This window comes from Tamandua tetradactyla, chromosome 6 (assembly GCF_023851605.1).
Source record: "Tamandua tetradactyla isolate mTamTet1 chromosome 6, mTamTet1.pri, whole genome shotgun sequence".
NCBI lineage: Eukaryota > Metazoa > Chordata > Mammalia > Pilosa > Myrmecophagidae > Tamandua > Tamandua tetradactyla.
Window position 1 is genome coordinate 62845357 of NC_135332.1, and position 247218 is coordinate 63092574.

Consider the following 247218-nt stretch of genomic DNA (forward strand, 5'->3'; position numbering starts at 1 on the left):
TTCTGAGTTTTACAGGTCCAGAGCCAGAAGAAAACTTTGCTTTAGGACATACCCATGCCTGTAACAGCTTTGAACAGATTTTAACCTTGTATTTTATTTCTATTGTTACTGAAATGGTTTAAGGGTTTCTGCTATTGTGATGGAACGAATGTATTTTGCATATGGGAAAAAAACATATCTTTTCTAGGGTCCAGAGGGTAGAATGTGCTGGTTTGAAAGGATTTATTTATGTACCCTAGAAAAGACATGCTTTAATCCTAATCAGTCTTGTGGGGGCGATGGTTTATTTGAATCCCTATTCAGTACTATAGGTTGGAAAATTGATTGGGTTCTCTCCACAGAGATGTGACTCAATTGTGGGTATTAAACTTGATTAAATGGAGATGTGCCTCCACCCAATCCTACGTGGATCTTGATTAGTTTGCTGGAGTCCTATAAGAGGACATTTTGGAGACATTTCCCTTTTGAAAATAAGGAGAGAGCAGCAGAACCACGACAGAATGAGGAGAGAACCACAGTATCCACCAGCCAGACACCTCTGAAGATGAAGAAGGAAAATGCCCCTGCAGGAGCTTCATGAAACAAGAAGCTGGGAGAGAAAGCTAGCAGTCTGTCTGTCCCCTTCTAGCCAAGAGAAACCCTGAATGTCATCAGCCTTCTTGAACCAAGTTGTCTTCCCCTGGTTGCCTTAGATTGGTCATTTCCACAGACGTTCTATAATAGGCTTTAGGACTGTAAACTTGCCAAAAAAAAAAAAAAAAAGAGTTGCCTGCCTTGCTTTTTGTTAATTATACCTCGATACATAAGACATGTGGGGAAGAAAAAGTCCACATTCGGCTTTCACACCTCCATGCCTTCCTCGCTCTGATCTCTCTTGGAATGCCGCTCTCACTTCTTCTACAGAGGAATTAGTGGAATTCCTCACTAATCACTCACCATAATCAGCAGAACCACTTCAACTGCTGTTCCCTGATAAACATTGGCTCCCTATGGCAAATATGAGCAAATAGAAAGGAAACAAACATATGAAAACACAAACATTTAAGTCACACACACACACACACACAAACCAAAAACAGGGATGGGGAAATCGTTACCCTTTGAAATTAAATTTCCACCAAAAAAAGGATGAGTAAAACCTTAAATATTTCAGTCATATTCAGGACAGTGCATTTATAAACACAGTGGATTGAATCATTAAGAAATTACAAGCTGAGATTAGAGAACACTTTCGCTTTTGGATTATTAAATTTAAAAGCTTGGCGGAATCAGTGAACAGCGGATTGGGAGTTGAAGAAAACAATGTGTGAATTAGAATACAAGTTTGAGAGTGTATCTTAGAATTCAGAGGAGAAAGGGTGAAGGACGAAAACTATGAGAGAAAATATGAGCCATGATGGCTAGTTTATAGAGAGAAAAAATTAAATACATGGCAAGAGAAATTTTCTCTGAACTGAAGAAAGATTTGAGTATTCAACACAGAATCCCAACTTTCTGAGTAAAATATAAATGACCGAAACCTGACTTAAGAAAAAAACCTAACATCTGAATAGACCAATTCCCATTAAATTTTATAAATTGTCAAAGGACTAGGATCCATACTGTAGTGATTACATGGAGAACTCCTATCAAATATTAAAGGACCAAATTGTCCTACACTTTAAAAAAGTCCTACAGTAAAAAGTATCTAGAGTATGTTATCTTTCATGTAAGAAGGAAGAGGTTATAGGAAATATGCATGTATCTGTTCATTTGTGCAAGAGGAAATACAGGAAGGATAAGCAAGAAACTAGTAAGATTGGTTGCCTTCATGGGATGGAAGGATGATATGGAGGAGTGGGATTAGGGTAGAAGGGATGGGAGAAATGACAGTTTTCTGAGTATGCATCTATATATAGTACTGACTTTTAGAACCATGTTTCATGAACCCCTGTTCCCTGAAAATAATTAATTAAAATCAATGAAGATGTGCATCCCAGAATGGAATGCAAACAGTAACAGATGAACCCAACTCTACTGTAAATGAATGAGCTAACAAAACTGGGGAGGGTAGGGACAAAAAGAACTAACCTTAGTCATTTAGGAAAGCGGTATTTTGACTGTGTACTAGAAAGGCTAAAGACAAAAGATATTATGCACACAATTTCTGTACTTTAGCTAGCAAATCCATTTTTCACAGGGGTATGGATTAGCAATTCTGAAGCTCCTTTAAGCATAGACTAGGATTGAATAAACGTGTAACTATATTGTAAGTATGAGTACAGGTTTCTTACCATTGGAGAAAGAAGTTACAAATAAGAAAGGGAGGAGAGGCTAGAATGAATCTTGCGGTGTTCAACTGGAATTTGAGTTATCTATCTTTTCGAGGTTTTTAACAGGGTGGTTAGACAGACAGACAGACAGGCAGACATAGATGTGCGTGTGTGTATTTCTTAGTTCTGTCTCCTGCAAGGACCTAGAAGCAATGATATCCCAGTAGCAATGAGCATACTTTCCACCAAGATCTCTAAATATCATTCTAAATATCATTTTATTTCTAAACATCATTCTCCAATAAAAGGAACCAGGGATCCTTGGAGAAGTGGCTGATTCCAGGGCTGGGCTGGAAAGAACAGGATGAATCTAGAACATCTCATGGTATTAGAAAGTAAGGAAGTGTTCAAGAAATGATGGGGACTTCTCCAAAGAACATAGGAACCAACTTGAAGAGCCTCCCAATGGCTAAATCCAGAACAATTTGAGTGACACAATAAATAATGGTAGTTATAATAAATGAGAATTATAACTCACAGAATAAAATAAATCTCCATGGGTCCATACTTACTTATAAAATATATGGTGGAGAAAAGACAACTTTTATTTAAGGGAGAATGCTGTTTCAGTTTGCTAATGCTGGGGGAATGCAATATACCAGAAATGGATTGGCTTTTACAAAGAGGACTTATTAGGTTACAAATTTACAGTTCTAAGGCTGTGAAACTGTCCAAATTAAGGCATCCAGAGAAAGATACCTCGACTTTGAAGAAAGGCTGCCACATCTGGAACACCTCTGTCAGCTGGGAAGGCATGTGACTGGCATCTGTTGGTCCTTGCTCCCGTTTTGTTGCTTTCAGCTTCTGATTCCAGTGGCTTTCTCTCCAAATGTCTCTGGGATCTCTCTTAACTTCTCCAGGGCAAACTCTGGATTTCATCTCTAAGCGTAGCATCTCCAAATGTCTGTGTCTTCTCCAAGATGTCTCCCTCTTAAAAGGACTCCAGTAAGTGGATTAAGACCCACCTTGAATGGGTGGGGCTACATCTCCATGGAAACAACCTAAGCTTAGCATCTCCAAATGCCTGTCTTCTCCAAGCTTAGCATCTCCAAATGCCTGTCTTCTTCTATATTGCATTCCCCCAGCATTAGCAAACTGAAACAGAATTCTCCCTCTTAAAGGACTGCAGTAAGTGGATTAAGACCCACCTTGAGTGCGTGGGGTGACATCTCCATGGAAACAACCTAATCAAAAGGTCCCACCTACAAAAGGTCTGCTTCCATAAGATTGAATTAGAAGAATATTCTGGGATACATAACCATTTCAAACCTGCACAAATTCTAATTAATAAATGTAGAAGAAATGATAGAGAAAAAAATCACAATTTGGTAAAATCACAGTAGTTTTGCAGGCAAAAATCATCAATGGATGCTGTTTTAGTTTGTTAATGCTGCTGAAATGCAAGCCAGAAGTGGTTTGGCTCTTTTTTTTTTTTTGGCATGGGCAAGCTCCAGGAATTGAACCCAGGTCTCTAACATGGCAGGTGAGAACTCTGCCACTGAGCCACCATTGCCCACCCTGGGTTGGCTTTTTTTTTTTTTTTTTAACTTTTTTTATTAATTAAAAAAAAATTAACAAATAAAACATTTAGATATCATTCCATTCTACATATACAATCAGTAATTCTTAATATCATCACATAGTTGCACATTCATCATTTCTTAGTACATTTGCATCAATTTAGAAAAAGAAATAAAAAGACAACAGAAAAAGAAATAAAACGATAATAGAGAAAAAAACTATACGTACCATACCCCTTACCCCTCGCTTTCATTTACCACTATTTCAAACTGAATTTATTTTAACATTTGTTCCTCCTATTTTTCATTTTTATTCCATATGTTCTACTCTTCTGTTGATATAGTAGCTAAAAGGAGCATCAGACACAAGGTTTTCACGTTCACAGAGTCTCATTGTGAAAGCTGTATCATTGTTCAATCATCATCAAGAAACATGGCTACTGGAACACAGCACTACATTTTCAGGCAATTCCCTCCAGCCTCTCCACTACATCTTGAACAACAACGTGATATCTACTTAATGCGTAAGAATAACCTCCAGGATAACCTCTCAACTCTGTTTGGAATCTCTCAGCCATTGACACTTTGTCTCATTTCACTCCTCCCCCTTTTGGTCAAGAAGGTTCTCTCAATTCCTTGATGTTAATTCTCAGCTCATTCTAGGGTTTTTCTCAGTCCTTTGATGCTGAGTCTCAGCTCATTCCAGGATCTTTGTCCCACGTTGCCAGGAAGGTCCACACCCCTGGGAGTCATGTCCCACGCAGAGAGGGGGAGGCTGGTGAGACTGCTCATCATATTGGCCTATTTCTATCTCCTGATGGTCTCTGTTACCAACGACATATTCCAAATTTATTCACTAATGTCAGTTCATATCAGTGAGACCATACAGTATTTGTCCTTTAGTTTTTGGCTAGTCTCACTCAGCATAATGTTCTCTAGGTCCATCCATGTTATTACATGCTTCATAATTTTATCCTGTCTTAAAGCTGCATAATAGTCCATCGTATGTATATACCACAGTTTGTTTAGCCACTCTTCTGTTGATGGAGATTTTGGCTGTTTCCATCTCTTTGCAATTGTAAATAACGCTGCTATAAACATTGGTGTGCAAATGTCCGTTTGAGTTTTTGCCCTTAATTCCTTTGAGTAGATTCCCAGCAATGGTATTGCTGGATCGTATGGCAATTCTATATTCAGCTTTTTGAGGAACCGCCAAACTGCCTTCCACAGTGGTTGCACCATTTGACATTCCCACCAACAGTGGATAAGTGTGTCTCTTTCACCACATCCTCTCCAGCACTTGTCATTTTCTGTTTTGTTGATAATGGCCATTCTGGTGGGTGTGAGATGATATCTCATTGTGGTTTTGATTTGCATTTCTCTAATGGCCAGGGACATTGAGCATCTCTTCATGTGCCTTTTGGCCATTTGTATTTCCTCCTCTCAGAGGTGTCTATTCAAGTCTTTTTCCCATTTTGTAATTGGGTTGGCTGTCTTTTTGTTGTTGAGTTGAACAATCTCTTTATATATTCTGGATACTAGACCTTTATCTGATATGTCGTTTCCAAATATTGTTTCCCATTGTGTTCTACTTTCTTGATGAAGTTCTTTGATGCACAAAAGTGTTTAATTTTGAGGAGTTCCCATTTATTTATTTCCTTCTTCAGTGCTCTTGCTTTAGGTTTAAGGTCCATAAAACTGCCTCCAATTGTAAGATTCATAAGATATCTCCTTACATTTTCCTCTAACTGTTTTATGGTCTTAGACCTAATGTTTAGATCTTTGATCCATTTTGAGTTAACTTTTGTATAGGGTGTGAGATATGGGTCTTCTTTCATTCTTTTGCATATGGATATCCAGTTCTCTAGGCACCATTTATTGAAGAGACTGTTCTGTCCCAGGTGAGTTGGCTTGACTGCCTTATCAAAGATCAAATGTCCATAGATGAGAGGGTCTATATCTGAGCACTCTATTCGATTCCATTGGTCGATATATCTATCTTTATGCCAATACCATGCTGTTTTGACCACTGTGGCTTCATAATATGCCTTAAAGTCAGGCAGTTTTGAACCTCCAGCTTCGTTTTTTTTCCTCAAGATGTTTTTAGCAATTCGGGGCACCCTGCCCTTCCAGATAAATTTGCTTATTGGTTTTTCTATTTCTGAAAAATAAGTTGTTGGGATTTTGATTGGTATTGCATTGAATCTGTAAATCAATTTAGGTAGGATTGACATCTTAACTATATTTAGTCTTCCAATCCATGAACACGGTATGCCCTTCCATCTATTTAGGTCTTCTGTGATTTCTTTTAGCAGTTTTTTGTAGTTTTCTTTATATAGGTTTTTTGTCTCTTTAGTTAAATTTATTCCTAGGTATTTTATTCTTTTAGTTGCAATTGTAAATGGGATTCGTTTCTTGATTTCCCCCTCCGCTTGTTCATTGCTAGTGCATACAAATGCTACAGATTTTTGAATGTTGATCTTGTAACCTGCTACTTTGCTGTACTCATTTATTAGCTCTAGTAGTTTTGTTGTGGATTTTTCTGGGTTTTCGACGTATAGTATCATATCATCTGCAAACAGTGATAGTTTTACTTCTTCCTTTCCAATTTTGATGCCTTGTATTTCTTTTTCTTGTCTAATTGCTCTGGCTAGAACCTCCAAGACAATGTTGAATAATAGTGGTGATAGTGGACATCCTTGTCTTGTTCCTGATCTTAGGGGGAACGTTTTCAATTTTTCCCCATTAAGGATGATATTAGCTGTGGGTTTTTCATATATTCCCTCTATCATTTTAAGGAAGTTCCCTTGTATTCCTATCCTTTGAAGTGTTTTCAACAGGAAAGGATGTTGAATCTTGTCAAATGCCTTCTCTGCATCAATTGAGATGATCATGTGATTTTTCTGCTTTGATTTGTTGATATGGTGTATTACATTAATTGATTTTCTTATGTTGAACCATCCTTGCATACCTGGGATGAATCCTACTTGGTCATGATGAATAATTCTTTTAATGTGTTGTTGGATATGATTTGCTAGAATTTTATTGAGGATTTTTGCGTCTATATTCATTAGAGAGATTGGCCTGTAGTTTTCTTTTTTTGTAATATCTTTGCCTGGTTTTGGTATGAGGGTGATGTTGGCTTCATAGAATGAATTAGGTAGTTTTCCCTCCGCTTCGATTTTTTTGAAGAGTTTGAGGAGAGTTGGTACTAATTCTTTCTGGAATGTTTGATAGAATTCAGATGTGAAGCCGTCTGGTCCTGGACTTTTCTTTTTAGGAAGCTTTTGAATGACTAATTCAATTTCTTTACTTGTGATTGGTTTGTTGAGGTCATCTATATCTTCTTGAGTCAAAGTTGGTTGTTCATGTCTTTCCAGGAACCCGTCCATTTCCTCTAAATTGTTGTATTTATTAGCGTAAAGTTGTTCATAGTATCCTGTTATTACCTCCTTTATTTCTGTGAGGTCAGTAGTTATGTCTCCTCTTCCATTTCTGATCTTATTTATTTGCATCCTCTCTCTTCTTCTTTTTGTCAATCTTGCTAAGGGCCCATCAATCTTATTGATTTTCTCATAGAACCAACTTCTGGCCTTATTGATTTTCTCTATTGTTTTCATGTTTTCAATTTCATTTATTTGTGCTCTAATCTTTGTTATTTCTTTCCTTTTGCTTGCTTTGGGGTTAGCTTGCTGTTCTTTCTCCAGTTCTTCCAAATGGATAGTTAATTCCTGAATTTTTGCCTTTTCTTCTTTTCTGATATAGGCATTTAGAACAATAAATTTCCCTCTTAGCACTGCCTTTGCTGCGTCCCATAAGTTTTGATATGTTGTGTTTTCATTTTCATTCGCCTCGAGGTATTTGCTAATTTCTCTAGCAATTTCTTCTTTGACCCACTCGTTGTTTAGGAGTGTGTTGTTGAGCCTCCACGTATTTGTGAATTTTCTGGCACTCTGCCTATTATTGATTTCCAACATCATTCCTTTATGGTCCGAGAAAGTGTTGTGTAAGATTTCAATCTTTTTAAATTTGTTGAGACTTGCTTTGTGACCCAGCATATGGTCTATCTTTGAGAATAATCCATGAGCACTTGAGAAAAAGGTGTATCCTGCTGTTGTGGGATGTAATGTCCTATAAATGTCTATTAAGTCTAGTTCATTTATAGTAATATTCAGATTCTCTATTTCTTTGTTGATCCTCTGTCTAGATGTTCTGTCCATTGATGAGAGTGGTGAGTTGAAGTTTCCAACTATTATGGTATATGAGTCTATTTCCCTTTTCAGTGTTTGCAGTGTATTCCTCACGTATTTTGGGGCATTCTGGTTCGGTGCGTAAATATTTATGATTGTTATGTCTTCTTGTTTAATTGTTCCTTTTATTAGTATATAGTGTCCTTCTTTGTCTCTTTTAACTGTTTTACATTTGAAGTCTAATTTGTTGGATATTAGTATAGCCACTCCTGCTCTTTTCTGGTTGTTATTTGCATGAAATATCTTTTCCCAACCTTTCACTTTCAACCTATGTTTATCTTTGGGTCTAAGATGTGTTTCCTGTAGACAGCATATAGAAGGATCCTGTTTTTTAATCCATTCTGCCAATCTATGTCTTTTGATTGGGGAATTCAGTCCATTGACATTTAGTGTTATTACTGTTTGGATAATATTTTCCTCTAACATTTTTCCTTTTGTATTATATATATCATATCTAATTTTCCTTCTTTCTACACTCTTTTCCATATCTCTCTCTTCTGTCTTTTTGTATCTGACTCTAGTGCTCCCTTTAGTATTTCTTGCAGATCTGGTCTCTTGGTCACAAATTCTCTCAGTGACTTTTTGTCTGAGAATGTTTTAATTTCTCCCTCATTTTTGAAGGATAATTTTGCTGGATATAGAAGTCTTGGTTGGCAGTTTTTGTCTTTTAGTATTTTAAATATATCATCCCACTGTCTTCTAGCTTCCATGGTTTCTGCTGAGAAATCTACACATAGTCTTATTGGATTTCCCTTGTATGTGATGGATTGTTTTTCTCTTGCTGCTTTCAAGATCCTCTCTTTCTCTTTGACCTCTGACATTCTAACTAGTAAGTGTCTTGGAGAACGCCTATTTGTGTCTAATCTCTTTGGGGTGCGCTGCACTTCTTGGATCTGTAATTTTAGGTCTTTCATAAGAGTTGGGAAATTTTCAGTGATAATTTCTTCCATTAGTTTTTCTCCTCCGTTTCCCTTCTCTTTTCCTTCTGGGACACCCACAACACGTATATTTGTGCGGTTCATATTGTCCTTGAGTTCCCTGATACCCTGTTCGAATTTTTCCATTCTTTTCCCTATAGTTTCTGTTTCTTTTTGGAATTCAGATGTTCCATCCTCCAAATCACTAATTCTATCTTCTGCCTCTTTAAATCTATCATTGTAGCTATCCATTATTTTTTCTATGTTTGCTACTTTATCCTTCACTTCCATAAGTTCTGCGATTTGTTTTTTCAGGTTTTCTATTTCTTCTTTATGTTCAGCCCCTGTCCTCTTCATGTCCTCCCTCAATTTATCGATTTCATTTTTGAAGAGGTTTTCCATTTCTGTTTGTATATTCAGCATTAGTTGTCTCAGCTCTTGTATCTCATTTGAGCTACTGGTTTGTTCCTTTGACTGGGCCATATTCTCAATCTTTTGAGCGTGGACAGTTATCTTCTGCTGCTGGCGTCTGGGCATTTATTCAGATTTCTCTGGGTGTCGGACCCAGCAAGGTTGTAAGATTTTTCTGTGAAATCTCTGGGATCTGTTTTTCTTATCTTGCCCAGTACGTGGCGCACGTGGCACACGTTTGTCTCAAGTGTTTGGAATGGGTCTCCCCCAGTCACCGATCTCCGTGGCCTGGGGATTTCGGATCCAATTCTCTCCGTTGGTTCAGGGGCCGCGCGTGGTGGGGGCGTCAGCTGCCGCGGCTTGAGGGGACCCTGTGGCTGGTTGCGGGCTGCAGCAGGCCTGGGGGATTCCCCACCAGACCAGGAAGCCTCCCGTGGGGGGGGGCTACCACGGCTTGGATAGCCCTCTGATCCGAGACTCGTATCCGCGGACTCGAAGCAGAGACTCGAAGCCGCCCACAAAAGAGGGGCGCCGTCCGTCTCGGCTTGGGAAACTTGCCTCTCCGAGACTCTCAGCCGGCCTGGGAAGGAGGGAGGGAGTAGCTCGGACCGCCGCAGCTGCCGCTGATCGGGAAATCGTGCGCCGCTCGGGGGTCTCACCGCAGCCGAGTCTTGCAGTCAGACTAGCCAGCCCAGACTTTGGATAGCCCTCTGATCCAAGATTCGTAGCCGCGGACTCAAAGCCGAGACTCGAAGCCGCACGCAAAAGAAGGGCACCGCCTGCCTCGGCTTGGGAAACTTGCTTCTCCAATACTCTCAGCTGGCCCGGGAAGGAGGGAGGGATTAGCTCGGACCGCCGCAGCTGCGGCTGCTCGGGAAATCGTGCGCCGCTCGGGGGTCTCGCCGCAGCCAAGTCTCGCAGTCAGACTTGCCAGCCCAGACTTTGGATAGCCCTCTCATCCGAGACTCGTAGCCGCGGACTCGAAGCCGAGACTCGAAGCCGCCCGCAAAAGTGTGGCGCCGGCCGTCTTGGCTGGGAAGCTTGTCTCTCCGAGTCTCTCAGCCAGCCCGGGAAGGAGGGAGGGATTAGCTCGGACCGCCGCAGCTGCGGCTGCTCAGGAAATCGCGCGCCGCTCGGGGATCTCACTCACCACAGCCGAGTTTCGCAGTCAGACTAACCAGCCCAGACTGGGTTACGCTGTGTGTCCATTCCCTGCTGTAGCCCCGGGAGCTGTTCTGTACTGTTTCTGTTCACCTATTAGTTGATTTGGAGTCAGAGGAACTAAGATGCATGTACCTTACTAAGCCGCCATCTTGGATCTCCTATATGGGAACTTTTGATGATAAATGGTATAATTACACAGTATTAAAGTAGGTCCCACAAGATACTTACTAATTACAAAGGGAAAATATGGTAACTTCACATGGGAGAAACCTGACAGACACCACTCAAGCTAAGTGATCAAAGCTAGCATTTTTCTAATGAGACATAGCAACATCATTTCCCCCATGATTTGATGCCCTGAGAAAGGTACAACATCATTTCTGTGGTATTCTTGCCAAAAATGTATTATCTCAATTTAATTGTAAGAAAATGTCAGATGTTCTACAAAGTGACATAAAGGGACATTCTATAAAGAACCAGGCCAGTCCTCTTCAACAGTGCCACGGTCAAGAAAGGCAAAGACTGAGGGACTGTCACAGGTTGTCCACAACAATTAAACAGGATGATGGATTCTGGTTTGGTTCCTTGCACCAGAAAAAGGACATTCATAGGACAATTGGCAGTATTTGCATAAGATCCGTGGATTAGTTAAAAGTATTGTATCAATGTTAATTTCCTGATGTCAATAACCATACTCTGTTATGTAAGATGCTAACATTTAAGGAACCTGGGTGAAGGGTACACAGGAACTCTGTTTTTGCAACATTGTTGTAAATCTAAAATGATTTCAAAATATAAAAGGAAAAAAACAAAAACTAAAAGTTGCACACCTTACCAAGTTGTGATAAACTTCTCATTCATTTTACCCTGTTCCTGAGACTGCAAAAAAAGGGGGGGGGGGGTTACTACAGACCAATCTTGTTTATGATCCAGATATAAAACCTGAAATATAATAAGTGCAAATTGTTTCTAGCCTTTAATTAAAAGAGTAATATGCACTGAAAAAGTAGAGTTTGCTCAAGGAATTTGGGCAGGCTATAAGAGCCTAAATGGATTCAAACATATTGGATGTCCCAACTGGACTGATCACCCCCAGGCATCTGCTTGTGCACAGCGATCTGATTGGAATTAGGCGCCTGGGAGGATAGCATGCCCTGGAGTGCAAGGTGAGGAGTGGCCTTCAGTGGAAGCTCCAGATGTCAGTATAGGAGAGGCTCAGGGTCTGAGTGCTAGGTCACAGTTTGGGGAGGAGCTGATGGAGATGGGGCCAGCCTTTGCTCCCCCATCCCCAAGCCACTCCGTTGGTGTTGCTGCCCAAGGGGTCTGACCTCTGTCTCACTCAGCCTCACAGATTAGTCCCCTTATGAACCTTGTTGGGGACAGAGCTGCAAATGGAAGCAAAAGGAGCTGTTTCCAAGATGGTCTTTGAGACCTCGGGTCCAGCAGCCCCACAACTGAGTGAGAGGGTCGAGGAGGAACACGCCACTGTCTTGGGCCAGTGTAGACGTCAGGGAAAGCATTGATTTGAAACCATGAAGCATTGCACCCTTGAGACTAACCTGGGGACTGCCCTGGGGTCTTCCGGAAATAACTCGAAAGTCTCTAAGGAGTGTCTCCTCTTGGCACAGAGACCAGCTGTGATGGGATCCCTTCCCTTGCTCTTTTGAACCCTCTGTGATGGGTCTTAGCTTTGAGAGCTGTTCTTACAACTGACAGGGGGCCTTTCAATAACTAAGGATAATGAAGCCCATCAGGACACATCCCTGTGTGCTTAAATTCCATAATGCACTGCTGCTGGATGAAAGAACAGAAGAGGAGTTCTGGCTCCACGCAGTAGAGGGCAGTGCTTGCTGGACCAGATCTCAGCACCAATCCAGCACAGATGGAGCAATGATTGCAGAATTTAGAACACAGGACTGGTAGCTACCTACTTCTTCCTGTCTTAAGTCACCAGACCACAAATGCTTTTCCACAAAATAGCAATCTAAAGCAAATGTAGAAATAAAAAAAAAATAAAGCAAATGTAGAATGGCACTCCTCCCCAATCATGTGCCACTGCTCTCAAAATGGTCATATTACTCAGTTTCATTGGAATCTGAACAAGAATTTAAATTCCTGCAATCTGCATTGTTTTCTGAAATTTAAAGTTTGTTCTATGAATGCATTCATTATTTAAAATAAAGCAGCTTGTCTATACATATTTGAACATTAAAAAAAAAAAAAGCCTCCAAGGACTAAACAGGTCCTAACTCGTGTATAGAGCTGATAGGATGGTGTTCACTTAATATGTTATGGCATTTCACAACAGTGTTGTTTATACTTTGAAACAAACCCCTTGTTGAAAATTCAGTCCTTTTTTTCCAGTTTAATAAGTTTTCTGTCCTCCGCAGCTTTTCCTTACTTTTCCTCTGATTTCTTTCCCGGTAGCATGTTACACTGCATTCTTTGAACAGACATACTTTGCATATTGAAATATAGGAATACGCTTCATGGTCACCAAGAAATAGGCTCACTCCTGTTTCTCCTGAAGCATTTCTTTTGGGTTCTTGGATTTTTCCCACATTCGACAGAGGCAGAATTACAAAAAAACATTTCACTTTTACCTTCATTCCATTCTAAGAAACACAATAGCCCCAATACAAAAACAGGCCACTGGCCCTTAACCCTGAAACAACAGGGCTTGGAGACAATAGGGTATGGAGGGGATGTAAATGAGGGGACCTCTAAAGTGGGTCTCCGGGGGCTGAGCGTCAGCCCACCATGGCCAGGTAGGAATGCAGGGCTAGTGTGGCCAGACCCTATAATCTTTAAAGAGAAACCAGATATTGGGACTCTTTTCTGAAATCTTCTGATTTTTAAATGCTGACAACTAATTTGAAACAGTATTTCAAAACCCCTGACCTCTGTCTCAGTCAGCCTGAGACATGACCTACCAGCTTTTAGTTTGTGACATCTGTTCCTTATTACACAGGTGGGACCAGGCACAAGTGAAACCTGAGTTATTTCTCTTAATGTGAGCTCATTTGTTCCCACTGGCTCAGGGACACTCTATGTATGCAAGGAGGGAGCAATGCTAAAAGATGATGAACTAATGTTGCACATCACATTAATAGGATTCAGGAGGAAAACCATGTGATTATTCCTGATAAGATTTTTCCTTATTAAAACTTTTAGTAAGAATTAAAAAATACCTTGTCAACATGATAAATACTCTTTATCTCAGTCCAGCTGACAATAGGGATGAGCTTGAGTTCTCAATAGCAAAAGGCCTTACTATGAAGACTGGCGAGCAAAACAAAGTTGCTCGCAAGTATGAATAGTTTCAACAATATTCTGAAATTCAAGGCTGTAAGAGAAGAAAAATAAATGAGAGATGTTCATTTGGGAAGGAGGAGTCAAGGTTATTATTTACAGATGACAGGATTTGCAAATCATAAACATTCAATAGGAGAAACTCTCAAATGGACTGAGGAATGTTTAGAGCTAATAAGGGATTCCAGTAAAGTAGCTGGACACAAAAATAAATAAATGAAACTTAATATTTTTCTATACACCAGCAATGACCAAATAGAAAATGTAATAGAAAATAGAGCTCATGCATTCTTGATATTCTCACAAGCCGTGTGGACAACCAAAGCTATAGGCTGAGCCCCCAATCTTGGTCAAGCCTACTTAAAATTAGGCCTAAGAGTCACCTCCAAGAGAACCTCTTTTGTTGCCCAGATGTGGCCTCTCTCTCCAGCCAACATGACGAGCAGTCTCACCACCCTACCACTCTCTGCGTGGGACATGACTCCCAGGGTTGTGGACCTTCCTGGCAACGTGGGACAGAGATCCTGGAATGAGCTGAGACTCAGCATCAAGGGACTGAGAAAAACCCTAGAATGAGCTGAGAATTAACATCAAGGGATTGACAGAACCTTCTCAACCAAAAAGGGGAAGAGTAAAATGAGACAAAGTGTCAATGGCTGAGGGATTCCAAACAGAGTCGAGAGGTTATCCTGGAGGTTATTCTTACGCATTAAGTAGATATCACGTTGTTGTTCAAGATGTAGTGGAGAGACTGGAGGGAACCGCCTGAAAATGTAGAGCTGTGTTCCAGTAGCCATGTTTCTTGATGATGATTGAACAATGATACAGCTTTCACAATGAGACTCTGTGAATGTGAAAACCTTGTGTCTGATGCTCCTTTTAGCTACTATATCAACAGAAGAGTAGAACATATGGAATAAAAATGAATAATAGGAGGAACAAATGTTAAAATAAATTTAGTTTGAAATGCTAGTGGTAAATGAAAGTGAGGGGTAAGGGGTATGGTATGTATAATCTTTTTTTCTCTATTATTGTTTTATTTCTTTTTCTGTTGTCTTTTTATTTCTTTTTTAAATCGATGCAAATGTTCTAAGAAATGATGAATATGCAACTATGTGATGATATTAAGAATTACTGATTGTATATGTAGAATGGAATGATATCTTAATGTTTTGTTTGTTAATTTTTTTTTAATTAATAAAAAAAGTTAAAAAAAAAAACCTTGTATCTGATGCTCCTTTTATCTACCTTGTCAACAAACAAGTAAAACATATGGAATAAAGATGAATAATAGGGGGAACTAATGTTAAAATAAATTTAGATTGAAATGCTGGTGATCGGTGAGGGGGAGGAGTGGGGGGTATGGTATGTATGAATTTTTTCTGTTTTCTTTTTCTGAATAGATGCAAATGTTCCAAGAAATGATCATGATGATGAATATGCAACTATGTGATGATATTGTGAATTACTGATTATATATGTAGAATGGAATGATCAAAAGTTACAAATGTTTGTGTTTGTTTGGTGTTTTTTGGTATTTAAAAAAAAAGAAAAAATTAATTTAAAAAAACTTCTTAAACAACCAAAAAAAAAAAAAGAAAATAGAGTTCATTCACCCCAGCAACAAAGATGCCTAAGACTAGGAAATTCAATGGATCCAGAACAGCCAAAACAATTAAGAAAAAGAAAAAGGTTGCAGGACTCATATTTCCCTATTTCAAAACTTACTACAAAAGTACAGCAATCAAGGCAATGTGGTATTGGCATAAGGATAGATACATGGATCAATGTAGTGAAACTGAGAGTCCAGAAAATCAACCCCCACGCTTACACTCAATTGACTTTTGACAAAAATGCCAAGACAACTCAGTGGTGGAAATATGTCTTCTCAACAAAATGGCACTGAGGTAACTGGATATTGATATGCAAAAGAATGAAGTTGGGCCCCTACCTCACATCACAGACAAAAAATTAACTCAAAATGGATACAAAAACCTGAATATAAGAATGAACACCATAAAACTCTTAGGAGAAAACATAGGTATAAATCTTTGTGACCTTGGATTAGGCAACGCTTTCTTAGATATGACACTCAACCACAAGCAATAACAACAACAAAGATAAAAGATAAACTGGAATTCATAAAAATTAAAAAACTTTCGAGCTTCAGAGGGCACCATCAAGAAAGTGAAAAGACAGCCTACAGAATGGGAGAAAATGTTTGCAAATCATGTATCTGACTAGGGATTTGTATCTAGGGAATACATAAAGAACTCCTACTACTCAACAATAAAAAGGCAGCTCAATAAAAAATGGGCACAGGATCTAAATAGGCATGTCTCCAAAGAAGATATACAAATGCCCAATAAGCACATAAAAAAAATGCTCAGCATCATTTTCCATCAGGGAAATATAAATAAAAATCACAGTGAGACTAAGTGAGTCATGACGGGGGTGAAAGTCTCTCTGGCAACATGGGACATGAATCCCAGGGATGAGCCAGGCCCTGGCATCGTAGGATTGACCATGAATTCCTGACCAAAAGGGGGAAAGAATTTTAACAAAATAAAGTATCAGTGGCTGAGAGAGTTCAGATAGAGCCAAGAGGCTATTCCAGAGGTTATTCTTATGTAGCCTTCAGCTAGATATTGCAGTTTACCATGGTTTGCCAACTCCCAACCAAAACCATTCTTGCCAACCCTAAAGAACACCCAGAACTTTATCTGAGATTCTACAAAAGTTCCATGAACTTTTATTACTTTCCAGGAACCTACAACCTCCAGATGGGTTTCTAGGTCAGATAAGTCCTGAAACCCAGAGGGCCCAGCCTCTGCAGAACATCCACTAGTTCCATCCCCCTATCCCATTTTATCAACAGCCCTTTCCAACATGAAAAATTTAGAATGGACATAGCCCAAATACCCCTATAGATTGGGAAAAGGATTAAAGGAGAAGGAGGAGTTATAACAGAGAAGATGGGATTTAACAAATGAGAAAAACTGCTGAATCATTGTATTGATGTAGCTTTCAGTTTTCAGTGTCTTAGGAAAAACCTAAAACTGTGGAACTGTAACCCATACCAAACTCTGAAATCTGTTCTGTAACTACTTGTTACGCACTTTGAAATTTATTGCTTTTTTTGTATATACGTTATATTTCACAATTTAAAAATGTTTAAAAATCATGTGAGGTACACTTCACACCCACAAGGATGACTAATAAAAAAGACAGATAATAACATGTGTTGGCATGGATGTGGAGAAATTGAAACTCTAATACATTGCTAGTGGGAATGTAAAATGGTGCGACAACTTTGAAAAACAGTTTGGCAGTCCTGCAAAAGATTAGACATAGAGTTACCATATGACTCAATAATTCTCCTAAGCTATACTCAAGAGAAATGAAAGCACATATTCACCCAAAATTTTGTACATGAATGTTCATAGCAACAATATTCATAATATACCCAAAGTGCAAACAACCCAAATGTTCATAAACTGGTGATAGGATAAATAAAACACGGCATATTTGTACAATGGAATATTATTTGGCAATTAAAAGAATAAAGTATGGACACATGCGACAATACGGACGAACCTTGAAAACATTATGCTAAGTGAAAGAAGCCAGTCACAAAGGACCACATACTGTATGATTCCATTCATATGAAATTTTCAGGATTGACAAACCCATAGAGACAGAAATTAAACTGGTGGTTGCCTGGGACTGGGGAAGCTGGGAAGAAATAGGGAGTGATTGCTAATGGGTGTGGAGCTTCTTTTTGGGGTGGTAAAAATGTTCTAAAATTGTGGTGATGGTTGCACAACTTTGAATATACGAAAAATATATGTACATGGAATTATACACTTCGGATGGGTGAATTGCATGATAGATGAATGATACAGCAATAAAGAGGTTATACACAACACCATAAACCTTATTATAGGAGTCAAAAGAAGCCTTGCATAAATGGAGAGACATTTTCATGTTTCTGGACTGGAAAATGATATTATTGTAGAAGATATCCAGTCTTTCCCAGTTGAGTATATAAATGTAATACAATTCCAATCAATGGCCAAATAGAACTTCCAGTTTGCAGAGAAGGGAGGAAGGAGATTGCCAAATTGATTTTACATTTCTTCATGAAAAATAATTGTGTGAGAATAGCCAAGAAACTTCTCAAAGGCACAGTCACGTAGGAGGAGCTGCCATCTGAGAAATGAAGACGTTCCCTGAAGCCACAAGAGTTCTGAAACCGAAGTGCTGAGATAGAAAGTGCAACAGATCAATGGGGTCAAGCGGATCTGACAGAACAAACACAACTATCTGAATGAATTTAATATATGATAAATAAGAGAGAATCAATTTTCCGATAAATCGTCTAGGACAACTAAACAATTGGGGGAAGGAAATTAAGTGTGGGCCTACCTCAAAGTCAAACCTTATATCCCCAAAATTCCTGACTAAAGATCCCTATGTAAAAATTAAAATAAAACAACAGAAGTTCAGAAGAAACAAAAGATATGCTGATATAATGTTGGAATTGTAGCAGTCCTTTTAAAGTCAATATCAGAAATTATGAAGGAAAAGATTGATCTGACTATATAAAAGTAAAAATAAAGGTCTATGCACAAAAAACCCACCTTATGGCTGAAGGATGCACTGACGGAGAAGCAGATTGGCGAACGATGGTGTATATTTATGAACAAAGGTTGTGATTTACAAAAAGGAACAATGTCGTGAGGCATGCAATGATGTGAAGAACACGTGGGACATTTGGTGACACAAAATAAACCAGAAACAAAAGAACAAGAATGGTATGGTCACCTTTAGAGAAATGCTTATAAGAAAACATGGGTCTAGACTGTAAACTTTTAGAGCAGACACATTAAGTCTAGAGTAGTGATTATTATTTCTGAATTTTGAGAGGTTGTTTTTTTTATATATAACCTGATTTTTAGAGATAAGAACAAAGCCAAAGAAGTTGGGATCAATGTAATTCAGAACATAGGGTAAGGATGACAGTGTCTATATTTTAGAACCACACATACTCTTTGAGACCAACAGAAGATAGGTTTATTTGGTCTGGAACTGAAAGTTTCTGTAGTGCATTATCTAATTCAACCTATCTGTATAGATCAATTGAACAACTGAAACACAGGGATCCCAGAATAGGAAAGAGGTTCTTTAATCCTATATAGATTATTGTAATGTGTGGATACATCTTAGAGTATATTAACCAGATAATTAAAAAGTATTGCCAAAGTCCCCTGAGGGATGGGAGAAAAATATGGAACTATTAAACCTTACCATCAGGGAATCCCCTGATACTGTGTCAAACTTTAGGGACACCCAAATCAATAGGCCATGCCCTCGATCATGAGGCTTACTCTTGTGAAGCTTATGTAGGTAGCAGAGATCAGACTACCTATAGGCATGCCTAAGAGTTACTTCTGGAGGACCTCTGTTGTTGCTCAGATGTGGCCTCAGTCTCTCTAAGCCCAACTCTGCAAGTGAAATCATTGCCCTCCTCTCTACGTGGGACATGACATCCAGGGGTGAAAGTCTCCCTGGTGACATGAGAGAGGACTACCAGGGATGAATCCAGACCTGGCACCACAGGATCAACAATTCCATCCTGACCTAAAGGGGGAAAAGAAGTGTAATTAATAAAGTATCAGTGGTAGAGGGAGTTCAAATAGAGTCGAGAGGCTACTCTGGAGGTTGCTCTTATGCAAGCTTCAGGTAGATATTGCTACCTATCATAACCTGCCAACCCCCAATCAAGACCATTCCAGACAATCTTAAAGAACACCTAGGGCAATATATAAGATTCCACAAGGGTTCCAGGCAGTAGAGTAACTTTCCAGAAACTTACACGTCCAGATGGGTCCCTGGTTCAGATAAATCCTGAAACCTAGCCCAGCCTCTCCAAAACATCAGATATTTCCATTTCCCTACCCCATATCAGTGACAGACCCTTCCAATATGAAAAATTTAGAATTGCCATAGCCTAAACACCCCTAAAGAGAGGGATGGAAAGATCAAGGAGATGGTGAAGTTATACAGAGAAGATAGGATTTAACAATAAATATGAATGCTGAATCATTAAATTGGTGTCTCTTTTAGTCTCTAGTATTTTAGAGCAGCTAGAAGTAAAAACCTGAAATTGTGGAATTATAACCCATGTCAAACTCTGAAGTATGTCCTACAACTAATTGTGGTGCTTTGATTTGAAATTTATAGCTTTTTTTGTATATATGTTATTTTTCACAAAAAAAAGAAGAAAAAAAGTCAAATGTGATGATTAAAAAATATCTAAGCCCTCTAGCCTTCTATATTCTGGAGCAGCTAGAAGGAAAAAAATGAGAGGATCATATTGTAGCCCATGACAAACTCTGGCATCTGTCCTGCAACTATGTGTTGAAGAGTGCTTTGAAAACGATTGCTTTTTTATTTCTTTGCTTTGTATACATATTATACTATACAGTAAAAAAAGTTAAAAAAAAAAAAACCACCATAAACATTAAGTTAAAAGGTAAAGGCAAAGTAGTTCAAAATATTTGCAACAAATAACTAAGGATATCCTCTTTAATACATAAATATCTTTTTAAATAAATGGGAGAAAATACATACCCAAAAGAAAAAATGGTCTTAACAGATAAGTAGACAATTCATCAAAGATATATAAGTAGGCAAAATAATAATAATAATAATAATGAGAAAGGTTCAATTTTATAAGGAAAAGGCAAATAAAAACAATGAAATTTTTTCATCTGTCAAATAAGCAAAGATAAATGGAATGTTTCCTAGAGTTTTCAAATGTCTGGAGCCTCAAGAATTCTCAGAAATTGTTACTGAAAGTGTAAATTGTATGGAAACTTGGTATCGCATGCAGAAATACATAAAAATACATGTACTCTTTACTCCAGTAATTCTACTTTTGGAAATTTATCTAAAAGAATAAAGAAACCATTCTTCAATGCACAGGAATAAAATCGCCAGTTTGCTTATTATTAGAAGCAACGAAAGATGATAAACAACAGTAATGTTTAAAATAGGAAGCTAGTTTTTAACATGGTTAATCCATATGGTAGTAAAATATTATGAGCAATTAAATGATATCATAGAAGAATAGTCAATGACATGGAGAAGTGTCCATGAAATTTTAAGTTTAAAATGTAGTTTCAAAACAGTGTGTAGCCTTTTTTTTAATCTCAAGCAACTTTTTTTTTCTTCTTCTATATTTGGCACGTGCAGGTTCCAGGAATGGAAGGCAGGTCTCCCTCCTGGTTGAGGTAACTCTATAGTGCTGGACCCCTGCACTGCCCAAATGTTAACATTTGTTTATTTTCTTTTCTTTCTTCTTTTCTTTTTTTTTTTGGCACAGGCAGGCTCAGGAATCAAACCCAGATCTCCAGCATGGCAGGCCACTGAGCCACCTTGCATAGTCCCTCAAGCAACTTTTATTTCCAGCCTTTTTATCTCAAATCCAACAAGATTCTTTGTAGATTGTAAACATCAGAAGAAGAAACCAGAGAGAAAGGACATAATTAAAGTCTCTTTATGTGCCAGGTGAGCCATCCATATTAGGTCATTAATGATCACAATGACAATTATCCTTATTTATAGATAAGAAAACTAAGAGTCAAAAAAGTTATGTAAGAGATGCCCAAGTCATGCAGCTAGCAGGGGGCAGAGCTAGAAATTGATTTTTGTCTTTACAATGTCCAGGTGTCTCCACCTTCTGAGAACTTCCTAATGTCCGTGCCAGACCAGTTCTCCTGCAATACACTGAGTTAGAAATATAAGGGCACCATATCAAGTGCTCATATTTATTCCTAAATTTATTCCATCTAAAGTACTGTCATTTATACTGAGAATATGTCTTTCCCGGGTTTTTATTTTTTGGTGTTAAAAATGCCCTTTCTGGGCGGGCCGCGGTGGCTCAGTGGGCAAAGTGCTTGCCTGCTATGCCGGAGGACCTCGGTTCGATTCCCGGCCCCAGCCCATGTAACAAAAAACGGAAAAACAAAATACAATAAAACAAGAAAATGTTTAAAGATGTTTCCCTTTCTTCCTTCCTTCCTTCCTTCTATCCTTCCTTCCTTCTCTCTGTAAAAAAAAAAAAAAAAAAAAAAAAAAAAAAATGCCCTTTCTTTTGTAAAATGACAGCTGTGAAGCCTTTTAAATTGCATTTGTTGGTAAAATAAAGGTAGACAACTTTACATTGATGCCCCCACCCAATTTTTAAAAACTTTACTGGGTTTTAGAACCCAGAATTCTAGTACTGCTATGTTACAAAATTTGTTTTCACAGTGTCATCATATAGTTGTGCATTCATCATCACCATTGATTTTTAAACATTTTCATTACTTCAAAAACAATAAAAATAATAAAAATAAAAGTAAAAAAGGACATCCCATATCCCCCTATTATTTACTCATTTTTTGTCTTTATTTTTTTTTACTTATTCTGTCCATACACTGGATAAAAGGAGTGTCAGTCACAAGGTTTTCACAATCACATGGTCACATGGTAAAAGCTATATAGTTATGCAAGCATCTTCAAGAGACTACTGGATTACACTTCGATGATTTCAGGCATTTCCCTCTAGTTACTCCAATATACCAAAAAATGAAAAGGGATATCTATGTAATGCATAAGAATATCCTCCAGAATGACCCCTCAACTCTATTTGAAATCTCTCAGCCACTGGAACTTTGTTTTACTTCTCTTCTCCCTTTTGGTCAAGAAGTCTTTCTCAATCCAGTGATGCCAGGGCCAGGCTCATCCCAGGAGTCATTTCCCATGTTGCCAAGGAGATTTACACTCCTTGGAGTCATGTCCCACATAGCGGAGAGGTAGTGAGATTACCTGCAGAGTTGGCTTAGAAAGACAGGCCACATCTGAGCAACAAAAGAGGTTCTCTGGGGGTGACTCTTAGGCACAGTTATGAAGAGTCTTAGCTTCTCCTTTGCAGGAATAAGTTTCATAAGGGCAAGCCCCAAGATTGAGGACTTGCCCTTTTAAATTGGTAGTCCCCAATGCTTGTGAGAATATCAGCAATTCCCCAGGTGGGGAAGTTTAATATTTCCACATTTTCCCCCAATCCCTCAAGAATTTTGCAAACACTTTTTAAAATTTTCTACCCAGATTACTCTGGGATATATCGGGTCATCACTAACTTGTACAAACCAACAAGATCTCACTCCCTATTCAAATTGCCATGTAATTATGGTGTTTGAATAAACTGCCCATGCAAGTTAAATTAGATAGTATGCTACAGAAAATATAAATTTTGCACCAAATAAACATCTCTTCCTTTGGTCTTACACAGCAGTTGAAGTTTTAAAATACAGTCAATATCATCCTTTACCCTTTAGTCTGATTTATATTAGTCCTAACCAGATCAGCTTCATTCATAACTCTAACTAAAGTCTGATCACTTTGTCAGCTTTTTAAACAATTGTTTTATGGGATAATGCTGACTTTCATTGCTACAGAACTCTAGCTCTGAGTCTTAGGTGTCACACAGATACCTGAAGTTCCAGGGAAGGACCAGGTTATACACACAGAGCTCATCTCAGAATTAAGAAATAACAGTTACAACTCCAGAATACATGCGACTGCTGCAAGAGTTTACAGTCTAAGAACCTTATAAGGCTTCCCCTGGCAACCCATGCTCTAGAATTCAATTCTTAGAGTTTGCACATTATAGTTCGTCCACATTAGTGAGGCATTATAGTATCTGTCTTTTCATTTATTGCTTATTTCACTCAGCATACTGTCCTCAATGTTCATTCACCTAGTTGCATGCCTCACAACTTCATTCCTTTCTGCAGTGCTCAAAATATTCCATCTATGTATACACCACAGTTCACCCTTCCATTCACCAGTAGATATATCCTTAGGCCATCTCTGTCCATTGTGAATCATGAATAACACCATAGACTCCAGTTTGGCCAATGTCCGTTCGTGTCCTTGCTTTCAGTTCTCCCAAGTATATACCTAATAACAGGGTTGCAGGATTATATGGCAACCCTGTACTTAGCCTCCTGTGGAACCACCACACTGCCCTCCAGAGGGGCTGCACCCATCTACTTCCCTACCAGTAGTGAAGAGGTTCATATCGCTCTCCACATTTTCTCCAGCACTTGTTTCTTCCTGCTTTTGTTTGTTTGTTTGCTTGTTTTCACATGGGCAGGCACCAGGAAACGAACTTGGGTCTCCGGCATGGCAGGCGAGAACTCTGCCTGCTGAGCCACCGTGGCCCACCCTTTCTGCTTATTTTTAAAACAGTTTTATTCACACACCATGCAATCCGTCCTAAGTAAACAAATCAATGCTTCCCAGTATAATCACATAGTTATGCATTCACCACCACATCTATACAAGGACATTTCTACTTCTTTCGCAAAGAAAGAAGAGGGAAAAAGATGAAGAATAAAAAATAAATAAAATAAAAAGGTTTTTTTTTATTTTATAGTGTGTAACTTTTTGACCCAGGAATGGAATCAGTCTTATGAAAATTCTTATACAAGTATATGAGCATGTGTGTATACATATATACATATACATATATATATATGTATATGAAGACAGTATTGATGAAGGAAATATTTCCTACCATTTCAAAATTACTGAAATACTGGATAAAATGTAACAGTAAAAAGTTTAAATGCAAAGTCAAACTGAAAAACAAGAAAGTGAAATCTCCCAAATAAACAAGCATACAACACACACACTAAAACACACACACACACACACAAACCCAAAAAAACAAACCAAAAAAAGACAAGGAAAGAGGCAAAAAGGAACATAGAAAAAGTGGGCAAATGGAAATCTAACTAAACTGGTAGAACCAAGCCAAAATCTATTATTAATAATAACGCATATAAATCAATAAAATGACCTTTTAACAATTAGAGATTTCTGGGTTGGATACAACAATTAAAATCCAGCTACTTGGTTCATAAGACATATCGAAAGAATGAAGACAAAATAAAAGGCTGAGAGTAAACTGATTGGAAAAGAACTACCAAGCAAATGCTAACCAAAACTAAAGCTGGTTAGTTACGTTAATTTCAGATAAAATAGATTTGAAGTACTTTCAGAGGTAGAGATAGTCGTTATATAGTGATATGAGTTCAACTCACCACAGATAAAAAAAAGTCTAAACATTTACAAAACTAATTTTATAAATTTAAAAATATAGAAAGCAATAATCAATAGCACTACATGAAAAAAATTGAGAAATTCACCATCATTTGGGGAGATTTCAAGAAGCCCTTCTAAATTATTATTACTTCAAAAGATAAAATGGATATAAATGACAGCTAGCTAGCTAGATGGATAGATAGATAGATAAAATAGATAGATAGAAATAAGTGTAGATAGAATGATATAGCAATTGTTGGAAAATGTTAAAATTGATGGATCTGGGTATCTCAGGGTGGGGCATGTTGGAACTATCTGTATGGGTCTTGTATTATTTTTGCAACTGTTCTGTGAAGTTGAAATTATTTCAAAATAAAAAGTTTAAAGGAAAAATTACCAAAAAAGAGGATAAAATAAAGTTATGAAAGTCTGATAAAAGAAACAGCAATTAAACTTGAATTGATGGACATATATAGAACCCTGCACCCAATATTTGAAAAAAAAATATATTTTTCTCAAGCATATGGAACAATTATGGAAATAAGCCATGTACAAGGCCCAAAGCAAGCCTAAACAAATTTCAAAGAATTGGTATTGTAAAGACTGCATTCTCTAACTACAGTGCTATTAAGTTAAATGTCATAACAATACAACAAAAGTTAAAAATTACCACAAATCTGGAAAATTCTAAATAACCCCTGAGTCAAAGAAAAAACTTGCAGTGGAAATTTTTAAAATACTTAAGAACTCCATGGTAATGAAAATTAAAAAAACATGCAGGAGGCAGTGAAAGCGGTACTTAGAAGGAAATTTATAGCCTCTTGTTTTAGTTTGCTGAGGCTGCCCTAATGCAATATATCAGAGATGGACTGGCTTGTGTGAGGGAATTTATTTAGTCACACATTTACAGAGGAAGTGCAGCTGGCTTTCGTTTGCCTTTCTCTGTCACATGGGAAGGCACATGGCCAAGTCTGCTGGGCTTCCCTCCTACCTTTTGGGTTCAAATGGCTTTTCCCAGGGCTGTTCCTTTCTGCATCTCCAAATGTCTATGTCTGAGCCTGCTCTGAGCAGCTCCCTTCTGACTCCTCCTTTTAAACCTCACTCATTGCGGAGGGCACTCCCTTAGCCCACTGCGGATGTAATCAACCTGGATGAATTTCACATGCTGATGATTTAAGTCCAGGCAACAGAACAGCTGGGCACCATCCCCTGGCCTGAACCTATCACACTTCTTAAATGCTAATATGAGAAAAGAAAAAAAAAAGGCTTATAATTGATTAACTAAATGTCTAATATAAGAAGTTTGAAAAAGAACAACAGAATAAAGAGGGGAGAGAATAAAAATAAGAGCAGAATTTAATGAAATAGAAAAGAAATATTCAACACAGAGAACTAACTACAGTCAAAAATTGGTTACTTGAAAACATAAATACCTATCTGGCAAGATAAATAAGTCAAAGCATAAATAAGTAATATTACAAATGGAGAAGCAGACTTAAGTACAGGTAGAGTGGTGGTGACAGAAATAATAATATTGTACTGTGAACAACTTTATGTGAATATGTTTTGAAACTTTTAGACCAAATGGGAATTTTTTTCCTAGAAAAAATATAAAACCAAGTCAGAAAGAAATAGAATGCCTCCAATTTCCATATCATTAAAAAATAGAAGCAGTTATATAAAATCCTCTCACAAAGAAAATCCCAGGCTTGAGCCTGTTTGCAGATGAGTTTTAGCAAACTTTCAAAGAATTGATCATACAAACACTTCCAGACAACTGAAGAGGGAATTTTTCTTCAACTTATTTTATGAGATTTTCATAACCTTGATATCCAAATTAGAAAGAGATGGTAATAGAAAGGAAAATTACAGGCTACTCTCATTTGTAAACCTAGATGCTAAAATGTTAGGAAACCAAAAATGATAATATATTATAATCATTTGGATTTATCCTGGGAATGCAAGGATATTTTGCTGCTAGAAAAAATTCTGTGGTGTTCTCTTGTAACAGTGTATAGGAGAAGCATCATTTAATTATCCGATCAGGCACTGAGGAGATATTTGATACGAATTAGACTATCAGGTGAAGTACATTTCCTAGTTTGTAGAGAATTTTTATTCTAAACAGGTGTTGATTTGATCAATAAAGTATATCAAAATATCCTTTATTTTGTTAATATAGGTAAAATAAATTGAGTTTTAATATTAAAACCCCCCCCTTTTTTTTGCATGCCAGGAACCGGTAATCGAACCTGGGTCTCCCACATGGCAGGCGAGAATTCTGCCACTGACCCACCGTCACACTGCCCTATTGAACCAATTTTATACTCCATTTATATATTGCTGGGTTTGATTTTCTAAATCAATTTGCTTAGCTAAAATCGATATTATTTCTTTCATAAGTGTTTGAAAGAATTTATTAGTAAAGCCTTGTGGGCTCAGATTTTTCTTTGTGGGATTAGAAAAAAATTTTTACAGTATTTTTGAGTATAATTGGCATGATATAAAGTGTACAATTTCCTACCACCCGCTGTGGCCAGATAAACATTGATCTGCCTCTGTCAACTATAGATTAGTTTGCATTTTCTAGGATCTTAAATAAATGGAATAATAGAGTATATACATTTTTTGTCTGACTTCTTTCAAGTGTCCCAGTTGCTTTGCAATATTATTGTGTGCATCAAAATTTCATTCTTTTTTATTGCTAAATAATACTCCGTTGTATGGAGCTACCACTATTTATTTACCCATTTAACTTGGATAGATATTTAGGTTTTTCCAGTTTGGGGCTGTATAATAAAGTTACTTTGAGTACTCATGGACAGATGCTTTCATCTCTCTTGGATAAATAACTGGGAGCGGAATGGATGGACCATAGGGAGGTGGATGTTGAACTTTTTAAGAAACTGCCAAACTCTTTTCCAAATTGGTTGTATTATTTTACATTCCCACCAGCAGGTATGAGGTCTAATTGTTCCAGGGGTTTGCTAACATTTGTTATTGTCTCTTTTAAAAAAAAATGTTTTCCATTCTAACGGTGAGTGTAGTGGCATCTAATTATGGATCAACTTTGTATTTCCTTAATGACTAATTATGTTGAGCATGTTTTCATATTCTTATTTGCCACCTGTATATCTTCTTTGATGAAATATATTTTATTTATAAATACATTTTATTACTACAGCACATGGTTTTTTATTTTAAGGAAAATAATGTGAAGCTCTGGAAATTTTTCTTTTAGGCAGAGAAGAGCATAAACCCTGTCACATTTCCATCTGTTGCACTGCAGCTTGTGTATAGCAGGCTAAAATTTGTGTGTGTGTGCAGAAACTAAGATTGGGTGATGTTAGTGGCATCAAAGCAAGTTCTCTGGCCTGACATGGCATCACATGATACGCACAGAAATTAGTATATCCATGTATGTCAAGTACTGGTTAAAATAGCAGGGCATTTATATAGAGATGTGTAGTCTTCTAATGAAAGTAGATTGGATGCCCTGGGCTATTCTGGGGTGAAAGTAACTGCTTTTGTTCTACTCATTTGTTTGAGAAATGTCCAATTTTGACAGAGCATAGTATGGCTGGGTTTTTTTTGTTTTGTTGGTTGAGGCTTTTAACTAAGTAGTTCAAAAAAGAAGCTGAAGAACTCACCATAGAGTAGAGAAATTAAAATGGTCTTTTTTAGTCTGGATTTTTTCTGCCTTGCTTAGATTTCACAAGTATAAGCATGGATTGCCAATTCCACTTATGTAAACAAGACTTTTTATACATAATATATATAATAACTTATTCTTACTGTACCAGTCCAGGTTCAGAAACTTGTGGTAGGCCAGTTCCAGATAGGTTCATTTCACCTATAAACTGCACCACTTTTACTGATATTGTAATTTTAAAATGTATAATATATTTACAGATGTGCCCTTTTTTAATCTGCCTTGTTCCAGTTTTTATTTTTGTTGTCTCCTGCCTGCTTGCCAAATGCTAGGATGCGTCAGGCCCATGTACAATGAAAACAGAGGCATCCTTGAGCTTTAAAGCATTTGAACAAATTGAAAAATGCAACATACCACATACTGAAGTGAAAGAAGTGTGTATTTGTGTGTTGTTTTTTTTTTAAATAAAAATTTTCAAAAAGTTAAAAAAAAGTTCAGGTTGATTAAAGAAAAAAAAGTCTCCCCCCCCCCCCAAAATCAATTGCATCTCTATATATTAGCAACAAATATTTGGCAATTAAAATTTAAAAGAATACCTTTTACAATAGCATAAAATATGAAATACTTGGGGATAAATCTAACAAAAGATATGAAAGACTTGCATATGGAAATCTACAAAGCACTGTTGAGACAAATTAAAGGATATCTAAATAAATGAAGAGTGGTACTACATTCATGGATCAGAAGACTCAATACTGGTAAGATGTCAATGCTGCCAAATTCATCTGTAGATTCAATGCAGTCCCAATTGAAATTCCCCTTGAAATGTTACCTCCATTACTTTATGATCTGATGAGCTCCCAGTAACAGTCTCAAGGCCAGTGCTGGGTTCATTTATAAATGATAAACCCCAATGATTCTGGAAGGTATCCCCCAAGTTTTGCTGATCTATCTGAGAGGGCAGATTCACTTGTGTTGGGCTCAACAGCACAGTTTGCATATATGAAGGGTAGATAAAAGGCTAGACTTAATTTGTTCAACAGTCCCAGCAGAGACGGGACTATGAGCAGCAGTAGTAAGCAGTGGCTGACCCCCTGGAGAATATCCACTTGCAACAGTCCTTGCTAAAACAAGTCCATTGGAAAAACTGGCAGAAGTAACAGATTTCAGTGCAGACGTAGGGACCTGGGATAACCGACGTGAAGCTTGGCTCTGAGTTTCCCCAGTAGATTGCGAAGAGGACGGAGATGCAGATGGAGACACAGAAGAATTCTGTACAGTTTTGTTGAGGTTTTCCTTAACTTGCTTGCATAACTTATTTTAGGAACTATTTTAGCACTGCTATTGTCCACTGGAAAAACTGGGGGTGGTTTAAGCAGGGTCCACAAGTCCTCCTTGGAGGCAACAGCTGGAGCATGCTTTCCTTTGGACCGATCATCAAACTTTTTGCTGCTTACACCAGGTTTAACATCAGACTCTTCCGCAGCACATCACCCACAGTGGGTTTTCCTCAGCTTGTTCCTCCCAGCCCAGTTTCATTCTTCCAAATGGGCTTAGAACCATCTATTCGACTTCTCTTTTGTTCCTTGTAGTCAGGTTTGAAAGTTTCAAGTCCCTGTTTTAAAGTTGGGGCACTGGTCTCTTGTTGCATTATTTTGTGCAATGCAATTAATTTTTGCATATCGATCTTGTATCCTGAGACCTTACTAAATTCACTTATTCGTACTAGTCATGTTTCCATAAGTTCTTTGGGATTTTTACATAGATAATCTTGTTGTCTGTGAATAGAGTCTATCTTTTTTTCCAACCATTTTTTGTCAGTGCTTTAGTTTGTATCTTTGCTGCTGGTCTGTATTTGAGTTCACAAATTCCTGTCTTCTTTTGTAACCCAACCAATGCGTTCTTAATTTTAGATACCATATTTTTCATGCTCTAGAATGTCCATTTAATTCTTTTTTACAGATTCCAATGCTCCATTGAAATGATCTTTTCATCCATTTTGTCTGTCTTTTCCTGTATTTCATTTAACATATTTATATTAGTTATTTTAAACTCCTTGCCTGCTTGTTCTAACATGGGATCACTTGTAACTCTTGACTATTTTCTTCTCTTGATTACTGGTCCTTTCTCCACATTATTTATTTTTTTTGCAGGCACCGGGAATCGAACCCAGGTCTCTGGCATGGCAGGCAAGAACTCCGCCTGCTGAGCCACTGTGGCCTGCCCGCCACATTATTTTTACTTGTAGCCTGGATATTGTTTTATAGAAGAACCATGGAAACTGAAGTTAATGTTCTTTCCCTCCAGAGAGGTTTTACCCTTTCCTCTGTCATGTATATAAGGAGTGGGGCTGATGACCCCAACCCAATAAATAATGAGCTATTGTGCTCACTTCGCCAGCATATATACTAAAAATTGGAATGATACAGAGAAGATTAGTGCGGCCCCTGCACAAGGATGACATGCAAATGTATGAAGCGTTTCACATTTTTTTGTAGCAACGTGAATGAACCTTGAAGACATTATGCTGAGTGAAATAAACCAGACACAAAAGGACAAATATTATAATAAGCAACTTCATAGAATTAGAATCTAGATTGTGGTTAACCAGTAGATAGATCGGTGTAAGAGAATGGGGAATTGATGCTTAATTTGCACAGAATTTCTATTTAGGTTGATTGTAAAGGGTTGGAAATGGATGGTGGTGATGGTAGCACATTATTATAAATATAATTAACGGCACTGAGTTATATAGGTAAATGTGGTTTAAGGGGGAAACTTTGAGTTACCGGAATAAAAATTAAATGATAAAACATAAGACTGTATAATACAGTGAATCTTATTGTAAATGATGGACTATTGTTAATAGTACAAGTCTAAGAATGTTCTTTCATGAATTACAACAAATGTATGACTAATGTAAGGTGTTAATAATAGGGTGGTATATGGGGAAAATACAGCTAATATAAGTCATGTAAGATACTTATTACTACTATTTTAATCATCTTTCATCAATTGTAACAAAGGTAACTACTGTTAAAAAAAAAAGCACAATTATACAAAAAGTGCTATCATCAATTGTAACAAATGTTCCACACCAATGCAAGCTGTTGGTGGTGGGGTGGTTTAAGTGAATCCTATATTTTATGCATGATTGGTCTAAAAACCCACAACCTCTCTAATAGAAAAAATTAAAATAAAAAAATAAAAAGAATGAGCTAGTTCAGGCCTGGGTTGCAGCTTTAGTTAGAGTCAATCCACCTCCACTTTCAAATACCTCCGTGGCAAGGCCTGCCAATGTTTGTAACACGCCCCTCTCTCTACCAGCATCTTGATTTCTAAGCACTCCAAGGGCAGATGATCCAGCCCAGCACTCAGCCTTGGGGGAATTGGCCCTGAGCTTGGGGCTCCTCTAGATTCCATCCCATCATGCCAGCCCATGCAGCCATTAAAAGCAGTACTGACTTCTCTTTCCCCTATTGGAATTCTCCCCCTATGGCAAGCCTAATCTTCAGACTGTGCTCAGATGCAGCAAATGCCCCTTGGAAGAAAAAGGTCAGTGAGCACAACTCACCCAAGAAATATTCTCCTTTTCTGGAATTCTAGTTAATCTAGTTCTCTTTGCTTTTGTGACTCTTTGATGTATTTAAAAATATGATTTTTGTAATTTATCCAGTGGTATCTATTTGTTGCCTCAGAAACTTGCAACTACTTACCATATGCTACTTGGAAGTGGTAGTCCCTGTATGGATTAAATGCTTACGTGTGAAAAACAGGACTTCGAAACTTTGAAAAGAAAAAATAGGAAATATCTTTATGACCATGGGTTAAAGGAGGATTTCTTAAATAAGACCACAGAAATCTTAATCATAAAATAAGAATAAAATATTTTAACCACCTTAAAATTAAGAATTCCTATCAGTCAAAAAACATTACAGAAAGTGAAAAGATGGAACTCAACATTGGAAAAGATATTTCCAATGCATATTTCTGGCATTTAACATCCAGAATATATAAGATATTCATATATATCAATAAGTTAAAAAAACACACCTGAGTAGAAAATGAACAAAAGATATAAACAGGCACTTCACAGTGAAAAAATCTATAGCCAATGAATGAAAAGATGCACAATAATATTAGCAGTCAGCAAATTAAAACCACAAATTTAGATTAGTGGTTCCCTCTAGGGAAGGGAGAGAGAGTTATGATCAGAGAGAAGCCCATGGCACACATGTGGAGGGGGCCTAGTATTTTATTTCTCAGTGGAAGTTACATATTCTATAATTATTAAGTTATAAAAATAGAGTATACTACATATCCTTTTATGAATGTATGTTGCATTTCACAGTTTTAAAAGGTCCTTAAATGTAGGCATCCTTTTTCTTTGTATCAAAGTATGCATCAATGTTATCGGCTTCTTAGGCCTAGAAGTCATTTTCTCTTCTAGAAGCCCATTTCTCTGCCTCCTCTTGTTAAGCTCAGCTCTGTCTCACCATATTATCTCACCGTTTTTCTCAAAAGGCCACCTCACAACTGTGCATCAGTCCAGGGCAGAGTTGTGGCTGCTCTTACCTCCCCCCACACTCTCCTTGATTCTGCCTGAGTCCCACACCTACCTCATAGGGTCACAGTCCCTCTCTCAGCAACGGGAGAGGATATGGTTAAACCAGCTCCCTCCAAAGCAGGGGTCCTTAACGATTTTTATGTTATGGGCCCTTGTGAAATTCCCTTTCAGAAATAACATTTTAAATACATAAAATAAAATGCATTGAACTACAAAGGAAACCAGTTATTCTAAATGACAGTTTTTAACATAAATAAAACCAAATTGGTAATCTAGTAATACATGTGATTCTTTATTAATGCATGAAATAACACCATCTAGTGGCAGATCTAATAGCTAGCATAATTTTGAGGTACTGATAAATGTAAATGATATTTCAAGTTATCTGTAACAACTTAATGGGATTTGAAAATACCTTTTATGCTGGACACAAAGTCATAGGCACTGTCTATTGATACTTCAACTATTTGTTGCCTATGTTCCTTATTAAAGAAAATGCTAACTTTCTGTTGGCAGTGAGTGAAAATAAACGTGTAGTTTTTTCCCTGGGAAATTTTGTTATATACATGTACTGCAATTAATTTTTCTTTTTTTTAGGTGCATGGTCCAAGAATTAAACCTAGGTCTCCCTCAGGAAAGGCGAGCATTCTACCACCGAACCACCCTGCAGTTAATTTTTTTATTGTGAAAAATAACATCAAAAACAATAAATTTCAAAGTATACCACAACAATTAGTTGTTTCAGAGTTTGGTATTAGTTACAATTCCACAATTTTAGGTTTTTCCTTCTAGCTGCTCCAAAACACTGGAGACTAAAATAAATATCAATATAATGATTCAGCAGTCATACTCATTTGTTTAATCCCACCTTCACTATATAGCTCCACCATCTCCTTTAATCTTTCTCCTGATCTTTAGGGTTATTTGGGCTATGCCCATTCTAACCTTTTCATCTTAGAGGGGCTGTTGATAATGTGGGATAGGGAGATGGAACTAGTTGATGTTCTGGAGAGGTTGGCCTCTGTGGGTTTCAGGACTTATCTGACATAGGAACCCAACTGGAAATTGTAGGTTTCTGGAAAGTAATCATAGTGCATGGTCCCCTAGCTGTTCTTTAGAGTTGGCAGGAATGATTCTGGTTGGGGTTAGGCAAACCATGATAGGTAGCAATGTCTAGCTGAAGCTTACATAAGAGTAGGCTCCAGAATAGCTTCTCGACTCTATTTGAACTCTCTCAGCCACTGATACTTTATTAGTTACACTTCTTTACCCCTTTTGGTCAGGATGGCATTGTTGATCCCACAGTGCCAGGGCCAGCCTCATCCCTGGGAATCATCTCTCACACCACTGGGGAGACTTTCACCGCTGGATGTCATGTCCCAAGTAGGGGGGAGGGCAATGGTTTCACTTGCAGAGTTGGGCTTAGAGAGTGAGGTCACATCTGAGCAACAAAAGAGGTCCTCTGGAAGTAACTCTTGGTGTAACTATGGGTAGGCTTAGGTTTCCATTACATCAATAAGCTTCACAAGAGCAAGCCTCAAGACCAAGGGCTGGGCCTATTGACTCGGGAGTCCTTAAAGTTTGAGACAGTATTGGAGGTTTGTTTCTCCATTGGTAAAGTTTAACAGTCATATTTTTCCTCCCATTCCTCAACGGACCTTGGCAATACTTTTTGGTGATCTGCTTAACATACTCCAGGATGTATCTGGCCATTATATTAAGCTATACAGATTAAAGGCCCTCATTCTTATCCTGGGCTCCCTGTGTTTGGATTGTTTAAATGATCTATTCAGACAGGCTGCGTTAGATTATGTGCTACAGAAAACCTAGGTTCTGGACAAAAGAAACCTTTCTTCTTTTGGCCTCATAGGTAAAGTTCTAAAATGCAGACAACGTCTTCCTTACCCATATATTCTGAATTACCTCAATCTTGACCTGATCAGCTTCGTTCTTATCTCTAATTGAAACCGGATCTCTTTTTCAATTTCTTTAACCGTTGTTGAATGTGGTAATGCTGACCTCCAAGACTGCAGAACTCCTATTCTAAGTCTTAGGTGTCATACAGGTACTAAAAGTTCCAGAGAAATGCCAGACTATACAAATATAGCACTGCCTCTCAAAATCTAGAAATAGCAATTACCACTGCAGACTAAATGTGACTGCTATAAGAGCTTACAATCTAGGCCCCAATTTCCATATAAGTATTTTCTACATGAGACCATATAATATTTGCTCTTTTATTTCTGACTTATTTAGCACCATAAAATATCCCACAGTTTCATTCAAACATTGCATGCCTCACACCTTCGTTCCTTTCTGTAGCAGCACAGTATAGGTCATATGTATACACCACTGTCCTCCATTCTGCTTCTCAGTCAGGGCATTCTTTCCACCTCCATCCACTGGGCATCATGTATAATGTCCAAAGTTAACAGTCCTTTAACACTCTCAATTTTAGACAATCTTCATTGCTCCCAACAGAAAAATATCCGATCAACACACCCTGATCAAAAAGAAAATTCAAACCTCCTCTTAACTCCTGTCCCTCTCCCCATCATTTACCCCTGGTGCCGCTGTGGTACTGTTGATGTCTTCCTGTTAAACATAGCCCATAGCACGCAGCAGCAGTTTTGCCCCGTCCCCTGATATTATACACTCTTTGTACAAGATTCACTGAAATTGATTTTTTAATTAAAAAATGTTAACGACTCGTCTCTCCCTCCTTCAGAACTGTAGTGGGAATTCAAAGGGGACAATGAAGAAGAAGATATGGAGTCCCCAAAGTGTGAGACACTGAAAAGAAATGGTTTCAGGGTACATGAATATAGGAGGAAATAATATCAAGGAAAAAGGGAAAGAGAGAGAAGAAGAAAGGAGAGAAGAGAAAGGGGGAAGGGGGGGGGAGAGAGGGGGAGACAGAAAGGAAAGAGAGGGAGGGAGGAGAGAAATAGAGTGGGAAGAGAGAAAGAAGGAGGAGAGAGGGTGGAGAGAAAGAGAAAGAGGCAGGAGAAAGAGGAGAGAGGAGAGAGAGAGAGAGGGAGGGAGAAGTTTGAGGACTCCAGGCTAAGAACCCTGAAGTGTGAATGAGGACTTACTCCCACTAGGGGGCGCCAGTATTTTAGAAAGAGGCGTTAAAAGAAAAGAACCTGGGTCAAGTCTCCCATTCTTTTCTGTGGCGGGTCTCAAAGTTGGGTCCAGGCAGCTGGTCTACCTCACAGCCCCAGACCATCTCCTCGTCCCCTTCCACCCACCTGCAAACCCTCGCACCCACACCCTGCTGACAGAGGAGGCACAACTCTTGGTGTAACTGTCTAAATCGCACAGGGGACCCCTAAGGGTAGCTGCTCCAGGGACCAGCACTCAGGGGTGAGCTGCAAACACCGTGAGAGCTGCAGGCTGCCTCCCCCCTACTTCCAGGCAGGAAGCCACAGAGAGCTCGCGCGTCCCCGTCCCGGTCCCCGTCCCCATCCCCCATTGCCCGCCGAGCAGACTGCTCGGGCCCTGCTCCCCTTCCTGTCGCGCGTGGGCAGTCAGGCTTCACAGGGGCAGCTCGTGGAAGCCAGGAAGAGCCTTCTGTGAAGTTCTCTCCTCCAGACTTGGGGGTCCCCCCCGTAGGAGAAGATAAAATTCTGAGAGTTGTCTGTATCTTGAGTTGTGGCACTGGGACAGGGAGATGTCTATTTTTTTTTTTTTTTTCAGATTCCTGGGAACTTCCTAACACCTCTCAGAATAAGAGTGCAAATAACTTACCCTTGGGCAGAGATATGTTGCTATCTCATTCTCCAGGTACAAGACAGAGGAAGGGGTCAGCCCCTAACTGCGAACTGAGCCAGCTCTGAAACCATTTGGGAGATAGGGTGTGGAGTGGTTAAAAAAGCAGACTTCGGGCACCCTGATTTAGAAGCTTTAGTCTGCATCCATTCATTACGTATAATCACTTTGTGCCTCAGTTTATTCATTTCCAAAATGGACATAAGAGTAGCACTAACCTCATAAATTAGGTCTGAGGGTTAACTGAGATGATACACAGGATACATTTAGAAAAGCACCTGGCCCATCCTACTTACCAAGTGTGCCTGCTTTTATTAATAATTGGTATCAATTTAATAATTATGAATCAAATAATCAGCTATTCCTTCTTTCCTTGACCCCACTTACCCAAACACCCACTCCACTTTCTTCCTTAACTCATGACTGTGTTTTTAACTGAGGAATTAGGCTTTTTTCCCCCCATTCTTTAGAGTTCATACCTTTTCACCCCAAATAGGACTTCCTGGCCCTGCATCTCCCCACCAAGACTTCACTTGGGGAGAGCAGTGGAGCAAAACCTTGGAGACCTGGTTCTAGTCCTAGTTTTGAGTTCACTGTGTGACCTTGCCTGGGCTGCTTTTCCTCCCTGAGCCTCAGCTAAATATCCAGGGTCCCTTCTGCTGTGAACACAAATGGAGTTTTCATTGGTCTCTTTACAATGCGCCCGACTTCTTACCTTCGGGGTGGACTCTGACACAGAGATAGAGACTTTGGAGTCAGACCAACTGGGTCCAAATGCTGGCTCTGCCACATTCTATTGTGAGACTTCGGGAAAGTTCCTTAACTTCTCTGTGCCTCAGTTTCCTCATTTTAAAACAGGAACGGTAGCGCCTTATTTCAGTGCTGCAGGGACTAGAGGAATTAATCCCCGAAAAGTACTCAGAACAGGTCAGGCACATAGAAGGTGATCAATATAATTTTTACTGCTTGAAAACACCAAGCTGCCTCCTCACTTCGGGCCCTCACCTGTGCCATTTCTGCCACAGTGAAGGTCCTTCCTGTATCCCTTCACCTTGACCAACACCTTCTCCAGGTTCAATTTCAATGCCACTCCCTCAGGGAAGCCAGTCCAAACCAGCTCTGACTATAGCATCTCATGCGTCTCAGCTCCCCTGTAATTCTCATCCTAGTTGCAATTACACAGCTGTTTGTGTTATTGTTGGCTGAACATCTGTCTTTCCTGCTGGGCTGTAAGCCTTATAAGAACAGGGACTGGGTCTGCCCGGTTCCCACTCTGATCCTAGATCTAGCATACCAGTGGTGTTCAATAAGTGTTTGTGTGCTCGATAAACCACAGAGGCCTAGAGCTGCAGGTGCCAGGGGCCTGGCTGAGAAGTCATCTGGACCATTGTCTGAACTGCAGAAATCCAGAGTCGTGGGCTTCTGACCCCGTCGCCTGGTGGTGGGAAGTCTTCTGGGCCCTTCACCTGCTCTTTTTCTGGACCAGACAGTGAGGGAGGGAATTTTTTGAGGCATCACAACCCTTGTGGAGATGAGCAGCTGGCGCTGAGACCTCAATTGGCAGAGGCGAAAGAATGTGTACAGAAAGATGCAGCTGCCCCTCCCAGGAGAGAGACCAGTCTTGGTTTGCTAAATCAGCTGAATTCCAGGAATACCAGGGAGCGGATTGGGTCATGTCATACCTGCCTCTCGGGACAAACAAGTCAAAAGTTGGGGGGAGGTGCAGCCAAGAAAAAAGAAGGGCCAGAAGCCTGGACCGGAAAAGCTCAATAGCAGGTGGAGGTGGACATAATTCATAGAGCCCAGGGAGCAAGCCCAGACATGCCAGCTTGCCAGAATCTTGTCCCAGGGAGCCCTGGGCTCACCAGCCCCTTTCCCAGAGAAAGCAGAGCAATAATCGTTCGGGATTGACGTGCCAAGCAAATGTACAGCAGGAAATTCTCAGAAGCGAGGGGTTTGGTCAGAATCCCTGTTCCCTGTGGCTAAAATCAGAATTATGTCTGTTCTGATTTACTTCTCGGCTGGGTTTCAGGAAAGTCTCAGAAAGGCCAATGGGTTGTGCCCAAGATTAGCAGGAGAGGCCCAGCCTCCCTCGGGTCTCCCCTTTCTGGACAAACAGCCCAAATGAAGGGAGGCACTGAGAGGGAAAGGCCCCAGGCCACTGCCTTGCCACTTTGAGTCCCGAGGTTTAGTCTCAGACATTGGGAGAAAAGAGATTGCCTTTTGCAAGGTGAGGCCCAAGCAGACTGAGCGCCAACTTTATCAGAAATAGCCAAAGCAGTTCCCAACAGAGATGCCACTGTTCAATAGAGAGATGTTTGGAAATTTGTGGGGAAGGGGTTACGACCATCAACATAATGGGGAGGGGACACTACTATGTAGTAGTCAGGAGGCTAAAGATGCCAGATATCTGGAATGCAGCTACAGGACAGCTGTGTACAATCAGGAGCTCTCCTTCTGCCTACAGAACTTTTAAATGCCCCGATGGACTTCGTGTAGATAAAAAATCATCTGTGCTCAGGGCCTAACTTTATTTTGTCTATAAACACAAAGGATTTTTTTTCCTTCCTGCTTTTAACATACAGTAACATTTCCAGAAAGGCACCTACTAACCATGTATTTTGCGTAGTTCACAGCTTGACCAACAACTGTTGACCACTTTGGAAAATAAGTTTCCGATGTTTGAATCACCAGAGCATTTGTTACTTGTTACTGTGGTCTTGGAATCTCTACACATAAGTTGCACCGACATATAGATGCAAATATCTGACTACTTCATGATGTTGTGTTTAAGGTAGCCATGCCCAAGCATTTATGCATTGAAATACATGTTATGTCTCTGCAAATAATTGTACTTCATTTCTCCTTTAGATTACTGCTGGAATATTACATTGATGTGGGGGGCAGGGAAGAAATTATGTGTGTGGGAAGGCTAAATCATCTTCAAATTTCATTTCAGGATGATAGGGGAGAGAATTGCAAAGTATTTGTTATGAAAATGAGGGTGACACAAGTAAACTCAGACCTGTGCTTCACTGCCTTGGTTGGATGCCAGCCAGTCCATGAGCTCATGGGGAGCTGAGTTTTTACTGAGACTTTCTTTGTAGAGACGCACTGGCTTTTCTGGATTGCAGAAAACTTGTACCTTTCCTCCAGTGATCGGCGCTGATTGGAAGAATTTGCCACATTGTAAGTGATAACGCTTTATACAATATATAAATTCTCAGCTACAACCGAGGTACTAACAAAACTATTGGGATTGGTGATCCAAGCCCAGAGCAGAGTTAACTTGACCAGAGACCCAAGGGCCATCTTCTTTGCCTGAAGTGGTGCAGCTGCGACACCTAGTGGGACCTTGGAAAATAGCCGATTCGTGAGCTAGGTTGCAGATAACAATACTAGCATAAAAAATATCATAATATCAGCTAGCACATAAAGGGTGCTCAGCATCTGCCATTGCTTTACATATATTAGCTCATTTAATCCTTAAAAAAAATCCTTACGAGGTCAGCACTGCGATTCCCATTTTTCTCATGAGGATACCCGGGCAGGGAGTGACTCAACCACAGCAATTATCTGGCCCGTTTATTTTCATTGTATGGGATAAGCAGTGAAAGTGATGTGAAAAAAAAGAAGGTTGCGGGAGGGGATGAAAGGGTGTGAATGATGTGATCCTCTAAAATCTAGGAGATAACTCTGCCACTCTAAAAACCAGAAGACAATGAATCAATAACTTATAACTGATAGTCATACATCCATTCTTTTTTTACTGTGCCCTAGCCACAGAGCCAAGTAAGCACTTTATATGTGCTTCCCCGAATAATGTTAGAAACATCCCCACCTCACAGAGTTGTAAGAGTAATGGGTTTGTTCTCACCCTCCACTCCTGTATCTAGCTAGTCTAGTGTCTGTGACTAAGTTAACAGCAAGACCTTTTCAGCCATGCAAAGACTCAAAAAATCCACCACCCTTCTCCAAGGGTGACTCAAAGCAGCATTTCAGCTGTTAGGAGAAATGAATCAAAATAAAGACGTTCATGCAAAAGAAACGGCGGTCAACAACGATGACAGGAAAACCGAGTTCATCGCTAAGGCACTCTGAAACCTCCACACAAGTGTCAAAAAAGAATTCTCGAAAGAAGGAGACACGTGATGTAAAACATTACTACGGGCCTGAAGCTAGAACTCGAGTTTATGCCCACAAACCTGTGTCATCAGGGGCCCTGGAGCTGCGGCTGGTCCCAGGTGGCCGGCGTCGCACCTGAAGCGTCTCAGGTACCACGAGCTTGGCCGCGGCGCGAGGCGAAGGGGGCTGCTCGGTGCTCTGCCCACGCGGGCTCCCGCCTCTCGCCTGCTTTGTGTGCAGTCCCTTTCAGCCTCAACTTTCCTAAGCCTCGGGAGTGTGAAGGGCACCTCTGCTTAGTTTTCAGGGGCGACAGTTTCTTTCAGTTTGATCTGTTCAGTGACTTCAGGGATAAGCTCGCCAGCTCGCCATCTTGGATAAAGGGCGTGAGGTCCGGCTCGGCGCGCACACTAGGCTGGTCCTGAGGTGATGACGGCGGGGCCAGAATCGCACGTCCTGGGACACGACTCCTCAACTCCACCCCCACACCCCCAACACCTCCCAGCACAGGGTAAAAAAAAACAATAGATTCCTCCAGCCCAAAGTTAAGGTGTAGGTGAGATGGGGGGCCCTTTCTCTTGGGCGTCCCTGCCCCCCCCCCCCCCCCCCATTATATCCAACCTGTCGTCCTGCTCCTCTGGCTCGACTCGGCTGGAGTCGGCGCGGACGGGCGCGGGGTGGGAGCGAGTGGCGGGGGTGCAGCCCCGGGCGGGCGGGCAGGGAAGCGGGGTGGCCGCGGGGCTGAGGAGCCGCCAAGGCCCGGCGGGCCTGACACCACCTGGCGGAGTCTTGGGGAAGAGGCTGAGCCGCGCGCGCTCCTTCGCGCCCCGCGCACTCCAGCCGAGCCGCCGAGAGCTCGCCTCGCTCCGCCGCCGGGCGCCTCGGGGAGGTAAGTGCCACCCGGAGGTGAGCGGCGTCTGCGGAGGGGGAGTCGGGGTCAGCTGGGGGTGGGAGAATGGGGGTGGGCATGGGGGTTACCCCCACCCCTCCATCCCCGCCGGCTCGGGAAGCTCTGGTTGGGGCTGCGGTCGGAGGGCGGCGCCCAAGTTTTACGAAGGCCTTAGAGGGCAGACGGAGCGGCACAGAGCCTGGGCGGGGATGGCGGGGTGCCCGCGGGTCGCGGACAGGGGCGGTCTTGGGCGGCCTTCCCCGGCCTTTGCCTCGGAGAGAAGCACCCGCGCGCCTCGGCCCGGTTGCCCTGAGCACTTGGCGCGCCCCGGTCGCGCTCCCGGCGAGTCCCATCCTGCTCGCGACCGCGACCCGGGCCCCGCGCCTTTCCTCCCGCAGCTGCTCGCCCGCGGGTCTCGCACGGTCACACCGGCAGGTCGCGCTCGGCGCCCGGCCAACCCTGCCCCGGGCACGCCGCGCCCGCGCCCGGGGTCACCCCGCCCGGCCCTCTCGGCGCTGCGCCCTTCGCCTTCCCCAACTCCAGCCGCTCGCTATTTTCACACCTCCCAGTGCCCCGGCCCCGGCGCCTGATTCAGTGCTTAGTAATTAATTTGGCGTTTCAGAATGGTCAGCGGGCTGGATAATGGGCGCATTCATCCCCTGGGCTAATCTGAACAGAGGTGGGAAGAAAGGCTTTCACAGACAGAAAATGCCATTCGCCCAGCGCTCAAAGGGGCTGTCACTCCCAGAATAAATCGCCGCCGCGCCCGCCGGCTCCTCTGGCCATTTCCATACAGCCCGGGTCTGCGCCGCGGAGCCGCGGGCCTCGGCCTCGGCTCCCGGGAATCTCTCACCCGAGTGCCTTCTCCTGTTCGACGGGAAAGTCGGGCGAGAACGGGACCCCGGCGGAGGGCCGAGGGGAGTCGGGGAAACAGGGGGCTCGTTTTAAGGCCACAGGGGACAAAGAGATTGATTGTAAAAGAAGATGCTAAACTAGAAGGAGGCGCGGCCTGGCTCTAACTCCAGGCGCAGACGTTGGGAGCTGGGACCTCAGAGAGTAACCTCCCAAACTCCGCGATTCGCAGAGGGGGAACCGCGGCCCAGAATGGACCATAGTTTGCCTGAGTTCACACAGTAAAATTCTGGGTTCCCCAAATTGTGAAACAAACAACGCAGAAGCGTGGATGGTAGAAATAGGGAGCGGCTGGTATTTTGCGATCCGGTTCTTTTGCCCTTGGAACTGGCAGGTGGCACGTGCCCTTGCCGGTCTCCTGATCGGACCTGGATTCTGCCCTGGGGCATCAGCTGAGCAGGGACGGTGACTTGATGCTCTGATCCCTTCTCAATCCCGCGCGTGCCCAGGGTCGCTCCATGGTGGGCGCAAACGCCCTATGGGGTCCCGAGAGCGCGGGGCCTTCCCTGGTCGGTGCCCGCTGCCCCTCGCGAAGCTGGATCGTGCGCTCCAGCCTTCGCCCTGCCCCTTTTGGGTGGCCGGCGCACCAACAGCGCCCTCGATTGGGCAGTGGAGCGCCGGCGCGCGCAGGCCTGACTTCGCAGCTTGAAGCTCTGGCGCTTCATTTCCGTGTATTGGGTGCTCCCTGTGAGTCCACCCAGATTTGACCCTGGGCCCTTCCGCCCCAGTGGTCGCCTTCGGCGGGGGGAAAGTGAAGGACCAGTGGCTCTGAGGCCGAATCTCTGAGTAAGATTGTTCAGCCTGAGGGGATGGAATAGGGAGAGAGCATCTGGTGGGAAGGGGCGTTTGGGGAATGGCCAGGTGGGTGTACCAGGATGTGTAGGACAGTGTTACTCGCTTTTATCTGGGTCAAGTTCCTTATTTGCAAAGCAAGGACAGAATGAAGTGGGCATGGGGAGCCACTGGCCTCAGTGCCCAGGTCTTGGTAAAGTGTCCCATACACCACTCACAGGTAATCACCAAACCCTTTCCTCCACTTTCCTGGCACCACATTTCCACATCTCTCCTTGAAGCTTTCGCGACTCCTTCAGTTTTGAATCCCCCGATTTTTTTCTGGAATGCCTTCCACCTATCCCTTCATGCTTCTGGGTTCTGGCATGAGGCTCCCCTAGAAGCTGGAGGAGTCCTTTCCTAGATTCTAGAGACACTGAACACATACATGTATGGTGATACAGAGACCTGAAGTGGTTTACTGGCCGGAGTCTCGCAGCTGGTGAGCAAGAGGGTTTGAACTGGAGTGGCTTTCCTGGCTGGATAGTGACTTTCCCTCTGCAGAAGCCAGCCGCTCTTGGGCCTGCCCCCAGAGGTTACTGTCCTGGGTCTGGGCAGGGGCCCAAAAATCTGTATTTTAAACCAGCCTCCCAAAGCATTTTGAAGCAGGTGGTACAGGGATGGTACTTAGGGCAATGCAACCCAAACTGGGCTCTTTCTCCACCAGCCCCTTCTCTTCAGGGTCACGGGCTTGTTTTCTGGGTCTCATATTTAATCAAAACAGTGTTTTCTGTTTCCTCTCCAGAACTGAGGCCATAATAGGTGGGATCTACCTCTAGGAGAGACCTTGGGATCCCCCAGAACATGCAACTTAAGAGCGGAGCTGCGGGAGCACCGTGGCTGGATGAGAAATGGCCCACGTGGGTAGATACAGGCTGACGGGATGCTGAATGTCTAAACCTAAATGTCTCGTCTAACCAGCACTGAACTGCAGGCCCCACCACAGATGCTTCAAATGTGCCCAGAGGCTCCCCTGCCTGGGACAGGGTGGCCTGTCCTGGGGCCTCAGGGGCAGCAATCACCCAGATGTGACCCAACACCTGCCCTGGATTCACCACCCTGAGGTTCAGAGAAAAGGAGGTGTGAAAGGGGGCAGGCAGGGAGAAGGCCAGGAAGAGAGGAGGAAGGCAAGGCTGGTGGGAGGAGAAGAAGCTGTTGGGAACAGGAGGGAGGGGGAAGGGGAGGGGACGAGTCCCTATTTATGTAAGCCGTTTGTAGCTGTGGATTGTAAAACTGGGCAGGATTCTCTGGAGTAATTCATAGTGTTTGGACAAGACAAACATTGTTCTGCTTTAAACAAACCTCCAGAAAGGTCAACCTGGTTCATCCTTTGCTGCGAGGCACTGAGACTCTCCAGATGATGAGAAAATCAGATCTCAGCTGCGGGGAGAGGCTGAAGGCAGCTGTCTCCTGAGCCCTTTGGTTCCTGGGTGAAGGTACCCAGCAGGGGAGATGCCTCGGCTCTCGTTGGAAACTCTGGAGCCAGGAGACATGGGGGGAGGGGAGGCGGGGGGTGATACCCAGGACAGATGATAAGATTTGATGATACCAGGATCATCTGAGTTCTAGGGCAAGGCCAACGTGACTTACGATGCAGGTCTTGTTTATGTGGCAGAAGAGTTGTTTATGTGGGTTTGGGGGTGCAGAACTGAATTCCATCCACTCACTCTCAAGCCCAGATATGCTCTTGGACACCAAGAAATCCATGTTCCACACACAGGGACACGCCGTCTGGGTCCCTTTGTGTTCATTTAGCAAATAGTTTTCGAGGCCCTACTATGTGCTGCACACTGTGCTAGGTGCTGGGCATGGAGGAGTGAGCAAGAAAGATGTTACCTTGGGGGGATCTACCTGACCCCGAGCTGAAGCTGATGCTTTTTATTGATATTTATTATTCATGTTCATTATCCTATTAATTATTGACTATTAGCCATATATTATTGATGCTCATTAATACTAAAGCCCAGTATTTCCATAATACTTCTCATCACTGTCCTGCACATGGTCTCCAGGTATCTGGAGCAGTTTGGCATCCTCTCACGAGGGTGGTGTTTTTTGGTAACCATGGTGATGGTGGTGGCGCTGAGTTAGCTGGTTCTGCGAAAGTTTATAAAAATTATGCTTGTTTAAGGTTTTGGAAACTTCAGGGCTCTTTGCATTTTTTTTCCCCAACCTCGTATTCCTGATATCTATGGAAGACATGGAAGGAAGGAAGAGGCGAGTAATATTGCTACTCATTGTTCAGAAGAGGAAGTTGATGCCAGAGAGGTGAGGTGCCTTAGCTGCTGTCACAGAAATGCTAAGGGTGGGGAGGCTGTATGACAAGTATCTTGGGTCAGTGCCACCCTGCTGACCACCTAAGGGGCTCCCTACAAACAGTTCTAAGAACCAGGGCTCCTAGTCCTCAGCCAGAGGCTGGGCAGTGGCTCCTAGGCTAGGTCAAGTCCATCCAGCCCTGTGTCCAGTCTCTAGCATCCTTTGGTGGGCTGGCATGATAGTGCTCCTTGCCCAATGCCAGCCAGCGTCCATGGGTCAGGAAGATGCTCCTGTCTCCTCCCCAAATTCTAGTTTCCTTTAATACCTTATTATAGCTGAATAATCCATGTGCTTTCCCAATCTGTTTGGAATCAATGACCATGGCTGTTCTCATGTTGTACCATTTGTACCACCTCTTGGAGTTAAGTGACTTAAATTTTCTCCCTATATGACACACAGATCAGTAATACTCCATTTTACTGACACTTAGGGAAAATAAGCTGTTTCATATAATCTAATTTTTTCAGTTAGCAGAAGCACACTCTTTTTCGCAGGGAGAAAATTTTATGTAATCATTTTTTCATAACATTTTTCCATCAAAATCATGATTTTGTTTTTTCCACCCAAGTTAGCAGAACTAAATATAGCAGGTGTTCCCTCAGTGTGGTTGAGTGGGTGATCCACATCCCATTTCGATGACTGACAGCCATTGGTAGGAACATCAGCTCCCAGGCAATCCACCCAGCCTCCCTGGCCTCAGTTTCCTCCCTTGTAAACTGGGAAGCATTGGTTTGGGTCCTTTCCAGGACCTGCTTCTGTTCTTCTCTAATTGTGATGGGCTTGAATACGGTAATGCCCTTGGGAATTCTTGGTGGTTGCAGGACTCATCCAGAATCCCTGGGTGGTAGCTGGGAAAGGTTCTGCTGTCAGCTGTCACTGGACAGCGTATCAGAGTTCAGCAATCACCCGCTCCCCAAGGACTCTAACCTGTGGTTCTCTGTGACTCTAGAAGAACAGACGACACTTAACCTCAGCTGGTTCTAGTGTCCCCTGAGGGCTGAATTCCCTGATGTGGAGGCTGATGTCCTCTCAAATGCCCGGGAAACCATATATTTACATCTGGACTGTAAAAGTTGCTGGTGTGCTGGCCTCCAGAAAAGGGAGACTAGAGTAGCTTAAGCAAAACAGTATGCACTTGGCAAGCTTCTGGAGAAGCCGCTGAACTCAGCACTGTGGGTAGGTAAAGGAGAGTGAGATGTGGTCACTGTTGGTGAGGAGAAAAACCAAAGGAAGACTGTGAGAATGTTTCAAGAGAGTTAGTGGTCCCTCTTTCTGTCTCTTGCCTTTTTAAAAAAAAAAACTTTTTTTGTTGTGTAATATAACATATATACAAAGCAAAGGAAGAAAAAAGTAATAATTTTCAAAGCACTCTTCAACAAGTAGTCCTGGAAGGACAGATCCCAGAGTTTGTCATGGGCCACCATACCAGCATCTCAGATTTTTCCTTCTAGCTGCTCTAGAATATAAGCGGTAGAAGGAATAACTACTTTCTTATCACAATCGATTTTTTGTGTGTGAAAAAAACATATACAAAAAAGCAATACATTTCAAAACACAGTACAACAATTCGTTGTAGAACAGATTTCAGAGCTTGGTATGGGTTATAATTCCACAATTTTCTGGAGACTACTGAAATAAAGAAATATCAATTTAGTGATTCAATAATCATATTCATTTGTTAAATCCTACCTTCTCTGTATAACGCCACTGTCCCTTGCCTTTTAAGATTTAAAGGGGACCTTCTTAACTCTGGCATTCCTGGGATTTACTGGTCTATCAGTTTCCTATTGCCGCTATGACAAATGACCACAGACTTGATGGTGGTAATTCTCTTGTGGTTCTGGAAGCCAGAGGTCTGAAATCAGTACCACTGGATTAAAATCAAGGTGTCAGCAAGGCCACGCTCTCTCCAGAGGCTGGAGGGGAAAATCTTTTCTTTGCCTCTTCCAGTTTATAGGGGCTGCTGGTGCCTCTTGGCTTGTGGTCATGTCACTCCCATCTCTGGCTCATCTTCACATCATCATCTTCTCTGTGTGGTCAAATCTTCCTCCACCTCCTTCTCCCATGGATATTAGGTGACTGCATTTAGGGCCCACCCAGATAATCAGGATATTCTCCCCATTTCAAGATCCTTAATGTAATTGCACCTGTAGAGAAAAATCTTCCTTCCTTCCTTCCTCCCTGCCTCCTTTCCTTCCTTCTTTCCTTCCCTCCCTCCCTCCCTCCCTCTGTCATATAAGTAGCTTTCACAGGTCCTAGGGATTAAAATGTGGATATCTGTGGGGGGACATTTTTTAGCCTGCCACAGCTGGTCACCTTTAATTGTCTATGATTCTGTGATCTTTAATTGATTAATTTTAATGAACTTGTAGGATGCTTATATCTTGGCCCAGACAGTCTGTCAAACACTGTGGATTCAAAGGGAAAAAAAAACAGTTTCTCCTTTAGGAAGCTCATGGATAAGTCAGGGAGACAATATGGTATTAAGAGCCGTGGGGAAAACTAACAGCAGGGCCATGGAGGCACCTAAGAGGGATCTCGGAAGAGTCCCAATGGGTAAAATCCAAACCCCTGCTCAACGACTAGTCTGTAAGGCTCTGCATACACTGACCCCTACCTGTCTCTCTTACCTTACCCCCGACAACTCCCCCTCTGGCTCATGGAGTCCCTGCTAACCCAGCTGTCTTCAAGGCAGTTTACCCAAGGCCAGCTGTGCCTCAGGACCTTTGCACTTGCTGTTCCTGTTGCCTTGGGTGCACCCTACCTCTCTTCATAGACCCCCGGCCCCCTTCCTCATTTCATTCACTCTGCTCATCTGGATCCTGCATGGAGAGGCCCTCTGCAATTACCTTGTCAAAAGTCCATCTCCCTTGCTGGCACTCTGTCCCCCTCCCCTCTATTTGTTCATAGCACTTATCATAGTTGAATTGCTCTTTTTTGAGCCTTTTTACCTCAATGGCATTTTGGGGTACGATGACTAGAATGTCCCTGGAGATCCTAAATGTGTCCAGTTTTGTTTCCAATTCTCTTTCTGAAAAAATATTTAGCCTTTTTTTTTTTTTGGTCTAAAAAAAATAAAAAGGACTGTCCTGTGAGTGAGTGTATGTGTGTGTGGGGGGGCGGTATCTAGTGGATGGGGTCATGGATGCTAACTGTCATTAATGGGCAGGACAGTTCTGCCCAGTGAAGAATTTTCTTTCCCCAAATGCCAGTAGCACCTCTGTTGAGAATTGTAGGAAACAGTTTACAGTTTATGCTCTAAAATAACATTTTTCAATTTTACCTGATAACCTTTCATCCTATAAGAGTATTTCCAATTATCCCTTCCCCCTCCCCCTTCACCCCCGCCAGTGCATCCCCTTCTATTAAGCCTGTCTCTATTCCATGGCCCATTCATACACCCTCTTGAGATCCTTCTCCAATTTACTCCCTTCTTTTGGTATCACTCCCATGTCATCTCTAAACCTGGAGGTTTCACCAAGGGGACTCCCTCCTTCAGATTTTGTAAATGTTAAATGAGCTGAGCTCCAACTCTGGGGCTCAGAGGCCCCCCCCCCCCCCACTATTTTCTCCACTGTAGAACCATCCTTTTATCCGCACCTTTTGTTTCCTTCCTCAAGGCCAGTCTTCCATCCATGACAAAGCTTCCCCCCATGGTGACCCATTTTCTTTATTTTAATAGCATTTGGGGTGGGACCTTGTCAAAAGCTTTTTTGCAAATGAAAATAAATTACATCTGCTGGTTCCCCTTATCCACAGGCATTTTCACCCCTTCAAAGAGCTCTGTTAGATTAAAGGATTTGGCGGATTTGGACTTTGTATGGGCTTCTATGCCCAACTCCTGAATCCTCAGCCAAGAAGCCTGCAAAAGGGCAGGCCTGAACTGAAGATGCAGATAAACAACACCAAGGAAATGGATCAATCTCCGAGCACCCCACATGCTATACAGGCCCATTCTTCCACTTTCCCAAACCTTTTCCAGAATAGTTCCATCCCCTGAAATCCTGTTAAGTGACCTGGGATCCCTTGAGCACTCATCCATGAGGCCTGTAAGTGAGCTGAGGTCTAGAAGCCTTGAATTAGTAGGCTGTCCCACATCCTTCCAGGGTGAGGGCACTGGTACCCAATCTGAGGATGATGATTATTAAGGAAAACAAACAAAACAATCATATATTGAGCACCAATTGTGTGCCAGCTGCTTTCCTCTCAGACACATTTAAAAAATCCCTACCACACACCAATAAAGTAGGTGTCCTCACCTCCATTTCACTGCGAGGAGACAGGTAAAGCAGCTCACTCAAGGTCACACAATTAGGAGGCGGTGAGTTGGAATCAGGCTTTGTCTGAGTCAAGTTCTCCCCATTTTGGAAGGATGCACACTCACTGCGGCCCATATGGCCAGTTCTTTTGGAGAGGCCAGACCCCCTATCTTTTTCTGGTCTCAATTGGGAGTCCTAGGAACCAAGTCAATGAGTGTCTGTCCTCTTAACTGAACTAGGCAAGCTCAGAAATGCAGTGAGCCCAGGTCACGGCCTGTGCTCCCCAATAGGCCTGAATCTGCTTACCTCTCTCTAGGGAAGGCTGGGACCCAGTCTTTTTGGAAAGCTTCTCACCAGCCAAGCCTCTCTTGACTCTGGGACCAAACCAGAGTAGAGTTGCTGGTTGAAACCCCAGCTCCTCTACTTACCAGCAATATGGCCTTTGGCAAATTACCTCTCTATGCCTCAGTTTCCTCATCTGTAAAATGGAGTTGATGATATACCTGCCTCGTAGGTTGTTACGAGGATTGTGAGTTAATGATTAGAAGAATGTTTGGTAGACAGTAACTGTTATATAAATGCTTGATTTAAAAAATAAAACCCTTGGTCACGCTCAAGTGACGGCTCCTCTGCTCATTCCATCATCTCTCTTAAACCCTTCCTCTTTTCCTGTCCTCCCACCTCAAAACCCATTAGCCTATGTCCACAATGCCCCTGATCCCCAGAGTGCACCCTCCCATGCATCCTTACCCTGTTTCCTGGTAGTCCCTCTGCCTTCATGCTCACCCCTCACTCTGATCCTCCCCAGATGCCCACTCCTCTTTCATGGGGTGCTCTTTTTCTCATACCATGCCCAGGAGACAGAGCTCTTGGCTCCTCAAGCCCACATGCTCCTTCCACCTTCACTGAAGCAACAGTGACAATGACAGTGGTAAAAAGGGCTGCTCCTTTAAGGCCAGAACCACTGGGCTCTTCACTGTCTACAGCTCCCCCATAGAACCCCTCCCCTGCACAGTCCATGCTCTGCTGTCAATGAAGACATCAGCACCGGCCCAGTCTTCATTTCCATCCTGTGGCCTGATGCTGGCCCTCAGTGATTTCATACCTGCATGTCCAGTGCCCCCAGGGCCTTGACCTAATCACCAATCACCTTTCCCTCTGCTTCTCAGCAGAAAAGCCCATCTCATCTGCGGCTGGTCTTCATCAGCCCACACAGTCGTTCCACCTCCCCAACCCTCAATTCAGCCATCCAGTCGGTGACCTCATCCTCCTAAGTTCCCCTGCCCCATCCCTTTGTCTATCAGAATTCCTGAATCTTTTAGACCAGCTCTATCCAGCAAAACTTCCTCTGATGATGGAAATATTCTTTATCTGTGCTATCCAAATCAGGAGTCCCTCGTCACATCTGGCTAGTGAACACTTGAAATATGGCAGGTGTCATTAGCTGCATTTTAAATTGCATCTCATATTAATTTAAACTGAAATAGAAATAGCTCCCCATGGGGTGATTGGTCACCATATTGACCAGCACAGCTCTAGATCTGTGGAATGTCTGTTTCCACTTTCCAGCCTTGCTCTGTCTTCACGTCTTCCTTTCTTTGGTTTTGTTCCATCACATCAGCCACCCTCTTGCCCTTTGTCTTTTGATCCCAACTCCTGCACAAAACTTCAACTCTAGACCAAACCCATTGTCTACTTTCTCTAAGCCTACACTGGGGCTGCCAAGCACTGCGGGGGTTGTCCCATAACTTTGCTGGTTGGCATTCTTTCTCATTGATAGTCACCAACCACAGCAGGACCTTTATTCTGCCCAGTAAGCATTATCCTCTTCTCCCCAGTCCCCCTTTCAAACCCTCTCCCTCTCCTCAAGCCTTCATGCTTCTCCCTCCTCCCTCCCGCTCAGTGGATGGCCTTGCTTCCTATTTCATTGAATCAAGAGAAGCTTCCAGACCACCTGACCACCATATTTACAAGGCTAGTTTTATCTGCCTTCACCCTCTCCATTTCTGCTGGCCCCTTCCTAGCAAAAAGTGCAGTTGTTCAAATAGCCTTATCTTATAAACAACAATAAAATATCCCAACCTCCCCTCAATCCCCTGTCACCTTCTTGCTATCACTCTATCTCCTTCCTACCGCTTGTATTCACACTTCTTGAAAGCATTGTCTACACGTGCTATCTCCACTTTCTCACCTCTCTTCACTACATACCCTGAGGCAGTCTGGCTTCTGTCCCCACCACTCCTGGGTAACTGTTCCCGTCAAGGTCACTAATGACTTCCTTGTAGTTTAATCCAAAGGACTCTTTCCAGATCTTATCTTGACCTTTAAGGCATTTGAGGCTGCTGGCTGCTGCTCTGCTGTCTCTGCCCCTCCTTCTCTGAAATTATCTTGCCCTCCGGTTTCACCTGACTCCCCAGGTTTTCCTTTTCTTCCTCATTTGGCTACTACTAAGTTTTCTTGAAACTACTACCTTCTCTTCTTCCTAGGGTGACCCCTTGGGCTCCTCTGCAGGTAAGGCTGTCTGTGTGCCAAGAATGGCAGCTCCCCCTCCCAACACATTCCTTGCAGAAACACCTGGGAATTTGCTTTCTCACCCAAGAGCCCCACTGTTGTATTTTGAAGGACAGCTTGTACGGCGGATCCTGCTGCTCAGAGCCTGACATGCCTTTGCGGGTGTGTATTTATAACCCCCACTTTGAGACATTCTCACAACACTTGGACATCTGTTTTTTTCATCTGTCCCCACAAAAGGCAGCATGCTTTAGGAAGGGCCGCTTACAGATGAGACGACATTGGGAGAGGCTGCAGAGTGGTCAGAAAGCAACTTCCTACTAGAAATCATTAAAGGAACTGGAACATTTTCCCTGGAAAGGATCAACCTGAAGAATGATAGAGGCTGCATTCAAAAATTTTATGAGGCCGAACCTTGGACCTTGTTGCATAGGGTTGGAACTGGAACAACGGTAAAAATGAAAGGGAGGCAAATTTTGAAAGGAGGTAGCGAAGTCCTACTATGTTTCAGAAGGTGCCAGGAGCCCTCCTGTGTTCCAGAAGATGCTGGGCCTCCAGGAAACCAGGTGAATGAAATAGTCCCAGGTAACTGAGAACTACTAAAGGAGATAAGCTCAGACCTGAGTGACCACAAAATTGCCCCCCACCCCTACTCCCCAACTGAAGACCCCTGACCTAAGCTCAGCTGGTAACATCATCAGATAGCAGCGCCCCAGGGAGTGCGGTTTCAGACTTGCAGCCACAACAGGATCCACCAAAGGCTCTGCTGACGGAAACAGCGCAGAGGAAGCTTGGAGAGCACGCGTTAGTTCAGTCTCCTAGCTAACCCAGAGTGTGCCAGGTCAGGTGGGCAGTGAGCCGGGCTCCCCGATCTGCCTCTCGGGGACCCCTCCCTACCCGAACAAGTCTTTTCCTGACTTGTGTTTTGGTGGGATGCCATCAGCTTATATTGAGGGCTGATCACAGAAACCGCCCCACGGAGCTGGCTGTTGTGTCTATAATGGGGATGTTGTGGAGGACGTTTGCTCATTACCTCACACTGCTTTCCCTTTATGAGGCCCCCCAGGAGAAATTCCTGTCTGATTTTAGTACCAAGAATCGTTGTAATTCTCTTGAGCAATAGGTCTGTTTTTATCTCATGGACACTGGGAATTGTGTAACTGACAGGGTCTCCTTTTCATTTTGGCTGCGGGGAAGCTTAGGGACAAATTTGTGGCCCACCCACAGGAGGTGAATAGGGCTTCCCGGGGTGCATTTTAGCTTCATTCCGTCTCTACTCTGTCTTTCCATTTGGTTTTTTTTCTTCTCTAAAGTTTGCCTTCTTATTTGATAGTACAAAATCTAGACTTACAAGGAAAAATAAATAAAAATCACCAGTAATTTCACTATCCAGAGATAATCACTATTAACAATATTATCCTTTTATGCACACTTATTTTTTTAAATAAAAATGAGATTATGCCATGCATAGTATTTTGGAGGGGGGGGAGCATCGTGTTTTGTAATCGGTTTTATCACTTTCTAATATGTCACAAACATCTTTCCATGTAATTACATATGCTTCTTGAACAAAATTTGGAATTTCTGTAGAGATCTAGCAATTTAATGTGAATAACACTTATACCACCATATACTATGAGCCTGGCTTTATGTATAATACCATATACAATATATGAAAATATATAAATGCATATTATATAATTACATAGACATGTATATAGTAGATAGCTAGAACATTGATATAGGTTAATTCATTTGAGGCTCACAAATATTTGAGCCTGTGAGGTAAACATTATTGTCCCTCTTTTATAGGAATCGAGGCATGGAAAGCTTAAAAAGCTTGCCAAGTTCATGCAGCTGAGCCAGGATCTGAATCCAGGCTGCTGGCTCCAAAGCATGAGCTCCTAATTGCTTGCCGTCATTTAGGATACCGTTGTCTATTTAACAGTCCACGATAATTAAACATTGCATTTATTTCCTTTCAGCTCACTTCTAATTTATGTAATTTTGCCATATTTTAAGTACCCTTGAAATGGTCTCTGCCCTGAGGCAAGGCATAAACAAACTGTGATGAGCAGTAAATGGCATCAGAAGGGCAGAGCTAAAGTGCAGTCGGGGGAGAGGATGGATCCCGGCTGTCCAGCAAGGGAGTGGATTAGTTTCCTTGTGGGTTGGTGAGCTCCCATCCACAGAAGTGCTGGTTTGGGTGGCCATCTCTCAGGGAAGCCCGGAAGGCGTTCTTCCAAGGAGTCTGAATGAGGCCAGATGAGCCCCCAGGCCCTTTCTAGCACTCAGAAGCTCTGACTATATGAAAATGCCAATAAGACAAAATGAGGCATTTGCTGAGATAACCCAGCAAGACAGCTCTTGGGTCAGGATCAGGACCTGGGGCATTCAGTCCAGGTCTCTGACCAGAGATCACACATCTAAAAGTAACATAAAAACCAACAGAGACTTCAGTTTCAAACTCTCAGTCCAGCATATTTCTCCCTTAAAGTTCTTTAGCCACTCAGGCAAGATGGTCAAAGGACGCCATTACTGTCCTCAGCCCTTTTGTTAAGGAGACAGGGAATGAAGCAAGAAGAAGCTGGGTGGCCCTGGAAGTTGCCCCATGAGTTTATAAATTGGATGGGATTCTCCATTTGACAGACGGGGTTGAGTGCATTTGCTGTTCATTGACTGGGACATCTTGGGCAAGTTTCTTCACCTCCTGAGACCTCAGTTTCCTCATCTGCAAAATGGACTGAGAGCCTACTTTGCAAAGATGTTGGGCATCCCAGGAGCTTGTATAGGATAGAGTATAGCACCCTTAAGCCTAACTCAAGGAGTCTAGGGAGGAGGGGCTTGCCCCCAAGCCTAAGGCCGGGCAAAAAAGTCTGGAGGGGGGCGGGTAGTGGTCAATGCCCAGGTGCGACTCAGCTTCCTTGCCCTTCAACCTCCAACCCGCCAATGCCACCTGGGCGGGCGTGAAAGGAGCCGCGCTCCCAGCATAGGGAAGACTATGTATGTTTTGGAGGGGAGGGGCAGCCCCTCATGGCAGGACCCCGGGGGCTTCGGGAGGGGGAGTGGGGAGCAAATAGAGGTCACACCCCTCCTCCGCCTCTTCCTCACCGATCTCGGGCTGTCTGCCCACTGGGGCACGGCCCTGTCCGCGGTGCCACTGGGGCCAGCGGGCTGGGTTAGAGGAAGGCCCGACCTCCGCGCAGCAAAGAAAACAAACACAGATGTGTTTGGCTGGGACCCGGAGGGAGAAGTTTGTCCCCTCCCCCAGCCTGCGCGCTCTCCCCGGCGTGGGGCGGGCGGAAACCTACGCGGCTCTCCCGGCAGCGCGGGGGCCCCGGCGAGGCTGACAGTCCCCGGCCGACCCCCGCGCCCCTCCCCGGGGTGCGCGCCGGGCCCAGCCCCTGGCCGGGGTTTCCCCGGGCGCTCTACTCGCTTTCTCTTTGTCTCTGCTTCTCTTTCTCAGGCTCCCCGGTTGCCCCTTGCTCGCGTTCTCGCTCTCGCGCCGCGCCTCCGTTTCCCTCTCCCTCTCCCCGCGTCCCGGGCCGGTTCCCTTTAACTTTCTTCTTTCCCGGGGTTAAAACTTTGCTCGGGAGCAGGCGGCTGCTCGCGGACGTTATTGGCCGGCGCCCCGCCCGGCGGCCCCGCCCCCCGCCCCCGCGTTCCCCCCGCCACCCCCCACAACCCCCACTCCCGGCGCGAGTGGCGGCGGCGGCGGAGCCTTTGGGGGCGTGCATGCGTGTGTGTGAGTGCGCGCCAGCGAGCGTGAGTGTGTGTGTGCCCCGGGCGCGGGCAGGGCAGGACTGCGACCTCGGCAGTAACGGCGGGAGCCCGGCGGCCGCGTCGTCAGTCGGGTGAGAGAGGCTGCGGCGGCGGCGGCGGTGGCGGCGGCGGCGGCGGCGGCGGGCATGGAGCTGGCAAGCCCGCGCTGAGGCGGGACGCGCCTGCTAGCAGCCAGCGAGAGGCTCTCCGCTGTCCGGCGCGCGGGCTCCCCGGCCCGGGCCAGGCAAACTTTTTCTCTCTGGTTGCCCTCTGCAGAGGTAAAGTCCCAGAAGCGGACTCCCCGGCGGAGACGCGATTTCGGGGAACTGGGAGGGAGCCTCACGCTGCGGGAGGAAAGGGCGCAGGGTCATCCGGGATCCCGGGCACCCGAGCTCTTCTGCGCCCGGGACTTGGGGTGTGAGGCGGGCTGGTTGGAGACTGGCCGGCGGGTGCGGGGATGCTCCTAGGGTGGCGGTGGCGGGGAAGCGAAGCGTTGGCCCGCGGCTTGGGCTTGCCACAGCGCCAGGAGGAAGGGGCGCGGGCGGCGCGGGCTTTGCGACCACCGGACTAGCCCGCCCGGCGACTTTGGGGAGCGAGAAGGGCACTCAGCCGCGGTCTTGGTGCCGGGGAAGCCAGGCGTTCGCCTGTGTCCCCGCTTGCCGCCCTGCCGCAGGGCGGGCTGGCTGAGCGCAGCTCCCCTCTCTCCGCAGGCGCCTTCCCCCGCGGGCGGACCGACTCCTCGGCGCGGCGGGGCCGGGGCAAGCTGGACGCAGCATGATGCGCGCAGTGTGGGAGGCGCTGGCTGCTCTGGCGGCCGTGGCGTGCCTGGTGGGCGCGGTGCGCGGCGGGCCCGGGCTCAGCATGTTCGCCGGCCAGGCGGCGCAGCCCGACCCCTGCTCGGACGAGAACGGCCACCCGCGCCGCTGCATCCCCGACTTCGTCAACGCGGCCTTCGGCAAGGACGTGCGCGTGTCCAGCACCTGCGGCCGGCCCCCGGCGCGCTACTGCGTGGTGAGCGAGCGCGGCGAGGAACGGCTGCGCTCCTGCCACCTCTGCAACGCGTCGGACCCCAAGAAGGCTCACCCGCCCGCTTTCCTCACTGATCTCAACAACCCGCACAACCTGACGTGCTGGCAGTCCGAGAACTACCTGCAGTTTCCGCACAACGTCACACTGACGCTGTCGCTGGGCAAAAAGTTCGAGGTGACCTATGTGAGCCTCCAGTTCTGCTCTCCGAGGCCCGAGTCCATGGCCATCTATAAGTCCATGGACTACGGGCGCACGTGGGTGGCCTTCCAGTTCTACTCCACGCAGTGCCGCAAGATGTACAACCGGCCGCACCGCGCGCCCATCACGAAGCAGAACGAGCAGGAGGCCGTGTGCACCGACTCCCACACCGACATGCGCCCGCTCTCGGGCGGCCTTATCGCCTTCAGCACGCTGGACGGGCGGCCCTCGGCACACGACTTCGATAACTCGCCGGTGCTGCAGGACTGGGTCACTGCCACCGACATCCGCGTGGCCTTCAGCCGCCTGCACACCTTCGGCGACGAGAACGAGGATGACTCGGAGCTGGCGCGCGACTCGTACTTCTACGCGGTGTCCGACCTGCAGGTGGGCGGCCGCTGCAAGTGCAACGGCCACGCGGCCCGCTGCGTGCGCGATCGCGACGACAGCCTCGTGTGCGACTGCAGGCACAACACGGCCGGCCCCGAGTGTGACCGCTGCAAGCCTTTCCACTACGACCGGCCGTGGCAACGCGCCACGGCCCGCGAGGCCAACGAATGCGTGGGTGAGTGGGGCACCGCGGGCTGGGACGCGGGCGGCGGCTTCCTGGCCTTGCAGCGCGGGTCCTTGGGATCGCCGGCGCGGCGGAACCCGGGGATGGCCGACTGCGTGGACGTCGCGGGAACCGTGGGAGTTACAATCAGGGAGGTCTTGGACTCGGGAGGGCTGAGAACGGGTCTGTTTGCCTCATTTGGCGCTGATTGTGGACGCCCGAGTTTGCGCCCGGCGCGCTCTACAAAGCCAGGATGGAGCAAGGGAAATGCTGCCGGGCGGGGGTTTTGCAGAAAGTTTGCGGACAGGTCTTCCTAATCCGGATCCAAACGTATTCATTCATTGCCTTCCCGTCAGTTGCCCGGACCCTGAGATCCACCTCTGCCCCCACCTCCTCCGGCCTCAACTGGGTGCACTAGTGGGGACCCCAACCCCGTTCCTGGGAAGTTCCAGCTCCACACCCACAGATCCCTTGGGAAATGGCGAAGAACTGTTTGCAATTTGGGGCCAGTTCGGTTCCAGATGAACATCACTTATGTGCTCTCCACCTATCTTTTATGATTTGAGAAAAATTTTTTTTTCCTTTTGAATAGCGTGTCTGTGATAGTAAACGAAGAGGGATATGATTTTAATCAATTACTGGCTAACCTTGCGAAGGAGAGTTCGGTAATTATTCTAAACTAATTCCTAGTTCAGAAAAAGAAGTATACCAGATTTTTTTGTTAGCTTCAGGGTGGGGTGAAATTAAACCGTTTAAAATTAACTTAGGGTCCAGCTCCTCACTTTTTGATGGAGTTTGGGTTACTGAAAGAGAAATCTGATAAAACCGCGCACGAGTGAATACCGTTGGGTCAAAAACGAGGCTGAAATGGTAATAAAGGGTAAAGTCTGTTTCTGAATTGTGTAACTTTCCTGCTGTAGAAACTCCCAGACACCAGTTTCTCCCCAGAAAAATTTTTGAAAAGTGTGTGTGGAGGGGGAAGGAATGGGGAGATAGTAAGACTATGTTTTTTTTTTTTCAGCACGAGATGTGAACTTCCAAATTCCAGCATTTTATTTTAATGAACATTATTTAGTCCGTTAAATATTCTATTTGGTGTGCGTCTTTTGTGAACACATTGATTTCTTTTCCCTTCCCTTCCCCCATCCCGCTCAGCCTGTGTCAGTCTCTTCAGTGGATTCACTCCCTGAGGCCAGTACAGAGTTTGCTGGTCCTGGTGAACACACATTTGGAGGTCTGGTTCTGATTAATTGTGTCATGTTGTTGTCGAATAGTTTGTGCCTCATGACTGTGGATGCAGACTTCTGAGCAAGCGAATGGAAAACATGTCTTGGGCAGCCGGGTGGGCCTAGCGCCCCAGTCAGCCGTCCTTGTCTGCACACGGCTTGGGGCCCTGTTGCATGGTAAAGCCTCCATTTTTGCACTCTGTGTGTCTCGTTTTTTTTTTTTTTTCAGACTTAATTGTTCATTCCTCTCCTTTAAGGGGCAAAACTGGTGGTTCGAGTTTGAAGAGACTTTTTGTCAGTATTTCACAGAGAGATAGTAGTCGCAACCCTTCTGAGTTGGTCTTCCAGAAGGAAATTCCTTTGATCTGCTCAGTGTCCTCAGAAATGTTGGTTTTTCCCATCTCTTCTCCTTTCTCCCCCCCTTCCTCTTTTCTTTACTTTCTTTTGTGCGTGAAAACCCTTTATTGACATTTGAAGAGCTTCCCATGGTCTTACTATCAGTTTTAGTTTGCGTGTGCATATGAAAGATGGCTCTGCGTTGGCACCAGTAGGGTCTAATTGGACAAAGTCAAGTGAATACAATGAGGCTAATGAACGTGATATTGTGGTAAAATTTTAGTGGCCAGAAGATCCGCCATCTACTCTTTTCTCCCTGTTGCTTTGCTTGTGGAGATGTCACCTGCATTTGTTAAAATCATGGCACGCAGTCGAAGGAATTGCCATAGTTTAGGATTTTTGTCTTTGTGACCAAAGTACTAATTATGCTATACAAATTGGATTGACTGGTTTTTGGGTCAAAGTGAGCAATTAACTAATGTAATTAGTAAACGCCTTTTGTTCAAAGCCTTTAATGAGGCCAGATAACTGCATAATCTGCATGACAAACAATCGGTTAACAATATTTTCTGGTTTTTACTGAAGTTATTTAATTCTCAATTGCTTAAGTATCTTTAAGCCTTGCCAATTATCCAGTCATCTCATAAAATCAAAGCCAATTCAACTGTATTAAAGTTATTTATAGTTTCCTTTTTGAATAGATGTTCTGATACCATGTAGATATAGCTGGGAACATCAGGTTGAAGTTCCCATAAAGTCTTAATTGAAGCCTTAGTGATTTTTCCATCAGTCTGCAGAAGAGAAAGCCGTCAAGGACAATTTAGAAGTGATTTACGATGAAAGGTCGTGCTTTTTTATGAAAAGGCCCCGTAGTGGAGATATGTGAATGAATTAGTGTTTGACAGGTGTTCTGAGATACTGAAGGGCAGTGTGTTAGGAGAAAGCATTAATAAATCCTTCAAACTCTAACTTTTGTACTATCAGTGGCTTGGATTTTTTTCCCCAACATAATCCCATTTTGTGAATTCCACACTGTCTATAAAGTCAAGCTATCTAAAGTATTTACAACTAAGGGAAAAGTAAAGAAGCATATATATTTTTTCATTCTAAAATTCAGTCTTGATAAAAATTAAGCACTATCGCTGTGCCATCTCTCTTTGCCCTGATAAAATAAAGAGATGTGATTTGTAATAGACTAAGATGGCATCCTTCTTTATGGCAAATCCCCTTCCCCCACAGAAAAACTCTGCAACTTTAAACACATTGATATTATTTGATGAAATGGTCCTTTCACATAAGGCTGAGCTATTTCCTGATAACTAAGAAATTCATATACCCTGTACATTTCCTCTGGTCAGCTTTTTTTTTTTTCCTTTGGTGGTGTTGCAGTGTCGAGATCTCTGTGGAATAAAAGTGTACTTTTGTGTAAAGCCAAATTTTATTTTAAATGCAATTTTGGATTTCTTCTGGAAAAAAAAACAACCCAATACTCAAAACAATATGAAGGACAAGACTATGTATAACGTTACAGCCTCGACAGCTCTCAGTGGAATAACTAAATACTTTCTTCCGCCCACATGTATCAGCAGTGTTTGCATGCTTTTCCACACATATGCATTTACATTCATCGCGTAAAGAGGCATCCATGCATGGTGGGGGTGTGTGTACATTCAAGGGAAAATGCATGAGTAGTTTCAAACCACCTGGGCCGCTAGTCTCTTTTTCTCTCTTCCCTTTTTTTTTTTCCCAAAAGAGCATCTGAAGACCATATTGTGTTTCATAAATTATTGACATCAGTTATAATCAGTGTCCTCCTGACATTGGAGCTGTGTTAGTATTTTTAGTATTTAGTGCCTGACGAAGCATGCTATTTAATCTTACTGTGGGGATGTCAGCATAAGACCCTGCCCGGATTGTGACAGGGTGAGTTTATGAAAACTCGTTTTGCGACTCCTTCTATGGCTTTGCATTGCCCAGCCGTAACCCAAAACCTGCACAAAAGATGTGTCTGCAAGCTCCATGCTGAGCTGGCCTCCTATGGTCCTGGGTACCTGCAATGTGATGCTCGTAATTGTTTAAACATGGCTTGGGTTGGGGGTGGTGGTGGTAATCCCCAAGCTATAAATGGTTCTGGTGCTTGTCTCCCCCCTTTCCCACCTCCATCATCCCAGGTAAGAGAGGGAGGTTACACTGGAGATGTGGCCATAAGAAATCCTATGACCCACTAAAGACCTTTGCGAAAATCAGAAGGCTTAGTCCACAGCCTGACACGTAGCTATAGATCAGTGACTGTTTTTTTTTTTTTTTTGCATGGACAGGCACCAGGAATCAAACCCGGGTCTTTGGCATGGCAGGCGAGAACTCTGCCTGCTGAGCCACCGTGGCCCTCCCTCAGTGACTGTTTTTAGTAGCAATAATAATTATTAAAATTATAATCATTATGATTACCCTTGAGGGCTTAGACTTTGCCAAACACTATCATTGATTTAACCATTCGGTCATCGTAATTATGCTGATAATGGACATTATTATTGTCCTTACTTTACTGATGAGGTGTCTGTAGCCTAGAGATGCTATGTAGCTTGCCTAAAGCCATGTACCTATTAGGTGGTGGAGGTGAGATTCCTGCCTCATACTGATACTTTGTTTTATTGCACCCTCAGTGCTGCTTCCCACAGAATAGATGGATGGATGGATGGATGGATGAATGGATGGATGACAGTTACACATGCATGTACAGGAGAAAAGCTGAGATAGCCTGTTATTTCTGGCCAGAACAGGAGGTGGTTCCTGGTTGAATATATTGTATTGAATTGTATTATACTGTATGACATGACTATATTATATCATGTATGATATTATTATATTAATTCATCCTTAAGTGTGACATTGTATATAAAAAAGTTGTCCTCTATCTTAGCTATCAAGCCTGGTGGGAGCTGGAAGTTGGGAATATAAATGAAGTGGGCTGACCCACCTGCCAGTGGGTTCTCAGCATCTACCTGTGCTGCTGAGGGCGAGTCTTTTTTGGCTTCAGGGCCTGCAGTTTCTCCCGAAGGTGGTGAAACTGAGCTCGTAATCAGAAAACCTTCTTTATGAGACGTCTCCTTTCGCCCTCATTGTAAACTTCCCATTGCTTCTCCGGAACACACTGGACAACATCTAGGAAGTGGTGAGAAGTGTCGTTGTTAAGGAGAGGGCTTTGATGGGGAATGGCATGCCTTGGTCACCGGCGTGATGCTGGGAGGTGCAGTTTAAATGTGTCAGTAGCCCCCGGGCTGTCATTTTTCTCTGTGGCAGCTGGACTGAGGGTCTCCGCTGGGGTCCTCATTAGCACCTGGTGGGCAGGAACCTCCCAGCCCTGCCAGCTCTGGACACATTTGTCCAGGTTGCTAAAAAGTCCAAGAGGCCTGCTGCTCCTGCTCCTGGAGAAGAGCAGCAGACTTTGTCAGAACAAATCTTCTGGGGTGGGTCCAAGCATTTCCAAGGCTCCGCCTAGCTCTCCTTTAGCCCTGCCCAGACTTCTCTCTGACCTCCTCCTGTAGAAAAATGAGATCCTCGGAAAAGTATTTGAGACTTTATGTCCAGAGTAAATATTGGAAAGGCAGTGGGTTGAAATTCAGATGTTCCCTGGAAGGGATCCCCTCATTTTCTGCTCACAGCTGGTATCGATATTTCTTCTTGAGATGAGTTGTGCTTTTCATTAAGTAAATTTTTTGTCTTGGGATTAAACCAACATTGTATTCTTAATAGACTTTTATGTTTACACTTCAAAAGTCCACTGGGTTGTTATTCGTGTTATCTTGATGGCTTCTACAGTATCTGCTCTGTGCACCGGCTTTACCAAAATAAATGGCTCTCCAGGGATCTGGATCATAAAACAGCCTATCTGTGGATGCGCAAGTCCAGATATTTCACGAGCCAGTCTTTTTTTTTTTCTTCCTTTCATAAGTGATAATCTCCCCTTGGGTTTCTGCAGTGCTTTTCATTATGGGAGACCAGAGGTCTCCGGAGGCTTTTGAAACTCTTGGGATTTAAGCCTAATACTTGCAGAATGGCTTGCGGCGTTTTGCCTCCAGTCCGGAAAGACACGCACCAGCTTTTGCCTGAGCCACAGCCTCAGGAGATGCGGCCTTGCTCTGGTTGGCTGGGACTGTAGAATTCAGGATACCAGTAGAGGTGGGGTTTCCATTCTGAAGCTGAACCGCCATTACTCACTGTGTGCCAGGCATTGCTACTAGGTGCTTCGTACATATCTAGTTTTGCTTGATCGAATTGCTGCAGGGAAGGGAAACGCTCGAAAATAGATATCCCTGACACCCAAGGGCAGTTTCTGCACTAACAGAACTAAGTGTGGACAAGTATGCAGGGCATGTGTTGGCACATTCAGGGGCATCATGGCCTGCAGAGAGAGGGAGCGGTTTCAGGAGCATTTATTTTGAAGGCCGATCCCATAAAAGCCTGTTATAACCGACCCCCAGGGACAGTTGTTTGGAATAGTGCTTGAAATAAGTGAACTGCCTGGGGCAGTCCTCTAGAGACAGTGCTATCTGCTGTCATGCCATTTGACTAGTGTCATATCCCATAGCGAGTTCCAGATTGAATTTCTGTATTCTTATTCCAAAAATGTATCCCAGTTGTAAACTCAGAATTAGATCTTAACTTGCCGTTACAAAATTAGGTGCTTCTTGTGACTTTCCCTGCCACGTCGGAAGGCTGAGACACATTCTAGTTCTCAGTCCTTTGCCTGTAGAGATACTGCTCCCTCCTAGTCCCCCAGGTGCTAGGAGGCCTTGGCTAGCACATATCCAGCCCTGACTACATTGTTTTGTGTCATTTCTGTCCTCTGGTGAAGAGGGGGACTGTGGTAGTGGGATTGATGAGATTGTCTCATGGAATTTCTCCCCCAGCAGGTAGGCAGCCTGCCTCAAGCTCTATTCACGATAGACTTTTTAATCAAAGGCATCTGCTGGCATTTGGAGGACAAGGGACAATGTCATCCCAGGGCACACAGGTTGTAATTATTCAGGGGTACTGTCATAAGGAGTGTAGAAGCGAGCTCTCCCATGGCCTCTGTTGGCACTGTCCCTGGAGAGCCCAAAACCTTTGTGGCAGGATTAGTGATTTAATACAGTTAAGTTGAACTGAATTTATCATGCTGTGCATTTATATACTCAAAAAAGATCCAGAAGAAAGTGGTTTCTGAACTGGGTGAACTTCCAGGTTATTCAGAAGGGTGGCTTTTTCAGATGTCAAGTTAAGTTTGTTGGATGGGTCACTAAATCATCTGATGATTGACGAATCCTCCCAACTCAGCTAGTGCCTGGGACAGGGGGCTGGAAGTCTGTCCCGTGGAGGACTAGTCGTTATAAGGTCTCTCTCAGCCATCTGTGCAAGTAGTCATGTTTTATTTGGGGGCCCATTCATGGCACCCTCTTGGCAGGGTGCTGAAGCTAGATTTCTAGTTTTTTTCCCCGGTCCTGATTACCTTCTCTGCCTACAGATAAGAGAGAATGTTGGTTGTCATGTCCAACTTTCATACATTCCAGAGGCTCCATATGTTAGTTAGATAAGCAGTAGGACCACAGGGAACCTAAAAGGATGGGTTTTGAGAAACGGAGTCCTAAGCAACAAGGAAACAAGATAAATCTCTTTTAGTTTTCCTAGGGCACATATAGTGTGCTACTTTCCGTATTTAAAGTCCCAAAGTGGTGGATACTTCCTGCCTGTCTAAGCACCATGATCAGGACTTCTGATTTCATATGTTTGCTCCATGTGTGTGTGGTGAATACATAGCAAATGTACCACTGCTCCTGCCTTCTGAAACCAGAGCAGATATTGCTAATCAATCACAGCACTCTTTCCTCCTATGTCCAGGAATGACCTTACAGTCTTTGTTACTATAACCTTCTAGGTAGCCATTACTACTTTGTCAGAGTTGACCTATGAGATGCACATTCACCTTCCAGAAGACAATCACCCCCCACCCCACCCCCACCCCCTCCAACAACAACCTGCAGACTAAAGAAGCACCTTATAAGTGGATGTTTATAGAGTATTCGCTTTCATGTGGCTCTCTTGGGTTGGGAGAAATAAAGAAGGGTGAAGTCAGTGTCCTCCCACAGGTGGAATTTATTCTATTTGGGGAGGCTGTGTGTGTGTGAAAAGGTGAACTCTTGTACTTGAGTGCCTGAGAAACTTTGCTGAATGCACAGAGCACAGGAGAGCAGCTGAGTTTCTTGAAAGGAAGGAGACTCATAGTTAGCTTTTGTACCATGGAAGGATTGGATTTGAATCTTCTTTGTATTTTTCTCTGGCAGTTGTTGTATCACTGTTTCTGTTTTCTTCAATGTGGAGAGTTCCACAGACCATGCTGTTTTGAAAAGCATTGTCTTCCGGGGCACATCAGCTCTGAAGTTCCTGTGCAGCTGGACCGGCTTCAGAACTGCTTTGGGTTTTTTTGTTAAATTTTGTTGTGATAGCACATACACTGAATTTTGAGACAGAACGCTCGTCACTGCCCTGCAAGGTGAAGGACTTTAGTTTCTGCTGGGTTGGAGGCCTGGTGCATGAGTCTGCCTCAGGCTTTCCCTCCCCAGCAGTGGGACCCGCTACCCAATGCCACATCTGGGAGGTACTGAGGGACAAGCACCCTTCAGGCCACCTCCCTCGGCACTCTGCTGACATTTGAGGCCATGCAGAAATTGCTGAACAATAGCAGTTCCAAACCCAGCATGAAAAAGGAAACACATTGTGTTTACAGATACAGAATTTGGCCTCTGAAACATGAAAGTACCTTTGGGTTGGACGGCCCCAGGGCAGGGACTGTTGGAGACTTTGCCCCACCCTGTCCTCTGCCATAAGTCCTGCAGCCAATTGGTTTTCCTCTCCCTGAAGCCAGACGTCAGAGGTGGGCAGGTAGAGTGCGGCCAACTCTTTATTCCCAGTTCCAGCCCTGTTTAACTTCGTGGCTCAGACCCGGAGAGAATTCATGGTGAGAAAGTGCTTGGCCTTTGGAGCTGCCACGAGGAAGGAAATTGCCTCTCATTCCAGCCCACAACAGCCAGTTATTTGAAACCCGCTTTCTTGGGCAGATTTGCCATCCTGATACCCAGAAATTCAAAGGAACTCTGGGGCTGGTCATTCCTCTCCATTTCTCACCTCAGTTTATTGTCTGAACCAGGGGTAGAGCTGTTGTGTGTGTTTTTTTTTAAAATCAAAGCTGTCTGCAGAAGAATATGAACCACATGTAAGTGAAAAGCAAGTTTGTAGTTTTCGGATCCATAGAAAATATTTAGTTCTAAAATCAAGATCATAAGTATTCTATTTAATACCGTGTGAAAATACCCAGGTCTATGCATTAGGTGCCATGGCTGAAAGAACCCATCTCTGGCTTCAGACTGCTTGGGCTTAAATCCCTGCTCCACTAGCTGTGTGAGCTTGGGCATGTTACTTAACCTCTCTGTGCCTTTGATGCCTTATTGTCCTGGAGGCTCAGCTCAAGACCATGTTAGCATATTGGATGGCGTGGAGAGGATGAGGAGTACTTTCACAGTGCCAAGCAGGGTGCTCAGAGGTGGGGGTGGGTGGGAAGGAGACCCCAAAGCAGGGTCTCCATCCTAAACTTTTGCCTTTTATCACCACATATTTCTATAGCCCTTGCTATCATCATGCTCTGTCTTAAACATTTTACAAATATTACCTCATTTAACCTTCATAACAGTCTTATGAGGTGGATTTTACCATTAATGTTAAGTAAACTTTTAAATTGAAGTATAACATATATAAATAGAATTGCAAGTATATAGCTTACATAGAGAAAGCATACATATACAAAGAGGAAATCCTGAGTGTACAAATCTTAAGTGTCTAGCTGGAAGGATTTTCACAAAGGGAACACACCTGTTTAACCAGAACCCAGATCAAGAACTCTACCAGTTCCCCAGAAGCTTCCCTTTTGCTCCCTTCCAGTCACCATAATTCCTTCCCCACTGTAGGTTGGTTTTGACTGTTTTTGAACTTTATATAAGTGGAATCATATCTGACATCTTGCACCTGACTTTACATTTGTGCGATTTATCCATTCGCAGTAATAGTTTATTAGGTTTCATCACTATGGAGTATTCTGTGGTATAAATGGATTACAGTTTATCCATTCATTCTAATTATGGTGGACATTTGGGTCATTTTCAGGTTTGTCTATTAAAAGTTCTACAACCTCACCCTGCTCAGTCATGTCTTTTGAAGTTGTAGGAATGGTTTCAGTTGGGCATGTGTCTGGAAGTGGATTTGCTAGATCCTAGGGTAGGTATTGGTGAGCTTTAGTAGTTAGTGGTTGGAATTTACATGGTTGTACACATTACATTATCCCCATTTTACAGGTGAACAAACCGGCACTGCGAGGTTAAGCAACTTGCCAAAGGCCACACAGCTAGCAAGTAGTGGGTTTGGGATTGGAATTGAGGCTACCTGCCTCTGGAGTCTTTAATCTTTATATACCCTATCAGGGAAAACTGCTCTTATGGGGAGGAAAAGATGACCTTGGGCAAGGCCCTTTACTTCTCTGGGCATCGTTATTTTTCTTCTGTAAGATAAGGGGTTGGAACACTATACCATCTCCTGCTCTGATGTTCCATGGTCCAGTGAAATGCTGCCTTGTCCTTAAGCACTTCTCTGAACTCTATCCAACCCTGTTTCCTCCTCAACCAAAGGCAAATCACAACGTAAATAAATGGTGTATTTCCCACCCCCTCCATTCCATTGTTCTTCCCTCAAAAGACTGCTCAGGCTCTAACGAGGGGTCCTCACTTGGGCCTGTCTTCCAAGACTTCTGAGACCATCCTTTGGTCTCACTCACCAGCTCTTCCAATTGGGAAAGGAAGGCCATGAGAAGACCTCTTCTCTCTTTGTCCTTCAGTGTTTCAGCTAGCCAGTCTTTTCAAATGGTTCAAGCTTAGCTGGATCAGTTTTCACAAAGTGAACTCACCTGTGTAAATAGCTCAACATCAAGAAATGAGATATTTCTAGAAGGCCCCCTTTGTCCCTTTCACTTGTCCCTTTCCCCAGGTATAGCCACTGTCTTGGCTTTTAAGACTGTTCACTTAGTCTTGTTTTTTTTTTTTTTTTAATGGTAATATGTTTATTTTTTTAAATATTTTTTATTGTGAAATGTAACGTACAAAAAAAGCTATAAATTTCAAAGTGCTTTTTTTCTTTTTACATGGGCAGGCATGGGGAATCGAACCCGGGTCTCCTGCATAGCAGGTGAGAACTCTGCCTGCTGAGCCACCATGGCCTACACATTTAAGTACATTTTAATACGTAGCTTTAGAACAAATTTCAAAGTATGGTATGGGTTACAGTTCCACTGTTTCAGGTGTTTCCTTCTAGCTGGTCTATGACTCTGGAGACTAAAAAGAAATATCAACATAATGATTCAGTAGGCATACTCATTTATTTTTAAGTTTTTAAATATTTTTTATTGTGAAATATGTATACAAAAAAGCAATAAATTTCAAATAAATTATAAGTACACTGTAACAAGTAGTTATAGAATAGATTTCAGAGTTTGGTATGGGTTACTGCAGATTTAGTTTTGAACTTTCTATAAATGAAATACTGCATGTACTCTTTGATGCCTGGCTTCTTTTGCTTTTAGTTTGATGGATGATATCCACTTGTTAGGATCACCAGTTCTCCTTCTTGTTTTGTCTGCTGAGCTTTGCTCATGGTGGATGATTTCCTTCCTCATGGTCTTTCAGCTGTGAACTTATCTTCATTTGGGATTTTGTGGCAACTACAGTGGCCCTTAGTTATGGAGCTGTCCATATCAAGTGATGTTGCATTTGACTAAGCCAGAAATTCTGAAAGTATTCCTAGAGGACTGGGACCAGTTTTTTTCATTAAGTAGTCATCTTGGAAATTCCTGTATCAAATTTGGATTCCAAACCTTTCCAGGCATCAGGATTCATTTTCTCACTGAAGAACTTTTCTCCCTTTGAATGGAGACAAATGTGCTATCTCGCTGGGTTGATGGACAAAGCTGTTAGTCTCCCTTTTGTTGAGGATGCATTTGGAAGTTCCAGGGTTTACATGCCCCTCCTGGATGACAACTACCATTTCATAACTAGTCTCCCTGCCTCTTACTCAACCTGCCAACCTGTCAGAGTATTCTCAACCCAGCAGCCAGAGGGAACTGAAAGTGCATTGGCTTCCGTTCACACCAAATAGCACTCACACCCCTTATATGTCCCTACCTCCTCCCTGTCATTGTCCTCTGGCACTGCCCCTCTTGCTCACTTGCTCCAGCTACCAGGTGTCCTCGCCCTAATGTGCAAGACAGGCACATACCTTAGAGCCCTGGGTGTGGCGGGTCCCTGTTCCTGGATGCGAATGGATGACTCGGTTGGCTCCTTCAAGCTTTGTCCGAATGCCGCTTCTCAAGGAGCCTGCCCCACTTGTCCTGTTTGGTATCACACACAGCTTCCCATCCTTGTCCATCTGTCCCACTATCTAACTCACACACACACACTGGCACCCTTATTCTACCTTCTGACATATTATTTACTTTACGTATTTTGTGTATGTTGTTTATTAACTCTCTTCCTATCATTTCATTTGTTAGAATGTAAATTTACCTAAAGGCAAGGATCCTTGTATATTTTGTTCACAGTAGGCCTGGTGTGGTAGGTGCCCATTAAATATTTGTTAGAAGAGTATTTAATTATTTATTAAACACTAAATATTAAATATTGATGAAAGATTTTAAAGACATTTAAATATCTTTCAAAGTCTCATTTCCAACTTCTGGCCTGGAAGATGCAAGGTTTTATCTCATGTCCCTGTGGAGGTGTTAAAACCCAAGCCAAAGCATTCGGGTCTATTTCCAGGTCTAATAAACAGTCTGTTTTCCTTTGTTCTTTCTTCTCTGCCTTCTCCCACCCACTCTTGCATACTAATGACCTTCATGTTTTTTCTTAATAACTTTGACTTTCAGAGTCTTCCTTTCTCCAGTACCTGGTGATTTCCTTTTATTTCCTGTGAAACCTGCTATGTAGAAAATATGTTTTAAAAATTCTAGATGTTTTAGTGGTAGATGCTCTGCATTAGCTGAAGTCCATCTTGTTGCCAGAACTCAAAGCTGTATATTTTATCTTTCCTCCGTCTGGAATTGATTGTGTCATATGGTGTGAGGTAAGGATTTCATTTCCTCCCTCCATCAAATATTTAGTCATGAGCAACAGTGATAACAATTATTGAAAAAAAAACCATTCTTTGCTCACTGATTTGAGATGCCATATTTACTAAATGCCTAAGCATTATATAACGTGGACCTGTTTTCTGGATTTTCTGTTTTGTTTCAGAGATCTGTCTTTCCTGCCTGTTCCTGCCTGTTTGGATAGTGCACAGTGCATTTCAGTATCCGGTGGGCCCACTGTTTATTCATTTATTCTTTTTTATTTGTTGTTTTTCAGTTGTTATCACTGCTACCTTTGAATATTTATTTGTGTATAGGCTTTAGGTGAGTGTGTCAGTTTGATGGCGGTGGTGTTCAACATTAACTTGGTGATAATCAATAAGTTGACAATATTTTAATGTAACTATCAACTTGACTGTGGTTATTTACCGACTTCATTATTTAAATGGTCTATTAGGGTTGTTAAGATATAAAAAGGGTAGGACTTAAGTCTGGACATTTTACATAGTCTCACTTTTTTAAAAAATTCATTTCTACATATTTACATGATTTGATTACTATTATGAAAGGGATTTTTTTTCCTTCTTATTTTGTTTTCTGATTGGAAATTTCTGACATAGGAAAAGTGATAGTTTTTTTTAGTATTTTGTAACCGACAACTATACTGAATCCTTTTAAAATTAATTGTCTTGTGCTTTCTTCATGATGGTGACTCTCATCCCCAAATTATGAATATTTTAGCTCTTCTTTTCGGTACTTATTCCTTTATTTTCTTGTCTTACTACATTGGCTGAAACTTCAAGTAGTAATCTATCATAATGGTGAGACCCTGTCATAGTCCTTACCTGAGTGAGACTATTTCATAATTAGTTATGCTGTTTGCTACCGATTTCAGATGAACTTATTTTTTTCATAGAGCTTAATTCTTCATTGTAACCCCTATTCCCAGTTTAAATGGAAGATCTGCTCCTTTTATCTGTGTAATCAGGAATACATGTGGAGTGTCATTTAAATCTTTAGATATCAATCAAAATGATGTTATAGTTTTCTGCTTGCTGTAGCATATAACATGCATGGCTAAATAATAGGCCGTTACATATGGTGAAACCCCACTTTGTTTATCCATTCATCAGTTGATGATTATTTGGGTGGTTGCCATTTTCTGATTTTCATGGGTAGTGTTGCTGTGAGCTCTCCCGTACAGGTTTCTCTATGGATATGTATTTTCATTTCTCTTGTGTAGCTACCTAAGAGTGGAATTGCTGGGACATATGATAAATATCTATGTTTAACTTTTTGAGGAACTGCTAAACTGTTTTCCAAAGCAGCGTCACCATTTTGCAGTTCCACCAGCAACGTACGAGGGGTCCAGATTGATTAGAGCCATTCTACTAGGTACTAAGTGGCGTTTCATTGTGTTTTAATGATTATCTAAATTTGAATTATCCTAGCACTCTTGGAGTAAAGCCTGTTTGGTGATGCTGTGTAATTCTTTGCTGATATTTTATTTTGGATTTTTTATATCTCTGTTCAAAAGGGAGATTTGTCAGAACTTTTCTCTCTTTGTTTTGCCTTTTGTGTTGAGGCATTCTAATCTTATAAAATGAAGTGTGAAGTTTCCATTCTTTTCTATGCTCTGGAACAGTTTAAGTAGCATGAGAAATAGCTGTTCCTTGAAGGTCTGCTTGAACTGGCCCATCCAGCCCTGGGCCTGATGCCATTTTTGGAAGTAGTTATTTGATAACCATTTCAATTTCTTCCATGTTTATATATTTATTCAGGAATTTTTCAACTGCTTTATGAGTCAAACTTGGTCCTTTATTTTCCAGGAAAATAATCAACTTTACCCAGATTTTCATTTTTAAGCACAGCATTGTATATAGTAATCACTAAAAATAAAAAAAAAAATGTGTATGTAGCTATGCTATCTTTCTAACGTCTTGTAGTGGACATGTGTTCTCACTTTCTTTTTGCCTACATTTGTTTATCTTCTTGGCATTTTTTGAAGGTGATAGTCATAACAGCTGTTGATATTTATTGAACACGCTCTGTGGGTCAACCCCTGTGCTAAGTACTTTGTGTGCACTTTCTAATTTCACCTCTCTGAGTTAAGTACTCTTAGCCCCATTTACAGGTGACTGAGAAATTAAGAAATTTAACTTGCCTGATGTCACACAGCTCTAAAGTCCACAACTAGAGTTCCTATAGGATGTGCACATTCTCAAAGCTGGTGCCCTCATCTCTTGTTCCTGGCTGCTATTTATTTTGGGGAACTTTCCATTGTTTTCTGATTCTCTAATTTTTCTTTTTATCTTCATTAATTTATTTTAGGCTTTTTGGTGGTCCTCCTGATCTCTTTTTTAGTTGAATGCTCAATCCAGCTATTTTCATTGCTTTTTACATTCCTGTTTAACAGTAAAATGATTCAAGACAATGACTTTTCCCGTCTAGAGTAGCTTTGACCACATCTCATAAGTTTTGATTTGCGCTGCTCTCATTGTCGCTGTTTTTATACTTAATGACCATCATTTTTTTTGGTCATTGTGTTTTGATATCCTCTTTGTTCCCAGAGATATTTAAGAATTGGATTTTCATTTCCAGAGATTAGATTCTAAAAATATATATATTTTGTTAATGCCCAGTTTTATATCATTGCAGCTGATAATTTATTTTTTTTTCATTTAGTGAACATTTATTGAATGCCTTCCAGATAACATGCTCGGTGTTGGGAAGATAGAAATGAATAAAGCATGATTCCGGTTCTTATCTTAGTACTTCAGTTATTCATATGACCATGTATTACTGGGGCGACAGTACAGAAAGAAAAGTTACATTGCTGTACATTTAGTGATTTAATACTGAATGTTCACTAATAACTGAATGAATGACCATATATATACACATAAGGAATGAGCATGGACTCTGTAATCAGAAATGTCTGCATTCAAATCACAGCTAACTGCTTATTACTTTCTTGTCATATAGCCTTGGACAAATGAATTAACATCTTTTTTTTTTTATGAAACATAACCACATACAAACACAAACATTCTTACCATATAATCATCCATTCTCGTTATATAATCAGTAACTCACAATATCATTATAGTTGTATATTCATCATCATGACCATTTCTTAGAACATCTGCATCAATTCAGAAAAAGAAAACAGAAAAAAATCATGCATACCATACCCCTTACCCCTCGCTTTCATTGATCACCAGCATTTCAATCTACTAAATTTATTTTAACATTCGTTCTCCCTATTATTTATTTATTTTCAATCCATGTGTTTTACTTGTCTGTCGATAACGTAGATAAAAGGAGCATCAGACACAAGGTTTTCACAGTTACACAGTCACATTGTGAAAACTATATCATTATATAATCATCTTCAAGAAACGTGGCTACTGGAGCTCAGCTCTATATTTTCAGGCAGTTCCCTCCAGCCTCTCTATCACACCTTAACTAAACAGGTGACATCTATTTAAAGCACAAGAATAATCTCCAGGATAACCTCTTGACTCTGTTTGGAATTTCTCAGACTTTTGCACTCTATTTTGTCTTATTTCACTCTTCCCCCTTTTGGTCAAGAAGATTTTCTCAGTTCCTTGATGCTGAGTTCCAGCTCATCCTAGGATTTCTGTCACATGTTGCCAGGAAGGTCCACACCTCTGGGAGTCATGTCCCATGTAGAGAGGGGGAGGGCAGTGAGTTTGTTTGTTGTGTTGGCTGAGAGAGAGAGGCCACATCTGAGCAACAGAAGAGGTTCTCTTGGGGGTGACTCTTAGGCCTAATTTTAAGTAGGCTTAGCCTATCCTTTGCAGGGTTATGTTTCTTATGACCAAACCCCAAGATTAGGGGCTCAACTTATTGCTTTGGTTGTCCCCACTGCTTGTGAGAATATCAAGAATTCTCCACTTGGGGAAGTTGAATTTTCCCCGTTTCTCACCATTCCTCCAAAGGACTTTGCAAATACTTTTTTTTTTTTTTTATTAATTAAAGAAAAAAAAGAAATTGCAAATACTTTTTTATTCACTGAAAAATCACTCTAGGATTTATTGGGGCATCACTCTGGACAAACCTACAAAATCTCATTCCTTATTCAAGGTTCCAAGTACTAGGTATTCAATTAAGCTGTCCACATAAGTTATATTAGGAAATGCACTAGTCAAAATATAAATTTTGTACCAAATAAACATTTTTTGCTTTAGTCTCATACATAAGTTAAAGTTTTAAAATATTAATTACCATCTATTTTCAACACCCTACAGTATTGACATTCCTTTGTTCTTCCTTGTGCAAAAACGATTTTAAATTTGTACAATTAGTCACTATCATTATACACTCTAGGCATTCCTAGATTATATCATCTCAGTCGTTATCGTCTATCTTTCCTTCTGATTTCATTTGTGCCCCCAGGCCTCCTCCCTCTATCATTCTCACATTCTGCAGCTGATAATTTTTTAAAAACCTAATCTCATGTGTGTGTGTAAGGTTACATCTGTCAGTGCTCCATGGGACCTGAAGGAGAACTCTGTTTTTAGGGTGCCTAAAATAAATAAATAAATAAATAAATATATTTTTAAATTTACAAGTAGTTATAGAACAGATTTTCAAGTTTGGTATGGGTTATGAGTCCACGAGTTTTTGCTTTTTCTTCTAGCTGCTCCAAGACACTGGAGACCAACAGAAATATCAATATAATGATCCAGCAGTCATACTCATTTGTTAAATCCTATCTCAATATATTTTTAAATCAACCTTTTTTATTGTATTTTTCAGATTCTCTATATCCTTTTTTTTGGCCTTCTTGGAGCAAAAACACAATGTTAGTGGGAGACTTTAACATCTTACTCTCAATCTTTAAGAGCTTAAGTGACAAAGTCATCCAACCTTTATAAAAATAAAGAAATATGCAGAATTATATAAAGCAAATGAATCCAAAGTGAAATCAGGGTCACAAGACAGTATTAGAAAATTAGAATTCAGAACAGAAGGCATTAAGTGGGACAAAACTGGTTATTCCATATTGATATTGTTGTGAACTCGTGTCGGTGTTGTGAACTCGAAAATGTTCCATCGCGTGGCCTTGATCTCCTCCTTGGAGGAAAGTGGGAGCTGGGCAGATGATATTTTGGCTCTTCCAGTGCTCACATGCTGTGTTGATGGTTTGGGGCTCACTACTGAGCAGTTCTTAGGGGTGGAGTTTACTGGGAATAAGGCTTAGAAGCAAACAAAATGCACAGGATGGTTCTTAGCCTGAAGCTGGAGCCGTTTGAGCTGACAGCTGGGGCTGAGTTTATTACTTTGGCTCATTCTGTCTCTACACGAGCATCTGACTTATTGCCTTTGGCCTGGCAAAGGAGATTTGCCGATGTAGAAATCGGTTTGCAAGGACAAGATGGTGAGGCCACAAGGACTCCCTGACATGGGGTGCCATCTCTCTTAATAAAATATGGCCTCAGATGGCTTGGTTTGGCTCTGGAAAACCCTACCACCACCTCTTAGGAACTCTTAGCTCTCCGGAAGAGCATTTCTTTAGGTGGCTTTTAGGGGGAATGGGTAGGCACCCAGCTCTGCTCCTGTCTCTATTTCAACTCCCCTTCCTGCCAAGCGGGTGATTGATGCAGGGACAAAAGAGAAGAGCATGTTTCACAGAACACCAGAACCATGAGAAAAGCTGATCATTAATGATCTAAGTATCTAATTTAAGAAGTTGGAAAAAAAACCCAGAATAAACCAGGGGTGAAGGAGAAAAGAGATAAAAACAAGAGCAAAAGTCAATGAACTAGAAAAACAGATATTCAGCAGAGAGGCTCAACCAAAGCCAAAAGTTGGTTCTTTGGAAAGGCTTATTAAAAAAATCCCCGAAATATCTGGAAGAATTAATCAAGAAAAGAAGAGAAGGCATAAATAAAGAACATTAGGATTGAAAAAGAAGATGTAACTACAGATACAGCAGAGACCAGAAAAAAGCAGTAAGGTGATACTGTGAACATTATGCTAATACATTAAAAATGGTCACCTCTGCATCATCCTTACCAGACTCTTGAAGTATTTCTCATCGAGTGGTCTATAGATCACCTGTATCAGAACCTCATGGGGAACCAGAGAAAAAAATAGATAAAGTGGACTTCATAAAAATTAAAAACATCTGTGCTTCAACGGATACCATCAAGAAAGTGAAAAGATAACCCACAGAATGGGGAAAAATATTTGCAAGTCATATATCTAATAAAGGTCTAGTGTCTAGCATATGTAAAACTGTCTTACAATAAAAAAAAAAACAAATTAAAAAACTGTCTTACAATTCCATGACAAAAAGACATATGACCCATTTTAAACATAGGCAAAAGATTTGTATAGATATTTCATGAAAGAAGATGTACAGATGGCTAAGAGGCACATGAAAAAAGCATTCAATGTTGCTAGGCGTTAGAGAAATGCAATTCCAAGCCATATTGAGATACCACTTCACACACACTAAGATGGCTATAATAAATAAAGATGGACAGTGACAAATGTTGGTGACAATGTAGAGAGAGATTGGAACCCTCGTACGTGGCAGGTGGGAATGCAAAATGGTGCAGCTACTGTGGAAAACATTTTAGCAGTGTGTCAAAAAGTTGATCATGGAGTTTTTGGATAACCCAGCACTTCCACTCTAAGGTGTGTACCCAAGAGAATTGAGAACACTAGGTTCACAGAAGAACTTGTATGCAAATATTCATAATTGCTTTATTTATGATGGCCAAAAAGTGAAAATCACCCAAATATCCCTCAACTGATGAACAGATAAATAAAATGTGCTATATCCACACAATGGAATATTACTCACCCACAAAAAGGAATGTTACGTGCTATACATGGCTGAACCTTAGGAGATAGTATGCCAAATGGAAGGATCCAGTTAAAAAATAACCGCATGTTGTATGATTATATCTATATGAAATATCTCTACAGAAAAATCTATAAACACAGAAAGTAGACTTAGTGATTGCCTGAGGGCTGGAGAGTTTGGGGGAAAATGGGGAGTGATGGGGTGAGGGGTTTCCTTTTGGGGTGATGAAAATGTTGATTGTGGTGATGGTTGCACAACTCTGTGAATATACTAAAAACCATTGAATTGTACCCTTTCAATGGGAAAGTCTGGGGCATGTGAATTATAGCTCAATAAGAACATCTTTTGGGGGAGAAGGAAATACTTATTAAAATGCTTATTTCTGAGCCCTCCCCTGGTTTAATGAAGTCACATCTCTAGAGGTAGGGCCTGGGAATCTATACTTCAGCAAATGCCCTAGATGAAACCAGAGCACGTAGGGGTTTAACAATCACTGTCCATTCTGCCTTGCAGTAGAATTCCAGCTAATAAATGTAGAAAGAATGATGGAGATAGAAAATCACCATCTGGCAAAGAAAAAATAAAACACACCTGAACACCAAAAACCCCACAGTGATAGTTGTTGCAAATAAGAACCACAGTCTGTGAAAGCGGTGGGTGGAAGTATGATGAGAAATATTTCCAACTATCTTCCCACCTTTACAAAAAGAAACATAGAAGCTTTCTTTGGTTCAAGCTGACCACACCTTAACCAAATGATCAGGGTTCAGGTCACTCACAGCGAGACAAACTGACGTCTCGTGCCTCCTGATATGATGCACTGGGAAGGACATGACATCACTTCTCTTAAATTCTTGCTCAAAATATATAGCAGGAATTTGATCATGAGGAAGCACCAGGGACTCCCAAACTGAGGGGCATTCTATAAAATAACTGGCCACTCCCCTTCAACAGTAGCAGTCATTAAGAACAAAGAAAGATGGGGCCTGTCCCCAATTGGAGGAGACTAGAGAGACATGACACCTAACTGCACCCCAAGATTCTGAATCCTGGAACCCGACAGAACATGCGTGGGACACCTGGCAAAATTTAAATAAGGCTTGCATATTAGATAATAGTATTTGATATATGCCAATTTCCTGGTTTTGATCATCGTACTATGAATATATAAGATACTAACATTTGGGGGAGCAGGCTGAGGGGTCTACAGGAATTTTTATTTATTTATTTGTTCATTTTTTTCTGAGGTGCAAGGTCCAGGAATCAAACCTGGGTCTCCCACATGGAAGATGAGCCTTATACCATTGAACCACCCGTGTACCAGGTCTATAGGAATTTTTTGCAACTATTTTTGTGAGTCTGAAATTATTTCAGGCTGGAAAAAATTAAAAATTGAAAAAAAAAATCACTGTGTGTGATGGTTCCCAGCTTGAAAACCACTGGTGTAGTGGAAAGAACGCAGGCGTTGGAATCATTTAGTCTTCAGATGGAGACCTAACTCCCATCACCCACCAGCTAGATCTTGAGCCACTAAGCCTCCATTTTCTCATCTGTAAAATGGGAACAATCAGGTCTGTGCCCTAGGAATGTTAGAGGGTTAAATGAAAGGGTACATGGGGAATGCTAAATGCAGTGTTCGCATATACTAGGTCCTTTGGAGGAGTCGGCGGCGCTCCTCAGCCCAGAGAGATTCTCCCCACCCTTCAGCCTTGGGTCCCTTCTTACCTTGAGAGAGAGGAATCATTCCTCCAGGCCGAGCTGTTTGGGCCTGGCAACGAGCTGTCTAAGCACCCTGGGCCTGGCAGCTGGGAAAGGTGCCTTACAGGAGGGACAGAATTGGCCGAGGAGAGGTCGAGGTGGGGAAGGGCGCCCTGGAAGCCTTTGCAAAACCCTGGCCTGGAAGCTTTCTCACAGGCCCTGGTTGGCAGGCCTCTTAAAGTTACACCAACTTCAAACAAAAAGGGTTTTCAGACACAAAGAAAGGCTCAACCTGGCCAGTGCCAGGACCGGCTTGGCATTTGAGTTCAGAAATCTAGCTCTTGGGAGCTCACAGGCCATCCCCGTTGGCCCCCAGTCCCCACTCCAGGAATGCCAAGGACCTGTGTTGGAGCACACCTCCTGAACCTGCTTCTCATCGCTGACCCCTGGGATCTGAATTAATTAGAGTGAAATAATAGCCAGGGCACTGCGGTGTCCATCCTTCTGACAGCTGGGGCTAGGCCTCGGGTGGGAGGCTGGCGGTGTTCCTTCCACCGGTCTTCAGTCCAGGCCCCTCCCCACTGGGCAGTAGGTGAGAGTGTGTGCGCTGGAGTGGTTTTCTTAACGGATTTATTCAAAATAAAGCGAAGTAAGGTATTCGCACTTCTCAGTGAACCCGGTAGATCTTTCAGTTCTTGTTTTTCCACAGGGCCCTCCATGCCCTGTCCTATGGGTCTCCCCTGTGACCGAGGGCACCAGTTTGTAGAGGCTGAGCCAGAGTTGAGGGCACAGTCATTGGACATTGGAACAACCAGACTGTATTCTAAATATGCTTGCCCTCCTGCCTGGTAGTTCCACCTTTCAGTGCCCACCCTAGAGAAACACATGTTTACACACAAAAAGGCATGTGTAAAAGTCCTTGTCCCAGGGCACGCAACGGTGGCTCAGTGGCAGAGTTCTCCCCTGCTGTGCCAGAGACCCGTGTTCGATTCCTGGTGCCTGCCCATGCCAAAAAAAAAAAGTGCTTGTCCCAGATTTACTTGATAGGGAGGAAGGGAGAGAGAAAGGGAAAGGGGGAAGGGAAAGAGCGAGAGAGAGGGGAGAGAAAACACAACTCAGATGTCCACCAGTAGGGAAATGGCTGGGCCCTCTGGAATATAACACCACAGATAAAAACGTTAAATCTCTATATAAAGCTCATAGGCTATACACAGCGTGTTATCACTTGCATATCAAAACAAAGTCATGCCTAATTCATGATTGATGCACAGTGAGCCTCTTGAGCTCAGGGACCAAATCCTGATTATCTTGGACACATAGTAGGCCCTCAATTGCTGCTTTTGGAACAATGTTGGTTTTGGTAGTTGGCGCCTTAATTGAGTGCATTAATGAACAAACAAACTCAAAGTTGATTCCTTCTCAGTGCCAAACTGGACAGCATCCATTCTCCTAAGCCATAGGTTGCCCAACTACAGCCCCTGGCCTAGTGTCTGCCTGTTGCCTGTTTTTGCTAAGAAACTTATTGGAACGTGACTGACTACACCCATTCACTTACCCTTGGTCTCTGGATGCTTTTTCAGTACAGCAGCAGAGTTGAGTAGTTGTAATGGATACCTTGTGGCCCACAGAGCCTAAAATATTTATTAGCTGGCCTGTTCCAGGAAAATATCTGTTGACCCCTATTCTTAGTCCATCTCTCAGACCAATTTCCTCTAGGATCTGGGGAATATTGAAAGGAGTTGTCCCTGTTGCTGCTATATGACTCAGTGAGGCTTGGGGGAGCTCTCTGTAAACACCTGGACTGATGGTGAGCTGAAAATACCCACTTTACTTTATTGTAGACGGATCAATTCAGCAAACCACCTCTGATGGTTTTCAGCTGGTGACCCCCACTGTATCCCCTTGCCTCTCCACTGGACAAATCAAACCCTGCAGTGACAGCCCTATCTCACATAGGCCCCCTCTGGGAACTAGCTTCAGCATATCTGAAATATTTTGTTTACTGCATCTCCCCCTAGCAGACTGGGATACCCTCAAGGACAGGGACTCCGGCTGTTATCTCTGTGTCCACACGGCCTGGCACAGTGCTGGCACGTAGCAGATGCTTAGTAAATAAATATATGCTGGAGAAATACATCCAGGGAAAGTAGAAAAGAGTCTCTTGTGCTTGGCTGGCCTAAGCAAGAGTGCTTACTAAAAATGAAGGAAATCTATTACCCCATTTAATGACCCACTGAAATAAGGGCCAGCAAATGGCTCATAGGGTCTAGTGGCTTCATGGGTGAAAAGGGTTATTTTGTTCCCTTACCCAGAGGGCTTCTGAAGGTTGGCAGGTGGAACTAGATGCCCTTTGGGGCAGGCCCAGCTTGCCTCGATGTCTCAGTCCCCCCAGGAAGGTACCCACCCATCGCTTAAGGAGGTGTTCTTGGCCAAGCTGCCTTTCCCAGGGGCTGGGTGGTCTTGGGTTGCCTTGGTGGGGAACCCCATGGGGCGCCTGACATTGGCTTTTTCAGGCCGAATGTCGGAAAAGCTAAGGCTTCCGTGAACAAGGAGACTCTGACCGGATGGGAACTTAGGGGCAGACAGCAAACACGACTCTCTCTCTGGGAGAACCTAGCAACTGGGTTAGCTTTTCCAGAAGGTTTTCTTTTTCTCTCTCTCTTTTTTTTTTTTTTTTTTTTTGTCTGATTCACAGGCTAATTCCAGCAGCAGGGTGATTATCTAGAACAATGTGCCACACAGAGTGACATCCCTGACAAGCTGAAATGTTAACTTCAGGAGGGATCACTTATTAAAGGCCGGTCCAAAGCCTGGAAACATAAGAGCCTTCATTGTTGGGTGCGAGCTGCCCAGGTTCGTTAGACCTGCCTCACAGGGGAAATGGCTTCTGCTTTCTCTTTGAACGGGGATGGAGGGTGAAGGGGGGGTGCAGCGAGGGAAGGATTAACCACCACCACCACCCCCATTTGTTCTATAATCAGTATATTCATCTTGCCTTGTAGAGGGGGGTCTTTCATTGAAATGAAAAAGTTTCCCCCATGCAGTATTTATCAAAAGGTGGCCTTATTAGGCAGAAAGAAAGGGGGAGAGAGAGAGAGAGAAATTCTTCAGAACAAGAGCCGGAGAGCGAGAATAGATGCTAAATATCTGAACTGAGAGGGCAACTTGAGTTTGGCAAGTGGGGAGGGAAATTACTCCAAGTGGCAGGGCATTCAGGAGCCGTGTTTCAGCCTCGCACCCCGTCTGGCCGTGCCGCCCCCCGGCCCCGGTGCCCCGTCCGTCAGGAGCACAAGCCTCCAGCAGGCCAACAGGAGCTTTGGGATGCTAATAGCTCTTTAGGAATGCTAAATGGAGCATTTCTGTCGCAACAAAGGGGCAAAATGAGAGGAGAAAGGAATTTAAGTTTTGAAGTTTCCTTAGGGGAGGACCAAACAATGGGGGTTTAAATGGACAGTGTGTAAAAGTTTTATCTGGGTTATGAAAAAGAGTCATGGAGTGCACATGTCGTCTCCGGTGGGTTAACTGGGTGCCAGGCTGGCTCAGCCAGGGGCTGCATGGGGTGTGCTGGGTTTCACCCCCGCCGGGTGAAGCGCTCTGGGCTGATTTGAGGGCAACAGGGCAGGTGCTTAACTGATCCGAGATGCTTCTGCCCCTTCACTGCATTCGTTCATTTATTCAGTCCCTTCTTTATGCACCCTTGCATTTGTGCACTCACTTGTTCATCCAGTCCATTCACCCTCCGTTAATTTTTCACTCATCAACCTATTCATTCATTCATTCACTAATTCATTCATTCATTTGGCCAACCAACAGTTATTGATTGCTTACTGTGTTCAGGCAGAATTCTAAATGCTGCAAACCCCATTGTGGACAAGTAGGTCTCAACTTTCATGCGGCTGACTTTTGATGGGAGGAGATAGATGCTAAAGGAGTAAATGATGGAGGATATCGAAGCAGTAGACAAGGTACCAGGGTGGCCTCTCTGAGGATGTGCCGTTTGAGCTCGGATCCATGAGGGGAAGGATCCAGGTGGAGCTGAAGGGTGAGGCCATTGCAGGCTAAGAGGACAAGTGCAGAGACGGTTCTGAAGCAGAAGGGAGCTGACCATGTTTGAGGAACAGAGGAAATGCTGGTGGGAAGGAAGGGGGCAGCAGGCGAGGGATGAGGTGAAGAAGGCAGATCCTGATGGGCTTTAAGGAGTTTAGATTTCATTCTGAGGACAACGGGAGGCTATTGGAGGCTTTGGAAAATATGGTGGGGGAAGTGAGGGGAGGAGAATGGGATAAAGGAGAAGCCAGCAAGAGCCCTGGGCTGGGTGATCTGGGTCAGGGACCACCCAGGGGGTCTGCCCAGCTGAGGCAGTGTGTGGGGTGCCGAGGAGTAGCCTGGGACAGTTTGGAGCCTGTGAAGGGCTCCCCACACCCAGTTGCCCCCCCCAGTTGACCATCCCATTGGGTACCTGCCTGCAGACCCCCAGTGGGGTGCTCTGAGCAGGTGAGCAATTACCCTGTCTCCCCAAGTCTCACAGTCCAGAAAGAGCAGCTCCTCCAGGGGCTGGCCTGCAGCCTTCCCTTTCTCAGGGAATATTCATCCTCCATAGTGGTTTTTATCAGATGTCGCCCCTACCCTCTTGTACACCTCCCTTTGGCCAGTGCTGGGTGCTTAGGAATACTTTATCAAGCCTCCAAATGTAAAGTTCATGGAGAAATAAATTGAAAGATGGGCTCTCTGGGATGTGGGATATGGGCAACACCTTGCCTCTCAGCCTGGATACTGTTACTCTAGTAAACCAATCCAGAGAGCTGAGTGGGGGTGCCGTGGCCCTTTTGGCCACTGATGACCCCAGGAAAGCATGTCCCAGGCAGGTGGACAGGGAGGCAGCAAGCAGGAAGCCTGCTGGGAGGCTGTTGAGGGACCCAGGAGAGAGAGAACGGATTTGCCTGGGTTGGTGGCAGAGGGATTGAGAAAGAAGCAAGGTGGTATTTTGAAGGAAGAATTAACAGGATTTGTGCATCATAAGAATGGACAGATGAGAGAGGAAAGATAATGGCTACCCAGCCTGCTGGGTTTGATTTGTGTTCCAGCTGGCAGCTGCGGGACACTTCATGTTCGTAGAAATTATCAGAGACCCCAAAGAGTTCTTGTCACGGCGTTATATCTATCAATATTTATTTTATTAGAAATTTAAGACCAGGACATTTTTTTTAAAAATACACGGCGTACCTCTTGTTAGTTCTCAGTGATGATATCGTGACTTATCAAGTAGCTTCTGGAAGGTTCTGCTGGATGCTTGTGAGAAAGGAGGGTGCAAAGGGCAAATGACCGTGTGAACCTCCTGAAAGGGTCTTGGGGAACCCCAGAGAGCAACTGCTGGGGATGCTGTTTGGGGACTTTATGCTCTTGCTTTGCATATCTAGGCCTTTGGTAAATATTTGCAGTTTGGGGAATATAGAAGTAGCTGCTAGGGAGCAGTTGGGCGTCTAAAAATATGGAGCTGGGCTGAGAGGTGTCTGGGTCGTAGACATAGAGGTATAAGCTGGCAAGACGGGGTAGGTTCAGAGGGAAGGGGGAGAACAGGCAGAGAGGGGCATGGATGGCCTAGAATGTTGGCAGTGGAAGGCTTGAGAGGTAACTGTCTACTCCTAAGCTCACAAGAATTTCCATGGCTTCAATTTTTCCTCCTTAGCTGTTTTGGTTTTGGGTAAGGTATGAGGATAGAGGGAAAATGGAGAGTCTTAATGATTTTTTCTTTTTTAAATTTAATAAACAAGTCAGGAGATATTTATACTGTTTAAATAACAGCAAATTGGGGTACAAAGTGCACTACCTGCTATATGCTTTTCTTTAGAGAACAACCCCTACAGCGTAGATGCTTTTTATCCCCATTTTATAGATAAATTGAGTGAGACCTGGGAAGGTTAAAAATTCTGTGCTCAAGGTCACACAGGTCGACAGGGAGGAGAACCAGGATTTGAACCTCACTTGAACAAAGATCAATCAAACCCAATCCCTGTTGACAGCGCCCCTATAGTTTAGAAATGAAGGTGTGATACGTGAATAATATGCCACTTAAGGAAAATGTGGGCATCCTAAGAAAGGAGGAAGGGGCCTGCTGGGGAGAAATGAGGATGGCCAGGACAGCTAGGAAAATTTTTGTAGCGGGGGAGCCTTGAAGGGTGGGGGTGATAGGAAAGAGGATTCCCGAGTAGGGTAGGAGCATGGAGGTGGGCTTAGTGGTCCTTTTTAGAAGCTCTTATATACCCGTGGGAGAGTTTTTAACCTATGCAAAATTTCAGACCCATGTAAAAGTAGAAAGAATGAGGAATAAAGAATCATCCAGTATCCACCATCCAACTTTCTTAATGATTAATTTCTGCTCTATCAGGTTTCTTCTATATCCTGACATACTTGTCCCCCCTTAGTTATCTTTGTGTAAAATCCCAGATAGCATGTCATTTCATCATAGTAATTCAGTACGTATCTCTAAATGATTGGGACTCTTCTTTTGTAAAGATAATTACAACACCGTCCTGCACCTAAAAAAATAAATTTTTTCATAGTCAGTACCCGGAGTTCCCCACTGTCTCATGAACTTTTTTATCAAACAGTTTGTTTGAATCAGGGTCCAAATAAGGATGATACATTTAAGTTGATTGATCTGTCTCTTAAGTTCTCCTTTAAATCGGTAAGTCCCCCCATGCCATAATTTTTATTTGTTGTCGAATCGGGGACAGTTTTCCTATTATGGGTCCCAAGGGAGGAGGCTGTAGTTGATTTGTTCAGCAGAGAAGACCTGGAGAAATGCTATCGGGAAAAGCTGACATCCCCTTCAAGGTGTCCGCGCCCTGCGGGACTGTACTTTCCTGCCTGTGTCTTGGTGTCTTCTAGACGTCCTAGTCCTTCTCAGGTTTGCATCCTTCTCCCTCCACGCGCCATCTCCTGCTGAAGCTCAGAAGGCATTGCATGCACACCCAGCACAGATGACTTCACTTTCCGGGCGCCACTGGGTGCCTCCCCTGTGATGGGTTTGGGAATGCAGCAGTGACTCAAGGAAGCTCCCTGCCCCCCTCCCCCCCCCCCCCGAAGCCCACCGTCCAGTGCAGGGAGATGGGGGACTGAGGACGCTGCCCGAGTCCCAGGGCAGTTAAGGAGAGGCGGCTCTGTAACACTGGGAGGGCTGCCTTCCTGCCCCACCTACTTTTCAGATACGTTCTATCCTTCTGGTTATTTTTTCATACAAAATCTTATGCAGAAGGAAGCTCAGGGGGGAAAACAGATTAAAAGTTGAGCTGCTTTGGGTGAAGGAGGCGTGTGCATGTGTGTTTGTTGGGGACCTGGGGTATAGCATCCTTGCTTCCCCCACCCCAGGCCCACCTGTGCCCCTTGACCAAGCCCTTGAGACATGACCAAAGGACTCCTGGGGTCTCAGGTGACACAGCTTGTAAAGAGAGACTGGGGACCAACTCTTATACCACCTTTGATTTTTGCCCTCACTGGATTTGCTGTGTCACCAACCGGCAATGGGTTATATTAGCTGAAATAATTTTTCATTACTTGATCCGCAGTTATGTGTGTGACTGGTTGACCACACACGATCCCGTGACCACCCGACTCTGTTTCTTTCTCGTGATTGCCTGGGGTTTTCCCTGCCTCATTTGCTTTTTATGCTTTTCCTGGTGATTAGCTTTCCAGGGGATGACAGCGGGACATGTCCACCTCTGGGCAAACCCTTTCTTGGAGGGGTTCACGCGTCTTCGTCTCCCTGTTTTCCCTGATTTCTCAGGTATTTTCCATTCCGTAATACTTTGGCGGCCGTTTCTTCCTTGTTTTTCGAACTTATCTGCTGACTGCTGTTTCCAAAACATCTCCATAAACTACCATGCTGGATCCAGCTCCTTAAACCCTCGTGTGGAACCCTCCCCCCAGACACTGTTGTCCTCCCCCCCACCAGCAAAGCCTCATTGACTGAGCTGCCCTGAGCAGGTTTTGAGAGGTTCCACGTGAGAAAAATTTCCAGGAAATTACACACGGTCCTGAGCATGACACTTTTCATTTCATTTTAATCATTCGGACGAATGGCCTTTCTGAAATGCATTGTCTACTTTCTTTCTTAAACAAGCTGCCCAAACCTAATTGAACTTTTTCTTACGACTCAGAATCACCACTGACAATTGCATTATCTAGGACTCCTTCCCTAAATGGCCAAGTCTTAAGAGTTAGCGTTGCAGGTATTAAAAGCCCCACCTTTTCTTATCCATAAAATGGGGATACTTATACCCACCTTGGAGGATTTTTTGTGAGGATTGGAGCCTCCATAGGGAAGGGGCCTCACAAAATGGGAGCCTAAAGAAAAGAAGGAAAAGTAGTAATGGCTGCTAAGGAGGCAGTTTGTTTTGCACTTTGAGTTCTTTTACCGTGTTTGCCCTGATTTTATTTTATTATTTTAATTTTTGAGTCTCAGGTATCAGGAATCCCTCCCTTCGTCCCCCCAACTCATCCTCCACCAAAGTTTGTCCTTAAGGACGAAAGAGGGAAAATGAACATTTGAGAGGCCACGTGGCATGGCTTAATGGGGAAAGAGCTCACAATTGGAGCCATGCTGCCTGGGTTCCCGCCCTCACTCTGCCACTTACTGCCCATGGGACTTTGAGCAAGTTCCAGAATTTCTCTGCATTTCTTTCTCCACCTCAAAACCAGGGATCATGATAGGGTCCACCGTATAAGGCTGTTGGGAGCACTTAATAAGTGAATGCATGCACAGTACTTAGAAACCATCCCGAGTCCTCTGTATATCATGTGTTGTGATACCTTACATGTGGCAGGTGGAGCGCTGGAGACTGGAAATAATGCAGAGGGTTGGTGATCCCAAACAACCCTGGGGGAAAATGGCACAGATACAGAGATGACTCAAGCAGATGGGAGGACCCTGGAGGGCAGGTCCAACCTACAGGGCCGTGTGTGCTGAGCGGGTGTCTGTGAGCCTTGGGGGCTGGGGCGGGGAGAGGCAGGGGCCCGAGAGCTGATGTCTGCCAGAGGAATAGGATGCACTGCACCCTGTATACGTGTGGTCAATGTGTGTGTTGGTGTGTGTGCATATTTATATGAAATATGAGCCGTCATAATTGGGGTGGGATTTGTAAGGATGCAATATATTTTGTATTTGAAGATAACCAGCAGTTCAAGGTGGCCCCGTTAACCGCCAAATGAGTGGTAGCTGACACTGGATTTCTGAACATGTATCAGGCATCGTAATGGTATTTCAATACCAGGTCAATCACTGGTGCTCAAGGAGTGGGCCACAAAGATTTCGGGAAAAGTGTAAGGAGAAGAGCATGAAATTTAGACAATCCCAACTAATTACCCCACCATTAATTATCTTAATTGAGTCACTTTAGGTTTGCGCTGGAAGTAGAACACTGTCCAGCCAGCAGAGCCCCTTCATTCCCAGGATGGTGGAGAAGCCCCCGTAGAAGAGTCAGGAGTACTTCTCTGAGAGAAGAGAGGCCTTGAGCGACTACGGAAGAATGGGGAGTTGAAGGAGCTGACATTTTCAGGGACCTGCCAGTCAGTGAGACGGGTTGGCTTGGACTCGGCTTCCAGTGGGAGAGCAGTGGGGGATAGATCAGAAGGCTGGCTTGGGCAAGCTGGGGTCCAGATGAAGGAATGTGGGGTTCACCCAAGCAAGTGGCTTTCAAAGTTGAGCATATATAAGAATCAGAGATTTCTGGGTACCACCCCCAAGATTTTGATTCAGTAGAACTGGGGTTAGGCTCCTGAGTTTCTAGTGAGTTCCCCTGCTGGTCTGGGGACCACACTTTGAGAACTGCTGATGCAGGCTGTGGGAAACCAGGATATGTTTTTAGAGCCAGGATACGTTTCTAGAACCAGGATATGTTTTTAGTAGGGGGCGAGCCTGATATAAACAGTGTAAGTGGTGGCCACTGTATATGCTTGTAAGAACAATAGCTCAATAAATCAGATGGTTTTGCTCCTGAATCCATCGCATGTCTTAGTAGATTTTTAGCTCTCTGTACTCAGCCTGCTAACAAGAGATCCTTGAGGCCATGGTTATATTTTTATAACCGCCGACTTTCTTCATATGGAGATTTCTTGACCCCAAATTAGGAGCTGTAGCTGAACAAAAGATTTTTATGCCCCTCCCTGGGCTGGAGATGCTGTCTAGAAAATGTTTCTGTACCCAAAGTGTTCGGATTTGGGGGATGTTTTAATGGGCTATAGGGACGCTGGGCGGAATATTAAACTTAGACCCTTTTTGGAAATTTTATATGATTATTGAACCAAAATCTTTCTCGAACTTTTGTACACATTTTTTGGGGGGTGTGGTGGGGGTGGGAGACTCCTATCCACCATTCCCATATGGAAATATGTCTTCACCAGGTGAGCAATTAACGCTTGCTTCTTTGCAGCCAGTGGAACCTTTAGTGAAGGGAGAAAGCCCTCCTACCTTTGGCTTCAAAGGGTTTTGAAATGCTAATTCACAGCTATGAAATATTCTGACAGCCTGGGATGTTATTCATGGCAATCAGGCATCTTTGATTATTACAGAAGTGTGAAAGGTAAATTGCTGCTACCCAAGAAGTCATAGAGCTTTTCAAGAGAAATGCTCAGAAAAAGAGCACATGAAATTATTATCAGACGTCGCCTTTCATGATGGGGGTATGTGACATCCGGTGTATCTGTAGGTGTGAGAATGTCAACTCATAGTGGGAATCTAACTTATCTGCCAGAATTGCCCTTATGTTAAAAAAAAAAAGGGTTGTGGCAATCATTTTCAGAATTTGTTATAGGAAAATGTTTTAATGTCTGTCTAAAATCTCTTCTTTCTTGCCCCAGAGATGAGACTGCCAATACTTTTTTTTTAAGGAAAGAATCCGATTTCATTCATCTTGTAGCCTTTTGATTGGATGGTTGATGCGTTATGGTTTGAATTGTGCCCCCCAATTGCTGTGTTGATGTTCTCATCCCCAGTTCCTCTGAAGGTGACCTTATTTGGAAATAGGGTCATTACAGAGGGGATCAGGATAGTTAAGATGAGGTCATACTGGATTAGAGTGAGCCATTAGTCCGATATGACTGGTGTCCTTATAAGAAGAGGAAATTTGGACAGAGATGGGTTAGGGAAGGACGTTATGTGACAACCGAGACAGAGAATGCCATGGACTGTAAGCAGTCCCCAGCAACGAGACGAGGCATGGAATAGGTTTAAGAAGAAGTGGCCCTACTGTCATCTCAATATTGGACTTCTGGTCCCCAGAACTGTGAGACAATAGATTCCCTTTGTTTTAAGCCATACTTTGTCGCAGCAGCCCTAGGAAACTAAGGCAGACATAATCACCGATGACTTTCAAAGCGTTGTTGTATTTTTGCCGTAAGGGCAAACTGGTATTTCACCTTGGTCCAAACTCAAAGATGGGATTCAGCCCATAATCCACAGCTTCCACACCTTAGCTAAGAGAGATGCTAGTGCATGCATTTGAGTAAAGATTCCCCTTGAGCCAAGGCTGACAACATGCCTCAAGGAAGGTGCTATTGTCACCCCACAGCATATGAGAAGATGGAAAGTCATCTTGATCACTTGACCCAGGGTTTTACAGTATGTTGTATTTATTTATTTTTCTCAGTCTTTAAGAAATACAGATCTTCCTAGCTATGTAGATCCTTTGGTTATTTCTTGCTCAATATCTAGTGGGTAGTAGTTTATTTCTATCTTTATAAGAGTTGGAGAGAGAGCAGTTATGTTGTTTTATAGGTATGTGGAAACCAAAGAATTAATGGAAAGGTAAATGAGTGTATTGAGTAAATTGTCTTGTTTACTTTGCTGATTACACTAATTGGTTAAGGCTGTTTGCATATAAACCCATCTACCCCTCCATCCATCCATCTATCCATCCATCCATCCATCCATCCATCCATCCATCCATCCATCCATCCACCCTGTCACCCATCCACCCATCCACCCATTCACCCATTCGCCCATTTGCCCATTCAACTTCCCATCTACCCATCCACACATCCATCCATCCATTTCCTGCTTAGACTTTTCTAATGTCTCCTCTTCCTTTAAATGACGCTGTATTTAGGAGATCCCCCCTGGGATTCTCCTCCCTCTTCTGTGTACACATTCCCTCTATAGATGTTCTCTTCCATTCTCTTAACTTTATCTAAAGCCATGCAAAGCCTCCCTCTTCTGGGCTCCAGACCCCCAACTCCCTATTTTTCACCTCCACTTGGATGTGTAACAGGTTCCTCAGATTTGCTCAGGCCAGATACTCAGGAGAGTCATTATTAATTTTTCTTTTTCTCACCCCCTCCCTCCCAAAATCAGTCCATTACTAGGTCTGATCAGTTCTACTTCAAAATATCTCTAACCAGTCTATTTTGTGTCATTTCTCAAGCTACCACTACAGACCAAGCTGCCCACCTGGGTGACTTTGGTAGCCTTCTCTCTTGTCTCCTGCTTCCACCTGTGTCCTACTTTGGTCCATTTCTATACGGCAGCAGTGTGATCTCAGTAAAACCCCAAACCTTCTGCTTTCCACCCTGATGGCTTCCATTGCCCTGCAAGGCAAATTCCTTTCCTCCTGATCTGATACCAGCCTGCCTCTCACCTCGTTTCCCTCATTGCCTTCTCCCCATTCTTCAAACTCACTGAGCTCTGACCTGCCCTATTTCCCTCTTCCTTTGGCAGTTTCTCGTACCCCAGGTTGCAGGTCAAATGCCACCAGGCCTTTCCTGACCCCCACCCAAGATCTTACAGAGAACCTGCCCCCCATAATATCATCAGATCATTTTCTTCTTACTATCTGGGACCATCTAGTTTATGTACTCCTTACGTGCTCTCCTCCTGATACTGGTCTCTAAGTGCTACTGAGGCAGGCCCCGAATCTGCCTTGAGATTTCTGTGCTAAGTCCCTAAACAAGTCTGGGGTGAGGTTTGCAAGCTCAGTAATAATCTCTGCACCAAAGGAAGAAAGGCGTGAGTGACTGCAAGCGGAACACTGGGCTGGCTGATTGGCAAATGGCATTGTTGTCTGTTACCATGTAAGGGAAGTATGTGGAAATTTAAATACTTTACCATTTACCAAAAAGTTCCAAGAAAGACAGGAAGGCTTAATTTTAACAAATGATTAGAAGTAACAGAGTTGGTCATAACTGCACAGACTCCTCATTTATAATTTTGCTAATCCTCACTTCTCTGCTAGAACATCTCTCCTTAACCTGAGATTGTATACATTCATATGTGTCTGGGGCAGTTGTATAAAATAGATGCACGATATATATATATGTAGGAGGATGCAGTGAAACAGGCAATAGAAATGCAATAGCGTGTGTTGTAATCTGATTAAGAAAATCACAGTTGTATGAGGGACATCATCAGCTTAGCTTGGCTGCATTCTGCAAGAACTAGAGGAAATTCAAAAGCAGGAATTTGGAATGGGAGATTGAACCCTGGATTGTGTAGCATAAGTAGTATTGAAAATGCACATGTTGCTCGGTGGCTCTTGAGGTCGTTGAATACACCTGCACTAGAACGTGGCCACAAGTGAGTATAGAAGGAATGTATGTGAGTTTTGAACTTTAGAGTGAGCCATACAGGGTAATAAATCTTTTGAATCTTAGATTCTTTGAGCCTCCTGCTTCCATAAGATGATGCTTTCATTAGAATCAGTAGATGTGTGGGATCAGGTACATTTTGTTTCAGTGCACTGTTGAGGGCCCCACACACCCATTGGACAGGTGACACCTGCCTCCAGCACTGTCTTTCTATATGATTGTGATTCAGCATCCCTGTCTCTTACAGCATCAAGTTTAAACTCCTTACACGGAGAAGGGGACCTTCCTAAGTATGTCCCAGACCACCAGCTTTTCTAACCTTTCATCCCCTTCCTGTGTTCCATGGTGGGTGTGCTGCACAGGTGCCTTTGTGCCTGTGTCCAGAGTTCCTCTAGGTTTCTCTGCCAGTCTAACCTCTCAGCAGGTGAGATCTGCAGGTTTGGGGGATGAGTGTGGACCCTGCCTGGGTGCTGGATCGAGTGTGGACCCTGCCTAGGTGCTGGATTCTCTGACAGAAACCCACAGATTTGATTCTTACTCCATAGAGGTTAGGTTGTGTCTCAGCGCAGTGCTTTAGAACCTCCCTTAATATCTCCCTCATCGGTGACACTGCATATGTTTATTGACTAGAAAAAGGAATAAAAGGCCAGGCTGAAAGAGATTGTGATGAGGTAAGAGGTAACTCTGATGTGACTAGAGAGTCAGACCATATCCCCTAGTTTTAGATATTTTTTACAGGTCTTTTCCCATTTTAGACCCCTGGGAGAAAACGGCATGTCAGCGTTAGATTTCCAAAGAGGAGCATCCAAGCCACAGAAAGGGCTGTGACTGGTTTCCAAACCACATGGCAGAGATACAAACTGACCCTCAGCTGTCTTCCTGGTGGGCACTAAGGACTCTAGACACACATTTGTCTCTGCATGAGTAGAGGAATAAGCTTATTTGCTCTTCAAAGTCGGAAGCTGAATTTTCTCACCCTTGCAGATAGCTTTTGGCTGCCTAGCTAGGCTTCTTCCACCTCGTGTGAAGACCTGGTACCAAGAACTCTGTGTTGATGGATTTCCCAGTCCCAGGGGGATAACGGACTGCTAAAGCACTTTCCTCAACTATTAAATTTGAACTACTTAGACACTGAGATCTCACTTCCCCTCCCAGGAATTTTCTTATTAAAACATTTTAAAGTTCTATTCAACTAGTTTATAGTTATGGGAATTAAAAGAGTGGAAATTAAGTTGTAGGGACATTTCTTTTGGGTCTTCTATAGAGATCAGTTTAATTTCTACTTTATGGCCCTTTTGTTATTCCAAAGCAGAAGAATGAATGGTTTTTTCTTTCATATTTCATAATTAAAAAACTGTCAGCAGACTCTGTGTATAAGCTATTTTTGTTTGACTATGGATTAATCACTTTCACTGTGTTAAAAACAAAATGACGGAGCCAAGGAAGTCATTTCTGCTACAAGAGGAGCTGCAGCCTTCCAAGGGTCTCTGCCCTGAAACCTCCCATGTTCTTCACTTTGGCCTTTGCCCTGCATGCATCTCAGGGGCCCCACTTCTTGCCACCGACTGGGATTTGGGAGCAAAAGTGCCAGAAAGTAGGAGCAAAATTAAAAATCCCAAGGGGAAGTGTCATATGGGGTTTCCAGTTATTTCCAAGGAAGAGAGTCTGGTGAGGTTGACATCTTGACACATTCTTGGCCACAGTAGGTCCCACTCATGCCTCTCTTGGTGAGTGTCCCAAGACTCCATGTCATGCCATAGACCAATTGAACCACCCATGGACCATCCTCTTGGGAAGGGGTAGGTGGGTCATTCAGATATAAGTTGTGCCAGTTTGAATCTTGTATACCCCAGAAAAGCCAGGTTCTTTAATCATCATTCAGTATTGCTGGGTGGGAGCTTCTTGATTATCCATGGAGATGTGACCCACCCAATTGTGGATGGTAACTTTTGATTAGATGGTTTCCATGGAGATGTGTCTCCACCCATCCAAGGTGGGGTTGCTTACTGGAGCCCTTTAAGAGGGAATCATTTTGGAAAAAACTATATAGAGCCCATGCAGCCAGAGAACTTTGGAGATGAAGGAGGAAAACACCTCTAGGGGCGCTTCATCAAACAAGAAGCCTGGAGACAAAGCTAGCAGATGTCGCCATGTTCACCATGTGCCTTTCCAGTTGAGAGAGAAACCCTGAACTTCTTCGGCCTTTCTGAACCATGGTATCTTTCCCTGTATGCCTTAGATTGGACGTTTCTATAGGCTTGCTTTAATTTGGACATTTTTCATGGCCTTAGAACATGTAAACTTGCAACTTAATAAATTCCCCTTTTTAAAAGCTGTTTGCTTCCAGTATATCACATTCCAGCAGCTTGCAAACTAGAACATAAATGAACAGCGCTTAGGAGAAAAGAGTGAGCCAGCCTAGAAATGTTCCCAGGAAGAGACAGTTTTATAACCCAAGCAAACTGGGTACCCCACCCTCACAGCCTCGTAGTAGGCTGTGTAGACTAGTAGGCTCAGAGACTGTACTTCTGTGCCAGACCATCTGGGTTCAAACTCCAGTTCTACCGCCTACTAACTCTGCCTGTGGGTGAGTTTCTCCACCTCTCTGCGAGATAGCTTCTTCTTCACTGTACAGGGGTGAAGACACTGCCATTTCCTGTTATTGTTATGAGTTAAATGAGTTAATCAGGTGCTTGGAACATTGTGTGATCCCTAACAAGTGCTCCATAAAGGTTAGCTGGGAGCACTTCCGGGTGGATTTTACTTAAGCCGCTGGTCTGAAAGACTCAGAACATTTAATCTGGGGTTAGGTCCCCCCTCTAGGAAGTGAAAAGTTTCACTTCTACCTGTGCTCACTTCACAAGTTAGAGAGGCTGTAGAGGCTCAGGCAGTAAGTAAGTAAGCCCAGAGCAATCACAGGTCATTCATTCCAACCCCCTGAGACTGTGGAAAAGTGGAATGTGGTGAAAAGATAGAATTAGAACCTCTGAATCCGGAGCTCTTATGGCTTATCTAAGTGGCCGCACTCTGGACCTCAAGTTTAAAAGACATGTGCTTTCTGTATCAAATCCATCGTTTTGGAGGGCTAGACTCACAGTTGGGATACTCAGAATGTTCCCATTAAAGTGTGACCTTACGTTGCTTTCCACGAGAGCCTTTGCCCACTCCCTGCAGGCCTCAATTCCTCCAGTTTCTTGGAACTTTCCCTGTGGAGGGAATAGCCATAAACTACTTTGACCGTAGGTCTGATGAACCCAGCTCTTTTCCTCCATCAGCTGCCAGGAGGGATCCTGCCATCTCTGGGGACTCAGCTCTATTTCTGATGTCGCATGGACTGCCTGAACAATGATACCCTTGGAAGGAGCCATTTTCTTTAATATTTCTCAAGTCTTTAAAGGGCAGCCTCTGGAACCACCACAAAGCTCCTGACATGGTCCAAGGCTTGCTCTAAGCCCATTTGGATCACTTTTCTAATATAATGATATCGCTTCACATTCCAGGTAATTAAACTTTATAATCCCTTCATTCTCCTCTGTCTGACCTTTATCTTCAATTAAATTAAAAATTGTAATATGAAGTTTAAAAAACAAAAACATACCTGCAGGGCGGGCCGCGGTGGCTCGGCGGGCAAGAGTGCTTGCCTGCCATGCCGGAGGACCCCGGTTCGATTCCCGGCCCCAGCCCATGTAAAAAAAAAACAAGCAAACAAACAAAATATAATAAAAATAAGAAAATGTTTAAAGATGTTTCCCTTTCTTCCTCCTTTCCTTCCTTCTATCCTTCCTTCCTTCCTTCTCTGTCTTTCAAAAAAAAAAAAAAAAACATACCTGCAGAGGGAAAAAGAATGTATTAAAACGAACTACAGCTTCTAACTCTGGACTGTCACGCCCTTCTTTGGGGCCGGAGGACTTGGCCCTGGAAACCCCATTTTTCTGCCTGAGCTGCCACCCTTGTAGCAGGTGGTTCAGCAGCAAGTGAAGGGTGAGCCCACCTGCCCATCCAGGGGGCAGAGTGTCCACACGCATGCCCTGCAGCTGGCACCTCAGATGGAGACTGGGGGGCCACGTGCCAGCTGAGCAATGACTGTATACTCTGGAAAGGACTTAAACTGTAAACATATGTCTTCAAAGTTGCATTCAGAGTCTTGTGTCACCCCAAGAATTCCTAAGACATTCTAATCTCCAGCTTGAAACCTGCATGGGTCACTGGGGTCAGCCTGAGTGACAGGGGTGTGGGAAGCTGCCGTCTGTGGCATGGTGGTCTGTGGGCATCGTGGTCCCCAGAAGATACTGCAGTCTCAGCTTCCCTGTGGAGAGGCAGAGAGGCGAGAGAACCCACATCTGCCATCCCAGGGGCTCAGCAGACAGGCAGCCCTGAAAGACGGGAGGGAAGCCAGGAGTAGGAAGTGGAGCTTTCTGCCCTTCGTGCACTGAGCTAAGCCTGCCAAGGTGTTTCTCTGGTAGAGTCCCCGAGGGCCACCCCATTTCCTGGGTGCTTGAATGAAGTCTCCCCACCCCCAGGCTTCCTAGCCTCGCTCTAGCCCCCTCCCTGGTGGCCCTGGAGCCTGGGTTATTTGCTGCTTTTTCAAGAGAGCACCACACCCTGAAACTGTCTGCCAAGAGGGACCATTGTTCATGAGAATTCCTCCCTGTCTCCAGCTAACCCTTAGATGCACTATTCTGGATCTGTGGCCCTGATTTTATTTTTTAATTTTTTGAGCCCCCTGACTCATTCATGTCTTCTCTCAACCCGGCCTTCTCATCAAGCCTCACTCTGCTGTCCAAAAAAGGTTTGAGTGGTGGGCAGCAGGTTCTGGAGGTGAAGCTGGACAGGAACATTTAAAGGGGCTGCTCGGCCTGGACTCCGAACACCCCTGCCTCCCTGGGCTCAGAGAGCAGGCTGTGCATACGGATGGACGCCCGAGAGATGGCAGGTCAGCTGAAGTTGGGAACTGCAGAGCCGGCTGGGAAGCGAGTGGGAGTGGGGTGGGGGTGGGGTGGGAATAGGCGGGAGGAGAAGGTAGGCTAGAGAATGAAAACCAATATCTCTCTCCTCCAAATTGAGCTGATTAACCTGTAGAAACCGAGGCCCTGCCAAGCCCAACTTCCTTGTTTTCAGAAACCTTGGCACGGAGGCCCCGTTTCTGGCACAGGCCAGTCCTCATCAGTGGAACCAGCAAAGCAGCTGCTGTGATTTTCTTTTTCCTCTCCTTTCTGGCAATCTCGGAACGGGGACTGTTTACTTTTTTCTTCCCCTTTCCTTCCCCACCCTCCTGTAGCAGGGAGTTGGTTCTGGTTAATGTTGAAGATCATAACATGATTACCCCAAAGTCTCATGAAATTAAATCACTTTTCTTCAAAGAGAAAGGGGTGGGGGGACTGTCTGGCTGGTAGGCCAGCGAGGGACGAGCGGATATTGAAAGCAGACCAGCAGCCGCACCGCTTCGCACAATGGCGGCCCGGCGAGGCCGAGGCAGTGTTGCACGGGGGCCTGGTTTGCAGATGACGTGGCTTGGGGGATGTTGGGGGCTCTCACCTGGGCTCCAGACACCTGCGTCCTGGTGGCGACCTGGGGGTGGGAGGCAGGAATCCTCCAGCTGGGGGATGGAGGGATGGGGTGGTTCAGGGCACCCAACTTGAAAATGAGTCATCTGGGAAGAAATTGACCTTCTAGAGCTCATCCATGAGAATTCTCTATCACCCCCTGCCCTGGGATTTCATCAGGCCAGGATACAAACGTTAGGGAACAGCCTGGGGTAGAAAGCTCACTTTTCTCAGGGAAGGTGCACATATCAGTGGTAGGTTGGGGGCATACATGAGTCTTCCCTTGTTTCAGATTTTTGTGGACTCCTTAAATTTTAGGAGTTGAGGGGACCTGGGAGACTATCCAGCATCTGACCTCCCGCCCAGGGCAGGAATCCCCTTTGCCCTTCATCCCAACAAAAGAACACTCAGTCCCTACTTTGTCATCTCTGGGGGTGAGTGAGCCCTCTCTCACCAGGCCAGTTCTTAGGGTAGGGTATTTGGGAACTTCCTACCTGCTGATCCAGGTTCTACTGTCTGGTAACATAATGAACATTGTGCAGCCTGGCCAGTGCTGGCACGTGGTAGGTGCTGGGATATTACTTTGCTGGGATGTGGCAGTTTGCTTTGTCTTTGGCGTGGCAGCCCACTGGGGTTCTCAGTTATCCTTTGGGTGGTGGGTTGGGTATCCCTTTCCTGAGTATTTTCCCAAGCTCAGCCCCCACCACTTTTCAGTGTCTTGCAAGGCAGACAGGAAGGAGCAAAGCCATTTGAAAGCAGGACCTGGAAGACATGTAGTTCTTGTTGCCAACAGCCTAGCACCCTGAGTTCTTCACTTTGGGCACTGGCTGGCCTGGGAGTCTCAGGAATCTGCATGGGGGTTGGTCTGCTGGCCCTAAGAAGCAGAGGGCACCCCCACCCCAAGCAACAAAGGGAACATCCTAAAGAAGGCAGTGGTCACTGCTTGCAGCACTGACATCAGACCTACGCAGGGAAGGAAATGCACCGTTGGCGAGGGTGCTTCCCACGAGACGGTGTGTAAGTTCAGCAACTGCATTTTTCTGAAGGATTAGGGATGGGAAGTGGCCAGCTTGCTCCGGTTGGAGCTCTGTGCCATGACTCACTCTCATCAAGGGTCACTGAGCGTCTCTCTGTGCATGGCCTTGGGCTGAACTCCTCACCTGGCTAGCCTTCTCGAAAATGTGTGTCATTCCTTCTGAGGCTGAGCCGTGGAGAGGGTGAGCGGGTGTGCAAATCAATGGAAAGTCGTCTCCACCATTGGAAAAACAACCCCGAGTTCATGACTCGTTGGCTTTAGAGGTGTGACTGTAAAGGATGAAGCTGACTTTTTTGTTTTTCACCAAACAGACCTGAGTTGGCAAATGCAGATGAGTGTCCCGTCTGTTTTTGTAGCCACATTGGGAGGCCAAACACTTCTTCCACTGGCCTGGAAAGCCATTTTACCAGCCCGATGGGAAGAGCCAGTCTTGTGACTTTATAGCCACAGTTAGCTTCTATCCAAAAACAACATCACCCAGGCTTGATCCCTGAGCCTGTTCACCAGATTTGACACCCAAGGGTTGGGGCCGAATGTCAAAGCTCTAAGGGATGAGGAGCTGCCACCATCTGGGGTATTCAGAAGCCAGTGGGGCAGCTACCAGAGACAAGTCCCAGAATGTTTTGGGCAAGACATTAATGGAATAAATGAATGGTCCTCAGGGACATAGTACAGCCTCACCCGCAAATACTCAAGGGTTTTACTCAAAGGAATGTGTGGACCTGGATGTTCTGACTTTTGTTAAACAGTCACAAACTCAGCACTTTGTGGCCAGCTCTAATTGGTTTGAGTACCAAAGAGTCTTTTCTAGAAGCACTGTTCTGACACTGCCATGGCTGCTATAACAAACATCACAGATGAGTTGGATTAAGTAGCAGGAATTTATTGACTCACTTTTAGAAGCTAGAAGTTCAAAATCAAGGTGTTGGCAGGATCATGTTTTCTCTGAGGTCTATAGCATTCAGATGCCAGCTTGCCAGCGATCCATCACTCAGTCTCTGCCTCCATCATCTGGCTAGCTGTCTCCTTCTATCTCCTGCTCTGTCTAAATTTCCTCTGCTTGTAAGGACTCCAGTCATATTGGATGAAGGCCCACCCTAATTCAATTCGGACTCACTTTAACTAATAATATCTTTAAAGATCCTGTTTACAAACGGGTTCCCATGTAGAGATTGGGGCTAGGGATTGGGTCTGGAACATGTCTTTGGGGTGGGGGGCGTGATTCAAGCCACAACAATGATTGAAAGCACTGGGTTCAAATCCCAGCTCCATCATTTAATGATGTATAACCTTGGGCAAGTCATCCCACTCTGCACCTCGGTTTCCCTCTCTATAAAATGGGGGTCTGTAAGAGTCTTCATCTGATTGGGGTGTTGTGCTAGTAGGTGACAGGAATGGAAAGGTGAGGAAGACTTTCTCTGCATCCTTTGGTTCAGAAGTCCCTTGTCCCACTCCGTGTGAGGAACATCCAAAGGACTTGACGTGACCTTTGCTTCCCTTATCTGCCTTGGGACCCATGGGGACCCCAGCGCTGCATCCTCAGGCTCGGCCCTGGTGGTCCTGCCACAGTCTTCAGCCACCTGGAGGTGGCCCCTACTGGTCCCACCACTGCAAGGAAAAGACAGGACAGAGGTGAGAACACATTTCCCCTGGGGGAAGGGACTCCCGCCTTTGAGGTGCTCAGTGGTTGGTGGACTCTTTTAGTTGACAGAATCCTACATGGAACCTGAATATACAGAACAGACGAAAGCAGATTACTTGCTTTGAGTCTGGGGTGGACCGTGGGCTGGGCTTCCCCCTCCCATCAGGGTCACCTTCAAGGTGATGCTATAAGTCCCAGGGGCACCTTGAGGGACTTTAAAATCTGCTGGCCAGAGGCACGAAGTGGTTGTTCAGGGTCACTCAGCTGGCATTTGCAAGGGAGCTGTTTTGGGAGCCTAGCCCTGGTGGTGGACACTTAACCCACTGTGTCCTCAGTCCTCACAACAACAGCCACCCCTGTGAAGGTAATGGAGGCCTCGTGCAAAAATGGAGAGGAGTAAGCCCAGCAGGTGAGTGGACCTACAGAGTCCTTCCTCTATCAGCTCCCCATTATGTTGGCCACAGTTTGGAATTACTTAAAGGCTGAGTGTTGGAATGCTCAGACACCCGACAGAAACTTTCCCTTTTGGTTCCCTGCTTTTGACTAGCTCAGGGTTTCTCTCTGTGCCTCACAGAGTTCAAAATGAATATGCAAAACCATGCGGTTTGTGCTGTTATTTGCAGTCCGAGTGATTTTCAGTAGAATTCTGATGATGAATTTATTTCACCTTCTGTACTGGCTTTATTAACCACTTGCTACCACCCTGAGTGGGACATTCCTAAGCTAGGGCTCAGGTGTCTCAACTCCTGGTTCCACATCATTATAGGTGCTTTCTTGCACTTATTCTAGGAAGTCCAGTGTATCATTTTCTTAAATGACAGTGACTTAAAGTATCTTGACTTCCAGTCTTGTGTCACAAGCATGAGTCTGAGCATTTCATCTGCATGGCAGAATTTGGAGGAGAGGGAATGCGTTTTTGAGCTGAACTCTTGTTTACACTATTGCTTTTTCTCTCTCCTTCCTGGAAATGGTCCAGTTCTCTTCTTGCAATAGTTGGGTGAAGGTAGAGTTGACCTTTGTTCTCATTTTCTTTTCTGTTGGGCATCTTGGAATTAAGAAAGGAAGAGACAGAGTAAAGTACTGATAATAGTTGGAGATAAAATGTTTCCAGTGTGTGAGCAAGCAGCCCTGACTTTTCAGTTGGAAATGGAAAGATTCAAAAAAAAAGAAAAGAAATGGAAGAAATGATATAGATTTTGGCCAGGAAGAGGGACAAAGTTTGGGACTGCATGTTGTTTGAGGAGTAGACCCAGAAGAACATAAGGTCAGATATGTTAGGGGTGAGAGAGAGGGCATCCAGAGGCAGCAGGATAGTGGAACTGGAGCCCAAGGCTGTGAGTAAAAAGATTTGGTTTCCGATACAGGCTGTACCATCTACTCTTTTTAGCACTTTGAACAAATCATTTTACCATTCTGAGCCTCAGTTTCCCCATCTATAAAATGGGAATGGGAATGCCTAGCTCCTTTCCAGTTGTTGAGAACAAGTGGCATGCTTTATTTTTAAGGTTCTGTGTGAATAATAATAACAATAACAACAACAACATAATGTATCTGCTGGAAACAACAAAGTGGGGAAAGGGTGGAACGATGGACTTTAATTGCTAGTAAAATATCCAAGAAGATTGGAAAGATGTAGAGCAGTCATTGGAGGACATTTAAGATGGAAGAAGTGGTGTAAAAAACCTCTCATTTCTCTAGTCTTACACAAGCTATTAAGAAATCTTAACCATACAGGAGAGCTAAGAATTCCTCCAGGGGAAGTGGGTGGGGCTCATGTTAAATGAATGTCTGTTAGTTGTCAATATTTGTGGAGACAGGACAGTGGACTCCATGTTGTTCCCAATGCAGATGGTTATAGTAACAGGCTTATCATCATTGCTTAACACTTTTGTTCCTGTTCCCAGACAGTTGTCCAGCAATCCCTGTCAATATCCAGCATTCTTTTTGTCCATCCATCTATCTGTCTACCCACTTACCCGTTTGTCCATCAGTCTTCTCACCTACCCAACCACCCATCCACCCATCCATCCATCCACCCACACACTCATCCGTCCACCCATCAACCCATCCACTCACCCATCCGTACATCTACCCCCCCACCTATCGATACATCCATCCACCCTCCTTTCCATCCACCCACACACTCATCCATCCATCCACCCATCCACCCATCATTCCATCCTTAAATCCATCTATCACCCACCCACCCATCTATCCATCTGTCCATTCAGCTACCTGTCCATCATTCCGTCCTTATGTCCATCTAGCAAAGCTTTTCCGAGTTCATGCTCAGTGCCAAGAACGGTGCTTGGTGCAGGAGATATAGTCGTGGACAGGTCATGGTCCCTGACTTCATGGGGCTCACAGTCTAGTATGGAAATAGGTATATATCATAAGCTGTGATGAAGCCATAGAGGGAGGGGGCACAGCTTGCATTCAAATATGGGGCACTAGGTCCCAGTAGTGGGGGTAGTAGGGGTGGTTAGGGAGAAGTTAGCCAGACAAAGGAATCCACGGTGCAGAGGCCCAGAGGTGAGAGAGATCATGGCACTCTCCACTTTGCTTTGTACAAAGGCTAGTACAGCTGGGAGCCTCCTGTCTCCTGACGTCTTATACCTTTGTGTCTTTGCATTTTAAAGAGTTGGATAGAGGAGGCTCCTTATACTCTGGCAAAAGTTTTTAAGCTTCAGCCTTACTACATTGCACAGGAACTTCTAGGTTCTTCTTTATGGCTGAGGTTTTATGTTACAGGAAACAACTTGTTCACTGTCTCCTTGTGTAGAAGGAGGTAACCAAGGTCCCTGGTCCCAACCCCTGGGCACTTAGAGGTAATGAAGAGGATGGAAAAGAATGAGGGTCTGTGGGTTTTGGTGTAGAAAAACTTTCCTTGAAGTGTCTCTGAGGAAAACTTGACCACCTGTGTCAGCCTTCTGAACGTCCCACAGAGTGCCCTGGACTTCGTGTGGAAGATGCCTGGGAAGACGCAGAGGACGGTGCAGTCCAGTGGCTTTGGGGCTGGGTAGATCTGAGTTTGAATCCCAGCTGTATCACTTACTGGCCGAGTGACCTGGAGAATGACCTAAGGAATTCATTTTGCGGAGCTCTGGCTTCCGTACCTGCAAAGTAGGGACAATGATGTTCCTTCCTTTACAGGGCTTTTGTAAGGATTAAGTGAAGCAATGTGTATCGAGTATAGTGAGTGCTCAGGAGTGCTGTCAGTACTTATTTTCATTAGGATAAAATCGAATCTGGGAGAGGGAACTCCTGAGAAAGAAGAGGAACCATTCCTGATCTGGGTGAATCCTAGACTGGATCCATGTGCTTCAGAAAGGTCTGATTTTTGTCACATAGACCAATCAGGGGCTGAGTCAGGACATAGGCCTAGCAGAGTAACCCTTTGATCATCAACCACCCTGTTTAGCCTTTGTCCCTGAAACCTGGAGAATGCCTGCTTTCTGTTCTGCCTGGATCTCATAGGCTGAGGGGTCTGACATAAATTCATGCCTGGGCTAGAGGGACCTGAGGGGCTGCGAGCCAAACTCCCATCTTTTATAGATAAGGAAACTGGCTTGGAGAATTCATAGAGTACCTCTATGAACCTGGCCCTATTTTGGGTACTGGGATATATCAGTGAATCAAGCAAAGGAAATGTCTGCATATTGGAGTCTCCACAAACATCCTGGGAGCAGCTAAAGAGGATTTTCACAAAGGCACGGGATGATTTGAATAAAAAGAAGCTGTCTTGTCTAGTATTTTTTTGGGGGGAGGGATGTGGCCCAAAAGCCCAAACCCCAACCCACAACTGTTATCATCTCAGTGTAGAAACAGCCACCAGAGTGCTGTTTTCACAAGGCGTTGTCACAGGGTGGCCACGGATAGGTGTGGTATGACTTATTGCAGGAGGTTTCCATCTGGGGAGCGATAGTCCCTGAGTGTTGGCTACTTTTTTCCTGCCATTGGTGGAGAGACTTCTGGACATTCCAAAGCTCATTCCAGAGCCTTCCAGTGGACCTCTTTAGCTTTGATTTTGATCTTCACAACTTTTAACACTTCCCTCTGATACTTAGAGCAACAGGGGTGGAAGAGAAGATATGCAGCTTTGTACCTGGATGCTACAAAAAGAAACAAAGAAATGAGCTGTCTGACTTGGGCAAGGACCTCCTGGTTAGTTGTAAGCTTAATTACTGCAACACAGACACCTCAGAACACACTGCTTATAGCAAGGTGGATGCTCATTTCTCTCTCAGTTAATAGCCAGAGGTTGGGAGTTGGCTAGAGTGAGTAGGCAGCTTTGGTCACCCAGTACCCAGCCTTCTGTTTGTTTGCTTCACCACCCTCTGGGGCATTGTCCTCATCCTCATGGTTGAAGCCAGTCCCACCAACACACTGTCTTCATTCCAGCCTGCCAGAAGAAGGAAAGAGAGGAGATGGAGGGACGGCATTTCCTTTAAGGAAGTGATGTGGAAGATGCATATCACTTCCACTCTTATTCAGTTGCCTCAAACTTAGTCACATGGCCATATCTAGCTGCAAGGTATCCTGAGAAATATGGTCTCCACCTGAGTGGCCATGTGCCTGATAACTAAAAGGAGGTGGGCTGTGAGGGGGATGGAGAATGGCGACGATTAGTGATTTCTGCCACAGAGCCTCTACAGAACAAAGTCCACAGGATCGCCACTGTTTCCTCCAGCCCCAGCCTCAGCTTCTTGCAGCCTCCGTTCCTTCATCTGTGAAATGGAAATAATAGAAGTGTTGACCTCAGTGACACCTGGGAAAGGACTTTGCATGGCACCCCACCTGGAGACAGGTACTTAGATGCCAGTTGTCACTGTGGCTTTTTTCATTCTGCCAATGAACAGATACATGTTGGATACCTGTACCAGGCAGGTTGAATGTGCTGGAGAGTCAGCAGTGAGCAAACTGGACAAATGCCCTAGTCCTTGTTAAGCTCACCTCCTAGTGGGGAGACAGGCAGTTGCCATTTGGGGAGAATTGTCTCCTCTTCTGACCACTCTCCTCCCGCCTCTCACTGTTACCGAACCTGTGATTTCCAAGTTGGAGCTGTTTGCATGAGTCTTCCCATGCCCTTTTATAGTGACTAATAGAGCCTAACTGAAATTTATTTCTTCCCTGATTGATAATTTATTAAAGCCATTTAGCAAAGGCTAGGTACCATCCCATTTGCTACTCATTGAAAAACATCACTGTGTTTCCCATTCTTTCCCTGAGGGTTATTAATTTAAACAGTAGCAAGTGAAAGTAGGTCTAGGGGGATACATTTATCTTCATAAACAAAAGCAATCTAACAAACAAACATGGAAACCATTCAGCTTCTGTTTCTTAGTATCTATCTCATGCTGGTCTCTGTGCCAAGTACTAGAAGTACAGTAAAGACCACCGCATGGATCCTGCCCTCACAGACCCCAGACTCTAGAGGAGAATGCACACCAGCAACTATAGCGTAGAGTAACAAGCACCACCAGAGGACAGGTGCTGTGGAAGCAGGAGGAAGAGGCACCTGAGTTGGTCATGGGGCAGGATCAGGTAAGGCTTCATAAAGGAAGTGAATCATCATTATCACCACTGTCGTCACCACCATCATCAGGACCATCATTGCCACCATCATAACTGCATGATAGCCGTCACCATTCTTAATACCACCTTCTTCATCACCACCATCATCATGCTGTCATCATCACCCTTCATCACCATCATCACCGCCACCATCATCCTCACCATCACCATCCTCACCATCACCACCACCATCATCCTCACCATCACCACTACCACCATCATCCTCACTATCATCATCCTTACCACCATCATCCTCACCATCATAACCATCACCATCCTCACCATCATCCTCACCATCACCATCCTCACCATCACCACTACCACCATCATCCTCACCATCATGACCATCACCATCCTCACCATCATCCTCACCATCACCATCCTCACCATCACCACCACCACCATCATCCTCACCATCATGACCATCACCATCCTCACCATCATCCTCACCATCACCATCCTCACCATCATCCTCACCATCACCATCCTCACCACCGTGATCACAGCTAACAGTTGTTGAGCACCTGTTGAGAGGGGGAAGGGAGCCATCACTAGATTGTGCTGGAGAGGGATCGCTCTGGTCACTCAGTGGGCAGGGGAGACTAAGGCAGGGAGATGGCAGTTGGGGTCTAAAGTAAACACTTCCTCCTGGGGCTCAAGAGGAAGCCCACACTCTGCCTCTATCCTTAGAGTTCCTTCTAGGTGCCCTTCCCCACAAGTGCCTGGAGGATGAAACCCAGCTGGAGAGGCAGTGTACAGAATCTCTTTTCTTGGGGAGACTGCCCATTCGGAGCCACCCCTCTAAAGGCTGAGGTGTAGGAATCAATAAGTCCCACGATAAAAAAGATGGGCAGGATGTTTATAATCTACTCCAGGGCAGACCTAGAAACACCAATTCTAACATGGAGCTGAGTGAAGCCACTTTGTCCCATGCTCCCTGACTCTGTCCCTTCCTTCTCTGAGGCTGCAGCATGGCTTTCAGTGACCTTCCTGGAGAACGAGGCTGCCAGTCCAGGGCTGAGGGCCACACCACCGTGCTGGTCTCGGACTCCCCCAGACTAGAGGTTGGTGGTGAACACGCATCCCCAGTGGGGAAGGCCAGGAGCAGGAGAGGAGGGGAGCAGCCCTCGGAGCCTGAGGGAATCTGTGGGTGCCCAGGTGAGTGCTGATCTGCAGGTCTGCCTCAGGGTGCTTTGGGCCATGGAACTAGCTATTCTATGACTTGACGGTTCCTGTCTTCCTGCTCTTGAAGATTTGAGGGACCCCTAGTGAGTGGGGGTCAGGAGTTATGGACCTTAGGCCTGGCTGCTCTGCCAGCTCACTGTGTAATGTGTGGTCAGTCCCGCTCTTTGCCTCAGTCTCCAAACAAGGGGTCGGCCTCTGATGTCCTCTGCAGGCCCTTCCCACTTAGATGCTGTATGCTTCTCTGGAGCTCCTAGCCCGGCTTTGGTGAATACTAAACAGGGCCCCAGACAGATGGGTGGATAGGCTCGGCGTCCGACCTCCACACCACTCCCGGGTGCCTTGTGCATCGGGAGGATGGAGACCGGGGCACCCCCGGGAGCCTGGAACACGTTCAGATGTCGCAGATGGAGGATTTTTCTGCTTCAATTATCTTCTTCGCAGGTTTTGGGTTTTCAGATAGGGCTGGCAGCTTGGCTGAGCCTCGTAACTATTTCCGAGCTGGCTGGAAGCATGCTTGGAGGACCTCAGGGTTGAAAATCTGTTCTGCTGCTTCCAATATCAAGAGTCGGAACAGTTGCAAATAGTGAGAAACAGCCCCGCTCCCGGTTCCCTGGGACCAGCCGTTGCAGGGCCCTCCCCACCTGTTTCAGCCCTGCCATGTGGGATGGCTCTGAGATATATAAATGGCTGGGTTTACAGATCAATGTCCACCCCCCACCCCTCACCCCCAGGACCTGGGTTTGGGTGGCAGTGTCTGATTTGGAGTCTGTACCCCCAGCCTGGGAGATAGACTTACCTCATGTTGGGGAGAAACCAGGCAAACGAGGGCCTAGCCAGCACCTTTACCCTAGATTATCAAGTTCATGGCATTTATTTTGGTTACTCTCCAACTTCTACTTTTTCTACCTTGATAAACAAATGAGAACAACATCCTGGATGATAATTTCTGGTACGCTGTAATGAAAGCCCTGCTTCACGTTTCCCTCCCATGCTCCCTGTTCTGGGTCCCTGGTAGGTTTCTCGTTCCTGGTTGCGACGTTATTGGTTCTTGCCCCTTTGAGAACCCTGGCCCTACTGCTTCCCCATCCTACAAAGGCCATCCTGAAGGTTGCAGCTCTGGCCACTCCGGGACCATCCACCTCCGGCTTCCCCGTGACCCCATGGAACTGGAGTTCCCAGCGGCACCCACTTGCCTGTGATAGTCTTTTTCCAGGCAGGGGTTTCGTCTCCCCTTTTGCAACCTGGCTCCCTACACCCGCCTCCTACCGTTTCTGGTGAGGGCTTGTTAGAGTGGCCAAATCCTTGCATTTTTATTTTTTAACGCTCACAAAGCTATTCGAGCACAGCAGCATAGACACTGAGCAAAATTAATACTCTGTCCTCCTAACCCTGAGAAATCAAGAGCCCATGAGCCCGCTCATCCTTTTGGTCTGTTGCAGGAGTTGAGGGTAAGGGGCAGGAGGTAAGGCTGCAGGATGGATGGGCCCTGGGCTCATCCACAAGGGCCTGGCGGTAACACCTGTGCTCCCCAGCCCCAGGGGCTGGAGTCGTCCTTTGGTAGGAACCAGGGCCTGGCATCTGAGGTCGACAATTGATTTCTCTCACTTTCCAAAGCAGTTCAAGGAACTAAACTGCGACCCTGGGCGAGAAAGCCATCTAAAGTCTCTTGCTGCTTAGGAGCAGGAAGAGGGGCTATCTTGATGTGGTGTGTAAGGCCCGATGGCGTGCAAGACAGCTGCTCTGGAGGCTCCGCTAGCACTGGCTTCTCGCTGCCTGCCTTCCCTGGCCATGGCTCTTCTCTCCGGTACAGAAAGCAAGCCAAGTGCCTGGGGAACATTTAGCTTTTTGTTGTAAGGAGGGGAGAATTAGAAAGTCAAATGCTTCTATGGATCGGCAGCCAAGAGGGGGCAGGGAGGCTGGCAGGGTGTGGAGAGAGCTCAGCCATTCTTGGGGCATTCAATTCCGAGGCTGCTGCCGGCAGAGGGAAGGACAGGCTGGAGCCCTGCTGTGTCCTTAGGGGTTCCCCAGTTGGACCTCCGCAGCCCAGGAGCCCAGCAGGGCTGAGCATGGGCCTGTGAACTGAGCGGAGGGAGAGGGGTTGAAAATGAGCCAGTTTGCACAGGGCACTGGAGCTGGCAGTGCCAGCTGAAAGGTCCCTGGCGTGTTGGTTGTGTCTCGCTTTCTACAATAACACCTCGTCTGTTTGGCATTATCAGAGAATAAGCTGTTCCTCCAAAGTGCCTTTTCCAAAGAACTGAAGTTCCCCACCCCCAAACTTTTGCAAATTGAACTAGTTTGCCCATCAGTCTTTCTTTTACAGCTCACTTTTAGAAAGGTTTCTCTTCCCTCAGAAGTCTATTCATCTTAAAACCTTTAGAAAAATATGTGCAAGCTAAAAGAAAAAAAAATCACCCTTAATCCCAATGTTTAGGGAAATTTCTGTCGTGTATATATATATATATACACACACATACATACACATTTCGATATATAGATTTCTGTTTGATTTACCTTTTAATGCATATATACATTTAAAAAGATTTAAAAAGATTTTATACTTCAACATACACTATTTTATAACCTGATTTTTAAAACTTACTGACATCTTTACTCTCTTACTGCAACATTATTTTAATGATTGTTTAACATTATTTAATTTATGGATGTGCCATAAATTCTAAACAGTTTCCCACTGTTGGGTCTTAAGGCTTCCCCAGGTTAACCTAGCTGGCTTTAGTCTCTAAACCTGCATGGTTTTCCCTTAAATTAAACTTGTGTGCATGTGTTTATTTCATTGGGATCGATTCTTAGAACCATAGTTGGTGGGTCGGGGAGGGGGCGGAAATGTACATTTAAAAATTTTGTGAGTCTTTGGTACATACTGGCAAATTTTTACTTCTGTCTGCTGTCATCAGCAGCACTGAAGGGTAGCAGCCAGCTTCCACACAACCTCAATAACATTGTGCATTGTCATTAAAAAAAATGCCAATTTAAATGGAAGAAAATAGTATTTTGGCTTAAAAAGTATGCATTTTTGAACATTTTTTTCCATATGTCTGTCAGCCATTCATTTGTAGTCCCTTGATTGTGAATTGCTTATCCATGACCTTTGTGTATTTTTCAATTGGGGGGATTAATATTTTCTTATTAGTTTTTAAGAGTTCTTTATATATTGAGGATATGAATTATTTGTTATATCCATTGCAAACAGTTTTTCCCAGTTTGTCTCCGGGTTTGCTTCTAGTGTTTGTTGATGTTAAAAAGAAAAAAAACAAAGAAAAGTTTTTTATTTTTATGTAGAGACATGTTTAAGTATTTTTTTTTCTGCCTTTGGTGTTATCTTTAGCCACTTTTGCTTCTCTAAGATGTTACAGATATTCATCAACATATTATTCTAGCACTTCCATAGCTTAATATTTTATACTTAAATCTTGAATTCATTCCTAAAATGATCTGATGTTTAATATGAGGCAAAGAATCCAACCTTACTTTTTTCAACTTTGTTTACCCTTTCCCACTGGTTCAGAATGCTCCCTTTGGGAGGGGTAAGGGGTATGGTATGTGTGAATTTTTTTCTTTTTCTGAATTGATGCAAATGCTCTAAGAAATAGTTCTAACAAACGATCATAGTGATGAATATACACCTGTGTGATGATATTGTGACTTATTGATTATATACCAAGAATGGAATGATCGTATGGTAAGAATGTTTGTGTTTGTATGTTGTTATGTTTAAACAAATTTAAAAAGTAAAAAAAAAAAAATGCTCCCTTTGTCATTTAGTAATTCTCATATATTCTTTGGTCTGTTTCTGCTGTTTCTGGAGTCCTTCCTCTTCAATGATATGAATCTGTATTCTTTGCCAGTACCACACTGTTTTAACTTTTAATTATTTTAGGGCATGAATCCCACAATCACAAACTTTCTTGGCTTTTCTCTTGCACTTTTTCCCCAGGTGAATTTAGATCTAGAATGACTTGTTCAACTTAAACAAAATTCCTCTCTGACTCTGACTGAAACTGCATTGAGTTTATAGATGGATGTGAAAAAATTGGAAACTTTATAATATTGAATCTTCCCATTTGGAACTTAGTATGTCCATCAGATTCTGTGTGGTGACTTCCTGTAGGTCCCTGCAAGCTTCTTGTTAATTTTATATACTTAGGCATTTTGGATAGTTTGTAGCCATGGTGAATGGTATAATTCCCTATCGTATTTTCAGATTGCTTGTTGTTGGTAAACAAAAAAGAAATTGGTTTTCACGTATTTAGTAACTGGTCTTGTCTCTGAACTGACAGATTATCTCTCTGGGCTTTAAGGTAGACTGTTATAGCATCTCCAAGTAACAGTAATTGTGTTTCTTCCTTTCCAGCATTTCCACTGTTCATTTTCTTTTCTTGTCTTATTGCATTGGTAGAACATCAGAACCATTTTAAGTAGTAAGGATGATAGCAGGCATCCTCATCTTAACCCTGACTTCAACGAGAACATCTCTAGTGTTTTAGATTTCTCTGTTTCAAGTGTGTTAAACACAACCTGATCTTATCACTGTTTTCATCTTATAGATACATTTATTCATGTTGTGAGGTACAGAGTGCTTATACAGGCATGCAGTGATGTTGCACGCTCCCACGTTAACCTAGCTGGCTTTAGTCTCTAGCCAGACTGATGTTTCATCTGATGTCTCCAGATGGAACTGGTTAATGATGATGGTGAACAGATGCAGGTAGGACTAGTAGCTTTCAAAGCTTTCCTTCTTTTATTAGCACGCCTGATTTTATGAATGATGAAGCCCATCAGATCAAGTCTTACTCAAATCTCTGGTAGACTCAGGTGTGGTAGGATTGGAATCCAAACATTTTTTTTAATGCAATTTTATTGAGATATGTTCACATACCATACAATCCAACCTGAAATACTCAATCAGCAGCTCACAGTATCATCACGTAGTTGTGCATTCACCCCATGATCAATTTTAGAACGCATCCAAACATTTTTAATAATGCTTCAAACCATCTCAGTGCAAGAAGAATGGCTCAAGCTGGACCAGAGACCCACAGCTAAAAAGGTCCCAGTTAGCAGGTGTGGCATGGGGCCTGGGGGGAGGAAACCTGATCTTATTTTGATGTTTCAGAGTCCATTTCTATAAAACAGTAATATTGTCCAGAACCAACATCTTACTATCTATTTGCCTTGTGGCTCCCAAACTGGCATTTTTCTCTCCCTTCATCCTTTCCCCTCTGCATTACCGATTTACTGAAAGTTTCCTCCTGTCTCTTCATTTGTTGTCAACACGTCTGTTATCAGTTATTTCGGCTGTCACAGGGTCTACTTTAAAAAGTTATCCCTCTCCTGTTTTTTCCTTTTTTAAACCAATTTTTCAATTCAAATAGTAATTCGTGAACACAGATTTTTAAACACTAAAAAAGTAGAAAATCAAAATTTAAAAATTCAAACACTACAGTAAAAAGTACACCTCCTTCCCCCACCAAGTGCCTGTCCACCCCTGTAAAGGCGGCACCTGTTAGTGACTTTTTGTGCACTTCCAGATAGCTGGAATACAATTTTGAATATGCAATTTTGTATTTTTTACACAAACAGAAGCATAGTATTCACACAATTAAGGGCTTTTTAAACTTACTATATTGTAACAGTATTTCCACATCAGCAACCTTGGCTTCCTCTTTATGCCCATGATGCATGTAACGTAATGTATTTCAGCAATCCTCCATGCACTTAGGTTTTTCCAGTCTTCCCCTATAAGAGAAACAGGTATGGGGACCACCCTCATAAGTATAAGATTTAGCTCTCCCCTTATAATTTTCTGTTTCTGATCTACTTATTCTGACTTCCCCAAGAAAGGGAATAGATGAACTATTTAAAATTGAATGTACATGAAAAAAAAGAAAAGAAAAGAATTGAATGTAAACTAAGTGCAAACAGGTTGTGAATGAGGGTCTGATGATTCTGCTGAGCAAAGTGGGTGGATTTTAGTCATGGCCTTTGTGTGTCGTTTGGTGTGAATGTGGGTGTTTCGCTGGTGGTGCTTACTTCTGAGTTTGTCAGATTAATGACCACCCTGCTCCCACGCCCCAGAGATGAGCTGGACTCCTGGTGACCATGGGACCCGATGTCACCAGCTAGCCTCGGCTCATTTCCTCAGCATCACTCATAGGCTGGGTGAGCTGCACCTGGCAGCGATGCCTGACCCACAGGTGATGGGGGGGATGAAGGAGGGCAGGTGAGCGTCTTAAGGACGTTGTGGATAGGTCTTGAAGGATGGCGGGGAAGGGGTTGTTGTGGAGGCACTCACCTGGTGCAGCAGGTAGACACAGAGCACCTCCGTCAGCCCCGTGGCGCCAGGTGCAGTCATGGTCCTAGCACCTGGACTGGGGTGGGCTGCCAGGTGATGTGGGCTTTCCCAGCCACACCTGCTCAAGGGGAAAATGAGCATCTTCCGCATCTGGGACCCGGAACTTAGCTGGTGAGATGCTGGGAGTGGGGGTCGTGGGGGATATTATGGTGTTTAGAGAGACGAGCATTTTTTTCTCTCGTTTTTCCCTCAGGCAGGACAGCTTTTCTTTTAACCTCTAATAGTCATTTTCATTCTGATTATAAAAGTAACATATGTTAATTTGTATTAGGAATTTGCAGAAAAATGCAAGAAGAAAAATATCTGAAATTCCACCATCTAGAGAAAACACCAATAGCATTTTGATATATGTTCTTGTATTTTTTCTATATGAATTTAAAAAAAAAGACTCATACTACAGTTTTGTAATGTGGGCCTTTTGTTTGTTATATTGGAAACACTTTTTGTTTGTTTGTTTTGGGGTGCATAGTCTGGGAATCAAACCTGGGTCTCCTGCATGTGGAAACACTTTTTTAATGCTATTAAATATTAATCTAACATTATTTCGATTGTCTCATACAATCTCATTTTATGAGTATAGAATAACTTATTCAACCAGTTCCCTATTACTAGAAATTTAGGTTCTTTTGATTACCGTTTTTAAATTTCTTTCTCTTTTTTACTTATTAAAATTTTCTCCATTGATTGTCCTTGATATATGTTTGTGTAAATTCATAATTACCTTATAAAAACCCCTAAAGGTAAAATTTCTGATTCAAAGGGTAAGCATATTTAAAATTTAAATTCACTCTTCAGAAAGATGAAAGCAATTGTGTTTCTTCCAGAAGTATGTGAGAATGCCCTGGACTTTGTCCCACAATTATTGTTATTTATCTTAAAAATCTTTACCTGTGTATAGGTAAAATATTATCATATATCTTATTTTAAAAAATTGAATCGCTTTTTTGTGGTTTTAAAATAATATACACTTAAAAAATTAAACAGTGTAGAAAAATATAAAGACAAATTTACTGAGAAATCCTTTCTTACTTAGAAATAATCACTATTAACATTTTGATGAAAGTCTTTCAAGACATCTTGCTGTGTATAATTTTGCATACATTTTACTCTACATATTGTTTCATAGCTGTTTTTCTCTGCTTAGCAGTATGTCGTAAATATCTTAACTGGGCAGCTAGTAGTGCAATATCCTCATTTTAACGTCTAAATAGTAGCCCCTTGTGTGAATTGTCAGAATTTAAGTAAACAATTCCCTTTGTCTATTTTATGTTGCAGATAATTTTTTTCCAGTGTGGTGACAGCGTCTTAATTATGTTTGTGGAGGTCTTTTTTTAATCCAGAGGTTTTACCTTTTAATTATATCAGTTAGTGTTAGATTAGACCGCTAAGTCTCCGTCTCTTTGTCTTTGCTTCCTTCAGTTCTCCTGGTCTGGACGGCCTTCCCTACCTGTTCACAGCTGTTGGGATTTCTTAGCCATTGTTTGGAGTCTATTTCAAATTCCCTTTCCTCTGTGAAGTCTCCTTGATTCTGTATTAGACCAGACATTTTCTCTTTCTTCACTATATTCCTTACATTCTCTCTGCATTATGTTCTTACCCTGTTTCTGACATTTGTGACACTCTGTCTTATATTATAGGTATGCCCATGTAGACTCTAAGCTCTCTGAGGGCTAGAACTGTCTTCCATGCCTATGACCCTAGCAGCAGCCAACTTAACGCTTGCACATAGTAGGGCCTCAATAAATATTTGCTAGAATGAATCAGATTGAATTTGGATGGATCAAAAGATCAGGTCTAATTCTGGGAGTTGATTGGAAGGACTAAGTGAGGTCAGATGCAGGTTACCCCTAGCTCCTTTACTGGTTGTGGGATGCTCCATCTTGTTTGTGCTGTGTGTCCCAAAGAGGAACTCGGTGTTCCTATGAATTGCACCCTGGTATATATGGGGTTATTGGTTTTTTTTTTTTTTGCATCAGCCACTGCTGACCCAGTGACATCTGGCATTCTTGGCAAAGACCTGGTCCTTGGGAGACCGTTGTGAATAAGCATAGTGCACAGGCTAACTCTGTTGGATCCAGCATGGGTCCCATGGCAGGCGCCTGACCAGGTGAGTGGATAACTTATCCTTGTCATGGAAAACACAGTGCAAGCCTGAATTTTATCACTGAGCCGTGGGTTGGTATGAACCTGCCGTTGGGATCATTTAGGTTCCTGTTGAACATTCCATGTTGGGTGTTATGACCTGGGCTTAAAACATGAGAAAATAATGAATGTGACAGGGTGCTCAACTTCATTAGTTATCAGGGAGATGCAAATGAAAACTGCAAGGCACTACTACTTCATATCCCCCAGAATGGCTAAAATGAAAACAGATATCAGGCGTTGGTGAAATTCTATGCTGGTGGAAATGTAAACTGGTACAAGCATTTTGGAAAGCTGTTTGGCCATATCTACTCAAGCTGACATTTTCATACCCTATGACCCAGCAATTCTCATCCTCAGTATTTACCCAACAGAAATGTGTACGTTAGTTCACTGTGGTGGAAATTCTGTATCCCAATTTAGACATGTTCTTAATCTCAATTCATGTCCTTGGCGGTGTAAATAGGACCTTTTGAAGACTTTATTTTTAGTGAAGGTGTGGGGAACTGAACCAGGTGGGTCTTAATTTGGATTACTAGAGGCCTCACAAGGAGACAGTCACTGGGAGAGGCCAGAAGTCAGCAGGAACCCAGAAGAGAAAGGAGAGGACATTGCCATTTGATGGGAGAGCCAAGAGCGCTAAGGATCACTGGCCCCTAGCCCGAGAATGCTGCAGTCTTCTGGGAGAAAGCAAGCCTTGCCAATATATTTGATTTTGGATTTCCTAAGGCTCAATAGCTTGAGCCAATAAATTCCCATTGTTAAAACCAGCTTACTGAAGGGCATTTATGATGGCAGCTCTGGCAAACCAGGATACTCGGCACGAGGCATGTGTTAGAATAGTCATTGCAGTACTGTGCTGGACGCTGCCATAAATATCCATCGATAATAGAATAGAAAATTAAATTGTGATGCATTTTGCAGTGGAATCCCATACAACAGTGAGGGTGAGTAACCTACAACGACATGCAACAACTGGCTGAGCCTCACAAACATGATGTGGAGAAAAATAAACTAGATACAAACTCTATGATTCCAATCATGTAAAATACCAAACAGGGAAAGCTAATATAGGCTGTTAGAAGTCAGGATATTACTTGGGTTGGGGATGGCAGTGATTGTCGGGGGACTTTTGGGTGGGGGTGGAGATCCTAGTAATGTTCTTGGTCTGGATGCTGATTACTTGGGGTCTCAGTTTGCTAGGGCGGCTGTAACAAATATCACACCCTGGCTGGCTTGAACAACAGGCATTTATTAGCTTACAATTTGGAGGCTAGAAATCTGATGTCAAGGTGTCTCCAGGCCATGGATTCTCTGGAGTCTGTGTGTTCTGGTGGAGGTTTGCTGGCAATCAATTTCAGCCTCCATCACAGGGCGATCTGTCTCTTTCTGTCTCCTCCTGTAGCTTGTACTTCTGTGTCCAAATTTCCTTTGCCTGTAAGGACTCCAGTCATACCAGATTACAGCCTACCCTCGTTCAATTTGGCCCCATCTTAATAGGATCTTTGGACGTCCTGTTCATAAATGAGCCCCCACACACAGGACCTGGGGCTAGGACTTGAACATGTCTTTATAGGGGACACGATTCAGTCTGTCATCCATGGGTGTGTTCGGTTTGTGAAAATTCCATGGACAGTGCACTTACCCGAGCAATTTTCCAGTGAATGTTCTACATCAACAAAAAGTTAAAAGGCAATTGGCAGTGCAAAGCCGGCTCTACTGAGGGACCAGAGAGAAGCGTGGACAGAAAATACAGCTGGTGAGCCCGGGAGGGGAGCTCAGAGGCCTGAGGGGCCCTGGAAAATGTTGTAAGGTGAGAAGGCCAGACATGACCTTGGAGGGTAGCAGTAGGGTCAGAACTGCCAAGCAAATAGCTGTGGTGTAGGAACTGGCCGATGTGAAGGGGCTCTTGCCAGCCAGAATGAAACTTTTCTCTCTCTGGCCTGGCAGGGTCGATAGTTCAACACCAAAATGCCAGGGTCTGGCCGTTTTCTGGACTGGGAGCAGCATTCCGGTCACCTCCTGGAGACGAGGATGCTTTGGACGGGGCCATTTGGCCTGTGTAATTCAAGTTCCTTGGCACTTATGGAGGTTCCTGTGCCAGACCTCAGGGCCTGGGTGACAGCAAATGTCTGGACGTGGGTCCAGTGGGGTGCGACCAGTCCCTGGGTCTCCCTGTGGGAACAGAAGCCCTGCTGACTACTTGGAACCCTGGAGAGACACAACAACCCTGGGACCTTCGGAAAGTTTCTTGTTCTCCAGACTCACCAGGGGTGGAACTCAAGCTTCTTCTCTGGGGCTAGAACCCTGGGGAACTGCCTTATTTTGAGCATCCACTTTGGAATGGGAAGGCATGGCCTTAACCCTCTTATCAGCAAGGACAGGGGTCCCAGAAAAGCTGCCTCTGACATGGCCTTTAGGAAGGCCACAACCCCCCTCCCCGCCCCCCACCAGACTTTCGCCCATTCTGACCCTGTCACTACCTCCAAGGACTTCTGGGGCCAGCAGCTCAGGCTTGCTCTTCCTGCCCAGTCCCAGGAAATCCAGAGCCTCCTCTCCACTACCCTACCCCAGGCTGGTTCTTCAGGAAGTCAGGAGCTGTCCCAGGCCTCTTCTGAAGGTACCTGGAGCCTGGGATGTGTGAATGGTAGCCCTGAAAGGCATAGGAACATTTTGGGGCTGAGAAAAGAATGCTCCCAGACTGCAGGTGGAATGTAGGAGGCATAATCCTGAATAATTTTCCCTACTGTGATAGCTTTGTTATAAATCTGTTGAGACGTGGGAGTACCACAGTGTTCGTGATATTATCTCTGACTTCTGTGGAATGGGGTGGGGGTAAGGGCTCCACACGTAGGAGAAAACAGGAGTTGCTCCTAAAAGGTTTTCGTTCCTTGGGATCTGGGCTTGTGCCCTCTCCCCAGTCATGCTGTTGTAGAACAGTCAACCTAAACTTGGGTCTTTAGGAACTGTGGGACTCCTCTCCTCCGCTCCCCACATCCATGGTAGGGGTGGAAAAGGTGGCAGCAAGGAAAGAGGGGGGAAAGAAAGGAATGGTGTGCTCAGGTGCTCTGATTAAGGCATGCTTGTCTCTGGAGAACCCGGAACCAAAACATTATCTATGGCAGTGACTCCCAAAGTTTGGTTCCTGCACTAGCAGAATTTGCATCACCTGAGAATTTGTTAGAAATGCATATTCTCAGGTGCCACTGCAGACCTACTGAATCAGAGGACCTGGGGTTGGGGCTCATCGTTCTGTATTTGTTCATCAAGCGCTCTAGCGGATTATCGTGCTCACTTCCCCATGAACCAGCAGCATCCACATCACCTGGGAGACTGGTAGAAATGCAGAATCTTGGGCCCCACTCCAGACCTCCCGAATCAGAATCTGCATTTTAGCAAGACCCCCAGGTGACTTGTGTGCACACTGAAGTTTGAGAAGTGCTGAATGGGCTGCACCTCCTGGTCCAGAGATGAGAAGTGACTTGTCTGTGATCACACAGGTAGGTGGTTACCTACAGAGGTGGGACTTCCGGTCCTCTACCTCACCTGCCTTGTAGGTGAGATGGGGCAGTAGCCAACCTGACTCTTGGTACTGAGGCTTTGTGTCTCAGTGAATCTATTTGCATTTCATATCTTGGGGACAGAATTTCTGTGGGACATTATCTGGGGAAAATGGTAGCCTTGTGAAGCTGTAGCCCTGTCTCAGAGTTCACAAACTGAGCTGTGGACCCTAAAATTCTGTGGGTTTAGTTCTGATCACAGATTTGGTCACTGGTATTTCTACGTACTTCTTTAGTGCATCATCACTATCACCACCATAACCATCATCACCACCACCAACACTTTCACCATCACCATCTACTATCACCGTGTACCATGTACCATCACCATCACCATCATCAGTGCCCTGACCATTGAGTGACAACTAGCTGGCACCCCTACCCTGTGCTAAACACTTAGGCCATCTTATTTGTCACACTAATCATATGTTGATCTCATTTCAAGCTGAGGAAATTGAGGCTCAGAAAGATAAGTTACCAGCTCACTGTTATTCATCCAGATAGTGGAAGAGATGGGATTTGAACCAAGCCCGTGTGACTCCAGCATCACTCTAAGCTACATCGGTGGAGGTTAGAAAAACGAGTACATTTTATATTTGTGACACTCTTCAAATTCTGTGATTCTCCGGAGCAGAAGTTATTCCATAAGCACCAAATTTGTTTTGTTTTTGTTACCATATGTTAAAACGTGTGAAGACATTTTATAACACAGATATTAATGTCTGCATCCGTTTAAGCTTCCATAGGCATTTTAATTGTATTTCAATTAAAGACTGACATGGAAATTCTATATAGCTCAGTGAGTTGAGAAAAAAGGATCTTAGAGACTCAAATAAAATGTGGTTTTTAGGTTGCTGCAAAAAATATGAAGGACATGTGGGTACTCATTCATTCCCCAGTTATGACTGATTTCAGATTATACATTTTAAGAGAAACAGAAAGTTGGAGGAAAAAGCCAAGTGTGAACATAAAGTCACTGGATTAGACTCACAGTTCGTTCAGCTGAGGCTAAATGCTCTCAGCTTTTCCAAATGTCATGGGTGTTTTGGTGACTGGTTTATTGTAGTTTTAGCCTATTGGGTGGGTGTGGTTGGTAAACCACGTGGGTAAAGTCTGGTCAGGCACCTGTTTTTGTAAATAAAGTGTTATTGGAACATGGCCACACCCACTTGTGTATGTATCATCAGTGGCTGCTGTCATGCTGCAGTGGCAGAGCTGAGTAGTTGTGACAGACTATATGGCTCACAAAGCTAGAATTTATTTACTAACTGGCCTGTTACAGAAAACGTTTGCTGATCTCTGATCTCCATACAATCTTTTTTGATAATGTTTCATAAATTTTCTTTCAGCTGTATGTCATAAATATTTGCAATTCATTCATTCATCAGACATGTTCTGATCATACTGCCAAGGAATCTTTGCTCCAGGGCTAAGGACTTGCAAGGAAAAGAATTACTTAAAGACCATATCATGTGCTTGTAGTTGTGTAGGTCAGTGTTCTTCGTTGCAAGGAATGGAATCAACTATTTGAAGAAGAAAAGGATTCATTAAAGAGTTTAGATACCTCAGGATTGTTGGGAGGGCTGAAGTAAAAGACTTTAGGCTGAGTTTTCAAGAACAAACTCCTCAAACCACTCCTAGAATAAACCATCCAAGGAGCTGCTGCCTCTGTCACAATCAAGAAGTTGCAGAACCAGTCGGTCACCATTGCTGCTAGCTCCAGAACGGTGCTCTGCTGCCATTACTGCCAGCTCCAGAACCGCGCCCGGCCACCATTGCTGCCAGCTCCAGAACCGTGCAGGGGCGCCATTGCTGCCAGTTCCAGAGCGGTGCTCTGCCGCCATTACTGCCAGCTCCAGAACGTGGCCCGGCGGCCATTACTTCCAGCCCCAGAACCGTGCCCGACCGCCATGCTGCCAGCTCCAGAACCGCGCTTCCCCTCGGCACAGTACTACGTGGATGCATGTCCCATGCCCTGGCTCTCCCCTGCTGCTTTACTTCTGATATTTAAAAGGCAATTGGGGCAGGCCACGGTAGCTCAGCAGGCAGAGCTCTCCCCTGCCATGCTGGAGACCCGGGTTCGGTTCCCGGTGCCTGCCCATGCCAAAAAAAAAAAAAAAAACCTAATTGGCAGAGCCCAGATCACACGCAGAATCTTAGGTGCAAATCTTTCTGGAAAGAAAGGTTAGGATTTTTCTGTACTGAACAGACAACCCACAGCCTCCTCCATCCTGGTAGTTTTGCTTTGAAAGGTTGATATGAAGTGTTTAGCTTGTTTGTTGTTTATGATAAAATTTGAGAACTTAAAACAGTGTATTCAGTAAACACAGCAAATAACTGAAAAACATAGTTCATTTTTGTTTTATGACCAGCTAAGGAGGAGACAAGGGTAGTGAGGAAAGAGAGTTCGAGAAATAAAAAGGGAAAATGTGGCAGAGCAAGGGAAAGGAAAGCAGTATGGGGGAGGGAGAGAGAAGTCGGGGTGGGGGAGAGGGTGGAAGAGGAGGTAAGACAGTGAGAAAGTTAGAAAAGGTCCATGTCTCCTGCCTGCACCATCCTTCCTCCTTTTGCCGGACATCCTGGTCCTCTTCAGCTCTAGATAGTTGAGAAATATTCTCTGCCAGCCTGGTGCCTAGGGTCTAGGAAACCTGGAGTCTTCAGTCAAGCCCTAGCAGCTCAGTCCTGGGATCTCCTCCCCTCTCCCCGCCCACTCCCTGGGGCTGCCATGATGGTAAGAACCATCTTTTCCCCTTCCCATCTGATCTCTGAGGCTGCCCCAGAGGGCTCATAGGAGACCAGGCCTAGGGTGATAGGTGAGGCATTTCCAGGTCCATGTGTAAATCTCTTCCATTCATCCTTCAGGGTTCCAGGGCCACCTCCTCCAGGAAGCTGCCTCAAGGTGGGCTGCTGGTCATTCATGGTCCTCTGAATTCTCAGGACATTTCGTCTGCCTGCAGTCCAGGAAGATATGATAGTCCCTTTATGTATCATTAGATGCTTATGTGTTTTCTTGTCCATGTCTTTTTTTACTTTTCAATTTTTTTCTAAATAAGAGAACATTGCTGATGAAGTTGAAGTACCTTTTGTTCCCCTCTCTGGTCTCATTCTCCTCTGTTCTTCCCAGAGGCAAATAGTATCATCAGTTGGTATCTTTGCATATTTTTTCCACTTTTACAGCAGAATGTGTTCATGCACAATGCAAAGTGTTGCTTTACGGGTCAGTAAGTTTACTTAAACCCTACCTACCAGATATAGCATTTTACTACTTGGTATGTTTTTGAGAGGGACCCACTTTATGACATAGTTGCATGCATGCTTTATTCATTTTTGAGGTCATATGGTATGTCTTTGTATAAACAAGCTATAATTTATCCATTTCAAATTGATGGGTGTTCGGCATTCTATGTTTTCTAATTATAAACATTGCTACAATAAGCAGCCTTGTCTGTGTCTTCTGAGGTCATTTGCGAGATTTCTCTAGGCTTGATACCAAGAAGTGTAACTGTTCAGTCATTTCTCACTTTACTAGATACTGTCATTTTGCCCTCTGAGGTGATTATTTACCAATTTCCACCAGTTCTAATTGAAGTTCTCATTTCCGTATATTGTAGCTCATGCTTGGTATTATTAGACTTGTGTAGTTTTTGCCAGTCTGATGGGTGTGTTGTTTAAATTTGCATTTGCATTGCTGTTTAAATTTGCATATGCCTTTTATTAGTGAGGCCGAGCATCTTTTCATATGTTTATTGGGTATTCAGATTTCTGTAACATGTATATTCATAACCTTTATACGTATGTATGTTTTCTACTCAGTTGTCTTTTTCTTATTTATTTGTTGGAGTTCTTTATGTATTCTGGGTATGAATCCTTTGTCAGTTGTAAGTAGTGGCAATATTTTCCCCCAGCCTGTCACTGTTCTTTTCTCCTGCTGTCCTTTGAATCTCCTGAACTGTTTTGCTTCATTTAAATGCTCGAACCCTTGCATAATGAAAGTTTCCTTACCAGGTATAACCCAACTCAGAATCTCAGGGTCTAGATCAGTGAGAAACCTGGAATCCCTTCAGGAGCTGCCTGTGAAATGGGAAGAGGAGAATTCCTTCCCCTTCTTCCCCACTTCTGCATCCTGGTTCCTTCTGGAAGCTCTGAGGAAGAATCCATTCTGTGCCTCTCTTCCTAGCTTCTGGCTGTTAGGGCACTTCTTGGCACCCCTTCTGCTTCTGTCTTCACATGGCCTTTCTCTCTGTATGTGCCTCTGGATCTTCTCCTTTTCTGTCTCTTCTAAGGACACCTTAATCCAGGATGATCTCCTTGGAGATTCTCGATTGCATCTGCAAACATCCTGTTAGCAAATGAGATCACATTCACGGGTAATCTGGGTTTGGATTTGAATGTATCTTTTAGGGCCACATACGACCCTCTATACCATACAAAAACTACAAATCCAAGAGAACACTAGATTAAAAGTGGGGGGTTTGCATGTCGGGGCGGGGGAGAGTATGGAGGACAAGTACATTCTAGGGGGGGGTCAGTGCTGTCAGAGGCATTGTAGTTCCCCATATTTTTCAACTGTTCAGAGCCCTAGGAAACGGGCAGTGGGGAATAAAAGGATAGCTGCCCCCGCAGTGAGCAGGAGCCAGCCAGGCAGGGCCTAGGACGCGGCCTGGCAGCGCCACCCATCATCTTGCCCTCCTGCTGCAGAGCCCGGCAGGCAGTGGTGCCACACAGAGGTGGACTGCAGGCTGGAACGAGGGCAGTCTGCTCTGTTTCTTAATACACATTCAGTTTGTACGAAGCTGCCTTTTTGAGGATAAGTAAAGGGAAAACAAATGGGCCCCATGGGGAGAATACTGCAGAACAAGTATCTGAACTAGTCCACCTCTGGAAATGATGGTAATACTGCAGGGTCCAGGGGAACATGTCTAGAGAGTGGAGCCCTCCAGCTGCAGGAAGACAGGTGTCCTGTGGAACCGAAGAAGTTGTCCCTTAGTCCAGGACAGTCGAGGTGAAGAGGAATATAGGGAAAGGAGGAAACTGAAAACGTAATTGCAGAACTAAAATCCATGTAGCACACAGGAGCAGATTCCGTTCAAGGATGTTCATTGTAGCATGGTTTATAACAGCAAAAAATGTGTCCAAGGATAGATTAATTAAATGAACTCTAATGCAGCCATACAGTAAAATGGGTATGGTGCAATCATTAAAATATCATGGATTATTTATTGACTTAAAAGGAAGAAAAGGGAAAAGCAGAATTTAAAATAGCGTGAGCAGAATGATAAATTTTTAACTTCTTTTTAAAAATTCTTTGTATTTATTTTATTTTATTTTTCATTTTTAACTTTTTTATTGTATAGTAAAACATATATATAATGTAAGGAAATTAAAAAGCAATAGTTTTTAAATCACTCTTGAACAAGTAGTTACAAGGCAGATCCCAGAGTTTGTCATGGGCTTCCATATGAGCTTCTCATTTTTTCCTTCTAGCTGTTCCAGAATATAGGAGGCTAGAGGGCTTAAATGTTTTTTTTATCATCACAATTGCCTTTTTTTTTCTTCTTTTTTTGGTGAAAAATAACATATGTACAAAAAAGCTATAAATTTCAAAGCATGGCACCATGATTAGTTGTAGAACATATTTCAGAGTTTGATGCGGGTTACAATTCTACAATTTCAGGTTTTTACTTCTAACTACTCTAAAATACTGGAGACTAAAATAGATATCAATTTAATGGTTCAGCATTCGTATTCGTTTGTTAAATCCTATCTTCTCTGTATAACTCCACCATCACCTTTGATCTTTCCATACCTCTTTTTTAGGGGTGTTTGGACCATGGCAATTCTAAATTTTTCATATTGGAAGGGTCTGTTACTGATATGGTAGGGAGATGGAACTATCTGACGTTCTGGAGAAGCTGGGCTAGGTTTCAGGACTTATCTGGACCAGGGACCCACCTGGAAGTTGTAGGTTTCTGGAAGTTGCTCTAGTGCATGGAACCCTTGTGGAATCTTATATATTGCCCTAGGTGTTCTTTAGGATTGGCTGGAATGGCTTATTTTGTGTTACCAAGTGTCCCACATGTTGATTCACATCATTGCAAGCCTCATGACTATGTTCCTTTTTGTAGCAGCACAACCTTCGTTTATGAGTATACACCATCGTTCACCAGTCTGCTTCTCTGTCAGTGCATCCTTCAGCCACCTGCGTTCATCAGGCATCATGTAGAGGGCCCGAAGTCCACAGTCCATCAACATTCTCAATTTTAGATAATTTCATTGTTCCCAAGAGAAAGAAAACCAATAAACACACCCTCGCCAACTAGGAAATCTATTTTTCTATTTTTAAAGGGATACCTATTTACTTAGTAAAATGTCTGAATGACAGTTTTAAGGTATTTAGGGGTGGGATATAAGTGACTTTTAATTGATTAAATGTATATAGTTGTATAGTGTGCAGTTTTCTTTTTTATCCAAAAAACATTGATGATTTATAACTTGGTTAATGTTAAAAATTTAAAGTGGTGATAAACAAACAAAAAGGATAGTACCAGTGTGAACTGTTGGGAAACACTTCCTCCAGTTCAGTTCTTTCCTGCCTCCTGGTTTGTACTTGATGTGCAGGGTTTATCAAATTGCTCTTCCTGTTTGTGTTTGTGTCCTGCTCCCTCTTTAGACTGTGAACCACCTGAGGGTAGGCTTTGAATTCCTAAAATATGACCCAGTGGGTAGCTTGCATGAGCTGCCAGGCACATTTCCTGTGGATTAGCAGTGGGCACAAAGCAAAAACCTCTGCTCGCTGCATTTGTCGGTTCATCAGCTCTGCCTGAGCAGCTTCCTGTCCTCCAACCTTAGCCTTCAGGGTGGTAAACATGACACATAATAGGACCTTGAAAGCGGGAGAATGAGGGACCCGTGAACTTGAACTCGTTCGTTCTGTAGGCCAGCCGGAAGGAAGGCACCTTGAGATGATTCAGTGTGTTCAAGGCCTTTGAGAAAACCTTTTGAGTTTGGGATGAGAATTAGGAGATGCTGATAGTTCTGAGGTGTTTCCCAAGACCCCAATTCTGGTGTCAGCTTAGCCTGCCTCCCCAGGGTCGGATTGGCTTCCCACTGACCAGATTAAAAGTTTCTCTTGTAAACGTTCATGGTCAAGATGGTGACCTTGTCCCCATGAGGTTCCAGGAGCTGACAGATTCCCACTGAAATCTGGAGAACCATTTGATAAATGCTAGTACTGTTTTCATCCATGTGCTCTTTAGGTAGTTTAAAAATCAGTTTCATACCCACTTCATAGGCTGAGCCCTATATCTTGGAGGTTTGCCCCTATGAAGTTTATTCCTACAAAGGATAGGCTAAGCCTACAGATAATTAGGCCTAAGAGTCACCCCCAAGAGAATCTCTTTTGCTGCTCAGATGTGGCCTCTCTCTCTAAGCCAACTCAGCAGGTGAACTCACTGCCTTCCCCTTTACGTGGGACATGACTCCCAAGGGTGTAAACACCCTGGCAATGTGGGACAGAACTCCCAGGGCAAGCCAGGACCCAGCGTCATGGGAATGAGAAAGGGGGACCTAAAGGGGGAAGAGAGAAATGAGACAAAATAAAGTCTCCAGTGACTGAGAGATTTCAAACAGAGTTGGGAGGTTATCTCTGGAGGTTATTCTTATGCATTATATAGAGGTCCCTTTTTAGTTTATGGTATATTAGAGTGGCTGGATGGAAGTACCTGAAACTGTTGAACTGTTCCAGTAGCCTTGATTCTTGAAGAAGACTGTATAACTAGATAGCTTTTACAATCGACTGTGTGATTGTGAAAACCTTTTATTTGAATGTCTGATGGTTCTTTTATCCAGGGTATGGACAGATGAGTAGAAAAATAAATAAAAAATAAAAGAAGGATAAAAATAATAAGGGGAGAAAAAGGGTAAAAATTGGGTAGATTGAAATACTGTGGGTCAATGGATGGGATTTATGAGTTCTTTTCTTTTTTCTTTTTATTTCTGTTTTGGAGTGATGCAAATGTTCTAAGAATGATCATGATGAAGAGTATACAACTATATGATGCTATTACGAGTCATCGATTGTATAATATGGTTGGACTATATGTGTGTGGATATTTCTCAATAAAAATATTTTTAAAAAATCAGTACCATACCAACAAGAGGTTACCGTTACTCAAGAAAGGCTGATGGGTCCACCTAGATCCAGACAGGCATATTCTGGTCCCTTGTTCTTGGGCTCTGTTGCTTCCAGCCTCTCTTCCTGTGGGGGTTCCTCACTTTGCTTCTCCAGGGCTGGCTTTCATCTCTTGGCTTCCCTTGGCTCTCTCCAGGTTCTGGCTTGCTTCACATCTCAGGTCAACATCTGCTGGGTTCCAAGCATCTCCAAACCTCTGTCTCTGTTCTCAGAGTGTCGGCATCTGTGTCAGCTCTGTTCTGAAGTCTCTGTCTGCTCTGTCATTTCTGACTCTATTCAAAATGTTTTCTCTTTTAAAGGATTCCAGTAAGCTAATCAGGATCCATCTGGAATGGGTGGAGTCACATCTCCCTCTAATCAAAGGGTCACACCTACAATTTGGCACGCCACATCTCCGTGGAGATAATCTAATCAAGTCTCTGCCCAGCAATACTGAATCAGGATTAAAGGAAATGGCTACCCCCACAAGATGGGATCAGGATTAAAACACGGCTTTTCTGAGGTACATAATACTTTCAAACTGGCACACCCAGTAACATACAAATCAAAGAAATGTTTGGCAAATATATGACCTTTATTAGGAAATGTTTGTTATTTGTTAAAAGTTTTAAAATCATACAAGCAAACTTACTGCCCTCCCCCCTCTCTACGTGGGACATGACTCCCAGGGGTGTGGACCTTCCTGGCAACATGGGACAGAAATCCTAGAATGAGCTGGAACTCAGTATCAAGGGATTGAGAAAACCTTCTAGACCAAAAGGGGGAAGAGTGAAATGAGACAAAAAGTGTCAATGGCTGAGAGATTCCAAACTGAGTCAAGAGGTTATCCTGGAGGTTATTCTTACGCATTAAATAGGTATCACCTGTTTAGTTAAGGTGTCATGGAGAGGCTGGAGGGAATTGCCTGAAAATGTGGAGCTGTGCTCCAGTAGCCATGTTTCTTGAAGATGATTGTATAACGATATAGCTTTCACAATGTGACTGTGTGATAGTGAAACCCATATTCTGATGCTCCTTTTATCTATCGTATGGACAGATGAGTAAAACATATGGATTAAAAATAAATAAATAATGGGGGAACAAATGCTAATATATTTCCTACTAATAGTTTGTAAATACTCTTCCTTCCTGACTTATCCTTTTATTTTTATAAATTCTTGATTTTCAAAAAATAAAGTTTTATAATCAACTGAAGATAAACTAAAAAAAAATCCATGCCATGCAGGTACTGTATTATTTCATTAATATGAATGACTAGAATAGGTAAACTCAGAGTCTTAAAATGTAGAATATAGGGCACCTGGAGATAGACAGAAGTTAGAGAAGGGAGAGCAGTGACCTAATATGTACAGAATTGTTAACGAGATTGAACTTAAATGTTTGGGAATGGATAGAGGGGCTGGTACCTCATTATTGGGATTATAAGTAATAGCGCCGTATTGTAGGTGAACTTGCTCGTGAAGGATTGTTTAGAGTCATAGATGTCACCGATGAACACTACTAATATAAATAAGGTATTGCATGAACTACTGCAAATGTACAGCCCTTGTACAAGAGTTAATAATAGAGGGGTCTGTGGGGAAGAATTACTTTTTGCAAGCTATGGACTATGGTTAACAGTAATGCCATCATATTCTTTCATCAGCAGTAACAGATAATATCGCACCAATACAGAGGGCCAGTAATAGGGGGCAGTAAGGGATATGAGGTGTTTTCTTTTTTTGTGTCGATCTGTTCTTTTTTGTATGGGAGCAATGAAAATGGTATAAAACTGAGTGTGATGCATGCACCACTAAGTGATGATACTGAGAGACATAGATTGTATACTTTTGAATATATCTCAATCAGATCTTCAGATTAAAAGAAAATTCAGCATCATGGACAAAATCAGGCGACCTAAGGAGGAAAGAAGGTGGCAGGCAGGGGCTGAGGTCTGTGCACGAACCGACCCCAGGGCTGTGGCTGAGTGTCTCTGGGGCGCCTGGGCACCTGGCTAGCCCTTGCCCTTGGCCCGACCCATCTGCGTTGGAGCAGCCTTGCTCGGTCGTGCGCCCTAACCCGTGGTGGAGAACTGCACATCACTCCCTGTATGAATAGTTTGAGAAGTTTCCTCCCATGAGGAACCCAACCAGGAACTTAGGGGTGAAGTTTCCGGGACGACCAGGTGGGACTGTCATCAGCCTCTTGGCGTTTCTTTCTTCCCAGGGTGCAGATCACGAACGCGTCTTTGGGACCCATAAAGCAGCCCATGGGCTTGTCACCTTGTTTGGCCAACCATGCCTTGGTGCCGAAATAGGGGCTCTGTTGTTCTTGGAGAAATGGCTGGCCACCGTTCAGACCCTTGTCCCCAGAAGCAAGTGGCTCTGCAGGCACTGTGGAGGCAGGTGCCCTTTGGCGAGAACAGGGAGATGGTGCAGTGGACAGAGTCCTCAAGGGGGTGGGGCCAGAAAGCTGCCCCCTACATATGACCCAACCCTCAGCTAGCTGTGTGGCCTCAGGCAAGTGACTTGAACTCTCTGGGCTCTAGTGTACCCATCTTTTCTTCCAGAAAGTCAAGCTGGGTGATCCGGAGTTTCTATTAGCGTTTGATTCCGTGAATCATTGCGGGGGAGGGGGGGGTGGCAGCCATGATTGTGGGGGTCTTTTTGAGGCTCTCTGCTACCCTCTGCCCCCCTGTTTCTTTTCTCACATCTCTCTCAGTTCCTCTTGTTTCATTGTCAAAACTTGATTCCCAGGCCTTTCTTAGATGGTGGAGCTGAGAAAGACAGTGTTTGCCTCGGCTTAAAAATCAGGGCCAGAAAACTCTCCCATCTTTCACCTTAGAAGGCCCAGCAAGGTTGGCTTCCAGTACAGTCTTATTTGTATTACTTGAAAACTGCCCTTTCACAGAACCCCTCCCCAGAAAAAGTGATAAGAAACATATTGTTTTAAAGGGAAACAGGAAGTAGAAAGTAGGGGAATATTCTGATATATTAAAATCCAAGGGTGGAATAAAAATTTTTTAAAAATCCATGGTGGATTAAGAATTACTGATTGCATATGTAGAATGGAATGATTTCTAAATATTGTGTTAGTTAATTTTTTTTTAATTAATAATAAAAAAAAAATCCATGGCGGGGTGCAAGGATAGTTCAGTGGTAGAATTCTTGCCTGCCATGTGGGAGACCCGAGGTCGATTCCTGGCTTGTGCACTTCCCCAAAACAAAACGAACAAGCAAATAAACAAAAAGCAACAAAAATTCAACAAATGGTGCTGCAGTAAAGGAATACTCAGATGGAAAAAGAATGCAAGGTGACCCCACCATATAGCACACAAAAAAGTAAATCCATGCATCTCCATAAGTCAAATAGTGAACCCTAAGTTAAACCGTGGGCTATAGTTAATAGTACAATTATAAAACTTGTGCTTCCATCAGTTGTAACAAATGTACCATACCAGTGCCAGGTGTTCATAATAGGCGGGTATATGGGAATCCTGTATTTTATGCATGACTTTTCTGCAGACCCACAACTTTCATCATTAAAAACAAACAAAAATACGAGGATAGGACATACATATTTTTAAATGTTGAGTACGTCTCATTTATTTTGCATCAATTGTGAATATCTTGTCTGCTTTCGAGAAGGGTTTGTGGCCGAGGTACAAGGGGTGGCTTTTGATATGAAAATGTGTATTGTGACTCCCTGAATGCGTGGGTGGTCCCACGGGGCGGAGGAGGGGACCTGCTGCGGGGGGGGGGGGGGGGCGAGGCCGGTGGGGGCGGACGCGGCGAGGCGAGGAGTGAAAGGGTGCTTTTAGGAAGGTCTGGAGCAGACATGATGTTATAGGAAAAAATGCAGCGTCTGAGGAGACAGTGCATGAATAGAGAGAAAGCAGAGAGACGGGCAGGGAGGCAGCGAGGATGAAAAGCAGCTTGTCGTGAGAAGCCAGGGAACGGAGCTTCCTGGCAGCAGGGTCCTGCTGCCGGCTGCAGGCCCGGTGGCAGGGAGCACATGGCTTCCAGAGGGACGGCTGGGGAGCGGGGTAGAAGATGGGGAGCAGCAGGGGTCATTTCAGGAGCACGAGGACAGCAGGTGCTCAGACACAGCCCCTGGCCCTCGGCCTGTGCCCGGGTGGAGTGGCCTGTCCCCTTGAGGTGCCTCACCTGTGCGAGGTGGAAAGCAGGGTCCATGGTAGGGGAAAGGGAGCCTTCTTGCCCAAGACCCCCTTGGAGAGGACAGAGATGGGTGAGCTCTGCCCTCCTTTGTCCCCCGCCCCCTCAGTCTTGGAAGCAAGAGGAACAAGTACCCTCTCTGCAGCTGTAAGCATTTTCAAATAGTGCTTGAGGGATGGCCTCTCCAGCCAGATGCCTGCCTTCAATCCTGGCCTTGGCAGCTTGCTGTCTCTGGGCCCCACTTTCCTCACCTGTCAAAGGGGAATACAGTTAATACCTACCTCAAAGGGAAGTGACAATTAAATTAGTTATTTTTTTTTAAGCAGCTTTATTGAGAAGTAATTCACATACCACACATTTCACCCATTTAAAGCATAAATCCAATGGTTTTTAGTATATTTACAAAGTTGGGTCTCCAACACTACAATCAACATTTTCATCACCCTAAAAAGTAATCCCATACCCATTAACAAGTCACTCCCTCTTGTGTCCCCCCAATTTCCCCAGCCCTAGGCAACCGCCAGCTATTTTCTGTCTCTATGGATTTGCCTTTTCTGGGCATTTCATATAAATAAAATCATAGAATATGTGACCTTTGCGACATGCTTCATTCACTTGGCATAACACTTTCAAGGTACATCTACGTTATAGCATGTATCAAAGCTTCTTTCTTTTTGATGCCTACATAATATTCCATTGTACAAATATACCACCTTTGTGTATCCATTCATCACTTGACATACACTTGATTGTTTCCAGTTTTTGGCTATTAAGAATGATGCTGCCATGAGCATTCATATATGTTTTTGGGTGGACATATATGTCTAAAGTGGCTGCACCATTTTACACTCCCACCAGCAGTGTTTGAGGGTTTCAGTTTCTCCGTGTCCTCACCAACACTTGTTATCATCTGTCTTTTTAACTCTAGCCACTGCAGTGGATGTGAGGTGGTATTTCACTCTGGTTTTGATTTGCCTTTCCCTGATGACTGACGATGTTGAGCATCCTTTCACGTGTCTATTGGCTGTTTGTACATCTTCTTTGGAGAAATGTGTGTTCAAGTCCTTTGCCCATTTTTAAATTAGTAAGTAGTTCTTCTAAGTGCACAGAAGGAATACCCCACATAGGCTGTGTGTGGCTGTTAGGGATGCCAGCCTTCTCACCCCACTGTGCCAAGGATTTGAGGAATCTGAATAACTGGCCAAGCATGATGAAGTGGCTGGCTTCACATTTTCTTTAGTTTTCTTCAAAGATTCTTTTAATGGGGAAGAGGCTAGAACTTTTGCCACCCAACCACTGGCCAGACTCCCACCTGTCCTTTTCCAATCTGGTTTTTCCAAAGCCCTGTGTGAGGGCACACCCGGCTGCCCAGCTGGCTGCCCTTGGAGACCACTTCATTTCTGCTCAGTATTTGGACCCCCAGGAGGCTGCTGGTGGGAGCTCTGGCTGATGTGTGCAGTGGTGATGGGACAAAAATCAGGATGCCCCGAGTTCTGCACGGTCCCCTTTCCCTGGCCTCTCAGCCCCTCGTCTGCATGCACTTGTGCTTCCATCGTTCACGTGCTGCTTGGTGAATGATGCTGCCTGCTGTCGAGGCGGCACTTTGGCTCTGTCTGAGCTTTCCTTTTCTTGTTTACTTGAAAATGCTCAGGTTTTTCCAAGAGTAAATTAAGTTGTTGGGGGTAACTGGACTCAGGTTTACTGTCATTATCGAAGCTCATGCACGTCTTTCCCGCAATGTCCCTGGAGATGTGTGGGGAGCCTCAAAAGAGGAAACATATGAAGGGTCTAGAGAGATAAACCAACAGGGAAACGTTCTTGTGAGTGGTGGGACCAGGAGGTAGGGTTGTCCCTAGGTCAGTGTGGGCAGCAGTGCCCCAGCCGGCCGAGCACTGCGAGAGAGAGAAGGAAGCAAGTGGTCCAGATGGCCATGTCAGCGGAAAGCTGGATGTCATAATTTAAGGTCCCACGAGGGGTGAGCTGGACACAGCGTGAATTAGGTCCCTGCAGCCAGCTTGTTAATGAGAGTGCCCCAGTGGTGATAAAACTCCATTTCCTCCTACAGGACAGCTTCCCCGTCTTTTCCTAGAGGCCATTTATGTTCGGGTCCAAGTTCCCTGGGGCGTTCCCTGGTTTCCCCTGAACTAGCACCTCCCCAGCTGGCGGCTCTGAACCCTTGCCCTGTTGCAGGGGTGGTTAGTTTTTCCTCCTGCAGTAAATATCTGGCAGCTGTACCTCAACTCATCCTGTCTTCGATTTCCTTCCCCCATCTTCTCTGCTAATCCGTGCCTGTTCAAAGCGTGCCTTCTCTATGATTTTTCCCTACTCCGCTCAAGTGCTTATTTTCTCTCTGGGATCTCTAGGTATTTCTCTGCATACCGATGTTGATTATTATTCCGGCACTGTGATAATTTGTGCTCATGTGGGCTCTGCAGAGGCTCTGCTGCCCTTCTCTTTGTGTGCCTGTGACCTATCCGTTCCCCACCCCATCACCCATAGGAACAGGGTCTGCAGCATTCCCCCAGCTGGCCAGCCCCACCAAGGCCCCCTCCCAAGGTTGGCAGCTCTGGTCAGTAACTGGGTTCCCAGGCCCTGCTGCCTGGATGTACCAGGACAGCTGCACTTCCGCTTCCACAGTGCTCCATACCCCCAGTCTTATCTTCCCCAGGCAATTACACCTACTTCCTCCAATCAGTCCCTCTGTGCCCATTTCCAGACCTTGCCTCGTCCAATTTGTCAGTGCCCCTCTTCATATGAGAAAGCTAGAATATGATCTGGTCAGTGCAAAGGGAGTATTCTCTTTCTCCATCTGTACACTTTCAGGTTCTAGGGAGTTTGTTTCAAATTTTTTTTGTTGTTGTTAGCAGCAGTATTCTCCCCCATCCCCCCAAAGTCCCTCTGCAAACTTTGGTCATAACAAGTGAAAGGTGACTTGGATTGGGGGCTTTGGGGTGGAGTAGTGGCTTTTATTTCCCAGTAATACTCACGATCAGAGGAAGGGGGCTGCTGTGAAGCTTGATCTAGAGTGGGTGTATCCAGGAGAGCATCGAGCGCCGAGAAATAGTTGGGTTGTCAAGGTGCAGTCCCAGCCCTCAATCTTGTGTTTTTGCTTCTGGTTAAACTATTTTTATTATTTCAATTTTTCATGTTAGAGAGGCAATGCCTGCCTGTTCACCATAGAAGAAATAGAAAATGCAGATTAGGAAAAGGTAAGAAAATGCAAGTCCCAGTTAATGCCACCAGTCAGAAGTAACTCTATTGAAGGCTGTGCTGGTTTGAAAGGATTTCTGTACCCTAGAAAAGCTATGTTTTAATCCCAATCAGTCTTGTGGGAGCAACAGTTTGTTCTCATCCCTATTAAGTACTACAGGTTGGAAAATTGATTAGAGCATCTCCACAGAGATGTGACTCAATCAGTTGTGGGCATTGAACTTGATTAGATGGAGGTGTGTCTCCTCCTGTGTGGGACTTGATTGGTTTACTGGGATCCTATAAAAAAGGAGACATTTTTGGAGAAAATGCCTTTTGAGAATGACGAGAAAGCCACAGCAGCACCTAGCAGAGCCACGAGGCAGAGACAACCAGAGTCCACCAGCCAGTGACCTTCAGAGATTCTGAGAGCGCAGAGAAGGATAACAGAATGACAAGAGCTGTGAAGCACAGTCCACCAGCTGTGACCTTTGGAGATGAAGGAGAATGCCCCTGGGGGATCTTCGTGGAGCAGGAGGCCTGGAGAGGAAGCTAGCAGATGACACCGTGTTCACCATGTGCCTTTCCAGATGAGAGAGAAACCCTGAGCTTCATCAGCCTTCTTGAATCTTTCCCTGGATGCCTTAGATTGGACATTTCTGTAGACTTGCTTCAATTGAGACATTTTTGTGGCCTTAGAACTATAAACTCGCAACTTATTAAATTCCCCTTTTAAAAAAGCCATTCCATTTCTGATATATTGCATTCCGGCAGCTAGCAAACTAGAACAATGGCCTAAAATTTGTTGCCTTGTAGACCTTTTGCTCTGCATGTCTTTTTTTTTTTCCTTCTCTCACATGGGCAGGCAACAGGACTCAAACCTGAGTCTCTGGCATGGCAAACGAGAGCTCTGCCTGCTGAACCACTGTGGCCCATCCTCTGCATGTCTTTTTATGATCTGCAGTCGTGCCACTTTTTAATGTCTCATTGCCGTCTTTCCATGCTATTAAATAGTCTTCTACTTCAGTTTTGTGTGGTGGGAGAGTGTTGCATTTTGTGGATATACCGTGATTCAGTTAATCAGGCATTTAAATTTGGGCCTTTGAGTTACTTTCAGATTTTTTCACTCTAAGCTTTGTTGTGCTGAGTATCCTTCTAAGCTAGGTCTTTGGGTCATTCTTAAATGTCCCCTTAGGACAAATTTTGGAAGTTATCTAAGCACATTTTTTTAAGAGTTTGGATACATACTGTGACACTGCTCTCCCCAAAATCATACCCATTTACAGTTTGTGGAGTACTTCTTTCCCTGTCGTTTGGGGTATTAATTATTCTAAAAAAATTTTGGCCAACTTGAAAGACAAAGAGTTGTGCTTAGTTGGTTTTTTTTTTTTTTTTTTTTTTTTTACGTGGGCAGGCACTGGGAATCGAATCCGGGTCCTCTGGCATCGCAGGCAAGCATTCCTGCCTGCTGAGCCGCCATGGCCCGCCCAGCTTAGTTGTTTTAATTTGCTTGTCTTTGATAACTGTGTTTACATGTTTGTGAATGACTTGTTTTTGGCATTTAAACATTTTTCTTTTAAGGGTTCATCTTTTTTCTTAATGGACTTTTTATATATTAAGGCTATAAACATTTGTCCATCCTTTGTCTTATCAACATTTCTCCCAGGTGGCTGTTGATTTTTAAAATTTGTGGTGCTTTTTGACATGTAGAAGTTTGAAATTCATGCATGTTGCATGAAATTGTTCTTTGTTACAGTTTTTGCTTAAGATGTCGCCCTTGGGCAGCAGCACCTTCTTGATCCCAAGATTATATATTTACTCACATGTTCTTCCACTGCTTTGTGAACTTTAGAAAGTCAGTTTTACAGTTTCATTTGTTTTTTTACTTTTACACTTTTGATCTGTCTGAAGTATTTTGGTATGAGGCATAAAAGAAGAGAGTGTCTAGTATTTTTATCAAATGATTTGCCAGTTGCTGCAATAGCACGTATTAACCAACTCATTTTTTTCCCATTTTGTCATACAAATGGCTCTCATTTTGGGCTTTCTACTGATTGAATTTTCTCTCTATTCTTTTGCCACGTCACCCTGTTTTGAGTCTTATGTCCTCGTGACCCCTTTTAAGACTCTGGGAGGCTTGCAGATGGTAAAATAAAGGATGGCACCGGGTCTTTGAACTAAAGTCATGATTTCATTCCCTTAGTCTCTCGTTGCAAGAGTAAATAATCTATATTTTTATTTAAAACTTTTCTTCAAGAATTCTGATTTTGGTGACTCCATCCTTTGATCGGGGAATGATCAGGTCTGCACAGCGACTTTTAACTTGTCCCCTGACACGAAACCTCGCTCTGTGGCTCCGGAAAGGCTGCCCACGCTGCCTGGGCTTCGAGTCACATCGCCCATAGTCACATCCGTTTTTCTTAAAAACCAGCAACCCCACTCTGCTGACTCATGTTCTCGGACTCCTGGACGCTTTTCTTCCATAATTGGGTATGCTGGGTATAACCCGTGTTTTATTTATTTATCTCCTGCTTCCCGAGGTGGGGAATTCAGGGTGGAAGTGTGATGGACTGAGCTGGGGGGTGGGCCCTGCCCCCAGCCCTGGGGTTGCCGTGACAGTTGCTGGACAGAGGCACCTCTGGCTGGCACCCTCCTCCCTCCAGCCACCCTGGGTTCCCCTCCTGAATGCTGAGCAGGGCTCATGGGTAGGAATCCTGCTGGGTGGTTCCCCCCCCCGAGACTCCCAGGGGGTCCCAGCCACATCTTGTGCGGGGTCTGACATGGGTCCCGGCCACACTGAGGCCACACTCAGTGTCGATGCGCTGCCCGTTCATGGACCACGGTTTAATTTTCAGAGCACCTCTGTAGGCTGCGCCCTGGACAAGGGTAGACGCTGTGGGGAGTTAAAAGAAACCCGTTCCATTGAGGCATAAAAAGGAAGGCAGCTCTGAGACATTCCACATTGTGGATGAACCTTGCAGACTGTATGCTGAGGGCAAGAAGCTGGACACAAGAGGCTGTATGATTCCACTTCCGTGAAATACCTAGAATGAGCAAATTCATAGAGACAGCAGATTAGCGGTTACCAGGGGTGGGTGCAGGGGAATGGGGATTTTTACTTAACGGGGGCAGAGTTCTGTTTGTCGTGGTGAAACAAACGGTTTTGAGAATGGATGGTGGTGATGGAAGCACAATATTGTGAGTTTAATTAATGCCACTGAATGATACACTTAAACATGGTTAAAATGGCAAATTTTACGTTATGTATATTTACCAGAATAGAAAGGAAGGAAGGAGGGAGGGAGGAAGAAAAAGAAAGAGAGAAGGGAGGAGGGAAGGGAGCTGCTTCCCAGCACTTGTCCTCACTCTCACAGTCCTCTCTGTAGAGCTGAGGACCCTGGGACCTGACCGCATTGGTCTGAACTTTTTTGAGTCTACCACAACTTTGAAACATGGACAAATGACCAAACTTCCCTCTGCCTCCATTTCTTGGTCTGTAAAATGGGGCTAGTGCTTCATAGGATCCCCTGAGGGCTAAATGGGTTGGTATATGCATGCATTTTACAGGGCCTGGTACACCACGCGTTTGCACCCTTGGTTGCCCTGTGATTGTGCATCATCCTGGAAGCTCCCTGTGAGCCCTGGACCCTGTTTGTTTTCACCGTCCACAGCCTTCTACAGAGCAGGTGTCATTACAGGGACGATACTCATGCAAACTGCCGTCATCACTTATTACGCGAGGTTCTTTACCACATGTCCTGATTTTACCTTCACAGAGCCTTTAAATAATGGACATCCACCTTACAGGTGAGAACCCTGAAGCACGAGGAATTTAACCTGCCCACAGTTGTCCAGTGAGAGGAGTGGCAGGGATGGAGATTTGGGGGAAGGGGTCCTGGTAGGAGGGAGGCTTAGAGTTAGGCGGTGACAACAGGTGGGGCCTGGGGTCAGAGGGGCACAGTGGAGTCACAGGAGGAGGGCACCTGGGGGCAGGAGGTGGTGGGGGAGAGACCCTGAATCTCAGCCCTGAGAAATGATGGGGAGCAGTTTGTGTTTGACCCACGAGGCAGCGGGGAGGCAGGACGGGTTTTGGAGTGAGGGACTGTGGGGGTTGTAGCATGCTGCCACCACGTGTCCCCTGCACATCCTGGAGCTGGTAGCAGAGGAAAGCCTAGCAGGGGACAGGATCAGAGGTGTAGGCAGCAGCTGTAGGTGGGCCAGGCAAGACCAGGAGTTTGGATTTTACTCCATGTGCAGACAGGAGCTGGGGAGTGGGTGTTATGGACAGGAAGGACGTGGTCCTATTTAAGTTTTGAGTTATCTCATGTAACGCCTATTGACCAGGTGAGGAAACTGAAGCACTGAGAGTCTGAGACTTGCCATCGTTACCTAATTAGCATGTGGCAGAGTTGGTACTTAAACTCAGTCCCGTTAGCATGTGGCAGAGTTGGTACTTAAACTCAGTCCCATTAGCATGTGGCAGAGTTGGTACTTAACTCAGTCCTGTTAGCATGTGACTGAGTTGGTACTTAAATTCAGTCCCATTAGCATGTGGCAGAGTTGGTACTTAAACTCTGTCCCATTGACCACAGGGCTCAGTAATGTCATTCCCTTAGCCAGACTCAAACAACAGCAGCTACTTTTTATTTTGAAATAGTTTCAAATGTACAGGGAAGTTGAAAACATAATACAAAAGTAGCACAGAGAAGTTTGATTATACCTCCTGCTCAGAAATAACCAGATTTACCAAATGTTAACATTTTGCCTCCTTCTTTCCTCCCTCCCTACTTTCCTTTTACTTTCTACCTCTGTCTGTCTCTTAACATTTGAAAGTCAGTTGCAGAACCATTCTCCTTTACCACTCGATACTTCCATTTATGTTTCCTAAGAGCAAGGATATTCACTTATATAATCGCACTAAGTACAATGGTCCAGTTCATGAAATTTAACCTTGATATAAAGCATACAGTCTGTTTTAACTTTTTTATTTGTCCCGGTAATGTCCTTTTGAGTTTTCTCTCCTCCGTTATTAGATCCAGTACAGATCATGTATTGCATTTAATTGTCATGGCTTCTTTAGTCTCTTTTTAAAAACATTGTGGTAACATACGTACGACAGAAAATTTCCCTTCTCATCTGCTCCCAGGCATCCTGCTTGAGTTTTAAGGTCATGCGACTGTTCTGTGAGCAGGGGGCTTCCCCTGGCTCCCTGCGGCCCTAGTCTCCTCCTTGTCCTCTGTGTAAAGCAGCCAGATTGTAGGAGGCTGGGGGAGTGGCAAGGGTACCACGGAAGCCTCAGGGTGAGCACAGATAGAGACCTGGGTGTACGCGGGATGGTGGAGAGAAGTGGCATGTTTGGAGTCTGTTTGGGAGGTCACGTCCCCAGGAATTGGTGGTTAGCTGTGGGAGGAAAAGAAAAGAGAGAAACAACCCTGTGGAGTCCTTCTCGAAGGCTGTGTAACTCTGGAGCATGGGTGGGGTGGGGTGGGGTGCTCGGAGCACACAAGTCTTGTGGTGAAGGCTGAAGGCAATGCTTTGTCTGTTCCCTCTTTGTGGCATGTTAGGGGAGGCTTAGGGCCCATGATGGGGTGGGGGCCTGGGGCAGGCTGGAGTGTGGGGTACTTGGGGGGTGGTGGGGTGGTGCTGGCAGATGCAGAAGCGACCAGGGTGTCACTGGACTGTTCCATCTCTGCTGGGCACAGGGGGCTGCAGAAGCCAGGTCCAGGCACCCCAGACTCGCTGTACCTGGGCCCTGGGGAGCCATGGGGAGCCTCCTGAGCAAACCCTGGCCACAGCCAGTGAGTTGATTCATGACTGGTCACAAGTGCCCGGGATGGGTGGAGTCAGCTCCAGGACTCTGGAGGAGAATGTTCAAGTTCGTCGAAGGGTATCCTAGGCTGCCCCCAGCCTCTGCAGGCCACTGCCACCAGAACCAGTGAAGTGGGGAGACTATCGAAGAGTGGGTGGTGCAGATGCTGCTGCTGGCAGCTGGCCCTGCCTGGATCCAGGTAGCTAGCTGAGGAAACAGGAGGGGGCTTCCCCTGGCTACCTGTGGGCCTGGTCTCCTCCTTGTCCCCTGTGTAAAGCAGCCAGACTGCCCTTTGACCTCCCCCATGGGCCCCGGTCACCTTGGACGGCCCTCTGGGGACTCATTTTCCCCTTTTAAATCTTAATGCTGCACTTGGATGTTTTATTTGGATTCAGATCTTGGGAGGAGGAAAGACCGAGGGTCCCTGGTGCACCTGGCCCATTTGGTGTCCCTCCACCATCCTGCGGGTTGCCCAAGCCTTGCTCCCAGGGCCGCACTCCCCCCAGCCCAAGTGCAGAACGGTCATCAAAATCACAATCTTCCTGGGATTTCCAGGCCCCTGCAAGCAGAAGGAAACAGTCCCTGGAGTTCAGCAGAATACCCATTTGCCACTTGGCTGAGGTGATAGGGAACAGAAGAAAGAGAATTTAAAATGGAACCAGGCGGCCAGCCTCCCCATCCCCGCCTCCATCTCTGACGACCCGGCAAATCCCTGTTGCTTCGCTTGCACGACTCGGCTTGGCTCTGTGACTGCCGAGTCCCTTTCAGCCGTAACCCTATCCCATGCAATGATTGCTTTCATTACCTAGCCCAGCAGAAAGAGAGGGCTGAGATTAACACCCTGAATTACGTCTTTGCAGAACTCAGGCCCGAGGAAATTGAAAAACGCCCCAGCCAACGTGGAGCGGGGTTTACAAGTGGGCCCGTCGGAGGCTGCGGCCCAGGGCTCCCTCCTTACAAAAGCTCCCGAGCTTCCCAGGGCGGGGTGGGGTGGGGGCCCCTGGGCCTCCTTAGGCCTCGTTAAAAGGCACTTCACCCCAAAGGCCCTAGAGAGCCCGGGCCAGGCAGAGGGGAGGGCCGGCTCAGAAACGAAGGCGAGACCCTGAGCCGTCTGGTGGGGTGGAAAGAATGCTCACTTGTGAGTTTCCAGGTCTGGCTTCTGGTCCGAGTGCAGCGGCTCGCTAGTTATTTTCATTTACCTAATCGCTTTTCCTCTCTGGGAGGAAAAGTTCTCTTCAAGACCCAACATTCCGAGGAACATACATTAGAAGGAAAATATAAGTGAAATAAGGAATCCCTCAAAGTTCACTCTACTCAGCAGCTGCCTCCCCTCTGAATCTCTGCTGGATGGTGCATCTGCTGTTCTTGATGCTGCCTGGAGCATCATAAAGCAGCCTTTTAGAAGAAACCTTCCAGGCAGTGCGATGGTGGCTTAGTGGCAGAGTTCTCACCTGCCATGCCGCAGACCTGGGTTCAATTCCTGGTGCCTGCCCATGCAAAAAAAAAAAAAAAGAGAAGCCTTACCAGGTTGCTTCCCTGTCTTCCAGCCACTGTCTCCTGCTTGGCAGGTTTTGTGCAGGCAGCAGCTACCTCTGCTGCTGGCCAGGCCCATTGATGAAATATAGGAACTCTTTGGTCCTACGAAAGAGTCTGAAAAGTAGTGACTCTGCCTTCCCAGCAATTGTGTCTAGGCCTGTTCTGGGGACCCAGCTTCTTGGGCATCGGTTTTGCTTCTGTGTGAGCAGGTCGCTGGTGTGTTGGTGCTCAGGGATGCCAAGAAGTTATATATTCCTGCCGGTAAGCCACCAGGGCTTGCCCAGACACCACGATGGGAGGTTGGTGCCCTCCAGGACAGGGTGTTGTTGGCGTGGGCGGCCCATCGGCTCGCAGTTCTCCCTTCCATGGGGAGGGCAGAGCCTTTGGAGCAGGACCGACACGCGTTTCCTCCCAGCCCTGCCTCCCACGGTCCGCTCTGCGGGTGCCAGGGTGTCAGTTATATGATGGTCATCATGCCGAGGATGAGGGAGGTGGCCAGGAGCCCAGGCCTTGCACACATGTAGTAGCTGTCAGCAGACATCTTCTCCCCTTGCCCTTCCTTTCCTGGGACAAGTACCAGAGATCGGGCAGGTGATTCAGTACCCATCTTCTGAGAGTTTACGACCTTGTTTGGAGACCTCTCTGTTCTCCTGAACCCAACATGGGAGTGGCCAACTGCCTCCTGGCAAGCCCTTCCCACTGGCTGTCCCTGGGCCAAACCCATGTCCTCCCCCAGACCTGCTCCACTCTGGATTTCCCACCTTGTTCCTTGGCATCTCTTGGACCCTAGAGACCTCAGGTCACCCCAGATGCCTCTCCTCCTTCATGCACTAGGGTTCATATCCAGTTCTCATGGATCACTCGGCCTATCCCCACCCCTGGTAGGTTTCCACCTCCCAGTCCCCAATGCCCTGCTCTCACTCAGGTGTGCAGCCCACACCTGAACCATTGTCTTCCCTTCCTCAAGGGCTTCCAAGTGCCACGCCATGATGCCCTCTCCAGTTTGTAAGGTGTTGTGGTATGATGGTACTGCTTACCTGTCATGAATCGTGTGGCCCAATTATGTTAGAGCCTTGGGCTTTTTATTTTCTCTTAAGATTTAGGGTAAGCTCACCTCTACCAGATAGTTTTCTCTGCCCTTCCTCTGCTCGGGTCTGGGTCATATGCCCCCCTTCCAGTCCTCTCCTAATTTTCTGTGACCTCCTTGCTCTTCTGCCATGATGCCAGGCATATCTGGCCCCAGGACCTTTGCACTGGCTGTTTCCTCTCCCAGAATGCTTTCCCCCTATTTATCTGTATGGCTTACACCATACCTTCTTTAAAGTCCTTACTCCATGGCAGCTACTCAGTGAGGCTTCCGCAGCCACCTTATTTAAAATCCAGCATAACCTACCTCCTGTCCTACCTTACTGACCTTCATAATTTTATCATCATCTTACACCTTGTGGGGTTCCTTTTGTCATCTCTCTTCAATCACTAGAAAGTTTCACATGGCCAGGGATCTCATCTGTTTCATTCATGCTAAAGCCTCTGTGCCTAGAACAGCACCTGGCACATGGAGTTTCAATGAATATTTGCTGAATGGATGAGTGAATGAAGTGCATTCACCCATTTTTAAGTGGTCTGTTTGATCCTCTCCTTTAGTAGACTTGGATCTTCTTGAGATAGAGCTATAACTTGTTTGTCTTTGTTTCTGGCTATAGTATTTCTTTGGTTCTTTTTTTTTTAATTTATTGTGGCCACATATATATAACATAATATTGGTCATTTTAACCACTTCCAAGAACAGTTTAGCAACTTTAATTGCATTCACGGTATTGTGTTACCATCACTGTTACCAAGACTTTTACATTGCCAGGATCCAAATCCCTGATTTGCTTTTTTTTTTTTTTTTTGGTACATGGTCCAGGAATCAAATCCGGGTCTCCTGCATGAACGGTGGGCATTCTAACCACTGCGCTACCCGTGCACCCCCTGATTTATTTTTGATGAATGAGTGGTTGTCCAACCTCCATAGGAAGCCTCTCTCTAGATGCAAATCAGATCATATCCCTTTGGTCTACAGAAGGCTGTCTTTTTGAGGGTTTCTCTACAGCACTCACCCTGTCCCTTATAGCCTAGCCGCAGACTCAGAGCCTGCTTTCCTCCTCTACCCTCCCTCCCCAGACTCTGGCTCATGCTTTCCTTGGTAAGCCTACTAACAAAATGCCATGCACTTTCATGAATGTTACACATTCCTGCCTCTGGGCCTGGCATGTTTCATGTGCCAGGAATGACCTTGGCCTTCTGGAAAACTCCTATGCATCCCTCACCAGCTTTGACCCCTTCCCCAGTGCTTGCCCTCTTGCAGGGCTGCTGCTCTGTAACATTCCTGTCTTCTTTGCTAGAATACGGACTTGTCATGTGCAGCTGCCACATCCTGTGTGTCTTTGTGTCTGGCATAAGGCTATCCAATGTGTGAACTGAGTCTGCAAAGACACGAATGATGTATGCACACTCACAGCACACAATTCTGTCTGATGAAAGCTCCCAGCCTGAGATGAGGTCAGCTTCCCCCATAACTGTTGACCACACTGTCACCTGATGCTAGCCACAGAAAGTCATGCCAGTTTCTCTTGAGCCCTGGGCAATGATGTAGTCCCCTTCCTTCCCCTCTGGAGGGCTCCAAGACTGTACAGCTCTTCCGAGGTAGGAAGCTAATTGCTGTGGCCTGATAAGAAACCCCTGGAGGTCTCTGGAAGTCAGGCATAGGGCATTGAGCTGGCAGCTCCAGGCTCTCCCTGGGTGTACCCTTCAGAGAGGCACTTTGGCTGCAGTTCTTATTTTCTGGATCTGGTGAGCTGTGACCAGGAGGTCTGCTGCTTCCTGGAGGACTTGCTGTGGAAAGATGAGTGGCCCAGCCAGAGCAGAGTCACCTCTCCTTGCTCTCCTGGGGCACCTGGGCCTTACATTGACTGAACAGGTTGTATCTCTATCTGTAGTGACCTTTGGGGGAGTATTGGTGAGGGCCTCTTGCCCTGGCTGGGAAGCAAGTGGGCCTGGCCTTCTATCTTTTGAGAGTACTTTCCCGTGAACATTTAAATGCCCCACCAGCCACTGAAATGGGGATCTCCCAGAAATATGTGTGCCAGGACTTCTTTCTTCCCGGGGCCATTGATAGCTCCGGGGCCTCCTCCCTACCCCAAATGCTGATGTCTTGCTGTCTTAGCTCCCAGCTACTAAAACAAATACCATACATTAAGTTGGCTTAAACAATGGGAATTTATCAGCTCAAGGTTTTGAGACTAGGAGAAGTCCAAACCCGAGGTATCAGCAAGATGATGCTTTCTCCCTGAAGACTGGCATTCTGGGGCTGGCTGCTGGTGATCCTTGGATCCTCGACTTTTCCGTCTTATGGCAGTGCATATGGTGGCTTCTCCTCTAGGTTCCATTGACTTCTAGCTTCTTCCCTGGGTTTCTCTCTCTATGTTGGAATTTCATTCTACTTATAAAGGACTCCAATTGTCCAGATTAAAGCCCAACCTGATTCAGTTGGGCCACACCTTAACTGAAGTAACTTTAAGAAATCCTTCTTAACAATAGGTCCACGCCCAGCAGAATGCAGACCAAGAGCATGAACCGACTGGGGTACACGGTTGAGTCCACCACACTTGCCAATCCCTCCTTTGTGATAACTTTGCGTTCACCCTTTCCCCATGTCCCTTGCACTGCTGGGATTGCAGCCACTTCCTCAACCAGTCTCTCTGGTTCTCATTTGAAAAGCGAAGCTTGGCTCGAACCAGGATTCTTCATTCTAGTATGTTAGAATCACCTGGGGAGTTTTTAAAAATTACCCATGCCAGGGCCTTACTCTGGACTCATTAAATTAGAGTCTCTGGGTATAGGGACTGCAAGCTTTTTTTTTTTTTTTTAAGCTTTCCAGGTGAGTCTCATGTGTAGCCAGGCTGGAGAATCATCAGAATGAAGATCATTACGCTCTAAAAATCACTTATTCCTCTTTGGCAGCCCTGAGCGTTCCAGGCTTCCGTTGAGTGCGTCGGTGCTCACTGCCCATTGCCTGCCCACCCACCCTCACTCCCCAAGAATTCCAGGTGCAAGGTGAAGACCACACACAGTCCCTGCATCACGGAGCCCCCAGAGTTTCAGCCTGAGGTCTGGCGTCTTTTTCTTGGGGGTTGCTTGTTAGATATTTGTGGATCTGAAACAAACCTAACCAGGTGCTCAACGGAGAATCCCCCTCCTACCCCTGCTTTGGCACTGGGTTCTGAGAGAGGCAAGACAACTTATTCCAGGACTTGGCTGTCTCATTTGGGAGTCCTGCTCCTGAGTCCTGCCCTCTTCTGGAAGGGCACCCCATCTGCATGCCCCCCATCCCCCCACCTTAAACTCCCATATCCTGAACTAAGACCCAGGAAATGGGTGTTCCTGTCCATTCAGGGAAACTGGGAAGGCAGTATCCCCCAACCTGACGTCTCCATTCCCACAACCTCAGCTTGTGTCTTCAACATTTCTCACCTTTGCCAGTTCTTCATATCCCGTCAGGTTCTCCAGAGAAACAGAACCGACAGGATAGACAGACACACGTATACACACACACATATTAAGAGGTTTATTAATTAGCTCATGTTGCTGTGGGGGCTGGCAAGTCTGAACTTTGTAGGGCAGGCAGCAAGCTGTGAACTCCAATGAAGGTGATGTTGAAGTTCTTTGTCTGAATTCCCCAGGGCAAACTGCCTGGCTGGAAATTCCAGCAGGAGTCAATGCTGAAATTGAGTCCAAGTTCTTCTACTGACCTCTGAAATCCTCAGTGCTGGCTTTTAGGACTTCCACCTAATTGGATGAGAAGATGCTCCACAATCCTGAGGGGAATCTCCTTTGTTGATTGTAGATACAACCAACTGATTGTAGATATAAATCCCATCTAGGAGACACCCTCACAGAAACAAGCAGATCAGTGTTTGATGAAAAACCTGGAATTGTAAGTGTATTCCTAGATTTTGAGATGCTGTCCTGTAAAACCTGGTATATTTTTGTGGAACTTTGGATAGCTATGTGATACCTTAGATGCAGAGTTAGAGTGCCACACCTCTGAAAGTCAACATTGCTACATACAACAGCTGTTAAAGAAACCAAAAAAGAGATCAGGCTTCAGTTAGAGGTAAGAATGAAGCCAATCAGGTTGGGACTAAGGTAAATAAGAATTCTGGGCAAAGGATGATATCATCTGTATAATAGCATTTTACCTACTGTATGAGACCAAAGGAAGAGAGGTTTTTCTGTAACACACAATCTAAATCAACCTGCGTGGATAACTCATTTAAACAACCCAGACATGTGGAACCCAGAATGGAAACAAGGGTTTGTAATCCTGTTTAGCTTAATGTAATACCCAGATACATCCTAGGGTATGTTGGGCAGATAACTAAAAAGTATTGGCAAAGTCCCGTGAGGAACTGGAGAAAAAATATTAAACTTTTCCACCTGGGAACCCCCAGAAACTCCCTCAAACATTAGGGATTCCCAAGTTAATATGCCAAGCCCTTGATTTTGAGGCTTGCTCTGATGAAATGTATTTCTGTAGTGGAGAAGTGAAGCCTAACAATAATTATGCCTAAGAGTCACCTCCAGAGGACCTCTTTTGTTGCTCAGATGTGGCCTCTCTCTCTAAGCCCAACTCTGCAAGTAAAATCATTACCCTCCCCTCTATGTGGGACATGACATCTAGGGGTGAAAGTCTCCCTGACAACGTGGACTGTGATTTCTAGGAAGGAGCCTGGCCCTGGACTGTGGGATCAGCCATGCCTTCCTGACCAAAGAAGTGGAAAAGAAATGTAACAAAATGAGGCATCAGTGCCTAAGAGAGTTCAAACAGAGGAGAGGTTATTATGGAGGCTACTCTTATGCATGCTTCAGCTAGATATTGCTAATTGCCATGTGTATTAATTTGTTAAGCTGTCAGAATACAGTATACTAGAAATGGAACAGCTTCCAAAAAGGGAATTTAATAAGTTACTAGCTTATAGCTCTAGTGCTGAGAAAATGTTCAAACTAAGGTATCCAGGAAAAGATACCTTAATTCAAGGAAAGCGAATGAGTCTTGACCACCTCTGTCAACTGGGAAGGCATGTGGCTGGCATCTGTTGATCCCTTGCTCCTGGGCTCCATTGCCTTCAGCCTCTGTTCCTGTGGGGGTTCCTTACTTTGCTTATCCAGGGTTGGTTTTCATCTCTTGGCTGGACTTGCTTAGCATCTCATGGGAAGGGAAGTGGTGATGTCTGCTAGACTCCAAGCATCTGCAAACATCCATGTTTCTGTCAGCTCGAAAGCAACTGTTCTCCAAGCATCTACACTAGCTCTGCTTCTCAGCTCTGCTTTGTCGCTCTCTGCTCTCTCCAAAATGTTTCTTCTTTTTGTTTTGCATGTGTAGGCACCCGGAAAAGAAAAAAATGTTTCTTTTTTTTAAAGGACTGCAGTAGTGTTGCTTTGGCAGCTCATAAACTAAAGGACTGCAGTAAACTAATCAAGACCCACCTGGATTGGGTGGGATCACATCTCCATCTAATCAAAAAATCGCACCCACAATTGGGCACGTCACATCTCCATGGAGATGATCTAATCACGTGTGTCCACCTTACAATATTGAATCAGGATTAAAAGAAACAGCTGCCCTCACAAGATTGCATCAGGATAAAAACATGGCTTTTCTGAGGTACATAATACTTTCAAACAGGCACACCATGGTTTGCCAACCCCCAACCAGTGTCCTTCGTATTAACCCTAAAGTACACCGAGGGCTCTGAGATTCTACAAAAGTTTCATGCACTAAGTTTACTTTAGTAAACTATAACCTCCAAATGTTCCTGGGCCATATAAGTCCTGAAACCCAGAGGGCCCAACCTCTCCAGAACATCAACTATTTCCAGCCCCCATCCCATATTGTCAACACCCCTTTTCAGCATAAAAGAATTAGAATAGGCATAGCCCAAATATCCCTAAAGATTGGCAGAAGGATCAAAGGAGAAGGAGGAGTTATAACAGAGAGGATAGGATTTAACAAATGAGCATGACTGCTGAGTCATTATGTTGATATTTTAGTCTGCAGTTCCTTGCAGTAGCTGGAAGGAAAAACCTGAAATTGTGGAACTGTAACCCATACCAAACTTTGAAATCTGTGGTATAACTGCTTGCTACAGGGTGTTTTTAAATGTATTGCTTTTTTGTATATATGTTGTATTTCACAATAAAAAATGTTAAAAAGCAAAAAAAGAAAGAAAGAAAAACCGTTGGACACTATAACCTAGCCAAGTTGACATATGAAATGTCATGTACCTACATCCCCTACCTGACCCATTCTTTACTTGCTACCAGAGGGTCACTTTCCTGCTTGAAAGCGTTTGAGGGAAGTTGCCATCTGGGCCCGAAGTGTGGCCCACTTAGACCACCTTGTCCACCTCCACACCCGTGTCCAGCCTCTCTGCCCTCCATGCCGCCTTCACACCAGCCAGCGTGCACTGAAGTTCTTCTCCAGTCGTGCACTCCTGCTGCTTGTCTCTGAGCCTTTGCACAGCCCATCCCTCATTCTTGGAAGATGTGGCTTGTCTCCTGCTCCTTGTCTCTTATTTCTACTTCCAGGGGTTGACTATGTTGTCCTTCTTGACCCTCAGACTCTTTCCTGATCTCCGAAGCAAAGGATTAGCTTGAGTCCAACAATCCATGCATCCCATCGTAAAGATGGCCTGGCACCGCTGGGCTTACGTGGAGCCCGGTCTTTCTGCAGAGATGGGACCTCATCCATAGATTGAGGTTCCTGAGTTGGTGGAGTCCTTGCCCTCTGATCCCCTACCAGCAACCCAGATTTGGCTTCTAGAGATTACAGGGCATTGGACTGGCTTTTAGGAGACCAGAGTTCCATATTCTGGGCACACCATTAACTCCCAGAGCTCCTGCTCCCCACTGCTGACCAAGCTCAACCCATACTGGGAGTTTAGTGTGAGCACTCCCAGATAAAATACTCGCACACAGGCACACGTGTGTGCATACAAACCACTCTTGCTTGTGATACCTGCCTTCCTTGCTCCCCCTGGGAAGCGCTGTGCCCTTTTTCTCATTTCCTCCTGGAGTTCTGAGTCACGCTGCCTTCTGGAATCTTCCTAGGGTTAGTGCCAACGGAGGGGAAGCTGAGTCACCAGCCATGGAAGGGACAGCCATCCCTGAGCGGAGCAGGCAGGAAACTTTCCAGTACCAGGCCAGTTGGCTGGGGTCAGCAGAAGGAATGCTTTCCTTTGGACTTCAGTCTTGAAAAAGCAAAATCAAACTGAACTTTATTTTATTCTGAAATAGTTGAGAATAGAGGATAATGCCCAGCTTTAGCAAATCTTAACTTTATGCTCCCCATCTTCATCCTTTCTTTGTTTATAATGAAAGAAATTTGCCTTTATGATGCTTTCCCACCCCATCCCCCTCACCCCAGTCTTGCAAACTGGGAACATCCATTATGGAGAAGGGGAAAGGACACTGGAAGCAGCACCCAGCCCTTATCACTCTGTCCCCACCACATGTCCTTATGGAATTTAAAGCTCTTCCAAAATCAACCTCAGCTCCCTTTCTAATCTTCGCTCTTTCCTGCCTGGCTCTTCACTCTGTCTCTCCTAACTTCCCATACCATTCTGCATTTCTCCTGTGCTCTTTTCTGGTCTGCTTTTCTACCTCTCCTCATACACCCTGCTCCTATCTATTGTTCAAGCCCTGGTTCAATGACTCAACTCCGTGAAGATGTCTTTGATGCCCCCATCAGACATGGTGACTCTATTTTCTCAACCCTCCTTACGTATCCTTAGTATCTCCTGTGAAGACAGTACATTGGCTGCCTAGAATTTGAGGCCTTCCCTCCCACCAGGCTGTAAACTCCTGGAGGGCATCGACAGGGTCTCGTGCTCAGTGTCGTATACCCCTCCCCTCCCTGGGTCAGTGTCTGGGGTGGAACAGGTACATGGTGAATGTTTGCTGAGTGAATATTTGTTTCCTGTCCCTGGGGCAGAAACCACACGTGGCACTCAGAAGATTTGGTGAGTGAACGAATAAATACACTTGGTGCCGTATCCCTGGGCAGTCATGTCTCTGCTAGTAAGAGTTAGTGGATGGTTGGAGCTTTTCCCGGCTGGACTTGGAGCTTTCCCTGTGTCTGATTCCAGGAGTGATGTGGCCTTTTGAGGTGCCCAGACCCAGGGGCCCTGACCCTACAGTGAGTTAGGGTGGGCTCCACTGATGTCCTCCTGCAGCCACGAGCATGTCTGCAAGCCACAAGCTACCCTCATTTCCTAGCCCCAGCCGGCCTCCTCTGCTGCCCGCAGTGAGGCCAGTGGCCTCCCCAGGCCACAGGGCCTGCTGGTTTGCATGAATCCTAGTGTGCTTTTTTCCCAGCGAGTGACTTTACATCGTCTTTAAAATGATTGCTCAACTTGAAAACCCCTCCAGGCGGGTGTCTGGGGTGGTTTGGATCACTGCTGAGCATTTCATTCCTTTCCCCAAATTGCTCATTATTTCATTTGCATAAATTTTAGTGGCAAGTTATTGCCCTAGGTCCAGGAAGAGCAAACAGACCTCATAATAGGGCAGCAGAGGCGCGTCGCAGGGGCTCATTCTTGCTGAAGCGCGCGTTTCTGTGATTTTTTTTCCTGCTCTGGGTCTGGAAGAAGACAAGACTGTGCTTCCGGGGCGCCGGCCTCCTGCATAGCTCAACAGCTGCCTTTCCCCGCCCTCGGCCTGTCTCCCGCCTTCTGCCCGCTGGGGGCCAGACCGACCCTCGCCCCACCTGGGCTCTGGCCTCTCCCTCCCTGTCCGTCAATCCATCCACACCTCCTTATTGAGTGAGCGCCCAGGGCACTGACGGCCATGTGCAGGGTGCCGCAGGTGGGGCATGGACTGGGCGGACAAAGACGCATAAGACAGGAGGAGATAAGACCCTCACGTGAGGGGCAGTGAGGACCAGACAAGGCAGCTGTGTCAGGTGCCAGATGAGGGGTGGGGGGCAGGTAGTGAGAGGTTTGGGGAGGGAGAGGATACTTAGGTCCCAAGGGCAAGCCCGGCTGAAGACGGGCATCCACAGAGGGTCGTGCAGGTGGGCTCAGGCTCCCAGGACTGAGTTTCCCACACAGTGCCACCCATCACTGGCTCCCTCGGGGACTCTGGGGCTGGCATGGCAGGGGCCCGAGGTTGGGGGGTGTGGGGGGTGCAGAGGCCCTGGCAGACCCCAGCAGTGAGCAGATGCATCCAGAACTTAAGTGCCCTCGGTTCACCTGAGAGTATTTTTTTCCGTCGTGGCATGGGGGAAGAGAAGGTCAGACAGGTCTGTGAACAACAGGGAGAGAGTTTGGTCAAAGAGTCTTCAAAGGAGTAAGTAAGCAGGTGTGTATGGAGCATGGTTTTCCATGGAGGGGGGGTTGGGGGAGGTGAGATGGCAGAATTGATTGGGCAAGCCCTGAATGCTGAGATGAGGGATCCAGACGTTTCCTTTAGGCTCTTTGGAGTCTAGGCAGGTCTCTGATTAGATAAGGGGTCTGCTGAGAGAGAGACTTCAGACCACTGATGGAGAGTGGAAGTGGGGGAGTGGCGGCCAGGTGTGAGCTGGAGGCACAGTGGGACCAGAGGGCAGTCCCTGCCACCCACATTAGCCAGCTTCCTTCTGATGCAGGGCACTGAGGAAAACCGTTTCTACCTGCCCTGACTGCAGGGTTGAAGGAGAGGCCATTGAAGGGACAGACTCTGCCTTCACCTGGCAAGGTCCAAGCATGGAGCTTGCTGGGACCTGCAGGCTTCAATGCCGTGCTCTCCCCAGGCCCCTCGCCAGGGTTTCAGTTTTCCTGTCATTCCCTCACTATCTCTAGAAATTTGGTCAATCTGATGTTCTCAGTGTTTTGCAGGAACTTCTTGTGAGCCTGGCATGCTTCTCCATCCAGGGAGAGAATGAAAGAAATTCTCTGCTCAAGGACTAGCCATGACCATGTTCTGTGGCATTTAAGTTAAACATTTTTGGACTGTGATCCATAGTGAAAATACCTTTACCATGTGAATCGTGACCCGGTACCTACCTATCTATATCTATCAATATATCTATATCTTTCTATCTAACCAAAACGAGTTCTGAGAACTGTTACTATGCATGGACCACTCTGATCTTTTCTGTTTTCTTCAATTTTTTAATGCTCTCTGTGAACCACTGACCCGATCTCATGATCTGCTAGCGGGTGGTTGCCTGTAGGGTGATAAATCCTGGCTGTGCTGGAGAGTTGGTGTGAACATACCCCCACTGACTGGCAGACAGGAGAGTGGGGTGCAAATCCAGAGGCTGCTGAGCAGTGTGGGCTCTGTGGGCTCTGGGGAAGGTCATCGTCATGGACTGTCCTGGAAACCCAGGAGCTCTAGAATAAGAGAATTGGGTATTTGTACTCTGCTTCCTGCAGCATGGCAGAATGGATCCCTACCTCTGACAATAACTGAAACGAAGCACAGGGTGAAATGTTTTAAAAATAAACCAGCCAAAAAGCAAACAAAGGAAAAACAGCACCGTTGGGCTGGCAAGAAAGTTAATCTGTTGAGGCCCCCAGAGTGAAAGCAGAATGGATGGAGGCAAACGAGGAGCTGAGCTGGTGTTTGAGGTGAAGCTGTTTGTCAAATCCTTGTGACCTTAAGCCTCTGGTTGGTGGGTGACCTTGTGGGACTCAGGGACCAGAGGTTAAACCAGGGCTCCCCAAGGTAGGAATTCTAGTGAGAGATGGCCACATAACACCAGATCCCAAAGGGCTGCATGCTCAGTGTGAAGTTTCGGGAGAAATCAATCTGCTGCGCAGAAAGGGAGAGCAAGGAGACCAGCCTGTGTTGACCTTCACCCTGCACGGAGGGGAAGAGATGATCTCCGGCAGGTTTAAAGTCCCAATCCATGACCCTTCTGCAGGTCAGGAGTGATGGTGCTTGGACTAGAGGGGTGGCGGTGGGGATAGGGAGAAGTAGATGGATTTGAAAGAGATTTGGGAAGAAACAAGAAACAGGACTCGGTGATGGATGACATAACAGGGTTGAGGGGATGGAAGATGACAAAAATGACTCCTACATTTCCAGCTTGCACTTCTGAGTAGATGAAAGAAAGCATCATTTCCTGGAAGAAAGTATCATGACTTTGTTTGATCTTGTTCATTCTGAAGGACCTTTGAGAGATCCAAGAAATGCGTAGGCAGTTAGTTACATGTGCCAGACGCTCCAAGATGATTTCTAGACCAGAGGTATGAATTTGGGAGTCATTTCTCCCCAAGAAGATAACAATCAAATGGGGTGAGATTACCTAGGAAGAGAATAGAGCAAGAAGAGAAGAGACCCACCTTCTCCTGGAGAAACTCCAGCTTCAATTAAGGGGTAGAAGCACAAGCACGTAAGGGAGACAGAGATGTAGGGGAAAAAACCAGGCGAGTGTACAGTTGTGATCATCGAAGGAAGAACATATTGTAAGGAGAGATGTGGTGAGCACTACCAAAACTGCTGAGAGGTCTTTAATAAGAGAGATTGAGAACAGCTATTACATTTGCAATGGGGGGAGTGTGGGTGGCTGTAGCATCATGGGTCTTCTGGTGGAATAATGGAGCAGTGGGGCAGAGAAGGCAAAGTGGAGTACACTTATGAGCAAGTGGGAGGCGAGGCCTTGGAGAAGCTTAGCTGGGAAGCTGAGGAGAGAGAGTTGCTGGAGGGAAATGCAGGGTGGAAGGAGAGAGTTTGAAGAAGAGAGCGGTTTGAGCATGTTAACTGCCAGCAGGCTGGGATGAGAGTTAGGAAGAAGGTGGACAAAAGGCGGAGGCTGAGCATATGAGACAAAAGGGGTAGGAGATGGTATGTATTTCCTGAGGAGGCAGGAAAGGGTGGGTTCCAAAACATAGGTGGTGGGGACAGGGCCTAAATAGGGGAAGAGGGAGGGTGCGGGCCCTAAGGGAGTGGCAAGGAGTGGGAGGTTGCAGGAGTTCTGTCTAACTCCAAAAAGTAGGAGGTGAGGCCATGAATGAAGAGCGTGGAGACTGAAGATGGAGAGGGCAGGGGCTGCAGGTTTGAAGAGGTTAGGGAAAGTCTGAAATAGGAAGTCATTACAGGGAGTGGAAGAGAGGGTTGCCAGTCTTAGGGACCAATTCATTAATTCATTAATTCACCAAATATTACTGTATACCTCCTATGTGTCAGGCCCTGTTTCTGGGCCCTGGGGGGATACATCAATGACAAAACAGACAAAAAGTACCTACCTTCATGGAACTTACATTCTACATAGTGGAAAGCATAGTAAACAAAAGCAATAGGTTAAGTATTTGTATGCAATAAGATGTTATAACAACCAAATCAGTATGAAAGTATGTGTGTGCTGTAAGATGATAAAACATCCAAAATTAGTATAAAGAGTGTGTGTATGCTGTGAAATGATATAACACATAAAATCAGTATGAAAAATATGTGTATGCTGTCAGATGATACAACCAAAATCATTGTGAAAAAGCGTGTGTCTGCTTGTATTAGTCAGGGTTCTCTAAGGAAACAGAACAGTAGATTTCTGTAAATATGAAATTTTATAAAAGTATCTCACACGACTCTAGGGATGTACAAGTCCAAATTCCAAAGAGTAGGCTGCGAACAGGCAACTCCATGAAGGTTTTTGATGCATTCTCCAGGAGAGGCTGGGTGACTGAAGTAGAAATGAACGTTCTGTCTTTTGACTACTGAAGTCATTACTTCTCACTGAAAAATCTTCAACCAATTGGATTAAATCCGACTGATTAGATTCTCTCATTGCAGAAGACACTCCCCTTAGTTGATCATACATATAACCAGCCATAGATGCAATCAACTGACTGATGATTTAAGTCCATGAAATGTCCTCACTGTAACAGTTAGACCAGTGCTTCCTTAACCGGACATCTGAGCACCATCACCTGGCCAAGTTGACACATGAACCTAACCATCGTAGTGCTATAAGATGATACAGTAACCAAATCAGCACGAAAGGTTTGTGTGCTGTAAAATGATTCAATAACCAGACTCCATATGAAAAGTGTGTGTATGCTTTAAGAAGATAAAGCAACCCAAATCAATATGTAAAATATGTGTATGCGCTAAGATGATGTGTTCTATGGGAGAAAATAAAGCAGAAGAGAGGGGCATGGGAAGCCTGGGGCGATGGGATGGTAATTTTAAATAGGGTGGTGAGGGCAGGCCTCCCCAAGGAGCCCACAGCTGAGCTAAGACTTTGAAGGTGACGAGGGAGTGAATTGCGGCTGTCTGGGGGGACCAATGGTCATGAATTGATGGAAGTGTCCCTTTTCCCATGGTGTGGCTCTCTGTAGAAGGGCTAGCTGTTTGGAGGTGCACAGGAGACAGGAGAGGGGCATGGAGACGAAGGGGCCACGGAGCTGGGGGCCCAAGGCCTGACTTGTTTGTTTAAGTTGATGCTGGTGTGAGATCCAGGATGGTGGTGAGGTCAGGAGTGGAGAGGAACAACAGTGTGGCCAGGGTTCTTGAGGAATGTGACCAGGAGAAGGTGGAATGGCATGAGCCTCACGACGTGGAGGAAATCCTGTGGAAGCCAGCGTTGTGTGTGTGTGTGTGTGTGTGTGTGTGTGTGTGTGTGTGGCACGTTTTCCTCAGCTGGAATGTAGGGGGTACATGGGCTCAGCCCCACGGTCCCCCATCAGCCCCAAATATCAGGAACTCTGTTTCCATTGCAATGTGCCATGCAGCTTGTTCCTTCTCCGTTGCCCTCACGCTGCTCATTTTGCTTGCTGTCTTCGGGCTCATGGTGAAATGTCAGCTCCCTTCTTGCCGTGGTAGGATGCCGTGTAAACTTAAGCGTAAAGAGTACCTGGGAAGGGCCCCTTCTCTGGCAGGTAACACCAGGAAGCTTAGTAAGGGGAAGTGGTGACAAGCATGTTGGCTGCCCAGAGAGATGCTTTTCCTCCCTTTTTGTTCTTGACTCTGTTCTAGGGGTAGTTTGGGTGCTGGAATGGAAAGGCTGAGGATCCCTTCACCTGTGGGCACACCCGTCAGGCCACTGTCATACGGCTCCTGGAGGTCACTTAGAGAGGAGCTGGCCTCACATCCTCAGGGGCTGAGGCCTGGAGGAGGCCCAGGACACCCCCCCCAAGAGGTGCCCATGTTTGTGACGTCCCTCTGGCAGAGCACCCCGCGTACCTGGTTCTCTGCTTTTGCATCTGTCTCCCCATGATGGACCCCTGTGCTGTGATGCTATGGCCTCAGCATCCAGCAGACCCGCCACAGACACCGGAAACTCCGTCCACGATGCCCCGTAATCACGCCCTGAGTTCTTCCCGCATGTGGTGGCCTCCATCATTGCCCTCGTTCCCAGATGCAGACGTGGAGACTCAGAGAGGTCGACAGATGGGCCCAAGGTCAGGCCCTCTGCGGCTAGCGTTTGGCAGCCTTGATTTGAACTCAGGCACCTGGTTATAGGTTCACCCTTCCCACCTCCAGCTGTGATAAAGCCACTCCGACACTTTTTGAGGGTCCCAGGTGGCGGCTGGGGTGCTAGGAGCTCACGGGGGTTCCCTTGGTGAGGGGGTTCCCTGTAAGCCCTTCTCTATTACAGATGAGCAGAGGGGCTGGGAGTGGGGGTGGGTGGGCGTGACATCCTGAGGTGAGCCCCAGCTCTGAACGCCTCTGTGAATAAATGAATGCTCGGGGGAACCATCCCTGATGAACCCCGCTGCCACAGCTTGTTTGCATTTGCCAAGTTAATTCTTCCTCTAGACAGAACCACAGACCAGTGCCCCACCCCTGGGGCTGGGGCGTCTTCCCGGGGCCCCAGGCAGATGGAGGGTGGACGGAGGAGAAGGGACCGAACTGACCAGGGCCAGGCTGGGGTGGGAGGACAGCGGGGTGCAGTGTCCCTCTCTGAGGCCACCCGCCTCCCCGGCGTGGGCAGCCCATGAAATCCGAACTTGGGAGGGAAATTCACTGCACAATAAAGGAAGAATGATCCACTTTGAGGACAATTAAAGCCACATTACTGTGGAATTACAGAGGACGCCTGGGGAATTAGCCAAATCCAAAGCAGCCAAAAGCACCGGGGCCAAGGAAGTGGGGCGTGTTGAAAGGCGGCTTCCCCCACCCCCTTTTACATGGAACCTGTCTGGTTCCCAAACTCCCTAATTTTAGGGCGAAAAATTCCAAAAGCATTACCTGAGGAGGGAAACTGTTGTTAAAACAACCCCTGCCCTGCCCTGCGTGTGTCTTAAATGGTTTTATTCTGATTACAAAAGCAACCAAGAGGTGCAAGGGAAGTTCAGTGGTAGAATTCTCGCCTGCCATGTGGGAGACCCGGGTTTGATTCCCAGCCTTTGGATTCCCTGCCCCCCCCAAAAAAAAAACCTCAACAAATGGTGCTGCAATAACAGGATAGTCACATGGGAAAATGATGAAATGTGACCCCCACCATACAGCATACAAAGAAAAAAAAAAAGAAAGAAAGAAACCAAGTCACTGGGTGACCATATCCAAGGAGAATAAGTACCCCAACAGCTGGGAGAGGGGGCAGGTGCCAGGATTCCACACCAGGGCCCTGGTACCTGCCTGTGAGCTGTACAGGCCCTCAACATCCACATCTGTAAATTGGGGACAATAATCCATAGTGCCTTCCTCACCTGGTATCAGTGAGAATGCTGGGTGGATAAAGCGTGTAAAATTAGGCTCCCAGGTCCCCCATCTTTTTTATTTTATGGTTTCCTTTAGTGACATGATAGTTTGTAAAGAGCAAATTTGTTTATCATCATTTTCCATCTAAGCCTCCCATGGTGGAGTTTGAACTTCTGGAAAGGAAGAGGGTTAAGGAGACTGTTTTTTGACGGCACTTCTAGCTGTGCAGCTTGAGCCTTCTGAGGGTTAGGAGACCCTCCAGGAGGACCCCGTGCCCTTTCCCGCACATCTCTCGGTTATCTGCATGACACCCCGTCGGGGTGATGACACGTGTGTTTAAGCATAGGGAAACTGAGAGTGTGAGTGGGAAACAGCTCGTTAGCGGGCAAGGTGAGGATGTGAGTAAGGGACCTATGTGCATTGGGTACTTACCTGGGGGCCAGGTGTGCAGAGACCACTCTAGGCAGGTCCCTGTTACCGTCACTGCTACGGTTGCATTGGGTCCCCTGGGAGACGTGCTGGAATCCTAATCCCTGACACTCATGAAGGTGACCTTATTTGGAAATAGGGTCTTTGCAGATGCAATTAGTCAAGTTGAGACAAGGTCATACTCGTTAAGGGTGGGCCTTAAAAGAAGGTCACGAAACAGCACAGAGAAACCCATAGGAAGGAGGCCACGTGACCACAGAGGCAGAGATTGGAGTGATGCGTCCACAAGCCAAGGGATGCTAAGGACGACTGCCACCACCCGAAGCTGGAAGAGGCCTGGAAGGATCCTCTCCTAGGAGGCTTTGGTGGGAGCGTGGCCCTGCCACCACCTTGATTTTGAACTCCCAGCTTCCAGAAATGTGAGGGAGTGAATTTCCATTGTTTTAGGGCACTAGGTTAGTGGTAATTTGCTACAGCAGCTTGAGGGAACCAATACCATTCTATCGGCTAATGTGGGGTGAGGGCGGTATGTGAGCTGCTCTGCCTTTGTGTTCTGTCCTCAATTTCCACCTCCCACCTCTGGTCCCTGCCATTTCCTTCGGACCATGGCTTGGCATTTGTTCTCTTTCTTCCCTGTCTTAGTGCTTCCAGAAGCCCCTTCACTCTGGGACACATCGTAGTTCCCAGCACAGGTGATTCTTCCAACTTCGGGGCTAAGGGCTCGAGGAGGGCACCCCCTTTCTTGTCAACACCTTGGGACTCAGTCGATGTGGAAGCAGCAAAAGAGAGTGTTGTCATCTCCCATCGCCTGTGCTCTGCTGGGTAGCAGGGCTGGAGGGACCCACGGGTCTTGGGACACGTCTGGGGAAACCCCAGCAGCTGAGATGGAGAGCAAGCGAGCAGAGCCTCTCTGTTAGCGAGCCCGGCATCCGGCTGGGCTGTTGGCACTCAGAGCAATTCGGAGGAGGAGGATGAAGGGTCTAACTCATCACGTCTCCTGTAGGGGTCAGTTCCCTGCTTTGCTTCTTGCCTAGAGTTGCAGCATCATGACAGAACTAGGACAGGGTTTGCCATCCCAGAAGCCCAGGGAAGGGGTTTAAGACACTTAACAAATGGCACTTCATGACACCATCACAGAGTGATACCAGTGGAATTTGTTGGTGCATTCCCGTGCAAAATCAGCCTGGCCTGAAGCACCTGAAACTCCAGAGGGGTGACCACCACTGTCCCTGGTGTCAGCTGCCCTCTCTCTGTCACTGCACTGCTCCAGAGGCCCTTGGGGAAGATGCTCAGCCACAGAGCATCTTTGTCCATGACGAAGAGTTGACAGCAATCCTCAGGCTGTTTTCCCTGGCTGTAACTGATATCTTAGGACTTGATTCCAGAAGGACCATTTGGATGAGTTTTCCACAAATGAATCCACATTTGCCTGCAGGGAGGCTCTTCTGCCTGTCTCCTTCCAATGGGCATATTCCCCACCCCAAAGGCTTAGGCTCATTTACAGACAGGAAGATTTCATGGGCGAGCCCTTCCAGTAACGCATGTGTGAGAATGCTCACAAGGCCTTACCCTGGAAGGTCTCTCCCTCCCCAGAGCTGGATTCCCCAGTACTGTCTCCCTCTAGTTGAATGCCTCAAGGGACGGCAAGTTCACTCCCTAGAATTCCTTAAAGTGAGCTGAAATCTGCCGTCCCTGCCGCTCCCTCTGTTCCACAGTCTGCCAACTTCATTCTGCAGTCCACAGTGACATGATTTTTAATTAAGTCTTTTAATTCAAGTCTTACCAATACCTAACTAGCCTCTAACTAAATCACATCGACTGATTTGATTAAAATAACTGGATCCCATATTGGGGATCTCCTAAATTCAGATTTTGATCATATCTGTCACAAAGCAGGTCCTGATGAAAATAGCCCTTTTCGGCTCAAGATTTTGGGCTGCCTGGATCATGCTTGCCTCCCTCCTCCTTGTTTCACTCCAAACCACGGTATGATTGCACATGGGGGCATCTGAAATTGCATCTGAAATTGGGGGCACATTAGGGAAGTAACAGGGCATCTTGAGAGGTGGGAGGGGGCCGAGGAGCTGGCTGTGTGCTCAGCAGTGACAGTGGTGTCCTGCAGCAGGGAAAACACTTTTTGGGTTGTCCAGTGGGCAGAGGCTTCCCCTCCTCTTCCATCTCCATGTGGTCTGAGGCATGGGGTTTCTGTCCTCGCTTAGCAGATGGAGAAAGGGAAGTGATGAGGCAGGAACAATCTGGCACTGAGTAGGCAGGAATCAAAGAATCACACAGCCCTTGGAGCTCAGAGAAGCCTGAGGAGGCCTCCTCTCTCCTGGCCCCATCTAATCAAGGGACCCTTTTAAGCTCTTCTGGGACTTGGGGTGATGAGAAAATCAGAATTGCCTTTGCTAAAAACTGTCTTGTAAAATCCCACATCGTAGGCAAAGCACAAGTTTGATGGGGATCTGGAAGGTGTGGGAGACAGATGCACTCGTACTAAAGAACCATTCGTTGAAATTCATAGTTAACTAGGTGTCCTGTATTTTTATTTGCTGAATCGGGTGCTCCTCGTTGGAGGGTGCATCAGGAAAATGCAAAGGGATGTCGGTGATGGCCTGGATGGTGGCTCCTCGGGAACCCAGTCCCAGCCCAGGTTGAAGGTGCCGGGTCAGGCCTGGTCCTGGTTTCTGGAACTTACAACCCATGTCAGACAGCACTCATGCATAAAAGCTTTTCTGGCCTCTGAACCCATGTCAGTTGGTGCACCAGAGGGGATTCCTGCCCGTGGTGCCATGGGGAGCCAAGGGAGAGAAAAGGGTGTCCTGGGTGCTGTGGGTTTTCTCGCCTGGTGTTGGGGAATAGACCTCCAACTGCAGGTTGTTAAGCTGCACCCCCGCCAGCCTCTCCCGCCGCCGCCGCTGGAGTCCGGCCTTGGATCTCTGGCCTGGCATGTGCCAGACTCAGTGAGGGGACCCATTACAGATGGGAAATGACTCCAGGGAGCCGGGAGCCAGGCTTGGCCTGCGTGGCTGGCAGATCAGCCCTCATCTGTCTGTTTAATAAAGCACACGGAGAGTATGTGCCACCTCTGGGGAGACGAGATTGGAAGGGAGCCTCTCGGCTGCCCAACAGGCATCTGGTCAGGGCGGACGAACACGTCATGAGGCACAGACATTTGTGTGGCAACAAAAGCCTCCGGGGTAGCTGTGCTCTAACAGCCCCTCGGGCTTTGACAGTTCTCTGCCTTCAGGAGTGAATTCCCGGAGCCTTGGGGGCTGCTTCCCGTTCCTTTCTGTGCAAGGCCACCCTGGCCTTCTGGAGCAGGTCGTGGAGAGAGCACTGAGTTAGGGATCACTGCTAACTAGTTCCAGGAACTTGGCAAAGCCTCTTTGTCTCTTGGGGCCTCTTTTTCCCCATTGCTTCTCTGATGAGAGGGATTTCTTCAATGACAAGAGGGTAAAGCAGGAAACCTTCGGAGCCTGCGTCAGCCCCGGGGCTCTGTTTCTGCCTTCAGGGGGTAACTCCCCTTCCTCTCTTTGGTTGACGATCTTGGATGTGGATGGCGGTGGGCTTGGGTTTTCATGCGGGGTCATTTTATGAGATAGAAGCAAGAGCGCCGGTACCCGGGCCTCCATTCTGAAGCCAGTCCCCTTGAGGCCAAGAGGGTTTGCACACTAAAGGCGTTGGGCAGCCACGGAAGGTTCCAGAACAGGGGAGCGACAGGATGAGAGAAGCGTTTGGGGTGGAGGGCTGACCTTGGAGGTGGAGTTGGGAATGCCACAGAGTGGGCCAGGGCTGGAGTCCCCAAGGGAGACGACAGGGCGCGGGCCCACCCCTTTGCCTGGCTACGTCGGGTGCAGCTCTGGAAAGGGGGCGCGGAGGGAGGAACCGAGGAACGCTGCAGACAAAGGACCGAGGACTGCGTGGGGCTCACCAAAGCCTCCTCGGCATTTCCTCCTCTGAGCAAAGAGGATGTTTTTGCAGCCGCAGCCCCGAGTTACTCCTCAGCAGCAAAAAGGCTTGGGAGAAGTTAGGAGGGGATGGTTTCGTCTTAGGGGGAGATGCAGCGGCCAAAAAACGGCAGGGGAAAGAAAAGGCTAAGATGTTTACAGAGAGACAAGCCAGTGGAAAAAATGACCGGCGAGGGCGAGCAGATTTGGGGGGTGGCTCTGCAGTCGGCTGGGGAGGGGCCGCTTGCCCCACATGGCAGGGCAGAGAGAACCACAAGGCGTGGGCTGTCCTTTCAGCCTCTCCGACCCCCCCACCCCCGGTGCCTGACCCCAGCTCCAGGAAAGGTCCTCTCCGGTCTTTTGCCAAGATGACATAATTCGGGCCCAGGAAGAGCTCATCTCTGCTTGGAGAAGGAGATAAGACTCACCAGGCTTCAGGCTTAGCCTCCCCTCACTCCATCCCTCCTCCAGCAGCTCAGGGGGGGTCTGGCCGGGTGGGGCCCCCAGCAGCTCTTTTGTCGGCTTCCTTGACAAAGAGGCCTGGGCCTTCAGTAAGACCCGCAGGTGTGAAGAACCTGTTACTGTCGTGTTTGTTCAGCCTGATTAGTGGCCTGAAGGACTGTTGACAGAGGGCCCCTTTGTGTTCCGACTTGGCTAAAGCTCTGTAAGCCCTGGACAAACACGGGCCACTTATCTCCGGGGACTTTATCAGAAACCATCTACAGCCTGTCTTTGGCAAGCAGAGGGACTCGGGCTTCCCTGACAGACACAGGCACTGGGTTTGGAAAGCATTTCCCCGTCCTGCATTTTCCCTGCCACCTTGATCCACCCCTTGTTGATTTCGTGTCCGATGTCAGAGACAGAGCACACAGGTCCGCGGGGTGGAGGTTTTGTTTTCAGGTTGGACCTTTTCAGTAAACGCTGTGGCTCTGCAGATCTTCTTACTGCCAAGAGGCGGCGCCATGAAAGAGGGACTTGGAGAGAGGCAAGCGAGCCCCTCTCTGGGGGACCAAGGGGAACTCCCCGTTGCTCACTGCCTTCCTGCAAATCTTCTCACCAAGCCTCTCCATACCTTCTCTCCAGGTGATCTGGGCAAGCACCCGTCTTGTTGGTTCCTCGCGGTTCATGGAATCATCGTGTCCTGTCCCTGACCCACCCATTGGCGGGGGTGATCTGCTGCTCTCCCCACAGCCCTGTTACAGCCCTACCTTATCCTGGATCACTCCCTTCCTGAACTCCTCCTCCTTTCCCCGTGGCTTCCCTGCTGACCCGAGTCTGCCCCCTGACCCCATGAGAGTCCTGGTATCATGTAGTCCCCCAACTTCTAGGGCCAGGAAAGAACTCCAAGACTATGACCTCACTTTTTTTCAGATTGGGGTGAGACCAAGAGGGTTTTCCAGGGTTATGCAGCTGGGTGAGTAGCAGAATCAGGACAAGAGTCCAGATCTTCCAAACCAGCATCAGCTCTCTCTGTTCTCTTCCTGGCAAAGTCGTATCACCTGTGTGCTGCTTTATTTTACTTGGTGGTGATTCCACTCCCATGTGCCCTGCCACACTGTCAGCTGCTAGGTCCCATTTTTAGATGTCTTTTTCCTCCTTGACATTGTCTAGACCAGTGGTTCTCTCCGTGGCGCCTCACGAGCTGTGGTAGCATCACCTAGGAGCTTGCTGGAAATGCAGATTCTCAGGCCCCACCGAAGACCGGCTGAAGCAGAAACTCTGGGAGGGAGGCTCAGCAATTGGTGTTTTGATTTTAAATAACAGAATTTCTTTGTCGCATGATTGCAGAGGCCCGAAGTCCTGAAATCGAATGGGCCTTGCTCCCTCTGAAGTGTAGGAAAGAATACGTCCATGCCTCTTTCCTGGCTACTGGTGATGGCTTGTGGCAGTGTATAACTCCAGTCCTCACGTGCTCGTATGGCCGTCTTCTCTCTGTCTCCATGCCCCCTACCCTTCTTATAAAAACACCAGGTATATTGGATTAAAGGCCCACCCTACCTCGTCTGGCCTTATTTTGATTTGCCTCCTTCCATTTTAAATGATCCCTATTTCCACATAAGGTAATATTCAGAAGTCCTGGGGGTGAGGACTTCAATATGTCTTTTTGGAGGATCCAATTCAACCCATAATAGGGACCACACACACTCACAAAAACGTCAGAGCAATCTGTGCTTTAATAGTCCTGCTAGAGGATTCCGTGCATCTTAAGTTTGAGAACCATCTCCTATTAGGGCCTTGGCAAGCTGAATTGAAAACTGCAGTTTGAGAGCAGGGGGTGGGAGGGCTAGGCTTCTGAAAGAGCAAAGCGCAGCTGTGTCAATCCTGCAGCTGCCAATGCCAGAGCCTGGCATGCAAAGGGGCTTCGTTAACATTTACTGAACCAAGAAGCTAATGAGCCCCTCCTGTTGGGGGCATCCTTGTGGCCCCATCCCTCTGTGTTCTCATCCTGCCTGGGCACTGGCCTGCCCACCAAGGACCATCTTAGTCCAGTTGTCCAGTTCTCCTGTCCAGGCCTACCTGATGCTTTTTGATGATATTTTTATTAAAGTGAAAAGAAGGCATCTGTGCACCCGGTGCCTCAACCAAGACCAGGGTCTTCCTTGTGTTGGACAGTGGTCACACAGCCACGTTGCTGTCCCTGGCTGGTCCCCACTGCATTGGTGTCTGGTCTGCCAGCATCTCGGTAACCAGCTCTAAGTCCTGTGCTTGGGGGACAGTGGTGGCTACTGGAGAGAGGTATCAGCATTAGCCAAACTTTCGTCAGCTCGGATGTCTCCAAAGACTCTGCAAAGGCAGAGCCCACGTCAATCTCACCCACTGTTATATCCCCATTGCCTTTGCAGGGCCTGGGTCATGGTCATTCAGGAAATAGTTGTGGAATGAATAAATAAATCCATGAGCTGCCAGATTGGCCAATAATGAAAGAATCCCTATAGTCGGGGCTTTCAGCTGGATAGGTTTATCTGCGTTTACGATTATGATCTGCATTTAGCTCACCTGTGTAGACACGAAAGGGCCTGGGCCCCAGAAATGTTTCTGCCAGTAGCTGGCTCAGCCCCTTTCCCAAAAGGAGGCCATTGAAAAGCCCAGCTCAGCATGTTTAAGCAGCGCTGTGGTTCCAGGTGCTCACAGGAGCAGGTGTGGGAGCGTGATGGGGTAGCCTGGCCATTTCAGGGAAAGCTCAAAACTGAGCTCAGAGAAGACATACTCGGTGGCAGAATACTTAAAATTTATAAGCAAGAGGCAGATGACTTCTAAATATACAGTGTTCTAGTTTGCTAGCTGCTGAAACGCAATATACCAAAAATGGAATGGCTTTTAAAAGGGGGAATTGAATGAGTTGCTAGTTTACAGTTCTGAGGCCGAGAAAATGTCCCAATTAAAACAAGTCTATAGAAATGTCCAATCTAAGACATCCATCCAGGGAAAGATACCTTGGTTCAAGAAGGCCGATGAAGTTCAGGATTTCTCTCTCAAGTGAGAAGGCACATGGCGAACACAGTCAGGGCTTCTCTCTCGGCTGGAAGGGCACATGGTGAACACGGCGTCATCTGCTAGCTTTCTCTCCTGGCTTCCTGTTTCATGAAGCTCCCTAGGAGGTGTTTTCCTTCTTCATCTCCAAAGGTCGCTGGCTGGTGGACTCTCTGCTTCGTGGTGCTGCAGCATTCTCTGCTCTCTCTCTGAATCTCTCATCCTCCAAAACATTTCCTCTTTTATAGGACTCCAGTAAACCAATCAAGACCACCCAAATGGGTGGAGACATGTCGTCACCTAATCCAGCTTAACAACCACTCTTGACTAAATCACATTATCCAGGAAGATGATCTGATTACAGTTTCAAACATACAGTATTGAATAGGGATTATTCTACCTTTATGAAATGGGATTTTGATTACAACATGACTTTACCAGGGGGCATACATCCTTTTAAACCAGCACACATAGCACACCAAAGTAACAAAAGGAAACACAGCTACCTCAAACTCTTCAAAATAATTACCAGAGGTTTTTTTGTATTATTCTGAGCTGAATGTTGAAGATGTATCTTTTACCATACACTCTTCCCTTCCCAACCTTCTCTCCTGAGAGCAGGCTGTATTCCTGATTTCTTTTCCATTTTGCTCCAGTTCCATTGGCCCAAGGTGGTCTGCAAACCAGCGGCTGCGATAACCCCTGGGAGCTGGTCAGAAAGGCACTGTCAGAACCTTCGCCAGACCTCTTGATCCAGGCCCTGCATTTTGATAAGATCTCGGGGCGGGTGGTGGGGGTGGGTGGGTGGTGGAATCTGTGTGCACCTTGCAATCAAGAAGTGCAGACCAGAATATCCCCTCGGTGCTCTCATTTTCCTTCTGAGACTGGAAGCACCATGAGGGCAGGGGCTCTGCCTTCTTTGCCGCAATGCCCCTGCACCCACCAGTGCCCGGCCCCCTTTGAAAAGCTTCAATTAAGCCTCTCTTGAAGGGAAGCAAGTGACTCACTCCTTGGGGCAGCATTCTCAGCCGAGCTCCTAAAGGGCGGCTGCAGGCTTTGCATGTAGAGAAAAGCATTTTAGGCAACGGGGTATAAGAATTCCCACACTCTGGCGATGGGGCTGTAGGCGGGTGTGTGTCACAATCTCTCTAACTCAGGGTTTCCCAACCTCAGCACTGCCGGCATATGGGCAGGATAACTCTGTTGTGGACGGTTATCCCGTGCATTGTAGCTTAGCAGCACCCTTGGCTTGGCTTCCACCCATAAGATGTCAGGAGCACTGCCCTGCCCTCCCCCCACCACCACCACCAAGCTGTGACAACCAAAAATGTCCATAGAACATTGCCAAATGTCCAGTGGAGGGCAAAACCATCCCCAGCTGGAATCACTGCTTCAGTCTCTCCCCAGGGAGTGGTGAGAGCATTTTGTTCTCACCGGACTTCCCCAGCGGCCACAGACTTAATTAGGAAAGGAGCTGGCGAGGGAGGCAGTGGCCCCCTCTCTCCATCGTGTTCCAGGCTGTCCCTGGACATGTGGAAATGTGCTGGTAGGACAGTTCTGAGGCTGAGCTTGCCCAGGGCACAGGCACTCCAGGGCTGGGGAATGGTTCCTTACATGCAGAGACCCTCCCTCCTGCCGATGATGCACTCATAGGTGAGTTATTTTGAACACTTCAGCTGCAGATACCTAAGCCCCGAGTTCCCTGTTATGCTGCAGAAATAACAAGGAACATCCTTCTTAAAAGACTTGCCCCGGAAGGGTGAGAAGAGTGCTGGGCATGATCACATGCTCTGGGAGGGCAGAGCCTCTAAAAGGCCAATCATACAGGACCTTCATGTCCACCCAGGGAGACCCTGAGCCAGGTGAGATCAGGGCGGTGGGGGTGGGGGGGGTGTCCGGCACCGGTGTCCCCAGAGCTGCAAGGCCTGGGAATCAGCTTAACAAGGTCTGCGCGATGCTTCAGCGTCTGGGATGGCGCTGGTGGGGCAGGTGTTAGTTCATCAGGGTCTTTCAGGAGAGGCCAACACCTGCGTTTGATAAACTCATCAAACCATGGATGCAAATTCGGTCCTGACTGGGTGCAGCGCTCTCCTCAGAGTCCAGGGAGCAGCCCAGGACCTCTCAGAGATAGCTTCTTCTCCTTAAAGCTTGCAGTGTGCTGGAGCAGACGGAAGTTAGGTAGGTGAAGAGTTAAAGCATCAAGGCAAAGTAGTTCTAAGCAACAAAGAAATGCCACAGATGTTATGAAGCCTCATCTCCTCAGGGTGGGGTCCAGGGAGTACACCCTTCTCTTCTGTCATTCTGTCTGGTGTAATATTTCTCTCTCTCCTTTTGTCCAACTACCCATCCTTTCTCCCTCCCTCCTTTCCTTCCATCTATCCATCCATCCAACTTCTTTCTCTCTCTCATTCACTTTTGTGCTTTCTCTCTCCCCCTCCCCTCCCCCCTCCCCTCCCCTTCTCTCCCTCCCCCCTCTCCCTTTCCCCTCTCCCTCTCCTCTCCCCTCCCCTCCCTCTCCCGCTCTCTCATTTGTAACAAAAATGTAGCAAGGCTGCCGTGGGCTAGGTGCCCAGGACTTAAGGGCACACACAGTCTCTGCCCTCCAGAAACCCACACACTTGATGAGAGTGTTTGTCCCACTTTAAAGATTTGGTGACGTGAGTGCACATCTGCCCCCTCCCACCGTTTGAAGAGAAGCCTCTGGGCAGCGGACCGTGCATCACCCATCTCTGTGTCTCGCATGGCACGTGGTGCGGGGCCTGGCACATAGCTGGAGTGCAGTGAGGGTGTGTGGAATGGAACCCAGGGGTGGGGAGGGGCCCGGCGCTTGCAGGTTGGTGGGGGTGGGTCAGAAAAGCTTAAGGAGTGTTGGGACCTAAAAAGGGGTGACTGACCTATGGTTGAAGTAGGACCAGAGGACTTTTGGGATGGGAGAGGAGAAGAGGACCCCATCTCCTGGGCCCCTCTTGCTTTCCAGTTTCTGCGGGGAAGCGTGTGTGTGTGTGTGTGTGTGTGGGGGGGGATCCTCCTCCTAGCTCCCTGCCCCCTCAGCTGCTCCCCAGGCAATGCCCGCCGAGCAAGATTAGCTGCCTGACCTCTCTGTTCTCACAGAGCTGCCCTTTCTTTCCCTGCTTGAAACCTGATAATGAAACTAATACCCAATATTTTTGCCTCCAAGAGAAGCAGGAGATAAACAGGAAGGCATGAGGGATTAAGGTGTCTCTTGGAGGAAGGGGCTGGGGACGAGTGGGGAGCTGGGTGACACCTTCCAATGGAGCCAAGGCATCCAGATGTGAGCTGCTTAGCCTGCTGCATTTTTCCATTTGTGAAGGGAAAATAAAACAATGAGAAAAGAAAACAAGCTGTAAAATATTTTGCAAGACCTGAGCGTGGGCAATTGCCACTTGATGTCCCCCCTGACAGCTCTGAGAAGGAGAGGGGAGGGCCGGAGGGGAGTCCTGCCTTTTGATGTGCGGCCTTTGGGTTTTCTTTTGTGTGACCAGTTGTTTGGGAAGAGCCCTCTGTTGATGTAGGGTGTACATGGAAGAGAGACACCAGGCTGAGCTTCCCCTTGAAGTGGGAAGGGGGGTGGGGCGAGCTCCCAGGAGAGGTTCAGAGGCCAGGGACCCACACAGTCGGGGAATGCAGGGTGGTTGGAACTGCTTATACAGAGGAGAATGCAGGATTAGCATCTGCCTCCAGGAAGGTCCAGAAATGCCGCTATGAAGCCTTTTGCCTATACAAGGAACCCCTGAGAAAGTGAGGCCTGGTGCAACCTCCCAGCCCCAGCCCCAGCCCCAGCCCCAGCTCCAGCCAGGAAAGTGTGCCAGGTACTCTGACTCCTGTGCTTTTAGGAAAGGTCAAGATTCTGGGCCGTCTAGGCCTGCATGTGACTTCTGGCACCGGGAGTCCTTTCCTCTGGGGCAGTGGACCAGGAGCTGAAGATCTGGGTTCCAGGGCTGGCCCTACCACTCAGCTCGGTGGGCCTGGGCTGCTCACTTAACCTCTCCGAGCAGCCCCCGTCTGGCTGGGTTGATGCCCCGCCATCCTCTGCACCGGGGGCAGGCCGGACCTCCATCTTCTATCTTTGTACCTGGTTGACCTTAGCCCCAAAGGCTGGAGGTGCTGAGGGACAGTTGGTTGGTTGGGCTCTTGGAGTCATTCCCTGGCCTAATGTGACCTTCAGCTGTTCCCAGACTTTGGGGTGTGGGCTGAGTCTCCTCTCATACCCCCTCCTATGCTCTTATAATGCCTGTGTCCATCTCTGTTTGTTAAATGAGGAACTGACGAGTGACTTGGACGGTAATGCTTGGAAGAGCTTTAAAAAAGCTTACAACGTCACCGAAACATTAAAGAGGCAAATGTTTTAAAAATCACAAAGAGAAGTAATAAGTAATAAGAAACTGTTAAGAATATTTGCAGGTTGTATGGTAAAAAAAAAAAAAGACAAATTGGCTTTTAATCTACCGTGTGAAGAGCATTAAACATCATGAAGAAAAAAAAAACAAACGCTGATTTTAAAGCTGGGCAAAAAGCATGAATAGGCAATGCACAGAAAAAGAAATATAGAAAAAAAAACACAGAGAGAAATGTCCATCCTCACTGGTAGTCAGAGACTTGTAAATTAAAATCATATGTGTTTTCTTTTTTTTTTTCCCCCCTCCTGGCAAACTGGCAAAGATAAAAAGAAAAAGAATGCTGATACCAAAGGCATGTTGTTATTCTTTTCCAGGGAGTGGTGAAATAGGAGCTCTCACAGCCTGCTGTTGGGAGTGTACACTAGTTCAGGCTTTCTTGAGGGCAATTTGGTAATTTGGATCGGAAGTTTAAATTATGTAGATCCAAAATTCAACCCAGAAATTCCATTTTGAGAACTTTTCTGTGATGATGATGATCAGAGTAGAATGAAAGCATGTGTGTGCAGAAAGGGGGTTACCACTGTTCTGTTTATAATAGTGAAAAATGGAAGCCACCTAACGGCCAACACTGGGAAGCCCTTTTAAATGCATCTATCACTGACTCCAGAGAACCCACTAGGTCCATCCGTCCATATGATGGAGTAGCAGATAGGCTTTAAGATTCATGAAAAATGTTATTTGACATTTTAAAATACTCACCATTTCGAAAAAGTACATAACCAGATATATCTCTGGGGTAGGTGGGTATGTTGTAATTCTTTGTATGGGTTTTGTATCATTTTTGCAATTATCTGGTAAGTTTGAAATCATTTCAAAATTAAAAATGAACAAACAAACAAATAAAACCAGAGGTACAAGTATGAGCCATTTTTGTAGGAAAGCGTTAAATAGCTACACAGCTGGTCCACGTTAATTAAAGCCTGAAAGGCCCTAGCAAACGTTAACAGTGCCTGATGGAAATACGAGTGCATTTTCTTTCCTTTTATGCTTTCATTTTTCAAGTGTATGGCATTAAACATTTATTTCTTTAGATATTAAACCATGCAATTTAAAAATAAAATCTTAGTGTGAAAGCAGGGCAAACTGTGTTGAAGAGTGAGGATTAGGCCAGATCGAAGGTGGAGTTAGCTTGGAGTTAGGCTGAAGAAGAGAACAGCCATGCACCGAGGTGGCTGTGGTGAGAGATGAGATGGGCTGGCTGGGCCAGGCTGGGCCGGGGCTGGGGTTGGCCGAAGGCGTGGGGAACCCGTGGGCCAGGTGCCTGAGCCAGCTGGTGGAGGTGGAAGGTGGGGTCTGGAAGTGACACTGAAACCACTGCACAGGGGATGAGAAGGATGAAGCCAGGTGAAGAGGGTGAATGGGAGAAGGAAGTTCCAGGAGGAACAGAACTGAATGTGCCCAGCCACAGTGGGGCAGGCGAGGCATCCTCACCCCTGGCGTGCTCCAGGAGCTGAAAAAAGTTTGATTAAACTGAGCCATAAAGTGCGAGGCCAGGTGAGCTGAGCTGAGTCAGAGGGACCAGCTTTTTAAATGGTCCTTGAAGGGCATGTTAAATTATTTACTTTACTTTGAGGAATACAGGGAGCTGTTTAAAGATTTTAAAATAGGTAAGGAGCATCCTCTGAGGGGTGCTTAGAAATCTTGCTCTGGTTATAAGGTAGAATAGTCCGGAGGGGTCAGCCCAGAGGTCTTGGAGGCCAGAGTGGGCAGTGGCCAGTGCCAGAGGCATGGCAGGACAGAGGGGGTGGGGTGAGTGGCTCTGGGGGAGGCACCTCTGTCCAAGTGGAGATCCCAAACTGGAAGCTGGAAATATTGACTGGGGAGTTGGGAGCACAAAAACGGTCGCTGAGGCTGTGAAGAGTGAGTGAGATAGACCTGGAACAGAGACAGACACAGGAGACCAAGATAGACCTAAGGAGGGTGAGACAAACCTGAAGAGAGTGAGATAGCTCTGGGGAGAATGGACTAGATGTGGGGAAAATAAGAAGGACCCACAAGAGTGAGATAGGTGCAGGAGAGAGATGCAGAGCTGGTGAGTAAAATAGGCTGAGTTTTGGGGCATGTCAGTATGTAGGGGGCAGGAAGAGGGAAATAGGACCAAGAAGCTGCCAGCTGGTAGGGAGTGCTGTTGAGATGGTCAGGGGACAGAGAGCCCAGGGGTTGGCTGGGCCAGCCATGTGATGGGAAAGTTGTCCTACCAGGTGATGGTGGAGAGAAGGCCCCAGAGTCCCTGGTGGGGGAGGAGATGGGCTAGTCTTGGGGCACAAGCCTCAGAGGAATGGGGAGTGTATGCAATGGTAGGGGCAAGTGCCTTGGAAGCAATATTTGGAGACAAGGAGGATGCCAGCTCCACCTCCTCACCCTTGTGAGGGTGGGGGTGGAAGGGGGTTGGGGTTGGGGAGTGGGGGACTAGAGGAAAATGAACAGTCTCCATTTAAGAGAGAAGCGGGAGTTCAATTCTGGTTCAGGTGCTCCTGGTTGTTCAATAAATGCTTCTTGATGGACGCAAATGGCAGGAGCCCAGTAACAAGTCTCTGAAGCCAAAGGTTGCCTCACTGGGTCTGGTGGGGGTGGGGGCGGGGAGTCTGTCTGGCCTCACGGTACCTGTGATCCCAGTGCCTCCCACCCCTGATGGCCTCTCCCTGTCTCCCTGCAGCCTGTAACTGCAACCTGCACGCCCGCCGCTGCCGCTTCAACATGGAACTCTACAAGCTTTCAGGGCGCAAGAGTGGCGGCGTCTGCCTCAACTGCCGCCACAACACAGCCGGGCGCCACTGCCACTACTGCAAGGAGGGCTACTACCGCGACATGGGCAAGGCCATCACCCACCGGAAGGCCTGCAAAGGTGGGTGGGCAGTGGGGCTGGCATATGAGCCCCTTCCCTGGGACCTCGAGAACACTCGTCCTCCCTTTCTCCCCTTCTCCGCTTCCATTCCTCTTTCCTAGTCCCCATACGGATTGACACAGACGGAGGTCATTCCATGTGTGCACACAAGCACACACACACATGCACGCACACACTCAGCTCCCTGGCCCTACTGGGATATTTGGAAATAGAAGCCAAAACAAAGGGGCGATGGAGAAATGGCTCAAAGGAGAAGAAAGGAGAAGGTGTGATGCCCCGCAAATGTGCAGGCCTCTGCCCCCACCCCCCAAAGGACCCCTCACCCCCACCCCCATCCCCGGCTTCTCCTCTGCACAGGTGTGCCGCATTCCAGAGGGGCAGGAGTCATGTTCACCCGGCTTAACGACGGGACAAAGGACTCCCTTTCACCAAACCCACACGGACGTCCTTAGGATGTGAGAACTGCCCCCCTCCCACCCCATTCCAGCCCACCCAACACACACACATAGACACCACAGTCCCAGAAAGGCTGGTGGCTTCACGGGGCAGGGTTGCAAGAGGAACATTTAATCCATCTGCAAATAGCTCTACATCTCAGGACAAAAAAAAAAAAAAAAAAAAAAATTAAAAGAGCCGGGAGATTCCATTTTTGCTCACCAAAGCAAGCACTCATGTTTTAACTTTCCACTGTTTGTTTTTTCTCCCACGAACAAAACCGAAGCAGTGGTCAGATGACTCAGAGGAGCTGATGAAATCCTGGGGAATTTGGTGGTACTGGGGAGCGAGATGTTGGAGGTGAAGTTTTTGTTAGCTTTTGGAAAATTCAGGGTCCAGGACTCTCCTGATCCATGATGTTGGCACTAGGGACTGGGTCTCCCATGAACATGGCTCCCCCAAAAAGATACTTCCCTGAGGGCTCTTGGGCCATGGTCCAGCATTGACAGGGGCCTGACGTGGACCTGTGTGGACCATGGCACAGGCGGGGCTGTGCCACGGCAGAATCAGGCCCAGGTAGTGTGCTGCAGCAGCGAGACCCTTCCATGGCCACACTCAGGTGGGGTTCCATGCCAGCCATTACTGAGCCTGTGGATTAAACAAAGGTATCCTCTTCTGAACAAGAAATCCAACAGATGTTGGGTATGTGTGCACAGGATACAATTTCCAGTGCAAAATGAAAAATGTTCAAAAATGATTAAGAATTTCAAGATGGCGACAGCAGAGCTTAAACCAAGTGCTGGACCCTTCTGAGTGGGAGGCCCTGGGCAACTGCACACATCTCCTGCCCAAGGAGTCAGCCCTGCTTGTACAAAACAATCTATGCCCCTAGCCTAGAAAACAGATTCCCAATCTGTCTCCTCCAGGAGAAATCTCCCTTGATTCCAAAATAACAAGGATGAGAATGTTGGCTTCCAAGAGACAAGCAAACTTCCTTTTGGCTGTGGACTTGAGGCTGCCACTGGTGGTTGCCAAGAGAATTTTGAGCAAAAAGGTAGCAGGGCATTTCCATGTAAAACCTTTCCCTGTGCCCCAGGGAACACAGGGAAAGTATCTGCTGCCTCTTTTACAGAATAACTGAGGGTGGGGCCTTGTAAACAGCTGGCTTTTCTACAGATTTCTTGGGGAGTTAGCCAAGAAATTCTGCTCTACAGAGGCTGCTTGGGCAGACAGCCCTGTGCCTGTGGGTGAGACCATCAGGTGGAAGGACGCTGCTCGTTTTCCGTTGTGCCAGTCTCTGCTGTCAGGGCTGGAAAGGCATGTGCCCTGGAGGAAGAGGCAGCAGTATGCAGGCCTTGGCGGTCTTGCTTTTTGCCTTTCCACCCTCTCTGTGGCTGGGGCAAGCGGCAGGGACGGTGTGTTACCTCTCACCCTTCAGAGTGAGTGATGATAAAAAGTCACAGGGTTCTGGAGACCTGGAGTTGCCCTTCTGGGCTCTGTCACCCTGGGTAAATGGCGCGGAAGTGCTTGGCTTCCATTTGCTGGTCTCTAAGAGAACAGATGCAGGCAGACAAGGGTGTGGTCCTGTTCCGTTACTTCAAAGGCTGGGGCCAGTCCAGCTGGTGTGTCTTCCTTCCCCTGCCCTGATCAGCAGCTACTCCCAGCCCTAGTGGGAAGCCAGGAAGAAGAACCCCCAAGAGGAAAAATCTAAGGATGGATTCTGCGCAAATGCACACTTGCAAATCCCCGCCGAGGAAATGTTCCAGGAAAGGGTGGGACCTCAGCGCCACCTGCTTGGGGAGAAAAGACCGAGCTTCAGGGTCCTGCCACTTCATTGGTGAGAAAAGACCCGGGCTTCAGGGCCCTGCCACCTGATTCGTGAGAAAGACCACACTTCAGGATCTGGCCATCTGATTGGTGAGAAAGACTAGCTTCAGAGTCCTACCATCTGATTGGTGAGAAAAGACTGTGCTTCATGGTCCTGCCGCCTGATTGGTGAGAAAAGACCACCAGGGTCCTGCCGCCTTACTGGTGCGGGAAAGCACTACCAGACCGACCCTAACAGGAGAAAAGACACAGCTCACCGGATCCTGCCCTTTGACTGGTGAGGGAAAAAACAAGATCTTGCCATCAATTGGTGAGGAAAGGCATTTCCAGAAAGTTCCAGATCTTTCCCCTCAGTGCTTCCTTTTCCTGGCATGGATCCCTTGCGGATCTTTGAACCTCAGTTTCCCCAGGGGTACTTCCTGCTACAAAGAGACCCTGAGAACTTGGCTGGAACCAGGCGCTCAGAGGCTGCCCAGGAGAAGCGGTTCTTTGAGACCTTCAGACTGGGGGTGGGGAAACGGTTCTCTCCACCTCCCACAGGCATCTCTACCTTGTCTTCCCCGCGCCAGATGGCTTAGGAAGGTGGTTCCTTTGGCATAACCACTGTGGTCCCAGTATCTTGATCTGAGACTGTCAGAGCAGAGCCGCCCGATCAAGGGCCTTCAGGTGAACGCTGTGCTATTTGTTTTGCTTCAGAGGAATTTCACAGGGAGCTGGAACAACTGACAGCGGCTCTTGACTCCCAAGTCGGCTTTGGAATGGCCATCCAGGCCCTCTTTACCCACAGACTTCCCAGGGTCTGGGGGGGTCCGGGCCCTGGGCCGAGCCCACCCATACACTGCTGGCGATTGGCAGTCTCTGGCCCCTGTTAAATGTAGAGTAGCACTGACCCAGACAGGAACAGCTTTGGAGCAAGGACCTTAGATTCCAAACATTATTACGCAGTCCCCCATTTGGGAAGTTTCATAGCAACACATTGGTCGGGTTCTTTGCTGCTCTAGTGTAGACCCAAACCCAGGCTGGCGGTGCTGGCGCACAAAGGGCTGTAATAAACAAGCCCAGGGAACAGGCGGCTGCACTCTCCAGCCATTCAGTGCAATTTCACAGCACTGGGCAGGCCTCATTATGACTTGGGCTGTCGTCCTATACAAAGTCAGATGAGATAAATTTCTCCCTTTTCTCCGCAGAATGGTTTGTGAACGATGCTCGTCCTGGAATCTGTCAAAAGCTAGAAGGTTTTGTTTACCATTTGTCTTCTTTATGGACTTTGGGTGCTCTTTCTTTTTAGAGCTGGCATTGGAGACGCTGCGATTTTACCATTTCAGCCATGTCCCCATTGATAAGGATATTAATTTATCATCATCCCAAACCATCTGTGATGGATAAAGACATTCCGGGAGGCTCCCGTGAACTGAATTGCGATGAGAATTAAGAAATTAACCACCACATCTAGCATCGCCCGTACAAAGGGCTGGCGTTCCATCTCACTGAGCAGCCTGTTTCTTTTAGTCATTGCCCGCCCCTTCAAGTCTGCAGTGAGCGCAGCTGAATGGAGGCCTCTGAAAAGGTGCCCGAGGCCCAAGAAGATGCAGTCTGTAGTGGAGCGGAAGCCCCGCAGTAGTCAGTGCTGTCTTTGCCAGTGCACACTTGCTGCTCCCCCCAGCCTTATATCTTCTGGCAGATCTGCCAAGGGACAGGGGTGGGGAGGAAGTGGACACCTCAGCCCTGCCCCCCTCCAGTTCCCTGAACTGTGGTGTGCAGCTCCCTCTGTCTTTCTTGCTCTTGCAGTCTCATCCTTCTCTTTGTGATATCAAGCAGTCTATCTGTCTCTAACTTATGCAGTGGTTCTCAACTTGGACTTCACACTGGCTGGAGAGATTGAAAAATGCTGATGCATGGGGCCCACCCCCTGGAGATTCTGGGTTAATTAATTAGTCTAAATGAGTCCTGGACTTTAGGAATTTGAAAAATTTCCCAGGTGATTCTAATGCATAGTCATGTGTTGGGGGCTGCACCATGTCCCTCACAAAAGGTGTGCCCAGGTGCCAACTTCTGGACCTGTGTGTGTGAACCTATTTGTAAAAAGGCCATTGAAGATGTTACTAGGTAAGATGTGCCCAGACCGAACAAGGGTGGGCCTTAATCCAACATGGCTGAAGCCCTTTTATGCAAAGGAAATTGCACATGGAGAAAAAGAAGTCACAGGGAGCAGCCAGAAGCTGGAAGGCATGCTGAACCCAGAAGAGAAAGGAAAAGACGCTGCCATGTGCATTGCCATGTGATAGAAAAGCCACGGACCCAGGATGGCCAACGGCCAGCCCCAGAATGCACAATCCTCACCGTGGTGATGCCTCACTTTTAGACTTCCCTTAGAAGGAGAATTCCTGTTGTTAAGCCAATGCATTGTATGGTATTAGCAGCTGGGAACGGAAATACCAAGGTTGAGAACCCCTATAGCAGAAAAACAAGAAATGAGAATATTTCTGCCACTCTTTCCGGGGCGGGGGGAGGGGGGGGAATGCCTTTACTCTAGATACTGTATCTAGAGTAAACAATAAGGGGGCAGGCAGGATAGATGATTCCCTCACATGCCAGATCATCCACCTCTCAAGCCCGGAACACTCTCTACGCTTCGTGGTATTGACAAAGGGAAAGATTAGAGGGGAGAAATTTAGAACTGATGGATTTAAATGCCCTTTCATCTGTTGATGAGAAGTGGAGTGTTTAAGATTTTAAGATTGCCAGGCAGGTCTGGGAGCTTAGCTAGTGCAGCTGATGTCAGAATGTCCAAACCATGGCATGGGATCTGTCAAGTCTCCTTGCCAGATAATGTGTGTTTGTGTTTAGATCTCATCATTTGAGGATGAGGTCATTGCATAGCTAAGTAGCTGGGAACCCCCCCCTTGACTTTCCTAAGTCCAAAGTAATGTCCACATGCACTAGAAACTCCCTCAAGGGAGCCCCTTCATTTTGTGGGCCCTTTGTCATATTTCCATTTCCCGTCCTAACCGGTAGGTGCAGGGAGTGGAGTTGGTCACCTTGGGCATGAAGGTAACCAATGGCTGCAATAGCTCCCAGCTTAGAGGGCAGAGACCATGGCCCAAGGGGTGAACTCCATTGTGGCACAGTTAGGGCCAGCACCCACTGGGAGAGAGAGCGATGCCTCCGATCCTGCAGTCAGAGGAGAGAACATTCCCAGGGAAAGAGCTCAACTCTAGCTGTAACATATCTTGGGGCATCTTTTTCCTGTTCCTTGGGGAATGTGGGATGCAAAACCCACAGTCTTCAGATGTGGCTCCATGTTTAAAGTTTGTTGAATGCTGGGTGGGTCACTTGATGGCTCTAGATCACAATCTTCTAATCTGGAAAATTATATACAGATTTATGATCTTTGGGCCCCTTCGGCTTTGACATTCCACATTCCACACTCTCTCTTTAAACGTTGAGCTTGTTCTGGATTCCTGATACCACAGGACAATTTCTTGTAGCAGTGATGTTTGTGATCTGATGACCAGGAGAAGCATGTTGAGCCAGGCAGTCACATGGAAGTGCTATTGCTATAGCATCTCTGCCAAGAAAGAGAGAGAGTCACCAATTCAGGAGCCCATGTTATGACCAGCTCTGTAATGGGATCTTCTAACCTGTTCAGGGGCTCATTCCCTGGGGATCTTTGGCCAGTGTTTTTAGCTTCTTGGGTGCTAGTCCTGTGTCCATCAGGCCTTCTTTCACACCCTACCCCCCACCCCCGGACTCAGTCCCCAGGGGCTTCTTCTTGAGCAGAAGAGTCTTCTGTCCTTTGAGCTACCCCCAGTCAATGGAGGTGACACTCTTAGAAGCCGGAGTGCTAAGGGCATTTTGGGGGGATAATGTCTTTAGGACTTTTGCTATAAGAAGAACATCAGGTCAGCCCTGGCAGAAAGACTTGGGAAGAATAACTGTAAAAGCTTGAAACTCTGGGTGAGCTACTCACAACTCTTTGGAGCTTCTGTTCTCATCTGAAAATGGGAGTAATATTAGCATTGCCTCCCTCCTAGGGTTAGGGTGTACGTTAAATAAGATAATATGGAAGACCCTGGCATGCATAGGTATCACCTTTTATTATGGTTTGTTCAAGTAAGGGGGAAAAACCAGAATACCCAGAGCCCTCCACCATGGCATGGCGTTTCTTTTGATGAGGAGTGGTGCTTTGGGAAACTGGCCTCCTTCATTTGTAGGGCTCAATTTTAATGTGTACTTTGAGGCTGATTCTTGCAGGACTGAGCAGGGCCCTGGGGATTTGCCTGAACACTGCTGCACACTCTGGATAAAGGATTTACATGCTTTGGGAGCAAAAATGACGAATGAGTGGAAAGGCAGAGGTGAGTGCCTGGCAGCTGTTGGTGGTGACCCAGTGCAGAGAGGACAGGCTGGGCTTGGCTCTGCATCCAAATGTGGTTGTGAAAGTGCCATGCAGAAAAACTGGGTGGCAAAGGAGAGGCTCCCTGACCAGCCTGGGACTGTCTCTGATGTCACATTATGCAAATCACCTGTAAGACAAGGGCTTTTTGCCCCAGCTGTGAGAGAAATGCAGAAGACTTTAGTTCACTAGACCACTGAGGGTCAAATAACCTGGTTTGGGATTTCGGGCCCCCCAGCCCCCTCTATTTCCTGCAGTCTGCACCTTGATCCGAGCATGACAGGGGACAGGGGAGGAGGCCCTGCAACTTGAAACATTTATTCTTTTGTGCCTTATTAGCAACTGCTGGGGAAAAAAAACTTAGCTGTGGAGGAGGTTGACACAGACAGCTGAAATGAAGTTCGTGGATTATCTGTAGATTTGAATTATCCTCGCTCCCTCATTAACATGGAGAATCTGAGTAGAGAGTGTTCCAGGCTTGAGAGGCAGATGATCTATCCTGCCTGCCTCCTTCTTCTTTACTCTAGATGCAGTGTCAGTGAAAAGGCATTTTTCCCCCCTGGAAAGAGTGGCAGTGTGTTACGTTTAAACTGATAAAGCCACCATTTGTTAATTGATTCAGCAAATATTCATTGAGCACCTACTGTGTGCTAGGCATGGGAGCGGGTTACCATGGCGATCAAAACAGACACGTCCCCTGGGAGCTTGCTTCCTGATGGGAGGTTGACAGTGAACCAGGAAGAAAAGAATAGCAAGAGATCATTTATAGATCGTGGTGTTACCTGAAGGAAATAGGGTGGAAGGAGTGTGACATGGGGGTGGGGGGTGGGGAGTTGCTTGGCAAGGTGGTCAGGGAAGAATGAGATTAGATCACTAAGAGAAAGCTGAGGGAAGAGCATTCCAGGCCAGTGGGAAGAAAGTATTGAAGTCTGCAAGCAGGAAGGGCCCTGGGTCAGAAGGGAGAGGAAGGAGGGAGAGATATAATAAAGTGGAGGTTACGACAAGCCGCAGATAGGGAGAAAATATTTGCAAATAACGTATCTGGTGAAGGTTTAGATGCATAGTTTATGAAGAACTTTCAAAGCTCAGCAAGAAAACAAAAACAGGAAAATACCTGAACAAGCACTTCAACCAAAGATGTATGGATGGCAAATACATGAAACACCATGAGTCACTGGGAAAGTGCAAATTAAACCTACAATAGAATACTATAACGCCTATTAGAATAGAACAGAATGTCTAAAAAAGTACTGACAATTCCAAACAGGAGCGAAGATGCGGTGCACCTGGGGTTCTCATACAATGCTGGTGGAATGCAAAATAGCCCAGCCACTCAGGAAAGCAGCTTGGGAGTTTCTTAAAAAGTTAGATGTAGGGCAGGCAATAGTGGCACAGTGGCCGAGTTCTTGCCTGCCATGCCGGAGACCTGGGTTCGATTCTCGGTGCCTGCCCGTGCAAAAAAAAGTTTAACATATACCTACCATATGACCCTGCAATCCCACTTCTAGGTATTTATCCTGAAGAATGAAAATCTGCAGTCACACCAAAACCTGTGCATGAATGCTCATAGCATTCATAATTGCCCCAAACTGGAAATAACCCACATGTCCTTCAGGGGTGTTGGATAAACAAACTTCTCTGTCGGTACACTGGAATACAGTACAAATAAATAAACTGTTGATTCATGCAGCATGGATGAATCTGCTCAGATGCATTATGCTGAATAAAAGAGACAAGTCTCAAAACGGTACATCTTGTACAATTCTACTTAAAAGACATTCTGGAAAAGGCAAAACTAGGAACAGAGAACAGATAGTGGGTGCCAGGATCTGAGGTGAGGGGATGAATTCAAAAGAGCAGTGTGAGGGAGTCCTTGGAGGTTTTAGAATTGTTTTGGATCCTGATTGTGTAGCTGTTTCAGGAATCTGGGCATATGATAAAACCCATAGAATGGAAGAGCAAAGAGTGACTTTTACTCTGTGCGGACCAAATATAGTAATAGTAGCGATGATAAGACTAATAATGATACTTCTTCCTTGGGGTTCTCTGACATTGTATCATTGGGCTTCCTTGTTCCCTGACCCCCACTCTTCATGGCTCATCTTACTTAGAGATCACTGCCCAGCCCCCTTTGAGTCAGTGTTCACTCCTCCTCCCTGTGCTTCTCCAACCTCCCACCCCAATCTGGTGTCTTCCCTGCCACCTCACCTTAGGTCCCCTCTATTCTGGAAGCCCTGATGGCTTCTGCTTGCTTTCACTTGTCTCTTCTCTTGGTTGCTGAGTTTTGGGGAATGGTGCTTGGACACCCCTGTGTGCCTGGTATTCACCCTCTCCGCCTTGCTTCCTCTGAGGCCTGACATACACACAGGAGACACAGGAAGCCTTTGCATCTGGGCCCGGTTTTTTCTGACATTGCTGGCCTTCTGACTTCTCTTCAGAGCATGCCCTGGGCCTCCCTCTCCTCCGCCTCCTGGTCCCTTGTCCGCAGGGCTCCCCACACCACCCGTGTTTCCCAGCACCTTCCCAAACTCACTCAAAAAGAGGAGAAACCTCCCCCCCCACACACAGGAGCAACAAGCGGGTGTGGGCCTTTGACCTGAGCGGCAGACCTTTGAGAGCCAGATGACCTCATGATTGGCTGTAGGAATCTCCCATGCCTGGGAGAAGCGTGACCAGTGTCTAGCATTCACTGATATAGCAACATACCAGGACTCAAGAGAAGTTGGTTCTCTGCCTAAATCATTCCTCTATGCCTTGGAAAGCTTGAGAGTACTAGAAAGGGGGTTCCCCTCTTAGACTTTCACTGGAAAGGGTGTTTGAGCACTTTCTTCCTATAGGAGAGAAACTGAGGACTTCTGCTGGTGAGGAGAGGGCCATTCAGGGCCAGCATCCCTGGTGGAAGCTCTCACTGCAGGCATCCCTCCTCTGACCCTCTCGTCAGCCTCAGGCCCACTGGCCCTCCCCACTGAGGTCTCTGGGACCTGCGCTTTGGGAAATAGTCCTCAGAATGGATGTGTCTGTGAGTTTTGAGAAGTGTTGTAGAATTAGGGCTGGAGAGGGGTCTTTAGGGGACCTTAAGATATACTCCACCAGCCTGTTGGGGTCTCAGAGCCCTCAGGACCAGGGCCTGCTGTGGAAAAGGTTTCCCTTCTCCACTGAAGGGGGAAGCTTGTACAGGGAAGCCACAGAATGAAAGTGGACTCAAGGCTGATTCTCAAGGCAGGCCTGGGGGAGGAGTCCTCAAGAGAAGATGCCTATCTTTGGCTTACCAAGAGGGCTACGGCACAGCGGTGATGACGTGGAAGCAAGGATTGGTGCAAGTGTTGTTTCACATCTCGTCTCCTGCCTTGAGCTATTCCAGAGAGGCTGGGATGCCATGGCAGCTCCCCTGGCCTCCACCAGGGCATGTGCTAGAGGGATGCTGTAGTTGAAGGTTCTGCCTGATCTGTAGAGCCCTGCACACACGGTCCTCAGGAAAAGTAGCCAGACCTGCTGATATCAGCCCAGGAGACTCCCAGAAAACAAGGGTATAAGCTGCAGTGGAGAGAGGGCAGCCTCAGGCACCCCCCTTCATCCTTTCTGGATGCCGTTGCCTTCAGGGATTCAGGACAGAGAACGTAAGAGAGAGCAGGAAAAGGCAGCTGCTTGGACACAAAGAAGCCCAGGATCAGGACAAGCAGCCTTCCAGGTCAGCTTCCTAGGGCTCTTGTGAGTTCCAGGGTTTGCTTCTCTGGGCTGAGAAAGAAACCTCACCTTAACAAGAAGATGCCAGCATGATGCAAATGGGTGGCAGTGTGGGGGCCAGGCTATCAGTGGGTGTTTACTGATGGCCTTGTGTGTCCGTGGCAATGGCAGTTTCCCTGTCCTCTTGGCCAGAACACAGCAGCATTGGGCAATAGTCCAACAGGGCAGGTTGCCACCTGGTTCCTTTGGAGCCAATTTGGAAGTCAAGCCATGGATTGTTAAGATTGGACGTGACCTGAGTGGGAGTGTAGACCTCTCTCACTATAGATGAGCCACTAGGGTCCAGAGAGGGGAAGGCATCAGCCCAGGGTCATGGGGTAAGGGACAGGCAGGCTGGAGCCAGACCAGGCTCTCTCTATTTGAAGCTACTTGGATCGCTTGAACTGCCTGTTCCTGTCTGATGACCCCGAGCGAGGACAGTCAGGGTTTTCCTTTGCATCTGGAAGCCTCCCACCCGCCGTATTTGTGAGAAACCTATCCTGCTGCATTCTCAGGAACATCTTTTCTCACCTTTATGGAAAAAGCTGCCATGAGTTGATTGTATTCTGTGACCAGGCGCTCCCTGCTCTTTGCAAATGGGGGTGGCTTGTCATGGAAGGGAATGACCTTCTTCTGGGAAAGAATGGCTGACTTCCAGGGAAAACAGAGTTTGCCAAATGTACTTCCTCTGCAGGAAGTCGTTCTGACCTGGACCATGTTCTCAGAAGAGTTAGGAAAGCACTCTCTCTGTCTGCCTCTCCATGCCCCCTGCAAAGGAAAAGGCCTCTACTCACCTTGTTTCTACCCTCTCCCCAGCTCCTCAGCCCCTCCAGTTCCCTTTCCACTGTATGTGAGTCTCTGTGTGTGTGTGTCTGTATCTCTGTGTGTTTGCATGAGTCTGTATGTGCGTCTCTCTGTGCATCTCCATGTATATGTGTCTTGGTGAGTCTGAATCTGTATGAGTTTGTAGGAATCTCTGTGTGTGTATCTACTGGGTGTTTCAGGATGCAACTGGATCTCTTTGACTTTCTCTTTCAAAGGAGCCAGGGCTTGGGGTTTCCTTTGTAGCCACTGGGCACATACTCTGATCCTCCAACATTGCCAGCCAGATTCCCTTTTCCAAGGTGATAGAGGAACCCACTATGGGGTGTTCTCAACTGTCGCTTCTCCCCACACCTTGAAACTCATCCTTATTGGCACAAAGGGTATGATTTGGCCGATGGCTAGCCAGTGTTTTTTGCAAAAGCCCTTACATTTGGACCTTTTAGCTGGCAATTACGAACAAATGTTATATCCATTAGGATTGCATTTGGCTACAAGTAACAGACAACCCACCTGGCATCAGTATAACCAGATAAGAGCTAATTTTTCCTGTGTAACAAGAAGTCCAAAAGTGGGTGGCCCAGAGAAGCAAAGGTCTTTGGCAGTACCCTCTGAGATCCAGGATCTCTCCATCTCTCTGCCCTGCCACCCTGTGCCTGTGATTTCCCCCTTGTCCTCGGTTTCCTCTTCTGTAGAGTCATGGTGATATCATAGGGCTGTTGTGATGACTGAAGGTGATGAATTGTATGAGAGCCTGAGAATGCTTGAAGATGGTTTATGGGCGCTTGGCTGGTAGGACCAATTGCTGGGTGAATACCCTTGGCAAATGAAGCCTGATGATGGCCATGCTGCAGTGGAGATGACCCAAGCAGCCTTCTGAGTGCTGCACCCTCCTCCACCAGATTTTGGGACTCTGATGCCTCCTTTTCCAAGAACAATGATTTGCTGGCATGGATGTGCACGTCAGCCTGCTGCCTCTCTTATACCAGGCTAAGGGCTAGTAGTCAGGTACCTTGTGGAATCTTAGGAGAAAGATTTGGAAATCAGGCAGGCAGCAAGCCCCTCCTCACATTTAATCAAAGGACAGGCCTGTTGGAAGTATCTGCTCCAGCAAACAGACACAAGGCTGCTCTGCCATTACCCTGGAGGGCCCTCAGCTGAAGCAGACTTCAGATAGCCTTTGCTCCTTGTTAGCAGCCCAGGAGCTGAGCCGGTCACCAGCTGCAAGGGACAGCATGGGAGAAGAGCAGTGCAGTCCTACCACTGCCTCTACCCAGGATTCTGCTCTGGGCCAGCTCCTGCCAAAGAGAAAGGCCATCTGGGCTCATGGCAGTGCCCCTGTGTAACTTAGTTCTCAACCTTCACTGACCAAGCACCCTTTAGTGACCTCCTTCCAGCCAAGTGTAAGGATCCAGAAACTTCTGGTGTACAGCTATGTCCCATCAGCCCTCAAGGGAGAACATTTTGGCATGACTATCAGAATTACCAGCAGTCTCGTGAAATATGCCAGAGTAGGCCAGCCCAAAAGGGCTTCTGGTGACTATGCCCACCCAGCACCCATTCCTGTGACAATAGCATGGACAGTGAAGTCCTGTGTGTGGCCCCCAATTTCATACAGCATTGTGGGGACAGATTTAAGAGGCCGTGGGAAGAGGCCAAAGGCACTTTCCCAACTTCCTGCCTTCTCCACCTCTCTGGCTTCTGATGTCATCATCCTCAGCAGCCCTCTTCCAGCACAGAACACTAGGTCTCTAGGCTTTCTGGGCGCTTCTTCTTCTTTTTTTTTTTTTTTCTTCTTTTTGTGAGCCCACACACCCTCCCTTGTTTTGATTGTGGTGAAATTCACATAATATAAAGGTAACTATTGTAAAGTGAGCCTTTCCCTGGCATTTAGTATTTCCACAGTGTTGTGCAACCACCACCTCTCTCTGGTTCTGACACATTTCAGCACCCCAGAGCAAAACCTCATGATCCACAGTGGTCCTTACCTATTCCCCTCTCCTCCCAGCTCTGCAAACACTAATCCACTTTTTTTTTTAAAAAATGTTTATTGTAGTAACATATGTACAGCATGACATTTCCCATTTTGACCTCTTTGAGGTATACAGTCCACTGGTGTTGACTGCATTCACAGCGTGGTGCTCCCATCACCGCTGTCCAGGACCAAAACCCTTCTGTTACCCCAAAAAGAAACCCTGCACCCACTGAGCATTAACTCCCTATTCCCCACCACCACCCCTGAGACCCCCTAATCTGCTTTCTGTCTCTATGAATTTGCATATTCTACTTATCTCATGTAAGCAAGATCATACAATATCTGCCCCCTTTCCTCCTTTTCTTACTACTAGGCTAAAAAAAATCTATTGGGAATGAACTTGAATTTAGGGCAGATTATGAAGATTATTTCCTAATAAAAGGTATTATGTACAAGGGGCAAGACTGGAACAGTTCCATGTATCTGGTGTGGATCCTAAAATGTGAGAAACCAGCAGTCACCCAGGCTTCCATCCCAGGGCCTGTTTCCCCTGCCCTCCTCTTAGCCTGGCAGCACCCACTAAGGGACCCTCATTGTGGTGTTTCCAGAAGTTCTCACCTGCCCATACACAACTTCCACAAACAGTCGCTGACGTTCCTCTCCTTTCTGTAGCCTGCCCTCCCTCCCTCCTCATTAACCACTCCTGCACCCCAGGCTGGATACTCTTACTAGCCACCGCCTGGTGCCCTCACGCTGAGCAATGCTCTTATTTGCTTGTGTATTTTTTCCCTTTTGGAGGAAAAAACAAACGGTAGCTTGTGGCAGCAATTGAGATTACTGCAGGATGCCTTTCTGCAGATGACACTCTTCTCTGTGCACCCCGGAGGCGGGGAATGGGTAGAACATTTGCCTCCTTAATCCTGCCTTACCCCACATACACACACTCCCGGTCCACTGCCTGGTACAGAGAGGTGGGAATTAGCAGGGAAGCCCGCTTCTCCGGGTCTGCTGGGGACGCTGTTCTTGCCCAGAGCATCACGTTGATGGTGCTCCCAAGGCCCTCTGGTCTCCCTACTCCTGGGCTCGGTCCCTGGAACCCAGAGAGGGAGCTCAGGATGCAGCGTAGCAGGGGTGGCAACCCAACTGCCCATCCCTTTCAAAACCAGGAGGAGGGGTGTGGAGCCCACTGATGGGTGCAGCAGCCACCGGCCTGAGCACTGGGGGCCTCACTTCAGCTCCTAGCTCAGCTGGTCCTTCTTGCAAGACCCTGGAAGTTTCCTTGACATAAGCCTTCCTTTGCACATTTAATCATTAGGATCATAAACTGCCACCGCAACCCTTCTGGTGTTTACATTTTTTGGGTTTTGTGATCCAGAGGCTGGCCTGTGCTCAGTGGCCTGAACCACCTGGCTGCAAAGCAGGTGTGGGTGGGTGGAGCAGGGTGGGGGACAGTGGTCTAGGGGAGCTGCCTTTTCCCTGTGACTCCCTCTGACCCGGTAAATCTCTACCGCTACAGCAGGCCCCAAACCAGTGCCTCCCACCCAAAGGGGGCCAGAAAATCTAGGGGCCAGGAGCTGGCCGAGGGCAGAGGAGGGAGAATGCCTGGACTCACACCATCAAGGGAAGGTATCCCTCCAGATCCCAACTCCTCCACTCCTGAGCTGGGCTGTGTGCTTTGCATTCCTGCAAACATATTTGAATGGAGGCCTTTCCCTTGAGACTTCCAGAGGGCGCCCAGCTCCGCTTTCCTGTTGCCAAACAGTGCTTTCAAGTCCATCAATTTTGATTATTTTTCCCTGTTTCCAGGCAGGTGGGTGGCCAGACTCAGAGCTTCTGGAATGTGGGTGTGGGCTTGGCTGGTCCCAGCTCTTCCTGGGGAGTGAGGCCATGACACAGAGGGAAGTGGTGGGCTCCTGGGTGGGGGCGGGTGTGCCCTGGAGCCCCACACGTCTGACTTTCTCGTATGTCTTTCACAGCTTGCGATTGCCACCCCGTGGGTGCTGCTGGCAAAACCTGCAATCAGACCACGGGCCAGTGTCCCTGCAAGGACGGTGTGACCGGCATCACCTGCAATCGCTGTGCCAAAGGCTACCAGCAGAGCCGCTCTCCCATCGCCCCCTGCATAAGTACGCGGCACCGGCACCATCCTTCCTGAGAGTGTGGCTTGGGGGATGTCCCCAACTGCCCAGGCTGCCATAACCAATACCTACACTCCAACTGGTGTAAACAGCAGGCATTTAATAGCTCATGGTTTGGAGGTTGGAATTTCAGCATCCAGGTCCCGAAAGGCCGTGGTTTCTCCCCAGTTAGTTGCATTCTGTTAGCCGGCTTGCTCCAGTCCTCAGGGTTCCTTGGCCGGCATTTCTGCCTCTGTCACATGGCGAGCTGTCCCCTTGGTCCCCTCCTGTGGCTTTTCTCTGACCTTTGGCTGCTTCTGGCTATGTCTCGATTTCCTCTGTTTATAAGGACTTCAGCCACACAGCTTAAGGCCTACCCTGATTCAATCTGTCATCTAGTAGAATCTTGGACGATCTGTTCCACCTTAACTACTACTGCTGTCTTCAAAGGCCTTGTTTACAAATGGTTCACACCCACAGGAGCACAGATTAAGACTTGGCTGTGTCTTTTGTGGGGATGTGATTCAGTCCCCAGCAGGTTGGGCACAAGCCCTTTCAGGATGTTTGTTACTACTGTCGTTGATCCAGACAGATCTCTGCATTCAAGATCTGGTGCTCAGTGAGACGTGTGTCTCTGCTTATGGGATTGATGTAGAAGCCCCTCTGGGGCCAGCAGAGCCAGCCTGTCCTGGCTATCCCCTCTCCTCGCCCCGGGTTCCATTGCCACATTCTGTGAGGACCCCAGACCTGGGGTAGACCTGTACCAGAGGCCACTGCTGCTACTCTGGGAGTCCCAATACTCCCCCTGCCCCAGCAGGATTCACGACAGCCTTTTCAGGAAGCTGGCTGTTGTGGTGTGGTGTGCATGAGAATGAGAAGCTTTGGGGGAAGCTCTGCATGGTACCTGTTGTTCTTACAAAGGATGATGGCAACTCTGGGGGCTCCTGAGTGCCCTGCTGGGCCAGGTGCTAGCCCCTGAGTTGCTGGAACATGGGAACGGGGGTGGCAAGATGGTAGGGGTCATGCAGGGGCCTTGAGGTCAGATGGGTTTTAATATTTACAACTGGTGGGTCATGATGGTGTTATGGGGAGAGAATTAGCCCTGTTTGGAAGATTCCAGCCTTGTTGAGAGCTATCCCCTGTCTGTGGCCTTGTCCAGTCTCTCCACTGGACTCTTCTAGACTGAGACAGGGCAGAAAAGGCAATGAGTTCCAGGGAACCAGGCAGATCCAGGGATGAAGTTTGATTCTCTAGCACATGAATTTGACCAACTGGCCTACAGGTTTTATGTTGCCTGTTGTTACGTTTTAAACTTTTTAATGCTTTTTTATTGTGAAATAGAACATGTATTCCAAAAAGCAATATATTTCAAAGTACATTGTAACAAGTAGATATAGAACAGATTTTAGAGTTTAGTACGGGTTACAGTTCCACAATTTCAGGTCTTTCCTCCTGGCTGCTCCAAAACACTAGAGACTAAAAAAGATCAATATAATGATTCCGTAGTTGTACTCATTTGTTAAATCCTAACTTCTCTGTTATAACGCCTCCTTCTCCCTTGATCCTTCTCCCAGTCTTTAGGGATGTTTGGGTTATACCCATTCTAACTTTTTCATGTTGAAAATGGGTGTTGACAATATGGACCAGGAAGAAGGAATTAGTTGATTTCTTGTAGAGGCTGGCCCCTCTGGGTTTCAGGACTTATCTGACCTAGGAACCATGTGAAGGTTTAGGTTTCTGAAAAGTAATCTTAGTGTGTGCAACTTATGTAGGATCTCCGATAGAGCCCTGGGTCTTCTTTAGGGTTAACGGGAATGATGTTGGTTGGGGTTTTGCAAACCATGGCAATTAGCATTATCTAGTTGAAGCTTGCATAAGAGTAGCCTTCAGAGCAGCCTCTCAACTCTATTTGAGCTCTCTTAGCCACTAATATCTTATCTCGTTACATTTCTTTTCCCCCTTTTGGTCAGGAAGGTGTTGTCGATCTCATGGGGCCAGGACCAGGTTCATCCCTGGGAGTCATGTCCCACATTGCCAGGGAGACTTACACCTCTGGACATCACATCCCACATAGAGTTGGGCTTAGAGAGTGCTGCCAGGTTTTGTCTAGCACAATGGTTTTTACATTTTTTAACAGAGGAAAAAAAATCAAAATATTTCATGACGCGTGGACATTATATGAAATATAAGCATCAGTGTCCATGAATAGAATTTGATTGGAATGCAGCCACTCACATTGATTCACGTGTTGTCTGGGGCCTCAGTAGAGTTGAGTAGTGGCAACAGAGACTGGCCACAGAGCCAAAAGGATTTACTCTCTAGCCTTTTGCAGAAAAGCTTGCTGATTCCTGCTTTAGAGCTTTTTGGTGTCTCTGGGCTCCAAGCCTACATTAGTTTCCCTGGTCAGTCATGAGGGACTTAGGACAGCCTTTGGGTCATAAGGCCAGCACCGGCCAGGGGGAGTGGAAAAAGCTGGACATGACCCCTAGGCGGGAGGCCCTCACATTGTGGCCACCACTATGGGGTTTCTTGCAGCCTTACGGAGAACCCCACGGGGCTGGGGGTAAGCAGAGGGAGTCTCAGATTCCCACACCTCAAGACCTATATCAGGTGTGGCTTTGCTTCTGAACCCAGCCGACTGTGTGGGTTCCAGCAACTCTTTTGTGCACTTTTTAAATAGGGAGACATTTCTGCGTGGACATCTTATAGGGGTATAGTAAACAAACAACCCAAATCAGAGCCTCAGGACATTGAGCCCAGAGTCCATCCAGGGCAGTGCAAGTTGAAATGGTTTTTACTACAATTCCTAACTGTCAGTCTCCCCTCTGGTGAAAGTCCTTCTCTTCTGTCTTTGCAAAAAGTTGCAAAGGGAACATCTTTAGAAAGCTGGAAGGAAATTTGCACAGCCATCTTGGGTTATGAAAACATGATGGCGAGCCACAAAGTTTCCCTTTTAAAGTAAATTAGGAACTGTCACGTGGCTGAGAAATGGCTGGAACCAACATTTCAAATCTGTCTTGTTTTTCTGATCCCCGGGTGGAAAGACTGAATTTAAAAAGGAACTGACATCAGAGAGGGAAGCTCTGGGAGATGCAAACTCTCACTTCCCATGTGCCCTGTACCTTCTCCCTTCCTCCCCCAAAGGGTGGGCTGATGGCGGCATGAGCATTCCCACCATGTAACCTTGCAGCCTGAGTCTCCTTCCTGGAATGTCCACAAGCTCTTCTTGAGGGCAGCCTGGCCACAGACTGTGCCAGGGGGGATTTGTGAGTGTTTTGTCACAGCTCAGCAAGTCCAGACCCCCTCTGTGCATCCCGGAGCTAGACCCGGGGTGCTGGAGGGGCAGCCAGCATGGCTCTGCGGCCATGGGCTCAGCGCCCGTCCCTGGACCTGCAGGATTGGGCTAGGCATTCAGGTGTTGCTCCTGGCACGTTTCTGCCAACACCCAGCACCTTAGAGGACTGAGAGAGGGGCTGGTACCAAGTCGGCTTCTTAATGAGCAGCTGTGAAGGAGCACCTGTGGGTTGTTAGTGCTAGTAAAATCGCCTGAGAGTGAGATTGAACTCTGCCTTGCAGGCCGAGTCCTCTGCCCTTTCCTTCCTGACGGTGCCAGAGTTGGCTCCTGGGGTGACTCCCAGTGAACCCTAGGTCCAGGTGCTCCATCTGATCCACAGGGCCTCGGAGTCCTAGCTGGCCAGGATCAGGGGGTGAGGGGAAAATCTTACCCAAGGAATCACATGGTGGCCTGGAGCCAGTGGGGTTTTGGAGGCCCTTGTGCTCCTCTGTCCACGTGGGCACTCATCAGGGAAGAGAATCTCTTCCCCTCAGGGACTCTTGGTCCACGATCTGGCCTCATGTAAGAGGAAGGAGGCCAAGCTGCAGTGCCCAGGTCTTTCCTGGAGATCTGAACCTCCTCACCTTTTCTGAGCCCAGGAGAGGGTCCAAAAACTAGTAGACACTAAATTAACATTCTTCGTAGGAAAAAAATGGTCAAAATAGAGCAAAATGCCTTTATCAGACCCTTCCTTCTTCTCTGCATTGTCAGTCCCATCCTGCCCACTAAGAAAAATGCCTTAGCTTTTAAGTTGGGGCCAGGGGTGCAGACACAACTCTGCACACGTAAGATACTTTCCACTGGGCAGGTTCCCAGGCCCTTCACGTGTGACCCCAGCCACGGGGTCCTTCCCCACCGATGAGTAGAGGTCAGAGGTGAGCAGGGCCCATGGAACCCTGTCATGGTGAGCAGGTGGGCTTGGGGAAGCCCCCTCTCTGCTGCCCCGGGGCCGAGCGACGGGGGGGACACACAGACAGGACAAATACAGCCGTCCCTGGTTCAGAGCAAGGCCAGCTCTGCCTGCTGCCAGCTTTCTCCTGCCCTCTCCCTGACTCTCATCCCTGCTGGTATTCTTGGACACTCCTGCCAGGTGAAGACACAGCGTCCAAAGGAGAACCATGTGGTGAACCTCGGGACCCCACTGCTGGCTTTATTCTCTTCCCTGACTTTTCTCTTCTGGAACCATGGATTGGGAAAGAGAGGGAGGGAACCCCAGAAAGAGTTGGGAGGGGTCCGCACTGCATTCATTTTCTTTTGAAGATCAAAAACTAACATCTCCTTACTTTGTTTTCTCTTTCTCCCCATGCTGAACCTTGCAAAGAAATCCCTGTGGCACCACCGACCACAGCAGCCAGCAGTGTGGAGGAGCCTGAAGGTAGGGTTCTCTCTAGCTTCTCATTTCTAGCTTTTACTGCATGCTGGGCAAAGGGGAGAGAGTGCAGGTGGGGTGGGGGTGGGGTCCATTGGAAGGCATGGGCTCCTCAGTAATCATGGCGGACTGCTCCAAGAATAAAGCGAGAGGTTTTGACAGAGCCAGAGCCCAAGCCTCTCTCCCAAGCCTGGAACCCTGCAAACTGAGCTGCTACTAAAAGCCCATGAATGTTCTAAAGCTGCCTGCCTGCCCATCGCCCTCTGAGGTGAGTAGCTCTTTACTGGGGCTGTGCTTGGCGACAGAGAGAGAAGGAGGTGAATGATGGGGATGAAAAAAAGTTCTTGAGCACAGGGTCCCTTAAGAGAATCCAGGGCGGGGCTGTGCACTGAGACAGAAAAAAATATTGCGTCTTTTCCACCCATCTCTAACTCATGATTAGGATTTCCTCCATGGCAAATGTAGATCACAAACCTTAGTGGTATTAGTGACACCTATAACTGGTCCCAATAAAAAAATCGCTGCTATTTTCATGTCATGTTATATGTCATGTTATAGTTGGTGCAGATATGAAATACTGTTTGTGCTTGTTATTTCTTCAGAAATACAGTAGACCTTAGACTTGCTGCAAGATTTTTTTTTTTTTTAACATGGGCAGGCACCGGGAATCGAACCCAGGTCCTTTGGCATGGCAGGCAATCATTCTTGCCTGCTGAGCCACCGTGGCCTGCCCTGCTGCAAGATCTTGATTTATAATGCGGGGTTTAGTTTGTAAGCTGCTGGAATATCATATACCAGAAACAGAATGTTGTCTTTTTATAAAGGGGGATTTACTAAGTTGCACGTGTACAGTTCTAAGCTAAGATGTCCAAATTAAGGCAAGTCTATAAAAATGTCTAATTTAAGGCATCCAGGTAAAGATACCTTGGTTCAAGAAGGCCGATCACGTTCCTCTCTCAGCTGGAAAGGCACATAACAACGTCTGCTAGCTTTTTCTTCAATGGCTTCTATAGGTCTCTGTCTGTTCTGGTGGCTCTAAAGCTTTTTCAAAATGGTTCCCTCTTAAAGGGCTCCACTAAGCAACCCCACTTTGAATGAGTGGAGACACATCTCCATGGAAACCATCTAATCAAAAGTTACCTCCCACAGTTGGGTGGGTCACGTTTCCATGGGAATAATCAAAAAACTCCCACCCAGCAATATTGAATGAGGATTAAAAGACATACAGATGATGTGAACCGACATTTGAGAATAAACTTGGAATATGTCATTGGTAACAGAGACCAACAGGACTTAGAAACAGGGTAAGATAATGGGTAATTGGAGCTGAAGGGATACAGACTGTGCAACAGGACTAGATACAAAAACTCAAAAATGGACAGCACAATAATACCTAATTGTAAAGTAATCATGTTAAAACGCTGAATGAAGCTGCATCTGAGCTATAGGTTTTTTTGTTTGTTTGTTTGTTTATGTCTTTAAAAATTTTTTTACTATTATTATTATTTTTATTTTTTTCTCTATATTAACATTCTATATCTTTTTCTGTTGTTTTGCTAGTTCTTTTCCTAAATCTATGCAAATGTACTAAGAAATGATGATCATACATCTATGTGATGATGTTAAGAATTACTGATTGCATATGTAGAATGGAATGATTTCTAAATGTTGTGTTAATTTCTTTTTTTTTCTTTAATTAATAAAAAAAAATTACCCTGGGAGAATCCAAAAAAAAATAATGATAAAAAAAAAAAGACATACAGAGGTTTTCTGGGGTCCACAAATTCAAACTGGCACATGCAATAATACAAAAGCACATGCATAATGTAACTATCTTCAATATGAGTTTTAAATATTAATTGGATAACTATTTCAGTATTATTGGTTTCCTTTGTGGTCCTATGTATTCTATTTAAAAATATCCTTGGGCTTCACCAGACTGTCAAAGGAATCTTTGGTACAAAAAACGGTGTATAACCCTGGGTTTAGGTCTGCACAGGGCATGGGACCTGGCTGGGCAGGCTGGATCCAGAGTCCTGCTCTGGGGTTCCCATGGGGCTTCTGTGTCCTGGTGCTTGGCATAGGGATGGGGATGGGGGGTGCAGAGTGACAGTGGGTGGGGGTGGGGGGACCCAGGAAGGAAGAATCTTTGTGCCAGCCGTAGGGACCTTTCCCTTTCCAGAGGGAGGTACGTGGGAGGCTGGCAAAGCATGTGGTCACCTAAATGTTTTAATATAAAGACTGTGGACTGTTGGTTTGTTTTTTTTTTCTTAGAATATTGGCAGTATCCTGGGAACTTAAGAACAAACAGATTTAGAACTTATGCTCAAATGGGAAAGGACTCCCTGCATTTCAGGGAGTGCCAGAGGCCATATTGGGGAAAGCCAAAATAATATTTTGTTCTTGGGTTGTTTGCAGAGTCTTCGGTCACCTTTGAGCTGTAGGAGACACTCCTTTCAGGAACAACTCCTGCTGGAATGTGGGAAGGAAGCAGCCTCCTGGGGCACTGAATGGAAGAAGCTAAAGTAGAGAATGAGGAGGCTCTTTCTGTTAAAATGCAATTCAGAGAAACATCCCCAGATTAGTTCAGCTGTAGGGTAGAGCAGCTTGAAGTATGAAACACTTAAATGGAGTCTCCATTCTGACTCTCCTTGATTTGTAGCAATATTTGCCTAACTTCAAGTGGTTTGCCTCTTTGCTTCTCGTGGCTGGCTGAGGCCGTCAGATCTTAGGCTAATCTGTGGGCAAGGTAGGCACTGATCTCTCTCCTTCTCTCCCTTCACCCATCTTTCTAGTCTTTGCAGTTTTGACATTGAATTGCTTGCAGTGGTTTTGGCCATTTCTCTTCCCATAACAGAAATAGACAAATGGGGAAAAAATGGGGCAGAGGAGTAGAAAACCTATCATGAGATTTTTGTATAGGTTACATAAAGCTGGGAGAAACCATATGTCATTCTCCAATCAACCAGACAAAAGATTCCTGAACAACTACTTAGATACACTTGTAGCATCCTGCTTTGAAGTATTGTCTTTTACAGTCCTTTTATTAACTTTTCTGACTCCTTTTGATTTTGTTACTGTTTCCTTTCTTCATTTAGAACATTTAAAAAGGTAATTTAAATGGAAGCAAGCAGTCAAGAAACCCTTATAAAGCGGTTTCCTCACAGTGGGGGCTAAATAAGCAGGTGCCATGCCTGGAGCTCTGGGACCCTTGGGTCCAATGCTGTAGGACCTGCTCTGGTGATCTTGGAGCCCAGAATCTCTGCTGCTGTCTCCGAAGAAGAGGGGCCATCCCTAGGACCCAAGTTTGGGCTCTGGTGACTTCCCACCACCAAGAGGCTGGGCTTGCCTTGTTCCAGCAGGCTGGGACGTCATGGGCAGGAAGCCAGCACGGCCCCCTGGGCAGCAGATCCTGGGAGCTAAATGCTTCCAAGCCTGTAGATTCTTGCAGTGTTTGAATAGGGAAGGACTATGCAGGCTGCCCAAAGAAAGCTTATTTACTTTTGCCTGAGTAATGGAGGAGAATTAATAAACTGAGAATTTGTTCTGAAAGCTGATGGGCTTAACCTCCCCCTGAACTCATCCCCTTGAAGGGCCAGTTCACTCATGGAATGTTCTTCACCTGCTTACTGAGCTAGCTGGCCACCCATCATGGTGCAGGGGGGCAAGGAAAGCTGTGCCCATGGGAGGTCTGGACGGAAGGTGGGGACCGCCCACCTGAAAAGGGAATTGTGCCCAAGCCCCTCCCAGCACACACCCACTTGTGGGATGCAGAGACCACAGCACTGGGGCTAAAGGGGCACACCTGTCTTCCTTACTCTGTATCAATTCAATGGTGGTTCTGATTTGCAAATGGTTCAGTTTGGTGGAGGCTACTTGGTTCGGTGGAAGGAGTGCTGGTTTGGAGCTTGGAGATCTGGGGTTGATCCTTCACTAGCTGTGATGAGGACTTGGGCAAGGGCTACTTATTCCTGCCTCTCTTGAAAAATCAAGGGGCAGGATGAAGTGCCTCCTAGGACTCCCCTCACCCGTACCCTGTCCCTCTGTGAAAGGAACAACCTCCTCCTATGAGGCTTTCTTCCCCCTCGTAACACTTGGTAACTCTCCTTCTCCCTCTGACCAGCTTCTCCCACAGTCCCTTGCGGCAGCCCCTGTGGGCAGAGGGGTGCTGGTGACTGTTAAAAGGCTGGCTCTCTAGGGTAAAAGAAGACCCTAACTCATAGCCTCTGCCCCTTCCCCTGGTGTAAAGGCTCCCTCTGTGGCTGATCTTGGGCCACCCAATGTGTCGTCACTGAGCAGTGGGTTGGGAAGAGATGTATACAGTTGACTCTCAGACCCCATGTGATCTGGCCCCAGTCCACTGCTGCCCATGGGCCCTCATCCCACCATCCTCCCACCCACCCCAGAAATGGAGTGTTGACTTAGGAGCACAGAAACCCAGAAGGAAGAGGGCCACCTTTGCTGGTGAGAATCTGTTGCTCCTTGGCTGGCTTCCTATGTTTGCAGGGGGCATGGCTGCCTTTGAAATGGATGCTGGACCTGGAGTCCGAGAGTGAGGAGCCAAATCCAGGACTCCCCCCACCTCCCAGTGGAGGTCTTGGGTCCTTTCTCCAGGTCCCTACTGTACTTACCCCATTTGGGGCTGTCTATAGTGCCTTTTACTAAGTGCCCCTGTGACCCCAGCCTTGGGGTGGGAGTGGCATCCAAGGGTAACCTAGACACAGAAGTCCATGGCCGCCTGGCAGCTAGACCCCCACGAGGGGCTCTGAGCTCAGGTGCTGCCAGGTGTGAGTGTCGGGGTAGGGGATGACCTTGAAGACTCCCCTTGGGCAGCCTCTCAGCACTTCTGTGCTTTCATCTAAGAAATTCAGGTTTATGCAGACCTTGCAACTGGTTGAGCATGGGTTATTCTCATTAGAGGCCCATGTTTTCTAAGTGGGTGGGGGGAATTTGGGAAAATGATCTAAGACTAATGTAGTATTGGTGAGGTGTAGTGGGGCAGTTGGTGGGGGACGGGAGAGGTGGGAGGAAAGAGCACTATAGGGGGTACCCGAGATCTGAGTTCAGCCTGGTCTCTCATGTTTCCTTCCTCTATGAAATGCAGGTAATAACTCTGCTTCGTGGGGTGCTTATGGGACAGTGTGCGCTGTGCCCTCATGGAGTCAATGGTAGGTCGGTCCTAAGTGCTCACAAAAATCAATAAAAACAACACAAAAGCCACAATCACCCCATGAGGGACTGAGCAGGACTCTAAGGTCCCTCCATCCAGGAGGGTGGGACTTGGGATGGGAGATGGCAGTGCGAGGGCAGATGTGGAGTGTCAGCTTGACGGAGGCCTCTTGAGAAGACTGGGCAAGGCCCGACGACAGGAGCAGCTGGGGACCCTGCCTGGCAGCCTTGTCTCAACCTTCCCAGCCACTATTGCGAGACTCTGAGCCAAGCAGAGAATTAAAAACTGGAAATCAACTAAAGGTATAGTACTTGACTATGCACAATAGCCAAAGGGTGAAAGCAACCCAGGTGTCCTTCAGCAGATGAGTGGATAACAAAATGTGGGACGTACACAAAATAGGGGTATTATTCAGTCGTAGAAGGAACGAGGTTCTGAGACACACTACAACACGGATGACTCTTGAAGGTGTCGTGTTGAGTGAAATAAGCCAGACATAAAAGGCCGTATATTATATGGTTACATTTATATGAAATGTCCAGAGTAGGCAAATCCAGAAAGACAGAAAATAGGCTAGTGGTTTCCAGGGGCTCGGGGGAGGAAGGAATGGGGAGTGGCTGCCTAATGGGTTTGGGGCTTCCCTTCGGGATGACAAAAAAGTCATGAAACAAGATGGTGGCGATAGCTGTACAACATTGTGAATGTACTAAGAGCCACTGAAGTGTATACTTTAAAATGGTTTAAAATGGTAAAATTTTGTTGGGTGCATTTGAGCACAGTTTTTTGTTAAAAGTCAAGTGTTTGGGGTCAGAGTTCAAGGATACAATGGCTCTGGTTTGTCCTGGTTGGAGTGGGCAGGAATCACGGCAATAGCGTCCTGGGGAGCAGGCAGCAATGAGGGACTGGGACACTTGTTTACTTTCCTGTCCCCTCCCTCACTGGGAGACTTTCAGAGGGATGGATGTTTCTTAGCCCCCCCATTTCCAAGCAGGTGTCACTCAATTGACATGTCCTCTGGTGGACACCCTCTGTTGCCTTCCAGACATAGAGCAGTGGGCATGTTGCCTCATGCTACATGGCATGGCCTGCAGCCTTGTCCTTTTGAAATCATCAGGAAAGGGTGCAGTTCCCTTCCATCCTCCTTGCCTAGGAGAAAGGGACTTTTGGGGTCCACCGGGGGGGGGGAACTGCTGGTGGGAGCAAGTTTCGTTGACCCCACTGCTTGTGAGGATGACACCCGTTAATTGGCCAAGGCACTGCTTTCCAAAGCGTGGCATGAACAGGATGTTGGGCTGTCCAGGCTGGCTGTTTACCTCCCCAGCACGAGCCAGGGAGGTGGTTAACACTGCCAGGTAAGTGTAACCCAGGGACAGATCAGACCAGGCACAGGATGACAGAGAAATCCATTCTGATTGAATGAAGAAAGAGAAGGAGGCAGCATTTATATGCTTACTCGGTGGCAGAAATGCTTTACCCTGTCGATTGTTTGTCTCTTCATCCCGTATGAGGTTGGTTTTGTTATTGCACCCGTTTTACAGATGAGGAAACTGAGGCACCTAGAGGTCGGTAAGTGCTAGTAGACAGCGAATTTGTGATTCCAGTTCAGGCTGCCTGGGCTCGGAGTCTGGAGGGACAGGGGAAGAGGCTGACTACCGTGCCCTTCCGCCTCTTGGTGACTATGTTATCTGATGAATTATAGGGTGATTTATATATATATATATTGACCATGGTGTAGTAACATCCTACTAAAAGAGAAAAACTTTTGGATCCCAGGGGACCTGACATCAAGGTAGAGACAGAGGGTAGCCAGGTAGAAGCCAGTGTTGTCTGTAGTTGCCAGTTTAAGTGACTCTCGTGGGCTGTGGTACGTTGGCTGGTGCTGGGGTGGCATGGCTGAGAGCGCAGGCTGTGGGCTGGGCAGAGAGAGCGGAGCACCGAGCCTTCAGTGGGAGACAGGACAGAGGAGTCGGCTCATTGCAGGAAACTGGCAGGGTGGGCAGGGCTGCGGTGCCTTCCTCGCGCACAGGCGACTGCACTCAGTTGGCAGCATAAGAAGAGAATTGCCTGGAAATTTTTAGAACTGGTGAGAGAATTCGGCCATTACACAATTAATATGCAGAAGTCCATAGCTTTTCTTAACTCTCAGCAATAACTAGTTAGCAAGGTTAGTTGTATTCAGTGAGTTAAAATATACAACAGGATGCCTGGTTTGTATGCTCAATAAATGCACCTCATTTTTATGATAATAGAAACAAAGTCCAGCTACAATAGCAATGAAAATAGAAAACACACAGAAATAACTATAGTAATAAAAGCACAGAATAGACATGAAGAAAAGGACAAAACTTTTCCAAGGGACATTAAAGAAGACTAAGACTAGAAAAAAATAGAGGGCTTACCATGTTCTGGGAAAGCAAGACTAAACATTGTAAAAATGTCAATTCTCCCAGAATTAACCAATAAATCTAAGCATAATTCTAGTCAAATCCCAGCAGGGGTGGCTAGGATTCTAAAGTTCAACTGGAAAAATAAGTGAGTGAGACTAGTCAAGAAATTGTTTTTAAAGAAGGGTAATGAAAGGTGACTTCTCCGACCAGATATTTGAAAATATTGTAAACAGGATATTTAAAACCATGCGATTTTGGCATAAAAATCAAGAGATCACTAAAACAAAGTCAAAAGCCCAGAAACAGGCTCAGATGAAACATATGAATTTAGTATATCGTAAGGTTGTGGCTATAAATCAGTAAGGAAAAGAATGAATCAATCAGTAGATGATGCTAGGGTACTATTCAGTAATAGTGAAATTAGATTTCGACATCATTGTATATGTCTAAATAAATCCAAAATGGATTAAAGATTTACATTATTTTTAATGCATCAATAAAAGTTCTAGAATTAAGGGTGTATGGGTGGTTCAGTGGTAGAATGCTCGCCTTCCATGCAGGAGACCCGGGTTTGATTCCCGGACCATGCATTCCCCTCCTCCCCCCAAAAAGAGAAAAGTTCTAGAATTAAACATATATGAATATCAATGTAATCTTGGGGTGAGGAAGGTTTCCTAGACATGATACAAAAGTGAGAAATCATAAAGGGAAAGGTATGAGGAGATAAAAATAGAAAACTTCTGGACTTTAAAATTTCTGTGCGCATGAAAGGACATCTGTACAGCAGCGGGAGCAGGGAGGGGACCGTGGGACACCCCCGCCGGCCTGTCTGTGGAAGGCTGAAGACATCCAGCAGTTATCCATGGTGCCAATCACGGAGCACAGTTTAAACCAGGGCTCTTCAGCCTCAGTGCTATTGACCTTAGAGGCTGGATGCTTCTTTTTGTGGGTCTGTCCTGTGTGCTGCAGGATGTGTAGCCACATCCCTTGTCACTACCCACCAGATGCCACTGCACCCCACTCTCTGGTTGTGACACCAAAAATATCTCTGGACATAGGCAGATGTCCCCTGGGGAGTAAGGCCCTCCCTAGTTGAGAACCACTTGCTTGAACCTGGACTTGCTGACATCAACCCAGCTCCCCGGAACTCTCTCCAGGAAAAGAAACCAGTCACTGCTGCCAGGAAACTGTGACTTTCTAGCTAGTGGCATCTGCTCCCTCCTGCCTGGCTGTTTGGTATTAGGTTGAACCGTATGGAATTGCTGATACATTGGACCACTGTCACCTGCAAAAATGACAACTTCGTATGGTCCACCTTCCTGTTAACATCCCCTTGGCCGGAAGACCTTTCCCCCGTGTAAATCAGTGTCTCCTCCTTTCTCAGTCTCTTGTTTCTATCCTCTCCCACTCCATTCTCAGGCAGTCACTGACTTGTTGGTTCGTCTTTATCTTTCCTTCTGTTTCTATCCCTTTCCCTCTGTCTGTCCTCTCTACCTCCAGTTCCCTCCACCACCTTCCTTAGTCCTTCATTTTGCCTGGTCTCCTCCTCCTCCCCTCCCCCTCCTTTTTCCCTCTTTTGCTCTCCGCTGTACTCCCCCCTCCCCCCATTGCTGATGTGGTTGGGACCTATACAAAAGGCCAGGGCAGAGGTCAGGCTGAGGGGTGTCAGGCACCCCCTCCCCCTCCGCTGCCAGGGCCTTCTGACACCTCAAGGAGCACAAAGGGAGCCATTTGCATTGTGGGTTTCAGGACCCCCATTGTCCCCTGTGTCTGGGCCTTTGCAGGTGGGGCTGGAGGAGGATAAAGGGATGAGCTGGGAGGCCAGAGGAGCAAGTGGGGGCGGAATATTTAGCTCTTCTTGGAAGCTCTTCCCACCGCAGGCTCAAGGGGGATGGCCGGTGGAAGTGGGAGAAGTGACAGGTGTCAGTGAGAGAGAGGACCAGAATCCCTGGGACCCCGCCCCCTGTCACACAGCTGTCACAGCGTCCTTGCTGGTGGGGGGTGGGCTGCAGAGCTAGGCTGAGGCAGGGGTGAATGCAGACATACTCCCCCCAAGAGGGGCCCCCACAGGGACCTCTGCCCAGAGCCCCCACTGCGGACTCCCACAGAGGCCCTGGGCTGGACTGTGGTAGAAGGGACACAGTGACTAGGCGATGCCAGGTTCCCCGTCATGAGGCTGTCAGGCAGGGCAAGGTCAGACCCCTCTCTTGATCGCAGTTGCCATCAGGGCCAGCCGCCCAAAACCTAACAGCCACGGAACTGGCTCTCCCCTGTCCAACCTCAGGAGTGGGGTTAGGGCAGCGCCCCCAGGGGTTGCTTTGAGTACTTAAATACCCTGCTAGGTCTAAACCCACCCTAGAACTAAGCAATACCACCACCAACAGTAATTACCCACCTGTAACCTCAGTGACTTGAGATCATGAATTTTGAGTGTTTCACACAGCTCTAACCCCATCCTAGTTAAGACATCCTGCAAGCCACAGACAGCTCTGGGCTCAGCCTCCTCAAGGAAATGAAGGAGTTGGGTTAAGTGATCATTTGGCTCCCTCCCAATTGAAAATCCCAGGGCCCCAGCTGGAGCTCTGGGAACCCCTGGTTTGGAGGCTGACAGCCGACCCTGCCACCCCTCCCACCTGCCCTCCAAGTTCTCAGCAGCTGGGCAGGGCCTGGGAGGCAGTGGGCGCTGCCTGGGGCGCTTTTTCGGGGCTGTGATGAGGGGGTTCCTGAGGGGAATTTGGACCAAGATGGGACATCATTTGCTCCAAAGCTGGGCCGCCTCCCTGTTGGGGACCCAGACTGTCAGGGTTGGAAGGTACCGCCCAGCATGGAGGCCGAGGGGGCTGCATATTGCCTCAAACTGCCCCCCAGCACCCTCCCCCCCCCAGTAGGACTCTTGTCCACCCCTTTCTCCCTCTGCTCCTATAGTGACAGGTGCACCCATGTGAACGGGGCCATCCACTGCCCATGCTCCAGAAACGCTTCGGAGATTCGATCACATGGATCCTTGACTTGCGTCTCTGCCACCCAGGGCAGAGCTTTAACTTCAGCAAGAGCAGTGGAGCAGGGACTTAGAGAGGCAGTGGCGCTCCACCCCCAGCCCGTTTCCCACTCTGGGGAGGGAAGACTATGGCAAGTGTCATTGGCTGTGTTTTGTGTTCTCTCTTCAAGAGTAAAGCATATTGGCGGGTTGAGAAAAGGGGAAAGCTTTTATGTTTGTGGATGTTAGAAATTAATCAGGAGTCAGCAATGAATTTATCTGGCACCGAGGGGTATCTGAAAATAGGGGTGTGCTGGAGCCGGCACACGCCGACTCGCATTAGCTGGCGAGAGCTGATTCTGGGCTCCCAACTCTGCATCGGCGACATCACACTGGTGGCTTGACCTTGGCCATGGTGGGGATTTAGACTTCAGAAATTAGCCAATGCTACAACTCAAGGCTGTTTCTCTTTCTGGAGAGCTGGTGCTCATCAGTTTACACCAGAAGGCATCCTGCAGGCATCCTGCAGGGGAATCCTGGATCCGGATGCTGGAAAGAACCGTAGTGATGCCGTCTGACCTGTCCCCCCTATGATACAAGGCCCGGAGCGGGTTCAGTGACCTGCCCTGGGTCACCCAGTGGGTTGATGGCGGATCCTAGTAAGGACCCAGGTCTCCTGGCTTCTTGGGGCAAGCATCCTTTCAAGCAATGTATGGTAAAGAGATGTGAGGGCTTGGAAAACTTCCCCCTCCTGAAGAGAGGTTAGAAATTCATAGAATGTCTGGGGCAGTAGGTTTCAGTGAAAACTGCTGTAAGATTTTACCCAGGCCTAGGTGGACTAGGCTTCCACCCATGCATCCTCCCTCTTCTCTTGCCCTCACCCCAGCAGGTGGGATGCGTCCCTGGTTTCCTGGCTGAGCATTCCTTCTGGCCCCTGATGTCCATGAGGCCAACTCCTTCAGATTCAAGGCTGGGAATGAGCATCTCAGCATCTAAAATCTCCCCATTGACCATGACACCTTCGCAGTAGCTTACATCTCCACCATAGGGAGACACTTCTAAGAAGGTGGGAACCTTTTGGGGCCTTATGTCCCAGCATTGCCCTGCTCTCCTTCTTTGTGGCAGATATATTGTTGGAGTTGGGGAAAGAGGTTGAGTGTGAATCATTCATTTGGTTTATCAGCTATTTATTTGGCTGCCTTAGTTTGGGTTCCCCAGAAACCCAAGGGGCCTGAGAGGGATTCTATACAGGGGATTTATTGAGGAAGGCTCTCAGGAGAAACTAGTGAGGGGTGAGGGGAGCAGGACAGGGCAGGGGAAGGGGAGATGTCGTTTCAGGAATAGTCCAGCTTTAGCCTGACCCTCCGGGGAGCTGGAGCATGAATTGTACCAAAGAAATTATTCTTTTTCATAATGGCGAAAGGCTGGGCAGTTATACTTGCCCACATCAGTTGGCCGTTGGCAATGGGCTGGCAGTGGGGAGGGGGGTACATGACTTCCCAGATATCCCCAAGCAGATCAGTTCCCATCAGCCAAGGGCAGGCTGCCAGAGAAGGGTGCACAGGTGAGCCGCTAGCAGCCAGCACCAGCAGCAGCTGGGGAGTGAAGTACTGGTCCAGGTAAGGGAGCTGAGCAGAGCTCCAGTCTCATCTGCTGTACCCGGAAGTCTCTTTCTTGATGGGAAGAGAAATTTCATTGGGATTTGGGAACCATTTGTGGATTTCTGTTTTTTTCACTCTCCAATAGCCTAACATTTTAGAAGACAGAATAAGAGAAAGATTTATTCTCTTGGGTCTGTCCCATCCCCTTTTTCTGAAATTTAATCGATTACTCAGTAGTGACAATCTTAGTGATATCTTGTATCTATCTCCTCTTCCATCTACATGGCTGCTGCTGTCTTAAGTCAAGCTCTCTTTACTTCTCACCAACCCTGTATTTGTCAGACAGACCAAGTACTGTGTAACAAACAACCCCAAAAGTTCGGTCATTTCTCGCTCACACGTCAGTCCATTGTAGATATTTCTGGTTGGGTGGCTCCCTTCCAGGCATTGAACCAGGGGCTCAGGCTCCTTCCATCACGTGACCCTGCCATCCCCTAGGGCCTGGAGTCACCCACTAGTTTCTCTGCATCTAGCAGATGGGGAAAGTGGGAACATAGAGGATCACATGGGACACTACCGGGCCAAGTATCACTTCTATCCACATTTCTTTGTCCAGAGCTCAGCTACATGGTCACATCTAACTGCAGTGGGCTCTGGGTAATGTAGTTTGTATGCCTGAGAGAAAATGAAATGATGTTTAGTAGCCACATATGGTCTTTGTCATAGACCATTTTGTTCACACAGCTGACTTCAAGGGCATCGTGATGCCATAGTTTTCAGTGTCACAAAGTGAAGATGAGCTTTAAGAGCCCTTTCTCTGTGTAGGAAGCAATTTAGCTGTGTCTTTACTCAGGAGCGTGCATCCTTCCTGACAGCTGTCCAGGTCTACCCCAGGAACTAAGCAGGAGTGACTCTGGGTTCCAGGGCATGACCTCATTGATGCTGGCTGAACCAGCTGAGCTAATCAGCCAGCCAACAAGCATCCCTCTCTTTCATGACCTTCTCAGGGACCCTGGATTAGCTGCCTGCTTCCTGTTGGCTGAATCACCTTTTAGTGATGATGGCACCTGCAGGTTGTGCCCATCACTAGCTCTGGCAGGAAAAGTGTGTGGAGAGCCAACTCCCATTGGGACAGCTCTGAACACAAAAACCCCTGTTCACTGGGGGGCCAACAAAGAATGCCCTTGTGGCTGGCACTACAGGACCTGGTACCAGTGAATACTGACCCCGGATGGCTTCAGTTTATTACAGGCCAATGCACAGGGTAAATCTGCCCAACAGGAGGGAGATGAAATGGAGGGCACAGGACTGTGGTGGCAGATTAGCAGCCACAGACGAATGGAGGCAGCTGCAGGCTTTGCTGCAATTTGAAAGGGTTTATGAAATACTGATCCTGGGCTCTGTAAATCCTTCCCTTGGCCTCTCCTGAGCTACAGGCTGAAAATGGGGGATTTCTTGTTCAGCTAGGATTGGTAGTGGTTCCTTAGCACTTTCCCTGCTGCTCCTCTCAACTCCCAGCAAACTTTGAGAATTCCAAAGAGAAGATTTGTGAATTTGTTTAATCATTTTCTGTTCATTCATTCATTCATTCATCAATCACATTTCCTGAGGGCTTGTGTCAGACTCTGGGGTTGCAGGGCTAAGCAGAACGTAGAACCCTCTCTTCGAGGGCCTTATGGTTTATTATTGCAAGAAGGATGCATAAGCAGATGATTCTGAATCTGTTTTTTAACTGTTTAGTAGAATGAAGTCCATACGTGTCAGCAGATACCCACTGTAGCCTTCTGTGGGATCTATGCGCCCAGTGAAAGGACTTTGCTAACAGCCTGCTGGGTCTTTGTTGCCTAGTTGAATGAAGCCTTAAGACTTAACATGGTTAAGCCTTAAGACTCTAGTTGTCCCTCCAAGTGGACTGCTATTTCCCAGTGGCTCAGATAGCAGATACTTAGAGGACAACACTTAGAACCAGTGGCCTTGCTGGGTCCTCAGGCAGAAACTCTAGAAAGTTCATTTACGTGGTTCATCTTTACATCTTGAAGAAGACAGGGAGGCTGCTGGCACATACTTCCCTGATTATCTGAAGCAGATTTGGTCTCCTCTTCTTTCCTCCCCCAAATCCCTCGAATCAGCCACCCCTCATCTAACTAGTCAGCTCATCTTTAGCAAGTAGAAATCTCTATCTGTATTCTCCATCTGAATTTACAGAGTTCTTCTCCGGTACAAGCATTTTGAACTTTGACGAGAAGATTTTTTAACTTGTGTGGCTCAGGGTTTTGGTGAGCGCATTGCAGTGGGGAGGGCAGCAGGGTGGGAGCCGAGGGTTGTGCCTTGGGGCTACCATAAAGCTTGGCTTCCCAAGGGAGGAGGCATCTGAAATTGGAAGGCTCAGAATTAACCTTTTTCACTTGTCCCAGGGGGTTCCTGTTAGCTGTTCCAGGTATTAACAAGACCTGATGCTGAAAGTACTAGAAATAGAGCTATATGGTGTCTCCCACTCATACAGCCTTCCCTGTGGGTGAAAGCTGGTTGGTCCTTTGTTTACCAGAATTGTCCTGAAGACCTCTCTTGGAGGCCTATATTTGCACATCCCAGCAGTAGGCCAGATTTGGGGAATCTGTAGAGTCCATGTGATGCATGAACCCCTTAGATGCACAGTTATCTCATTGCATTTCCCTTTGGTCTTTGGATGGTGGGACTCCAGGAGACACAGATTCTAAGGGTGCCTTCAGATACTGAGGGCAAACATGGAGCCGTGGTTGGAAATTCTGTAGCTGGGTAGTTCTTGGAGGAAGAAGAAAGAAATAGAAGATTAAAGAATAGAAGACTGGAGTAGAAGATAAACTTGATCATTTTGTTAGAGCTGAGTGTGTGTCCAGGTGAGGAGGGCAGGGCAGGGATGAAATCCAGTATATCCACTGGTCTCCTGGTGTACTTAGATGCTTGCAGTGGCTCTTTGGTAGGCGCCATCCATTCAGATGCCTAGAATGTGAAAGCTACTAACACTTTCCACTGGGGTTATTTGGGCCAGTTGTTACCTGGAGTATACTGAAAATTCTTTACTTCCTTAAAGCAAACATAGTACCTTTATTCTCTATGTGAGAGGGTAGGAGCGTTCGGTCTTGCAAGGGAGGACTTCAGTGTCTGCTATGGTTCTGACATGTTGTGGAATAGGTTTTCCAGACACCTGAAACTTCATTCATTGAAATGCCACAAAACTTTTAAAATCCACTTCAGGTGGAAATCTTTTAAAATGCCACAAAACTTTTAAAACCTGTTTTAGGTGGAAATCTTTCCCTAGAATATTACCAACTTTCTTGTCTTATGAAGCAATACCCCTTTGTTTTAGTTTGTTAAGTTGGCAGGATGCAATATACCAGAAACAGAGCTGCTTTTAAAAGGGAAATTTATTAAGTTATAAGTTTACAGTTCTAAGGCTGTGAAAATGTCCAAATTAAGCCACCAACAAGAAGTTACCTTCATTCAAGGGAGGCTGATGCTGTCCAGAGCACCTGTCAGCTGGGAAGGTACATGGCGACGTCTATTAACTTTCTCTACAGGCTCCTTCAAATGGCTTCCCTGGAGGTGTTTTCTTTCTGCATCTCCAAAGGTCTCTGGCTGTGTGGGCTCTGTTTGCACTGAAGCTTTTTCCAAAATGGTTCCCTCTTAAAGGACTCTAGTAAGCAACTCCACCTTGAATGGGTGGAGACGCATCTCTATGGAAACCACCTAATCAACAGGTCCCACCTGCAGCTGAGCGGGTCACATCTCCATGGAAACAATCAAAAGGATCCCACCCAGCAATATTGAATGAGGATTAAAGAACATGGCTTTTCTGGGGTATATAACAGTTTCAAACCAGCACAGTTTCATCTTTTGGGATGATTCAAGCCATTGCCAAAAAAAAGGATTATTCTATAATTTAGTTATACCCTTAAAACTCATTCATCAGGTGGGCCACAGTGGCTCAGCAGGCAAGGATGCTTGCCTGCCATGCCAGAGGACCTGGGTTTGATTCCCGGTGCCTGCCCATGTAAAAAAAAAAAACTCATTCATCGCTTCTCGGCCTTTTGGTTAAGATCAATTGTAGTATCTGTTCTTATCAGTTTAATATCTGATACGTCCTCTATCCGAGGACAATATATTAAATGGATTTTTGGAGTTGAGAGATGGAATAGGAGCTTGGTTCATCCACTCCACGCATCGACCTGGCATTGCAGTACTTCCAGGAACGGTGCACCCCCTTTGGGGGAATAATAAATGTATGCAAAATAAAAAAAAATAAAAACTCATTCAACTGTTTTAGGACTTTTTGCCTCTATTCAAAATGGCCCTTAGCGAGTCTGTATCTGCTTGTCATAGTTTTGTAATTTTTCTGCCTTTTCTTTGCCCTAAACAGGGGGCAAAGAAGCTGTTCCTTCTTCCTCTCAAGGGGTCCCCCTATCCTTTAAATATACTGATTGTAATGTACTGTATTCTGGAAATGGTGGTAAGGACTTTTACTATCATTGTGTGTAAACAAAGAGTAAATAAGCTATGGATGAAGACCTGAAGGGATCTGAAGGGACAGCAGTTTGGCTATCATGGTAATCATATATCAATAGCACCTTCTCCCTCCCTGGTTCTTATCTGTATTCCAGAGAATTGAGATGAGCAGATAAGTGGCCTCCAGTTAAATGAGATTTTACAGTCACCAGCACCACCCTGGATTTACCTTTCACCTTCTAAGAAATTTAAAGCATTTTCACACTCAAGTTAGATATCCCTAAGGTGGAAGGGAGACAGGGTTAGTCTTTTTAAGTCCCACATCAGAGACCAAGGTACGGAGTGGTTAAGAGGGACCAGCATGATGAGGTTTGTCAAAACCGTGTCCCCTGAAGAGCAGATGATGGGTCCAGGAAGGCTCAGAAGGGAAGGGCGCTTTCTCCAGAGGTCTCAAGGGACAAGCGGATAAAAAAAGCTTGTGCTGAGCTGCTCCAAGGCCACGTTGGGGAGGCCACAGAAAAGCAGGAGAGGCTGAGCTGATGGAAGTCCAGTCCAACTCTAGAAGAGGCAGCAAGGCAGATGCAGCAGAGTGGAAGCAAAGCAGGAGGTGTAGAGGTGGGTCAGCTTCTAAGAACCCTTTCAACTCCAAGTTTTTTTGCCCTGCATCCGGTCCATCAGTCAGTGGCCAATGTCAGAATGGATCAGGGACGGTGAGAATGTGTCACTTCTCATGCCAAGCAGCCAGGAGGACCTCATCGAGCATTCTGGGTCCTCTTAAGGTACCACCACTGACAGCGAGGTCTGCCAAAGGTGGGCTAAGAAACTGGTGGCCTGAGTGCTGCCTAGTTCTCTCCCTGGCCTGTGTACTTGCTCCTCATCAATGCTTCCTCTGCCCACCTCATTTTTTTTCCAGAGACAGAGTTGCTCATTACCAAGCCATTCAAACTCGGGATCTCGAGCTCATACCTGCCTTCCTCTTTTTCTTTCTTCTCTTCCCTGCCTGGGTACTCATTAGTCACAGCTGAATGCAAAATGGCTCTTATCTACCATTTTGATTGGAGCTGTTTTGCAAAGCCATTGTGGGAAGAGAAATCCACTCCCTGGGTCCATCAACCTCTGGAGTGTGGCTTCCTGCTCCTTATTATTGTGTGAGCCAGTCAGCATGGCCTTTCCTGAGGGCTTGGCTGGTGACAGTAAAGGAGGAGGGCATCGCGGGGGAAACTGGCTATCCAGGGAAGAGGCATGTGGTTGGGATGGATGAGGGTGGGGGCAGGAAGCTGGAGGGACTGTCCTATGAGAAGGGGCAGCCCTTGCATTGGGGTGGGAGGAGGTTAAGGGTCAGTGCTCAGCAGTCATTAGGCTGCCCCGTGGCTTCAGGGACAGAAACCCCTGGGTGGCCCTGGCCTGGATTGAAGGGCAGCTGGTGTTAGGGAAGGCGCCCTTACCAGCAGTGGTCCAGGACACTGAACATTTTGGGTCTCTGTTCTCTCATCTGAATAGTGGAAACGACACGCTAACCTGCTCTGCCTTCTCATTGGGCTGTCGTGCAGCTCAGACGAGGTTGTGGGTGGAAAGCACTTTGGTAAAGGCTGTGCAGGTGTGGACCCCCTCACCATCCCAGCTGTCCACCCTGGAGGCCTGCCGAGCTCCAACTGGATCACGGGATTGGGCACATCTGCCCTCTGAGATGAGACCGATCCGCAGGCAGGGAACCGGTGACCCCAAGACCTGTGGGGGTGGGTGGCAGAGCAGCATCTGAGGCCATCTTTACATCTGCATTAATCCCCTCGGCCCAGCTGACACCCACTGGGGGTGGGCAGCTAAGGGTCAAGAGAAAATTCTGGATGTCCGGGAGCTGGTTCAGCCTGCCGAGGTCTCTGGCCTTGAGTTAGGAGGGCTTTCTGCAGTCCCAAGGCTCTGGGCAAGAGACTTTAATCTAATTACATGCTTTATTTGAGCCAATTTGTTTTCCAATCCATCTTGTTCAGCCAGAAGAAAGAGCATGCTGGGGACTCGTTCTCACCCTCTTGTTCCAAGTGGAGCAGAGGGGCTGCTTTCCCACCTCACATGGTCAGGGGGGCCCCCTACCTCACCCACCTCAGCTACCCCACCCCCAAACCAAGCGCGAGGTGGTGGGGAGGGGGGGGAGAGCGGGGGGCAGGGACAGCACAGCCAGTGCCGTCTGCGGAGGGAGGAAACCCTTCCTGCTTGTCCACCCTCCCCAGAGCCCTGAGTACGTCTCTGTTCTCTTTCCCTGGGGGCTCCCTGTACCCCTGTAGTGAGATGAGGATGGGCTTCCCGGCCAGGCCACCTTGCAGTGGGAAGACCATTCCCTCAGGGCTCCTCCAGCTCCCAGTTTTCCTGGCTCCTCCTGCCTTTGCATCTGAGGCCCATTATTTTAAATTTGCAAATGCATTTTCATAATAAGGTGACAGATTTAGAACCTGTGTTAGCGATGTCCAAACAAAACTCCTAAGCCCTTCAAACCTCCCTGGAGAGGGGAGACTTTCTGGCTGCTGCTGGATCTCCCATTCTCTCCAGCATTTTCCCCAAATCATTTCTTTCTGCCCTTTGGAACCTGGCTTTTGGACTTTTGCTCTGCTGTTGATGCACGCTTGCTTCTTGGTGCTGAGTTGCTGCCAGGTTCTCTGGATAAGGGGAGCGCGGGCACAACTGGCCGCCACCCTTTACTTGGCTCTTTTACCAAGGGCTTCTGCCATGGCCTGCGTGCTGGGTTTTGAGTCATGAACAAGACGGAGGCCCTGACTTTAGAAAGGAAGACTGGCAATAAGCAAACCAGACCGAAAACTACATGACTGCAAAATGTGACATATGCCACAAAGGAGACAGATCCTCCAAAAACGGGTTTGCTTTCCAGAACAGCCAAAGGTCAGTCGTCATTTGGCAATTCAAGTGCATCATTGATCAACAAACTAAAAATAAAAAATTGGATATGCCAGTAACACAGAGAGAGATCTGCTGTCATGACTCCTAAATTATAGTAAAAATAATGATAGCTAATGTCTTTTCCTGCTTATTGTGTGCCAGGCTTCATCTCACTAGCACTTTAAAGGTTTTTGTGCCCTTGGCCCTGTTCGGTAAATGAGGGATCCAAGGTGCAGAGAAAAGTGCAGCCACATACTCACGGACAGGAAGCTTGTAAGTTGCAGAGCCAGCATTTTGAGCTCCGCGATGGCCCAGCTGCTACCCCCTGCACTCCTGATTCGTTCCGAATCCTTAGCACCCTGCAGCCCTGAAGTTCATTAGTATTCCCAAGTGGCCGTTCCCACTGGTGAATGGCATTGTATCCCTAGCGTCCCGTGAGGTCTCCTGTCCACCTGACCTCCACACCCCAGAGACAGCAGCCTGAGATCCGCAGGGGCACTTTCAGAATCAGAGCTTGAGAGTGCTGCCTTTCACATCTCAGTGGCACACCCCAACACAGATCCCATGGCCTCCCGATTTCCAGTGCCACACAAGCCCTCTCCACCCTCTTTGTTGAAAGTGCTTAGCAGTTTTAAAAGATGCGTGAGACTTTTGTCAGGCTTTCTCGTGGGTGTCATCAGAATAATTGCAAAGGGAACTGACCACGGTGTTTTGTTTGGGCAGCCTGTCTTTGTGGGTTGGTTTGCTCAAGCCGTCTTTGAATCTAATGAGGCACCTGCATTCAGCTCCTTTTACACTGCCACATTCAGAGTCACCTGGGGACATGCGGAGTTTATGTTTCCTTGGGTTCCACAAGTATTCAGGGGTACACCCACCTGAATACATGCCGCACTAGGTGCTGACCCAGTTCATCATTAAGGGGCAATTCCTGGCTCTGTGATGGGTGCTGAGAACATAGAGGGTGCCCAGTTGTGCTTGGGGGCTGAGCAGGAAAATGACACAGGAGCAGGTTCCGAGGAAGTACACCACAAGGAAAAGGATTTAAAGCCAAGTTGTTGGCCAAACCTGTGTGTGGCTCGTAGGAGGACAGATCCCCTTCTTTTCAGATATTCTGTAAGTAATGGGATTCACCTACCATCTGCTGGACTGGAGGAAAAGATGCATTAAAGGAGTAAATGTGCCAAGACCATAGGTCTCAGGCAAAACAAGGTCCTAGCTGTGGGCCTGATGTGCCCTTTTTTACCTGGCATATTTTTCTCTTGGTCCTGCTGCCTGTAATACAGCCAAGAACAGACCTCACCATATACAAAAATCAACTTAGAATGGACCAAGGACCTGCGTATAAGAGCTAAAACTATAAAACGCTTAGAAGATAACATAGGGGCAAATATGCATGACCTGGGATTTAGCAGCAGAGTCTTAGATATGACATCCAACACACAAACAACAAAAGAAACAATAGATTAAATTGATTTCCTCAAAATTAAAAGCTTTTTGCATCAAAGGGCATTATCAAGAAAGTAAAAAGACAGTCTACAGAATCAGAGAAAATTGTTGCAAACCACCCATTGGATAGGGGTTTAATATCCAGAATATATAAAGAACTTTTACAATGTGACAACAAAGACAACCCAGTTAAAAATTGGCAAAGGACTTGAATGGACATTCTCCAAAGAATGCATACAAATGGCCAATAAACACCTGAAAGATGTGTAACAGCATTAGCCATTAGGGAAATGCAGATCAAAACCACAATGAGATGCCACTTTATACCCAGGAGGATGGCTATTATTAAAAAAAAAAAAAAGCATAAATGTTGGAGACTATGTGGAGAAATTGAAACTCTACTGCATTATTGGTGGGAATTTAAAATGATGCAGCCCCTATAGAAATCAATATGGCAGTTTCTCAAAAAAGTTAATATGCAGTTTCCATTAAACTTGGCAATTGCACTTCTCAGCATATACCCAAAGAGAGTGAAAACCAAGTTGCAAACAGACACTTGTATACCAGTGTTCCTAGCAGCATTACTCACAATAGCCAGAAACTGGAGACAACCCAAATGTCCATCAGCCGATTAATGGAATAAACAAAACGTGGTCCATCTACACAATGGAATTTGACCATAAGAAAAAATGAAGTTATGAGACAGGCTGCAACATAGAAGAGCCTTGGAAACATCAGGCTCACTGAAATAAGCCAGACTACGTATGGACATAAATTGTATGATATTGCTTATAAAGAGATAACTAGAAATAGCAAATTTGCAGGGGCGGTATCTCTCTAGGGGACACAGTTTAACCCATGACAGTGGCCATGTTGAAGGATTGGAAATATTGAGGTTTGCTTTGTAGGAAGAAAGGAGAACGGATATTGGGGAGGCCGTAGCCGTTGTGTCAGACCCAGACCTGATGCTTGAAGCTGTCACAGCACGTGGTCCTACCTTCAGGAGCCAGCCTCTGTCTTGGCTGCTGGAGCAGAGAACTGTCTTCAAAGCCAGGGCCAAAGGTGGCCACACTGGGGACCGCGTAGAGAGAAGAGGGCAGGGGCCCTTGGGCAACATGTGGAAGAGACCCCAGCTTTGTGCAGGAAGAGAATCCTTCTCAGTGTCTATATGTCTTCCCTGGGCTATTTTTTTTTAGTTCTTAAAAAGAAATGAAGATCATATATCCAGTTTAGGTCCCTAAGAGGCTAGACACTGGCACTTTATAACTGCAACACACGTCTGATAACCTCAGGTGTGAGGTAAAGCCTGGGTGCCCAGGAGACCCAACCCTAAATTGGGTCTTATTTTCACCAATAGTGAGTAAGTGAAAGCCAACCTGACCCTTACAACTGAAGACCCTGCATCCAGCAGCCCTGAGTGATTTGGGCCTGGCTTAGACCCTCCAGTGTCTTTGAATTGCATTTAAAATAGAATTCCAATCCTTTCAAGCCCCACCCAGGTCCTGGGGCCTGGTGACTCATCTCTCTGCTCCTCTCTGCACAAGGCACCTTGGAATGTCAGGCTCAGTCCTGCCACAGGGCCTTTGCACAGGCTCCTCATCCTGCTTGGAACCTTTGTCCCTCGGACCTTCTCGCCCCTGTTCAGGTCTCACTCATGGATTACCTCCTGTTTAGATTTCCTGGCTGCTAAAACAAATATCAAACAATGGATTGGCTTTAACAATGGAAATGTTACTGGCTCATGGTTATGGTTTTGAGGCCAGGAGAAGAATAAAATATAGACATCAGCCAGGCGATGCTTTTTCCCTACAGACTGTGGGGGGCTGGCTGCTGGTGATCCTTGGTCCTTGGCTTTTTCATCACTTAGCAACACACAGGGCAGCATCTTCTCCTTTCTCTTCTGGGTTCTGTTGACTTCCAGTTTCTGGCTGTTTCCCGTGGGTTCTTCTCACTGTGTCTCATTTCCTTTGCTTATAAGGATGTCAGCTGTGTTGGGTTAAGGCCCACATTCCATGTGGCCTCACCTTTACTACTGACATCTTCAAAGACCCTGTTTGCAAACGGGTTCTTACGCACCACACCAGGGGTTGGGACCTGAACATGACTTCTGAGGGGATATTATTCAATCTTAACTTCTTCCTCACAGGAGCTTTTCCCACCATCCTAGCCAGAGCAGGGCTCTCACTCCTGACTATATAACCCAGGTAGTTTTCTCCGAAGTGCTCACCAGCATAGGAAATTGTCTCAAGAGTTCATTTGGCTTATGTTCATTATTCCCCTCTCCCCACCTCTGCCCTAAACCTAGGAGCTCCTGGAAGGCAAGGAAGGGGCTTGTCCACCACTTATCCACAACAGTTGGAAGTGTGCACACAGTTGGGGTGCAATAAATACCTATTGACGACTCCTTTCTTCCCTTTGGTCCCTTTGTATTGACACTTGGGTGCTGGGAGAGGGTGAGACTGCCTGGGCCACACACACAGACATGTACACTCACCATCTCCTTGGGACGGCTTAGCACTACCTAGTGGCAGAAGCCCATACAGATGGCACCTTGTTGAATACAAAATGTCACCTCCTTACAGGACCCTCCCCCCATATGTAAGTGGCCCCATCCTTACTAAAGAAGGTGGTCTTGCCTCAGAATATTTTTAGTTTTTTTTTTAAATTTGTATCCTCATTGTCCTTAAAAAGAGATAAACCAAATGAAGAATACAAAGACCAGTGTTGTTAGCCTCCCACCCAGAAATGATGACGGTTAACATTTTGGTGCATGGGGGATGTTCTTCTAGAATGAAATCCAAAGTCCTGCCATGATTGACACCCCCCTCCCCACACCCAGGGACCTTCTGTATACCTCGTAGCCTCATCTCTGGCTGGGCTCTTGCCCTCACCACCTCCGATCTTACCTCTGTTGTGTTCCTCTAATCTCCTCAGCCGTCTCCTCCCACGTCGAGGGCCTTTGCCCCTGCTGGGGCCCGGGTGCTCCTCCCTGCCCTTCACAGTGCTGACTCCTTCTCACCCTCAGAGTTAACTTGTCAAACTGGCCTTGGCACCTAAGACAATCCCATCTATCCTCGCATTCTCTCCCAAAGCATCCTGCCACTGTCTTTAAGGCGCTCTTTTGTCACTGTGATTGCACTCATGTTATTGGCCTGCTTTAATGCCACCGTGAGTATCCCATTCACCACAGGATAGGTCCAGTGCTTCCCAGAGCCGGCCATGTGGGAAGTATTTAGTAAAACTTTTTAAGTGGGTGAGTGGATGATAAACTCATAGATGTGGGGTTGCTGCATCATATGTTGTGCATGTTTTCCAGGTTTTGACATTCAATGCCAGTTGCTCTCAGAAAAATTTGTATTAATTTGCACCCAACCACATTGTAGGAGTGGTGTGTTTTTGCCTCTGTCAGTTTGCTAGGCCAAAGTAATATATTCTTGTTGATTTCAGTTGAGTCTCTGATTATTTGATGTTGAATACTTTTTCCTCTCCTTATCCCCTCTATATTTCCATTTGTGAATTGCCTGTTTCTCTCCTTTGAAATTTAGGTTGCTTGTCTTTTTCTTATTGATTTGGAAGAGTTCTTTATATATTAAAGATACCAATCCTTTGCTAGCTATGTTACAAACTAATTTTTTTCCAGGCATTTGTCTCCATAGAATCCAAGGCATCTCACCACAAGGACTCTGCCCATTTCTCACTAGAGGCTGCCTAATTTTCGAGGTCTTTGTTTCGGCCCCAGAACCCAAAGTTAAATGAACATTATGCCATAGAGGCTGGTAGGGTTTGGCTGAGAGGAAGTGGGTGGGTGCATGGGCTTGGTGAGATGTGTGGGGTGCTAGAGAGCTGCCTGTGGTCCCCAGCTCTCCCACAGAGGAAGGAGTCTGTACCCCTGGACAGAGTGCTTCCTGGTGAGGCTGGTGACAGGCTGGTACTAGGTGGAGCGTCACTATGTCACCTGCAGCCCAGGACCAAGAGGTGAGAGTTGACATTGTGGGAAGTGCTGCCTCCATCCTCACCAGGCCTTCCCTATGCAGCCACCATGAAACCCAGGGACCCTCATGGAAAACTGACTTCACCTGCCTTTTGCCATCTACTGGTGGGCAGTGCCCCAGCTGAGATGGAAGGATGCCTCTGCTGGGTGCCCCTTGAGCTCTTCCCCCTAGGCCAGGGAGAACCAGGAGCCCCTCCCCAGGCCCAGCCTTCCCAGCGGGGTGTAAAACCCCAACACCCTGAGTTTCTCTGCCCCCAGGAGGGTTGACGCTAGCAGGCATCTATTGCTCTTTCCTCCCAGCCACGGCCCCACCTTCCTGAGGTGCTGCGGGACGGCCAGGGCTGCTGAGAGCCAGGCCCTGCCAGCTCCCTGCCCTGCTCACCGAGGGGAGGTGCCAGATGCAGTGCCCCTGGCTCTGGTGGCAGGACGCCCTGGCTCTGCCTGCCATATGCTTGGAGATGAGCTTCGATCCGGTGAACAGGCTGCCCAGCAGGATTCTGGCACCTGGGGCACAGGAGGCAGACCAGAGGGCAAGCTACCCAAGGTGGAGGAAGAGGGTGGGAGGGCCCCCGCCTCTGGGATCAGGCCTGCAGGGCCACCTCTTGGCTCGCGGCTGTGAGTCAGTCAGGGGAGCAGGTGGGGAGGGATCCGAGGGAGGGGGGCCGCCCCCAGGAGGAGCCAGGATGCTGGCCAGCCAGGATGGGCCCGCTGTGAGCCGGGCAGATGGCGGCCTCCAGGACTCCGCAGCGCTCCCTGGGACAGGGCGCGCCCGAGTGGGGTGCCAGGCAGGGCCCATATCCAACCTGGCAGCTCCTGTCTCTTGCTGGGGAGGAGGGGGCAGGAGGGGACCCCTGGTGCAGGGCACCTGCAGATCTGCCAGTCCCTACCTGCACCCTCAGTTTGAGGCCCTGAGCCCGTGGGGGCACCAGGACAGCCTGCTTCCTTCTTCCTTATTCTTTATTCGCATTCCGCCCAAGTGGGGCGAGGTCGCGAGCCATGGGTGGGGTCTGATGGGAACCCGCAGGGAGCTAGGTCTCATTTCCTAGCCGCATTCGATCGCTGGGTCTGCAGGGTTGGCGTGTGCCTGAGGTTATACTGGCTTTTTTTATATTAAGGTTGAACCGTATAAAAGCACCTTTTTGATAGTTGAAAAAAATCGATTATCTGAAATTTTACTTGGTTCAACGTCACAGCTTTCCATTCATTTCTATGTTTCTGAAGAAACCAAATAGCATGAGGAGACTCTATACATTTATAAATCTATAATTTATAAAATTATAAAATGTCTTTCAGATTATGCTTATATCCGTTTTCTCCTTACTTCCTAATGTTGCATCTGTTATGTCTCTTATACTCATAATTAGATATGACAATGCATCATCTGTTTTATTTTTGTTTGTTTGGGCTTTTCAGAGCATCAGTTCTGCTGAGTTTTTTCAGTTCTCTACCTTATTCATTTGTACTTCTATTCTTATTAATTCCTTCCTTCTGCTTTCTTCAGGTTTTGCTTTGCACGCTTTCTAACTTCTAGAACTGAACATGCCTCATTTATTTTCATTCTCTCTTGTTTAATAATAAAAAGTATTTATTATACTGTGGTCAGGAAATGTGGCCTGCACAATCTCAGCTTCTTGGAATTAACTTAACCATCTTTTACTACATATGTGTTTCTGTTTTTATTTTATTTTTTGTATTTCTAACAGTTATTGCTTCATATATTTCCAATGAGATGTCATTCCACCCAAAACAATCAGCTTGTTTCTTTTTTTTTTTTACTTTTACATGGGTAGGCACCGGGAATCGAACCCAGGTCCTCGGGCTTAGCAAGCAAGCATTCTTACCTGCTGAGCCACCGCGGCCCACCCAATCAGCTTGTTTCTTTATTACTAGGTGAAGTCTTTTGTCCATTTTAAATATGTTAGTCTTGATTTCTACTTTGTTTGATAATTAGCATTTCCGACTCTTGTTTCAGTTTTTATTCCTTTGCCAGTATACCTTTGCTACTGCTTAAGTTGTAAGCTTTTAAAAAATTACTTTATTTAGTTATGTTTCTTTTAAACAGCATTATTTAATATTTTTAAGTAGTTTTCAATAGAGGAGCAGAATCCATTTACAGTTATTTTAGTTTTTAGATAGTTGCACTTCTTTTATCTTAATTCATTGTAATTGTTTTTATATCTTACATTTTTTTTGTTTTTGTTTTTGACATATTAGCTATGACTTATTTCTTGTCTTTTCCAATGTTTTGTGGTTATTGTTTACCCTTTCAAAAGCATTATTTGATTTAATAACTCTAATTTGTCAGGATCGGTCATGAAATAGCATCTTATGATAAAAGCATGAAATTGCATTCTCCCTTTTTAAGATATAGAGCCTAGCAGTTTATTCCCCACCTCATTCTATTTCTTGGTTTTTGTTACTATGATATAAAATTTCAAAGTAAGTTTACATATATTTATTGTGATATTGCCTTCCAGACATTTAAAATCCATCTTGACAGCTGCATTCTATTTTTGAGCCAAATTTGAAATCTCAAAGTTCATTAGTTGCAGTGCCTATTGCTAGTTCCTTTATGCTATGACTTTCCCCTTTCAAAAACCTCTTTAAAAAAAATATTCCATAGTCGTTTGGAAAACATTCTCAAGTACCTATTTCAGAAAGGATGCATGATTGGAATATTTTCTGGACTGTTATGCACATGAGAATGTCTTAGACAGTCTAGCTAGGTATAAAATTCATGGCTCACAAACTCCATCCCACCCTAACCTCCGAGACCCTAAAGACACTGCTCTTTAGTTGTCTGGTCACTTTTCAAAAAATCCTTATATACACCAGGCAGGAGACCTGGGTTCATTTCCCAACCCATGCACCACCACCTCCAAAAAAAAGTTGTGAACAAAATTCCCTGTGATATACGTATCACCTGTCTGCCTCTGTGCGTGTGTAGGTATAGACAGAGAAATAAATAAATGTAGGAAGACACATGAAAAAATCTTCATATGTTTTTCTTATCCCATATTTCATATATTTTGCTAAGATGTGTTTGGGTGTTGGTCTCTTTTCCTTGATTTTCCCACTTTTAATTCAGTGTGCACCCTCCTTCTGCATATGTAGGTCTGTCTTTAGCTCAGGAATACTGTTTTTGTTTCTATTCCATTTGGCCTTTTCTACAGTTCTATCCTAGTCTTTTGTTGCTTCTCCACTTTCTGTCTTATATCTTGGTTTCCTTGTCTTTATCTTTTCCTTCAAATTTTGTGTGATTTTCACCAATTTATTCTCCGTGTTCCTAAGTCCGTTTTCTGCCATATCAGTTCTCTTGGCTTCTAGGTGTTTGTTTTTCCAACTCTTCTTTCTCTCATGCATGCCCTTTTTCATATCATCACGTGGCTCAGCCTGGTCGCTTTTACAGCTTTCTGCTCCTATTTCATAGTGGCTGTGTCCATTCAGTTATGACTTATTTATGGGTGCATTCAAGCTGCAACAGTACAGTCAAGCAGTTGTGACAGAGGCCATATGATGCTTAATGCCTAAAATATTTACTATCTGGCCCTTTGCAGAAAAAATTTTGTGAACCCCAATACTGGAGTGATGACTGGGTTCCCATCTCAAATCCAAACTGGATGGTAGCGGAATGTACAAAGTGTCCTTTCCAATTCCAGAGTCATCTATCAGGCTTTTCTTTAGATTTAATTCTCTTCTGTAGAGGTTATGTCTTTCTCCTATTCCCTCTGCCTGGTTTTTTGATTTTGTGCATCAGAGATTGAGATTCACATGCAAGTTCAAATATGCAAAGCAACCTATCCTTCCAGTTTCTATCTGCCTCCCCCCACCCCACCACTTCCTGTCCATTTGTTTTCTGGTTGTTGTCGCTCTGTCATCTCCCCTTTCTTCATAATCTCTGTTCATCAGACAAGGCTTGGCTGTGTCTTGAGGTAAAACCTGGGCATGTTTTACTCATTCCAACACCATCTGCCTTTAATTAATGGAGATTGCTCCCAGATTCCAACATTGGGTCATCTCTCCATTTCGTTTTTGGCGTCATTGCGAATTTTCATTTTCTCACCGTCTTTGTAGCTGTTTTGGAACAAAACTAGAAGAGGCTGCACGAGTGGCTGCCAAGTAGATGCCATTTTGAAGAAGGAGTCAAAGCTGCATTTTCAAGCTGTAGTTTATCCATCCAAAGCAGTCTCTGTTGCTTTGTATTTATTTCATAAAGGAAGCAAATGCAGGGACATTTCTCTTATCCACGAGTCATTTTTCTAGTGACCAAAATAGAAAGCTCACAAACCTTCAGGTAGCTCAGTGTCCGAGGACTGAAGGAGAGCATGGCAGTCTCTAATTACAAGCCTATTTACCCATATTTTACGTGCAGTTCTAACAAGCTTAGATTTTCTGTTTTCCTAGAATCACACCTAAATTAGAATGAACCAGTCTGAACGGAGCAGGGGACATTTTGCAGCAAGCACGCTGACCTGAAAAGAATTTCCACCTAACAAAGGGGAAAGACTCGAGATTCACCAGAACAACCAAGGAACCAAAAATACAAAAACAAAACATATAGAACTGCAATCGCTCAGAGGCTGACACCATTTCCTATAAGGGCAGGTGGCTTGAGGTTCTTGCCAGGCCTTCCCCCTGCCAAGCCGGGTCTCCTGGGCAAGTCGTGGATGCAGAGGCCTGGGCCTGCCTTCCTGACAGCTTACGGTTGGTTAAGCCCAGGCTCCAAACCCTGGCTGCGTGTTAGAATCACCTGGGGAGCTTTAAAAATCTGGACACTCGGGTGGCTCCCTAAACCAGTTAAATCAGAATGTCAGGGGATGTGGGAACCAGGTGGCAGTGATTTTTAAAGCGTCTGGGTGATTCCACCATGTTCTAGTTTGCTAGCTGCTGGAATGCAACACACCAGAAATGGATTGGCTTTTAATAAAAGGGGATTTATTTTGTTAGTTCTTCAGAGGAAAGGCAGCTAACTTTCTACTGAGGTTCTTTCTTATGTGGGAAGGCACAGGGTGATCTCTGCTGGCCTTCTCTCCAGGCCCCTGGGTTTCAACAGCTTTCCCCGGGGCGATTTCTTTCTGCATCTCCAAAGGCCTGTGCTGAGCTGCAAGTGCTGAGATGAGGAATGCTGAGCTGCTAGGCTGTGCTGCATTGCTTTCTCTCATTTAAGCACCAGCCAATTAAGTCAAACGTCACTCATTACAGCAGACACGTCTCCTAGCTGACTGCAGATGTAATTAGCAACAGATGAGGTTTACGTACCATTGGCTCATGTCCACAGCGACAAAACTAGGTGCCTTCACCTGGCCAAGTTGACAACTGAATCTAACTACCACACACCATGCAGGCAGGGTGGAGAAGCTGAGAAGCCACGACCGTGGCTGAACCCAGGGTGTGCCTAAGTCCTAGTAGCATTGAGTAAGCTGGCTCGAGTCCCTCCTGGAGTTTGTTAAGAGCAGGGACTCTGCAGCCAGAACGTGTCCCTGGGGTGAGTCGGTCACGTCACTCACATTTCTGTGCCTCAGGGCCTCGTCGATTAAATGGGGGGTCATCTGAAGACCCGAGAGGATCCATGTCAACGCCAGGACAGGGCCCAGCACTGGTGTGCCATGGAAGTGGCCCCGATAATTGCGGTGTAGACTTTCAATACTTACAGTGATGACTGCGATTCATGAAGACGGGGTCTGGGAATCAGCAAGGATGGGCTCCACGGATTCCAGGACCATTTCTGTCCCTGGTGATCTGAAAAGGAGAGCGCTCATTGTTGCGAGGCTGGAGACTGAAGCAAAGGGAGGGAGAGAGACCCAGGGCAGGCGGTGCAGACGGTGGACTGTTGTGTGAGTGGGACCTGGCCACCTACCCTTCCACCCAGGGCCATTCTGGAACCTTCCTGAGCTTCTGGTCCCCGTCTTGGAGCTGGGATGGCAGTACCCCTTCACAGGGTTGTGTGAGGCGCGGGAGAGCAAAGGTGCTAAGAGGTGTGTGGGAGGGCCTACCGGGGCTGAGACATGTCCCACCCATGGGACGAATGCTCTCCCACTCGCCATGGTGAAAGCATAGATTTCCTTAAGAAATATCAAGGCAATCAGAGTGGATTCGAGGCTGTCCCTGCAATGATGTCACTCCACACCACTTGCATTCCAAAACGCTTTCCTAAGTGGAGAAATCAGGGAGGGACGTGGGCCAGTTCGCTCGGTGCCGCCAGGACTTAGCGAACCCTGGGTTCAGCCACAGCGGCAGCTCCTCTGGGCGTGTCATATGCCCCTGAGCTCGCAGAGACACAGCGGACAGCCGCTCTTCCGAACGGAGGTGATGATGGCGAAGATGCCACTGTCTTGTGAGTTTGAGCTGCCATCACCTATTGTCTTGACCTTCTGGGCTTGGCCACAGTGGAACAGAGGCTCAACTCTGGATAATCAAGAGAGCCCTCCTCAGATAACCAGCCAGTCATCCAGCTGGGGGGCCTGGAGCTGCGACCACTGGTGCCGCTGGGCAGGGTCTCCCAGGGGGTCTGGACTGCAGGGAAGCAGGAAGGGGGAGGGTGGCTTGTTTTTCTCCCATTTTCCTGAGATCTGTTCCCTACTGGGGTTCCCAAAAAGCTGGCTTGGGAGGCAGCAGGGGGCTCAGGGAAATGGGATGTGGTTGTTTTGACTTAAATGGAGGCAATGGGAAGGGATGCTCACTCTGGGGTTGATTTGCCTGTAGTTTTGCTTTTATCTCCTCTGAAGATTCCTGCAGATCTAAGCCATTAGGATTGGAGGTGGAGGTGGGACAACTCTGGGAGATTCTTGGCCACGTGCTCCAAGTACCCCCTCCCCCCATAGCCTTGGCATCCGTCTGGCAGGATGGGGGACTGGCACCTGTCCCTGGCCAAGGCACCTGTGTGGGTGGGTGTTTCCTCTCCACCTTTTCAGGCCCCCTCTCCCCTAGCTTTGCGCTCAGTGGGACACACACCAAGCCCTCTTCAGCCAGCGCGGGCCACTCAGGCCGTCACTTCTCCTGGGATAGGCTGGGCCTTCCCCAGATCCCAGACAGCATGCCTGGTCTTCCCACCAGCAGTCCGGGGGCCTCTGGAATGCAGGCCCCTCTCCCACCTGCAGCTTTGCCCTCAACACCCTACTTGTACCAAGTGGGAATCTGCCCGGGTTTATCAGGACAGCTTGCCATAACCAGGAGCGCAGCAGTGCCGGCCTCTCAGACCCAAGTTCAAGGCTCCGCCTCGGCACTGACGCTGCAGTACGCTGGGCAGGCGGCTCATCCTTTCTGGGCTCAGTGCTCTGCTCTGCAGATGGGAATAGCACACACATACACCAAGGAATGGCTGTGGGATGAGTGAGATGGAGTGAGGGCTGGCCAGGGGCGACTGGGTGGGCATCTGGGACGGGCTGGCCCTCATGCTGTGCGTTTCCTGGGGCCCCACAGTGTCCAAAGAGCTGGCAGGAAGAGGGCACGGTTGGGTCAGGGTCGGAGGACGGCATCGAGGGTCTGGGCTCAGGCTGCCCCCAGGAGAGGCAGGTCGGGGTGCTGGTGGCACTGGGCGCCCCATGCCTCCTGCCCAGCCCAGTCTCGGGCCCTGGAAAGCCCTTGCAGTAAAACCCCTTGGCCCTGGCCCTCAGCCCTGCCTCTCAGCGGCAGGCCCGGCCGGACTGAACTCTTCCTTGCAGGGCATTGTATTTGCACACTCCAGTAGAGTGGACACCAAAGGGGTTTTCTAATGCGTCATGGGCCACTAATTTCCCCCGTGACCCTTTTTGTTGGGGCCTGACCCCAGCCAGAGGCTCTGTGCCACGAAAGCCAGCGTCTGACATAGACCGGGGCCGCGGGGGTGACAGGGAGGCCTCTTTGGGCTTTAATCAGGCTCCAGTGGCGTCCTAAGAACAGGCGAATCTCTGCAGCCCTGGTTGGCACAATACGCCCCCCCGCCCCCACCACCCCCCCAACCCACCCCCACCCCCACCCCCACCCCACCCCTGTCTCCCACGGAGCCCAGGGCGGCCCTGGGCAGCAGCGAAAGGATTTGTCAGGCCCAAGTGGGATGGAGTGGGTGGGGGTGGGGCCGGGCGGAGGCCTTTGCCCCCAGTGCTGCTCCAGAAGGCCCAGCCGCACCCCTCACTGGCCCGAGGGTGTCCCCGGCTGGGGGATTCCGGGCGACTGCCTCCCACCCTGCCCTCCAGCCTATTCATCACAGCCTCATTAGGTTTTGCGCTCTCTCCCCTCCCTGCAGACTGCGATTCCTACTGCAAGGCCTCCAAAGGGAAGCTGAAGATTAACATGAAAAAGTACTGCAAGAAGGACTATGGTGAGTGGGTGTCACCATCGCGTGGGATGCTGGGGAGCAGGGGAGGGGCCACGGAACCATCCGGGACTTGGGCTTGGGGTGCAGGTGGCTCTGGGTGGGTGGGGAGCACAGGAGCTCGGGGAGCATGCTCTGGACACTGGTAGGAGCTGGGATGGTTGATCCCATGCCCAGAATTTCTCTTTGGGCCTCGGAGGCTAGGGGTGTGTGTGGCGGGGGGTGGGGGGGGGTGGAATACAGCCGGCTGGGGTCTTGGCCCCTCCTCTTGCAGGGGGCCCGCCTGGGGCTGCACCTCTCAGGCCCGGCCTCTGTCCCCATGGATGACGCAGCCACAGAGCAGCCCCTTTAGGGTTCTTGGGCATTTAAACTGACTCTTGTTTCTCAAAGCAAGGCCCTCCCAGCATCAGAAGGTGGGTGGCAGTGCTGCGGTATGCTTTTTGCCGATTTCTGGAGTCCCATCTTTCAGAATTGAAGTGGGATCAGAGAATCTGTGTTTTAAATGATTGCTGGTAATTCAGACGCGCTTGCATTTGAACACCGCAGAAGGGGGACGGGGGTCTCCGACGGCCTCTTCTAGGTGGAAACTATGGGGCTGACCACCCTGGGAGCCCCTGCAGAGACCCCTGCCACCTGTGCCCTCAGGTTGTCTTCCAGGCACCCTCTTGTCTGGCCCTGGGACAGCCAGCCCCCACACCCCTTTTCTGCCTGGCTCTCCTTCCAGGCCTTCTGTAAGCTCTTGCTGTACATGGCGGGAGGAGAGCCTGCTTGGTGGTTTCTGGTTCTGAGAGTGGTCAGGCCTGGGCTGCCCAGATGTCACCCGACCTGACTGGGTGGGTGCAGCGAGTGGGGGATACTCGGGAGCTTACAGGAGGAGGCGTGTGCAAAGAGTCGAGGGGGGCATTTTGGAATAGGAGAAGCAAATGGGAACCCTGAGACAGGGGTGGTCCCGCATCCACTGGCAGAGCTGAGGGAGGCTCTGCACACAGACCTGGGCAACAGTGGACAGCTGAGGGCCCCTCCAACATTCAGGAAGGGGGCCCTAGCTTGGATGCAGGTCAGGGGTCCAGAATCCAGGCCTGGGTTCTCCCCACCCTGGGACCCTCCCCCTCATTTGAGGGGCCTCACTGATTTGGGCTGGGGCTGGGCCTCCGCTTCCCAGGCCACGGCAGCCCCCCTCTGCCCAGCCCCCCTCGGCCCGCCTCCCCACTGCAGCTGGACGTTGCCGGGTTCTGCCTCTCCCCTCTCCAGCTGGCCCCGGGAGGCGAGTCCCCCATCCGAGGCCTCCAGGGACCTGCTGACTGCAGATGATTCTGGCCTCCTCTGGGAGAGGGGAGCGGCTTCTTTCCTACCCAGCCTTTCCGAGGCTGCCCGGTCATGCTGCTCCTGTCCCTGCCCAGCTCTGCTGGAGGAGACAGTCCACAGAGGAGCTCGCGCCCTAAGGACCAGACAAACGTCCTGTGGGACCTGGCGCAAGTCCCCAGGCCACTTAGCCAAGCCTGTCTCCTTGTCGATAAGATGGAGATGAGGCCCCCTCCGTGCAGCTGTGGGAAACACTGGCACAGGGTCCCGTGCCTATTGCACCCCCAGGAAAGGTAACTGTGACAGTGACAACAACCCTTAGTCCAGAGACAGCTGGATGAGAAAGGGGAGGCAGGACGGGATGCAGGGATGGAAGAGGTGGGCGGGGAGGAAGAGGCCAGCTGTGGAGGAGGCTTCCTTGTCCCAAGCCCGACTTCTGTCCCCTCCCCGACCTCAAGACTTGGAGGGGGCCAGGTTGGGGGGCAGCTCTACCTGGGAACCCAGGCCCCACAGGGGTCCTAACAGGGCCCAGTGTTTAAAACCAGGTTTAAGGTCTTCAGTTCTTTAATAAGGAAAGCAGGGAGTAGCTTTTAATAGAACGAAATGAATAAGAGGTACAAAGGACCTCAGAGCAATTTCGAGAACTTCTAGAACGTTCTCTATTTTCTCTCTGTGTTTGTATGTATGTGTGTGTTCACACTCGCCCACAGTCCTCGTCCCTCTTACACAGTGAAGCTGGAGCATGTGGGCAGGTGCTGTGCGTCCACTCGGAAGGCACCAGGCCCTGGACAGGCCACGTTCAAACCCCCCTTGGATCCATGGTCAGTTCCTAAAAGCCCCTTAGAAGTGCTGACATCTCAAGGCCATGCAGATACTTCCGGCACCCATGGGAGAGTAAACCCTGTTTCTGAAAAGAAACCCTGAGGTTGTTGAAAGATACAGGAAGCTCATCTCCAAGCCAGGGTGATCCTGCCCAGAGAGGGTCCAGGTTGGTTTGGAATGAGCTTGTATGCCCTGGGCCGCCCGGACCGCGAGGTCCCAAGGGCTTTGCAGCTTGAGCAGACCCGGGGCCTGGGGGTCAAGCCCTGGGCCCCTGGCAAGGCTTTTCCCTGCAGGGCAGAGGGTCCCTGGGTCACACAGCCTCACGTCCTCCTCACTGTCCTCCCCACCAGGCTGGGACTGGCACTGCCCCTTCCCATTCCCCAAAGCCCCTCGGTGCCCTTTCCTCCAGGGGTTCTGGTCCCCAAGATGGTCCCTGGTACTCTTGGGGTTATTTGTTATAAGTGGGGGGGGGGGGTCATGCCCAGCTCATCTCCCAGGCCTGTGTGCTCGGGCAGGCGGCAGGACAAAGCCAGTGAGAGGACAAGGAGCATATGTGGGCTTCTGTGGGGATCACCGCGGGCCCTGCTGGGGGTGGGGTGGGACTTGGAAGGGAGGTAGGGAGTGGCACCCCTAGGGACTGGGCAGAGGGACTGAGAACAACCTGGGGACCCTGGCGGTCAGGGGCAGTGCAGGCTCCAGTGCCGGCCTTGCCCTGCGGCCCGGGGGTGTGGCAGGGTTGCAGGTCTGAGGTCTCTGGGTGGGGCTCTGCCGGGCCCTGTGGAGCATCCTCCCTGCGTCCTTTGTGGGGAATTCTGGCCTCACTCTGAGTTACTGAGCAATGGGGCCCCTGGATGCAGGTACTGGGCGCCCCTCCTGCCCCCACAGGGCTGACCTGCACCTGCCCAGGGGTAGGTGCTGGCCTGGGGTCAGAGGGAGGGGAGGCCAGCCAGCCTGGTCCAGGAGGGCGCATGAGCCTTGCTCCCTGCCTGCCAGCCGGCAGGAAGCCAGTAAGGAGGCATGTTTCCTTCCCTGCAGCCGGGTCACTAGAATGTTCCACAGGCTGCTAATTAGAACCTTGGGTTTGCTGTTCCTGCTGGGTGAGGGCTGGTCCCAGCTCGGGAGAGTCCCGATGTTGTGTTGTTTGAGAACAGACATTTGGGCTCCACTGATCCTGGGCAGGGGCTGGTGGCCGGAGGGGCTGGGCTGGGGGTGGGGGGAACGGCCCCGGTTGGCTTGGGGTGCCCTGGCCCCCCCCCCCCGCCCCGCACTCTTTCTGGCTTTGCCTATGGATGAGAGAGCCAGCTTGCTTAGGGTGAGAAGGAATTAATGGGGCCCGGCCACGCCTCTCACGTTGAAGAGACCCTGCACGGGGTGCCCGTTTCACCCCCACTTGTGGGGAGGAGCACTGTTGCACACTCCGGAGGTGCTATGGGGCTTGGCACAGGCGCTCGACGCCCCGGACCTCAGTTTCCTCATCTGTTAAGTGGAGGCGTGATCAGGGCCACACCGATGATGTCCCCACCACGTCGACACCATTTCTAAGGGGCAGGGGTCAGTGGGGCCGCTGTGGTCCCCGGGCCAACCTCTCCCGGGGTCACCTTGGTCCTCTGTTGCCCTCTAGAGGACTCCAGCCCTCCTTGCAGATGCCTGAAAACGGCCCAGTCCTGAGGGGGCTGTTGAGATACAGCTGTTACCGGAAAACAGGGTTTTTGTTGTTGTTTTCAAGCGTGTTAGCAATTCCTTCTCACTTCTCAGGAGAACTTGCTGTGCTCCGTGCATGAGTGCGTGTGTTCGCCAGGTCTGCGTCGGGCTGGGGCCGCTCACATAAGGGCAGAGCTGCTCCTCTTGTCGGGCGGCCCATTTCCCGGGAAGCTCTGGCCCCAGAAACCTCCACCGGTGCCCCAAGGCCTGAGAATGACACTTTGTCCCCTCTGGTGGGTGTGTTGCGGGAGGTGACGGGCCTGGCCTGGCCAGGGCTGGGCCTTCTTGGCCGAGGTGTCGGGCCGAGGCTAGCCCTCCGCCAATGGGGAGAAGAGCGTCTTCTGGCCTCCTTGTTGTCCTGGGGTGCAAGGGGTGCTCAAGGAGGGCCCTGACCTTTCCACTTCCCTGACTCCTGCTGTGGATGCCCCCCCTCGGGCCTCGCTCCACGCCTTCCCTGACGCATCTGCAAGATGCACCTGCCCCCTCAGCCCCCTTGCTTTCCTTTTTCCCTTCTCCCTTCCTTCCTCCTTGTTCCATCTTGTCCGCTATGGATGCAGCTATGCAGTGGAGGGATCAAAGCCCCCTGCCCAGGCTCTCGCCCATCTCCTTATGTTTGCACCCACTCCCCCTCAGTCTCCCAAAGGATGACCTCCCCCCCCCAACTCTCTCTCATGGGGATGAAGGTCCCAAGAAATCCCAATTGCTCGTACACCCATTCCCACCCTCTCTAACACCCTCCCTCCATCTACATTCATTGAGCACCTGCGGTGTCCCATCCTGCCGGGCTGCTGAGGACACAGATATGGGCGAGAAACAGTCTTTGTCCTCAAGGAGCTCTGTGGCTAGGAGGAGGACAGACATACAGACGAAGGCCATAGAGGGTTGCTGGTACCATGGTGGGTGTGTGGTGAGGGATGCCCGAGATGGGATAAGGGGGGCCTGGCCCATCCTCTGCAGAGGGTGAGGAGGGAAGGCTTCCTGGAAGAGGAGGCCTGGGAGGCAAGTGTCCACAGGGCAGAGCATAGAGGAGGAAGGCATCCCAGGAGGAGGGAAGGGCTCCCAGGAAGCTGGAAATGGGCTGGGGAAACTGGAAGATGTTGGGTGTAAGGGTGGGCCCCAGGGAGGCTGCAGAGAGGTGAGGAGGGGCCCCAGAGGGCTCAGCAGCCCCATCCATGCTCAGACAGCACCCGACCCCTGTGGGGAGACCCCTGTGCCCACTCCCGCCTGCTCCCCGAGCCGCCACCTCAGGTGGCCTGGACCATGCGGCCGCCTTCTGCCTGCTCCTGGGGACTCAGAAAGAGGGGAAAGACAGACAGCTCGCATTCTGAAAGGTGAGGTCATCTCACTTTTGCCAGTTCTTGGAAAAATTATTCGTTCCCAGTAATGTTTATTAGTCACCGCTTTTGTTGAAAGACATTTTGGCACCAGCAGATGGAAAAATCAAAATGCTTTTCACAAGATGATTTGTCTTAAGTATTCCTCCTGAGATCCCACAAGGATTATTTCTAAGGATACGAGCCTCCTGAGGGGAGGTTCTACCGCGCCTGTGGGAAGTGGGTCCGGCGGTACCTTCCTGGGGGTGGGCCTGGTGGGGGGGACTCCCGTGACGCTGAGCCCCTGTGGCCCCGGCACGCCTGGGGCACCTGGAGCCGAGGGGAGAGGAGATGCCGGGCCAGGGTCCCTCCTCCCTGTGCCGCCCTGCCTTTGTCCTCGTCCTCATCAGCCCTCGCCCCCTGCGGGGAGGGGCTCAGCGATAGAGGGAATGCGCCCGGGGGCAGGCTGTCCCGGCCTGGGGTCTCCCCAGCAGCTCCACGGGGCCCCCAGCCAGCTTCTCTGGGAAACACCAGGAGTGGTCGCCGAGGTGGGGGTGACTGAGATGACGGGCGGGAGACGCTGTGGGGTGTGACATGGGGTGGGGCGGGCAGTGGGGCTGGCGTGACCCCTGCAGCCACGAGTGTGGCCTTGGGGAAGGTCTGTGAAGGGGAGGGCGGACCGGCTGGCAGTGGGGGCAGAGGGAGACCGTCTAAGAGTGGGTTACCATGGGCCACTGGGGCTCAGCGGCTGCAGTGGGGGGGGTGACAGTGGGGGAGGGGTTTGAGGGTGGCAGGTGGAGCCCAGGCCCTGCCGGGTCCTCAGGCTGGGGAGGAGAGGAGCAGGGGGGGAGTGGGGGGAGGGGGAGGGTCTTACAGCTCAGACCTCTTTTTCTCCACCTAGCCCCTGCGAACGGGACCGCTGGGGGTGATGACCTGTCCCCCATTTTTACACCCCCTCCCCTTCCCGTTCTTGGGGCTAGTAGCTGTTCCTGGGATCCAGGATAGGATCCCTTCACGTGCATGGACCTGGCCGGGGTGCACCCCCGCCTGAGGATGAAGTCCTGTGTTTAGGACATGGCGTGACTTTGAGGCTTGGGTGTGGGGACAGATGTGAGAGGAGCACCTCGGGCTACTGGGAGGGGTCCCTTCCCCTGACCGTTGTCCCCAGCTCTGGAGAATCCAACCGGGAGTACGTGACATGGGATTTCAGACGCTCCAGGACTCTTCCTGGGTGGGGGTGTGGTGTCACCAGTCTCCCGGGACTCCCCCAGGTTCTCCAGTCAGATGTGACCTCACCTGCACCCGAGTGCCAGCCCAGATGTGGGGCCGGGTCAGCCGAGTCGGCTGCAGGTCGGAATGTGGACCAGTGAAGCTGGTCCCCGTTCAGAGCCAATTGGTGGCAGGTGCTATTGTGGCTGTATGACCCCCACAGCAGTGACCCTCATCGTTGAGGGGAGCCAAGACCCTGGGCCTCTGACCACGGCCCCTTACAGGCTGCGCTGCATGGTGGGGAAGGGCTGCGAGGGGGAGGGGCTGCGAGGGGGAGGGGCCGGAGGGGGCAGGCTGGGCTTGAGGGGGCCTACCCAGGCAGGATGAGGGTCTTGCCTGGTCTCTCTCTCTCTCCCTGGGGCTTCCTCCTGTCTTCTTTCCTGACAGTTTCCCTGTTCTTGGAACATTCTGTTCTGGGGAAGGAGGGGTGGGCAAGGAAGGTGCTAAGGGACCTTAAAGGTTATCTCATGAGACCTTACGGCAGGGGACACTGAGGCTCAGCGTGGGGTGGGGATCTGCCCACGGTGCCAGAGAGCTGGGGTGGGGTGGGGGCCGGGCTGCCCCGTCTTCTCCCTGCGTCTCCTGTTTCTCCATGATCATCCCATGGGTGGGGGGGGGGTGGACATTTTTCCGAGGTGTGCCGGCTGGCACTGGTGGGTCCCGACATCCACCACCGCCCTCCCCAGGGATTAGCGCCCCTGTCACTCTCCCCCCACACCTGCTAGCCCCACACTAAACGTGCTGCGCTCAGGCCACCGACATGGGAGACGTGGGCAGGTGCCGCTGCCGGGGTGGGTGGGCGTGGGGGGGTGCCCTGTGGGGAGGGGGTGGGCGGCACCTTTCCAAGCCCACACACCTGAATCAATTTGTCCAGGCCCAGGGCTGAGCCCCTCCCGCAGGGCCCAGCTGCGCGCGGATCTCAGCGTGCCTTGGCGCTTGTCTTCAGGGCCTGGGGCATTCTCTCTGGGTCTTTTGGGGAAGCAGGTGTTGTCTTCTGACTTTTATGAGCTGGCAGAAGGTGTTCAGAGCCAAGTCTGCTATAGCGAGGGCACACCAGGGGTCAAAATGGTTGCTGGATGGGCATCCCTCCCAGACGGGGCCCTGCGCTTAGGGCTCCCGGGAGCTGGTGAGCAGTGCCGGCCTGGCGAGCCCAGCTAAGGCGGGAGGGGATGGACAGGGACAGGTCTGCTATTGGATGGGTTCTCAGACCAGCCGCTCCCTCTCTGTTGAATGAGAATGAATTTGCAGCCCCATTGGGCCTCTGGTCATTGTCTTCCCCTCCATCTCCCAGCCAGCTTTCTTTGCACCCTGGAGGCTGGCAGGACCTGAAGGACTTGGAGTTCCTGGGGACAGGTGGACAGCCCTCTCACTTCCCCTCTGAGGTGGGGACCCCAGTGCTGCTGTGGTCTCTGGCAAAGGACCCCCACTGCTCACAGCCTGCCCTGCCTAGTGGCTTCACCACCGCCCATTCCGGCTGCCCAGCTGGGAGGTCTGGGGCTGAGGGGCATCTTGTGAGGCTGCGCTCGGCCCCTGGGGATGACACTAGGGTTACACTCTGGGTAGCCCCATCCATGCCCTTGGTGGGGCCCAGCCCCCTGCCCCCATCCCTGAGCCCACCCAGCCAAGGAGCAGGGGTGGGGTGGGTGGGGGAAAGGGCACTGGATTTGGAGTTAGCCAGGCTGCTGTAGGGTGTGCTAACCCGGAAGGGGAGAAGATGGTCCATCTCCAAAGCGGGGCAGCCCGTCCTTTGATCCCTTCCTGCTTGAGACCCTGGGGGTGCAGGTGTTCGGGCTGGGTGCCTGCCCCGGGGTGGCAGGGCTGAGGTCTCGCCCACATCGCCCTCCTTTCGGGGATCCCAGGCAATCAGATAGTCTCATGTACCTAGCCCGTCTCTCCTCCCGAGTCTAGAGCCAAGCACCAGTATCTGGCAGAGGAAACTGAGGCAGCGTCCGTGTTGCCGTGGGTCTAAGAGAGAGGAGCATGCAGTTACTTCTTTGGCTGAGGTGGAAAAACTTCGGCCAGCCCCAACTTGTGGGTCCCCACCTTATCCAAGTTTTGAGCAGGGCCTTGTGGGGGTAGCAGGAAGTGGCTGTGGCTGCTGGGCCGCCTCTAACCACTGAGCCTCCGCCCTCCTCCTCATTAATGAAGACGGGGCAGGGGCTGCTGTGACGCCCGAGCCCCCCTGCCCAGCACTCCCTGAGGCTCTCGCTTCCTCTGCTCAGCCCTTCCCCACTGGCAGGGACTCGATGCTTTGCTTCTCTGGGAAGATCTCTGGGAAGACAAGTCTTGGCTCTGCTCAGTGGTTTCTTACCTTCACAGGAGGCTGGGAAACATGTGGTCAGGGCTGCATTTTATGAAGCAGCTGGAACGCATGACACGCTTTCTATACCGGGAGATTTATGGGGGCTGCATGACTTTAATGGTTGTGGGGAGTACACTGCTCTCCCCCAGCTCTGTCCTGGCCGCTGTCTCTGAGGCAGATGGGCGTCAAGCCTTCCGGAGCTGGATGGGGTGACAGGGTGCGGGAGGTGGGGGGCTGCCCACCCAAGCCTCCCTGGGAGGGACGGCTGCTGGAAGGCCCCTGGGACCCACCCTGGGCAGCCCATAAATCTAGGAGGCCTCCGGGTGGCCGGAAGACTCCCTGCAGAGGTGTCCCACGCGCTCAGGGCCTGCCCGGGAGAAGAGGGGGCTGGCACCGGCCCCCCTTGGAGCTGTGCCTCGGCCACTCCCCAGGACCTGGCCCGGCAGGTTGTTTTTCTCGGGCCGGGCTTTTCCTGACATGCGTCATTTCCCAACAGGCAGGAGGATGAGCAGCACCTGGGCCTCCCTCACGGCCAAGCAGCTTTCCTAGAACCTGCCCGGCCTAGCGGGGAGCTTTGATCCCAGCGGGAGGTCCCCCAAACCCTGGCAGGGGCGTCAGTCAGCTCTCACTAGCTTTCTTCGGTGGCAGTGGCGACAGCAATGCCAGGAACTTGGAGGGCTGACAGTTCTGGGGGCCACTGGTGCCAGGGCTGAGGCTGATGGGAGGGGGCAAGTATTGAATCTGCTCGGGCTCAGAACCAAAGCAGGGCAGCCGTGGGGCAGTGACTCCTCTTGGGGTCGGGGGGATTCCAAGTACAGGGTAGGCCCTGGACTGACCCACTTTTCAGGCTACCCTGATAGCCTGATAAATGTCCCAAGCCCTGGGACTCTGGGGAAGCTGAGGCAGCTGGGAGGATGGCCAGAGGCATGTCTGTGGAAAGCCTGTGGTCAGAGACGGGGCAAGCAGTCAGCCGGAAGGAACCCCGTGGGCTGGGCAGGCTGTGTCCTGCCCTCCTGGTCCCCAGGCTCCCAGGCCCCCTGCCTGCCCCAGGCCCTGCCTCCTAGCACCCCCACCCGCTCCCCAGACCAGCCTAATGTGAGCTGCCTCTCCCGGTTCTGTGGAGCCCCAGAGCCAAAGGCCAACCTGGGCCTGGGCCCAGGAACAGAGCCAGGCGCCCCCTCACCCCACCAGCCCCAGGAGCCCTGGATGCTGGGGAGGGGCCTTGCACTGGATGCCCGCCAGAGCAGCAGGCGTCAGTCAGGGCAAGGAAGTCTGTCCTCACGGCTCTCCTGCCCTCGTGGCTGAGAAAGGCTCCTTGCATGAAGGCCTTTCCTGCCAAGCACACATTGATGGCTGAGGCTGCTGCCCCCCTGCCTCCTCTCTTGGGTGCCGAGTTCTGCCGCCTCTGTACAGCAGGATGGTTTGCCGAACAGGCCTACGTCGCCACCTGTGAACTCCAAGGACAGGAGACAAAGTCCAGCCTGGCCTAAGGACCCAGACCACTGAGGACTTGCTCTCCGGAGCCTACCCTATCCCCTCTGTCCTGCAGATCCCCTTTCTCTGCAGCTTCCTCGGGGGTCCCGGGGGCTGCCACAATCCTCAGTTGGACTTTCTGCAGCCAGCCTGACCCGCTCGGCCTCTCGGGGCCCCATTCCCCAATCCCAACCCCTGGTTTTGTCTGTGCCAAGAGGAGAGCCCTCGTTTGGGACGGAGCCTCATGGGACGAGCATGCCAGGCTCTGGGGGATCTCTTGACTGGCTCGCCTGCTGCAGCTGCCCAGACTGAGCTCTGGTGCTGTGGGGACTCAGAGGAAGAAAGGGAATTTGAAGTGTGGACCCCGAAATGCACCAGCCCAGGCTCCCACTCCACGAACCGGGCTGGGGGCTGGGAGTGGGGCTCCAGCAGTTGTCCCGCCGTCTCACTTGGCCCTTGGCTTGAAGCTGGTACCCTCTTCCTGTAGACCAACAGTGTCTTAATTTAAGGGGTGTCAGCCATCCCCTCCACCTGGTCGGCCTTCCTGCTCTGGCCTCCCAAGGAGGAGCCATCTCTTCCTTTTCTGGTTCAGGGCAGGGCCGGGGCTCCTCGCCGGGGCCCTGTGGTGGAGCTTGCTGGGGCCCACGTGGGCCGTCAGTGCCAGGACAGCAGGTGGGGGCGTCCCTGGGCTGCCGCTGCTCGGCCTGCGGTGAGTTCCAGTCAAGGGGCCCGGCCTTGGACCCTAGAGTGAGGCAGAGTGCCCCAGAGCCCACCGCCCCACCCCCAGGTGGGGGCAAAGCCGCAGGAATGTCTGGGTTGGCGGGGCCCCGGCTCCCTGTGGTCCGGTCATTCCCGGCTGGCAGCCAGGCAGGGCGGGTGGAGGGGCTGGCAGCCCCCGCCATGTGCCTCCCCCCGCGCGCCGAGCGGGGCTGTGTGAGGTCACTGTTTGAATGTGTATTTTGAATATTTTCAGCTGTATGTGCGTGGTGGGGCCCTGGCCCGCGTGCCGCGTGTGCAGCTCATACTTGGTGGGCTGTGTAATGTGTAGAGGCGCTGCCAAGGGCAGCGGAAATGTGGCCTTTTTCCAGCACAGCCACATGAGTCCTGCCGCCACCCTCCCTGTCCCTGTCCCTGGCCTGTGCTGTCCTTGGCAACTAGGGCAGCTTGTGCCTGGGGAGATGCTGAGATTTGCTGGGGGTGGGAAAATAAGGGTCAGTTGCTTTGTCCTAATTGACCAGTATCCATTGCGGTGACCCTCTGGCCCCCCAAGAAGGAGCCATCTCTCCCTTTTCTGAATCCAGGGCAGGGCCGGGGCTCCTCGCTGGGGCCCCATGGTGGAGCTTGCTGAGGCCCACGTGGGCCGTTAGTGCCAGGATAGCAGGTGGAGGCGTGCTCAGTGGGAAAGCAGGTCCCCAGCAGTGCTGTACTGACTGTGCCCCCCTCCGGATGCTGTGTCTGGCTTTCCAGGGTGCTCACTGAGGGGAGGAGGTAGCTCAGAGACCAGGAGAGGGTGGGCAGGGGCCACCAGCCCTCCTGCTGTGAAGGGTCACATTCTCCTGCTGTGAAGGGCCCAGGGAGTAAAAAGGTCCCTGGGGGACCTGGAAGGCCACAGCAAGGCCAGACGTTGCTCAGCCAGTTCTCTCCCATCTCTTCTCTGCAGGGTTGCAGACCCCACCAGGCCTGCCCTCCCACCTGTCCCTGGGCTAAGGCCCAAGACCTCCCCAGAATCCCTGAGACTGATAGATGCTTAGTACCTGGGCTCAGGCCACATCTTGAGGCCCTACCCAGAGGTACCCTCTGCAGCATCCTTGTCTGGCTACCCTGACGAGTGCTGGGCCAGGGTTCTGAGGTCCCAGGCAGGGAAACTGCTGTATCCTGAAGGATGCTCATTCTGTATTCAGCTCAGTCCCGGGGAGAGGAAACCGGGGCTCTCAGGGACGTGGGGGTGGGGTGGGGGAGCTCCCCTGTTGCTTAGCTGAGGGGCACTCGGTCGCCATGGTGACCTCCCTCTGTACAGTCAAACACACAGCCTGGCCACTTCTCCGGACTGGAGGGCTCCCCATCCCCCCCCAGAGTTCACAGTGAGTGTTGAGTCCCTCGGTGACAAAAACATGGAAACGGTTGCCATGGCAGCCATTCTTTGGAGCCCTCCGACAGGGGTGCAAAGTTCAGGATGCCCAGGAATAGCTGAAACGAAAACGGGAAAATCCACCACCTCCCTCACCCCCCAAAGGATGAGTCAGATGGTGTCCAATGCCCCCCTGGGCCCAGCCGGTCCCCAGCCCTCCCCATCACCCCGGGCCAAGTGGCCAGTGTGGGGAGGCCAGGCCGAGGTGCAGGTGGGCTCGCTGCCTGGAGCAGAAGTGGGGCAGGGATGGCTGGCCCCATGTTTCCCAGGGGACACATCCTTGTGGCTGCCTCGGGTGGGAGTGGAGGAGCCTCAGGGAGCCAGCCTGGGACTCATCTGTGATCTGGGGGGACAAGATGCCCCTGCTTCTTCAGGAGAGCTCAGGGAGCCAGAGCAATCCTGAGGCATGGCCAGCAGTACTCCCTCTCAGGAGTGAGTAGTGCTGAGAGGGACATTCAAACGCCTCTTGGAGCCCTACAGCAGCATCACTAGCATCTAGGGACACCCGGCTTTCCCTTGTGGGGTCCCCTGTGCTGTCACTTCTCAGCTCTGGGTCTCCTTTAATGCCCCTGCTTCTGTCAAAAGGGCTGCCCTACTCCTGGGCCCCGGAGGGAAGGGTGGGGCAGGGCGGCCCTGGCCACGGGGGCACAGGTTGGGGGGAGGCCCCAGCTGCCGTCCCCGGCGCGCGGCCCACCGGCCGGCCTCCTGTGCTTCCTTGCAGCCGTGCAGATCCACATCCTGAAGGCGGACAAGGCGGGGGACTGGTGGAAGTTCACGGTCAACATCATCTCCGTGTACAAGCAGGGCACGAGCCGCATCCGCCGTGGTGACCAGAGCCTGTGGATCCGCTCGCGGGACATTGCCTGCAAGTGCCCCAAAATCAAACCCCTCAAGAAGTACCTGCTGCTGGGCAACGCGGAGGACTCGCCGGACCAGAGCGGCATCGTGGCGGACAAGAGCAGCCTGGTCATCCAGTGGCGGGACACGTGGGCGCGGCGCCTGCGCAAGTTCCAGCAGCGCGAGAAGAAGGGCAAGTGCAAGAGGGCCTAGCGCGCGGCCGCGGCGGGCGGGGCGGGGCGAGAGCGCGGTGGGCGGCCACGGCCCCGCGTGGACTGGGGCCCGCGCGGGCGTTCCCGGGTGTTGGGGGAGGGCGGGGCGGGGGCGGGGCCGCCGGGGCTCGGGGGCGGGGCCCTCGGCGGCCCCGCCCGCCCCGCCGTCCCCTCCCGCCCCGCCCCGCGGCCCCGCCCTTCCCGGAAGGGGTGCGCTGCCGGCTAGGCCCTGGCGAAATGAGGACGATACTTAGCTACCTCACGGGGCTCCTTCCAGAGCAGAGACGCCCTTCCCACTGGGGTCACCGTGGAGGACGTGGGGCAGCTGGCGTGGGGCCCGAGGGCCGGACACAGGACGGAGAAGGGGACGGGAGGAGAACTGTGAACTCCCGGGCCCCCAGCCTGGGCCGGGGCCGAGCGAGTCCGACCAAACCAGCACCCCACCCCCCGACCTCTGTCCGAGGGGTCCCACAGAAGGCCTGGCTTTGGCCTCCTGGGCCCTGGCCCGGCAGGCAGTGGGGGGAGGGGACACAGCCTGTCCCACCCCCCACCCCCGTACGTGGCCCGTGGTCTCTATTGCCACCTGCTGCGGGGGCTCTCCCTGCGTGGGGCCTCGAGGTGGGGGTGGGGGTTCACCCTCTGCGCAGAGGCGGGCCTGCTGGTGCCTGCTGCCCCATCCCCTGCCCAGCTGGAGACTGGGTGCTGGCCCAGGATTCTAGGTCATCCAGAGGGCAGTGGGCCCCAGGACCCCTCAGAAGTCCAAGCAGGGTGGTCACTGCCTCCGGCTGGCACTGCCTGTTAGAGGAGGCACAGCGAAGGCAAAACCTCCCAGAGAGTTTCCTTTTTGGAAACTTGGAACCAGCCTCTTCTATATTTTCCAGGGGAGGGGGCAGGGGCACAGGCTGGGTTTATGGCAGTGACACTATTTGTGTAATGATGTCAGCTCCCGCAAGGCTTCTCGGCAATGTCAACAGCTGGGAAGGGCCTGGATGGGCATGGGATACAGGTTGGAAGGCAGTCGGACCTGGCTTCAGGGGAAGGGGATACCTCCGGTTGAGACAGAGTCTGCTGGCTCAGTGATGTGTCAGGGTGCCCGGGCCATGGGCAGGCAGGGGCAGGAAGGACCAGGTTCCTGGGGGCCCAGGAGGCCAGGACCACTTGTGCTGCCCTACTCTCAGCAATCCAGAAAGGACAGAGGCCACTGGGCCAAAAAGGCCTGTTCAGTACATGTGCCTGTTCAGTGTGCCCAAGACCCCCTTCCAAAGGCTCCTGGAGACAGTCCCTAAGCAGCTGCCCCAGGCCTTCCGGCCTGATCACCTGCACAGGGCCTGCACCCTGTCCAGCCTTGCTCCCTGCCTCCCCGAGCTCTGAGCACTGCCCAGGGGCCTCCGTTCTGCATCCTCACTCCTGGCATGTTGGATTGGAGGCCCAGCCCCCCTCTCTCAGTCAGGAAATTGGTTTCATTTACCCTGCCCAGGTTTGGTTGCTTAAAAGGGTTGTCCCAAGAAAGGATGAGGCTTGGCCTGGTGGTGCTCTGGCCTCCAACAGCCTCCTCGATTCTGCCTGCATTTACTGAGCACCTGCTCCACGCCAGGCACAGCCTGTCCTCTCGAACACCCCTGCGAGATGGGTTCTCATGCCCATTTCCACTGGTGAGGAAGTGGAAGCACATGTGCCCAAGGCCACAGGGCAAGTAAGTGGCAGAACTGGGATTCAGACCCCAGAGCCAGGTCTTCTCCCAGCGGCCATGCTGCTTCTGCTGCACAGGGTGCTGTGGCCCCACCTGCTTGATTCCCCAAGCAGCCTGCCCCTGATGACCCTGGCACCTAGCCTGAAAACTGAAGCAGAGAGGGGGCTGCCCTAGACCTGAGGGGTAGCGTAGGTGATGCTTAGGCCTTGGCTACTCCTAAGAGAAGGCTGCACGGGTGGTTAGAGGAGTCCCCGAGAGACAGGGGCAGGGAGAAGACAGAACTGTCCTGGAGGGGAGATCCCCTCTACCAGCAGCCAGCGCCCCTCTGCAGCCTCGTGCTGGTGGCCAGCTGCCCTTAGCATCTTGGAGCACCACCAGCCTCGAAAGGCACTACGCTCCGGGGACAGTTGCCCTGCTTCTCTCTACACCAGCGAAGCCTCTCGACTCTGCCCAGACATCCCACTCTGGGGTGTCACACCCCCGTGTCCCTTCGGGGTTTGCACTTGTGATCTTTGAGCCCCACCCCCACCCCTGGGGAGCAGCATAGTACCCTGCTTTAAAATCAGCCAGCCTCCAGCCTTGCCACCCCACACACCCCCGCTCAGCACCCCGAGGGCACGTGCTGTCCACCTAGGGGGCTGGCCCCTGGAGAATGTGTCCGGGAGCCACAGCAGCCAGGCAGAGGACAAGGTCACTACTGGGAAACCACGAGCATCACGGGCTGCCCTCCCCACTGCACGGGGCCCAGCCAGAACCACTCACTGCTGCTCGGGTCCGGGCCTCTGGCCCTCGGTGGTGAGGACCAAGCCTTAGGGAAGCACCCCTCTTCCACCCCCAGGCCCCCCAGGAGGAGATGGAAATAGGAATTGAGGTGTTCTGGTTTGTACAGTTAGGAAGGGATGTAAAATGGAACTAGATTTTGATTTTAAAGAGTGTATTAACCTGAATTGTGACATGTAGGTGTTTGAAGAAAACCATGCCAGGTTAGTTTTTTTTGTTTTCTTTTTAAAGACAGATTGCCCAGTTGTCCTTTTTCTTACCCACTGGGTGGTCTGTTGCCCCCGACAGCTGAGTGCCTGCTTACAGACACACAGTAGTAACGTGAAGGATATGGGGTGGGGGGATGTGGCAAGGACATTGGGCTGCCCGGCCCCTCCCCTACCTGCCTTGAGGATGACAGTGGGGCCTGAACTCACCTGCAGGCTGTGGTCTCGGTCCTCAGCGAGCTGGGCAGGAGGTGGCACCCTTGGACTCCTGCAGTCACAGTCCGGGGAGGCCGGGAGCCACCCCAGTTTGGAAGGAGACTGAAGTGGAGGAGAGACCCTAAGAGGTTGGGCAATGGCCCTTTTGGGAAACTGAAGAATGTTGGGGTCTCAGCACCCCCGGAAGCCTGAAGAGTGGACCAGCTAGACTCAATTATGGGGTCCCTGGGCCATGGCCCAAGGACGGGCTTTCCTGCGAGCCACAGCCATACCCCAGGGGTATCAAAAATGTGTATTTGTGGGGTTTTGCCCCCTGCCAAAAACAAAGCCAAGCCCACTCCTGTGTCATTGGCCCTCGCTCCCAGTCCCTGCTCCCCAGTGACTCCCCCCTCCCTCGCTCCCTCCTGTGGTTCGGATTTCTGTTCACTCGGAATTGTAAATGTTTAGTTGTGACCATGACACACTGTTTGGGTCGGTGTCCCTTTCCGATGCATACTAATATATTATGGTTATTATATATGAATATATTTAATGACGTGGAAAAAGTTGTGGATTTTCTTTTTTTAAGGGTTTTTTTTTTTTTTTTTTTTTTGGATTAGAGTTGTAATGGACCCAGATGGAACTTGTAACGTGGGCCCCACATGATAGAACTAAATTTAAATTCAGATATCAGTTCAATAAACTCTTGTACACTGTCCTCTGTCTCCCAGTCTTTATTGCTGGGCCTGGTCCCTGGATGGTGGCGTCGGGGGGAAGGGACGAGGACAGCAAGTCTCGGGCAACTTCAGGAATATGGCTTCTGGTCTCTGACCCTAGCTCTGGGAGACACAGCCCTAACTGTACCCCCAAAAAGGCAGTGTTGCTTGGGAAGTCCCAAGATCTTGAGTGGGGTCCCTGAGATCTTGAGCTAAGAAGCTCTTTGATGAGACCTTCTGTATCTCAGTTCCCTAAAAATCACCCCTCAGGATCCATCCTCGTCACTCCCTGGGGCTCCAGGAAGAGAGGACAAGGGACAGGGAAAAGAGGGTCCCCTCCCCCTTGTCCCAGAAGCAGCTGTAGGGTAAATGGGGCCTCTTCACCTTCCCTGTTTGACTCAGAACCTGCAAGTAGGTGGGTTTTTTCTTTTTGCCTTTTCTGTAACCAGTTTCTCCTAGTCCAAGCCAAGTCTCCGGGTTCGTGAAACCCAAGCGGTCTCGCAGAAGCTTTTTCAAACCATCGCTCCAGACCCCGTGCAGTGCAGAGTCTGGGCGGGCACCAGTGCCACATGGCCACCAGGAGCCGAGCTCACTGGGCTGCTGAGAGGCTATATTTAACCCCCAAATGGTTGTGATTTCTTTATGAAACAAACAATTCAGTCATTAGGAATATGTTGTGTTTCCATGCAAAGTGGAGCTGAGCGTCACCAGGAAGCTGTCACGTCTGCACCCAGCTGTTCTGAGGACAAGCTCGTGGGGCCCTCACTGATTTGGACACAAGCTGGCCCGGAAGGTCCTTGGCCGGCTTGTGGCGGGCTCACTGGTGATGCCTTGGGCATCCCTTAGCTGCTTCTCGGGAAGAAACAGGCACGGCCCATCCTCCTTCGGGGGGTTCCACCCAGGGAACGGGAGCTGTGCTCGCAGAGCGGGCATCGGACTCACGGGTGGTTTCCAGGGGTCCCGGTCAGTCTCAGGTGGAAGTCCCCACTGGAGGGGCTGTACCTGATAGTGGGTGGGTAGGGACAGGATCCCCGTCTCAGCTGGCCAGGTGGGCCAAGGAGATGGCCTGCTGGCAGCCTCAGGCTCTCCCTCGCAACCAGCTCCTGACGCAGAGGTGGGTGCTACCCTCGGAGTCTAGTTCTCAGGTCTGGTCATTTTAGGTCCAGGCTGTGGTGCCCAAGGGCTGTGGTGCTGTGGCTCTTTTCTGTCCTTTTTCAAAATACTGCCTGAGCCTTGCGGGGAGGGCAGGTCCTTGGGGGTCCCTCCACAGCCAGCCCGTGTTGGCCCCCGTTGGCCCCCGTAGTGCCAGTCCAAAGCCTGAAGGAAAGACACGGTCGATCAGAACGCGGACAGTAAAAAGCACTTCCAGTTCCCGAGGGCTCACCCTGTGGGTGGGGAGAGGGCACTGGCATCTGCCACACTCGCACAGTCCCGGGAACAGGCTGCTTCAGCCAGCTGGAGGCCCCTGAGCAGGTCGCTGCCAAGCCCTAGCCCGGGGCGGTTGGAAAAGCCCATTTTAGTGACTGGAATGCTGAGGCACAAGGAAGCTAAGCGGTCCCTGTTGGGGGCACAGGGCCCCAGTGCGGTCCAATGAAAAGCCTGGGCGGGCGGGGAGGCTCACGCATCCCCCCACCCCTCAGCCTCCCAGAGACAGTGCCCTAGCTGGGAACTGCCCGCTAGGTTTCAGATTTTGTTGAATAGACATCTCTTTCCATGCTCTTTTAAGACTAAATAAAGACATATAAGAAACATGCCAAGAAAAACTGGGAGTGAAAGGAAGAAACGAGCCAGTGAGAAATACAGTATAGGGGTGGATTAACTCCGTGCTTTGTCAAACTGGAGACTCAATGGGGCAGCAGGTCACTGCTGGAGTGGGGGGGGGGTGCTTTTTGTCACTGGCATGCCATTGGGAGGAAATCTGTGAAATTGTGTGAAGCCATTAGAGGAGAGCAAGTCTTCCAGACCCCTCTTTAAAATAAGCCAAACAAAGACACCTAACTCCAGCATGTCCAGGCTAGAAAACCCAACTAGT

The 247218-nt window shown here is 47.4% G+C and overlaps 1 protein-coding gene, 1 long non-coding RNA gene and 2 other non-coding genes across 6 annotated transcripts; 3 read left to right on the plus strand and 1 right to left on the minus strand.

Moving 5' to 3' along the window:
- The first annotated feature begins 31082 nt into the window (after nt 1-31082).
- LOC143689190 (U6 spliceosomal RNA) lies at nt 31083-31190 on the plus strand. Its single transcript, XR_013178652.1, has one exon. It is a non-coding gene; the product is annotated as a U6 spliceosomal RNA (small nuclear RNA).
- A 26222-nt stretch (nt 31191-57412) lies between these two features.
- NTN1 (netrin 1) lies at nt 57413-241622 on the plus strand. The gene is made up of 6 exons (XM_077165959.1): nt 57413-58430; nt 174824-175012; nt 190167-190316; nt 194963-195016; nt 228172-228246; nt 241272-241622. The coding sequence occupies exons 1-6, from the start codon at nt 57413-57415 to the stop codon at nt 241598-241600; spliced, it is 1815 nt and encodes a 604-aa protein (XP_077022074.1). The 3' UTR covers nt 241601-241622.
- Nucleotides 211197-211387, plus strand: LOC143689323 (U2 spliceosomal RNA). The gene has a single exon (XR_013178764.1). It is a non-coding gene; the product is annotated as a U2 spliceosomal RNA (small nuclear RNA).
- On the minus strand, nt 235510-241615 carry LOC143688239 (uncharacterized). 3 transcript variants are annotated; one of them, XR_013177898.1, is made up of 6 exons: nt 241451-241615; nt 240177-240637; nt 238823-238903; nt 236959-238396; nt 236529-236612; nt 235510-235681 (listed from the first exon to the last, which is right to left on the minus strand). It is a non-coding gene; the product is annotated as an uncharacterized LOC143688239 (long non-coding RNA). The 3 variants fall into 3 exon arrangements; XR_013177899.1 differs by lacking the exon at nt 238823-238903 and having other exon boundaries at nt 236959-237149; XR_013177897.1 differs by having other exon boundaries at nt 236959-238903.
- Nucleotides 241623-247218: the final 5596 nt, after the last annotated feature.

Excerpts from the sequence above, each read along its gene's own strand:
- NTN1 (XM_077165959.1), top strand. The coding sequence starts at position 57,413 with ATGATGCGCGCAGTGTGGGAGGCGCTGGCTGCTCTGGCGGCCGTGGCG. Across the intron at positions 58,431-174,823 it reads CGAGGCCAACGAATGCGTGG|CCTGTAACTGCAACCTGCAC; the intron begins GTGAGTGGGGCA and ends GTCTCCCTGCAG. Across the intron at positions 228,247-241,271 it reads GTACTGCAAGAAGGACTATG|CCGTGCAGATCCACATCCTG; the intron begins GTGAGTGGGTGT and ends GCTTCCTTGCAG.